We start from the raw sequence: 246,263 nt of genomic DNA, 5'->3' as shown, positions 1-246,263 counted from the left end.
TATCTAAAATATAACAAACACATCTATAAACATTTACATATTTCTATAACCTGAAGTTGATCATCACCAAAACTAAACTGTGATTTTGGAGAGCTCTGTTTGCACCTCCGCTAACTAAAGCCACACAAACTTGTGCGTTCTCTTCAAGATTGTATTATGGACAAATCTCTGTGCTGAAATGTGGAGAAAAGCCTGAAACACTGAAAACAGCCTCTGCTCGTTGTTAAATAACTTTACTGTCTGCATCCTGAATACATCCTGTATGCGTTTATTTTGAGCTGCGACATATTTTCCCCCTTGGATTTGACGAATAACGGAAATACTGTTATACTGCTGAAAATGAAAATATTCCACTTTAACGGTTGATTTCTACTGCTAAATCCTATATACGATATATCAAGGCTGGCAAGAAGATTCATGAAAGTATATAAAGCGTAGTTACAATACCTTTAAAGAGTGAAACACACTGCGACACAGGAGTGCAAGTTCAACTGCGGCAGAACAGAACTGTAATGAGTCAACAGAAACCAGAGTCTCTTCCTGGTTTAGTTCGTCACTTCCCCTTTTCTTCTTAGTTATGTCCTTTGGTTCCTAACCGGCGTGCGTTTCTCTCTCTCTTGGCTGGAGAGAGAGCGCCGGTGCCGGGAGCGCACAGCGCGCAGCGCTCCCACTGTTCCTGCGGAGCCATACTCCGGTTAAAAATGTTTCTTGCAGACCTGCACTTGTGTCCCGCGGTCCTGCACTTCCACAAACTTTTCCCCACTGTCCGAACTCTTTTCTTCCTGCTAGGCGTTCGAGGGTGCACACTCGGCGCTGACGCGACACACACACATACACACTTACCTGCTGCCGCTGCCTCCGGTTGCCTCCGGGCATGGGCCAAACTGAGGCATTCTTCCTTCTTCTTCTTACCCAAAAGGAAGATGTCCTGAATACTAAATTCTGTTGATCAATCCTGTTTCTTTCAAGTAGTGAAATAAACTCCCTAACCCAGTTGTAAATATACTTTTCAAACTCAATTCTTCCCCTCCAATCTTCCTGATTTCTCTCTTTAATACTTCTCGCTCTCGAGAACAATTATTGCAGTGCAAAATGATATGTTCCACTGACTCCTCTATTTGACATAGGTCACATAATCCGGTATGGAGGGCGATTAGTGCCATGCAAAGTATATCATTGATTTCTGATTTTATGTTTGTTGTGTTGCCAAATTTGACCGTAGGACGCTATAATTTGTTAATTGGTTTGCCCGGGGGAGGGGCTAAGAGGATATAAGGGGAGCTCTGCTCATTTAGGGTTGTTGGGTTTTTGGTTCTTGACTGAGTAGCAATGTGGGTGACGAGCTGCCAGTGTGAAACCTGTCTTGTAAATACTTTTTTTTGTTATTAGGTGTTTTCCACCTCTGCACTGTAAATATTTTTGCCACTCTTGTTTGGGAACTTTGTGTGAATAAAAAATCACCACACTGAAGTTTTCTCATCGTCTGAGCCATCATTGGTACCTCCTTGAAAGCGAACCAGCAACAGGGATTAATTGAACGAGACATGATAGTCAGACACTATCGACTTTCATCATCACCATCTTACTTGAGTGTCAAAAATACATGCAGCTGTTTACCCAAAATGCCCTCAAACTGAAATGTCATTTTGTGCCTAATGGAGCTCATGATTGATCCAGAAGGGCTGTTTTATTACAAACAATTCAACTGTATAAACCTGGAATCAGTGTGTAACATCTGGCTGACCAGTCTGGTGTATAGCACAACACAGAACATTAATAATTACCATCCTGTTGTTAATGAAGTTACTGTTGCTGTGCCACATGCGTAAATGCGCACATCTCTCTGTCAGTTTAAAGATGCATTTATCGTTTCTGCTGCTGTGTGATGCTGCAGGTATTAATAAAGTCAAAGGAAAGAATCTGACACACAGCAGCTGTGAACAACAATCTGAACATCAGTAATCCTACTGATGTTTCTGCAAAATCTCGGATTACATTCAGTCAGGAATGTACAGAGGGGGCTTTGCCTCTTGATGTCCAAAGTTCCCTTTTGTTAAGGCATATTTATTTTTTATTTACTTACTTATTTATTTATTTATTTTTTATACAGATATGTTATAAGTATTTATGTATGTAAAATACTCTGCTATGGTTTGTGAATGATATGGTTTTTCCACAAAAAAGTTCAATTATCTTGTTAAAATCCTTAAAATTACATCTCTTCCTTCTCCCTCTTAAAAAATAGAGTCTATAAATATGCAAATATATTTCATTTTAAAAGTTTAACTGCTGGACACAAGGTGTCTCCTGCTTCACTGTGAAGTCAATTCTCAGTGTTTGTGCACTGGAGGCTTTAAGGTTCCACATCTCACTTGTGTAAACTGAATACTGGACCAGGATTTGCTTCCAAACTATTTGTGATGTCACCAATCCTGCTTGTAGGCCTGCCCCTTAAAATGAGATTTTCAGTGAGCTCAGAGAAACTTTCCACTTTCAGCGGATAAATGTGAAAACAGCCTTCTAGTGTCAAACTCTGCACATACATCATTCTGTACAGTGAAGCTCAAACATCCAACTGAAGGAACAACAAGAAAAACATATTTTCCAGTGGAGGGGGACATTAAGAAGACAAAATAGCAGCCAAATCAGAGCAAGGAAATTAGAAATTCCTTGACTTTGGCATTCTGAACTAAGCCTTATACTGTTCATGTATTTAAATAATCATACACATAAACATATATCATTACAATTAAAAAAAAAAAATACACATGAAAAAGACCATAACACAAAACACAAAAGCATGTAAAAAACATTAATGCAACATAAGATGGAAAATAAAATAAAAATAACACCCAATTGATAATGTGAAACTAAAATACATAGAATGCATATTGAAATACTTGGGTAAAGAGATATGTTTTAAACTTTTATTAAAGCTTAAATCTAGCGAGTATCTAGTGAGCTGGCTTCTCTGATATCTATGAGTAGTGTGTTCCATAGTTTGAGAGTGTAACAGACAAAGGAACCTCCAATAAACCAGCAGCAGATGATCACAGTGTTCTTGGAGGCAGATAGGTAACAAGGGATTTGGTGATATAGTTTGGTCCTTTGTATGTAAGGAGGAAGACCTTAAAGTAAATTCTAAATGTTACAGGAAGCCAGTGCAGAGCAGCTTAAACTGGACTAATGTGTTCTCTTCTCTTGGTTCTGGTTAATAGCTGAGCTGCAGAGTTTTGGATGAGCTGTGACTTTTTTTGGGAGGCCAGTAAAAAGTGCATTACAGTAGTCTAACCCGTTTGAGATGAAGGCACGAGCTGTTTCTCAGGCATCTTTTTGATTTATAAATGGTTGTGCTTTTGCTATGTTTGAATGGCAAAAGGTTAAAAAATGATGTTTTCGTCACCTTGTTGATGTGTGAACTGAAGTTTATATCTGAATCTAAGATAACACCAAGACTTGTGACCTCAGATTTAATCCAGGGAGTTAATTTCCCGGATTATTAAACAGCAATTCTCTTTTTGTTTTGGGGACAACGAGAAGGATTTCAATTTTATTCTCATTTAATTTTAAGGAGTTATTGCTCATCCATTTATTTATGACTAATAGACAGTTGAGCATGGAGTTTATAGCTGCAGCATCATTCAGTTCTACGGATATGTAGAGTTGTGTATCATCGGCGAAACTACGGAAACATACATTGTGCTTTCTGATGATGTCACCAAGTGGCAGCATGTACAGTGAGAATAATAACGGACCGAAACAGCTCCATTGAGGAACCCCATAGCAGTTGTCATATTTCTAAGACACATGATCTCCAAGGCTGATATAAAACATTCTCCCTTTGATGTAAGTTTTGAACCAGTTTAACACACAGTCAGAAAGACCAACCCACTTTTCAAGACCATTGATTAGGATGTCATGGTCAATCGTTTCAAACGCTGGTTGATTGATTGATTGATTGATTGATTGGGTGGTGTATAACGTAGCAGAAGATCCAAAATGTATTTTGACCTTAAACCATTCAGAGCTTTAGAAACCAACAGTAGTATTTTGAAATCGATACTTTGACAGACAGGAAGCAGTGTAAAGATCTGAGAACTGGAGTCATATGATCCACTTTCTTCTTAGTGAGGACTCGAGCAGCAGCGTTCTGAATCAGCTGCAGCTGTCTAATGGATTTTTTAGGGAGACCTGTGAAGACACTGTTACAGTAATCAAGCCTACTGAGGGGTTGTGAGATGATTAATGGGAGAGGAAATATTTCCTTTGTTTTGTGATCATTTTATTGAATGAAACCATGAGAAGTTTATTTGTTATTTGTGTTGTATTATTATAAGCTTAGCATGTTTTCATTTGTGTAAAACTATCAAATAAATGTAGTGAAGTAAAAAGTACTTGTTGTGGAGTAGAAGTACAAAGTTGTAGAAAACCCCCATGCAACTTACTCCTCGTTTCTCCTGAACATGGTTCGGACCCTTCTGAACATCTTTGTTCCCCATTTGCTTTTAGCTTTGTCTCTTGTTGCAGGGAGAGGATGAGTTGAAGCGTCTGCAGGCTGGATAGTTGTAAGCAGACGAGTCGGGACAGCCACTGGTGTTGACTTTGTTTCCATCCCAGCACTACTTCCAACAACAAGCTCCTGGGTGGTGGAGGAGCTCGTATTTTCCTTTTTCCTTAAAAAACACAGAATATAATTTACACAGCACACAGTTTCAAAATGCTGAGTCAGTATGCCACATCTTTTCTCTGCACAGTGATCTTTTACTTTCAGAGGTGGAAGCATAGATCACTCAACCATATCCACTGATCATGATGACTCCATAGGATTAGATTTAATTCACTGTGAATAATAATGTTTTAAGTTCCTGGTTTATTCAGGCCCTTACCCTTTAAAGTTTATAATGACACCTTGTGAGCGGTCACTCTTCATGGACACACAGCTGGTTTCAGAGGATCCTCTATCCACAAAGACTCTGTTAGACAAGAAAGGAAGCACAAACATGAAATGACTGAATGATTTATCTTCTTTTGTCACACAAGTTTTTAAAGTAGTTTCCACCTACTTCTCACCGTAACATTAATCTTGTACCATCATATACATATAAATATAGACATTATTTCAAACAAAAGACATGATAAATGATTTTTTTGGAAGAAAATAAGCAACAGAGAAGCAAAGCTGGTCCAGGTCTATATTTATCAAACATCTCAGAGAAGGAAATCACTACCAACTGGACAAAAATTCTCACACTGATGCAAATTTGGTTCCACTTTTAGGACAAGGACCACAAAACATTTGATCAACTTTCTTAACTGAGGAAATCACTTCTATCTGTACTGATATTTAGGAGATCAGAGATGTTGTAAGGAGTTGGCAGGAGGTGGCGTTCAGACAGAGACATAAGAACACATGGAAGGAGATATATGATATATTCAGATTGTCTTCAATAGTTAGTTAATATGTATGTGGCTGTAAAAACAGTCTCAAATAAACAAGACAATTAAAATGGTTCCATATAAAAATTAATATGAACCAACAACATTTTGTTCCACAGACTCAATGTAGAGTAAAACAACTGTTTGCTGAGTCTGAACAATAAGACACATTTATCAAGAGACAACTTAAAGCAAAGTGTAAAAGTAACATTTACAGTAAGAGCAACTCTCAAGTGATCACATGAAGGAATAACCAATCAGAGATATGGATTGATGATATGGATCTGCCATATTGTACATACTTTAAATAATTCTTACAGTTTATTCAGTGGTATGTTATTCTGCAAGAACATATATAATTATAAATTCAATTTATTTGTGGGAAAAATGTAAACCTCCAGGAATAATAAATGTGAAATGAACAACAATCTAATATATTTATAATGTATAAATATATAAATATGGATGTTATTAATAGGAAATTGAAACTGAAAGAGAAACAACAACAAAATTCTGCTACATCAACGTTTGGTGCATCAGAGAAATTATATAATGGAGGAGAATTTAGTATCACACTGACAAGTGACGAAGTGATGATGAAGATGCTTATAAAGTGATTATGAATAAAATCAATAACAGATTTATTCTTGATTCTGTGGCCACTTGAATGATTTCTCTCCTCTTCTCACACAGAGTTATAATTATGTTGACAGTTTCATCAATATATTGCAAAACGTGTGTTAAAGAATCAATATGTGAGTTACAGGTTTGACTCACCCACTGTCTGAAGACCAGACTGAAATATCATCAACTGTTGCAACCTTCTTTGAATCCGAGGAGGGAGATTCACTGAAGTCCGGCCGGCTGCAAATAATAATCATTGTTATGTTATAATATATAAATATATAAATAGAGATGAAATAATAGGAAATAATTAACCTACACAAGTGTGATGTGGAAACTTGAATCCTCCAGTGCACATACGCTGAGAATTGACTTTACAGCAAAGGAGACATCTTGTCTCCAGCAGGAAATTTAATATATTTGCATATTCACAGATTCTGCATTTTTCAATAAGAGAGAAGGAGGAGATGTCATTTTAAGGATTTTAACGTGGTAATTACACTTTCTTTGTGGAAACATCCCTGCCTGGTACAGAAACAGCATCGAACAAAGCCACAAGGCCTTGCAAAGAGTGGTTTGTTCGGCTGAACATACAAGAGGCGGTGCTTTACCGTGCCTAAAGGATATTTAGACCAGGCACCATAATGATAAGCCAAGGAGAATCATTAAGGATCCCAACCACCCATTTTGTCCCTGCTGCAGTTGGGAGGAAGGGACTGGACACACCAGGCCAGCACTGAAAGGCTCAGGAAGCGCTTCTACCCTCAGGCCACTAGGATCCTAAATGAGGTCACTGCTTGGACCCTTCTGAACATCTTTGTTCCCCATTTCCTTTTAACTTTGTCTCTTGTTGCAGGGAGAGGATGAGTTGAAGCGTTTGCAGGCTGGATAGTTGAAAGCAGACTAGTCGGGACAGCCACTGCCGGGTTTGTTGACTTTGTTTCCATCCCAACACTACATCCAACAACAAGCTCCTGGGTGGTGGGGGGGCTTGTCTTTTCATTTTCCCTGATTAAAAACACAGAACATAAATTGACTTATCGCTGCACAGTGATCTTTTACTTTCAGACAGATTATATTCAACATATTTTTCTAATTTGTATTCCTTTTTGACTGAAATTGAATGAAATGGAAACAGAATTCTGCTACGTCAATGTTTGGTACATCAAAGAAATCATATAATGGAGGAGAATCTAGTATCACATTGACAAGTGATGAAGTGATGATGAAGATACTTTTAAAGTGATTACAAATAAAATCAATGCCAGATTTATTCTTGATTCTGTGGTCACTGAATGATTTCTCTCCTCGTCTCACAGAGAGTTATAATTATGTTGACAGTTTCATCAATATATTGCAAAAAATGTGTGAAAGAATGTATATGTGAGTTACAGGTTTGACTCACCCACTGTCTGAAGACAAGACTGAATCACCATCATCTGTTGCAACGTCCGTCTTTGAAACTGAGGAGGGAGATTCACTGAAGTCCACCCAGCTGCAAGTAATAATCATTGTTATATAATAATATATAAATATATAAATAGGGATAAAATAATAGGAAATTTGCTGAAATGGAAACAAAATTCTGCTTCATCAACGTCTGATATACGTCAGAGAAATCATATAATGGAGGAGAATCTAGTATCACACTGACAAGTTCAGATAATAAAGATGATTAGAAAGTGACTGCAAATAAAATCAATGTCAGATTTATTCTTGATTCTGTGTCCACTGAATGATTTTAATGATGTTGACAGATTCACCAGATGTTTTCTGATTGTTTGTTGATGAATGCTAAAAAACAGGAAAAAGTGATGTAACATCCTGTCAAATGTTCAAAGACAAATAATAGACTAAAACTTCTCTTTTTATAATGATGCTGCTTATTATTATTATTATTATTACACTCGGAGCAGTTTGATGGAAGATCATTTATCAGTATAAAAAATAGAACTTTCTCCGTGTTGACTACAGTGGATTTTTTTACCATTAAATAGATCGCACTGTTTCTAGTTATAAAGATGTAAATGAAACCACAGCAAAGCAGATCAAGAAAAAACAAAACTAAAGTTCATCAAGAAGACCCAACATGAGAATATCAGCCATCCAGACACACAACTACCAGATAGACATCAGAAAAGTTCAGGAATAATGTTTTCTGTTCACACTGAATCATTTCTGGCTCTAACATTTGTGCTCATTTTGATCTTGAAGAAAAGTAAGTGATTTACTGATTCAAGTGTTTGTCAGTGTGGATACAAGTGACAGAAAAGATAAATGTAAATATGATCAGCTAACAAAACAAGCTGCTGAAACCAGAGATGTATTGAATGGAGGAACAGTTATTCCTTGTCGACACAGTCTGGTATGTAGACAAGGAATAACTGTCTGCTGCTGCTCTGGGCTGTAACACAACACACACACACACATCTTTGATTTTGATTAAAGATAGTGGAGCAATGTCACTGCTGATTTCTGACTTAGGAGCAAACAGGAGAAATCTCACAGAGAAAAAGTCATTTTAAACAGTCAGAGATCCTCAACTCACCTCTGAGCTTTGGTCTGGTTGTCATGTTGCCCACACAGAGGGGTTTCAGAGGGATGGACCCCCTCCTCTGTCTCCTTACACTGATTCATTGCAAGTGTTCACCTGCACACAAACACACCCAACTACTATAAGTAAAATGACAAACAGAAACCCAATTCATGAGTTGACTGAATGTTGGTGTTAATGAGTTGCAATTATCAGCCCACCTTCCCTACAGACATAAATCTTGTCTGATTGTGTCTATGAAGTTCACTGACACCATGAATGTACTTAGGTTTGTGTCTATTTTGTGTTCTCATGTCAGACTCTGCACTGCCTGATGTGACCACTAGATGTCCTGAGTTCATTTGTCTTTACCAGCAGTGGTAACTTCATTAACACACCAACAGCAAAAAAAAATTCGACCTCCAGGTATGAAAGTACCCAGATCTTCCGCATTGTGTGGCCCATAGAGCATGCGCACTAGTGACTTTCGCTGGCCAAGTCTGCCACTTCCAGTTTAGCCCTCTGGCTAACTTGAATGGGGATAAAACAATTCAATCATGTGGCTTTCTAGGCTTTTGAAAAGAGATCAGACCGAATGGATTTAATTCTGATAGTGAGACAAGTCATTTTGCGGGGGTTGTGATGCTCAAAAATGTATCCGCTGATTTACAGACGTCTCTTTCACAATGTAAGTCTATGGGAAAAAGTCCTTTTGGGCAAGTGTGCATCATGTGACGTTGTAATTACACGGTTTGGCCGCTATGTCAAATTTGCTTCAAAGCCTGGTGCTCTTCCTGTATCCAGTTCTCTTTATACATCCATGGGACAAACACAACGCCGACACATGCATCTTGTGCACTAAACTCTTTGGTAGAGGGGTATGACGCCATTGACAGGCGACCAAATGAAACGGTCCGTTACTTTGGTTAAATTACAGATTTCTCTGGGTTTGAAAATTGTTGGAAACATTTGGGATAATGTAAGTACACAACTCAACAATACATATATCATAGGTCTAGTAGTTTTTAGACATTTTAATGTGGAATAAATACACATTATAGCTTTAACACTAATACTGTTGTAGGAATACTGGTGAAAAAAAAGAAGATATATTACACTTTAACGGTTGATTTCTACTGCTAAATCCTAAATAAGATATATTAAGGCTGGCAATAAGATTCATTAAAGTATATAAAGCGTAGTTACAATACCTTTAAAGACTGAAACACACTGCGACACATGGAATGAAAATCAACTGCTGCAGAACAAAGATGTAACAAGTCAACAGGAATATATAAAAAATTTCCCTCTGAAGAGGAGTGTCAGACGGATATATTGGATAGTTAATTGTAATTACTGTCAAATACTGTTTATATACAGTAAATCTCATACATTAATTGGAAAAGTCTGTAGATATATTGGATAGTTGCTTGTAATTACTTTCAAATAATATTTATATAAAGTAATGATTATTAAAATTATGTTTTTGTAAGCCATTTTCACATGATTTTTTGTACAGTATAAAACCAATATTTACCAGGAATTTACTGTAAATAGATGAAATAATCACATACAATTAAAGCCTAAAACTCTCAAGACACCATTAATGGGCGTTAAAGGAGGGTAATTTAAATATAATTTTACATAACGTTTTTGTGTTTTCCATCCAGAAATCTGTGCTTTGATGTGACATTCTTAAGGATAAATTGGATTCTATGAATTTACAAAAGAATACTGTATAAAACAAGCCTTCATTTAAATTAAGTAATTTTAAGGTATTTCTTCAATGTTTTTCTTTTTTGTGCAGATTTATACATTTGTTTAACATTCTAGCAATATTTTATAATGAATTTTTATTTTTATTTTACCATAGTTGGACTGTAAAAATGCAGATAATGTCTACAGTAAATATCTGTATTTTTAAAAAAATTCTCTGTAGAATAACGAAAGGATTTTTTACTGTTATTTGACGCTAACTGTTTGGCAACTTTTGCTGCCAGACTTTCTACTGTATTGTTACTATTTATTTTTTTACATTTTTTTTTCATTTAATTTAAAGTTTTGCTGTAAAAAAACAGAAAGTTGCCTTAATTTTCCATTCAGTAATAGGATGTGTATTTTTTGTATTTTTTACATAGGATTCAATGTAATTTAACATTCAAGACCATTAAGTAATTGAATTTTTTTTTATTTTATTTTTTTTTTTAAATTTACAGATTACAACCTTTATTTTATGGTGAATATTTTTAATAAAAATAATTTACTGTGTTTTTATGGCATTTAAACTTAATGTAGAAAAAACAAAAAAAACCATGTAAAATAATACAGTAAATTTCTTTGAAATAACTTTTTTTTTTTACAGTGCAGAATCTCTTCCTGATTTGGTTCATCACATCCCCTTTTATTCTTAGTTATGTTGTTTGTTTCCTTCAACAAAAGTACAACTGAGAATAAAGTTATTCGACAGTATTTCATATCAGACTGATATCCTGACATGTCAGATAAAATTCTGCCCTCTTAAACTTAAACAATCCACAATTAAAGGATACCTACAAGTTATTTTCCATGTTCCTCCAAAAGCGAAAGCTGGTCCACTTTAAACTGATCGATACCATCCAGCAATGCAATGAATTTCTTCATATTAAATTTGTAACAATGACACTTCATCAGTCCACTTATTATATTCAACACATACACTTTAAATCGGTTTGGGATGACTTGAACGTGACATAATAGTCACACACTATTGACATTCATCATCGATCATCACCATCTTACCCCCCCGAAATTTGACAGTATTTCATAGCAGACTGATATTCTGACATTTCAGATAAAAGTCTGCCTTCTTAAACTTCCAAAATAAACTAGAAAATGCAATCTCTGTAGAAATTGCGTGTGATTGCTGAAAGCGAATTTAGATTGCATAACTGGAAGCTGAAGAGTATTGAAAAATCTACCAAGATTAAAATTAGCAATGAGTGGAATTGAAATGACACCCTCAGGTTTGTAAGACAGACATGCTATGCACTGAGCTAACATGTCACACAGCAATGCCAGGTCAGATTTTGGTATTTAGTCTGTCAATTGCATGAAATTGACAAAAAAGCAGTTCAGTTAAGCTCACCTCAGCTCATTAAGCAGATTGACATCACCTGGAGTCCTTCATCCTTCAACTCTACTGAGTTCTGCCCTAAGCAGGACTCAAACTCACAACCTTTGGATCTAAAAGGAGTTGAGACGTGACATGAGCTTAAAACACTGGATTACTCAGACTGGACCTGTAGAGTTGGAAAAGATGTATTTAACAAGAATAGCAATCCACACTTTAGGTAATAATGTTAAAATAAGCTAGAGAGAAATTGACTTATGGTACATGATAGAGATGGAAAGCAACTTTGTACATGACAGCAACATTATGAGTAGCACTGCAGTGAGGAGGTATCAAACACACAACCTTGTCATCTAAGGTGAAGCTGATCAGAGTACAGTGTTCTAAACCACTGAGCCAACAGACATTCACAAAAACAAGAGGAAAAAATCTCCATTTTAATGAGGAAAATGTATTTGTCTCAAACCAGTGCTTGAAGCCCAGAGATTTGTACATCATTAGCGAAAGCAAGACTAGTTTAACATGAAAATAAATTATATGTGTAAAAAGTGTTTGAAGGAAGAGAGAATCTGTAAGTTTAAGAAACTGCAGTGAGAGAAGACACACATCTTGCAGACTGTATTGCAGTCAATGAGAACATGACAGGGACTCTCTATCAATTAAGGTTCAGAGCTCAAAAACTATAAGGCCTATGTGAAATGTATTTACATTGTTAGAGAGAGGAGGCTTGTGGCAACATACTGAGGCAATATGTGCTTGAGGAGTTAAAATTGTGGAAGTGATAGCTGTTCAGAAAAACATTTCTGGTCTAAAATTATCTGTGCTCTCCACTGTGCCTGCACAGATTGACAGTTGAATGGTTTTTATAACAGCATGCAGCAGTTGAAATGCGGCAAAAAACGTACAGAAGACGGAATAAGAATAAAGGGTGAGAAGAACAATGTGTTATTGCTTCCAGAAATCACACAATAACTAGAAAATGCAATTTCTGTAGAAATTGCGTGTGATTGCTGAAAGCAGACTCAGATTGCATAACTGGAAGCTGAAGAGTGTTGAAAAATCTAGCAAGATTAAAATCTGCAATGGGCAGAATTAAACCTACACTCTCATGTTTGTTAAACAGACATGCTATGCACTGAGCTAACATGTCACACAGCAATGCCAGACCAGATTCTGCTATTTAGTCTGTCAATTGCATGAAATTGACAAAAGAGCAGTTCAGCTCAGCTCATTAAGCAGATTGACATCACCTGGACTCCTTCATCCTTCAACTCTCCTGTGTTCTGCCCTAAGCGGGACTCAAACTCACAACCTTTGGATCTAAAAGAAGCTCAGAAGTGACATGAGCTTAAACCACTAGACTATGCAGACATACAGTATAGCTTATGAAAGATTTATTTAACAAGCATATCAATCCACATTTTAGGTTAAAGTAAGCTAGAGAGGAATTGACTTATGGTATATGATAGAGGATGTGAAGCAACTTTATACATGAGAGCAATATTATGAGAAACACTGCAGTGAGCAGGTATCGAACACACAACCTTGTCATCTAAGGAGCCCACAAAAGTGAGAGGAAAAAATCTCCATTTTGATGAGGAAAATGTATTTGTCTCAAACTAGAGCTTTAAGCCCAGAGATTTGTACATCATTAGTGAAAGCAAGACTAGTTTAACATGAGATGTGAAATGATATGTGTAAAAAGTGTTTGAAGGAAGAGAGAATCTGTAAGTTTAAGAAACTGGAGTGAGAGGAGACACACATCCTGCAGACTGTATTGCAGTCAATAAGAACATGACAGGGACTCCCTATCAATTAAGGTTCAGATCTCAAAAACTGTAAGTCCTATGTGAAATGTATTTACATTGTGAGAGAGAGGAGGTTTGTGGCAACATACTGAGGCAAGAAATGTGCTTGAGGAGTTAAAATTGTGGGAGTGACAGCAGTTTAGAAAAACATTTCTGGTCTAAAATTATCTGTGCTCTCCACTGTGCCTGATCACATGACACACTGGTGAGACCTGAGAAAGTCTGAAACACCCCTGACTTTGGGCTTAAATTGCTGAAAAACTACAAAAGATATCACTAAACAATCTGATAACTTTGAAAGTTCAAAGTTTTGTGAATATTTTACAGATTGAATGGCGTCTGTACGATAAGGGACTTCCGAACAGTTGAGTGTCAAAGTGACCAAGGTTCCAACTCGGTCGGACGGTTCGTCCCATAGACTGCCATTATAAATTTTAATGTTTTAAAAGATAATATAAAATCGCTGAAACATGTTACGTTTCAGAAAAATACAAGCACACATCTGCTGAATGAGTTGCACAGATTGACAGTTGAATGGTTTTTATAGCACAAAGTATGCAGAAGTTGAAACGCGGCAAAAACGTACGGAAGACGGAATAAGAATAAAGAGTGAGAAGAACAATGTGTGATTGCGTTCAGCAATCACACAATAAATAAATAAAAATCAACGATTAAAGGATATCTACAAATTATATTCGATGTTCCTCCAAAAGTGAAAGTGCAACTGGTGCACTTCAATGCTATCAAGCAATACAATGAATTTCTTCATATTTATTTTGTAACAGCAACATTTAATTAGTCCACTTATTATATTCAACACATACACTTTAAATCGGTCTGGGATGACTTGAACGTGACATGATAGTCAGACACTATTGACATTCATCATCGCCATCTTACTTGAGTGTCATAAATATATGCAGCTGTTTACCAAAAATGCCCCCAAACTGAAATGTCATTTTGTGTCTAATGGAGCTCATGATTGATCCAGAAGGGTTGTTTTATTACAAACAATTCCACTGTATAAACTGGGAATCAGTGTGAAACATCTGACTGACCACTCTGATGTAAAGCACATAACAGAACATTAATAATTACCATCCTGTTGGCATGTTAATGAAGTTTCTGCTGCTGTGTGATGCTGCAGGTATTAATAAAGTCAAAGGAAAGAATCTGACACACAGCAGCTGTGAGCAACAATCTGAACATCAGTAATCCTACTGATGTTTCTGCAAAATCCCGGATTACATTCAGTGACACCTGAATGGGATTATTGGTCAGATTGAGACATTAATCTAACAAGTTTCAGATCTGCCTGACTCACATTAACAGCTGCATCTTAACGGACATTTCAGTAGGTTTTGTATTAGATGCGATCAGTGGTGAAATACTGTCGTCTAAAAATACTCAATTACAAGTAAAAGTCCTGAATTGAAAATGTCACTGAAGTAAAAGTACAGATTATCAGCAAAATGTACTTAAAGTATCAAAAGTATAAGTACTCGTTGTGCAGACTGTTATATTATTATAGTATATTATATTGTTTGTTTCTATCACTAACAAATACATGTGAGAGCATTTAAATGTTTTATTTTATTGATGTGGAGTTAAATTTAGATATTTTGGTAGATTAATAATAATATTATATTATCATATATATACATTTAAACTTTATATAGCACCTTTCACATCAAGTGCACAACATCCTTTTAAAAGAAAATAAAAGAGCAACAATTTAAACAACAGTTAGAATATCAAAATGTATTATTTTATGTCAAATCTTCATCTGAAATGTAACTAAAGCTGTCAAATAAATGTAGTGGAGTAGAAAGTACAATATTTCCCTCTGAAATGTAGTGGGGTTAAAATATAAAATAGCATCAAATACAAATATTCAAGTAAAGTACAAGTATCTCAAAGCTGTACTTGAGTAAGTATACTTAGTTATTTAGAGAAGTAAAAGAGGTGAAATTGAAGTCGGTTTTACACTGAATGTTGAAGGGAACAAATTATCTTTCTTCCAGTTTTTGAAGTTAATCCTGTTTTATTATTGGCTTTGTAGGTGAACTGCAGGGGGTCCAGGACTGGGTCTGTGATGGCTCTGAGGTGAGTCAGCACAAGGTGCTTCATCTGAAAAAATGACTTTTAAATCTATATCAAGTTGTTATATCTTCAGGGTTACTTATATCTTAAAGTTTTCAGGATCCACAAAAGGCCTCACTGACCTCTATATAACAATATAAACACAATATGAAGCCTGTGTGCATGTAAATTCCAAACAAAATGATCTTTTATCACCAGCTAATCAATAGTTTTCACATGGAGATAAGTCTTTATTATATCAGTGGAGTTATTTCTGCTTTTAATGGTCAGTTCACCCAAATTACAGAAAGACAGAGAGGTGGTGAATTAAAGAAAACAACTTGAATAAACATAACAAATACAGATGATACATAGAGGGCATGAAGGGTTATTAAATGTTTTCTATTAAAGATGTGAATCATATACTGTGGTCTTCACAGTCACCAGATCAACACCACATGATGGAAAATCTTTTAGAATAAACAGTGTTCATCCTGTGTAGAATTACACAGACTTGGAGAATCAATGACAAGCATCTGTTCTGGAGGCTCGTGGTGGAACATCACCTTACTGTGTTCATGTTTTGTTGTTTTTTCCTTTAATTTGTCAAACATCTGTAGAAGACTTGTTGATTGAGGTGGTTGTAATTGAATGTCATGTATTGTAATGTGTATGTGTACTTTCAGCTAACTAGCTCTGACAGACAATTCAAAAGTAACACAAGAAGGACTTTAACTCTATTAGAGATCAGCTGGAGTCACGTTCACTTCTACACTACTGGAAAAGGTCAACTTATCTTATGCTATAGATCCTCATGAGGAGTCATTCTTTATTTCAACTTGACCTCTAGACTTGTAGCACAGATCATTGTTGAGAACCATTCAAAACTCATGATAGTGCAGCTCCAATACTGCACTTTTTAGTCAGTTGCGCTCCCTAAGCTCTGTTGACAGTTTACACATAAGTTCTGTAGGTTTATTCCAGGACAGAGAAGTTTGGAACAAGCTTAACTGCAAGGAGGGTTGTGTATTTACTGTAACACCTTCAGAAACTGAGGAATTTCTGTACACACAGAAAATATTGTCATGAAGAAAAGTAGGTGTTAATTGATTAGATACAAAATGTCAAATGAAGAATCTGAGCTTCAGTCAGAGAGAGGAATGTCTGATTGATCGGGCTCAAGAACCCAGAAAGAGAATTTGACAATGTCACTGGCTTCTCTTATAGCTCCATCATTTCATTTCATTTTTGTCTCATGAAACTCAGTTTCCTCATTCAGACACACTTTACAAGAGAACAGACCCCAAAACATCAGAGCTGCTTCAAAGAGGAGATATATATCAATACATAAGTGAGAATACAGAATACAGTAAAGGCAAGTTTTTTTCTGCTCAGTCACTCTTTCAAAGAGAATGACTCCTCTCTCTTTTTTAAAAATTTCTCCTGAATGTCTCTGTTTACAATTTGCTTTTAGCTTTGTCTCTTGTTGCAGGGAGAGGAGGAGTTGAAGCGTCTGCAGGCTGGATAGTTGTAGGTGGACTAGTCAGGACAACCACTGGTGGGTGTGTAGACTATGTTTCTATCCCAGCACTGCTTCCAACAACAAGCTCCTGGGTGGTGGAGGGTGTCATCTTTTCCTTTTCCCTGATAAAAACACAGAACATAATTTGCACAGTTTCAAAATGCTGAGTCAGTATGTCACATCTTATCTCTGCACAGTGATCTTTTACTTTCAGACAGATTATATTCAACATATTTTTCACATTTGTATTACTTTTGCATTTACATTTTTCATTTAGCAGACACTTTTATCCAAAGCAACATGCGTATGAGACTGATACAACACAAGCAAGGATCTAGTCAGGAGAAAACAACACGAGTAAGTGCCATAAAGCTTAAGTTTGAGTCCGATAGGACGTAGATGCCAACAGGCAGTGCACCAAGGCAATGCATAGAGCGCATATATTGCATAGAAGCAGGTTTGTTTTGTTTTTTCTTCTCTATGTACAGTCCATCAAGTGCAGAGGTGTTCGAAAAAGAGCTGGGTCTTTAGTCTTTTCTTTCTTTCATAAATAAATCCTCTGCCTATTTTTGTATTTATATTTCATATATATCTAATATTGTATTATTGTAAACTTACAATACTAGTCTTCCATCTAACATGAATCCAACCCCACATCTCAATTAACATGGTGCAAATGTATGAATTCCCAAAGAATATCTGATTGTCATTTTTTAATCCTTTATATTCACATATTCCTGAAGTATAATCTAAAATATAACAAAACACATCTATAAACATTTACATATCTCTATAACCTGAAGTTGATCATCACCAAAACTAAACTGAGCACTGCTTTTTCTGCCTGATTCTTGAAGATGTAAGACTTGTTTTTATTTCTGATTAATGTTAGGCCTCCTCTTTTACACCATTCAGAAAATCATTGCTTGTAAATCGTCCTCATTTTCTAACAGTAATATACAGAAACATCAACATTATAAAGAATATTTATAAGTTCAATTCCACAACCTTTTTACTGTTAGTAAAGTAAACTTTTTAAACTTTTTAAAGTTAATATTGCAATCTTCTGAGTTTTTACTCACTTTTTGCCGGACTCACAGCTGGATCCAGAGGAAACTTTTCTCTCCAGAGAGATTCTGACAGAAACAAAAGAAAAGTCACCAGAGTGGAAAATTAGAACATTTGACATCTAGTTACAGCAACTGTTGGATAAACAGAAACTTTGAAGTAGATATCAAAAATGTTCACTAAAAATGGATTTTTCTCAAAAAGTGTATGAAAGAATTTATATACAAGTTAAAGGTTTGAAATAAAATTGACTGAAATGGAAACAACATTCTGCTACATTAATGTTTCGTTCATCAGAAAAACTATTAAATGTTGAAAGACAAATAATAGACTAAAACTTCTCTATTTATAATGATGCTGCTTAACATATTATTCATCACAACCAATTATATTTTGTACAATCAGACAGAAAACGGAGGCTCGGCTCTGTTTTCTGTACTGCAGTCATCTAAGATCTACTCTGAACCAACTTAACAGACCTCTGCAGCTCTCTGACATTTAACAACATTTTATATCAGCACAAGTTGGATCAATAATTTTTATTCTCAAGTTTGTCAACTTTTATCTTTCACTTAAGTCCAAATATTAACTTTGAGCAGTTTGATAAATACAGACTCTGTTGTTATTGATTTGTTTTGTCTTGATGTAATCAAGTGCTGGAATAAAACAGAAATTTTAATTATCATTATTACCATCATTATTATTATTGTTATTACAATCAGAGCAGACTGATTGAAGAGTATTTATGAGTATAGAAAATAGAAGGACTGACCTTTCTCTCTGCTAACTAACATTTTATAAAACTCAGTGTTTCTAGTTATTGAAGATATAAATGAAACCACAGCAAAGCAGATTGAGAAAAAATATTCATCAAGAAGACCCAACATGAGAATATCAGCCATCCAGACACAACAACTGCTGGATACACAACTACCAGATAGACATCAGAAAAGCTCAGGAATAATGTTTTCTGTTCACACTGAATCATTTCTGGCTCTAACATTTGTGCTCATTTTGATCTTGAAGAAAAGTAAGTTGATTTTACTGATTCAAGTGTCTGTCAGTGTGGATACAAGTGACAGAAAAGATAAATGTAAATATGTTCAGCTAACAAAACAAGCTGCTGAAACCAGAGATGTATTGAATAGAGGAACAGTTATTCCTTGTTTACACAGGTCACAGAGCAAAGCAGCACGTTAACCAACATAGATACTAATATTATAAAGTAACAGAATGGTGACTTACTCTGACAGTGAGGCAGCTCTGAAGGCACATTTGTGGTCTGGGCTGTAAAACAACGCACACACAATTGTTAATATAGTTAATAGTTCATCAAATGACTCTGCTATTTCTGCAGTTAACACTAGAATACCAACTTTCAAAACATGTGCACACTGATCTGACAGTGTGTGTCAAGCAAATCATCATTGACTGAAACATTTGCTAATGTAAGAATTTGCTAATGTACTTAGGTTTGTGTCCATTTTGTGTTCTCATGTCAGACTCTGCACTGCCTGATGTGACCACTGGATGTCCTGAGTTCATTTGTCTTTACCAGCAGTGGTGGTAAAGCCAACAATCCATGTCGGCTTCCTTTAAGCAAGTTAATGACGTTTTTCTCATCTTAACCCAAGTAGTGTTTTTAACCCAAACTGCAATGTGACAACTAATTATAAATGGTAAATGACTTCAAGTTTTTATCTAAAGCACTTTATAATTTACTGCTCATTCACTCAGCAGCAAGCTGCCATTCAAGGTTCTGGTCTATTATCAAAGTTAAATCCAAACATTTTAACAATGCACACAGTTGGTAAAGGGAAGGTCTGGTTTTATAACTTGTTCCACACAGAAACAAAAGATTTACTATAAACTGCACACAGTTGGTACCAAGATTTAAGCTGTGAGTTATGTGTGTGTGTGTGTGTGTTTGTTTACAAAATATTTAAGAATGCAGTAACATTTTACTGTTAGTAAAGTCTTACTTCTTTTTGAAGTCAATATTGTGCTGATATGAACGTTGCCTCTCTTTCCTGAACACACGTCTGTATTTAGAGGAAACTTTTCTCTCCAGAGAGATTCTGACAGACATAAAAGAAAATTCACCAGAGTTAGAAATTAGAACATTTTCCATCTAGTCACAGCAACTGTTGGATAAACAGAAACTTTGAAGTAGATATTAAAAAAGTTCACTAAAAATAGATTCTCAAAAACTGTGTGAAAGATTGTATATACGGGTTAAAGGTTTGACTCACCGCCTGTCTGAAGACCGAAATGAAGCCTTCTTTAAATCTGAGGAGAGAGATTCCAGAGAGTCCAGCCTGCAGCAAGTAATAATCATAGTTATGACACTTCTTCATAAGTATGAAAATAAAGATTACAATCAACAACAATTTCATTTCAAATATTAAAAAAGTGTGTGAAATAATCCAAAGGAGGTTATGGATTTAATGTGTGACTGTATATTATTTAAATCAAAAGGATCCTTAAATGATTTTTTTCGGAAGAAAATAAGCAACAGAGAAGCAAAGCTGGTCCAGGTCTATATTTATCAAACATCTCAGAGAAGGAAATCACTACCAACTGGACAAAAATTCTCTCAGTGATGCAAATTTGGTTCCACTTTTAGGACAAGGAGCACAAAACATTTGATCAACTTTCTTAACTGAGGAAATCACTTCTATCTGTACTGATATTTAGGAGATCAGAGGTGTTGTAAGGAGTTGGCAGGAGGTGGCGTTCAGACAGAGACATAAGAACACATGGAAGGAGATATATGATATATTCAGATTGTCTTCAATACTTAGTTAATATGTATGTGACTGTAAAAACAACCTCAAATAAACAAGACAATTAAAATAGTTCCATATAAAAATGAATATGAACCAACATTATTTTCTTCCACACACTCAATGTAGACTTCAGTTATTGTGATGATGATACACAAGTTTATGTCTCCATAAGGTCTGGACCCGTATTTATCAAACTTCAGAACGCTGTAAAGAAACAACTGAGGAGTAAAACAACTGTTTGCTGAGTCTGAACAATAAGACACATTTATCAAGAGACAACTTAAAGCAAAGTGTAAAAGTAACATTTACAGTAAGAGCAACTCTCAAGTGATCACATGAAGGAATAACCAATCAGAGATATGGATTGATGATATGGATCTGCCATATTGTACATACTTTAAATAATTCTTACAGTTTATTCAGTGGTATGTTATTCTGCAAGAACATATATAATTATAAGTTCAGTTAATTTGTGGGAAATATTTAAACCTCCAGGAATAATGAATGTGAAATGAACAACAACCTAATATATTTATAATGTATAAATATATAAATATGGATGAATTAATAGGAAATTGAAACTGAAAGAGAAACAACAACAAAATTCTGCTACGTCAACGTTTGGTGCATCAGAAAAATCATATAATGAAGGAGAATCTAGTATCACACTGACAAGTGATGAAGTGATGATGAAGATGCTTATAAAGTGATTATGAATTAAATCAATAACAGATTTATTCTTAATTCTGTGGCCACTGAATGATTTCTCTCCTCTTCTCACACAGAGTTATAATTATGTTGACAGTTTCATCAATATATTGCAAAAAGTGTGTTAAAGAATCAATATGTGAGTTACAGGTTTGACTCACCAAGTGTATGAAGACAAGACTGAATAACGATCACCTGCTGCAACATCCTTCAATAGATGTGAGAAGAGAGATTCACTGAAGTCCAGCCGGCTGCAAATTATAATCATTGTTATGTTATAATATATAAATATATAAATATAGATGAAATAATATGAAATTGACTGAAAGAGAAACAAAATTTTGCTTCGTCAACGTCTGATATACGTCAGAGAAATCATATAATGGAGGAGAATCTAGTATCACACTGACAAGTTCAGATAATAAAGATGATTAGAAAGTGACTGCAAATAAAATCAATGTCAGATTTATTCTTGATTCTGTGTCCACTGAATGATTTTAATGATGTTGACAGATTCACCAGATGTTTTCTGATTGTTTGTTGATAAATGCTAAAAAACAGGAAAAAGTGATGTAACATCCTGTCAAATGTTCAAAGACAAATAATAAACTAAAACTTCTCTATTTATAATGATGCTGCTTAACATATTATTCATCACAACCAATTATATTTTGTACAATCAGACAGAAAACGGAGGCTCGGCTCTGTTTTCTGTACTGCAGTCATCTAAGATCTACTCTGAACCAACTTAACAGACCTCTGCAGCTCTCTGACATTTAACAACATTTTATATCAACACAAGTTTGATCAATAATTTTTATTCTCAAGTTTGTCAACTTTTATCTTTCACTTAAGTCCAAATATTAACTTTTAGCAGTTTGATAAATACAGGCTCTGTTGTTATTGATTTGTTTTGTCTTGTTGTTATCAAGTGCTGGAATAAAACTGAAATTATTATTATTATTATTATTATTATTATTATTATTATTATTATTATTATTATTATTATTATTATTATTACACTCAGAGCAGACTGATGGAAGATCATTTATGAGAATAAAAAATAGAAGGACTGACCTCTAAGGAACACCTTTCTCTGTGTTAACTGAGATGGATTTTTTTCACTATTTAATAGAACACACTGTTTCTAGTTATAAAGATATAAATGAAACCACAGCAAAGCAGATCAAGAAAGACCAAAAAATAAAGTTTATGAAGAAGACCCAACATGAGAATATCAGCCATCCAGACACAACAACTGCTGGATACACAACTACCAGATAGACATCAGAAAAGTTCAGGAATAATGTTTTCTGTTCACACTGAATCATTTCTGGCTCTAACATTTGTGGTCATTTTGATCTTGAAGAAAAGTCAGTTGATTTTACTGATTCAAGTGTCTGTCAGTGTGGATACAAGTGACAGAAAAGATAAATGTAAATATGTTCAGCTAACAAAACAAGCTGCTGAAACCAGAGATGTATTGAATGGAGGAACAGTTATTCCTTGTTTACACAGGTCACAGAGCAAAGCAGCACGTTAACCAACATAGATACTAATATTATAAAGTAACAGAATGGTGACTTACGGTGGCAGTGAGACAGGTCTGAAGGCACATTTGTCGTCTGGGCTGTAAAACAACACACACACACACAATTGTTAATATAGTTAATAGTTCATCAAATGACTCTGCTATTTCTGCAATTAACACTAGAATACCAACTTTTAAAACATGTGCACACTGATCTGACAGTGTGTGTCAAGCAAAAGATCATCGACTGAAACATTTGCAAATGTAAGAATTTGCTAATGTACTTAGGTTTGTGTCCATTTTGTGTTCTCATGTCAGACTCTGCACTGCCTGATGTGACCACTAGATGTCCTGAGTTCATTTGTCTTTACCAGCAGTTGTGGTAAAGCCAACAATCCATGTTGGCCTCCTTTAAGCAAATTAATGACGTTTTTCTCACATTAACCCAAGTAGTGTTTTTAACCCAAACTGCAATGTGACAACTAATTATAAATGGTAAATGACTTCAAGTTTTTATCCAAAGTGCTTTATAATTTACTGCTCATTCACTCAGCAGCAAGCTGCCATTCAAGGTTCTGGTCTATTATCAAAGTTAAATCCAAACATTTCAACAATGCACACAGTTGGTAAAGGGAAGGTCTGGTTTTATAACTTGTTCCACACAGAAACAAACAATATACTATAAACTGCACACAGTTGGTACCAATATTTAAGCTGTGAGTTATGTGTGTGTGTGTGTGTGTGTGTGTTTACACAATATTTATGAATGCAGTAACATTTTACTGTTAGTAAAGTCTTACTTCTTTTTGAAGTCAATATCGTTATGATATGAACGTGCCTTCTCTTTCCTGGACACACGTCTGTATTTAGAGGAAACTTTTCTTCCCAGAGAGATTCTGACAGACATAAAAGAAAAGCCACCAGAGTGAGAAATTAGAACATTTGACATCTAGTCACAGCAACTGTTGGATAAACAGAAACTTTGAAGTAGATATCAAAAAAGTTCACTAAAAATGGATTCTCAAAAACTGTGTGAAAGATTGTATATACGGGTTAAAGGTTTGACTCACCGACTGTCTGAAGACCGAAATGAATCCTTCTTTAAATCTGAGGAGAGAGATTCCAGAGAGCCCAGCCTGCAGCAAGTAATAATCATAGTTATGACATTTCTTCATAAGTATGAAAATAAACATTACAATCAACAGCAACTTCATTTCAAATATTAAAAAAGTGTGTGAAATAATCCAAAGGAGGATTTAATGTGTGACTGTATATTATTTCAATCAAAAAGACCCTTAAATGATTTTTTTCGGAAGAAAATAAGCAACAGAGAAGCAAAGCTGGTCCAGGTCTATATTTATCAAACATCTCAGAGAAGGAAATCACTACCAACTGGACAAAAATTCTCTCAGTGATGCAAATTTGGTTCCACTTTTAGGACAAGGAGCACAAAACATTTGATCAACTTTCTTAACTGAGGAAATCACTTCTATCTGTACTGATATTTAGGAGATCAGAGGTGTTGTAAGGAGTTGGCAGGAGGTGGCGTTCAGACAGAGACATAAGAACACATGGAAGGAGATATATGATATATTCAGATTGTCTTCAATAGTTAGTTAATATGTATGTGGCTGTAAAAACAACCTCAAATAAACAAGACAATTAAAATGGTTCCATATAAAAATGAATATGAACCAACAACATTTTGTTCCACAGACTCAATGTAGACTTCAGTTATTGTGATGATGATACACAAGTTTATGTCTCCATAAGGTCTGGACCCGTATTTATCAAACTTCAGAACGCTGTAAAGAAACAACTGAGGAGTAAAACAACTGTTTGCTGAGTCTGAACAATAAGACACATTTATCAAGAGACAACTTAAAGCAAAGTGTAAAAGTAACATTTACAGTAAGAGCAACTCTCAAGTGATCACATGAAGGAATAACCAATCAGAGATATGGATTGATGATATGGATCTGCCATATTGTACATACTTTAAATAATTCTTACAGTTTATTCAGTGGTATGTTATTCTGCTAGAACATATATAATTATAAGTTCAATTTATTTGTGGGAAATATTTAAACCTCCAGGAATAATTAATGTGAAATGAACAACAACCTAATATATTTATAATGTATAAATATATAAATATGGATGAATTAATAGGAAATTGAAACTGAAAGAGAAACAACAACAACAAAATTCTGCTTCATCAACGTTTGGTGCATCAGAAAAATCATATAATGAAGGAGAATCTAGTATCACACCGACAAGTGATGAAGTGATGATGAAGATGCTTATAAAGTGATTATAAATAAAATCAATCACAGATTTATTCTTGATTCTGTGGCCACTGATGATTTCTCTCCTCTTCTCACACAGAGTTATAATTATGTTGACAGATTCATCAATATATTGCAAAAAGTGTGTTAAAGAATCAATATGTGAGTTACAGGTTTGACTCACCCACTGTCTGAAGACAAGACTGAATAACGATCAGCTGTTGCAACCTTCTTCTTTGAATCTGAGGAGGAAGAATCACTGGAGTCCAGCCGGCTGCAAATAATAATCATTGTTATGTTATAATATATAAATATATAAATATAGATGAAATAATAGGAAATCGGCTGAAATGGAAACAAAATTTTGCTTCGTCAACGTCTGATATACGTCAGAGAAATCATATAATGGAGGAGAATCTAGTATCACACTGACAAGTTCAGATAATAAAGATGATTAGAAAGTGACTGCAAATAAAATCAATGTCAGATTTATTCTTGATTCTGTGTCCACTGAATGATTTTAATGATGTTGACAGATTCACCAGATGTTTTCTGATTGTTTGTTGATAAATGCTAAAAAACAGGAAAAAGTGATGTAACATCCTGTCAAATGTTCAAAGACAAATAATAAACTAAAACTTCTCTATTTATAATGATGCTGCTTAACATATTATTCATCACAACCAATTATATTTTGTACAATCAGACAGAAAACGGAGGCTCGGCTCTGTTTTCTGTACTGCAGTCATCTAAGATCTACTCTGAACCAACTTAACAGACCTCTGCAGCTCTCTGACATTTAACAACATTTTATATCAGCACAAGTTGGATCAATAATTTTTATTCTCAAGTTTGTCAACTTTTATCTTTCACTTAAGTCCAAATATTAACTTTGAGCAGTTTGATAAATACAGACTCTGTTGTTATTGATTTGTTTTGTCTTGCTGATATCAAGTGCTGGAATAAATCAGAAATTTTAATAATAATGATAATAATAATAATAATAATAATAATAATAATAATAATAATAATAATAATAATAATAATAATAATTATTATTATTATTATTATTATTATTATTATTATTATTATTATTATTATTATTATTATTATTACACTCAGAGCAGACTGGTGGAAGATCATTTATAAGAATAAAAAATAGAAGGTCTGACCCCTGAGGAACACCTTTCTCTGTGTTAACTGAGATGGATTTTTTTTACCATTTAATAGAACACACTGTTTCTAGTTATAAAGATATAAATGAAACCACAGCAAAGCAGATCAAGAAAGACCAAAAAATAAAGTTTATGAAGAAGACCCAACATGAGAATATCAGCCATCCAGACACAACAACTGCTGGATACACAACTACCAGATAGACATCAGAAAAGTTCAGGAATAATGTTTTCTGTTCACACTGAATCATTTCTGGCTCTAACATTTGTGGTCATTTTGATCTTGAAGAAAAGTCAGTTGATTTTACTGATTCAAGTGTCTGTCAGTGTGGATACAAGTGACAGAAAAGATAAATGTAAATATGTTCAGCTAACAAAACAAGCTGCTGAAACCAGAGATGTATTGAATGGAGGAACAGTTATTCCTTGTTTACACAGGTCACAGAGCAAAGCAGCATGTTAACCAACATAGATACTAATATTATAAAGTAACAGAATGGTGACTTACGGTGGCAGTGAGACAGGTCTGAAGGCACATTTGTCGTCTGGGCTGTAAAACAACACACACACACACAATTGTTAATATAGTTAATAGTTCATCAAATGACTCTGCTATTTCTGCAGTTAACACTAGAATACCAACTTTTAAAACATGTGCACACTGATCTGACAGTGTGTGTCAAGCAAAAGATCATCGACTGAAACATTTGCTAATGTAAGAATTTGCTAATGTACTTAGGTTTGTGTCCATTTTGTGTTCTCATGTCAGACTCTGCACTGCCTGATGTGACCACTAGATGTCCTGAGTTCATTTGTCTTTACCAGCAGTGGTGGTAAAGCCAACAATCCATGTCGGCTTCCTTTAAGCAAGTTAATGACGTTTTTCTCATCTTAACCCAAGTAGTGTTTTTAACCCAAACTGCAATGTGACAACTAATTATAAATGGTAAATGACTTCAAGTTTTTATCTAAAGCACTTTATAATTTACTGCTCATTCACTCAGCAGCAAGCTGCCATTCAAGGTTCTGGTCTATTATCAAAGTTAAATCCAAACATTTCAACAATGCACACAGTTGGTAAAGGGAAGGTCTGGTTTTATAACTTGTTCCACACAGAAACAAAAGATATACTTTAAACTGCACACAGTTGGTACCAAGATTTAAGCTGTGAGTTATGTGTGTGTGTGTGTGTGTGTGTGTGTGTGTGTGTGTGTGTGTGTGTGTGTGTGTGTGTGTGTGTGTGTAAAAAATATTTAAGAATGCAGTAACATTTTATTTATAATAAAGTCTTACATCTTTTTAAAGGCAGTACGATTGAATGTCTTCCTCCTCTTGCTGGACACATGTCTGTATTTAGAGGAAACTTTTCTCTCCAGAGAGATTCTGACAGACATAAAAGAAAAGCCACCAGAGTGAGAAATTAGAACATTTGCCATCTAGTCACAGCAACTGTTGGATAAACAGAAGTAGATATCAAAAAAGTTCACTAAAAATGATTCTCAAAAAGTGTGTGAAAGATTGTAGATACGGGTTAAAGGTTTGACTCACCGCCTGTCTGAAGACCGAAATGAATCCTTCTTTAAATCTGAGGAGAGAGATTCCAGAGAGTCCAGCCTGCAGCAAGTAATAATCACAGTTATGACACTTCTCCATAAGTATGAAAATAAACATTACAATCAACAACAACTTCATTTCAAATATTAAAAAAGTGTGTGAAATAATCCAAAGGAGGATTTAATGTGTGACTGTATATTATTTCAATCAAAAAGACCCTTGAATGATTTTTTCAGAAGAAAATAAGCAACAGAGAAGCAAAGCTGGTCCAGGTCTATATTTATCAAACATCTCAGAGAAGGAAATCACTACCAACTGGACAAAAATTCTCACACTGATGCAAATTTGGTTCCACTTTTAGGACAAGGAGCACAAAACATTTGATCAACTTTCTTAACTGAGGAAATCACTTCTATCTGTACTGATATTTAGGAGATCAGAGGTGTTGTAAGGAGTTGGCAGGAGGTGGCGTTCAGACAGAGACATAAGAACACATGGAAGGAGATATATGATATATTCAGATTGTCTTCAGTAGTTAGTTAATATGTATGTGGCTGTAAAAACAACCTCAAATAAACAAGACAATTAAAATGGTTCCATATAAAAATTAATATGAACCAACATTATTTTCTTCCACACACTCAATGTAGACTTCAGTTATTGTGATGATGATACACAAGTTTATGTCTCCATAAGGTCTGGACCCGTATTTATCAAACTTCAGAACGCTCTAAAGAAACAACTGAGGAGTAAAACAACTGTTTGCTGAGTCTGAACAATAAGACACATTTATCAAGAGACAACTTAAAGCAAAGTGTAAAAGTAACATTTACAGTAAGAGCAACTCTCAAGTGATCACATGAAGGAATAACCAATCAGAGATATGGATTGATGATATGGATCTGCCATATTGTACATACTTTAAATCATTCTTACAGTTTATTCAGTGGTATGTTATTCTGCAAGAACATATATAATTATAAATTAAATTTTTTTGTGTGAAATATTTAAACCTCCAGGAATAATGAATGTGAAATGAACAACAACCTAATATATTTATAATGTATAAATATATAAATATGGATGAATTAATAGGAAATTGAAACTGAAAGAGAAACAACAACAAAATTCTGCTACATCAACGTTTGGTTCATCAGAAAAATCATATAATGAAGGAGAATCTAGTATCACACTGACAAGTGATGAAGTGATGATGAAGATGCTTATAAAGTGATTATGAATAAAATCAATAACAGATTTATTCTTGATTCTGTGGCCACTGATGATTTCTCTCCTCTTCTCACACAGAGTTATAATTATGTTGACAGTTTTATCAATATATTGCAAAAAGTGTGTTAAAGAATCAATATGTGAGTTACAGGTTTGACTCACCAACTGTATGAAGACAAGACTGAATCACCATCAGCTGCTGCAACCTTCTTTGAATCTGAGGAGGAAGAATCACGAAAGTCTGGCCGCCTGCAAGTAATAATCATTGTTATGTTATAATATATAAATATATAAATAGAGATGAAACAATAGGAAATTGGCTGAAATGGAAACAAAATTCTGCTTCGTCAACGTCTGATATACGTCAGAGAAATCATATAATGGAGGAGAATCTAGTATCACACTGACAAGTTCAGATAATAAAGATGATTAGAAAGTGACTGCAAATAAAATCAATGTCAGATTTATTCTTGATTCTGTGTCCACTGAATGATTTTAATGATGTTGACAGATTCACCAGATGTTTTCTGATTGTTTGTTGATAAATGCTAAAAAGAGGAAAAAGTGATGTAACATCCTGTCAAATGTTCAAAGACAAATAATAGACTAAAACTTCTCTATTTATAATGATGCTGCTTAACATATTATTCATCACAACCAATTATATTTTGTACAATCAGACAGAAAACGGAGGCTCGGCTCTGTTTTCTGTACTGCAGTCATCTAAGATCTACTCTGAACCAACTTAACAGACCTCTGCAGCTCTCTGACATTTAACAACATTTTATATCAACACAAGTTTGATCAATAATTTTTATTCTCAAGTTTGTCAACTTTTATCTTTATCTTAAGTCCAAATTTTTACTTTTAGCACTGCCACTATCATCTTGTTTCTTGTTTAGCAGCAAGCTGCCATTCAAGGTTCTGGTCTATTATCAAAGTTAAATCCAAACATTTCAACAATGCACACAGTTGGTAAAGGGAAGGTCTGGTTTTATAACTTGTTCCACACAGAAACAAAAGATTTACTTTAAACTGCACACAGTTGGTACCAAGATTTAAGCTGTGAGTTATGTGTGTGTGTGTGTGTAAAAAATATTTAAGAATGCAGTAACATTTTACTGTTAATAAAGTCTTACTTCTTTTTAAAGGCAGTACGATTGAATGTCTTCCTCCTCTTGCTGGACATACGTCTGTATTTAGAGGAATCTTTTCTCTCCAGAGAGATTCTGACAGACATAAAAGAAAAGTCACCAGAGTTAGAAATTAGAACATTTGACATCTAGTCACAGCAACTGTTGGATAAACAGAAACTTTGAAGTAGATATCAAAAAAGTTCACTAAAAATGATTCTCAAAAAGTGTGTGAAAGATTGTAAATACGGGTTAAAGGTTTGACTCACCCATCGTCTGAAGAATCATCACTTATTGTAACGTTCTTCTTTAAATCTGAGGAGAGAGATTCCAGAGAGTCCAGCCTGCAGCAAGTAATAATCACAGTTATGACACTTCTTCATAAGTTAAAAATAAACATTACAATCAACAACAACTTCATTTCAAATATTAAAAAAGTGTGTGAAATAATCCAAAGGCGGTTATGGATTTAATGTGTGACTGTACATTATTTCAATCAAAAAGACCCTTAAATGATTTTTTTGGAAGAAAATAAGCAACAGAGAAGCAAAGCTGGTCCAGGTCTATATTTATCAAACATCTCAGAGAAGGAAATCACTACCAACTGGACAAAAATTCTCTCAGTGATGCAAATTTGGTTCCACTTTTAGGACAAGGAGCACAAAACATTTGATCAACTTTCATAACTGAGGAAATCACTTCTATCTGTACTGATATTTAGGAGATCAGAGGTGTTGTAAGGAGTTGGCAGGAGGTGGCGTTCAGACAGAGACATAAGAACACATGGAAGGAGATATATGATATATTCAGATTGTCTTCAATACTTAGTTAATATGTATGTGGCTGTAAAAACAACCTCAAATAAACAAGACAATTAAAATGGTTCCATATAAAAATTAATATTAAACAACAACATTTTCTTCCACAGACTCAATGTAGACTTCAGTTATTGTGATGATGATACACAAGTTTATGTCTCCATAAGGTCTGGACCCGTATTTATCAAACTTCAGAACGCTGTAGAGAAACAACTGAGGAGTAAAACAACTGTTTGCTGAGTCTGAACAATAAGACACATTTATCAAGAGACAACTTAAAGCAAAGTGTAAAAGTAACATTTACAGTAAGAGCAACTCTCAAGTGATCACATGAAGGAATAACCAATCAGAGATATGGATTGATGATATGGATCTGCCATATTGTACATACTTTAAATAATTCTTACAGTTTATTCAGTGGTATGTTATTCTGCAAGAACATATATAATTATAAATTCAATTTATTTGTGGGAAAAATTTAAACCTCCAGGAATAATAAATGTGAAATGAACAACAATCTAATATATTTATAATGTATAAATATATAAATAAGGATGAAATAATAGGAAATTGACTGAAAGAGAAACAAAATTCTTCTTCGTCAAAGTCTGATATACGTCAGAGAAATCATATAATGGAGGAGAATCTAGTATCACACTGACAAGTTCAGATAATAAAGATGATTAGAAAGTGACTGCAAATAAAATCAATGTCAGATTTATTCTTGATTCTGTGTCCACTGAATGATTTTAATGATGTTGACAGATTCACCAGATGTTTTCTGATTGTTTGTTGATAAATGCTAAAAACAGGAAAAAGTGATGTAACATCCTGTCAAATGTTCAAAGACAAATAATAGACTAAAACTTCTCTATTTATAATGATGCTGCTTAACATATTATTCATCACAACCAATTATATTTTGTACAATCAGACAGAAAACGGAGGCTCGGCTCTGTTTTCTGTACTGCAGTCATCTAAGATCTACTCTGAACCAACTTAACAGACCTCTGCAGCTCTCTGACATTTAACAACATTTTATATCAACACAAGTTTGATCAATAATTTTTATTCTCAAGTTTGTCAACTTTTATCTTTCACTTAAGTCCAAATTTGAACTTTTAGCAGTTTGATAAATACAGGCTCTGTTGTTATTGATTTGTTTTGTCTTGCTGATATCAAGTGCTGGAATAAAACTGAAATGTTAATCATTATTATTATTATTATTATTATTATTATTATTATTATTATTATTATTATAACATTTGTGGTCATTTTGATCTTGAAGAAAAGTAAGTTGATTTTACTGATTCAAGTGTCTGTCAGTGTGGATACAAGTGACAGAAAAGATAAATGTAAATATGATCAGCTAACAAAACAAGCTGCTGAAACCAGAGATGTATTGAATGGAGGAACAGTTATTCCTTGTTTACACAGTCTGGTATGTAGACAAGGAATAACTTCTGCTGCTCTGGGCTGTAACACAACACACACACACACACACACACACATCTTTGACTCTGACTAAAGATGGTGGAGTAATGTTGCTGCTGATTTGTGACTCAGGAGCAAACAGGAGAAATCTCACAGAGAAAAGTCATTTTAAACAGTCAGAGATCCTCATCTCACCTCTGAGCTTTGGTCTGGTTGTCATGTTGCCCACACAGAGGGGTTTCAGAGGGATGGACCCCCTCCTCTGTCTCCTCACACTGATTCATTGCAAGTGTTCACCTGCACACAAACACACCCAACTATTATAAGTAAAATGGCAAACAGAAACCCAATTCATGAGTTCATGATTGTTGGTGTTAATGAGTTGTAATTATCAGCCCACCTTCCCTACAGACATAAATCTTGTCTGATTGTGTCTATGAAGTTCACTGACACCATGAATGTACTTAGGTTTGTGTCCATTTTGTGTTGTCATGTCAGACTCTGCACTGCCTGATGTGACCACTAGATGTCCTGAGTTCATTTGTCTTTACCAGCAGTAATAACTTCATTAACACACCAACAGGATCAATCAGAATCTGTGTTTTTTTCTACACATTTGACAGATCAGCTGTCAGTCAGACACAGCTTCTCTGCATTTCCTCACTAGTCACTGAGTACATGAGGGCTGAGAGCAGTTATCAAATAATTAAATGACACTGCTATTTCTGCAATTACCACTAGAATGACAACTTGTTGTGCACACTGATCTGACAGTGTGTGTGAAGTAAATGATAGCATCAACTGCAACATTTGCAAATGTAAGAATTTGCTACATGTATTCATCATCACCTGGGTCATTAAGTATAACTCTGCAACCCAGGCAAGTCAGGAGCAGCCTGTTAACAGTTCATAATAGACTAATCCAAATAGCCTGTATAACATATTAAAATCCAACATATTATGTTGACTGTATTTCAAGAAGCAATGTTAACTTCAAAATAAAATAACATTGTTTAAAATCTTCACTCTATTAGCCTACTGTTAGTTTAACAGGTCTACTGCCTCCCACCCTCAGCCTTTAGCCCGTCCCTTTAACTGCAGACTGAACTATGAAGAAAACATCATTCATTACTCAGAAATCATGATTGAAATAACTTAGTTGTTGCATTAATTAACATAATATTCTTCTCTTGAGGAATTAATGAGATACTGTTAATTCATGAGGTAATACATGAATGAATTCATGCTAACACATTTATAAACAGGTTATTAACATTTTCAACTGCAGGTAAGCAGATGTTTGTGATTGTGGCTGGCAGTGTTTTATCAGAGCGTATAGATGTAAAGATTTAAAGAGTGTCATGTTGGCCCACTGTAAGCTGTAGGCTTTCTAAATATGAGTGAATTATATGTGGATTCATTCAGTACTGAACTCTGACTTTATTCCTTATTTGGATCCTCATTAGCTTCCACAAAGTGGTCACTAGTCTTCCAGGGGTCCACACAACAACAACAACAACTATAAAACAAACAACAATTTAAAATAATAAACAAGGAAAAGCTAAATAAGTCAAATGTAGAGATTAGAAAATAAGTGAAAATGTCCTCAAACTGAAATGTCATTTTGTACCTAATGACAGACTTATCTTGGACTTTTAGCTACTTGAAATAAAAATGTCCTGACAGCTCTGATGGAGCTTCATGATTCATAAGTGACAGGTGGACAATACAAACTTACAAAACAAACAAAAACAAAGTGATCAAGATAGAAACAAAAAGAAAATTTAAAAAAATCAAATAGGTTTCAAAACAATTATTAAAAGTAACATATGTGTGAAATTATTTGACTTTTTGATAGAAAATGTACTTTTGATGTGTTTTATGTCTGTGGAGCAGATTCCAGGCAGCGGAAGCTCTATAGAGAACAGTTCTCATCATACAGGTTGTCATGGTGCTGCCAGATGACCAGTGCTAACTTGACATGTTGACAGGAACCAGTATATACAAGTTTTATCGCAAAATGAGTGTGGTGAATTATTCCAATTTACAGTTTTGCATAAATAACAGAAGACTAGATTTTTAATATAACATATATAGTCAGCGATGGTAATTGTTTATGCATCCAGGACTCTCCCATTGAAAAGCTCATTGCTCTTAAACAGAGGCGGAGCGGTTAAATGGACGTACATTTGCAAAACCAACCAGTTAGTCCACATCCTTAAAGTCATGTCTCTTTGTGAATGAAGCAGTTTCACCTAAAAAATCTGTGTTTCTCCCACGATGTTCAGCGAGCACCGGTTGTCCAAAACGGGCTGTTAGCTGAGCTGCTTCCAAAATTTGTTCGGTTTATTTCTCTTATAATTTAAGATCCAAATGTTCGGCAGGTTTCTACCAGGAGCCAAATTATCCGCAGAGGTCTCCATCTCTCCAAAAACAAACGTACATGCAGATTAAAATCATTAAAAATACTAATTGAAGCTGTTTCACCTAAAAAATCAGTGCTTCTCCGATGATGTTCGGCGAGCACTGGACTTCCTGGAGGGGTTGTTAGCCGAGCTGCTGCTAACATTTGCCCAGTTTATTTATCTGATAACTTAAGATCCAGACGTCCAATGACTAAAATCCTTCATCCAGCTAAAAGATATAGTTAAAAATGACCTAAATTTATCACGAAAATGTGTCTTAAAACTGAATAAAAGTCATTTTATAACAGTTTCTGTCAAACAACCAGAACACCAATGTGTTATCTAGTATGTGTGTAAGTTACTCTTTGGTAGATGCCATTGTAGCGGACAAACCATGGATGCATAAAGAGAACTGGATACAGCGTCAGAGGCGGGGCCCCGTTCATTCCTATGAAAATTGCTCAGTGGTGCATGAAGCAAAAGAAAATCTCCTTCCGGGTATGAAAGTACCCGGATCTTCCGCATTGTGTGGCCCATGGAGCATGCGCACTAGTGACTTTCGCTGGCCAAGTCGGCTACTTCCAGTTTAGCCCTCCAGCTAACTTGAATGGGGATAAAACAATTCAATTATGCTGCTTTTTGTGATCGGACCGAATGGATTTAATTCTGATAGTGAGACAAGTCATTTTGCGGGGGTTATGATGCTCAAAAATGTATCTGCTGATTTACAGATGTTTCTTTCACAATGTAAGTCTATGGGAAAAAGTCTTTTTGGGCCAGTGTGCATCACGTGACGTTGTAATTACACAGTTTGACCGCAATGTCAAATTTGCTTCAAAGCCTGGTGCTCTTCCTGTATCCAGTTTTCTTTATATATCCACGGGACAAACACAGCGCCGACACATACATCTTGTGCACTAAACTCTTTGGTAGAGGGGTATGACGCCATTGACAGGCAACCAAATGAAACGGTCCGTTACTTTGATTAAATAACAGATTTCTCTGGGTTTGAAAATTGTTGTAAACATTTGGGATAATGTAAGCACACAACTCAACAATATATATATATCATAGGTCTAGTTATTTTTAGACATTTTAATGTGGAATAATTACATATTATAGCTTTAACACTAATACTGTTGTAGGAATACTGGTGAAAAAGAAAATGATATGTTACACTTTAACGGTTGATTTCTACTGCTAAATCCTAAATATGATATATTAAGGCTGGCAATAAGATTCATTTAAGTATATAAAGTGTAGTTACAATACCTTTAAAGACTGAAACACACTGCAACACAGGACTGAAAATCAACTGCTGCAGAACAAAGATGTAACAAGTCAACAGGAATATATAAAAAATTTCCCTCTGAAGAAGAGTGTCAGATGGATATATTGGATAGTTAATTGTAATTACTGTGAAAATACTGTTTATATACAGTAAATCTCATACATTAATTGGAAAAGTCTGTAGATATATTGGATAGTTGTTTGTAATTACTTTCAAATAATGTTTATATAAAGTAATGATTATTAAAATTATGTTTTTGTAAGACATTTTCACATGATCCTATTTTTTGTACAGTATAAAACCAATATTTACCAGGAATTTACTGTAAATAGATGAAATAATCACATACAATTAAAGCCTAAAACTCTCCAGACACCATTAATGGGTGTTGAAGGAGGGTAATTTGAATATAATTTTACAAAACGTTTTTGTGTTTTCCATCCAGAAATCTGTGCTTTGATGTGACATTCTTAAGGATAAATTGGATAATTCTATGAATTTACAAAAGAATACTGTATAAAACAAGCCTTCATTTAAATTAAGTAATTTTAAGGTATTTCTTCAATATTTTTTTCTTTTTTTGTGCAGATTTATACATTTGTTTAACATTCTAGCAATATTTTATAATGAATTTTTATTTTTATTTTACAATAGTTGGACTGTTATTTGACACTAACTGTTTGTCAATTTCTGCTGCCAGACTTTCTACCGTTTTTTTACTATTTATTTTTTTACATTAAATTTAAAGTTTTGCTGTAAAAAAACAGAAAGTTGCCTTAATTTTACATTCAGTAATAGGATGTGTATTTTTTGTATTTTTTACATAGGATTCAATGTAATTTAACATTCGCGACCATTAAGTAATTGAATAATCCTGTTAAAAAAAGTATAATAGTCCATTATTTTAATTTACAGATTACAGCCTTTATTTTATGGTGAATATTTTCAATAAAAATAATTTACTGTGTTTTTATGGCTTTTACACTTAATGTAGAAAAAAAAACTGTAAAATAATACAGTGAATTTCTGTGAATACTTTTTTTTTTTTACAGTGTAGAATCTCTTCCTGATTTAGTTCATCACCTCCCCTTTTCTTCTTAGTTATATTGTTTGTTTCCTTCAGCGAAAGTACAATTTAGAATAAAGTTATTCGACAGTATTTCATATCAGACTGATATCCTGACATGTCAGATAAAATTCTGCCCTCTGAAACAATCCATGATTAACGGATACCTACAAGTTATATTCGATGTTTCTTCAAAAGTGAAAGTGAAAGCTGGTTCACTGTAAACTGATCGATACCATCCAGCAATGTGATGAATTTCTTCATATTAACTTTTTTAACAATGACACTTATTCAGTCCACTTATTATATTCAACACATACATTTTAAATCGGTTTGGGATGACCTGAACGTGACATGATAGTCAGACACTATTGACATTCATCATCGACCATCTTACGACGCAAATACTGTTGTAGGAATACTGCTGAAAAAGAAAATGATATGTTACACTTTAACGGTTGATTTCTACCGATAAATCCTAAATACGATACATTAAGGCTGGCAAGGAGATTCATTGAAGTATATAAAGCGTAGTTACAATACCTTTAAAGGTTGAAACACACTGCGACACAGGAGCGCAAGTTCAACTGCGGCAGAACAAAGATGTAACAAGTCAACAGATACCAGACTCTCTTCCTGGTTTAGTTCAACACCTCCCCTTTTCTTCTTCTTGTTAACTTCGGCGAAAGTACAACTCCAAATCAAGTTATTCGACAGTATTTCATAGCAGACTGATATTCTGACATTTCAGATAAAAGTCTGCCCTCTTAAACTTCCAAAATAAATAAATAAATAAAAATCAACGATTAAGGGATATCTACAAATTATATTCGATGTTCCTCCAAAAGTGAAAATGCAGCCTTTGCACTTCAATGCTATCAAGCAATGCAATGAATTTCTTCATATTAAGTTTGTAACAACTACATTTAATCAGTCCACTTATTATATTCAGCACATACACTTTAAATCGGTCTGGGATTAATTGAACGTGATATGATAGTCAGACACTATCGACATTCATCATCACCATCTTACTTGAGTGTCATAAATACATGCAGCTGTTTACCCAAAACATCCTCAAACTGAAATGTCATTTTGTACCTAATGATAGACTTATCTTGGACTTTTAGCTACTTGAAATAAAAATATCCTGACTACTCTGATGGAGCTCATGATTGATCCAGAAGGGTTGTTTTATTACAAACAATTCCACTGTATAAACCTGGAATCAGTGTGTAACATCTGGCTGACCAGTCTGATGTATAGTACAATACAGAACATTCATTATTACCATCCTGTTGGCGTGTTAATGAAGTTTCTCCTGCTGTGTGATGCTGCAGGTATTAATACAGTCAAAGGAAAGAATCTGACACACAGCAGCTGTGAGCAACAATCTGAACATCAATAATCCTACTGATGTTTCTGCAAAATCCCGGATTACATTCAGTGACACCTGAACGACATTATTGGTCAGATTCAGACATTAATCTAACAAGTTTCAGATCTGCCTGACTCACATTAACAGCTGCATCTTCACAGACATTTCAGTAGGTTTTGTAATAGATGCGATCAGTGGTGAAAAACTGTCGTCTAAAAATACTCAATTACAAGTAAAAGTCCCGAATTTAAAATGTCACTGAAGTAAAAGTACAGAAGTATTATCAGCAAAATGTACTTAAAGTATCAAAAGTATAAGTACTCGTTGTGCATTATTATAGTATATTATATTGTTTGTTTCTATCACTAACAAATACATGTGAGGGCATTAAATGTTTTATTTTATTGATGTGGAGACAAATTTAGATATTTTGGTAGATTAATAATAACAGTATTATATCATCATATGATATATAAGTGTACACTTTATATAGCACCTTTCACACAAAGTGCACAACACCCTTAGAAAACAAAATATATTATTTTATGTCAAATCTTCATCTCAATCAATAGTTTTCACATGGAGAGAAGTCTTTATTATATCAGAAGAGTTATTTCTGTTTTTAATGGTCAGTTCATCCACAAAGGTGATGAATTAAGGAAAACGACTTGAATAAACATAACAAATGCAGATGATACATAGAGGACATGAAGGGTCACTGAGTGTTTTTTAAAAAAAAAAAAAAGATATGAATCATATACCGTGGTCTTCACAGTCAACAGATCTCAACCCAACTGAAAAGCGCAACCACCATAATTAAAACCTCACATGATGGAATATGTTTTAGAATAAACAGTGTTCATCCTGAGTAGAATTACACAGATGTTTTGTTGTTTTTTCCTTTAATTTGTCACACATCTGTTTATGGCTTGTCGATTGAGGTGGTTGTAATTGAATTTCATTTCTGCGCTTAACTACAGTCAAATTTGTGTATTGGGTTTTTCGAAGTTGCGGGTGACCTACACTCACCACTGTACCTGAACGGCTCCTGAGGAGACACACGGGGAAACTATGTTGAGTCTTGACCGCGTTTTGCTGTCATTCAAACTTCTCTGTCCTCTCCTCTGCTCTATTTGTTGGTGTTTGTGTTTATCTTACTTTGTGACGTATATTAAAATTTGGCAAATTCCTGTAAATTTACTTACCGGCTGAAACAGCCCCTCCTCTCAACCAGCAGCAGAGGGAGGAGGAAGAGGACAGGATGAAGATACTGACTGATGTCTGCGCTCTTCATTCTTTCTAAACTTCACTCAGTATTTTAATATCAGGGATATTTTCTATTTTATTGACATTTTGTATTTCTTCCAAGTGAGATATTATTGAATTTATACAGTGACTTTGCTGATGGAAACATGACTGTTGCTGTTGCAAGAAACAATATTTCGTCATGTTTAAAACATCTAATCTATTCTAATCTTGTTCTGAATTTTTATTTTTTTAAATAATAATTGCAACCCCCCCCCCCCAATGGTTTAAAAAAGAACCGATAAGAGAATTGATAAACGCTCGTATTTCTTTCTTCTGGAGTTTCGTTTATTCCACCAACGCAGTCAGCAAAGCAACATAACACATCACTATAACTACCATCTCTACTGCTATCAGATCATTTTAACAGCCGCAGACACAAACATGATGAAAACTGTTGTTACGTTGTCTTTAGATGATGAAAATAATCTGAATCAAGCTGATGAAACAAACATATAACTCACAGCAGGAAGTTTTTAAGGTTTGTTGAGTCAGAATCTCAACTTTCTGTTTTCATCTTTAACCTGAAGTGATCTTTAAGGAAATCTGATAACAGAACAACAGCTCTGAACTTTGGACCACCAACCTGGAACAAAAGTCAAATATTAACAGACTTTATAATCTTTAACAGTTGGATCATGAAGTCTGATGGGTGCGTTTTATTCCAACAAGGAAATAAAAAGTGGCGAGATGGCATTAATGGAGTCTGTTGTATCTCTGTGCAAAACGGGACAAATAAAATAAATAAAAACCACAGTCGTCCCTACAGCTGGCTGGTGGCTACAGTCTGACTATGCGAGGATGAGAAAATCGCAGTTCAAGTCCGTTCACTATAAGCCTGTTTGACCAATATTTTGTGATTATTATTTTTTATGGCACCCAGTGCGTTTTTTAAAATAAATATTATAATGATAATAGTCCAAAATTGTGTGAAAATGCGTAGTTTTTAGTCAAATAACATCAAATTCAGAGGCGTTTCGGTTTGATCTGAGGCTTTTTAAGCAAGATAAATAATGTAAACTAATATAAATACTTTTTGTATATTTACATTGGAAGCAAAACAACTAAACTAACAAAGTGTGTTAAGATGCCACAGTATTGAGATGGAGGCAACAATCTCAGAGACAGAACCTGGACAAATAAGATTACGACTGCCTGAATGGAGAGATACTACTAGAGGTTAGAGAGAAAAGTGAACTGACCATTTAAATGAACCAGTAGGAAACAGATCCATATGTATCAGAAGAACTAAAAAGTTCATCAAGTCCCAGAACACAATAATAACACTGACATTACTGTGAGTGTCGATATGTTCGGCTTATCTGTCCAATCAGGCAACAACTAATTTATGGGGCAACTAAAGATTATTTCTTTATTGAGTGACTTTAATGATTGAATAGACTTTTAGTTATTTAGAATAAAATGTCGTGACAGGTCTGTTGGAGCTGCTTTATTCCAGTTTCACTGTATAAACATTGAATCTGTGTGTATCCTAACAGCTGACCTGTCAGATGTGAAGGAAAAACGTAACATTAATTATCGTTAGATTCTGATCGATCCGGTTGGCGTATTTATGAAGTTACTGTTGCTGTGCCTCGTGCGTAAATGCGCACAGCGTCTCTCAGTTTGGAGACTCACATGATTCTGCTGCCGTGTGATGCTGCAGGTATTTCACAAACTCAAAAGAAATAATCACACACAGCCACACAATCCTAGATTACATTCAGTGACACCTGAACAGACATTATTCTTGTGGTTGTGCGTTCTCTTCCAGATTGTATTATGGACAAATGTCTGCGCTGAAATGTGGAGAAAACCCTGAAACCTTGCTTTTGTCATCATAAAAATGAACTTGACTGTCTGCATTCTTAATACATCCGTGACCTGTATGCGTCCATTTTGTGCTGCGCCATATTTCTCCCCCTTCCTCCCACGCCCCGGGTAAAGTCCAGTTGATACAATAAAAGGTTTTATAGGAATAAAGAGCTTGTCTCAAAATCGACCCTAACGACGCTACTGGGACTTAAGTTCATAACAGACCTCTGTTACTTCAACACAATGATTTGCTTTAATTGGCGATTATTTTGTAGTTTCACGGAGGCAAAAAGTTGACAAAAGCCCTAAACCAATTAACAACGCAACACGGTGTTTCTTTTGATTAGTTAAAATAAACGTGAGAGGAAATCATAGCGATTTAATGACGAATAACGCAAATACACAGGCTTGTATAAATACTAAATAAGATATATTAAGGCTGGTAATAAGAATCATTTAAGTATATAAAGCGTAGTTACAATACCTTTAAAGGGTGAAACACACTGCGTGACAGGAGTGACGGTCAACTGCTACAACCCAACGATGTAACACGTCAATAGAAACCAGTGTCTCCTCCTGGTTTATTTCAACACCTCTCCTTTCTTCTTAATTATGGTGTTACCTTCGGCCAAAGTACAGTTACAATAAAGTTATTGAACAGTATTTCATATCTGACTGATATGCTGATATTTAAGATAAAATTCTGTGTCCAGTGTGTAAAGGCCTTAAAGGATACTTACACTTATATTCTTTATTTTATATACTTCGTCCAAAAGTGAAAGTACAGCTGGTCCACTTCAAACCGATGATGTCATCGAACAGTACGATGATTTTCTTCATATTACATTTGCAAACAATGACATTTATTATAGCCTGTTCAGCACATACAATTTAAATCTTTCTGGGATGACTGGAACAATATTGATAATATTGTAATGTTAACACACTGTTACCCAAATTCCCTCAAACATTCCTGTAACGGAGCTGATTTTATAAGTCGAATTATTGTAATGTGGGACACCTATAAGTTCAAATGTGTCCATCTCTTTAGTAGGATTTTTCATGCAGGACTTTTACTTATAATGGAGTATTTTTACATTGCTGTATTGATACTTTTAAAGAATCTGAGTACTTCGTCCACCACTGCAGACAAGTGCCGAACTAGCCCCAAACCACCAAATATTGCAGTAGAAAAAACAAAATTTGACAAAAAAGAGCATAAATTAGGTTGTGTGCAAAACATGGAAACTTTCCTCCTTTTCAAAGCTTTACAAATAAAATCAGCCACAGAACAGGTGTAACAGGTGCTATAGTTGCATAATTTTCACATCCAGGGTGAATTAAAGTAATGTGGGACCATTTCTGCAATTGGCACTTCAGGAGTATATTTTGATATGAAGCCAATATATTATATCCTCAGCCAATACCATTCAGAGATCCCCAATATGTTTACTAATCATATCAATCGAGAGAATGCAGATATCACACTCAGAGAAGAAATGGCAAATATAAAAGTACTGCTTGTGCCAAATTGTCCCAGATTATATGCATTTCCTAATGTGGGACAGTTCAGACGGAAATCTGGGACACTCGCTGGGAGGCTGAAAGGCTTAAATTACCTTAATTAATACTATAAAAACTTCTCAGTAACACTCAAGGCCAAAGTGCCCACATTTGGTTTCAGTCATTACAATCTTTTTGCTGTTACAGATAGTATAGCAATGTTTTATATTATATATTATGTATTAATATTAGTAATAAAAATATACAATAATAAAATAAAAATTAAGCATCATAAGACTAAGACCCCTGAATAACTACTGATATTGCAAATGAAATGTACTTAAATGCATATTTCACCAATTTAATGTAAACAGTGCTGCTTGACAGTTTGTGAACCCTTTAGAATTTGCTCTATTTCTGCATAAAGATGATCTAAAATGTGATCAGATTTCCATGCAAGTCCTAAAACTAGATAAAGAGACATCAATTAAACAAATGAGATACATATTTGTGCGTGGCAAAAGTACATGAACCTCTAGGATTATCACTTCATTTGAAGAGGAAATTAGAGTCGGGTGTTTCAATCAATCAAGTGTGAGTCTGGGAGGCCCTGCCTTATTTAAAGAAGAGAAATCTGGGTCTTCAATATCAAAGTGTGAGCTTCAAACATGGCTCGAACAAATTTCTGAGGACCCTAGAAGAAGAGTTGTTGATGCTCACCAAGCTGGAAAGGGTTACAAAACCATTTTTAAAGAGTTTGGACTCCACCAGTCAACTGTCAGGCTAAACGTGTACATGCCAGTCGACGTTCAAAGTGCAAACTTACAACACAAACTCATCATTACATTTTAACTGAGGACAGACTGTAAAGGCTGCACAGTCAATCACAGTGTGACCTTAGCTGGTTCTTAGTTTAATTAAGTTTTAGTGTAATGCTTTTTGTATCTAATTAACAGTTACTCATATTGGCACCAGTAATCTCACAATATTTAAAGCTGCATTCAGTGGCACCATGTTTAAACAAGGAAGAAGAATATATGAATTAAAGAAGAGGATATCTCTGATTCTGCTCAGTAGGAGAGGAGGAGTTGAAGCATCTGCAGGCTGGATAGTTGTAGTTGGACTGGTCTAGACAGCCTCTGGCAGGTGTGTTGACTTTGTTTCTATCTCAGAACTACTTCCAACAACAAGCTCTTGGGTGGTGGGGGGGTTGTCTTTTCCTTTTCCCTGCTAAAAACACAGAACATAATTTGAACATCACACCATTTCAAAATGCTGAGTCAGTATGTCACATCTTATCTCTGCCAGATATCTTCTGCCCATTTTTGTACACATTTACCTTTTACATTATATTTTAACAACTCTTGGTAAATCAAATATTGTATTATTGTAAACTCACAATACTAGCCTTCCATCTAACATGAATCCAACCCCACATCTCAATTAACATGATGCAAATATGTGAATTCACAAAGAATATCTGATCGTCATTTGAATAAATCTTTTTTTCTTGAATCTTTTATAACCTCATATTCCTGAAACATAATCCAAAATACAACAAAAAAATCTATAAACATTTACATATTTCTATAACCTGAAGTTGATCATCACCAAAACTAAACTGAGCACTGCTTTCTCTGCCTGATTCTTGAAGCTGTAAAACTTGTTTTTCTTTCTGATGGAATAGAATTAATATGAAATTGACTGAAATGGAAACAAAATTCTGCTACATCAACATTTGGTGCATCAGAAAAATCATATAATGGAGGAGAATTTAGTATCACACTGACAAGTGATGAAGTGATGATAAAGATGCTTATAAATTGATTATGAATGAAATCAATGTCAGATTTATTCTTGATTCTGTGGCCACTGATGATTTCTCTCCTCTTCTCATACAGAGTTATAATTATGTTGACAGATTCATCAATATATTGCAAAAAGTGTGTTAAAGAATCAATATGTGAGTTACAGGTTTGACTTACCAACTGTCTGAAGAAAAGACTGAATCACCATCAGCTGTTGCAACGTCCTCCTCTGAATCTGAGGCGGGAGATTCAACAAAGTCTGGCCGGCTGCAAGTAATAATCATTGTTATGTTATAATATATAAATATATAAATATAGATGAAATAATAGGAAATTGGCTGAAATGGAAACAAAATTCTGCTTCGTCAACATCTGATATACGTCAGAGAAATCATATAATGGAGGAGAATCTAGTATCACACTGACAAGTTCAGATAATAAAGATGATTAGAAAGTGACTGCAAATAAAATCAATGTCAGATTTATTCTTGATTCTGTGTCCACTGAATGATTTTAATGATGTTGACAGATTCACCAGATGTTTTCTGATTGTTTGTTGATAAATGCTAAAAAAGGAAAAAGTGATGTAACATCCTGTCAAATGTTCAAAGACAAATAATAGACTAAAACTTCTCTATTTATAATGATGCTGCTTAACATATTATTCATCACAACCAATTATATTTTGTACAATCAGACAGAAAACGGAGGCTCGGCTCTGTTTTCTGTACTGCAGTCATCTAAGATCTACTCTGAACCAACTTAACAGACCTCTGCAGCTCTCTGACATTTAACAACATTTTATATCAACACAAGTTTGATCAATAATTTTTATTCTCAAGTTTGTCAACTTTTATCTTTATCTTGAATCCAAATATTAACTTTTAGCAGTTTGATAAATACAGGCTCTGTTGTTATTGATTTGTTTTGTCTTGCTGATATCAAGTGCCGGAATAAAACAGAAATTTTAATCATTATTATTATTATTATTATTATTATTGTTGTTGTTGTTGTTGTTGTTGTTGTTGTTGTTATTATCATTATTATCATTATTATTATTATTATTCTCAGAGCAGACTGATGGAAGATCATTTATGAGTATAGAAAATACAAAGGTCTGACCCTTAATGAATACCTTCCTCTGTGTTATTTTTACCATTTAATAGAACACACTGTTTCTAGTTATAAAGATATAAATGAAACCACAGCAAAGCAGATCAAGAAAGACCAAAAATAAAGTTGATGAAGAAGACCCAACATGAGAATATCAGCCATCCAGACACAACAACTGCTGGATACACAACTACCAGATAGACATCAGAAAAGTTCAGGAATAATGTTTTCTGTTCACACTGAATCATTTCTGGCTCGAACATTTGTGCTCATTTTGATCTTGAAGAAAAGTAAGTTGATTTTACTGATTCAAGTGTCTGTCAGTGTGGATACAAGTGACAGAAAAGATAAATGTAAATATGTTCAGCTAACAAAACAAGCTGCTGAAACCAGAGATGTATTGAATGGAGGAACAGTTATTCCTTGTTTACACAGGTCACAGAGCAAAGCAGCACGTTAACCAACATAGATACTAATATTATAAAGTAACAGAATGGTGACTTACGGTGGTGCTGAGGCAGATCTGGATCGAACCCGAAGGAGCACCATAGGGTTACTGAGTACCTGAGAATCTGGTTTGTGCAGCTGCTCTGGGCTGTAACACAACACACACACACACACACACACACACACACACACACACATATCTTTGACTAAAGATGGTGGAGTAATGTTGCTGCTGATTTGTGACTCAGGAGCAAACAGGAGAAATCTCACAGAGAAAAAGTCATTTTAAACAGTCAGAGATCCTCATCTCACCTCTGAGCTTTGGTCTGGTTGTCATGTTGCCCACACAGAGGGGTTTCAGAGGGATGGACCCCCTCCTCTGTCTCCTCACACTGATTCATTGCATGTGTTCACCTGCACACAAACACACCCAACTATTATAAGTAAAATGGCAAACAGAATGAGTTCATGAATGTTGGTGTTAATGAGTTGTAATTATCAGCCCACCTTCCCTACAGAAATAAATCTTGTCTGATTGTGTCTATGAAGTTCACTGACACCATGAATGTACTTCGGTTTGTGTCCAGTTTGTGTTCTCATGTCAGACTCTGCACTGCCTGATGTGACCACTAGATGTCCTGAGTTCATTTGTCTTTACCAGCAGTAATAACTTCATTAACACACCAACAGGATCAATCAGAATCTGTGTTTTTTTCTACACATTTGACAGATCAGCTGTCAGTCAGACACAGCTTCTCTGCATTTCCTCACTAGTCACTGAGTACATGAGGGCTGAGAGCAGTTATCAAGTAATCAAATAACTGCTTTTTCTGTAATTAACTCTAGAATACCAACCTTTAAAACATGTGCACACTGATCTGACAGTGTGTGTTAGGCAAATGATAGCATCAACTGAAACATTTGCAAATGTAAGATTTTGCTACATGTATTCATCATCACCTGGGTCATTAAGTATAACTCTGCAACCCAGGCAAGTCAGGAGCAGCCTGTTAACAGTTCATAATAGACTAATCCAAATAACAAAGAACCCTGTATAACATATTCAAATCCAACATGGTACAAATTATTGTGCTGATTGTATTTCAAGAAGCAATATTAACTTCAAAGTAGGGCTGTGTAACATGGCCTATAAAATATATTGCAATATTTTTAGATTATATTGCGATAAACAATATATATCTTGATATTTTGAAATCTTCTCTAAACTGCTGTAAATTACTAAAATACTAAACTACTAAATGAACTGCTGTTACAATAAAGTTAAATAAAGTTATATAAAGTACTGTTATAATAGATACATCGAGTATATTTGATATGTCGCCCATCCCTAATTTGAACATTTATTGAAATGAAACCATGTGAGAAGTTTAGAGGTAAAAATCACTGGTGGAGCTGTTAACAACTCATAGACATGTGAAATGTGACCCCGACTACACACTGCTTTTTGTAAGATGTCAAAAGCCAAAAAGGTTGGAAACCACTGGTTTCATCTTTTACAATGTGTTGTATTTTAAAAGCTTGTTATATTATCCATTGTGCCAAAAAGTAACTAGATCTACAAAATTGTCTGGGCTAATCGTGGCGAAAATCTAAGCCTAACCCTTACTCTAGTTGGAGAGATCAGTGAATGATTGTGAGAAGTGTGAGAACTTTTATACCCGGCTAGTTATGGAGCTTGTTGAGGGTCAGAGTTCAATGAGCCTCTCTTCCATCTCTTACGTCACAATCAGTGGAGCATTAGTCCTCATCTTCACCCTCTTTGTAGCCACAATGTTTGTTTTGTTTTAGATTGGCTGCTTTTCAGAGATTCCTTGTGCACTCTGATTGGATACTGCTCTACTCCCATCTCAGACTCGTCTCCAATACAAGCGCATCTTGATTTTTGTCTATGATGAAATCAAACATGTTTGAAACTGATGTAGCATCTGGGACGGCTGACGACGTAGTCAACACCTGTCTCAGAAACAACTTGAACTAGAGGACCTTTAATAAGGGGCACAAGTGTAGATTTTGTGCAAACTCAAGGTTTTTTGTCTTCTATCTACAAAATTAGTCAGGGCAAATTGTGACAAAAATCTGCACTGCCACTTTCATTTTGTTTCTTGTCATCAAAATGTTTTATTTTAAAAACATTACTATTGTTTTTCAGACAAGTACAATTATACAAATACACCAAGCTAATGTCCACATAATTTAATGTCTTCACTATTTTTTTCATGGAAGCTGCACTGGCAGGAAACAGTCAGTCAGAGAGCCACTTCTATCACAAAACAACAAAATCCACCTGAACCATTAAATAAATCTACCCACTAATTTGTCATCCAACACATACAATATGTAATGCAGCCAATACAATCTGAATTAAAAACATGCAGAACTTAATACTGGGATGAGCAGAGGATAGGATACGTGGAAAACTAAGATAAAAAAGTTAGATTACATTCAGACAGCTTTCATTTTATTAGCCTAACCAGCGTGCTGTGTTTGTGTAAAACATGCTGGTGGTGGATGGGACACTGTGGGCAAAGCAGATGAAAATGTCACTTTTCTACATGTTTACACTCATTGAACAGGTGGTTTGATAAAGTACTTACACTGCTCTATTAGATGAACATTCATTATCCCCAGAGGATAAATCCTACTGACTTTGTTGATCCTCTGACTGTTCTTTGAGCGTCACCATGAGGTTGACAGATTTAATTCACAGTTAAATGTCTAAACTGGATGAATTGTCATGAAATTTGGTTCAGACATTCAGGATCATCTCAGGATGAATTGTAACAACTTTGGTTATTTCTTCACTTTTCATCTACTGTCATCAGGTAAAATTTTAATTTGTCCAGTACTTTGGTACTAATTAGCAAATCTTAGACTAAGATGGTGAAGATTATAAATATTCACCATCTGACTAATATTATATTGTTTCCTGTTTTCTACCAACAATCCATGTTTGCTTCCTTTAAATAAGTTATTGATGTTTTTGTCACATTAACCCAAGTAGTGTTTTTAACCCAAACTGCAGTGTGACAAATAATTATAAATGATAAATGACCTCATGTTTTTATCCAAAGTGCTTTATAATTTACTGCTCATTCACTCAGCAGCAAGCTGCCATTCAAGGTTCTGGTCTATTATCAAAGTTACATCCACACATTTCAACAATGCACACAGTTGGTAAAGGGAAGGTCTGGTTTTATAACTTGTTCCACACAGAAACAAACAATATACTTTAAACTGCACACAGTTGGAACCAAGATTTAAACTGTGAGTTATGTGTGTGTGTGTGTGTTTACAAAATATTTATGAATGCAGTAACATTTTACTGTTAGTAAAGTCTTACTTCTTTTTGAAGTCAATATTGCGATGATATGAACATGTCCTCTCTCTTGAGGACACACAGCTGTACAAAAGAAAAGTCACCAGAGTGAGAAATTAGAACATTTGCCATCTAGTCACAGCAACTGTTGGATAAACACAAACTTTGAAGTAGATATCAAAAAGTTCACTAAAAATTGATTCTCAAAAACTGTGTGAAAGATTGTATATACGGGTTAAAAGTTTTAACTCACCCACTGTCTGAAGACTGAAATGAATCCTTTAAATATGAGGAGAGAGATTCCAGAGAGTCCAACCTGCAGCAAGTAATAATCATAGTTATGACACTTCTTCATAAGTATGAAAATAAATATTACAATCAACAGCAACTTCATTTCAAATATGAAAAAAGTGTGTGAAATAATCCAAAGGCGGTTATGGATTTAATGTGTGACTGTATATTATTTCAATCAAAAGGATCCTTAAATGATTTTTTTTCAGAAGAAAATAAGCAACAGAGAAGCAAAGCTGGTCCAGGTCTATATTTATCAAACATCTCAGAGAAGGAAATCACTACCAACTGGACAAAAATTCTCTCAGTGATGCAAATTTGGTTCCACTTTTAGGACAAGGAGCACAAAACATTTGATCAACTTTCTTAACTGAGGAAATCACTTCTATCTGTACTGATATTTAGGAGATCAGAGGTGTTGTAAGGAGTTGGCAGGAGGTGGCGTTCAGACAGAGACATAAGAACACATGGAAGGAGATATATGATATATTCAGATTGTCTTCAATAGATAGTTAATATGTATGTGGCTGTAAAAACAGACTCAAATAAACAAGACAATTAAAATGGTTCCATATAAAAATGAATATGAACCAACATTATTTTCTTCCACCGACTCAATGTAGACTTCAGTTATTGTGATGATGATACACAAGTTTATGTCTCCATAAGGTCTGGACCCGTATTTATCAAACCTCAAGAACGCTCTAAAGAAACAACTGAGGAGTAAAACAACTGTTTGCTGAGTCTGAACAATAAGACACATTTATCAAGAGACAACTTAAAGCAAAGTGTAAAAGTAACATTTACAGTAAGAGCAACTCTCAAGTGATCACATGAAGGAATAACCAATCAGAGATATGGATTGATGATATGGATCTGCCATATTGTACATACTTTAAATAATTCTTACAGTTTATTCAGTGGTATGTTATTCTGCAAGAACATATATAATTATAAGTTCAATTTATTTGTGGGAAATATTTAAACCTCCAGGAATAATTAATGTGAAATGAACAACATTCTAATACATCTATAATGTATAAATATATAAATATGGATGAATTAATAGGAAATTGAAACTGAAAGAGAAACAACAACAACAAAATTCTGCTACATCAACGTTTGGTGCATCAGAGAATCCTATAATGAAGAAGAATTTAGTATCACACTGACAAGTGATGAAGTGATGATGAAGATGCTTATAAAGTGATTATGAATAAAATTAATAACAGATTTATTCTTGATTCTGTGGCCACTGATGATTTCTCTCCTCTTCTCACATAGAATTATAATTATGTTGACAGTTTCACCAATATATTGCAAAAAGTGTGTTAAAGAATCAATATGTGAGTTACAGGTTTGACTCACCAACTGTCTGAAGACAAGACTGAATAACGATCAGCTGTTGCAACGTCCTTCAATAGATGTGAGAAGAGAGATTCACTGAAGTCTGGCCGCCTGAAAATAATAATCATTGTTATGTTATAATATATAAATATATAAATATAGACGAAATAATAGGAAATTGGCTGAAATGGAAACAAAATTCTGCTTCGTCAACGTCTGATATACGTCAGAGAAATCATATAATGGAGGAGAATCTAGTATCACACTGACAAGTTCAGATAATAAAGATGATTAGAAAGTGACTGCAAATAAAATCAATGTCAGATTTATTCTTGATTCTGTGTCCACTGAATGATTTTAATGATGTCGACAGATTCACCAGATGTTTTCTGATTGTTTGTTTGCATCCTTGATAAATTCTGAAAAATAATAGACTAAAACTTCTCTATTTATAATGATGCTGCTTAACATATTATTCATCACAACCAATTATATTTTGTACAATCAGACAGAAAACGGAGGCTCGGCTCTGTTTTCTGTACTGCAGTCATCTAAGATCTACTCTGAACCAACTTAACAGACCTCTGCAGCTCTCTGACATTTAACAACATTTTATATCAACACAAGTTTGATCAATAATTTTTATTCTCAAATTTGTCAACTTTTATCTTTCACTTAAGTCCAAATATTAACTTTTAGCAGTTTGATAAATACAGGCTCTGTTGTTATTGATTTGTTTTGTCTTGCTGATATCAAGTGCTGGAATAAATCAGAAATTTTAATCATTATTATTATTATTATTATTGTTGTTGTTGTTGTTGTTGTTGTTGTTGTTGTTGTTGTTGTTGTTGTTGTTGTTGTTGTTACACTCAGACTGATGGAAGATCATTTATAAGAATAAAAAATAGAAGGACTGACCTCTAAGGAACACCTTTCTCTGTGTTAACTGAGATGGATTTTTTTACCGTTTAATAGAACACACTGTTTCTTGTTACAAAGATATAAATGAAACCACAGCAAAGCAGATCAAGAAAGACCAAAAAATAAAGTTTATGAAGAAGACCCAACATGAGAATATCAGCCATCCAGACACAACAACTGCTGGATACACAACTACCAGATAGACATCAGAAAAGTTCAGGAATAATGTTTTCTGTTCACACTGAATCATTTCTGGCTCGAACATTTGTGCTCATTTTGATCTTGAAGAAAAGTAAGTTGATTTTACTGATTCAAGTGTCTGTCAGTGTGGATACAAGTGACAGAAAAGATAAATGTAAATATGATCAGCTAACAAAACAAGCTGCTGAAACCAGAGATGTATTGAATGGAGGAACAGTTATTCCTTGTTTACACAGGTCACAGAGCAAAGCAGCACGTTAACCAACATAGATACTAATATTATAAAGTAACAGAATGGTGACTTACGGTGACAGTGAGGCAGATCTGGATAGAGCCTGAATGTGCACCATAGGTTTACTGAGTACCTGAGAGTCTGGTATCTGCTGCTTCTCTGGGCTGTAACACAACACACACACACACACACACACATCTTTGACTCTGACTAAAGATGGTGGAGTAATGTTGCTGCTGATTTGTGACTCAGGAGCAAACAGGAGAAATCTCACAGAGAAAAAGTCATTTTAAACAGTCAGAGATCCTCATCTCACCTCTGAGCTTTGGTCTGGTTGTCATGTTGCCCACACAGAGGGGTTTCAGAGGGATGGACCCCCTCCTCTGTCTCCTCACACTCATTCATTGCACATGTTCACCTGCACATAAACACACCCAACTATTATAAGTAAAATGGCAAACAGAAACCCAATTCATGAGTTCATGAATGTTGGTGTTAATGAGTTGTAATTATCAGCCCACCTTCCCTACAGAAATAAATCTTGTCTGATTGTGTCTATGAAGTTCACTGACACCATGAATGTACTTCGGTTTGTGTCCATTTTGTGTTCTCATGTCAGACTCTGCACTGCCTGATGTGACCACTAGATGTCCTGAGTTCATTTGTCTTTACCAGCAGTAATAACTTCATTAAGTTATTACCATTCATATCAGCTGTCAGTCAGACACAGCTTCTCTGCATTTCCTCACTAGTCACTGAGTACATGAGGGCTGAGAGCAGTTATCAATTAAACTGCTATCTCTGCAATTAATGCTAGAATGACAACTTTTAAAACATGTTGTGCACACTGATCTGACAGTGTGTGTCAAGCAAAAGATCATAAACTGAAACATTTGCTGGCAACATTTTCAAATGTAAGAATTTGCTGCTTTTCTACACACATTCATCATCACCTGGGTCATTAAGTATAACTCTGCAACCCAGACAAGTCAGGAGCAGCCTGTTAACAGTTCATAATAGACCAATCCAAATAGCAAAGAACCCTGTATAACATTAAAATCAAATATGGCTCACATTATTATGTTGACTGTATTTTAACATCAAAATAAAATATTGTTCACAATTTGAGTGAATTACATCTGGATTCACTCTTTATTGAACCTTATCCCGTCTCTTTATTCTGTATTTGGATATCCATTAGTTTCCACAAACTGGTCGCTGGTTCCAGTGGTGCCTTAATGCACAAGCCTCGGGCCTCCAGAGGCCTCATGAATCATGAACTTCAAAAAACAACAAACAAACAAAAAAAAACACAGTAAACAATATGTAGGAGGGTAAGCTACCTGTGATGTGGGGGCAGATGTGATGAGGAGTCAATCCTCTTGCTGAGCTTCAACACTCTTCGTAAAAACGTCCCTCCTCCAAAACGTCCATAGTCCCAAGGCCTATAGTAATGTTAAGACATCCCTGCTGGGGTCCACACAACAACAGCAACTATAAAGCAAACAACAATTTAAAATAATAAAATAATAAAAAGCTAAATCAACCGAATGTAGAAATTAGAAAATAAGTGAAAGGTGGACAATAAAAACTTACAAAAACAAAAACAAAGTGGTCAAGATAGAAACAAAAAGAAAAAAAATCAAATAGATTCCAAAATCGCAATAATTAAAAGACACATCTATGTGAAATTCTTTGACTTTTTGAAAGACAGTTAACTTTTGATGTGTTTTATGTCTGTGGAGCAGATTCCAGGCATATATAGAGAACAATTCTCATACAGTTTGTTCATGGACACATGAGACTGACCAGTGCTAACTTGAAGTGTTGACAGAAACCAGCATATAGCCTACAAGTTTTCTCGCAAACTAAGTGTGGTAAATTATTCAAATTCGCATATTTTGCATAAATAACAGAAGACTAGATTTTAATGTAACCTCTCCAATAGGAAAACTATTTGCTTTTTAACGGAGGCGGGGTGGTTAACCAACCAGTTAGTCCATATCCTTAACATCTTTTTGTTGTTGTTAGAAAACACTTGTGATAAAGCATGAATCTCACTCAACTCTTTGTGTTGCTTGTCCACTATGACTGTGGTTAGAAGACGCAGCACTACTTGCACAAGTGACACGAAGGTGATATTTATGCTTTATCAAAATAGTTTTCATACAGTACTTTCAGTTTTATAAGAGAAAAGACTTTAAAGATGAGGTCTAACTGGTTGGTTTTGCAAATGTAGATTACACCCCATCTCCGTGTGCACAGCAACTGGCAAAAAGTGATCATGTTAAATAATCATGATCTCAATATTGAACAAAAATAATTGTGACTATGATTTTTGCCATAATCGAGCACCCCTAAAAACACATACATTTTGATTTACACACACACACACACACACAAAGAGTTTAAATATGTATGTTATATATTGTAAATATGTATGTAATGAATTGTTTTCTTCTGTTTTCTTTTTCATTTAGGAGCACATGTACTCCTTGAAAAAAAGTAAGGATTGAACACTGCTGTCAGATGTGTAGAAACACTAAGTAAGTGGAGTGTGGCCAGTCCAAGGGCTTCTGTCACAGGCATGTAGATGTTTACTTTAGACCCCCCCCCCCCCCCATCTACACCCCATCTCCGTGTGCACAGCAACCCACGCACTGGATGAAAACCCTGATCCATTGCAGCTTCTACTGTCATGTATCAGGGATGGTTACTGAACTATGATGGATCAGCTGATATACCGTCCAGTCTTTGTTGCTCTGAAAACTACTTCTTTAATGAGTTACTTTAACGATTAAATAGACTGTTCAAAGTTTGGATTTTCAGTTTTTTAGAATAAAATGTCATGACAGTTCCGATGGAGCTGCTTTATTCAAGTTTCACTGTATAAACATTGAATCTGTGTGTAGCCTAACAGATGACCTGTCGGATGTGAAGGAAAAACGTGACATTAATTATCGTTAGATTCTGATAGATCCTGTTGGTTGTTGTTTAGGAGATTCTGTTGCCATGTGATGCTGCAGATATTTCACAAACTCAAAGGAAATTAAAGCTGCAAGCAGCGTTGAATGGGCCGCGGTGCAATCGAAGGGCTTCTGTGACAGGCATGTAGATGTCTTCAGACGGCTGTTGGGCTGCTTTACTGAAATTTCGTAGGGGGCGCTATTCAGACAGTTTGCAGCCATTTTCTGCAGGGTGAGACATGGCTGCCTTCCTCACACCTGTGTCATAAAAATCATGCAAGTTTTGTGCCCATTCACTTGAATTTCAATTAGTAAATTGAAAACTCTTGATGAGTTTGTGTGTAAAACAAATTAATTTCCTAATTTTCATCAAGTCTATTTTTAGGAATGTAAAGACTTTTAACTAGGGATGCACGACATTAGATTTTTGCTGATATCAGATATGCTGATATTTCCAACTCATTGTGGCCGATTGCCGATATATGCACATATTTTTACCAGCTGGCTGAGGAGGCTATTATGCATGTAAGCATAGATTATACTATGATCAAGAAAGACAATATATGAAGGAAGAACTTAGGAAGACTGGAGTTCAGTAGCTCAGCATTAAAGTTCTTGCCTCATATAGGCTATAGTCTTTCTTGATCATTAGTACAATATATGATTGTATGATTGTGTAATAGTCTCCTCAGCCAAGTGGGAAAAAAAAGGGGCATATATCAACATCGGCAACTGGCAAAAAGTGATCATGTTAAATAATCATGATCTCAATATTGAACAAAAATAATTGGGACTATGATTTTTGCCATCATCGAGCACCCCTAAAAACACATACATTTTGATTTACACACACACACACACAAAGAGTTTAAATATGTATGTTATATATTGTAAATATGTATGTAATGAATTGTTTTCTTCTGTTTTCTTTTTCATTTAGGAGCACATGTACTCCTTGAAAAAAAGTAAGGATTGAACACTGCTGTCAGATGTGTAGAAACACTAAGTAAGTGGAGTGTGGCCAGTCCAAGGGCTTCTGTCACAGGCATGTAGATGTTTACTTTAGACACCCCCCCCCCCCCCCCCCCCCCCCCCCCCCAATTCTCTCTCTCTCCCTCTCAGCTGGAGAGAAGGATTTCAGAGTACTCTTCTTGTGATAAAGCTTCATAAATCCCATGACGTCAGACGCCCCAGTTTGGCACAAAGTCCATGCCCAGAGATTGCCTCCCCATTGGTTTACATTGTAAGGTGTGATGTCGCACTACAACTTTCAGGGCTTACTAAATCTAAACCGTTCGAGTTATTACAAAGTTTTTAATAACTTTTGTTCAGCACAGTGTGATAAGCCATGCATTAAAGTTTGAAGCCGATACCATAAAGATTAATAAAGAAAGAATAAGAAAGAAACAAACACACGAAATACAATAGGGTCTTCGCACTTTGTGCTCAGGCCCTAATAATCACACAATAATCCTGGATTACATTCAGTGACACCTGAACAGACATTATTCTAACCCCTTACAGACCTGAACCACATTAACAGCTGGTTTTTGACGGACATTTCAATAAGTTACATAATAGATGAGAAATAGAGAAAGAGGCACGAAAGTTAATTTGTGATTTTGGAGAGCTCTCAGTGCAGCTCTGCTAACTAATGCCACGTAAACCGGCAAGTGTGTTCTCTGCAAGATTGTACTGCGACTGTTGTAGGAATACTGCTGAAAAAGAAAATGATATGTTACACTTTAACGGTTGATTTCTACTGCTAAATCCTATATACGATATATTAAGACTGGCAAGAAGATTCATCAAAGCATATAAAGCGTAGTTACAATACCTTTAAAGAGTGAAACACACTGCAACACAGGACCGAAAATCAACGGCTGCAGAACAACGATGTAACGGGTCAACAAGAACCAGTTTCCCTTCCCCCCCCCTCCCACACACACACACACACACACACACACACACCCTTTTCTTCTTAGTTATGTTGTTGTTTCCTTGAGCGAAAGTACATTTTAGAATAAAGTTATTCGACAGTATTTCATATCAGACTGATATCCTGACTTTTCAGATAAAACTCTGCCCTCTTAAACTTAAACAATCCACGATTAAAGGATACCTACAAGTTATTTTCGATGTTCCTCCAAAAGTGAAAGTTAAACTGGTTCACTGTAAACTGATCGATGCCATCGAGCGATGTGATGAATTTCTTCATACTAAATTGTAACAATGACATTTAAACAGTCCACTTATTATATTCAACATGTATACTTTAAATCGGTCTGGGATTAATTGAACTATTGACATTCATCATCGCCATCTTATTTGAGTGTCATAAATACATGCAGCTGTTTACCGAAAATGCCTCCAAACTGAAATGTCATTTTGTGCCTAATGGAGCTCATGATTGATCCAGAAGGGCTGTTTTATTACAAACAATTTCACTGTATAAACCTGGAATCAGTGTGTAACATCTGGCTGACCAGTCTGATGTATAGCACAACACAGAACATTAATAATTACCATCCTGTTGGCGTGTTAATGAAGTTACTGTTGCTGTGCCACGTGCGTAAATGCGCACATCTCTCTCTCAGTTTAAAGATGCATTTATCGTTTCTGCCGCTGTGTGATGCTGCAGGTATTAATAAAGTCAAAGGAAAGAATCTGACACACAGCAGCTGTGAACAACAATCTGAACATCAGTAATCCTACTGATGTTTCTGCAAAATCCCGGATTACATTCAGTGACCCCTGAACGACATTATTAATCAGATTCAGACATTAATCTGACAAGTTTCAGATCTGCCACATTAGTCACATTAACAGCTGCATCTAAACGGACACTCACTAACACATACACGTCAGGGCATTTTAGTTTATTGATGTGGAGACAAATTTAGATACTGATTAATGGTAATAGTATTATATTATCATATTATATATAAGTGTACACTTTATATTGCACCTTTCACACCAAGTGCACAACATCCTTTTAAAAGAAAATAAAAGAGCAACAATTTAAACAACAGTTAGAATCAAAATGTATTATTTTATGTCAAATCTTCATCTGAAAAGTAACTAAAGCTGTCAAATAAATGTAGTGGAGGAGAAAGTACAATATTTCCCTCTGAAATGTAGTGGAGTGTAACTATAAAGTAGCATCAAATGGAGATACACAAGTAAAGTACAAGTACCTCAAAATTGTACTTAAGTACAGTACTTGAGTAAATGTACTTAGTTACTTTTCAGCACTGTATGTGATATGAGAGAGAAGTAAAAGAGGTGAAATCAGAGTCGGTTTTAGCTCTATTATTGGCTCTGTACGTGAACTGCATGGGAACCAGGACTGGGTCTGTGATGACTTTGAGGTGAGCCAGCACAAGGCACTCAAAGGAATTCATGACCATAAATGTCAGGGCAATGAGTCTGTAGTTGTTAAGTCCTGTGGTCCTTTTTTGGGGACGGGGATTAATGACAACCACAAAGAGCTTTTTGTGTATGTTGCACAATAAATTTATCTATCACATCACTTTTTGTTCCAGCATTGTGCCAACACCTTGTCATCTGAGAAAATGATCTAAATCTATGTCAAGGTTTTATATCTTCACTGTTACTTAAATTGCTGCCAAATTCTGGTCTTAACGTTTTAAAGATCCAGGAGGGGGTTTGGGGGTTCCTCCCCCAGTTCTTTTTCATTATTAAAGAATTTCTTTTAAAGAAATATATTATTTAAAAAAAATAATACATTCATAACAGGATTAGTTGGGATTAATTAATTTATATTTTAAATATAACTAAATATCGTTTCTTGAGCAGCAACAGCAAAGTTGTTATATAACCTCAATAATATCTCAATAGAAACAAAAATAACAAATAATTACATAAATAATATTTCTGACATGAAATTGTGGTTGTTAGATAAAGTATTAATGGCTTTTTACTTGTGAAGCTTTTATTACACTGAGAGCCACAAGCATAATTTTTATAATTATTAGCTGTGATGTGAGTTGCATGAGGCTAGCGAGCCGCTCAATGAAGAACACTGCTCTATTAGATGGATTGTCATGAAATTTGGTTCAGACATTCAGGATCATCTCAGGATGAATTGTAACAACTTTGGTTATTTCTTCACTTTTCATCTACTGTCATCAGGTAAAATTTTAATTTGTCCAGTACTTTGGTACTAATTAGCAAATGTTAGACTAAGATGGTGAAGATTATAGATAGATAGATTATAGATAGATAGATAGATAGATAGATAGATAGATAGATAGATAGATAGATAGATAGATAGATAGATAGATAGATATAGATAGATATATATACACACATATATATATATAATCAGCTGCTGCAACCTTCTTCAATGGATGTGAGAAGAGAGATCCACTGAAGTTTGGCTTCCTGCAAGTAATAATCATTGTTATGTTATAATATATAAATATATAAATAGGGATGAAATAATAGGAATTTGGCTGAAATGGAAACTAAATTCTGCTTCGTCAACGTCTGATATACGTCAGAGAAATTATATAATGGAGGAGAATCTAGTATCACACTGACAAGTTCAGACAATAAAGAAACCCAATTCATGAGTTCATGAATGTTGATGTTAATGAGTTGTAATTATCAGCCCACCTTCCCTACAGACATAAATCTTGTCTGATTGTGTCTATGAAGTTCACTGACACCATGACTGTACTTAGGTTTGTGTCCAGTTTGCGTTCTCATGTCAGACTCTGCACTGCCTGATGTGACCACTAGATGTCCTGAGTTCATTTGTCTTTACCAGCAGTAATAACTTCATTAACACACCAACAGGATCAATCAGAATCTGTGTTTTTTTCTACACATTTGACAGATCAGCTGTCAGTCAGACACAGCTTCTCTTTTATTTATTTTATTAATTCGCTTTCAAACTTCTACTTTTATTGATCTCATTTTATACTTTTATCTCCTTTTACTTTCTTCTCTTTTGCCAGTAAAGTACTTTGAATGACCTCTGTTATGATAAAGTGCTATATAAATAAACTTGCCTTGCTAATATTATATTGTTTCCTGTTTCCTACCAACAATCCATGTTGGCTTCTTTTAAGCAAGAAAATTGTGTTTTTCTCAATTTAATGAAAGTATTGTTTTTTAACCCAAACCACAAAGTAAAAACTAATTATAAATGGTAAATGGTTTCATGTTTTTATCCAAAGTGCTTTATAATTTACTGCTCATTCACTCAGCAGCAAGCTGCCATTCAAGGTTCTGGTCTATTATCAAAATTAAATCCACACAATTCAACAATGCACACAGTTTGTAAAGGGAAGGTCTGGTTTTATAACTTGTTCCACACAGAAACAAACAATATACTATAAACTGCACACAGTTGATACCAAGATTTTTGTTTTGATCTCAGTTGCTGTGTGTGTGTGTGTGTGTGTGTGTGTGTGTGTGTGTGTGTGTGTGTGTTCGTACAAAATATTTAAGAATGCAGTAATATTTTGCTGTTAGTAAAGTCTTACTTCTTTTTAAAGTCAATATGATTGTATGGCTTCATCCTCTTGCTGGACACACGTTTGTGTTTAGAGGAAACTTTTCTCCCAGGCCTTGAAACCATGGGTCATGTGGACAGAACAACGATGGCTCTGACAAGCATCATTTCCGAGGTACAGTATGTGCACTGCATGTGAAAATGTTATACCTGTATTTGTGGTGCCATTGTGCTTGTTTTTAAAATGTTATTCACTACTACAAATTACGTAATATCAGAATAACTTGTAACTATCATTTTTAATTGTGGGTGTGTGGATGGGGGGGTGGGGTTAATGTAATGAATGCTGTTATGTAACAATTGTGTGCATGTGTGTTTTAGACTTCACTATACTGTAATACACTTCAATAATTGTGATTACAGGTGGATATAGCTTCAGGAGGGGAAAACTTAAGTGTCTCCACCCGCACTGAAGGGACAACCCTAAAAGATTTCACATTGCAGTTTACAGGATTTGTGGATTCCTGCCCTGAACTGAAGAACAAAATAAAAAAGACTGCCAAGAAATGATGAACTCCTCCCACTAAAGTGGCGATGTAGAACATAAGAACAAAGTACCTGAAAATTGTTTTTGTTGTTGTTGTTGTTCTTGGTCTGTTACATTTACAATTTAAACATAGTTTCCTGTTTTGTTTTTGTTTTGTTTTTTTACTAAAATTAATTATTTTACACCTACATTTTGATAGATTAGTTAAGATAGATGGATTAGTTAAGAGTTATTTTGTTGTTTAAGTTTTATTTATACTTTTTGTTAAGTTTTATATAGTACAATTTATATAGAATATTTATATTGTATAATAGTAGTTTATATAGTTAAGAAGTTATAAATGAAACATATTCTATTTAATCATGCTCAATAATGTTTTCTCATTGTCTGTTCAAAATGTTGGTCGAGTGTGTTGTTAATGACACGTTGCATGTTGTTAGATTGTGACATGAAAGGTAACAGAACCACACAGCTAACTTACTAACATAATACAGCCCGCTCCCTGTTGTTACCACGTACTTATAGGGTAACTAGTCTGTACCTACAGAGTAAGGACTGGAGAACAGTGTGAATTTAATAATCCAGCCCGCTCCCTGTTGTTACCATGTACTTATAAAGTAACTAGTCTGTACCTACAGAGTAAGGACTGGGGAACATTGTGAACTTAATACAGCCCGCTCCCTGTTGTTACCACGTACTTATAGGGTAACTAGCCTGTATCTACAGAGTAAGGACTGGGGAACATTGTGAATTTAATAATCCAGCCCGCTCCCTGTTGTTACCATGTACTTATAGGGTAACTAGTCTGTACCTATAGAGTAAGACTGGGAGAACAGCACATATGTTGTGGTTTATGTGTAATTAAAGAATAAAATCGTTTTTCATAACTTCCTGTGTACCTTGTTATTGTGCAATTAAAGATATACTATGTATATTATCACATTACTGTATTGTTATTTCTTCATCCTTGATGACAATACAAGCCTTTCATAGCTGTGCACTGGAGAGAGGTAAGATTGCCTGTTATGAGCTGTTGCAGTGCTGGACCAACATGGCTGCTAAGAGCCAATTTTCAAAAGTATAGACCCATTTCTCGACTTGTTCTATTGAAATTCATACAATGAAGTAGAAGACATAAGCATAATAAATCTCTTGAGTGTGGGTGAAGCTTGCCTGTCAAACACACATGTATAAGAAAAATGATTGTCATAACTGCCACGAGCAAAAACATTTAATTTTAGTACACATATACACATGTAACGTACTGATTCATACGAGAAAATTACACCATAAGTTCCGGGAAATTACATGGTAAATGTTGGGAAGTTACATTTTAAAACCCCAATTGTTACTCCCTTGTTTGTCGTTGTTTCGTTTTCTTCCGCTGTACCTACATTTAAGTACCAGTAAGAACCGGAGAGTATTTTATATGTATGGATTCATACAAGGAAGTTACACCGTAAGTTCCGGGAAATTACATGGTAAGAGATGGGAAGTTACACCGTAAAACGCGGGCTGTATTATAAAGTGTTACCAACCAACGTTATCTTGTTGGTTTGTCTTTCCCAAGTTCAGATTTTGTTAAGTGTAAAAACTAACACAACAAAATATGACTCCCCCTCAGTCTCTCCCCTGTTGCCACTGGTGACAAAGAGGATTCAGATATGTCAGCAAAGAGATTTTGTTTGTGTCGCAACTTGAATTGTTCAATATTGCCTAAGAGGGGACTTGAATTTAGTGAAACTAAGTGACACGAAATCTCTCATAAAACATCTCCCTCCCGATTTACTATTCTTCCATTATTCATTCATCCTGCAGTAAACTGAAGATAATAAGACTGCTTTGGGTAAACATATTTAAACAGAAGTGTAGCGCGCAGACATCGCGAGTGGCTCGTAGCTTGAAGTGAGTGCGCGTTCACGTGGAGGGCAGTTGGAAAAATCTACAACACCCTTTGAACACGAACACAGGTTAGGCTATTAAAACTAACACAAGACATCCACTAACATGTTGAGACGTTGAAAATGATAATGATACACTGAGGATGCGTTTCAAATGATTTGTCAAAGTATAAAACACCTCTGAGGTGGAAGACAATCCTGTGGGAATCCAGTCAAGCGCTTATCAGGAAGTGATGAGAAACTCGGGAGACTTTAGGCTACTCCCATTCTGTCACAAATATAAATGGTTCACTCTCGGGAGAAAATAAAAAAATAAAAATGCATGAAGACGAAAATAAACAGGAACCCAAATTGTACGCTGATATTTAGTTCAAAGTCCATTGTGGTTACTTACCAAATAAAAACACACAAGTAAACTCTCATCCGCTGCCAAGAGAGCTGCTGTTTTGGTGAACTCTCCTGAAATGCAGGAAAGTCCCCAATCAGTCTCTCTGCATTGTAGCCTATACATTGGTAACGTCACTTGCAAAATACACATGTAAAACGTAAGCCTATGTTGTCCATGGATGCATACATCCATGATGTTATCACCTTAAGGCCATGAAGTCATAAGTCATAAAGTGCTTCACATAATCACATAATCAAATACTTTATTAAAGCTGCTATAATTTTGAGGCAATCAGTTAGGGATGAGGGGCAGGAAGTAGCTCTCAACAGTGCCATCCCTTTAGTGACATGCAAAACAGGCTGATAGACACAATAATCACAGTGGAAAAATACAGCTTGCATTATTCATTTCAATATCAGTCATTTTGAGATACAGCTAGCAAGTCAGATATTTTACTTAGAAGTTGGTGGAGACCAAAACAGAGATTAAAGAGAGTGAATATTGGACTTACAGTCACTAGACAGAATAAATGAATGCTAATGTTGCTCTTTGTCTCCTGGATGTGTAAACAAGCATCTCTTTGTTAAGTTCAACTTTACAATTTAAAAGATGAGACTAAGTCAATGTTGTGTTTTCAGTTTTGTTGTGTTTTCCACTGCCCCTAAGTGACAGAAATCAGCTGACAGGAAACAAATTGCCACACAAAACATGTGTCTTATAAAACATGGATGACTTTTGATAGTCTGGCTGAGAAATTGTATATCTGAAAACTGAATGTCTTGACAAACTGTATGATCTATATTTAACCATGTGTTATCTGATAGAATGGAGTGGATCCATTTGTATATATATTGAAGCTGATTGGCCAGAGAATAATGGTAAAAATTCCTCATGTTTTTGATTTTTGCAGTGGCAAACTTATTTCTTGGTGTCTTTTTTTGGAGATGATTGAGTCAAGAGATTTGAAACTATTGTGGGTAGACTGGGTTGGAATCATTGAAAATAGATAATTTATTTTAGGAGATATTGTCATTTTAACAGTGGGTATTCTGCCCAAAATGGAGAGTGGTAGGTTCATCCAGTGGTGGAGGTTGTAACAGCCCTTTGCTTGGTTGAACAAGATGCAGAAAGTCCCAAACTGATGTTTCATGGTTTATTTATTTCTCATCACCAACTCCAAATAACTTTTCCCTCAAATAAACAAACATAAACACATTTAAATTCACACAAAGAACGACACCACTGCTGCTCTAATAAGATGACGCGGCACACTAATAACGTAAACGAACGGAACAAAACGTTTAAACAATTTGAATTAACAACTTAACCCGCAGTAAAGGCAATTAAGACTTCACATATCTCATTCCACTCACCAAGGGTGGTAACAAAGATTTTCAGATAGTTTTCTCTCATTTTGACTCTGGATACCATTAGCATTGCGTCGACTCTCCATGCATGTTTAACCTGCCATGCACATCAGGACTGGAGGCTTCAAGGTTCCATATCTCACTTGTGTAAACTGAATACTGGACCAGGATTTGCTTCCAAACTGTTTGTGATGTCAGCAATCCTGCTTGTAGGCCTGCCCCTTAAAATGAGATTTTCAGTGAGCTCAGAGAAACTTTCCACTTTCAGCGGATAAATGTGAAAACAGCCTTCTAGTGTCGAACTCTGCACATACATCATTCTGTACAGTGAAGCTCAAACATCCAACTGAAGGAACAACAAGAAAAACATATTTTCCAGTGGAGGGGGACATTAAGAAGACAAAATAGCAGCCAAATCAGAGCAAGGAAATTAGAAATTCCTTGACATTGGCATTCTGAACTAAGCCTTGTACTGTTCATGTATTTAAATAATCATACACATATATCATTACAATTTAAAAAAAAAATACACATGAAAAAGACCATAAAAAGAACACAAAAGCATGTAAAAAACATTAATGCAACATAAGATGGAAAATAAAATAAAAATAACACCCAATTGATAATGTGAAACTAAAATACATAGAATGTATATTGAAATGCTTGGGTAAAGAGATATGTTTTAAACTTTTATTAAAGCTTAAATCTAGCGAGTATCTAGTGAGCTGGCTTCTCTGACATCTATGAGTAGCGTGTTCCATAGTTTGAGAGTGTTACCGACAAAGGAACCTCCAATAAACCAGCAGCAGATGATCACAGTGTTCTTGGAGGCAGATAGGTAACAAGGGATTTGGTGATATAGTTTGTTCCTTTGTATGTAAGGAGGAAGACCTTAAAGTAAATTCTAAATGTTACAGGAAGCCAGTGCAGAGCAGCTTAAACTGGACTAATGTGTTCTCTTCTCTTGGTTCTGGTTAATAGCTGAGCTGCAGAGTTTTGGGTGAGCTGTGACTTTTTTCGGGAGGCCAGTAAAAAGTGCATTACAGTAGTCTAACCCGTTTGAGATGAAGGCATGAGCTGTTTCTCAGGCATCTTTTTGATTTATAAATGGTTGTGCTTTTGCTATGTTTGAATGGCAAAAGGTTAAAAAATGATGTTTTTGTCACCTTGTTGATGTGTGAACTGAAGTTTAGATCTGAATCTAAGATAACACCAAGACTTGTGACCTCAGATTTAATCCAGGGAGTTAATTTCCCGGATTATTAAACAGCAATTCTCTTTTTGTTTTGGGGACAACGAGAAGGATTTCAATTTTATTCTCATTTAATTTTAAGGAGTTATTGCTCATCCATTTATTTATTACTAACAGACAGTTGGGCATGGAGTTTATAGCTGCAGCATCATTCAGTTCTACGGATATGTACAGTTGTGTATCATCGGCGAAACTACGGAAACATACATTGTGCTTTCTGATGATGTCACCAAGTGGCAGCATGTACAGTGAGAATAATAACGGACCGAAACAGCTCCATTGAGGAACCCCATAGCAGTTGTCATATTTCTAAGACACATGATCTCCAAGGCTGATATAAAACATTCTCCCTTTGATGTAAGTTTTGAATCAGTTTAACACACAGTCAGAAAGACCGACCCACTTTTCAAGACCATTGATTAGGATGTCATGGTCAATCGTTTCAAACGCTGGTTGATTGATTGATTGATTGATTGATTGATTGGGTGGTGTATAACGTAGCAGAAGATCCAAAATGTATTTTGACCTTAAACCATTCAGAGCTTTATAAACCAACAGTAGTATTTTGAAATCGATACTTTGACAGACAGGAAGCAGTGTAAAGATCTGAGAACTGGAGTCATATGATCCACTTTCTTCTTAGTGAGGACTCGAGCAGCAGCGTTCTGAATCAGCTGCAGCTGTCTAATGGATTTTTTAGGGAGACCTGTGAAGACACTGTTACAGTAATCAAGCCTACTGAGGGGTTGTGAGATGATTAATGGGAGAGGAAATATTTCCTTTGTTTTGTGATCATTTTATTGAATGAAACCATGAGAAGTTTATTTGTTATTTGTGTTGTATTATTATAAGCTTAGCATGTTTTCATTTGTGTAAAACTATCAAATAAATGTAGTGAAGTAAAAAGTACTTGTAGCGGAGTAGAAGTACAAAGTTGCAGAAAACCCCCATGCAACTTACTCCTCGTTTCTCCTGAACATGGTTCGGACCCTTCTGAACATCTTTGTTCCACATTTGCTTTTAGCTTTGTCTCTTGTTGCAGGGAGAGGATGAGTTGAAGCGTCTGCAGGCTGGATAGTTGTAAGCAGACTAGTCGGGACAGCCACTGGTGTTGACTTTGTTTCCATCCCAGCACTACTTCCAACAACAAGCTCCTGGGTTATGGGGAGCTCGTCTTTTTCCTCTTCCCTGATAAAAACACAGAACATAATTGACACAGCACACAGTTTCAAAATGCTGAGTCAGTATGCCACATCTTTTCTCTGCACAGTGATCTTTTACTTTCAGACAGATTAGATTCAACATATTTTTCTAATTTGTATTCTTTTATAAATAAATGTCAGTTTTTGCTTTGGTCAGACATCTTCCACCCACATTTACACTTTACACTATATTTGAACAACTCCACCCTCACTTTTCACTTTTAGAGATTCACAAATTCATACTCCAGCAGTCCTATTAACTCAAAATCAAGCATCATATTCCATAATCTCACAATATTAGTAATTCCTAAACAATATCTAAATGTGTTTAGAAATTCCTGTCCAGACACATTGATCAGTGTTTATCTCATACCTGAGTGATAGAGGAAAGCAAAAATTCTGTTTTCAGTATCAAACAAAAGAACAGGATGGTGGAAGCATAGATCACTCAACCATATCCACTGATCATGATGACTCCATAGGATTAGATTTAATTCACTGTGAATAATAATGTTTTAAGTTCCTGGTTTATTCAGGCCCTTACCCTTTAAAGACTGGACCGATACCTCGTGAGCTGTCACTCTTCATGGACACACAGCTGGTTTCAGAGGATCCGCTATCCACAGAGACTCTGTTAGACAAGAAAGAAAGCACAAACATGAAATGACTGAGTGATTGACTGAATGATTTATCTTCTGTTGTCACAAAAGTTTTTAAAGTAGTTTCCACCTACTTCTCACCTTAAAGGTCCGGTGTGTAGTATTTACTAACATCTAAAAGAACAGACTTGGTAAAAATTGAATAGATTATTTATAAGTATATCTTAATTAGTGTCTAATCAGCTGAAAATAATAATTGTTGTGTTTTCGTTACCTTAGAAATAAGCCCTTTATATCTACATGGGGGCGGGTCCCCCTCCACGGTGGCCACCATGTTGCATCGCCATGTTTCTACAGTAGCGCAGAACGGACAAACCTAACACTGGCTGACATATTTTTCTAATTTCTATTCCTTTATAAATAAATGTCAGTTTTTGCTTTGGTCAGACATCTGCCGCCCATTTGTGTCAACATTTACACTTTACACTATATTTGAACAACTCCACCTTCACTTTTCACTTTTGGAGATTCACAAATTCATACTCCAGCAGTCCTATTAACTCAAAATCAAGCATCATATTCCATAATCTCACAATATTAGTAATTCCTAAACAATATTTAAATGTGTTTAGAGATTCCTGTCCAGACACATTGATCAGTGTTTATCTCATACCTGAGTGATAGAGGAAAGCAAAAATTCTGTTTTCAGTATCAAACAAAAGAACAGGATGGTGGAAGCATAGATCACTCAACCATATCCACTGATCATGATGACTCCATAGAATTAGATTTAATTCACTGTGAATAATAATGTTTTAAGTTCCTGGTTTATTCAGGCCCTTACCCTTTAAAGACTGGACCGATACCTCGTGACCTGTCACTCTTCATGGACACACAGCTGGTTTCAGAGGATCCGCTATCCACAGAGACTCTGTTAGACAAGAAAGAAAGCACAAACATGAAATGACTGAGTGATTGACTGAATAATTTATCTTCTTTTGTCACACAAGTTTTTAAAGTAGTTTCCACCTACTTCTCACCTTAAAGGTCCGGTGTGTAGTATTTACTAACATCTAAAAGAACAGACTTGGTAAAAATTGAATAGATTATTTATAAGTATATCTTAATTAGTGTCTAATCAGCTGAAAATAATAATTGTTGTGTTTTCGTTACCTTAGAAATAAGCCCTTTATATCTACATGGGGGCGGGTCCCCCTCCATGGTGGCCACCATGTTGCATCACCATGTTTCTACAGTAGCGCAGAACGGACAAACCTAACACTGGCTGACATATTTTTCTAATTTCTATTCCTTTATAAATAAATGTCAGTTTTTGCTTTGGTCAGACATCTTCCGCCCATTTGTGTCAACATTTACACTTTACACTATATTTGAACAACTCCACCTTCACTTTTCACTTTTGGAGATTCACAAATTCATACTCCAGCAGTCCTATTAACTCAAAATCAAGCATCATATTCCATAATCTCACAATATTAGTAATTCCTAAACAATATTTAAATGTGTTTAGAGATTCCTGTCCAGACACATTGATCAGTGTTTATCTCATACCTGAGTGATAGAGGAAAGCAGTCGTGTTTTTAACCTAAACTGCAATGTCACATCTAATTATAAATGGTAAATGGCTGCATGTTTTTATCCAAAGTGCTTTATAATTTACTGCTCATTCACTCAGCAGCAAGCTGCCATTCAAGGTTCTGGTCTATTATCAAAGTTAAATCCACACATTTCATCAATGCACACAGTTGGTAAAGGGAAAGTCTGGTTTTTCAACTTTTTCTACACAGAAACAAAAGATATACTTTGCACCAATATTTAAGCTGTGAGTTATGTTGTCTATTTTGATCTCAAATGCTGTGTGTGTGTGTACAAAAGATTTAAGAATGCAGTAACATTTTACTGTTAATAAAGTCTTACTTCTTTTTAAAGTCAATATGGCAATCATCTGACTTTTTACTCTGGTTGGACACACAGCTGGATCCAGAGGAAGCCTGACCTTCCAGAGAGATTCTGACAGACACAACAGAAAAGGCCACCAGAGTGGGAAATTAGAACATTTGACGACTGTTGGGTAAAAAGAAACTTTGAAGCAGATATCAAAAAAGCTCACTAAAAACGATTCTCAAAAAGTATGTGAAAGAATGTATACACAGGTTAAAAGTTTGACTCACCCACTGTCTGAATATTGGACTGAATCACCATCACTCTTTGTAACGTCACTCTTTGTAAAGATTCAATCAACAGCAACTTCATTTCAACTATGAGAAAGTGTGCAGTGTTTCCCTTATAACTGTATAGGCCTGGTGGGCTGTCAGGCCAAAAAATATTGTTTTAAATGCCGAAAATGGCAGAGTGAGTGTGTGATGTATTGAACTGAGGAACGGTTATTCCTTGTCTACACAGGTCACAGATACTAATATTATAAAATAACATGATGGTGACTTACTTTATCATTTTTGAGCTCATCCTGGGCACACTGAGTACCTGAGAGTCTGGTTTCTGCTGCTGCTCTGGCCTGTAACACAACACACACACACACACACACACACACACACACATTCTTATAGTTTCTCCAGTGGTATGTTATTCTGCAAGAACATATGTAAGTTCAATTTATTTGTGAGTGTCATGTCTCGCCCTGCCTTTGGGTTGTGTTTTTGTTTTTTTTCCCAACATTCAGTTCTGCATTTCCTGTTTTATTTTGGTATCTAACTCTCCTCTTGTTTCCTTGTTTCCTGCTCCTGTCTTTATCATCATCCCCTAAAGTCATCCACATGTGTCTCATTACCCTCACTCTCCCTGTGTACCAGTTCGTCTTAGCCTCTGTTACAAGCGTTCCAGCATTATTTTCTGAGTAATAGCCTTCAAGTGTTTTTTGACAGATTTGTTTTTGGTTTGGTTGTCTTCTCTGGCTGCCTGCCCATGTATCAAATCTGCCGAGTAAAGACTTTGTTGTGTGGAAACTCTGACTGTGCAAGTCATGCATTTGGGTCTAGCCCTGGTGTATCAGACACCTTGTCAGTGGGTAATATTTAAACCTCTTGAGCTGCATCTGTGCCAGTTTCCTTTGAATGTCTCTGTCTTGCTCTTTTCTCCTCTGCTCATCCCCCCCATACCTTCCCACTGCATGTATCACATGGTTACAAAATTGTTTGATATTCTAACAACAGTTAGAATATCAAAATGTATTGTTTTACATCAAGTTTCTGAACAGAGTCGTCAGCACCTGGCTCTGTTCAATGTCCTCCTCAATTTCTTGTCTCCACCTTTTCAGGTGGTTGCTAACATACATCGCAGGATTGTCAGCCTCTGTGAGGAGCTTGCCCTGCAACGCTTTGGGTGTTCTCCCCTCAGTGCTGCCCACAGCCTCCCACGATAAGCATCAAACTCAGTGCCATCCGCCATGGGATCAATCATCCACTCAAAACTATTATGTTTCAACATATTTTCCATTGCTGGTGTCCCCAAAGTTTGAGCCCATACTGCTTTCACATCCCCCAATGCCAACAATTTGCCAGTAGTGGCTTCTTCAAAAGCTCTGATCCACTTTGAGGCCCCATCATGAATCTCAGGGAGTTTGGCAACCAGGCCAGTCAGGTCTGGGGTCTGCCATGGAATATAATGTCCCTTTGTCCCTGTAGTTTTGGCCTTCTGTTTTGAACAGTCTTAAAATTTTCAGTTCCAAATCTCTCTTTCCCTGTAGCTTCTTTGATTAATCTTTAGGTTTATAGTCTTTTATTCTATGTTCCATGCTTTCACTGACTCCCACATCAAACATGCCTCCCTCTTGCCAGGCATCCTCTAGCCCCTCAGTTCCCTTCTGCCATTTTTCAAAAATCTTCTGAATGTCTTTTAACAAATCAGGATTTTTGTTTCCCACTACTGCAACTGGTGTTGGATACATTATGTTAGATTGCAATTTACCTATGTTCTTTTTGGTTTCAGTTCACTATTGTGGTTTTGTATCTTCTAAATTGTTCTAAAGTATTGTCCCTTGATCTTGTGAAAAAAAAAATCTCAAAAGGAGGGGCTCGGAGGAGTCTGCGCTACTGCGCCAAAGTTATTTTTAGAAGTGCTATTGTCTGTGAATATTGGTTCCTCCCACTAAACTCCACTGATCGTTTTTTCTTATTTCTGCTCAGTCTGTCTTCAACTTTCGACAAGATACCTTCTCCACATGCAAACCAGCTCTCTTACACAGCTCAACAACAACACTCTAAGCGTTGCTCTCCTACTGATTTTCACCTCACAAGCTTTCCCTAATATTTCTACTCTCTACCACATGCACAAAAAGCTATAAACACAACTTTCCTGTTTGCCCTCTGCTTTCCCTGCTCCTGGCGCGTTTCCCGGAGTCTTACACACTCAATTTTCAGTTATACACAGCAAAACATTTTCAACCCAGTATACAGTGAATCGCACCCACATCAGCAAAAGCGACACTTTTTAAACATGTATATGACACAACAACAGCAACACTTTCAGATGTACACAGCTTGCAACCACATTAGCAAATGGCAACACGTAAACGTACAAACAGTTCAGCAACACATGTGTATACTCATACAGCCACATGATCTGTTAACTTAAGGCTGGTAATAAGATCCATTAAAGTATATAAAGCGTAGTTACAATACCTTTAAGGGATGAACTGCTGGAGTCCCACAAAGTCACAAATCGCTTTCTGGTTTAGTTCAACACATCTCCTTTTCTTCTTAATTATGGTGTTTGTTATGTTAAGCGAAGGCACAATTTAGATTAAGTTATTCGACAGTATTTCATATCAGACTGAAATCCTGACATTTCAGATAAACTAAAGTCAAAGATAAGAATCTGACACACAGCAGCTGTGAGCAACAATCTGAATATCAGTAATCCTGCTGATGTCTGCAAAATCCAGGATTACATTCAGTGACATTATTGGTCAGATTCGGACAACAAACTAACACGTTTCACAACTGCCTGACTCACAGCTGCATCGTGGTGACGAAGTACTTAGATCATTTATTTAAGTGAAAGTAGAAATACTGTTGTCTAAAAATACTCAATTGCAAGTAAAAGTCTTGAATTGAAAATGTCACTTATAATCAACAAAATGTACTCAAAGTATCAAAAGTATAAGTACTCTTTGGTATATTATATTGTTTGTTTGTACAAATACATTTTAGAGCATTTAAATGTTTTATTTTATTGATGTGTAGCCAAATTTAGATACTTTGGTAGATTAATAGTAACAGTATTATATTATCATATTATATATAAGTGTAGACTTTATATAGCACCTTTCACACAAAGTGCATAACACCATTAAAAAAATTAAAAAAAATAAAAGAGCAACAATTTAAACAACAGTTAGAATATCAAAATGTATTGTTTTACATCAAATCTTAATCTGAGAAGTAACTAAAGCTGTCAAATAAAGTAGAAAGTACAATATTTCCCTCTGAAATGTAGTGGAGTAGAAGTATAAAGTAGCATCAAATACAAATATTCAAATAAAGCACAAGTACCTCAAAGTTGTACTTAAGTACAAGTAGTAAATATGCTTAGTTACTTTTCACCACTGTCTGTGATATGAGAGAGAAGTAAAAGAGGTGAAATTGAAGTCGGTTTTACACTGAATATTGAAGGGAACAAATTATCTTTCTTCCAGTTTTTGAAGTTAATCCTTTTTTATTATTGGCTTTGTAGGTGAACTGCAGGGGGTCCAGGACTGGGTCTGTGATGGCTCTGAGGTGAATCAGCACAAGGTGCTTCATCTGAAAAAATGACTTTTAAATCTATATCAAGTTGTTATATGTTCAGGGTTACTTATATCTTAAAGTTTTCAGGATACACAAAAGGTCTCACTGACCTCTATATAACAATATAAACACAATATGAAGCCTGTGTGCATATAAATCCCAAACAAAATTAAAGGTGCAAGCAGCGTTGGTTGGGACCTCGCACTCTGGCCCGTCGGGATCAGATCATTTTGCTTTTTAAAAATGAGGGATATTTCTTACAAGTGTGGTGTGCTTTTATTTTGAAAGTTTGATTGACAGGATGAGAATTTTCTGCAGCGTGACACATGTCTGTCTTGCTCACACCTGTGGCATCAAAATCATGCAAGTTTTGGGCCCATTCACTTGAATTTCAATTAGTAAATTGAAATCTCTTGATGAGTTTGTGTGTTAAACAAATTAATTTCCTAATTTTCATCAAGTCTATTTTTAGAAAAGGAAAGACTTTTAACCCACATGATCTGGTCAAAGCTTGATTGACATGTGTACTGTCAGGTGTGTAGAGACAATTAGTAACTGCAGCTGGACACAGAAAAATATTCATATATTTGAATGTAGAGTGTGAGCGAACCCATACCTTTTTGAACAGTTACTGCTTCCACATAGTTTTAGATACAAACTTCATTTGAACTTTAAATGAGTCACGAGACTTTGACCTACAAATCTTGAATTTACATGTGTTTTCTATCTTTTATTGTTTTTGAGATATTGGAGTGTGAGTTTTAAAGTCTTTTCTTGCTCCACCTGTGATTTTATAATAAAAAAAGAAAAGAAAAGAAAAAAAGAGTGTGTATTGTGGAATGTTTCACTGCGCTGAGGGAGTGACATCACCAGTTGGAGAGGGGTATTTTCGGGAACACTTCTTGTGAAATCTTCTCATAAATTCCATTACTTAGCATAAAAACTGAACGCTGCTTGTGTTTAGTTTTGACTGACCATCTGAGAGGTCTGGAAGGTTCATAACGTAGCAGAAGATCAGAAATGTATTTTGGTCCTAAACCATTCAGTGCTTTATAAACCAACAGCAGTATTTAAAAATCAATTCTTTGACAGACAGGAAGCCAGTGTAAAGATCTGAGAACTGGAGTGATATGATCCACTTTCTTAGTCTTAGTGAGGACTCGAGCAGCAGCGTTCTGAATCAGCTGCAGCTGTCTGATCGATTTTTTAGGGAGACCTGTAAAGACACTGTTACAGTAGTCGAGTCTACTGAAGATAAATGCATGGACAAGTTTTTCCAAATCCTGCTGAGATATAAGCCCTTTAATTCATGATAAATTCTTTAGGTGATAGTAGGTTATAGTTTGTAATTGTCTGAATGTGACTGTTGAAATTCAGGTCTGAGTCCATGACTAGACCAAGATTTATGGCTTGGTTTGTGGTTTTTAACATTTTGGCACTGATTTGTTCAATCCACTTACTCAGTGCTTGTATTGCACCATAGTCCCCTGGTGAGACAGTTATGTAAATGTATGTGTCATCTACATAATTATGATGACATATTTTGTTGTTTTCCATAATCTGAGCTAGTGGGAGCATCCAGTAATACTAATACTGTAATTCTGCCATTGTCAGTGTTTAAGTGGATGTTATTGAAGATCTTAAGATCAGTCTCAGTAAAAGCCTCTTGCATAAAAAATGTACACAAGTATTAGCAGCAAAATGTAAAGTTTTAAAGTAAAAATGGAGTGGAAGTATCAAGTAGCATAAAATGGAAATACTCAGGTAAAGTACAAGTACAATACTTAGGTAACTGTACTTAGTTACATACCACTACTGTCAACCATCAAATAACAGCAAAATACCAAAGTAAACAATATGTGTTTGCATCCTGTATGTGAAAGTAAATTGTTTGAGGTGTTGATTAGTTTCAACTCAAGGAGGAAACAACTTGGCTTCCACTCATACTACTATATGTTCTGAAAAATTTCTTAGAATCGATAGATTCATCAAGAAAGAAAAAGTTAGCTTTGTTTCCTCCGAAGTAAAGAAGTGCACCTCTTCCAACCCTCCATTTTACTGGACTGGTACTGTAAACCAAAATTTTAGAAATACTGAAGTCATGAGTCCCTGTTTCCCTTAAAAGTTTAATGGAAAAATAAAGTCTTCTTAAAAATAATTTTGGATGTTAAAAATAGTATGTATTCACTCAGCTTTTAAGTTATATTGTCAGTAAAATCTATTTCCCAACGTGAAAGTCTAGATGCTGTTTTGAAGTTTTCTGCACCCTGCCAGGAATAAAATCCTGATGGGGAAATAATGAATTCTTCATTTGTTTATTTAATAGCTTAAAATGAGTCAAGATTAAATATACTGTGGTAAAAAATACTGCCATCCATCTATAAAATATCTAATAGTCAACTCGGATTCCTAAAAAACCTTCAAGTTACAATTGCAAAAGGAATTACACTCTCATAACGGCCTGCGATGAGGTTACAAGTAGACATTTAGACTGCAACCAAATATGAAGTGAAATCAATAAAACAGTGACCCTGCACTTTTCTATTATAGTCTGATGAACTAAGCAATAATAAACATATAACATTTAAATAACAACCTTTCAATCTGCAGCCATCCATTACATGTAAAGCAACTTTATTTTTCCTTTATCAGCATTTTATTTTTGAACAACACTCACTATTTAAACTGTAATCTCAAACTATAATGGATCATCTATGTAAAACCTGAACCAGATTAATGTTGTCATCATCAACCATCCTGCATCCACTGGGCAACACAGTAAGATGACTCAAGTTTATGCAGGCCAGTATGAAATCCAGTTATCTGCACATTGTGAAATCCATTTACACTAAGAAACATCAGTGGGGGACACCTACAGTAAAACATACACAGTGGCAGCCTTTGGAGAGAAGACAGTTACAAAACAATATTGCTTTCAAATAACCTCATCTTTCCATTATGATTAAGACTACTTCAAAAAAGGGGGAAAAAATCCCCAAATGGAGCAGATTATGAGGAGCAGCACATTCAAACTGAGCACAGGCAACACAAAAGAACAAAAACAGACATTAATAAAGTATCTGTGTATAATTATACAGACCAAATAAACAAATTATGAGAATTTATTGACAGGCACTGATGAAGATCCAAGTGCAACAGAGCAAAAATACACTATATTTGCTCCAAATGCTTCCTCACATATTTCCCATTAGAGACTACGCATTGGGGTAGCAAATCATTTATCATTCCAGGTTAGTCTCTATGATGAAGGGTCTGACCAGTAATCCTATGATCATAGTTAAAGTCTCAGATGCCTAATGGCTGTGGATTCAGTTTCAGCAGGATGGTATGCACTGCGAAGGGAACACATCATTATCCAAAGTCCTTAACCTTGTAACCTAAACCAAGCTTTACATCTTGGTCTTTACATTACAAAATCTAGAGCTGTCCGCAGTCTGTGATGACAATCTTCTTTGCGGGCACGCCTCCCTTTGTGCCCAGCTCTCCCATCTGTTGCACCACATCCATGCCTTCCTGTACCCAGCCGAAAGCCACGTGTTTGAAGTCCAGGTGTTCGGCTTTCTTCAGGGTGATGAAGAACTGCGAGTTGTTGGTGTCACGCCCTCGATTGGCCATGGTCAGTATGCCCGGGCCTGTGTGCCGAATATCGAAGTTCTCGTCCTCAAACTTGCTGCCATAGATGGACTTGCCTCCTGTGCCATCACTGTTGGTGATGTCACCACCCTAAAAGGACCAAAGGGGGACTTGTAAGAAGTGTTACATGCATACACTGTTTCCCCATGAGAGATACAGTAACCATTTGGTCATTTGATGGAGTCTGAAAAATAATATTGTATTTAATTTGTTCAAATATTAGATTTTAACCATTTATAATCAATGGATCACATGACTACTTGTATGTGAGAGGGATTGCTTGAAATGAACCCCCAGATTTATCACCTGCCTCTGCAGGTCTACAGAGGTACAGAAATGTCTTTCAGCTCATTGTTTTGGTTTTCCGGCCTTCAACTTTATACTTTTGTTTCACTCTCACTGCTCTACAAGATAACAGCACAAGATAACTTCATGGCAGACTGCAAAGTTTTTCTGAAAATAATTTAACTGCAAACTTAACTGTAATGAAAATAGGCATAATGGTGGTAGAAAGTGCAGCGCAAAAGTTTCCTTTCTTCATCCTTGTTTTTAAATACTCTCAGCACATTTTTTATTTATCTATAATTTTTTTAAATTTTTGATCTGAACAAAGTTAAAGGAAGGGTTCACAATTTTGTGGATCCCCTCATTATGCACTTACAGTATGGGTAATGGGGGCAAAAAAACATCCTTCTGTGCAAAAAAATACGTAAAAGTTTATCTGAAGCTAATATGAAGCTTCAGCATCCAAATGAGTCAAACGTTACTTTCAACATTACAGTCTTTTTAGTGCCAAAGTCCCTCTTTTTGTTACTATTCTTCCACCGCAGCTCAACAGGGAAACACAAAGAGGGAGTTTGATGATAAAAAGACTATAAATGTGGCAGATATCCACTTGATATGACTAACTCAGACTGAGGAACCCTCATATAAGCTTCACATCAACTTTTAAATGCATTTTTGCACAAAATGACGGTGTGGACACACTGTGGATTTTGGCCTCCATCACTTACACTGAAAGCACATTTGAAGGGGATCTTTTAATAGCCAGTATGAACAGGAGGAATGATTACAGTGAGGGATTTTATTCATGAGCTATGATTAGGACTGAACAGATTCAACAGTCAAATTTTTTTTTGTTAAGTGTTGCTAAGCATTGTAGTTATAAACACATAAACATAAGTGAGCAAGCATCACTCAGTGAGAGTTCTGTCATCACTGAGCAACACCATTGTTAACAAGAAATGTAGCTTTTTAATTATTAGTGTGAGTGAAGTCTCGACAGTCTCCTCACCTGACACATGAAGTCCGGTATGACCTTGTGGAAGATGGAGTCCCGCAGCCCGAAGCCTTTCTCACCGGTGCAGAGAACCCTGAAGTTCTCCACTGTCTTGGGAACAATATGAGAGAAAAGCTCTACAGTCATTGTGCCCAGTGGTTGGCCGTCTGCTGCCACTGTGAGGAAAACCTTTGGGTTAGAGTCTCTTGAGTGCTCTTGAACTCTAGACATCTGTGGTGAGGAGATACATGAGGCATCATCACTACTTTGGCCTATGCGGCTCTGACACTCGCAGAAGGTCTTCTTGAAGGATTCGGCTATCTCAGGGGTTTTGAACTTGGCTGCCAGCTGCTCCACTGCAGCATCACCATCTGGGAAACGGAGGAAGACAAGAGACCATCAGCAAGAGGACGGCTAAAAAGCATCAACACACATTAGCACAAAGACATGTATTTTTGGCATTAATAGCTAATAGGCTGGGCAATCAATTGAAAAGTAACATACATTATGACTCTAACAGATCTAATTTTAGTCATACCAATATGTTTGATAAATTCATTCCTTCATACAGACTGTCAACCTGCAGTTCAAAGCAATTTGTTTAAAAAAAATGCAGGTTATTTGTAATTATAACCATTTGAATCACAATTTAGACTTGAATTGAGGCTTGCATGTCTTCATGACAACAACTGGCACTCTGAATATGGTTGTCACAGCTGTGTAGTCACAAAAAGATGCTTCTACAACAATAGCAATCTAATCAACATTAGACTGAAATTAAGAGCGGACAAATACAGTGCAGAAACTGCGGCTTCTTAACACTGTGTGACAACATACCTGAGTAGTCGGTGGCAGTCCAGCGAAGTGCGTTAGGTGAGGCATTCATGGGTTTGAGTTCCATCACCTGTGAGATTGTGTGGTTGGCACAAACTCTCAGCACCCGTTCTCTTCTCATCAGAATTCGGTAGAAATGTTTGGTTGGGTGGAAGAGGATCTTGAGATCACCGATGCCACGTTCCTTCCACTGGCCGAGGTCCCGGTCCCATCGGTATAGCTTGGCGCGCTCCTTAAACAGGATTTCCTCATCCTCGTCACCAGACTTTGTCTCCACCTGAGAGAATTAAAGTACTCAAGATGAGGAGTGATCCTTCACCTCATTCACTAAACTGATCTGTGGTGCTTTTTTCCCTAATTGTACTGTGTCGGTCGAATTAAGCTGCACTGAACCAAGCCATGATGACATGCGTTTCCAGCCTCACAGCACTGAGGTGCTGCTGCTGCTTCACATAAAAGCTTTCCATTGATGAACCAGTGGTTTTTATTGTGAAGAAGTTATAGGTATGAAATAAGTTTATCACTGAAATAGCAGAGCTTCTTTAATGGTGCTATTTTTCAATCTACAAAAGAAGATATGGAGATAACATATGCAAATAAGACTTCATAAAATCCAGATAATATAAATTTTAAAAAGATGTGACCACAGAGTGTATAAAAATAATGGACATAGCCACCGAGACGTCACCCATTGGTTTGTGGACTTCCGTTTTGAAGCCTTGAGTTTGGCGTTTTGACTGTTGCCATCTTGTTTTTTTGGAGCCAAAAGTGATGAAAAGTGACCATAGTTGAACGAGAGTGTGGAGCTGGGGAGGAGCTCCCCAGGGTCCAACTACAGCACCTCACGCACCGCTGTGGTAGCGACTTGTCAGTCACAAGGTAGCCATTCCCTAAAGCATACCCTGCTTTATCGTCTATTTCACTCTAAATTAGGCTGTAATTAATAAAATGAACATCATGTTGTATTGAAGAATACTTGAAACTAGTGATTGAGACCATAAACAGATTAGGAAAATGTTTACTGAGGTAATAAATCAAGTGAGAAGTAGGGTCATTTTCTCATAGACTTCAATACAAATGGAAGTCACCCCCTGCTGGCCATCAGAGAGAATGCAGGTTTAAGTCACTTAAACATCGGCTTCACTTTTCAGACCCACAGCTACCTGATTGGATGTGACAGCAGAGGCCAAGAAGCCACATGCTTATACAATGGAACATCGCTCAACTTACTCAACTTAAGGAGAATAACAAACAAATAGATATTTGGCACCATTTGGTAAGCGGATCAGTTTTAAATCTTTCAGGTGGGATTTTTTTTTTTTTTGACTTGAGGATGACGTGTAGTTGGTCGAAAGGGGGTTCTGATTAAGTATGTTGGTACTCCTTGTATCGTAGTTTAATTGTTTTTTGTATCCAGCAGCTGTCCCACTGACGCCTGCAGACAGATAGCTTGAGAGACTTACTGCATTTTCAGCACACCTTCAACACGTCATCAAGATTAAAAAATCACACAAGTTTTTGGCTTGGCGATTGGAGTCTTAAAAAGGACATTCGCCATTTTCCTGTCAGCTTGAAGCATGATCACGCATGTAGAATGACAAAATCAAAACAGCACCTTCCATAAACTTGTTGAGAATACTACTTAAAAAAGCCCAGTGCATCACAGACAATTAGATCTGTATGACAACTGTGTGTGACTGTGGTACCTCTGGTAGTGACACTATTGGCTCAAAGTGAATGTCCACATTTTTAGGAGCTTCCTCTTCATCACTCATCTCCTCATAGCCATTGATTTTTGTTGCTGAAGACACTGAAGGCTTAAATATTGTCATTCCTGCGTTTGCCCAAGAAAAGTTGGAGTCTACAAAAGAGGAAAAACAACAAACATATATTTTAAAAGTAATTTTGTTATATTTGAGAGACACTTAGTTTTCAAAAAGAACAACGAACAGCACTGAAGCCAACTATTTGTTCCTAAGGCAAATCCCTCTGGGTTATTGGCCAAGACAGCAAGAGAGAAGCCTCCAAGTGAGTTGAAATCACAGTTAGAGGAATCTGTGGTGGGAGGAAGAAAGTTAATCATTAAATACTGAATGGAATGCAGTTTTTCATACCTCTCATTTTATGCAGGATTCCAGCATACAGAAGGTTGGATACACCGACATGAAAACTGTACAATGTAATCTGAGGCAATAAACACAATGTGAAGCTTTTTGTTAGCTTGTCCACCGACTGGATTCATGGAAACACCTTGATCCTTGGTAAATGGAACTGACTCTCAATCATACTGATCACTGTATAATCATATTTCATTAATCACGGACACTGAAGCATCACTATGGTTCAGATTAAAACCGTGTAGCCAATTTGAAGCAAACGTGCGAGTCTGGTTGTGGCACATTCAAGACTGGTAGAGGAAAACTGATACAGCAGTTGAGATTATAGGAACTGAATTTAGCAATGTTGTAAAAATTGAACCCGGGAGACATTAAGTAGAATATACAAGGATGCTGTAAAACTAGTAAAGTGAATTTCACACCTTCTTCAACTAAAATAGACTATGAAAAGTGGTCAGAGTAGGTTTAAGTTACCAACAGACACTTGCTCCAAATTCAACTGTGGGAAAGGCTGAATTAGTTGCATCACCATGTTGTGCAGGATAATGTGGTTCAACAGCTACGTACACTTTCCAGTTTTTTACAGTATGATCATCAAATTTATCTGTGCTTGAAATTTTAATATTAATTTCCCATGTCTTTCCTGGTCACAGTGTAGAATTCAGACACACCTACTCTAATAAGCAGGTGAACAGATCAAGACCCCACTTTTTCACCTCGGCACATTTATCAGCAAGTATTCCCCTGATGGAGGTAGACTTTTGATTATAAAGCTGACAAGAACTTTTGACCAAACGGGCTGCATCTCAACTTTAACGTACCAGTACTGACCCACAAACGTCAGGTAGACTGTCAGTGGTCATACTTCTGTAGTAAAGAACAGGAAGTGGACTATACCTTGACTTGCTGTTGTAGCAGTAGTAGCTGTGGCAGTCCCAGCGTTAGACTCTGGCTCTGGGCTCTTCTTAGTTGACAGGTCAGTGGGAGACATGCTGCTAGGAGCTTCACTCTGAGTGTCTGTTGGGTGGTCTGAGGTTTGGTTCTCTATTGTAGACGAGCCGTCTGCAGCCTCAGCGCTGCTAGATGACGCGTCTGATGTCTCTTCAGCAGCACTGCTAGAGACCTTTTCAGCTTTGTTTAACTGGGCTTCCTGAAACAATTCATGAATTAAATCCATATCATAATTTGACCACAAGTAGAGCTGCAACGATTAATCGATTAATAGAAAATTAATCGCCAAATATTTTGTTAATTGATTAATTGTTTTGAGCCTTTAAGAAAAAAATACTAAAATTATCTGGTTCCAGCTTCTTAAATGTGAATATTTGCTGGTTTCTTTAGTCTTCTATGATCCTAAACAGAATATGTTTAACAACTAATCAATCAATTGAGAAACTATTCAACAGATTAATTGATGATGAAAATAATCATTAGTTGCAGCCCTAACCACAAGGAATACTGAGTGACAGGGATTCATCCTCATTCAAAAACACTCAAAAATGTGTTTTTCTTGTTACTTGTTGAATGTTGGACCGTCACTGTAAAGAATGATGTATGTGCAGAGCTTGATATTAGAAGACTGTGATACTGATGCTCGTTTGATGCTACATTAAACTAACTAAAATGGAAGGAGTCTCTGTCTGTATGTCTGTATGTATGTATGTCTGTCCTTTATGTCGACAACCATTCATTTGATCAACTTCACACTTGGCGGGTGTGTTGCTGTGGACCCAAGGAAGTGCAATATTGAGTGTGAAGTTGTTTGGATGAGCGGTTCTTGAGAAAGCTGCAAACAGCAACATCAGAGACTAAGTGATCAACCCGTTCCGAACAGGCACGTCTTGAACAGGTACTGCACTAGTCCTGTACATGGTTAAACTAAATAAAGCACACCAAATATTTTCACCACTTTAGCCAAAAGAGGTTTTTTTCCTGTTTTGTTTTCACTCCTGACCAGTCCGTTATATTCTGATTTTGGGACTTCTCAATATATGGTTGCAGCTAAGATGATCTGCTTGGTATTACTCAATATATGACATCTATGGAGTAAAAACAGTTGTAATTTGTGTTCTTTTTTTAAATCAAGACTTGGCATATGAAATGCTGTTTATTATATTTGCATAGTGTCAGCTTGCTAGATAACTGTCTGGTTAGTGCAAAAATCATATCTGTTGCAAATAACTGATTTGCACATGTTACAAATGTTAGTAGGGTTGCAGGATGGCTCATTATATATATATATATATTTTTTTTATGGGTACAAATTCACTACCTAATTCAAATCCTAATGGGAACCTGCATGAGTGATTTCCAAGTGTTGTGTCTCTTTACTAAACTGCTCTTTTTGTACCTTGCGGACTTCTGTCTCAAAGTCCTCAGATTTGTTGTGATCCGAGTCATTGTCTGTGGTGCTCAGGCCACAGAAGAAGTGGTGTGGAAGCTGTTGGCTTTTGGCCTTCTTCTCCTCCTCTGGCGTCAGCTTCTTCTCCCAGACCACCTGGCGGCAGTCTGACTCTTAATGGAGTACACACAAGTTTAAGACTAGAGAATGACTGGAGGTGAGGCGAGTATGACTTTTCATAAAGTCTACATACTTTTGGCCATGTAGTGTATACTGTAAATGTGGAGATAATTCAGTGAAATTAATCCAAGCAAAATGGTGACTGACAAATAATAAAAGCCAGGTTGAGGTGACAACATGACATACTTACCATCACCACATGCTGTTGCCTTTCTCTCCGAAGGATCAGGGTAAAGCTTTCCATTCAAGGCCTTTACTGCTGACTCGTAGTCCTCATCTGATTCAAATAAAAATAAAAATTCAACACGTCACTTAAATTACATTTTTACCTCTACAAGGAAGATGTTTTGGTTCCACAGTCCCCACTGCAGCCTGACTGAAAACAGATCTTTGACAATACCAGTGAGCATGAATGTAAGACAATGTTTGTTTTGTCTACATTTCTCCATGACGGCCAGCTTTACAGGCATCAACACATTTTGTTGCCATGGTTGTCACAAACTCCAAATGCAAAGTGGACAAGGGACCTTTTCTCGTTTTTAAATATTGATTACCTTTATAACTGCATTTGAATAGTGTTTTATTCATTTATTTACATGATGTCTGTTTTTAATGAAACCTCACTCACAAGCACACCATTAAAGGCTCTACTGTTTCTTATACTTTGGTCTCACCATCAGGTTGATCATCGCTGGTGTAGCCTGGTTCATTCCAGTAGCAGATGAAGGTGATAGGCAGAAGGAGTTTCCTGGCCAAAGCAGCCTGTTCAGCAGTGGGTTCCCTGACATTCATAACTTCCACCTCAGAGTCATCATCTGACCTTTCACTTACTTGTCCTACAACAGACACATTAAAGTAGCACAACACAGTTAGGCTGGCAATAAACTGTTTAGAAAAGGCAGAAATTAAGCTGTTTTTTTCCCTTTATAACCACAGGTATTAGTTCCACACACACACAAAAACATCATGCACAGCAAAAACAAATGGCATGCATTCGATTTACCACTGTGTAAATTGTATTAGAGAAGATTTATGTATGCATGTCTTGATGTTTTTAATTTTAGTTGACAGACTACACCACTTACTGTTGGAAATATGACCCTGTGACATTGAATAGCATAAATAGCTTTAACTCAAATTAGCCTTTGCTGAGGTCAGGGTCAACTAAAAAGATGAGCAGTTTGATGAGTGGAGCAATGAGATGCAGATGGAACAAGACAATGGAGTAAAAATCAAATGAACAAAAGCAGTCATGATACCCATTAAAAAACAGAAAATCAAACAAATATTCTAAATATATTACAAAATATATGTTTACCTTTCTCTGGGATTTTGAATGCAGGTGCTACAGATGAAGGCCTGGCAGGATGTTCAGAGTCTTTGGCCTTCAAACCAGATTCACAGTCGTCAGAGTGAGATTTTGGACTGCCAAAAATCTTCTGAAGGCTATCAGAGCCAAACATGAATTTAGCGGGCGACACCACTGCAGGTCCACTGTCTTGAGGTGTGGCAACCCTGGATATCACCGGGGTCATAAGTTCCCCTCTTTCTTGTGCAACCTTAGCCTCTTCAAAGACCTGTTTAAATGTGATTGCAGTGTCCTGCAGTTTGAATCTCACAGCCAACTGTTCAATATTACCTTCGCCGACTTCAGCAAAGTCCAAGGCACTCCAGACCCAGGCTTTCTCAGCACCCTTCATAGGTTCAAGCTTCATGGCCGTTGAGATCCAATGGTTGGCACAGATCTTGAGTACCTGGTATCTCCTCATTATCAACCTCACTCGTTTGGTGTCATAATTAAGCAAGATCTTGAGGTCTCCAATACCCCTCTCCTTCCATTGACTCAGCTCCTTGTCATAGCGATACAGTTTGGCCTTCTGACTGAAGACTACCTGTTCATTTTCCTCCCCTGTGGAAATTTCCACCAGATCAGGCAAGGGGACCACAGGTTCTGTGTAGTAGTGGCCATCTCTTTCCTCATTCTGGGTTAAATCCTGCTCGTCATCAGTGCCCTCTGAAGCTCTGCTCTGGTTAAGCTTAGCAGGAGATTTGGAGGGGCTAATGCCAGGCTGGAAGCTGAAGATGAATCCACCAGTGGATTCCCCAAAGTGGAAAGGGTTCTTTCTCAGGGGGCTGCTGGCAAGGGAAGAGGCATATACTGATGAGTCAGCAGTATCATCTAAAGCCTCTTCTCCAGGGTCATAGTTGTCCCACTCTAGGGTAGTGCCAGTGGTTTCACCATGAGGCTTGATTACAGGGCTTGAAACATGGCTGGTTGTTGTAATGTCTCCCTGGCTGTCGTCATCTTTGATCTTCGGTTTTTCATCTGTCAAAAATAATCTTAGGTCTTTCAAACCAGACTTCATTTCCTCCGCTTTTTGAATGAGATATGCTGTTCTACCTGTGTCAACAAGGTTGCGCAGGGTTTGTGGGGGGATGTCTAAGAGAAGTCTCTGACACTCTTCAAACTTTTCCTTAAATTCCTTAGCAAGCTCCGGGCTTTTAAATTTGGCAGCCAACTGCTCTGGTTTAGCATCCCCATCAGAGAAATCATTGGCCATCCAAATCCATGTCTTGTCTGAGCCTGCCAGTGGCTTAAGATACATGGTGGTGGTGATCCAGTGATTGGCACAAATCTTCAGAACTTGCTCTCTTCTCATCAGCATCCGTGGCCGGCCATTAGTGGCATTTTTTAGAAATTTAAGGATTCCTACGCCACGCTTTTTCCACCGACTGGTGTTAAAGTCAAATCTAAACAGTTTGACACGCTGAGAATAAAGAACCTGTTCATCCTCCTCCTCCCCCTTCACCAGGTCCACCTTGTCAGGCATCTTGACCACTGGTTCAAACTGGATATCATCATTTTCTTCTGTTTTATACATGCCATCCTTCTCCAACTCATTTGGGGCATCTGTCTTTGTGGGTGTTGCCTGGAGGGATGAGAGCACCTGCTCACCAGCCCCAGAGAGAACTTTGAAATTGGGGTCTTTCTGGCCAAACTGGAAGTCTCCTCCAGAGGAACCTGCCAAGTCTGCAAGCCTGAATGTATTGGTTTTCCCAGCAATTAATGGATTTTTAACTTGCTCTGTTTGGCCTACTGAAGGTGGAGACACATCTTTCTTCTTGTGTTTGTCAGCTATGCTTTTAAGAGATTTAGAAGCTGACCCTGATGGGCATGTCTTATTATCAATTGAGGGAGTTTCTTTTGCAGTGTCCAGAATGTCAAACTTGAAGCCACCAGATGGAATGGGCAAAGAAAAGCCTAATGAACTTCTGGTACTATATCTAAACTGAGGAGCCTCAAACTTGAAAGAAGTAGTCGAGCTGTTATTTTTGTTTTGATCAAGCTGAAAAGTGCTGCATGTTGCAAAAGGCATCGTAAATTGAGTTCCAGCAGGCTGGCTTGATGAACTCTTTGTTCCAATGCTTTTAGCATTGGGATTTGGTGCCTGACAGGCCACGCACTTATTGGCAGAGGCGTCATTTCTCACCAGACATACGTCACAGTCCCATTTTCCATCCTTCTTGGCAAACATGGCCTCTAAAGACAGGGTGTCATGAGGGGTGTGGCAAGACACACATTCAGCAGCTGATGCATCATTTCTGAGCAGGCAGGAATTGCAGTTCCACTTCTCATCCTTCTTTGCAAAATAAGCTCCAAATCCTGAAAAAACTGACACTGTTGACAGAGTGGATGCAACTGGAGCACCCTCTTTTAATTTAGCAGCAGGGTTGGGAGTACAACAGGCAACACATTTGTCAGCTGAAGCTTCATTTCTTACTGCACATACATCACAGTCCCACTGCCCTGGCTTCTTGCTAAACTGGGCACCAAACCCAGAGTCAACAACCTCTGAGGGCTTAACTGCAGGTGTAGTTGCAGCTGGTACCACTTGTGCTGTAGCAGTTGTTTTAGGTGAAGTTTTCAGAGCTTTACAAGAGACACAACTGTCTGCAGAGGCCTCATTTGTTACAGAACATGTGCCACAGTCCCACTGCCCTGGCTTCTTGCAAAACTGAATCCCAAAGCCAGAACCAAATCCACTGGTTACTGTGTCAGCAGGTTTTGAGGTGCTTGTGCCAACTGTAAATGAAGAGGGTATGGAAGCTCGAACAGCACCGAATCCAGTTAATGGAGAGCCAGAACTGCTGGGTTTTGATGTGTCAGTCCCAAATTTGAAAGTAAAGGGACTGCCTTTGGTTTCACTTGCAGATTGGATGTCTGGCTTTGATGAAGAATTGGGATTGCCACTTTGACAAGCAACACACTGCATATCCTTGTACTTATTTCTTACACAGCACACAGTGCAGTCCCATTCCACTTCTTTAAGTTCAAACTTTGATGCCGATGTTGCCAGTGGATCAGAGGTTTTTAAGCTTTTCTCTTTCTTCTCCTGTTGATCATGCTTTTTTGATGATCTCAGCACAATTTTCTGGGCTTCCTGAAACTTGGCCTTGAAAAGTGATGCCTCCTCTACGGTTTTGAAGTGGATGGCTAGCTGCTCAGGTTTAGGTTCTTCATCTGCGTAATCAATGGCATTCCAGACCCAGGATTTGTCAGAGCCAGCATTTAGTTTCAATAGCATATCAGCATTGATGTAATGGTTGGCACAGATATTAAGGACTTGTTCCCTTCTCATTAAGAGGCGAGCCTTCCCTTTAGTGCTGTGTTTTAGGATTTTAACATTGCCAGTGCCCCGCTCCTTCCACTCTTTTGTTTCTGTGTCAAATCGATACAGCTTTGCCCTATTGCAAAACATCTCCTCCTCTTCTTGCTCACCTGTTTTCACATCTACTTTGTCCAGAAGGGGTACAATGGGTTCAAAGTGAGGACCATCTTCATCCTCCTCAACATGCGTGCTGTCGTTGTTATTATCCACTTCCCTTTCCTCTTCTGCTGCAGACTTGGCCATCCCAAACACTGGCTTTGTAACATCCCCAAATTTAAGTGGCTGCTCCATGTCTCCAAACAGACTTCCGGTATTTGTGCTTTGTGCTGCATCAGCAAAGGAGAGGCCATTCGAATATTTATTGCCAAAGGTGAAGATGTAAGTTTGGCTAGAGGGCTGCTCTTGAGCTGTGGGCTTCTCTGGAACAGTATCTGTCTCCTTATAAACAGTATGAGGAGAGCCTGCATTCCCTGAAGAGTTATGTCTCAGCTCATGAACCTCATTCTGCAAAACAAGGAACTTAATGAGAAGTGAACAGAACATTTAACCCACACTAAATGTAACACACAATGGTCATTAAGAAGCCTTTGAGAATGAGACATAACAACCTGACATAAGTGCAGCAAGGTTGCATGAACATGAAGTAACTCAAAAGCGCATAATAAATTTGGAAGAGGTAGGTCTTTAATCGATGTTTGAAGACATGTATGGACTCTGCTGACCCAATCGAGTTTGGTAACTTGTTCAACCACCAAGGGACCACACAGGAGAAGAATTTGGACTGAGATTTCCTGCCTCCCAGTGATGGCAGGACTTGTTGTTGTTCATTTACAGATCACAGTGAACGAGAAGGTGCATAAACCTGAATGAGGAAGTCCAAGTAGAGGGGGTGTCGTGCACATTTACTATTAGTGAGGAGAATGTGCTAAGGGGTGGTAGAATGGAAGTGACTGGAGAAGTCAGGTTGCAGAGATTGCACAGAATGGAAACCATTGACAAGTGAAGTTTAGGATGTTCAGAGAGGGACACAGTAACCTAAATGTAGAAATGGTCAAGAAATAAAAATGTGCTTAATCCCTAATTCTGACCTTGAGAGCTTCAACTTGCTGACAGAGCATCTGGAGGAGACTTTTCTGTTCCTCAACCCAATGAGGTGGTGTCTGCAGAGAAATCTATACAACAGGGAAAATAAATTATGTCAGTAATGTACAACTTTAATGAAGATGTCTGAGACACATACAATTAATAACTTTTAGTAACCATATAGAAATCTCAAATGGTCTTCTAAATGATAAAGAATAACCTGAACCTACCAGGTTTCTTTTGGAAGGAGAGACAATGCTTTTGTTAGGGGAGGCAGTGGAAACTTTGATGTGGGAGATGGTGGAACTGGTTTCTGTGGGATGAGCAGCGCTGAAGTGGGCTGGTCCTCTTCGACCCTTGTTCTCCTTCTTCCTCTCTTTATCCATGGCCTCCCCACTCTCCCCCAGCTGTTGGTTCACATCATTCAGGAGGTCCACAACTTCCTGCATGGACACAGGCAACTGGCACACAAAATGTAGACAATGGTTTTATTTTTGTAGAATTGTTACATTTAGTAGTAGGAATATAAGAATACTAGGATAAACCATGTAAACATTATTTCATCAAATGTGCTTTTTGTTTGTTTGTTTTGAAAGCTCAGCTTACTTAGAACTACAAAAAAATTGGACTTACCTTTTCAATGTCATCTGCTTTGGCTTTGTAGATCTTGGACAGGTAGGTCCTGAACTTCCTGCTGGCCTCCTTTGACAGCCGCTGGTAGATCTGCCAAGGAAACATAGCACATCATAGGAAACAAATGCAAAGGCAAGCACAGGTGTCAGAAAGACTAACATTACCTTCCACACTTGAGATGCATGATACAGGTGAATTTTGAGGTATCTGCATGACTTTGACATTGTTTAATCAATGTCCTCTGTAGCAATAATCTCTTTTTTTATTTAAGGAGTTCATACAGATAGCAGCTCTGAGGACGTCTACACAAAGGCAGCAAACATTTGAGGATCCAGTGAATAAAAAACAACAAAAAAACACCATAATGTCAGGAGAAGTGATTGTGTGCATGTTGTGGCAGTGACAATAAATACCTTTACACTATTGGCAAATCATCAAAATCTAATAAACCGGATTGGTATGACAAACCAAAACCTGAATCACAATATTCAAAATTTAAACAATCTTCAGTCTGAATAAGCTACAATCAAAAAATACTTTGGTGAACCAACTGTATGTGTAGTATCAGGATTGCTGCTGAGCTCCCAGGATCTATAACAAAAGCTTGTCTATTGGCCATAACCTTCCAAAATGTTTGTCATCTATTCTAATTGAAATATACATTAATTATTACTGGCAATGCACAATTGCAATGAATGTAAGTTGACTGAGTAAACCTCAAATTAGTTCTTTATCTGTAAAGAAAGTCTGTCTTTGGTGCACATCTATCAAAGGCATAATTATAAATAGACAGCCATTGTCAAAGTCAGATGGTGAAAGAGGAACCAATCCTGGTTGTGTAGAAGCAAATTACTTACCTGAGCCAGATGCCAGATGGACGATATGTTATTGACGGTTTCCAAGGTAGTGATGGCCTCCTCTGTCTTGCCTTCAATGTCAAGGAGAGTTGCAAATGCGATTTTGGCTTCCTCTTCATATCCCTTCACAGATGAGATCTGAAAAGGGACACAAACATGCACACACAGAAACACACAATTTGTAAGTCATATTACAACAAAATATAACAACAGGTGACTATGTATTTACTGTAATGACCCCAGTAGGAATTAAACCCTTTACCCTAAGCTCTACAATGCTTGATCAGCAAACCTATAGAACTATTTACTGCTTGAAAAATATGGAAAAATCTGTGTAGAAACTGTTTCTTAAACGCACAATATGTAATTTCTGCTTCCTTCATCTGGTTAAAAGATATAGTTAAAAATGACCAAGATCTAAAATGTTTATCAAAAAATGTGGCTTAAAACTGAATAAAAGTCAATTTATGAGAGTTTCTAGTGGGCAACCACAATGCCGAGGTATTATCTTTTGCGTGTATACTCTTTGGTAGAGGGGGTATGACGCCATTAGCGGGCGACCAAATTAAACGGACCGTCACCTGACTGATTTCTTCTCTGGGTTTGAAAATTGTCGGAAACAAAATATATAACATAGGTATAGTTAATTTTAGACATTTTAATGCAGAATAGTCACATATTATTATATTATAGCTTTAAGTTCTAAAATAAAATTAAACATCATACTCATAAATAATTTACAAACTAATGAAAGCAATACACAACAAGATACAGTGATAGGGGCGATGACTAAAAACAGAAGGATAAAACAAATGAATGACTGCTTACATCCTGAATTTCATACAGGAAAAATAAATTATTACAACAATACTAACCTGAATATCTTTAGAAGGAAAGTGTATGAAGAGCGGGTAAAGGGGTTCGGGTATACTGCGTTTGTTTTTGATGCTGTCCAACAGTGAAAGGACGACTTTCCAGTAGTGAACACTGCGGCTGATGTACTTCTTCGTGTCATACGAGTGCACTCCATCAACCTGTTGTTAAACATGCAAAAAAACACTTTTTGAAGCAACTTATTTGTATCAGAAATTTCCTGCAACTTCATCTGCATGTCAAGCAACCCCACAAATGAGGTCCTGACCCTAAGGTTGTTTTTCTAGCTGGCTACTCGCTCAGCTTGGGGAGAACAGTGTGAGTGTGTGTGTGTGTGTGTGTGTGTGTGTGTGTGTTTATACCATCTGGCTGAGACACTGAGCCCAGTGGATAACCAGAGCTGGTTGGAGCCCATGTTTCTCTCCAGCCCTCAGAGTGTTCAGTCCATGTTTCACAGTCACTTGCAATTTTGCTTTGTCAGGACTACAAGGAGACACACAACAAACACACTGAACATTAGATACACTTTGTTATGATATTACAGTCAGGCTTGTTTTGGTCTGTTCATATCACTGAAGTGAGGATAAACAGTGAAGCGGGCAGACTGGCAAGCACCTAGAATTGGAAATTTGTGCTCACAGCTGCTCACCTGAACTGTCTGTAAATTATTAAACAGGTTCAATGTGAGTTTAATACTGTTGTCAATAAGTTTAAAAACTGAGAAAGAGTTCATTCTTGCTTTCTATTTTCTGTGATGGGATTTAAAACTGTTTACAGTTACTGATTTATTGACATGTTTGGGGAAAATGCTCGGACAAGAGTGAGTATATCCTTCAATAACTTTGATTGGGACTATTTGAAACATAACCTGACAGCCTTACAGCTTATGTGTTTGCAAATTTATATTATGATGTAACCCTAATGTGGCTCAGGGTTCCTCATTGACTGTCGTTGACTGACACTCACGAAGCTCGTTTGTGAATGAGGCTGCAGACGGCGTCCCACCACTCCCTCTGTCGGTCAGTGGTCAAGAGGCGAAGGAGAGGAAGGGGGAGGCAGCGAGGTTCAGAGAGCTGCTGTTGCTGGTGCTGGTTGATCTTCGCCATCTCCTGGAGCTGACAATGGCTACAGAACACCACACCATACAAAAACACCTGGATGGAGTAAACAAGACGAGAGATCATTACATTTTCAAAGAAAATGTACAAAAACGAATGAGCTGCAAGAATGCCTTGTGCAAGTGAAAGTGAACGATTACTGAAGGTACTACTCTGTGAAGTCAATCATGCATCCAATATTTGCCTGTCAAAAAGCAGGGGCATGTTTAAGCATTGCATTTATCTATTAATTTTAGATAATTATGCATGAACAATTGTACTTAAAGTCTCTACACACTTCACAGAAAACTAAATACTTTCAAATGCGATAATAAATACTAGAGACAGAAAGAATGAATATCCCTTTCCAACCAATTTATCTTTACTATAAACTGTTTAGGGCTACAATTGACCCTTCATTTCATTATCAATGAATAATGATTATTTCCTCCATTAATTGATTCACCATTTTGTCTATGAAATGTAAAAAAAATGTGAAAAAATTACATTCACAATTCGACATTCGACAGTCAACAACCTAAAGAAAGAAAACAGTAAATCCTCACATCTAGGATACTTGAACCAGAGGTTATTTGGAATTTTTGCTTGAAAAAATGACTGAAAATGATTATCCAAATAGTTGCTGATCGAACAATTCATTAATTTTTGCAGTTCTAAAACTATTACACATACACAAGCACTAAATAATCCACATAGCCAAGCACTTCCTGCAGTCTAAATAGAGCTACAAGCAGCAGGTCAAGGGACCAGAGACAAAGCATCCTTTCACCCCAATAAAGACATTTTCAATTTTTTTTTAACTATACATATTTTCTTCTACAACAGCTGTTGATATATCTAAAGTGAAGATGTTGATATCTTAAACTTAGATGTATAATTCCATCCTGCATTTTTTTGTGTGTTTTCATACTATAAATCACCCCCTTTTGTTTATATATGATAATTTGTAACAATCCATGGATGTGCTTAACATCTGAGATGAAAAAATTATCTGTATACTTCTCTTCTCTCTTCATCTTCTTGTTATGTGGACACAACATAACAACCCACACAATGCCACCCACCTCCAAGTCCAGCAGGCAGATGGACTCTGGTGCATTAGTGTCCAGTTTGGAGGTTTCCTGGGTCAGCATCGGAAAGAGCTGCTGTAGCCAGTCCCGCAGGGCTGGTCTCTGGGCCAGAAGGGTCCACTGCAGCCCCAACCAGCTCAGATGTTGCAAGTCACCATCATGCAGCAGGATGGAGCCTACAGAGGAAGCACCAAAGTTATTAGGAGTGTTTATAATGTGCCTGTTAAAAAAAATAGGATTAATTAATTATTTCAGTCAGTTATTGTTATTTGATTTCTTTGATTTTGCTCACTCTTAGTTTATATGTTCAAAAAAGAAACTAAAGTTCACGTAAAAAATAACAAAAATATACACTTCAAAAAACAGTCTTTATTGTCCTCATGATTTTGTATTTATAAGATTAATAAATCAGTTATCACATCTGTGTGGTGCACAACAAACGCATGATCAGCTTTGTAATTCCATATTAGTGCATCTCTAGTTTTGTACCAGCGTCCCACTCGGCCAGCTGAGAGATCTGTGGAGTCAGTGCCTTAATGGAACGAATGTCAACAGTGGCGATAAAGGAAGATCCAGTCGAGGCCTGCGGTCCAAACAGGAGTTTAAACAGAGAGTCCTGACCGCTACGCTTCCCATACGCCTCCACCACCTACGTATGCAAACACAATTATGTCAGTTTCTGAACTTTAAAGTAATTAAACATCAGTTTATTAGTGCTGTCAATGTGTGGTAAATTGGATATGATGCACAAAATTACTGTTAGCAAGACAAAGTAGAAGTGCATCTGCCATGTTGATTACAGAGTGATAAGATGTTTTCAGCTGTAGCCGAAACTCTCAGTTCCACATATCATACTGAATTAATTAAATTGATTAATCACTACAATAAACCTTTTTTTTCATTCCAGGCTCAGAATGCTACAAACTTTCACTAAACTGATTAAGAATGCATGGACAGACCTCTCTGATGAAGGCAGACGCGTCGGTGCTCAGACTAAGCAACATGTGGCCGGCCTGACTCAGTCGGTCGCACGCCAGCAGCTCCAGATGCTTTGGCCCTGACTGGTCTCTTTTCGTCACTTTAATCTTCGGTCTGGGGACCTAGTGGAAGGAAAAACAAAATAAACTGTATCAACAAATCTGTCTACAGTCAAATGTTCCTGACCGTGGCTCCCTAATGTGTATAGAAACTTAGTAAATTAAACTATTACGAAAGTATATCCTGTAGGCAGCTGTTAAAAAATTTTAAGTGCAAAGTTCAGCTTTATCTGTACTCATGCAAGAATTGCTATTTACACAACACACAACATGAGCCATAAAATGTCTCCTCTATATACAACTCGATTTAACCTTTTAACTGTTAAAATAAATAAATCACAAATTATGAAATGGTCGTAGATTAATAAACAAATGAATTAGTTGTCAATGTCATGATAGGACTGGATATATACTGGTTATATTTGTGTTGGTGTGTCCATAGGCGCCTGGTTATGTATTAAAATGTGGGAGCAAATTCAGAAAGATACATAATTGGTGGGGGGGGGGGGGGGTCTGTGTCTCAATACTCACAAGGCGTCTTCAAAGTCTAACAATTGCAACACAGTAGAAACAGTTTGGATGAATGAAATGGCCTCACAACAACTAACTTCTTCTAGTGGGAGCCATATGCACCACTAGCTGATGTTGTTGTGATGTTATACAGGAATGAAAAATCATAACTTCAAAAGCAGATTATTTTAACTTACATTATCTCAAATCAATAACTATTTTAATGCACAACTCAGATTTTTGCTCCTCAAGACCTAAAAGGGCCATTTTAGTTTAGACCTTACTTCCCCTTAGAGTAAACTTTCAGCTCTCATTCAGCCTGTATGAGGAAATGAGAGAATAATCATAGTAATGAAAGCGCAGCGCAGAGCAACTGGATGAGGAAGCATTACACGGAGTGATGCGTCATCATGTTTCAAAATAATTCCATCCAAAGTCTGACTAAAAGTGAAACTTAAGCAGAGTAATCTGTAGAAGTTTCTTTCCTGTTTGACTGTTTGTTGATTCAGACACCTTGGTGCTGTGAGGAAAAGCTCCACTCTGTCTTTTGCCAGTTGCTGAAAATCGAAAAATGATCATTGAGATAGGCTGTGTAGGAGGACAACCACTTTTCTTTAATTCTGTTGACTAATCTTTGATTCTTAAGGAAAATAAGAGACAGACTCCCTGGATTCCTAAGTTTGTAAGAGCAGACCCTCGGCCTGCAGAACTGACCTTCGTAACCCTCCAAGTGGGGGTTCGATCAGTGATGCTCAACAGACTCAGAAAGACCTCCTCATAAACCATTTTGATAAGTTGAATTACGACATGAACTAAAAGCATGAAATGACCCTAAAGGCCACTTGGACCGGAGGAAAACAACTCCCACATTTGTATTTTAAATGTTTAACTTGTGATCCATTAACCTCATAGACAATCATATTTTAGTAGTTAAATTAGACAAGTAGTTTGGTTGAAAGAAGGAAGTTTCTAAAATATTAGAAATGTAAAGATAATATTTGAAGGATTTTAGTTTAAAGTTTCTTTTATTGTTAAACAATAGTCACGTTGAATGTTTTTATATTATGAAGTAAGTTATGTCAACTTATATTTAAATATGTTTCTGAAAGTAATCTAATCACATAAGTGTTGCCTAACTTTATTTCCTTTCATTATAGTATTAAACTTTATTTCAGTAGATGGTTTAAGGTGTGTAAATAGTTTGAGAAAGTTGAACTAATGAAGGTTGTTTGCTCAGACATCATGAAGTGTTAATATGAAGGTTAATGTTTGTTATTAGAAGAACTGACTTATCATGAATCATGTAAATTTCTGTTTTTGAATGGTTTTACAAATATGATACAAGCTAACAGGACCGTTATTAATCAGAAATATCATGAATGCTTGGACATTATGAAAATAATGTGTTTATAGCTTTAATGTGAAATTTTTATCTACTTTTATTTTGAAATAGATGATGCTGAAGACTTGAGCGTAGTCAGACTAAACTTTGTTCGACACTCAACTTAAGTTACAACAAGCCAACCAAAAGCCTGAATCTGCAACTTCAACCATTGAAGAAGAAAAAGAAGAAGAAGAAGAAGAAGGAGAACGCTTGAAACTGCTCTCTGAGAGCATGGCTTTGTGATCAAGGGTTGATGTCGAATAATGTTAAAATTAAAGAATTTATTTAGAGAAGTTAAATTAGCTTTTTCCTTAGCATTTTAGACTGAGTCATTGATTAAACTGAACAAGGGTTAGTGCTCCCTCCTGGCACTAACAAATCCTAACCAAAAAGGAGGTGGTGCCCTAACGACGAGGTAATTCATTAATAAAGTTTTAATACTCCTACAGCTGCTTAAATATAATCACCTGATTGCAGGGACTGTATGGTGATAAGTTTATTTTTAAAAAGACAAAGGGTGGGGTAGCAAAACCATAACTTTGCTCCCCCTAAATGAATAATGGGGATGGATTTGCTCCACTTGCTCCATTGCTGAGGCGTCTGCGGGTGTGTCAGTACCTGGTATGCAAACAGGTAGCAAAGCGCAGCCAGGTCAATGACGGTGCTCCAGGTCTGCTGCCGATCCTGAGCCAGCTTCAACAGTAATGCAGCAGCATGCAAATAGAGGTGACCTTGCATCTCCACGAACACTTCACAAAGGCCGTCTGTGTGGTGGCCTGCAACGCTGCTCAGCATCTTCATTGCTTGGTCAAAACTACACACACACACACACACACACAAACACACACACACACACTAAATTGTATAAAATGCAAAAACATGAGTGTTGTAGGACTGAAAAGATCAGTCAAATAGTTGAGCGACAGAAAATTGGCAGCTATTTTCATAATCGATTAATCATTTGAGTCATTTTTCATGCAAAGTGTGGTTCCAGCTTCTCCAATTGGAGTTTGTGCTGCTTATCTCTGTTTTTATATTATTGTAGGCTCTGGGAAACTATTACGCACATTTTTCGCTGTTTTCTGTCACTTTATAGACCAAATAACTAATCAATAAATCAAGAAAATAAACTGCAGATTAATCAGTAATGAAAACAATCATTAGTTGCAGCCCTAGAATGTTTTACATCTTCATCAGGCATTTGACTTGAGTACGGTGTCAGGAAGTGTGACAACGACGTAAATATATGAAGAAATTTGCTGTCCATAGAGGATGTGTGTCTACAAACATTCCATTGCCCCGAACACTTACCCTCTTAGGGCATTAATGCTGGACTGCACGCTGCGCCCAGACAGTGTGATTCTCAGCAGGTTGCAGTGAGCCAATAGCAGCTCTTTCTGGAGACGCCGACACATCTTCTCGTTGCTGATGATGCTGGACTGAGACAGATAAACCTGAAAGAAAGAACATCCATTTTTTAGTGTTATTTTAAATTTAAATACAGATTTTAACAAGCGAACACCATACTCGTTTTCAAAAATGTGCACCAGTCCAAACGTACAGTACAGCCCTTCTACATTAGAGTCAGTGCTGACCTGCAGTGTGCACACCACCGTGTTGTACCAGTCCAGACTGTGGCGAAGCATGCCGCTTCTCTCAACAGCCAGGCAATGCTTAATGGCCTCATCCAGCCGACCGTCCTGACGGAACATCTGTACCAGCTTCACGTTCACCTGTGCGTCAGCCGGCCGAGCCGCCAGCTCAGCCTGGAGGAGTTCAAAGTGTCGTTTCCGACACTGTTGATGTTGACGATCCAACAGACGCTCCTACATAGAAGGGAACAGGTAAACCAAAAAGAGTCAGTATGGCATCCTTTCTGCCTTTAATTGATATGCACCTCCTTCCTGGATTGTATCTACACATGATTGAGAAGAAAATCCCTGTTCATAAATAGTTAAAACATAAATTGAAGACAGAGAGGGGAATATAGTAGCTAGAAACTAAGCAGCAGTTAGTAAAATATGAATGTAAAGAGTCACACTAGATGACTACCAGAGGTCTTACTGGACATTCAGAAGAAAAGGAGCCTCACCTTCAGGTTAAAGACTGCAAGGTTTCCCGGCAGCAGCGTGGCAGCTTTCTCCACCCAGAACTCTGCTCTGCTGTCAAATTCCTCCTTATTGACCAGAAACTCAGCCATCCTCAGCGCCAGGTTGCCCTCAGCCGAGTTCGAGTCCACCGATTGCTACATACACATAAAAGTGCAGACACACTGACGTCGGTTTTTTACAGAAGCCTGCAGACATCCGATGTATCCAAAAGGCAAGACTCCACCGAAAAACAATCACCGAAATGTGAGAGAGGCGGGAAAGGACGACCGTTTAGGTTAGCTACTTAATTTATAGCTCGCTGAAGACACATATCAGAGGAGGAGGGAGCAGTCAAATGAAGTTATTGAATAAATATGATGAATTGTGCAAAAATCACAACATTATTAGCAATATTAATTATAAAACTAACTTGACTTCAATGAAATTTCATGATTAATTCATTTTCTCTTTGACTTTATTTGCCAAAGAAATCTAATAATGCGCACCATGTCCTCTATTAAATGTTTCCCCTCTCTACTATGTGATTATAGAGAATAAAAATGTGATGTTGGACTAGTCACACACACTTCTAACAGCATAATGGGGCCTTTTTGACAGCTTGTGTGCCCAGCTGGAGTGCAATTATGACTCGCTCATAATTCAACTGTATCTAATGTCCTAAATAGTCAAATTATTTATTAAAATGTGATACGGCAGCTTTTTGCACCATAATACATTCCAAGAATAAAACATAAAATGTAAATTTTGTTCGACAAAATCGGAGGCAGCAGATTTATCAACATATCAGTCAGATGACTGAAGGGATTTAATGAACTGAAGGAAAAGCTTTTCATACAGTATAAAGCAGATGTGGATAATAGATACTGTAAGAATCACTATTAGATAAATGCAGACTGCTTTACTTGCTTTTTATTCCTGTTTTAACCACATTAAACAGTAATGTTTGACGCTGATTTAAACAAAGACACTAGTTGGAATGGTTAAAGTTGTTTTAAATAGTATTTAATTTGTTCTTGTGGACAAAAATCACCAAAGTGACGTTGTACCAGAAACAGGTGTGATTCTGAGACATCTATTCTCATGACGTCTAAGACCCATTTTTATCAAAATACCAATAACTCACTTTGCATTGTCTCATTTAAATGAATGAGAAGAATGATGAAGAATGAGATGTTTATTATAAACAAACTGCTGTAATATTGCACTGAATAAAATAATGTCCAGGATGCAGTTAAGGAGGAGTATTGTCAACTATGTGGTTCGTAAACTGCACTCATCCAGATGAATTAGCCAATTTTGATTTGTGCCATATCGATGGCTGAGGAGCAAAACCTCCTATCTGAAAAATGCACTTTTTTGAGAAAACTAAAAAAAACTTGTTTTCTTGCAGAATGCTATTTGTTAAGGATACCCAATACATAATATGCTGTTTTTGGACTATATTATTATATTATGTGTTAACAATACCGACTAGATATTAATGCCTCGCAAAGTGCAGATAGGAGCTTTTGCACTAGGTGCAAATTGGAAGAGGTTCTACAAAACGATGCTCTAAATTAAGTTAATAATTAGAATTAAATTAAAAATACCTGAGAGCACAGGCAGGTAATGATAGTAGTCATATAGCCTACATAGGGGAGTCACAGGTGAACAGCTGCAGGGAAAAATGAACTGAGGAAGCTACACAGTTTTTCAACTGTATGTGGGTGACTGTGCGTTTTTTGGTCCTGTCGTGTTGTAGTTTTGTTTCATTTTTACAAGCTCATTTTTATATCATTCATTCAGTGCACCTGGCTCTGAAAGCGCCAAGAGAACAAAAAACAGAGTCACTGACTGTATATAAATGTAGAGATTAATCGAGTGAAGGAAAACCAAGAAAACAGGTATATGATACACTGTCTGGGCATTAGTTAGGGGTATCCCCATCCTGATTTGACCACTTTAAATAAAACGGACGGTGCAGTTATACAGCACCTATTCACCCACACACACTGGCCTGGTCATCAGGAGTAATTTTGGGTCACTCTCACATGAGGACAAGAGGAACCAGGGACACCAAACCTGAAAAGGCCCAGCCACGCACCACACACCATGCCCTGCACTCTTCCTGGAAGAATGCCTTTGTTTTGCACATTTTTTACCCCCCAAGTCATATTCGTCTTACCCTGTAACATCCTTCGGCCTTGTCGATGTCTCCCTCTCTCTCGTAGAGCTGTCCAAGGAAAGAGTGTGCTTTGGGACCCCTCTCCTGGACTTTGAGATACTCTGATACATGTCTAGAATCATAAAAACAGATTGTTATGCAACAGTACTGTTAATATAATTTCTCTACAGAGGCATTAACATTCAGTCAACCACAGGAACACTCATGTGCTTACTGTTCTGCTAATTCACACTCTGCTTCAAAGTGTGTGAATATATACATATACATATACATATATATATATATACACATATATATATATATATATATATATATATATATATATATATATATATATATATATATATATATATATATATAAGGGTTAGAGGTTTGACTCACCCAGTGTCTGAAGACTGAACTGGATCACCATCAGCAACGTCTTTCTTTAAATCTGAGGAGAGAGATCCACCAAAGTCTGGCTTCCTGCAAATAATAATCATTGTTATGTAATAATGTATAAACATATAGATAGGGATGAAATAATAGGAAATTAGCTGAAATGGCAACAAAATTCTGCTTCGTAAACGTCTGGTATACGTCAGAGAAATCATATAATGGAGGAATTGCTACGTGACCCGTCTACACAGGTCACAGAGCAAAGCAGCACGTTAACCAACATAAATATTAACAGTATAAAGTAACATAATGGAGACTTACTCCATTTCTGCAGATTGCTTTGGGACATTTCTGGCCCGTGGAAATCGATTGCGCACCATGAACCTACTGAGAACCTGATCGTCTGGTTTCTGCTGCTGCTCCGGGCTGTAACACAACACACACACACACACACACGCACACACACACACACACACAGACATACACACACACACACACACACACAGACATACACATCTTTGACTTTGACTACAGATAATGTCGCCACTGATTTCTGACTCAGGAGCAAATCTTACAGAGAAAAAGTCATTTTAAACAGTCAGAGATCCTCATCTCACCTCTGAGCTTCGGTCTGGTTGTCATGTTGCCCACACAGAGGGGTTTCAGAGGGATGGACCCCCTCCTCTGTCTCCTCACACTGATTCATTGCAAGCGCCAACCTGCACACAAACACATCCGACTACTATAAGTAAAACAGCAAACAGAAACCCTGTTCATGAGTTGACCGAATGCTGATGTTAATGTGTTGTAAACCGGATAAATAATGTATACTAATATAATTACTCTTTGTATATTGACATGGGAAGCAAATCAACCTAACTAACAAAGTGTGTCACAGTATTGAGATGGAAGCAACAGAACCTGGACAAATAAAACTATCTGAATGGAGAGATACTACTAGAGGTTAAAGGCCCAAACGCAATAAAAGCGATAATTGATGCTCATATGGCGCACTGCAAGCGTCAGATTTGAAATGCCAACACCACAGCACCAACACAGATTTGTCATTTTATTCTTTGTATAAACCGCTGCATTAGTTTGGATGTAATGAATGAATGAATGAATGAAAAGGAGAAATGCAGAGGAGGAAAAACGAAACTGAAACTAAGGAACAGTAACAGTAAATCACCTGTTTAGTGTTTGATGGTTATTTATTTGTGCTGCAAAACGTAACTGCCGTGAAATAATCAATAGAATAGAGGTTATAGAGGAAAAGAGGTTTTGTTCTCACTAGCTGTCTTCTCTCTCTCTCTCTCGTTCTCCGGTGCTCAGCTGGTTTGCGTCATCTCTCTCTCTTTTTGGGCTGCAGTGAAGAAAACTTTCCCAAAACACAATAATAACACTGACCCTTAATGACTTTGAGTACTGATGTGATCGGCTTATCTGCCCAGTCAGGAAACAAGTAATTTACGGGGCAATAATACATTATTTTGATAATGACTCACTTCAACAATTGAGGCTGTAAGGCTGTACAATGTCATAGAAGGTCTGATTGAGCTGCTTTATTGCAGTTTCACTGTATTAACAGTGAGCCTATTTTAGCCTAACGTAACATTAATTACTCAAAATCGGTGCTAACGACGCTTGAAAACACTACGATTTGCTTTAATTGGCAATTGTTTTGTAGTGTCACGGAGCAAAAGACTTAACAAAAGCTGTAGACCAGTAAACATGTCAACACATTGATTATTGATTAGTTAAAAGTGTCAGAATAAACGAGAGGAAAACATAACAATTTAATGACAAATATCGCAAATACTCACACTGGCTTGTGTAATGTGCGGCTTCATGTATGTGAGACAGAGTAACAGCTGCCTGCTTTTATAGGATGAAACACTGTGGTATCGATTTCACGTGAATAGAAACTGGTAGGAATCAGTGTCCCTTCCTGGTTTAGTTCAACACTTCCCCTTTTCTTCATCATTATTATTATTATTTTATACTTTATTATGTCAGTTCATCTCTTTGATATATTTTGTTTTTTTGAACATCTTGACACAATTTTTGACCTTTTTAATTTAAACAAATAAAACAAACAAACAAACAAACAAACACACAGTGCATACATAAACAATAAAGTAAGTACCAGTATAGATGTTACTAATCATAGCGTATCCAGCCATACATATTTACTTATACATACAAATTTATACATACATCAAATTAAACCTGGAGTGTCATTTAATAACATCACATGACTCCACACACGTGATGTCATAGACTGGAGCAGGGAAAAGTCCAGTTAAAGGTCAGTGACAAAGGATTTCGAGTAATTTAATGTTCAGGATATAAATGTGTCATAAATGAAAAAATGCTCCCAATTTTTTTTTTTTTTAAAATCAGATTGTGTTTATGATATATCCATGCCACAAAATATGTTATAATATGATGGAAACATGTTTCATGTTTTTTTGGGTTTTTTTATATTCAGTCATTTTTTCATCGTCCCACTTTGTAGAATGTGGTTATACTAATGTGGGACAGTCATATATGTTGTTAAACTGGTCAAATACGCATTTAAATACATTAAATGTGCAACATCAATAGTTATTCAGGGGTCTTAGTGTTATAATGCTTAATTTTTACTTATTTTTATGCAGGTTACAAATTATATTATTACTTATATTAATACACACATAATACATTAGTATACTATCTGTGCAAAAGCAAAAGCATTGTAATGACTGACATGACCAAATGCAGGCACTTTGGCCTTGAGTGTTACTGACCAGAAGAGATTTTATTGTATGAATTAAGGTGTTTAAACCTTTCAGCCTCCCAATCAGCATCCCAGATTTCAGCCAGAACAGCTCCACATTAGGAAATGCACATAATCATAATTAAAGTTTACATTAAAGTAAAAGTTTCTAAAGAAGCTGCAGAATGGTTTGATGAATAAAGCAGCTTAATCACACATTTTAATGCCAGTCAACGTTCATCCTGTGTTTGTCTCTTCATGGAGGAATCACTTTTTACAAATGACACAAACAACAAAACATATGTATAAACACTTGATTTTATTCTCAGCAGAATAATCCAACAAGGGGTGTAGTTAATCATTTTCAGCGTAATAAACGAAGCAGTGGGATAAAAAGGACAGTAATCGGGGACAGTAATCCATAAAGTGCAGGTACAAACACTGGCTGAGTCATGACTTGGTGACGTTACACAAAGTGCAAACTTACAACACAAACTCATCATTACATTTTAACTGAGGACAGACTGTAAAGGCTGCACAGTCAATCACAGTGTGATCATAGCTGGTTCTTAGCTTAATTAAGTTTTAGTTTAATGCTTTTGTGTCTAATTAACAAACAATTACTCATATTGGCACCAGTAATCTCACAATATTACAATAAAGCTGCATTCAATGGCAGCTAGAAAAAAGTAAATGACTGAAACTATTATATTACATTAAATAACCAGAAATCCTTTAATATCAGTTACCTGCAGAAATCCAGAAATTCAAGTTATGTTTGTGTATTTTTGATAAAACTTGGAGAGAAGATTTTGGCGATGTGTCATTATAATTTAAAAAAGGGGAAAATTTCCCATTTTATAATTTTAAATGAACACAACTGCTAATATCAACAATCTGATTTAGATATTTAGACTCAACCTGTAAGCAGAGTTAGTTTTAATATCTTAATAGTGCAAGAAATGTAGTAATTGGCCAAAAGAATGAGGAATTAAAGAAGGGAAATTCTTTTAGTTGTCATTAACTGAGGCTATGAATTAATATAATAGTTACAATGATCAGTTTTGCTCATAACTGTGCAGCCCTCACATCTACACATCACCACAAAACATCTACAAAGGGAAAACGTTGTAAAAACAAAACTGGACAACCTCGTGAACGTAAAACCTCTGAGACAACATTAAGAATGACCACACAGACGTCTCTTTTACACAAAACCTCACAATCCTCCTCCGTCTCGGCTCTGAAAGCCTCAAACCAGATTACAACTTGTGATTTCAATTCTTAGGTGAGCAGCGTATAAAAATAAACTTTATGTCACAAAGTGGAGGTGAGACGGGAGGTGTGACACGAAGGTCATAAGGAAGGTAAAAGGCCGACGAACGTCCGAACAATTCTGTGCTCCGTTAAACGTCAGAAATTCCCAACTAAGAGGGAATCAAACTACTTTAAGTTCCTGTCGTCCAGCTGAGAAAAACAGGGAAGACACACGGATGCAAGCAAACTTTTCATAATGAAAAGTTATTGTGAAGTCATTGATAATTGGTAATTTTAGTTAAATATAGCATTTAGTGTTAGCAACTCAAATACAACTTTACATCTATATAGGGCTGCAACTAATGATTATTTTCATTATCGATTAGTCTGTCGATTATTTTCTCGATTAACCGATTAGTTGTTTGGTCCATAAAGTGGTGAAAAATGTGTTTTTGTTCTGTCCAACAGTTCACAACCCAAAGACATTCAGTTTACTGTCATAGACGACTAAAGAAACCAGAAAATATTCACATTTGAGAAGCTGGAATCAAAACGGTTAATCAATTATCAAAATAGTTGGCGATTAATTTAATAGTTGGCAACTAATCGGCTTTCAGCAGCAACCCGTCGGGTTTCCTCAGTGGACGGAGTTTGCTCAGTTGTCATTGTGCATAAATCCCTTATATGACCACCTGTTATCACCTAAAGTTTTAACAGTACGGCGGTCAGTAGCGAGATGATAACCGAGCGTACACCATCTGCTGATGAAGACCGTGAGATACAGCTGAAAGCCCCCTGAAAAACACTAGCTAGATATTTGTCAAAACCCTACGTGATTTTAAAGTACTAAAATTTCCCTCCGCGGTTTTATAGTTCTGAGTTTCAAAACTTTAACAGAGATCTTGGGTGAAACTTGGTGATTAGTGGGACTGTTTCTTTAACGTAATGTCATGTAGCGTTAGCAGCGAGTGGCTCCATGCTGACAAGGCATCACATATCTGCATCAGGGGAAAATTTGAAACGGTCCCTTCATTTTCTTTTTTGTAAGTAAATCCGACTTTCAGGTAGCCCTAATTTGTGCTTCTTGTGTATTATCATTTGAGTGCAAAGAGCGGTAAGAAAAAAATACCTTCAAAACACCTTCAAACCTTAGTGTTGGTACAACAACCTTCTTGGTTTCATTCAGGAATAAAAAAACGAATGTTTAGCTCTGTGAATGTTAATGTTAATGCTGAGGAACTGAGGAAACTTTCAGAAATGATTTTGATGCAGTGAATGGAACAGATCTGGGCGCATCACGAGCTGAAAGATGGAACACTTTAACTTCTCTTCTCACTCAAAAAGTACATTTTTGTTTCAGAATAGGTCCTCGGAAGCACGTTTAACTATCCGCTGAAGAGACAAACCTACCAACTCAACCAGAACTGAACAACATTTGGCTGATGGAGGTCCTAGTTGTGGCTCGGCACATTATTGTCAACGAAAGAAACAATGAAAAAAAAAGAGGAAAACAGAGTCAAGGAGTTTGAGAACGGACAAAAGGAATTACTGTATACTGTATAGAAGTGTTACAAAAACTATAGTCATAATTCAGCTTTAAAAAGTATGTAAGTACGTACACGGCTTGTGTTAAAGTAGGAATATTTAACAAAATAGCTCATACAAAACTTCAATACATGAAACTACATTTAAAGCATTTATTTATGTCTGTGTGTGTTTATACTTCACTAGAATCAGTGAATAGTCTGTAGATTTCCTTAGACACTGACGCCTAAAGATTTAAATCTGTAAATACTTGTAGCATAGAGCAGAGTTATAAACACGACTTACAGAGAAGAAAACGAAACTTTGTCGCCTGAAGCAAATGACTCTGAACTTTCATCTCTTTTACTCTAAAACTGTGACGACAAGTCAATCCCTTAAAAAGGAAAAAATCCAGCGTGCGACGTCACTCTTATAGAAACTGGAGATAAACCTGTGATGTTCTTTAAAATTTCAGCAATCATTTTGTCGTGAATGTTTTTCTGCTTCAAGTTTGAGAATCCTACATTTCCCAGAATGCCCGAATACAACCTACCACTGCATTCTGCTGTATTTCCTGCTCCTGTGGGTGTATAAAACGCCCTTTGAGCCTCTTTTCTGATGGACGTCTCTCTGTATAATATTTAAGAAGGTTTAAAACATGCAGAGCTCATCACAGATAGCTGCTTTTCTACCTGCGTTAAAGGGTTTTAAGGTGAATTTGTCCTTCAACCTGGGTGAGACAATTAGGCCTTTTCCACTACATGACTCAACAACCTGAAAATTAATTAGCCATTGACACGGTTTCTGCTTTTGATTCCACTGTGCAGCTTTAGGGCTGCGTTTCTGAACCTAAATTTGTCCGCCACAATGCAACAACTCGTTTGCATTAAGATAAACATCACAAAAACAAACGATGCTGAATTTGTGTTTAGCTAAAAACTGCAAGGAAGTGTTGCAGTGTTGCAGAGTAAGCTACCAGTTTAAATATATTTCCCTGCAACGTTTGGGTTGTGTAGGTATTTTCAGAATCTTGTAATGCTTCAAATAGTTAATGTTTTTTTCCACTAAGTAGCGGGTTAATGCTATCTGTCTCCAGGGACGCGTCGAGCTCTGCAGAACTGGTCTGATGCTGGTTTCTTGACTCTCTTTGCTCTGTTCTGCCGAACTCCTCCTACAGGTGGGGATGTTTCATGCATTTAATGATACTGATGTTTAAAAGTGTATGTAAAGGAAAGTAAATATTAACCATAGCTGTCCGTCAGCACATGGCAGCGTGTCTACACAACAAGCGTTTCAGCCTGCGTCTCCTTCACGTGCGTCTGAAGCTTATTTTTGCGCTTCAGGTCTATTTTCTTTCATTTTAGACACGTAACTATAGTGATGGTGTTAAAGCTTCGGCGCACTGCCAAAACACAGGTGACCTACATTTCTCATTGTGCCTGAACGCATCCTGTGCTCACACTCTTCCTCCTGTGTAAACACAGCGTGAAAATGAAAATATTTGCTCCGTTGTTGCCATAAAACACAGTGGAAACAAGGCAGAACTTTGGCTCAAAGCCTTAAAGCATCTGAAAAGTTCCAGTTATGGGACGCTTCAGGTTACTGGTTGTTAAGTTCCCATAGAGGAAGACCTAAATGCTTCACCTGGAAGATCTGGGTTCAAACTGGTTCCTTCCCACTGAAGGTCCTTTGAGCAAGACATTCAGTCCCTACTTGGTGTTGTTTAGCTGATCTCTGAGGAAGCAGCAAAATGAAAATAAAAAAGTCCCTACAGGGATCCGTAAAGTGTCTCATTACCTCCATCAGGAAACAAAATCCTCGCTGACAAATAAACAAATTAACAGCAGCATATAAAATTATTATGTCGTCATGAAGCAACTGTGCCTTGATCTGAAGTTATGAAAATGGTTTCTGGAAGGTCAATAATCACATTTCATGGATGTTATAACGTTCAAAGTTCAATGTTTGTGCAGAAAAACATACTGTAACTATAAAAAGGATCATCTGGCAAACAAAAACAATGTCCAAATCAAATCTGAAAAAGTAAAAGGAATTGAATTAGAAACCTCCAAATATCGACTGATATGGACAGATGTTGTAGAGCTTGTTTTCCTGCTCAGTTTAGAAACATTAATGCTGCATGCCCTGATTTATGTATTAAATCAAAGAGGATTAAAGAACTCTCTGAGATGTAAATGTGACAAAAATTACAACAACCAGCCTACAGTAGTTGTGGTAAACATGATGTACAAAGTACTTGTTATAGAGGTAATAAAGTTTTTTTTTTTTTTTTTTCTATAAACATTTCTTTCTTGCAAAAATTACCATGATAAGAACTGGTATCAAGAACTGATGAAGAAACCGGATCAGACGGATAAGCGGAATCAGAACTGGCGTTAATAAAAATCCAAACGATACCAACCCCCCCCCCCCCGGAGAGACGGGGTAGAAAACACTTGGGTGTGTGCTGCCTGCGGGTCCAGTCTTCACATCACTGGTCCCGAGCTTCGTACAGAAGTTTGGCCGCCTGCGGAGGAGACGGAGGAAAGACGAGTTAATGTGGCGTTAAGAACAGGAAGGTTGACAAAACACTGAAATTTACAAGTTACCAAAAGGTCAAAAAAAAGACACTGTAGGTCGAAGCTTGCAGATTTCAGTGTGCTGTATAAATGGACTAACAATTAATATATTTTATGTTTATCATTCTTAATGATAAAGCCCCTCGGCTTTGGAACGACCTGCCTGAGGAGACACGGTTCGCAGAATCAGTAACTTCTTGACTACTTAAAACCCATTTCTACAGATTTGCTTTTATGTCATCTCTCTATTGCTTTTCATTGTCTTCTACTGTCGTCTTCTTAATGTCGGACTTGTTATTGCTTTCTGTGTCGAGTCTTTTTGCTTTCGTATTGTACCGCCTTTGCTTTGTCTGTCAAAGCACTTTGTAAACTCTGTTTTTAAAAGGAGCTATATAAATAAAGATGACAAATAGTGTTCTGTGCGGGTTTCATTCCTGAGAGTCCAAAGTACTTTCGAGCAGCACCTTTGACCTCTAATGTTTTTTTTGTTTACAACACCGCGGGGGGTCGGCTGTGCATGCTATTATCCTTTTTTGCCAGGAACAAAAAAAAAGTCTCGTTCATGGAGTTAAAAGAGTCTACAGCCACACTAGCAGCCCCATGAGGCCGTAACGCTCACTACACACCACAAACCTTTCTACTGTCCTGAGGGAGAAAAGGTCGCTTGTTACCAAAATCAACCTGTTATATCATCTGTATGCTGATCATTTTAAACGCTGGTGATATTCTACATTTTTCCTCATCAACAAAACAAACAATGTGTTAATCCACCTCTTGATACTTCCAAACCTTCCTACTCTGTCTGTGGCACTCAGCAGCGTAAATATATATTGTTCCTCTTTTTCCTAAAAAAGCTGCCACTGTAGTTTTTTTTTTTTTTTAGAAACAAACAGGAGAAAATATTGCATTTGTTGGGAGACTATTTTCAGCGGAGGATGAATCCACATCTGGTGCTCTAGTGAGAATTTCTGGCAGCAGGACGGTGTGTGTGTGTGTGTGTGAGATTGAGTTAAAATAAACTACAGTGTGTGTTCATGGCATTGACGTGTTTGTAATTGTTTTGGACAATAACGGAGGTCTACAGCACAGAGGAATAAGAAAATACATGAAGATATAAGAGTCATATCCTTTAAGGTGAAAAGTGAATGTTTACAACACAATGTTGATCTACTGCAGCTTTGGAGTAAAGTTTTATACATGCAGGTATCTGCAGTGGAGTGACTGTATGAGAGTTTCTGTATTTTCTACCTTGTGCATTGCAGCCAACCATAGTGAGGCCACTTTCTTGTCGTCTGCTGCCTCCATGCGGAGCTGCTGGACGTCCTGAGAGCCCATTGGTTTGTATTGGAGCAGCATGCCGGTGGCCCGCGACGTCCCTCCTGCGCACACACGCACACAAAGATCAGGTTAAATGATAAAAGAAAACGTAACAGGGAAAAAGAAAAATAACAAACTGGAACTAAAAATTTCAAGAAATCACTTGAGTAGAAATCCTTTTTTTTTTCTCAGGAGATCATGTTTCTGCTTCCGTATCCGATCACAGTCAAAGTTCTGTCAGTTCTCAACAATATCAATCACAACCAGTTGAAAACGATTAATGCATGCACGAGCATACAGATGCAATAACAAACAGATGTCAGAGGAGTAAAAATGAAATCATGGAAGATTAAAAATCGATGAGAGCAGAATAAAAATGATCTTTCATGCTTTTAAAAACATGATAAAAGGAATAATGAATATAAATACACGATGGCAGCAACAGAAACTAAATCAGGTGTGAAGAGGATTCAGAATGCTAAAATCTGATAACAACTACATGATGAGAATTCTGCGATCACAACGTTTCATTCCTTTGAGACACACGTGTTGTATGAAGAGGCAGGAAACACATGAAGACATGAACGTGTCCCAAACAGCACCTGAGCATCATGAAGTGGACGGTGTTTAAGACACTACGTCAGTACTAAACTTAACACTGCTCAATCATTAATTACAATAATGACATTAAAATATGGAGATTTATTAAAAACAGTTGCATTGTTGTTGTCTGAGAAAACCTGTTGATACTGTTTACGGTGTTGAGAATCTACGACTGATGAGCCGCTTCACAGTACGGATCCTTAAAGGTGAAAAGCTTCATAATTATGAACTTAAAAATGACAACAACTCTGTCTGCTGAACTACCTGGTCAAAATCATTGAACCTACATCAGTAATGTAAAAAAAAATCTCTTTTATGGGCAGAAAAAGGTCATTATCTTCTTTAAAATCACTTCTTAAAACTCCTTTTTATTGGATAATCTATGAATAATTTGTTTATTTATGTTCATTTATGCATGATATTTTATTGTGTTTTATACACTGCACTTTTGTACTTGTGATACATTTGTAGTACTGGTTTCTGTCTTTGGATTTTATTCTTTTTTAATGTTTGTTGTGTATAAAGCACTGTTTATGTCTGCTGTCTATCTCAGGTTCAGAGCAGAAGTTCAGTTTACAATGATTTTCAGTACTGTGCAAAAGTTTTAAGCACTTTAGATGTTTAAATTCTTCTCCGTAATGCAACACCATCAGGGAGGCGTCTGACTGTCCCAAATTTATTCTGCAGCCTGACAACGACGAGTCATTAAGAACTATCTTCACCTACAAGAAGAACAAGGAGTCCTGCAGCAGATGGTCTCTGATCTCAACATCATGGAGTCAGTCTGGGATTAACATGAAGAGACAGAAGCAGCAGAAGAAGAACTGTGGCGACTTCTCCAAGATGCAGGAACAACCGACCTGCCGACTACCTGAAACACTGTTTCTACTGTTTACTCAACTTTGTATGAAGTTAAGTGATGAATAAAAACTATTCATGGTGTCCTCACTTTACTCATAGAGCTTAAAACTTTTGCACGGTACTGTAAATCAGAGAAAAGCTCACACCTGAGGAGCTGGAACCAGCAAATTGTTGCATTTCTGCTTGAAAAGTAAAGCTAAAGATTAAAGATATTTGATTATTGAAATAGTTGCCAATTAAATTTCTGTGGATGTTTAGATTAATAGACTAATCATTTCAGCCCTAATTAACTTAACTGAATGTAATAGTATTCAGGCCAATACTGTACAAGTCTGCACTATGGGAATAAAATTTGTGGTGTTACAAGATGCTTTTGGGACTCATTGAGGCGTAAACATAAAGCAGAACAGTTTCGGTAGTTTTATTTTCATGCAGTTTCATGCGGACAAGATGCAAAACAAGAGAAATCAGATCAGATAAGAAGGAGGGACGGAGTGACAACAATGAGTGACTCAATACAGACGGAGGCTTTGTGGAAAAGCTAACCTTCAGAGATACAGTGACTGTCCAGCAGACTGGTATAAGTGTGAATGTCATTCTCTGAGCCCAGCGGAAGAAGAAGAAGAAGAAGAACCGGTTGTCAAAGCAGCAGAGGAGAAACGGTGTGTTAATGTTAGTTTAGAGAAAAGACAAACAGGCTTTTAGTGTTAATCCACAAACTTCTCAGATAGTTTGTGGATCCGACTCAAGAAGACAACCAGAGTTTCCATCACACTTTATACAACGGAAATTAATATATTAAAATTTTCTTTGTCAAAACAAGCAATACAAAACTGTCAACAACATACAATGAATGTTTCATCGCAACAGGGGGTTTTCAGGGTTTTCTTTCTTTAGTCTCACCTCCTGGACTCGTCCCATCTGTCAAAATCTGCATGCTGGAGATCCGAGACAACTCCACCTCGAAGTGACTTTCACCGTCGAGGAACAGATACCTGATGTTTGGATCAGAACAAACAAAACTGATTCCACATCTCAACTAATAAGACTTTTATTCTTACCAGCTGTTATTTTGAATATTTGAAAGACTAATAAGCACATTTAATGAAATATCCGTTAAACATAAGACTCTTAGGCCCTGATCTTGCATCCAGGTAGGTCCAGATTACGTCTAGATCCACTTCATATGGACAGCTGTTCACACATGATGTCAGAATGTGTTTCAAATTATTCTTCAAAGACCATTTGAGATCAGATTTTACTTGATTCAAACAGAGGAAACTGGGGAAACAATGAGGGAACATGTCACCCATTTCAACAGTGTGACTCAATAATGTTTATATATAATATAATAGTACAATAATTTCTGGACAACAATGGAGCACTTTGGCAAAAGGAATAAAATATCAGGCTTTGGATGCAAACACAATACTTGTTAGTAGATCAATTCATTGTTGGATTTGTTGACAAAAAAAATAAATAAAGGAATATCACCAGTGTTATCTGTTAGCATGTTCAAGTCATTTTTAATGTTAGCATGTTGACATAGTGAGTGTAGGATTTTAAAAGCTCACCTGTGGTTGTTGGAAAGGCGACACGTCATGGTTTCAGACTTCTCTGACGTTCCCAAAGTGACAACGAAGGTGCCACCTGGAAACAGAAAACTCATGTGATAAACAGAAAAAGAAGAAACTCTCCAAACATCTTTCTGACAAAATTTTAAACACATGTACATATGAGCATAAGTTGTGACATCACAACAAATTCGGAGCCAATCGTGATCCAGAAAGAGAATTATAATAACCGACGTACCAATCTGGATCTACTGCTTTTGAACTGTGAAGCATTGTGGATACATATATTAAACACACTATCACCACATGGACTGATTTAAAAGCTAGACTTGAGATGTTTCCTTACAAACTAACTGTTATTATAATTTGTTGGAAATGATACTGGAATTAGATTTTTTTGTTTGCTCCTTTGGCTGGGTTGACTTGTTTTTATTTAACCACAAGATGGTGCTACAACATATAAAGACAAGCAACAATACAAGTGACACAGTTGATGGCTGGTTTACTGAATGATGTAATTATCTAATATGATGATGTGTGTGTGAAGTATAAAAAGTAATTTTCAACCAATTATTCTTAATTGGCCCCTGATGAAGACATAAGCTGAAACTCTGGATTTGATTCAACATGATGCTGTTTAAATAAAGTTAATCAAAATGATGAAACCAGCAAGTCCATATGAGAGACGTATTATTCAAAGTGTTTTCATGAGTTTTAAAACATGTGTGCAGGATATCTTTGACAGCAGTTGATATTAAACCATAACAAATTGTTCTCAGCTCCTCAGCTCAGTGCTGCAGCAAAACAGACAAATATTTAAAAGGGAAATAGCTCAGATTATTGCTTTATACGTCCATCTTGTGTCCCCGTTCTTGTGCTGAGCTATTGATAACTTCATCATCAATAAAGCATGAGGCCTCAACATGCTGCAGGCTTTCCATCGCATTCAGCGTTCAGCTCGGTTGTCGCCCCGCGGCTCCGAGCTGCTGATGGATTTTTCATTAAGAGCCTGACTGACTACTGACCGCTGTTGCTGCGTATTTATAGCTTCACACTGAACAACAACACAATGGATTATCAGGACAGGATGGAGGCACTCTGCAAGATTATTTCACAGATGATTTTTATGTATGTGAGCGACCAGGAAGAGAGAGAGTTTGTGTCATGTGACAGATCAAAAAAAAAAAAACATGCTGAGTAAACAAATGGCAGGCAGCCAGTTTCCACACACGGACAGATTAAAAAGAAGATACCAAAGTCCAAAATGTAATGAATTATTAATAGGAAACAGTGACTAGACATTATTTCAAAACGTCAACATTTATAGCTGCAGTTTACTTTGCTGTTTCAAATGAAGTGATCATAGATTTGGCTGAGTAACTGTGAAATTATTTCTGAATATGGTGCAAATATGTTAAATAACATACAAAATTATTAGTTAAGGGATGAAAAATGTTAAAAACTAGTACAAAAAACTACAATTAACACTTTTATAATTCAACTCTTGATACATGTGGCTGATATGTTTTGCCAATAATCTCATTATTTTATCTTTTTAATGCAAGAAAATAAAAATTTATATCAAACATGAAGGAAAAATGTGAGAAATTGGCAACTAAAAAAAGAATTAAAAGCATAATATGTGGAAAAATATGCTACTTTATGGCAACTTATGATCACTTTCATCATTTATTAATCCTCCAGTTGTTTTCTTGATTAATCAATTGATCGTTTAGTCTATAAATGTCAGAAAATAGAGGAAAACGGGCATCACAATTTCCTAAAGCCTGAGTTTATGTCTTCAAAAAGTCTTGTTTTGTCTGACCAACAGTCTAAACTCCTAAAATATTCAGTTTACAATTATATAAAATTCTTAGTGGGAGAAGCGGGAACCATCAACTGATCAACTAATCGATTTCTGCTCTAGCGTCTGCTTCATTTACAAATATAAATCTCAGTTAAACCTCTCACCTCCGAGGAGCACTTTGAGCTGCTTGTCGTAGAACTCCATCTCCTTCTGAGAGACCAGGCTGCACTCGGCGCACTGTCGCACCGGATCGACGAAGCACATGCGGGGCAGCACCACCTTCTTACTGCAGCACTTATCGCAGAAACACCGGCCGCACCGCCGACAGTGATGCTGCAGGAAACATGAGTTACAGTCAGCTTCACTACGACTTTCATCTTTGTCTGTCAAACATAACACAACTTAGGAAATTAAAAATAGTAGCGTGTAAAAAAAACTATAAATCTGAGCTGCACTGTGTTCCTCTATGATCACCATATGAGAAGTTTGTCCCAATTTCATACAACTCTGAACATGTTTTTAGTATGTTGCGTGTTCACACAAAGAGTGAACACTGAGTATAAAAAGTTATTATGCAACACATTGATCAAATAAAATGTGAGAGCTGCTCACAGCTGGAAAAAAAAAGCCAGAACTAATGATACATAATAATATATTAGAAAACAAAAAATAACTATTGAATATTTGGGGGGAAATTTTTACAGTTGCAGTTTGATCGCTTTTGAAATGTACATATTGCATCATTTCCTGTTACTGTAAAACAATGAGGCATGTTTTTTATACACTAGCTGTAAAAAATAGTACACTATAAATATTAATATATACTGTAAACAACTAGTTTTGGGACACAGCTGAGCTTCTGTATACACTAATACTGAGCAGGTTTTCATTATATAGTGTGTTCACACCAGAAAAGTACCAAAATGTATACAGTATACTACAGTACAGTATACAGAATATATAAGACAGGCAGTATTCACAATAAATACAGATGTTTTTTTTTGAATGTGCACCATTCTCCCACAATGCAATGAACACAGAGGAGGAGCTGCTCACAGCTGGAAGAGATTAAAATAAATGGAGTGTCGAGGTGAAACAGCTTCAGAAAGAAACAGAAAAATGAGTATTGAGTATTTGCAGGGTTACGTTTAAGACTTTTTAAATACCACATAGAAGACCTGATGGAAAACCAGCAGGGACAATATGACCTAGAATTATTTATTAATATTATCATTATTATTATTATAATACCACATTTTTCTGTACCTCTCAGCTCTATATAACAAAAATTCATAATGGTATAACTAATTTTATGACCCAAATAAACTGCTGAAATTGATAGATTAACAATAGAAAAATGATTAATTCATTAAAGTTTTTGCTGTAATTGAAATTTGACCTCTGAGTCAATGAGCTTTGTAGCAGCAGCGACAGTGTTTGCTGCAGTTTATCGCAAACTTTTCGTCTTGTGAGCCAATAAAATGAATCAATGTCTACTTGTGACCCTTCATCACAGATTATAACCTTAGTGTGGACATGAGATGTAGCACCAAAGAGTTCAGTTTCATCCTCAAAGATGTTTCAGCTGAGTGATTATTAGGGGTCTGGAAAAATAAACCTATTTTTGTGTATCATAAACACATAGTTTGCTCTCTTGTCCCATCATCCTCTCAGATTTCTCTTTAGAAACTGTTTTACAGTAAAAACCATAACAGTGACTGTACAGTGAGCTCATGGTTTTCTGCTGTAATCTGACTGCAGTGACAGGAAGTCGGTCAGTGGAAACTGCTGCGTCTGTCAAGTGTTTTTGTTCCAAAAACAGTTTTAGCCAGAAAGTGATTTTTCGCTGCAACAAGTTTGCAGAAAAACAGAATCACTGATATTATTATTAATAAAACTGCAGGTATATTCTGATCATGTGATGCTACAGGATGTTAAAAATCTTTAAAAAGGGACAGAACATGAAACAGTCAAAACTAACGTAAACCTGAAGGAACACACTGTATGATTACACTTTCTGGATCTTCAAAACTGCCTCAAATGCAGAAAAAAAGCTAAAAATGAAAGATAAAAAGTGTTAAAACATCAAGATACCAAGGAAGTGAGTAATGCAAAGGACGTGAATTGTGCAATTCATTCAGTTGAAGGAAGCCTCAATATTCACATTGTGTCACATCGTGTCAGTTACGCTTCTTACTTTAGTTTTAAATATACAGCTGGCAGTTACATTAATGAAGGTTTGGCCAGAGCACAGAAGGTTTTCTGAGCTGATTTGACCATAAACTGAATATTTTCTGACAAATCTAAAATAGGACAAAGAGTCAAAGTGTTATTATGTCAGTAGTCTTTGTAAAAATAAAACTGTCATTACTGAGGCGTCAGTGTGAATCTGTGCCAAAATAAATGAACAGAAGCCAAGTGGGGGGAAAAAAAAAGTGAGGTTTCACAACACAGACAAAACGAAAGCTTCAAAATCTTCTGGAAAACTTTCCTTTCTTTCCAACTTGAGGCTCTTTTCAGAGAGTCGGATAAAGCTGTGACTTGTTGTTGTGTTGCAAAACAAAACAGACCTTTCTTCTGATGAAGTCGAACTTGGTGTCACACTGCATACATCTCGGGCACTGGAGGACGGGAAAGAGGAAAAACAGGATGTTACACAACATGCTGAGTAGGGCGGATTCGAGCTCAACAGCAGCTGGACAGAATATAACAAAATAGTTAGTTTAGGTTTCTGACCCAGATGTCATCAATAAAACAACAGACAGGCAGCAGGTTGTTGCTGCAAGATCATCATGTAAACAAGGTAAACAGCAACCAATAAAACCATTTGTGTTAAGTGAAGACAGTTAAAGATGCTGTTTTAGATGCTTTGAACACTCTCGCCAAGGTGTTTTACACCTGAGCTCACATGCAGTTTAGTGTTCATTTTTGCCTTTATTAGGCAGTAGAAGAAGAGGTAGAGAGAGAGGAGTATAACCTGCAACACAAGTCCACCAGAATCGAACCGCAGACTGCAGATGTTTTACTACAGTGTTACTACGTACCGCTGACAGTTTCTATTGCCGTCATTACCTTCAACACAGCACAGACACTCTCCTGCCTTCATTACCCGTTTCACAAGGGAGTGTCTTTATACTGATAAAAGAAAGGAAAATCAACCACAGCTGCTTTCATCTTATGTGAGAGACAAAGAGAGAAAACACCATGTTCCTCCACACTGGTCAGGTTTCTGCCAGCAGCGGAGATTTTATTTCAGCTTTGGGGAGAAGCTGCTTCAGGTAATATCACGATGAAACTGATTACATGATATTGCATCGTGGACGTTGTGGTTGTGTGCTATGCGTGGTAGGCTACCAGGGCGCCCCCTGAAAGGTAATTCTAAGTTTTTATTCATTTTCTGTGTCATGCTAAACATTTGGCCCATCCCACATGGCATTACAATACACCTCTGTTTTATAAAGCATGCATCTTACAGCAGTATGTATACAATGTTTATACGGAAGCATGTGGAAAAAGAAAAGACACACAAACAAACTGAAACTGAAATCAGAGCTTTTACATATCTGCAGATTATCTCGATAAAGGGCTTGTTTTTCTTCTCGCAGTCTTTCTCCAGGTAACTGTCTCGTTTAAATGTTTCATATGTGAACAGCCAACTCAGTCTTTGTGCGTCATCCATATTTACAAAATCAATATCAATATTTTTATCTTACTAGACAAAGTATCATACAGTTCCCAATAAACAGGACAGTAGAAAACAAAATGAAACTCATTTTCTTCATCACATATCAACAAATCCACTTTTCTTCTTCTAGATTAACAAACTGTCCAATAGAGATCTTTGCTTTTTAGACAGATTATATACACAACATAATTCTCAGCACCGTATTCGGTTTTTATCATCATAAATATACAGTTTTGGTTTCGTCCATATCTCACCAGCCTGCTGCCCTTTGTTCTGAGCAAACAGACTCTCTGAACAAACATTCATTATTAAAATAAAGCTTCACCAAACGCAGCGTTGCAGATTAATGTGCTCACATCTTTTGACCAGAAACCAATAATTAGTTTATCCATAATTGAAGCATCTCTCAACGAGCCGGAAGAGCCTATTTATATCAATGTTTAATAACAGACAGATTCATGAATGTGGACAAAGTTATGACCGAGCCCAGAGATAAGGACTGAAGTAGCTAAAAGCACCTTCACCAAATTTGGATCTTATTCTAGGTACAGTTACAGTGTTTTTCCATTAACGAGACTTAACGACCCTGAACATGAACCTTTTCCTTTACATTCTACAAACCAGGAAGGATCGGCACCATGTCACTGAAAATGCGACACTTTTTGGCTGTATGTCATTCTAATTTAAAAAAGGTATTTTCAGACTGCAACTAACAATTATTTTCATTATCAATTAATCTGTCGATCATTCATTTAGTCGCTGAAATATGAAAGAATAGCCAACGAATCACAGTTTCTCACATGATATGGAAAAGTGTGTGCCTGGATGCTGTTCAACCCTTTTCAGACTGTTCTTCTAGATGATGGGACTTAAATTGTTGTTATGATGACCCATCATTAATACAGCTATTCTCAGGGATTAAAGCAAGTAGGAAATGTGTACACTGTATTGAATTAAAACTGCTCTATGCCTGAAATCATTCATGGTGCCTGAGAACTTTAAACTCTGATATTCTTTCTGTAAACCGTTAACAGATTATATTGAAGATGGAAAACAGCAGATGAGAAATGATTAACTTCTCTGACTGTAGTTTACTGTCAGTCAGGGTAAAGTGCCTCTGTGAGAGGACAAACAGTACAGCAGACAGTTGGTGTTTGTCCTGCTGTAGTTTTACTGCACTGACAACAGACCAGTCAAACAAATAGACACAGAGAGGCTGCAGCTAGCATAGCAGCTCCACCGGATAGCTACATACGACGAGCTACGTGCGGACGCAACATACAAAGTAACAGCTGTTTTTATGACTTTAACGCTCTCTGCTGTAGATAAACACATTTAGTGCGTCTGACAGGGCTGTTCAGGCTGTTTTTCCAGGCTGTTTATCTAGCTGGCTCCGTTAGCTGCCAGGCTGGCCGCGGATGCCTGCAACGCCCAGTGCGTCAAGCTCCCCGCAGTGAGCGCGAGGAGACCGGATGTACAACGACCTCACCTCCCCTTCACCTGAAAGTCATCCTTTCTGCACCTTGGAAACATTCCCAAAGTCTCAGTAAAAGTGTCACAAACACATATCTGTTCAATGTTTTTATGGCCGCAAGTAAAACTAGAAATATTGTACACCTCTGCCAACCAGTCAGTTTACATCCATGTCTGTCCAGACTCATATAATATTTGTAGTGAAGACTTTGAAGTGATTTAATAAAAAGGTATTAAGTGTATTTTCCTTGTATGTCTTCTAGAGCCCTATCGATATATCAGTCAGCTGATATTATCGGCCGATATTGGCCTATCACAGATCTATCGGTATCGGCATATATGTTTTCCGATATTTTTTTAATAATTAAAAGTTATATAGGCAGCATTTTATGTATATTTGTTCCTTTTTCTTAATTCAAGTATAATATATATGTACATATGATTTTTTGTTGTTATTTTTTGATTTATATTTTTTATTATCATTAAATTCTGAGTGAAGTTAACGGTTTCAGTGCACTAGTGTCATTTTATACAATAAAGTTTATTATTAATCTGTAAAATATCATGCCTCCATTACATATCTTTGTCATAAGGATCACTGAAAAAAATGTGCATTTATGTAAATATTCTGTATATATAAGATTATCAGCCGATATATCTATATCAGAATTTTTTTACTCCATAATATCAGTATTGGCATCAGCCTTTGACCTTTGACGTTTTGGATATAAATTATTTGTGTTAAACTTTACGATTCATATAAATTCTTGAGTTATGGCCAAAACATGTTTTGTGAGGTCAAAGTGACCTTTGACCACCAAATTCTAATCAGTTCATCCTTGAGTCCAAGTGGATGTTTGTGCTAGATGTAATGAAATTTCTGGTTGGGCCAATCACAACCATTTCTCTAATACAGGGAGGGTTTGATATGATGACTGTACAGCGGAGCGCCATTGAGGAATTTCGTAAACACGTTCTGTTGACAGTATTAAACGAACATTGTATTTTCTCTAAAAGAAGAACGAATAACTGAACTTAAAGCTTTTGTTGACGACAAAGAGGTGTTTGCTGTACTTCTGGCAGGATTCAGTGCATCACTCAGCGCTACGTCACATGTTTCATTGCTCTGATTGGTTGTAGAGTGCAGAGTTTGACAGTAAAAAGCTTTTTTCACATTCATCTGCTGAAAGTGGAAAGTTTCTCTGAGCTCATTGAAAATCATATTTGAAGGGGCGGGACTGTGAGCATGATTTCTGACATCACAACTAGTTTAGAGCCAATCGTAGTCCAGTATTCAACTTACACAAGAGTGATGTGGAAACAAAAGCCTCCAGGCACATACACTGAGAATGGACTTTACAGTGAAGTGAGAGACATCGTGTGTCCAATAGTTAAACCTCTGAGATTAAATATATTTGCATATTCTGGATTTTTAATGAGAGAGAAGGAAGTGATGTCATTTTAAAGATTTTAACAAGATAATTGAATTTTTTGTTGGAAAAAACTATATCAGACACAAATTATAATTTGGAGCAGAGTGTTTTACATACATCTTAAAACTTGTCTAGAGGATACTGAATGTATTGAATGAATTTCTTTGATCCAAAATGTCCAAAAATAATTCGCAAACGGCTGGTTTATTTTGAAAACCACAACCGGAACAGCTACGCTTCCTATCCTCGCTAGCTTGTCGCTAATAGCTCCGCTGTGTCAAACAAATCCCCCTCGCCTGTCTCACCTCTTTATCCGGGACCCACTGTGGCTCGTCCAGGGAGAAGGGGCTGTTAAAGGCACCGTTTTCCGGCACCATGCGCAGGCCGCTGGGGCTCCGGACCAGCTTCTTTCCGTCAGGCACTGAAGACATTTTCCTTCGGCGGTGGTTCGTCCTCACACTACAGCAGAGGCTAACTCCTCTCTGAACACGCCCCCCGACTTGGCTGACAGACCGTTTGACCAATGAGAGCGCAGGACTGGTGTCACGTGGTGTGCTGGGCAGAGTGGAGTGTTTTGGTTTTTACAACCGCACCCATTGGCTGAAAATACACACGCTGCTGAAGGATGGGGAAAAAATATATTATAATAATAATTAATTCATGAAGAATATAAATAAATATATATTTAATAACATCAGCTGAGACAAAAATAGATATTTATATAAATATTTAGCATGCTGCTGAAGAAGAGAGATAAAAAATAAAATTAAATGCACAATATGTAATTTTCTGCCACTTTCAAGTTTGATGATGTTGTGAAGTACCATGGGATTATGGGAGTTGTTGTCTTCATTGTTAAACAACCACCATTGCCGACATTGCAGTCAGCTTCTCCTGGTTAGCCATACTTTCTTTCCTAGGATGGCAAAGTCATGACCTGCCCTTCTCTGCCTCTGATTGGCTTACCCTGATATTCTTAGCCTAACCCTAACCAGTCTCACTCCTCGTGCCTAAACCTAATCAACCCAACCAACAAAGGCAATGAGTACTAACCAGTCACAGGCAGAGGAGGACGGGTTATGACTTCGCCATTGTAGGAGCCGGTCTGCTGCTAACATTTGCTCAGCTTGTTTCTCTGACAACTTAAGATCCAGACATCCGATGACTAAAATCCTTCATCCGGTGAAGAGATATAGTTAAAAACAACCAAGATCTAAAAAATATCTTGTAAAAATGTGGCTTAAAACTAGATAAAAAGTCAACTCATGACAGTTTATGGTGGACAACCACAACACTGATGCATGCACAAAGGGGATATGACGCCATTGACATGCAACCAAATGAAACGGTCCGTTACCTTGATTAAAATTACAGATTTCTCTGGGTTTGAAACTTGTTGGAAACATTTGGGATAATGTAAGTACACAACTCAGCAACATATATAACATAGGTCCAGTCATTTTTAATGCTTTTAATGCAGAAAAGTTAGATATTGATCCTTTAAAAAATTAATTAATTAAATATATATATATATATATATATATATATATATATATATTAATCAATTAGTCAATCAACAGAAAACTAATCTGCAACTTTCTTGATAATTGATTAATTGTATGAGTCATTTTTTAAGTCAAAATGATAAACAGTCTCTGGTTCCAGCTTCTTCAATGTGAGAATTTGCTGTTTTTCTTTGATGTATTTGTATAAAAGACAGTTAAATAACTTTCAGTTCTGGATAAAACAAGCAAATTAAAGGCATCACTGTAGGCTCTAACTAACAAACAAATAAAAAAATGACTCTTTTAATTATTAATTAACATTTCATAGACCAAATGATTAACCAATTAATAGAGAAAATAATCAGCAGATTATTTGATAATGAAAATAATCGTTAGCCATAAAAGTACTTGAGTAAATATACTTTCCACCATACAGATATTAAAAACAACAGCACAGAAGTCATGAATTTGACCATTTTATTCTTCAAATACAATTTAGCTGTACAATAATTTGCAGGACAAACATCAATGCTGCTCACGTTAAAAAGGGAGCGTGGTAGAGCATCAGTCTGCAGACAAACGACTTCATAATTACAGTGCAATTAGAGAGTAAAAAAAAAAAAAAGCACATCATAGTTTTTTGTAGTTGTAAATTTGCTGGTGAAATTTTGTCAATTTGTTGAAATTACAGTGCCCATTCTCGCTATTTCATCACACCTCATTACTCTCTAACGACACCATCATTAGAAGAAAAGCCCACATGTTTGTGAGAGCAGCAGTTACAAAAGGACTAGTAGTATCATGAATGCCAGTCTCATCCAGGAACATTTACACACGCAGAAGAAAAGACATTCAAACCTGTATTTAATAATTGTGCCCGTAAAAATTTGGATTTAGAAGACGTTGAGGAGCCTCTGAGTTGGTGGAGCGGTAGTTGAGGAGGGTGCAGCATCCAATATGTTGTCATGGTAACAAGACTGATGAAAACCCAGGTAAAGATTTGGGTCTTTTAAGTGAACTCAGGGGTGGAAACTCTCAATCAGCTATAACTTCATCCCAAAGGACACATAAGTGAATAAAGTTTTATCATGAAAATGTGAGACTTTTCTGAATTTAAGACTAAATGAGGTTGAATTTGAAACTTACAAGTGTGATGAAACCACACTGAAGGGTTTGTTTTTCTGCCCAGACAGAAAAAAACTGTTGATTTACCTACAAATTTCAATTTAATGTGTCTGTTTCTCAAAGTCAAGTACAGGAAAAAAAACAGCACTGCAGTGGTTCAAAGCAAAAAAAAAAACACTTCATGTCTTCATCATTTTGGTGAATTTTTATTTTCAATCACAGCCATGTTGTCAGTCCACTAGTTGAAAATAAAAATTTACCAAGATAATCTAAACATGAAGCGTTTTTTTTGTTGTTTTTTTTACTAGTGGAGTCGGTGCTGCCTTGGTTTTTGGGGAAACAAACACATTGCAGTTTGGCTTTTTTTAGAGCAGGAGAGGTACACCTGTTTATTCTCATAAATTCAGTTTCAGTGAGCGTGTTTACATGTGCACTAGTATCCTGGTTCTGATTGGGTTTTTGGAGAACCTGGCTATGTGTCATGGTCTTGTCACGGTCTGGTCTGTGTTCCTTAGTCTCCTCGGTTCCACCAGAGACTCTCAGCCTTTTTTCCTTTTGTTATGATGAGTTTGGACTCAGCAGGAGAAGGACAGTTTGAATATTAAGATGAACTGACTGTTTAATCTTGCGTTGTGATCTTACATCGTGTTTATTGATCTGTTCTCTATCGATATTCATAGATAGATTGAAGGGGGATCTGTAGGAGGACAGAAGGTGGATGTTTCGTAAATATCCAACATGCTAAAATGATTCGACGGTATCAGTCTGTAAGATTTTGTTGTTCCTTATGCTGGTTTCACTTGTAGGTTTCCCTCCTCACCTGCCCTGCATCAGTCTCGTTAGCCCTGCCCTGCTGCATTTGTCTTCAACCGCCAATCAGCTCCTTTCCTGTTCTCCTGTCGCACCTGCACCTCATTCCCTCAACAGTTTAGTTTCTATTTAAGTCCCAGTTTTCAGTTTACTGTTGTTGGAGCCTTTGTTCTGCTCTGTATGGTCTGCTTTGGGTCCACCTGTTCTGCTACTCTTAACATGGTTTTTGGAGTATCCTGGTTACATTTTGCACCTGTAAACACCTTACCCTGGTTTCAGAAACCTGGATAAGGCTTTATAACCTGGATATACTCCAATAGAAACCAGGATACTGTTGCATGTAAACACCTTATCCAGGTTTCTGAACATACTTTACTGGTACAAATTACAGAATGTAGTGGCTGAGACAGTGAGAAATCAACATACAACTGCACAGAGATGATTAGAAACCTGGATAGGTGAGAATCATGTATACAGAGACACGAATAACCAGGTTTCTTATGTTCCATGTAAACGTCATATCCCAAATATGATCAAAACCAGGATAAGGCTCAAAACCGGGATACGAATGCGCATTTAAACACATTCAGGAGTGAGACTAACATGGATCAAAATTCTGAATAAAAATGTCTTTGCTCGTAACACTTCTCTGGTGCTGAAGAACAGGGATGTAAGAGCATGTTTTACCTTTAAAATGTTTCCACACCTTCACTGAGCTGTGGCTGAGTAAATAAACCACGTATGAAGCAGATGGGATGAAGTAACGTCTTATTAGCTGACTGAAAACTTACCAACCAAATATTGACATCCATCTTTTATCTACTCTGCAAATAATTCACACAGTTACTTAGAACTTAGTAGAGACACACAAACTGATGGATTTACAAACAGCAAACCAGTTCAGGTAGCTAGTAAAGTGGCTGGACGTGACCAAGGTTTTATTAGAGCTATCTGGTACAGAGTGACATGCAAAGAACCAGCAAAATCTCCGTTATGGCAGTGTGCAGTGAGACGCCTTCAGATGAGAGGATGCTGATAGAGGTCATATGTTTAATTTAAGGCCCCTTTACTTAACAGGAATAGATACAGAAACCTCTTTTTCATTATGGTAAGTGTTCCCACTTAAGAATATACTGTATGCAACCCTCCACATTACCACTCCACCCAACAGGGTCCACAGCCAGGGAGGAGAAAGCACAATCTGATAAAAAAAAAAAATGTTAAAGTAAAAAACTAAAGGATGGACTGCGACACTTTTACCTTCACTGCTTTAACAGGAAACACACTAAAACTTTTGTCTGTGCTTCAATAAATCCACAAACTTACATTCATAATCATCACTCAACAATAGTTTACAAACTGGTTATAAGTCGAAGTTTCAGGGCAGATTTTAAGTTTTTCCTTCTTTCTCTACACGAGCCTCTAGATCTCTAACAGCTGTGATGAACGGGGCAACATGTTGGTCAACTTTGACCTAAAATTAGGCAACAGAGTCCATGATGATGCATAAATATTGCTGCTTTACTCACAGAGAAATATTTTGTTGCCAGTGAGTAATTACAGTATATACAGACGATTACACACCAAGAGGACTTTTAACATCGTCACAAGAAATATTTAAAAAATAAAGACAACTTTAAACAGCAGTTAAATTCCAACATGTCAACATATAAATGTTGGTAATTTGACTTGGCTGAAAAACATATATTTCTTGTGAATATGAAAGCCCCAAATTGCATCAAAAAAGTACAATTTTATCAAAAAAAGGCACTTTTACTTTGTTGCTAAAGTTGCTGCGTTGCTCAAAATGTTGCCCTGATCATCAAAAACATTAGACATTATTAAGTTATGTGCCTCGTTACTCTGTGGAGCCTCTACAGTAAGACAATAAAGACAAAAAAAAGAAGCATGAAGCAGGTTGACAAGCAGACTGATCAACAGTCAACAAAAAGCTTCAACACACTCGACTCTGATTTAGTGTGAACAGAGCAGCGATAAAGACAAAAGCAAGAATTTCATTCTAAAATGAGACATTTTTAAAAGAAAATTTGACTAAATCATTGCGTGCAGAGACGAAAAAATCACTATGAATATCATTAAAGTTGTCAAATCTACTCAGCTTTTATAATTAACATTTTAGGGATGAAGTCATATGTGTTTTTATTTTAAACATGACAACAGCTAACATTCTGTAAAGGAAGAAAAAAGGGACATATAATGTTTTGGAATACATGTCTTCATATTAATGCTCTACGTAAATCCAGACGTCGATTTTAATTTCATTGAATTTACAAATCAGAATCATAAGATGTAAGCGTTTTTCCAAAGAAGTGTAAAGTCAAACACAAGCTTATTGCACACCCCTGCCAAAAAACATAATGTAACGTCTGCAAGAAAGCTAACTTTCCAAAAGAACGCAGCAAATGCAACCAAATCTGATCTGATTATATGAGTAAAAAAACCATCATCACTTCAATCCCTACAGTAAGACGGGAAATGTCTTCCAGTCAGTCTGTTATTTCCAGAGTAAAGTCGTCATGACTGGTTGTTTATTATGAAAACCACACTGACACATTTACAACAAGATTTGGGTTTATCAAAGAATCCAGACATGAGATTATTTTATTTTACATAAAGACACTACAGATGTTTTTGGGAAACTCTGAAACTATTTCAAGATGGACAAGGGTAAAACCTGATTAAGGCTGGGTACCAAACCTCAATATTTTTTATTAGTACTGACCGAAATGTGTCTGTAGCTGAATATTAAAAAAAAACTATAAAGCACCAGAAGCTGGCAAACATCGAATCAGTGATCTTGTTTATTTCTAACTAACTGCTTGTCTGAAGTTCAAACAGTTTAAATGTTTGTCACTTTCAGAAAACCAACAATCTGACAACGGTAGCTATTTTACGCTGCGTCTGGTGTAAAAGTAAGCAGGACCAGTTTGAAGGATTTAGTGGCATCTAGTAGTGAGGCTGCAGATTGCAGCTAACCCCCCCCCCCCCCCCCCCCCCCCCCCCCCCCAAGTATGTAGGAGAACCTACAGTGGTCATGAACATGCAAAAGGTCCTCTCTAGAGCCAGCGTTGCGTTTGTCCTTTCTGGGCTACTGTAGAAACACGGGAGGGCAACATGGCGGCCTCCGTGGAAGAGGACCCGCTCCCTCTGTTGATATAAAGGGCTCATTCTGAGGTAATGAAAACACAATAATTCCTTTTTTCAGCTGATTACACACTAATTAAGATATACTTATGAATATTATATTCCATTTCTACCAAGTCTGTTCCGCTAGATGTCACTAAATTCTACACACTGCACCTTTAAAGAAGCTGTTTATTCATTCTTTACACGACTATTTCTGCACTTTAGTCACGACTGTCCAGAGAATGTCCAAAAGTGTTCACCAGTATCTTCAGTTTAATGATTCATTGTGTCTCGCCGCTCTATGATGGCAGGATTTAGTGCAGCTGTTCAAAACAGCAGCAACATGCTGTAACACGTTTGCCTGCCGTGTTTAGAAAAACCATTGTTCATTTCAAGTATATCCCAGCCTTTAATATTTGATCAGATAGTTTGTGATTTAATTAAAAATATTTAGACTGTTTTAATTTCTCATACTGCTGCTTGTGTTTAGATTCAACTTTTGCTTTTTGATTTAAGAAAAGTAAAAAGATTTTGTAGAAAATGTATATTTTTTTCTCTACGTTAGATATCTTAAACAGTACTGCTCTGGTATCGGTACCGAAACTCAGGTATCATATCGAGTATCAAAAATTTCCAAATGATACCCAGCCTTAAAACTATCTGATAATTTTCATCTCAAACATACAAAACTACAGACAACAACACCCCCCCCCCCGAGCCAACATTAACACAGCTCAGCACTTCATCCTAAATGTGTGTTAATGGGGCTTTACGTTAAGATTTTTTTTCTCATGTTGTTACAATTCAAGTTCGTCACACATTATCTTGTCCCCCTTTAAGAAAATAGCATGTATGCATAGAGAACTTCATTTAATATAAGGTTAATAAAAGGGCAGTAAAACTAGAAATATTAATAAAAGATCAAATCTTGAAATGACAGTCAGTCATTATAAAACTTTGGTAGGCCTTTTTTTTTTTGTTTTTACATAAAGAAGGCTTTTGTATGTAATAAAAGTTTATGATTAATCCTTCAGTATTTAGGCCAAAATTATAGCCAAAATTTGTGTGATACATAATCAAGTCTGTTTTCATTCAAAATTCTTTATTATTATTAGTTCAGTGAATGAATTCCAGTTTTAAATAACACTTCAAAGTGAATCGCTGGTATACAGTGTTATATATTTGTTAAAATATATCTAACTAGCTATAGGAGGACTATTCCTTCTTATTTTGGTAATAGCAAATATATATTACTAGCACTTTAACTCCTAAAAATAAAAAAAAATGCTCCGTAATAATTCTTGCATGATAATCATTTCATTAAATAATTTATAATTTGTACTTTTTGGTTGGATTTGTTCAAAATAATAGCTATCGACTTTACTCACATGGTAAAGTGTTGTCGTGAATAAACACTAAAACACCTGGAAGTAAACAACGTTGTAACATTTCTCCTGCCATTATTGAAAATGGTACGAACGAGCAAAATCGTGGAGTGATTATAAACTTGTCAGTGTGTGAAACTACAGCCTCGATCCTGAGAATGAGCCGCTCGGCCTTTCATGTGCCAATAAACGCAATCATCTCGCCTTTTTTTTTTTTTCATTCGTAGCAGCGAACTGGTCAACCTCAGCGCTGCCATTCTCAAGGCTTATTACAGAAAGGTATCAAAAGAAACACTTCAGAGCAGCGCAAGGAGAGAAACAAACAAAACATCATTTACAAAAACCCCAAATGTAAACATAGAACTTCATACATCAAAAGCTAAATCTTCAATCAACACAGGACGGAACATTTTAGGAAGACGATTTGTAGTCCTAAAACCAAGAAGTATTTGAAAGGTGGGTTCCCTCAGCAGGTTTCCAAGGCTTTCGTCTCGCAGGATTTTAATAAATGCAGGAAATAACACATCAAATTGGTTCAGCTTAATCTGCTTCAAAGCCTTTTTTTTAAAAAAGATCAGTTAAAAGCCCAGTGCAGAACCTCCATTGGAAATCTGCAGAGGGAAGGTTGAGCTGAGCTAAGCTAAGCTAAGCTAACGTCCGGGTCGGCCTACAAAAAGACGTCATTGCTGGACAAGTTCTCAGCAGAGGGGCCGGTTTTAGTTGTTAACGCATCTTTCAGAGGCAGAACTGTTCTCATTGGCTGAGTTTAACTTAAGATGCAAATGCGAGTTGCATTTGATTCATTTATGATCGTGTTATTGATGATCTTGGATGCTCTGCAACCGATCAGACTGAAACTGCAACTTTGGAAAGTAACTTTGTCAACTTCTCTTGACAAAATGAATTTTTCCTCATGATGGTCTACAGTAAGGACTGAAATCTTGTCAATAAAATGAGCACAAGTGACTGAATGTGTGGGATTTCTAGTTTCTTCCCAGTCATATTGGAAAATTTCACAACAAGAATTTCACCAGAGCTATCACAGCTAGCCTTGTTCCAGACCTCGAAAATACAGATTTATGCATCTGATTTGTTCAGTAATTAAAGTAGATCTGGTGTTGTATGTACTAATTTTTATTTAGTATTTGTGTTTTTAGCATTTTTGAACAGTTGTGAGTCAAGCGGCCACAGCTAGTTCAGACATGGCTGTACAACAACAGGTTTTATACACTAACAATTGAATCATTATTTAACTTTGTGAAGTTCACAAAGGTTCCAACTTCTAACACATTTATCTTATGGATACTCGACTCCATAAACACGTTTTACTTTTTCAGAACATTACAGAAGCTAACGGGTTAGCAGTTAGCGGTGAAGTGACGTTAGGACTTTCCTATGCAGTCTGATTATCATGTTAATCTGTAAGCACTTTTAGATTTACTCTTGTTTAGTTGTGAGTCAGTTTACTACTTATGAAATACATTTTACAAACATTTTTCTTCTATGTTGCATTGCAGCAAACTCTGAAACATAATAATATGTAGTTTTTGAAGTTCAAGTAAAATTCAGAGATGGTTGGACACTTAATTAAATATACTGTTTGTGATTTGTTTAATGTAGGGTTCCTTTTTTAATTACTGTGCTAAAGACGTGAGCTCTATTTTCATCATTCAAGACTGTCACAGTGAACTTGAGCTCTGTATTTCTTTGGATTCATCCACTACAGTTAAACTTGACCAATGAGACTCATTTTTGTCTCTATGTCAGAAATGTTTGTGAAACTAAAACTCCGCTCTGCATCTGCCTTCATTCAAGCGACAGCGTAGCATTAAATATTAAAAAGTCTTCGAGGGTAATTACTCACATGGGCACTCAACCACAGCACACGCTAACATACAGTACACGCACACACACGTAGACAGAAAAGATTTACACACTTAAACCAAAAACACACAGCAGGCCACTGTATGTTTATATTCTTCCTGTTCCACGATATGTATTGATACAAAAAAAACCCCCACCACAAATCCCCATCTAAGAGCACAAACCTTCAAAAGTGCAATGAAAGATTAAAACCTGTACAGTGGTGTGATGCGGAAGTATAATGTCGGACACATGAAGTTTTTCACAAACAGCTATTTACAGCGAGGAGAGTGTGAAGTTCTGACGGACGATGATGGAAAAGCCTTCGTCCTTCACCTCTTCCGGGGGTCGGAAAAAACCTTCAACGCGCCAAGTCGGTGTGGCTGGCACTCAGGTCGCGACTTTTGCTCAGACGATTATTTCGTTCCTGGAGGAAATGTAGTGAAAGGAAATGAAATTAGAAGCTGACAGATGGACTTATTTCAAAAAAAGTAAACCCCCAAACTTTTTAAAAACTGAAAATGATTGTTTTTAACTTGTCCAATATGATTTTTAGAACTTGTCTGCTGGGTTATAAACAAGTTTTCTGAGATCAAGGCTGGTAGAAGTTTCTCAAATAGACAGAAAATACCTGCACAATGATGTCATCTTGCTAATTGATTGTTAGCTAAACCCCTACGTCAAACAGTGATTGTAGCTTGGTAGCCATAACGCCTCACAACAGGCCTGTTGAACTGTAGATCTTATTTTCTTCACATGTTGAAGAATTTAATCTTTCTTTTAGCCTCTCCAAAATCATTAGCATGTCCAAACGTTACTTCCAAGGCCAAGGAACACATCAGTAAGTGTGTGAGCTTATAGCTTACATTATAAAAGTCACGTTTAACCAAAGTTTAGGCTAATGTTAGCAGCTCTTTCCTGCTCTTTACTGAATTTGTGGAAGTGTTTAACACCAGAGAAACCACACACATCAGTTAGTCCTCATCCTGAAAGCTTTTACTGTTGTTATATTAAAAGTGGGAACATGCTGTTTGAAATATAAAGTCTGTAAGTTAAGCAGCCAAACACAGTTACATTAGAACAACATAAACTGATCATACATTTTTTTAAAAATCATACTTAGGGGTCTACGGCTAACTAGCAATACAAACAGTGTTTCTGTGTCTTCTACATGGATCATTAACTGCAGATTCAGCCTCAGATTGTCATTTACACGGCTATTTAAGACCCTTTTACAAGGTTCTCACTTTTAAAACAAGTAAGCTGTAATAACTAAGAGCTCAGCTGTTTTCAACCGACTGCTGGAGCTTCAGTCAGTTGAGAAGCTGCTTTTTCAACTTCTGTTTGATATCAAGAACTTATATTTGTTTCAAAAATCAATAAGACTTTTGAAAGGAAAATCTGCCTCCGTTATTGTAAACTATATGCTGTTGAGAACGGATAGGGGTTGCAGGTATTTTTTCCTTTTATTGAGCAAATATAACAAAGATATATGAGATATAACAGATATAGCAAAGACTTGTGCGTGCATCTCATTGACTGTATATAAATATAATATATAGTGTTTATATACAATCAGTAATGCATCTCCTGATGATTGACATATTTTCTAAATTTATACAGAAACCTTTATTAAAACTTGAAAAATCTAAAAAATCACTAGAAATTTGATTGTCAGAAGAGATCAAAACATCCAGAAGTTACACAAACAATATAGACAAAATTATAATTTAACTATAACTCACACAAGTTGTCAGTATGTGTTGATTATTTAGTCATTACCATCAATAAAGCTGCTTGCATGGCTAAAAACATTCTCTCTGTTAATATAATCTGTGTTGATTAGTGACGATAACGATGACGTGAAGTTAGTCTGTGAGTCACGCTGATGCTGTTACTCATCATCTGTCTTTAGTGACGAATGTGACGCATCTGCCCGCAGAGACAAATACAGTTCTCTGGTTTGGCCACAAATTCAATTAACTGCCTCTGTTGGAGATGATACAGCTGATAAAGTCATGAGAGAGACGAGAATGAAAGAAAAGTTGGTGTCAGTCAGACCAGGTCAAAAAGTATCTGCAAAAAGCTCCTTAATGGTTTGATTTAAGTGTCCTGTTCAAAGAAAATTTTACATTTTACATTACATATTACATCTGTGAACGCGAGCATTTTGGGATTTATTTTAAGATTTGTTTTTTGTTGTTTACACCTTTGCTTCCTCATCTACTGCTACCTCAGTCTGATTTCCTAAGTTTTGAACAATGTCCTACAACAACACTCAGACGTGTGTGTTGACTTTCAGACTTAATTGCGCTTTTCGTTTCACTATTTGAATCACTGAAGAAATCGGAGACGAGTTTGGTGATTCAAGGTCTGAAACCAGGATAATGGATTTGTCTACAGGAGGTTTTGTGGGTATATATATATATATATTAATTTCTCCGCTTCCTCTGTTTCCTGCAGACTTACTCCATTTTAGATGATAATCACGTCAGATACGCCTAAAAATTCAATTTACCCCACCAGTGGCTGTTTCTCTCAAGCATTAATGAAGGAGCTCAGATTTATCTATTTCTGGTATTAATGTATTACACCCAAAAATGTAGTTGGTCCGAATTGCAGATAAAGCAGCTGTAAAACATTGTTTTCTTTTTAAATATCTCTTCTTTGGACAACATGGACACTGAGAAGGAAGAAGGACAGATTTCTGGTCTGTGGAAAGTACTGAAACTACAAAGCTTATACTGTAAACTGAACATGTATTTAGAGATAACATAATGCAGTTTTTCAGTAATTATTAGTAACTGACGTCTTCAAATGTTCTGTTTTGTGCAACTTCAGCTCCTTAAGATGGCGGAAGTCTGGATTCCCAGCTCGCCACTTTAAGCTTGAGAAGGTTAAATGAGGAATTAGACTTTTAAAGACATTTTTAGTTTGAGTTTATTGGATCAAATTTGTTCCCAAATAAAAAAAAAAAAATGTTTTTGGGAACATTTGGAAACTTTGTTCATAGATGGATGTAATGGGTGCCACATGCAGATGGTTGGGGTTATTCAAACATGTCAAATAATGTAAATGGTATAAATACACTGAAAAGACTGAATAGTGAAACAATAGTTTTATTTGCCTTTTTTTACTCATTGCTGGCTTGAGATGAAATTAAACATTTTAGGGAATATTGTGGAAAGATGATTGGATTTACAGTCAATAATATTTCACTTATAATGTTTGTATCGATTAAGATAAATGATATTTTGTATGTAGTAATTTTGAAAAGGGGGTTGATGATGTTTTTATGGTATTTATAATGATTTGTTGATCACATGATGAATCAATCAATAACTGTATATACAGGAAACAGAAGCAAGCCTCAGACATCACCCTGATGAAGGTGAGATAGCTGAAAATGTTGGTGGATAAAACATGTTGTACTGGAGAGTTGTGTGACGTGTCTTGTATTAAAACTTGCACTGTTCTGCACTTCGCTGTGTGAATTTCTCAAAGCGGAAACTGTTTTATGTGACCGACAGTCTAAAATCCAAAAGAATTACATTAACTGATATAAATCCAAGAAAATCAGCAAATCCTCACATTTGAGATGCTGAAATGAGAGAAAACATTGTATTTTTGCATGGATGTTAACTAATTTTCTGCATCCTGCGCTGGTTTTTCAAATTAATAGTCATGCAGTATTTTCCTTCAGCTGTTAATGCTAAATAAAGTATTGTCTCTGTTAATTAAAATCCAAAAAAAAAAAGTGGGATTGCCAACCATCCAACATAAACTGCAACCCAAAATGAACTCCATAATAAAGTTCAATAAAATTATCACTGACAAAATATTGATTGTTATTGAAATCTTGCATATTTTAAGGCGGATTTGTCCTTAATTAGAAGCACACTGGGAGGTTTTTTTTTCAGGATTGAACTTTTCCTTACAGGACGTTTCTTCAGACAAACTAACAGACTCTCTGCAGATACTTTTGGACTCTCGGTCCCCGACACTCGGGCTCCTTACTTGGTAGTGGTCACTCGCAGCCTTGTCCGCCACGTTAAGAACCCCCAGTGAGCTGGCTCGCTTCATGCTGCACCCAGAGCAGTGACATGCAGGCAGGGAGGCGTCAGTGAGGGGCGGGGGAGGGATGAGGGGTGAGGGGTCAGAGGTCAGGGGTGAAGGGAGTGGAGAGTCAGGTGTGAGGAGTTTAGCTCGGTGGAGATGGAACATGTGTGTGTGTGTGTGTGTTGGTTAATCACATACATGATATTTTCACACAAAGGTTAGTTTCACTGTCAGTAGAAAAATACAATATTAAATTCACGTTTTTATCACTTTGTAAATGAAATTTAGAACTTTTACAATAAAAAAAAAAGTTTAATTGCATCAAATCTACAATCATAGTTTAATCTGCCGGTTATAAGTGGTGTAGCCTGAAATTTACAATATAAATTCATGCACACGCTTACATCAAACCTGAGTTCAGTAAGGTCACGCTGCAGATCATGTCCATTATAACAAGAAATGTGATCTTTACCTCAATCTTAAAGGAAAAGTTCCACATATTGAGAAGCTTATTTGACTTCTTTCCTCATGTCTGTGTTTTAAGTACAAAGCTGGAGTTAACAGTGTTTAGCTTTAGCTTAGCATAAAGACTGAGAGAGAAATAGATACACTGGCACCGTCTAAACTATGGAAAAAAAATGTTTACCAGCAACTGTAAAGCTCTGTAATTAACATAATGTGTTTGTTTAATCTTATGCTTTTTCTGTCATGTCTCTGCCTCTGGAAGTGAAAAAGTAATTACACGTTGGAAACAATTCTTACTGAACTACAGTTTATCCGTCCGCCCGACACTTCTGTGTAGCATCTCTGCACTCGACTGTTGTTCACCAAGAAATACAGCAAGTAACCAAATACCTTTGAGGCCATAAATGATCATATTTTACATTTCTTTTTAAGTACAAATTAAAAGAAGATAAAAGTGTTAATTAGTGAGCTTTAGAGATGTTGGTAGTAGCAATTTTTAATTACATTTTCATGGAATTTAACGTCGTGGGGGGCCTACGTTGCATGTCCATCCATATTTTCTGTTTATTTCTACTGTGAATCAAAAAAAAAAAAATTTTATAAAAAGGAAAAACTGTAAAAGTTGGAGGTTTAAGTGACTTCCAGTAAAACCTGTTCTCTTTCCTGACTCTTTTATGTGTCGTGTGTAACTTGTAAACATATAAAAACTTATTAAAATGGACATTCTGCAGTGCTTTAACTTTACTGCTACCTGATAAGTTATGATGATGATGACGACGATGATGGCAGTGACATCATCACGTCATTCATCTAAAGGAGCCACAGAGAAGAGCAGCACGGAAAGGAAAATGGAAACCAGTGAGCACACAGATGAGGCATGCAGGGAGACATTCAAAATGAGAAGATTTATTCATAAATAAAAATATTCAACACAGCATAAAACTCTAAACAACAGCAGCCATGCAGACAGGTGTTCCTTTCAAAGTAAAATTCACAAAGAAACAGAAAAGTCATAAAAATTCCAAAGCAGAGTCAAACTGAACTATATTTCAAAACAAATTGAAATAAATAGCCCAAAGCCACAAAATGCAATAAATAGATGAAACTATTAGTGGTTAAAACCAAAAAAAAAAAAAAAAGGTAAATGAGTTCCACAGGCATAACAAGCATAAAGGCATTTCAAAAGCAGACATTAGTAGTTTGTGTCTTGTTGCAGATGCTTTTACACACATCGCCGTCACAGCATGTGAGTCAAGTAGTTGCTTTATTTTCCCGTTGCAGCGATTCTGTTCTGAACCTGCACTGCTCGTTGTACAGTCACTCATCACTTTGGCTTTCTGTCTTAGTTAATGTTCAGTGTTGCTCACCAAAACTCTGTGGCCTTAATACTCCATAATAATCGGAGATTTTCAAAATAAAGTTGACTTTGTTGACTGAGAATTTAATAACATGAGAAAAAGTCATACTATTTTTTCAAAATAAAGTTGCAATATTGTGAGATTTTAATACTCTGTCGTAGTAAACAGGTGAGAACAGTCAATGACCTGAAGTTACACATGTCGGTTTCACCAGTAATCAACTTATTATCTGAGATATTTTGGGATACTAGATGAAATAAAACCAGTTGATTATGTAAGTCAAACTAACCACTGAGTCTGCATCATTGAAGCCTCTTCTCTTGTTGAAAAAACAAGACTGAAACTTCTACTGATGAAGCATAATTCTCCTTTTGTGTGTCTTGTTGATCCAAATATTAATTTCCTCACTTCCATTAAAGTGCAGCGTACTGAGCTTTTTAACAGGAAGCATCCTGGACTGTGGGAGACGGTCCTGAACAGGATGTGATCTAATCAACCTAATCTAAAAATAACATATAACATTTTATTCTCAACTTTTCTGTTAAAATGTGATGTGTCTTTACAAATATTTTTCAACATTTTTTTTTTTTTTTACTGTTTTTTCTACTTCATGACACTTTTTTCTCAAAATGCTGTGCAATTTTTTTTTCAAAATAACAGTCTTTTTTCTCTAAATATTAAAGTTTTTTTTCCCCAAAACATTAAAAACAATGTTCTTGAAATATTCTTTTTTCTGTAAATATCACAACTTTTCTTCAAAATATTACATATTTTTTCTCAAAATATTACAACTTTTTTCTCTGACTATGACAACTTTTTCTCATAACATTACAGCTTTATTTTGAAAACATTATGACTTTACAGTGTTCTGAAAATAGTATAACCTTTTCTTGTAATATTAAAGGTTTTTTTCAAAATACTTTTTCTCAAAAAATCTAATTTTTTTAAGTTTTTTGAGTGGGTCTAATACTCTGTTAAAGGTCACGCAGCAGTGAACAGAAAGCAGCATGTTTGGATGCTTCTGTTACTGAAGACAAACGTTCAAATAAACACTGTACAGAGGCAGTGAGAGTAAAGAGAAGTTTCTTACAGGAAAAAAGGGCCAATAAAAGCTCCCACAGTCGTTTCATGTGCAAACACAGCTTTAGAGTTACACCACTTCACCACCAGCAAAGTAGAGCGAATCCCTTCTTTTGTTTTTGGTTAGTACGCCAACCGCCGAGCTGCGGGCTGGAGGCCGGCTCGTTCCTCCAGTGCATTAAGTGAGAGTCACCTTCATTAACTCAGTCAGGTGTTTGATGGGGGGGGGGGGGAACGGGGGGTATGGGGGTGTTGGAGGGGGGATAGTTACCCGGGGTTTTTGGGCTCACTGTCTCGTGACGAGCCGCCGCCTTTCAGCTTGCGGACGAGTTTCTCGCTGCTGCGGCGGATCGACGCTCGCAGTTTACTGAAGGAGCCGCTCCTCTTCAGAGTGCCGGAGCCGTCCTGATGGGAGACGTCACACAGTTAGACTCACACTCACACACACACTACTGTAATAACTAAACACACATACACACTGATACAAATGTATATACTGTATGTACATCAGCATTAGACCAATAAAAACCCATGTTGATGCAGATTCTGGCTTCAATCATCAGACTCAAGACTGTTTCTCAGCTGTAAAATCTGCAGTGAACCTTTGACTCGTTTTAACTGTTTGTTTTTTTTTACTATGAATTGAGACATTTAGTATCACATTGCCAAATATATTTTATATTTTATTATAATATTCTACAATTAAATAATATTCAGAAGCTTTTCAGTCCTGTAAAGAGGCTGGCGTTGCTCTATATTTTTCTTTTTGTCAAAAATTCCCATGAAAAGACCAAAACCAACAGTGTGTTAGTCCATTAGTCTCATTACTCCCTGTTGCTTTCAGCTTCAGGCCCACTAGTTCCTATTACAGATGTAATTTTTTAAAAACAGTTCAGAAATATATGGTTTCACTTTTTAAATGGGTTCAGTAATTATTTTAAACAGCAGGCTGCTGTAGTTTTTAGCAAACAAACAGGAGGAAATTGTACATCTGTCTGGGACTATTTTCAGCAGTAGATGAATCCACATTTGGTGCTCTAGTGAGTATTTCTGGCAGCAGGACGGTGTGTGTGTGTGTGTGTGTGTGTGTGTGTGTGACTGAGTCAAAATAAACTACAGTGTGTGTGTTCATGGTGATGAAGGAAAATGTCACCCAGTGCAGCTGTGGCTCAGTATCAGACTTTAGATACAAACATAATAGTTGTTAGTAGATCGATAGATCGATCGATTGGTGTTGGTCTTTTTATGGGATGTGTTGATGATATATATAAATATATAATATTACTAGCCTTGTCCTTTAAGGTCAAAATGCAGTAATGCGGTAATGTAATTCATCACCCACACTGGTCAAACACTAATACACAGACACACAAACTCAAAAGTGCAATGTAAACAAAAATAAACAATCTGTCAAAGTCTCATGTCTCCTGTGCAGTGACGCAGACGGACGCTCATTTATAAACCAGTAAACTCACTCAGAAATCTGTTAACTGTACCATATGATGCTTTAAATTCTGTCTCTATTGTGCTGTATTTAATTATAACTTCTATCTTCACTAGCTCTCAAACAAAGTTTGTCCCTGATGAATTTAACATAATCTGTAGTGGAAACAGGCGGCTCAGCCTTGTGTGATCAGAGAAAACATACAAACCCTGAGAGAGAAATGTTCACAACATGAAAGACTCACAGACTCAGCTGCAAAAACATTTCTGTAGTTTTGTTTTTTTTTATATAATTTATGTCAAATGTGGTTACAGTTTGAGCTGTAACACCTCTCTGTCTGTCTGGATGCCGAACAAAATGGAGGTGATGACGACATCGTCTCTGACAGTCAGAACTGGGTTATGAGTCTCTGTGCAGCAGATAGATGCAGCAGATTCTTCATTATCTATCTATCTATCAAAATACGTTATGTGGTTTTAGTTATTTAAACATAACCTCAGAGATAATATAAGATTTGTTGATTTAAGCTAGTTTTTATGGCTGAGTAAAGTCAGACTGAAGTCCAGTGAAAGAGTCAAAGAATGAAAGTTCAGGATTACTTTGTACTGACAGAAAAAACTGTGGTCATATTACGGCAGACAGCTGACCCGACTGATCTTTTGAGTTCAAATTAAATATATCAGCCTGGAGCTCTCTAGTTAATCCAACTAGTCTGCTGAACTCCCATCATGACTGCCTGGGTCACAATCATCTGTATTTTTATGAAAATTTGGACTATAACCTGACTTTTATGGGATTTTAAGCCCCATACTCTTATTGGTATTTGAGTGACCCATTGTTAAACCAATTTTATTCTTCAACTTAAACACTTAACAGACACTTTTGATAATTTTTGCCTATTCAAGAATTGTGACCAAGTTTATATTTCTCTCTGGTGGACAACATAATTAAATGACTTCAAATAGATCATTGGCATATAATTACTGCAACTTCTTGTCACTTTTCAGTGGATATTTACACAAATAGTTATACTGATCCATCTAAGATAAGCTAATATTGACTGATAATACCAAACACTAGGTTGGCAGTTGATTACATGTCTTACAACAACTATGAGTCCTTTGGTTCTGCTAAAATATTTGTACAACAAAAGCTTAAATCTGGTTTTCATCACCACAGAGTCAAAGTGTCTGAATGAGGAGAGTCTCTATAAGTTTCTCTTCTTGACTTTTGGAACATGATATCTTTTAATTATCCAATTTCCTCTAAGTGATCAATAAAGCTTGTCAGGGCTGCAACTAAAGATTTTTTATGATTGGTTAATATGTCTATAATTTTCTTCATTAATCATTTTGTCTATAAAACATCAGAAAACACTGAAAAATGCTGATCACATTGGGTAAGGTGACATCTTCAAATCCAAAACCCTCAAATATTAAATTTACTTTTCACTGAGACAAGAAGCTGCAGATCCAGTTTGAACAAATTGGGACAATTTTCTACAAAACTAATTTCTACTTAATTTGGCAGGTAAAAATTATTTTGAGTGGTTTTGTCATGATTTGGGCTAATTTTGGGGTATTTTCCAAAGTTGGAAAATTCATCTATATTCCAATTAATCAGCCCTTCCTCTCACACACTGAGTTCAGTAGGCTCATGCTGCATTCATGTCCTATCAGTGTTTCTGTAATTATGAGTTTCCAACTTGAAAACATAGTTCAACACCCAGGTCACAATTTCAACTGGGAAAACCTATTTTTCTGCAATTTAAATGAAAACTGGGCTACTTTTATGATGATTAGATGGTTTCTAGGCTTTGATTTGGCGACTTTTTTTGACATTTTTAGTGAAAATTGACTCACTTTATTATCAGAAGAGTTGGCTATTGGTTTTCTGATGATTGACACATAATTAACTAATTGTTTCATCTCTTAAGTTAATGTTGGCTTTGAAGATAATGACATCAATCCACTCTGCAAGCCTCTAAACACTCAGTGCCACCATTCAAATGATAAATGGTGTTTATTCATTCAGGGACATGATTTTCACATGAACACAGTCGATCCATTGGAACCTACAGTGCTGCTGCTGAGAGGTATTAAAGTTTAGAGCTCACTCAGTTATGAAAGCGCACACAGAAAAAAAAAAAAGAGAGGGAACACACACAAAGAGGCGACAGGCACAGGTTCAGGTGAGCAAAGAGTTTAGGTTTTATTAGAAGTTAAGAAAGACAAACTGTAAGATGCACAAACAGGACAGGACACGCAGAAGATTAGTAGTAGGAGCCGAGAACAGAGACGAGAAGACTATTTTCAATTCCCAGATTTCCAACAGATGCGACATCACTTGTTTAACCCTCTGCCCTCCTCCCACCTCCTCCCCTCCCCCACCCTGACATCTATATACACAGATATACAGAAGGTCGACAGGCTGGATGCACGATGCTGAGGCTTCATATCGGCCCCGAAAGCGTTACTTGAGATTCGACTGGAAACTTTCTAATCAAACCGACTCTCCTCCAGGATTATTCCTGTTAAGATGGTTGAAAAATTTGAATCCATCATGCATGGAGCCTGTCACCTTTTTAATGCGTCCTCTCGATGACATCACAACATAGTTTAGTCCAATATCGATGCTGACAGATGACACACAGAGCACAGAAGTGACACGCTAAACGACTAAAACTCTATCGGGAGCAGAAGCCACAGATCAGCCGTGCTCCGTGTGAGCGTCACGATCATGCTGACGGGTGTTACGTCGATGTTATTTACAGCGTGTTCAATCACTATGAGCTGAAGATGTTTTAGTCACCACCACTAATGATTTTAGATGTGAATGCTGGAATGAAACTGCATGAACCATAGAGGAAGAGGAGAGAGAGAGAGGAAGAACGAAGAGGCAGAGTTCAAAACTTTAACTCGTTCATAGCTGTATCTAGAGGGTCGTGTTGGAAGTGTATTTATTGTTTGATCACATGACTATAAGCTGTAATCAACATGGTGTCCACATACAGTATATATCTTGTTCTTTGTTGTGTTTGCTGTTTACCTGATGAAATGTTTTTTTTTTAGTCCACTAAAGTTTTTGGAGTGCGGATACTTTCCATTTTTACTTCATTTAACCTCCAACCTCCATTTAAACATGCTTTACAGTTAAGAGTTTTCCTATTTAGACACTTTCTGTGCTCTTTTTTTGTTTTTTTTAATTTTATACCAGTTTTTCAATTTTAACCAAAATCTTATAAAATGCTCTAAACATGTTGTTCGTCTGATCTGCTCTTTAAATTTACCCAACAAGAACCTCCCGAAACATATGAGTAGTCTATTGTTATGATTCTATATTGTGAATTGATACTTGGGCTACAACTGAAGATTATTTTCATTATCGACTAATCTGCTTATTATTTTCTTGATTGACCAATTTATTGTTTTATCTGTAAAGTGCCAGACTACAATGACAAAGGGCTTTATAATAATAATAATTATTATTATAAGAGCCTGAGATGATATCTTCAAATTGCTTCTTTTATCTGATCTGCACTCCAAAACCCAAAGATTTACTATCATATATGACATAGAAAAGCATCAAATCTTCACATCTGAGAAGCTGGAAGCAGAAAATGTTTGGCATTGGCATTCATTTTCTCTTCATCAACTAATCGTTTCAGCTCTATATGATACTTCTGTAATTTTGCACATTTCACAAGCACCTGAACTAACCAGGATAGCTTTAAAAAAAACTGCTGGAATTTCGGACTTTGTAGTTTCTTCACATATTTCAACTTGTGTGTTTCTTGCAAAGCAAACTGTTCAAATGTTTTGGTGCTTTGGAGATTTTTTAATGTGTGTTTTGGCCATTTGACAATTTTTTTTTTTTTAGAGTTCAGCTCAGAGAAAACAACTTTAAAATGAAGCATCTGGGATTATTATAGTCAGAATTGTTATGATTGAGAGTTCAGAGACCAGGTCAATGTGGAAAGAGTTCTGCTTTAAATAGACAGCTGAAGGAAGGAAGCAGAAAATTGATCGTACAGTCCCGTCTCCACACAATTCCTCCGACAACCTATTAAATGATTCTACAGCCGATATGAAAGTACAGTTTAAAGACACTGGCAAGTGACAGAAAGGGAGAGAAGTAGAGAAGCAGAGGCTAGCGTTAAAGGACAGCAGAAATAACAAGTTTAAATGATAAACATCACCCCGGTCCTCTCCCTCCCACAGCAGATAAACACAGTCGAGCAGAGTGCTTCGAGACAAATAGGAAGCTGAAGTTTGGATTTAGACACACAGGCTGTCTCTTTGTTTTCCTCCCAAACTACTTTTTCCACACGCTCTTTGTTCCCAAACACAGAGAAGAGGGTGTAAAAGCAACATTATCGTTCTGGTTCGACCCGGCATGAAGAATCCCAGCAGAACCCAGAGGCGGTGGAGGAGAAAGAGAAGGAGGAGGAGGAGGAGGAGGGGGGAGAGAGTCAGAGCTGAAGAAAACTGCAAAGCTGAAGGGGTTGAGGCGAGGTGAGGTGAGGCGAGGCGTCCGTCATGCAGAAGACAAGTTTTTTTTAGAACCATTACAAGGCATCTGGAGTTATGCCTGCCGGTCAGATGAGAGCAGGAAGAGAGAGAGAGATACAAAAAGTGAAAGAGAGGAAAAAGATGTGGACAGACAAGTTGAAAGAAGCAATTAAGGAGCGAGAGAGAAAAGAAATGTGAATTGTCCGATGGAGGGAGAGAAGAAAAAGAGAGAGAGAGAGAGAAAGTGTGAATGATATAAACTGAGACAGACGTTATCAACACGTTTTACAGATGAGACACAGTATTTCTCAAACAACTTGTGCGTTGTTTAGCCGCCGGCTGATTTTTGTGTTGTGCTCAAAAAATATGGACGTTTAGGTTAATTAAGGTTGGAAATCAGCCCCCCATGACAGATGAAGGTTGTTTCTATTAATGTGGAAGTTATTAAATCTCACTAATGTGAAATTAAAATAAATAAATCAATAAAAAATTGTTGTTTAGCCTCAGGCAGATAACCTGCTACTGTAGCTTCTGATTAAACAGAACCTGCAACCCATAATTTCTTGGCTAAAATGCATCATTTAACAAAAAAATGACACAAAATTGTAAAAAGTGACATTTAGCGTCTTTAGTGATAAACCGGTTGGTCGATTGATGGCATGTTGCTCTGGATATAAACATGAGGATGTGATGGAGGTGAGTTAAAGTGACGGCACGGCGTAGTCAGTGTTGTTATGGTGATTTAAAGATGAAAAGACGTCTAGCCATCTACTAAAACTGGACTAACCCTAACCCCAACCCCTAACCCCTAACCCTACTTTATATTATAACCTTTATTATAATGGCATTTTATGAATGTATATTAAACATGTAGGTTCTATAGAATTTCCTGGATTTCTAAAAAAACTAAATAGTTTAAAAGTGAGATGCGACTGAAGGAATGGGGGCTTGTTTATTTCCACCTTCAACCCAGATTTGTCTAGAAAATATGGAGGCTTTGGCAAAAAGTAAAAAGCATCAACTAACATAACAAATCCACAGACTGAAAACATTTAAAAAGGAAATAAAAACAAACAAAAACTCCTTAAAACATAAATTATATATGTATATATACATATAAATTATATCTCATCTATAGTGGTCACGTCAGAGTGGACCAAAGCTAGTCTATAGCTGTACGTCAGTGGTCTCGCACGCTAAGATAATCACTCATAACTTGTTTTTGTGGACCAAAACAGAAGAATTATTCTGTGTCTGTTCTAACCTACTTTAATTCTGGTTAAAAAAATAGCCAGACTGACGTGTGTGAGGCCCTCAGCTATTTTCCACAGTCCGGTCCAGATGGCCTTGGGTCTTGCCCAACGACTTGTTAAAAGCTCCAAAACCCAGAAAACCAAAACAAACCAAAGAGGAGCTGAGTGCTTTTACAGAATCGAGGACGAGCTGTTATCAGTCCGGTCCAGACACACGTTGGCCTTTTCACACCTCCTGCTTCCTGCTTCACGTGTGACAGTGGAAATAAAAAGCCTCCGCTGACTGAATGAACATCACCATAGACGTCAGAGAGGGACAGTAACACGAGCCACCAGCCGACATGTCTGTAAATGTTCTGTAGTTATTAAGCTGGTTTAAATGTTGAGCCACTTGGACATGAAACTAACTGCTATTCTCACATCTAATTTCAGTCTAGATGTTCATTTTGATGCTAGGATGTAACAGCCTCAATAATCTGTTTAATAGTAAAAGATAATTAACAATATTAAAGTGTTCGGCTGCTTATTTACATACAGATGAAAACAGGTTTCAAACACAATAAAGCAGATCAGATGTTGATCCTGTCTATATTTCTTTTCTTCTGTTTTGTTGTTAACATGAAATATTCTTAACAATCTATGGAAATCACGTAGTCCAAATATATCCAACCAGGGTTACTAGTACAGTTCTTCTTCTGCACTTACTGGGGGGGTTACATGGAAAAAATAGATATGATTGAATTATAAATCAATGTTTGTGTTCAGGAGGCGACAGCACAGAGTATCTGAGTGATCTGAGTCAGCGGTGACATCATGTGCTGCTATTTAGAGGTCGCAAAAACTGGTTATCGAGCGTCACAGATAAACGTCCAACTTCCGCCTCTCCGAGCGAGAGAGAGAGAGAGATTTTGAACTTTTGAACGTCAACGACTCCACGGTCATTGTGATTTGTATTGATTTTCCACAGATGTACCACGTCCATTGTGAAAAACTATCAAAACATTTCTGGAAGCTGACACATCTATTAGAGGTGTATGATAAAGGTTTACATCTGACAAAAAAAGGTTGGGAACCACTGATGTAGTGTTTATACTAATGTAATTCACAGACTTTGCCACCGGGTGGCGCTTCTGGACAGTTTGTTGGAGAGATACTGTGTCTTGAACATTGTTAACACACTTGAGTTTTACAAGGTTATTAAACTTTGTTAGACCACAGAAAAATCAACACAGGGGGATGCAGGTAGGAGACACATGAGAGTAGCCAGACAGCAGCATACAGACTTAAATTTTGGGGTTATTTTGGGACTGAAACTCATTCTACTATTGCATTCTTCTGGATTTATCTAGAAAAGAGAATCAACTCAAAGCCTAAAATATGGGTGTAACGTAAACAGCAAATTAGTGGCTTTAATCCATCATTTGCATTATACATTTAGGCTTTCAAGCAGATGCTCCTTCACACTCTTACTAGAGATCACAGCACTTTGGAGCCTGGTTTACAGGCATTTAACTGACTGTAAACCAAGCTGACTGTAAGATAATCAGTATTTATTGCGCTCTTTCGGTTTTATGTGTTGACTTTTGTTTCCCTTTTAGCTCGCAGGCTATCCAAATATACGGATTTTTTCCTTCCTGTCTGGCTGCTCACATGCTGACAAGGCAAGCAAAAGTAAAAGATCAGAAAAGTTGCACGTTACATTCTCAGGCGGCAGCACGTAACACACACATGGAAAAGGAGAAGCAAGTACAGTATATATATATATACATACAAGATCACAAACGTCAACAAAGAAGAAGAAGAAGGAGTACAGTACAGAGCCCTTGTTGAGTCAAGATGAACACACTGATGAGTCTGTCAGAGGACGTATTTATACTGGAGAGAGGAAATCGGTTTTCACACCTGCCTGTGGAGAGCGTTGAACTGGAAGTGATGGTTTCTTTGACAGGATGAAAAGAAAAATGGAGGTGGACAACTGAAGGAAAAAAAACCCTGTAGGGTAAACATACCTAGAATCTATTGAAACTGTATTTTTGGCTAATGTTAAGTAGTTTAACCCTTTCATACTGTTGATATTCTGACCCTTCACAGTATCTCCTCATAATTAATCTCTATGCAAAACTTCTTAAACAAAAATCAACGTTCTACTCATAAATACCTCATCAGTCATTAATAAATGGGTGATTAATCCTCAATTTAGCTTTCAGAGAGCAGAAATAGTGTATTGTTTAGGTTTTACATTATTTGTTTATGGAGAAAAAACATTCACAGTCACAGTATATTATGGTCTCATGTTAACTAAAACAGGAGAACATAACAGACATCATGATTTCAGTGATTTTTGAAAGGTGCTTTTTGAATTTTTGAATAAATATGGATCAAATTTAAACACCCTCTGTGTACAAAAATGTGTCAGATGCACAAAAATAAAAAAAAAGTTGAAATATTTTCATTTAAGTCATAGATTTAAAGGCCATAAGGAGGTGTTTTGTGTTTTCACTGCTCTCAAATGTAAAAATGGATCAAATTTGACCTGAAAAGTATTTAAGGGTTAAGTTAATAATAGTCTGTAATATAACTGTAACTTTAGTATTCTCATTGACTTTATGGAGACATTTCATCCATCACTTTTATTTACTGTTACGAGATTTGGAGGGCAAAACAAAAAAAACATAATATTAAAATTTATTTCCAGCTACAGCTCTTTCCAGGAGACAGACTCCTTTCCTCCTTTCCGGTTATAAATATGTCCAGAGATCAGCTGCTGATGTGGGATTCTCGGAGGGAAGCTGTATCTTAATAACTGGCTGACAGGACGAGGTGTACTGACGTCGCTGTGTCTCACACCAAAAACCTCCCAGAGCCACCAGCCGAGGTGTAGCAGGCAGGGGACTCACGGGAGAGATGCTGATTGGTTGTTCAGGGAGCTATGACTACTGTTGCTATGTGAGCGGGCCAGCTTTGGCCGGCGGCAGCAGCCTTTTAGAATATAAGATGGTGAGCCGCCTACAGCGATCCTACATCTACATATTCTGCCACTGCAGTCACTAGAGGCTGAGGAAATACTGCAGATACTCTGAAATGTAGCGGCTCTGTTAGACGTGTGGCTCTGCTGCAGAGGGAGTTAGGTGGGTGTTATAAAAATGTGGAACCAGCAGGCTTTATTGCTGTGAAAGCAGTTTTTTTAAGAGTTAGTTAGAATTGCTCTACAGAGAGAGAGTTAGTGGAAAAACAGTGTTTATTACGACAAAAGCGCTACGTAAATGTGAAACACTACGACTGAAGCACAGAGATGTGAGATGACTGGTTTCAGATTCAGCCAAGTGAGCGCTTCACTTTTCACTTGCTCTTATTAATCAAACAGTGCAGCAAAAGCAACAGCGACTAGACTTCACTACACTACTGATAGCTGCTGTAGGAGAGCAGGTTGACTCTGACAATCAACATTATCAGCACAGTACAAAATGAAATGATCCTTTTACAATCATTTAGCAGGTCTGACAGGATTTACACAAACTGTCCCCATGTGTGAGAAGTTCCTGATTAGAGTAAATTAACGATGGTTGAGGGAACAACCTCAGTATCTTTCTGGACAGAAGCCAATGATCAATCCTGATATTATATAATTCTAATAGAATATAACAGCTGTTTTTAGAGAAAAAGCTCTAAAAACTGGACTGTACGCTACCTGCTCCGCACCAAACTGTAAACAGACACAGTTAGCTGTAGACTAGCTGGTGAACATAGTGGAGCATTTAGCAGCATAAGAGCCAGATGTTCCCCTCAGGAGTTGGTAGAGAGCAGAAACAGAGCTAAAAGAGAGTGAATATTGGACTTAAATTCACCAGGTGGAGAGAAACACGACTCCAGATGAATGATAATGTTGCTCCGTAACTGCTGGATGTGTAAATAAGCAACTGTTTGCTAACAAGTTCAATATATCAACTTAAAAGGTGATGATATGTCAGTGTTGTGCTCACTACTTGTTTCTGCTGCCCCCAAGTGGCCAAAAAAAAAAATCAGTTAATACAGATTTCAGTCAGTCAATGAGTTCTTCTAATTGTACACAAACCCTGATACTGATACTGCATTTCCAGGTGTCTTGCTGTTATTTGGTGCTGCCCAAATTTCAAAAGCTACAGCAAATGAAGAAGTTACTGCACCAGAGTTCAAATAATCTGCTCCAACCAGCTCAGCGTGAGCAACCAGTTAATATCAGTACTTGTAGTGCTGGTTTCTTCAATGCTTATATCTGTTACAACAAGATTCATGTTGTAAAACCAGATTACTGTTGTAAGTGGCTTCTGTCCACAGAGATACAGACTTGTGTGGTATAAACATGTCTGTCTCCCTGTTTTTAAGACTCTCGGTAACGTGTTGAGGGCTGTGTACTGTACTTACCCCGTTCCACTCCACGCTCATACTCACTTCCTCGCCACCGTCTGGCCCGCTCTCGTACTTCACCGTGTCAGAGGTCAAACTCTCGCGGCTTCGCTGCTTCTCACGGGCCTCCGGTTCGCTCAGGACCTCAGCCACACGCTGCTTATGCACATTGTCCAGACCCTGATAAACACACACACACACACACACACACACACACACACGTACACAAGACAACAATAAATGCCAATTCAACTAATCCAATTACAGCAGAAGCTGAGCACCTCTGCCACCTGCAGCTTGTCACATACACAGACACATACGTAAAGCTGACAGTAGTAAGAACCAATTCAACCAATCCAATTAATATTAAAGCTATAAACTTCAACCACCTGCTGCACTGAACCCAGGCCCTGGCAGACAATCACGTCTTACATTACACAGCAGGAAGTTACGAAGGTAAAACAGGCAACAGTTTATATTAATGAAATCATTATAGAAAAAAAAACACGGCCTGTAAACTGGTGTGATGAGTGATGATGTCATTTAAAAGGCAAATCTAATTTTCATGGAGGGCATCAGTTGTTTCAAATACAAAAACCTCCTTGTGACATCAGACCTCTTCCTCATACTTAAGTGCAGATATTGTAAAAGCTGCTTATATTTCTACACCATGACCATATATCTCAATTTGCATTTCTGCTTACTATGTATAATATGAGAATTATGTGCAAAAATGACAAAGCTCAACTGCAATTCGTGGCAGTATAACCTGTTAATATTTTGTGTTTCATATTTCTCAGTAGCAGTAAATCACATGATTCAATACAGATTTAATACAGGTATCAGTACAAGTGTTCAGTTAGATTAATTATGAGACCATCGTTAGTAACTACAGCTGTAAATAAAGTTGCACCACAGGACTCCAGTTTAAATTCTTAGTGCAGTATCATATGCGTGTTACTGTTACTGAGATACTTGACATTAAAGCTTGGAAGGATTCCTAATTTAGGATAAAAGCTGCAGGGCTTCAACATTTCCACCCACTTCTTCTGTCCACAGGAGACCCCATTAAGTCTCATAACTAACACGCGATCAGAGGCGGTTTTAAAGCTGCACTCCAGGCTCCACAGCATCTTGAGCATAGCATCTCATCCCTGATTTTACTCCAGACTGCAAATATCTGCCTTTTAATCTGCAGTGAATGCTGAGATCAGCCATTTCATCTGAGGTTTGGTAACCGGCGACAGTCATCTCTTTCTATCCCTGCTGCTTTAACACCAACACTTGACATCTAAAACCCCCAGCTAGGAATCATCACCCAGAGACCACACCTGCTTTCTGGAACGCATGGCAGCTTCCTCCAGAGTCTCAGCTGCCTCAAACTTGCCCTGCCGCCTGTAGAGGGCGCCCAGGTTCTTCAGGGTGGTGGTCACTGTGGGGCTGCAGAAACAAGGAGGAAGAACATCTCATCACAGAGAATCATTTCAGTGAAGGAAAAGTATTTTAACTAGTGAGAAGAAACTCATTTGAATGGGCTTGTTTTGTTCTTCAAAGGAGAAACTTTAGAAAAACATGATAAGATCGTGTTCTTCTGGTCCTATTAACCCCATTTTTTTTCTATGTTGATTTGTAAAAGATTCTTGATAACTGAATCTTTTTATCTATTATGAGTGAAGATCAGACCAGCTGAATAAAAGTGGTTTAAACACATGGAGCCTTAAACATGTCAGACACAAATTATTCTAAACTTTAAACAATGCTAAGAGTTTACAGCCTTGCTAGCGGCTCTGTGAAGCTGTATTTAGGCTGGTGTACAGCGGTGCGTTGACCTAAATGCAAACATCAAGATGTACAGTTTGAAGATGATTGGAAGAATTAGTTTTGCAGGTATTTGGTCATAAACCAAAGTATTGGACAAATTAAAACTTTGACCTGATGATGACGCTAGATAAAAAAATAGGAGATCACTGATGTTTCTACAATTAGCCTCTTGTTACCATGGAGATCTATCTCAAATTTCATGGCAATGCATCCAATAGTTGTTGAGATACTGTATGTCACTAAAAATCACAAATGTTAACCACGTAGTGACGCTACAGGAAAAGTCAGAGGATCACTGAAGTCAGTAGGGTTTCTCCTCTGCGGACGATGAATGTTCATGGTAATCCATCCAATAGCAGTTGAGATATTTCAGTCTAGATCAAAGTGGTGGAGCGACCTACTAACATCGCCATCCTTTTTTTAGCCACTAGATATTTAGCTAAAAAAATATAGTTTTAGACAAATTTTTAGGAAACTCAGATTAGAAATAGTCCGCTCTGAGTGGCCTCCGCAATTTTCCTTCATTGCTGTAATGAAATATTTGAATAGAGTTGTTTTTGAATGTTGGGAGCCTGAACACATCGAGTTCAAACAACCAAACTCACCTGTCGACTTTGCAGGCTTTGTACCAGCCTCCATATTCTCCAAATGGTGAACCGTCCTTCTGCTTCCCCTACAAGACAAAACTCATGTTTCATTAGTTTGCAAAAAAAAAAAAAAAAAAAACTCTCCAAGTAATCAACAAACAGTCACATGATGCACTTTCCCCTTAAGTCTGGACAAGAAGCATAGATACATGCATGAAAAATGTGAAAAGATGGAAATTAACCCATTTAGAAACTGGAGTCTTTTTAATACCATCAAAGACAACATGAAGGGATATTAGATGCTGGGATTATAGTCGGGTCAGGATTCCTTCTCCTGAACAACTAAACCCTTTAAACTGTGACCAAATACATGTCGTACTCCTAGTTGGGAAAGTTGGGTACTTAATCACCGCTGGCTGGTTATTACTGAGACTTAATCTGCTAATCCAACTCTTTGTAAAGTCAATCCTTCATATTCATAACACTCTAAGAGAAGTTAAATGCTGCTGTCAGTGTTACTTAATTTAGGAACTATTACGTTATCTGGAATTTTGACCTACTTTATGCTACTAGATGTAAAATTTAAACGTCGCTGTTGCAGACACTTGCCTTGCTTTGTTCCTCTCTCTCCTCAGCGTGCATCCATATTGGTTTGTTCTCATCTGCAGAGAAACGCAGAGTCATCAGACACAGAGAGAAGTGAATCAGTGCAGACAAACAGTCACTCAGATAAACAGCAGGGGAGCGGAGGGAGGAGGTTTTTAGGAAGTCACTCTGGTTCTGAAGAAGTTTTTGTTTTTCAGCTGAAAGGTCATTTTTGTTTACAGCTGTGTCTTCGACCAAAATCATAACAGCAGCGTGATAATATTAACCTTTAAGAGAAAGACGTCTGAATTTGTTGGTGCGTGTTGTTTTTGTTTCAAGTCAGTTTGGATAAGAGGAAACTGGCTGCAATGACCTAAATATGTGTGTGCGTGTGTGTGTTTACTTGTGCACATCCTACCATCGACAGAGCCGAACTCCCTCTCGTGAGCGCGGGTGAGGATTTCTTTGTAAAGAGTCTCAGCCTGCTTGAACTTTCCCTGCTTCAAGTAACAGGATGCCTGGAAGAACACACAAAACAGAAAGTTAATAGTCAGCAAAACGAAAATGAAAATGACAGCCAAAGTCCAAGATTGCCCCACAACTATCAGCAGGGTTTCAGCAGGCTTCACCAAGTTAAATTTAAAATGTTTTAAGACATTTTAATGCCACATAGAATACAATTTAATATCTGTTTCACTGCAAGAGTTTGAAAGATATCATTAAAAAACATGATGATAAGGGTAGAATTATTTACTAGGTCCAATATGAAATAGATGTCAATTTATTTTGTCATTACCTTCTGGCAGTTTATAACAATCATTACCAATAATATAAATAATTACTCATTAATCATGACCTGGACGTGCATAGCAGCAGAAAAACACAATGATAGATTAATCTTAACAAATAACTTCTTAATTTGAGGTCAGAGGTCTGGAACAATAGAATTGGGGATTTTCCAGTGAGGTTTTGAGGTTTTAAATACCTAAAGGACTTTTTTTTGAGGAAACTTAAATCAAGGCTTCAAGACCTGCAGACACCCTGCATCAGGGAATCTACCACCAAAACCACAAATGTACTTTTTATAATAAACAGTTTATTATGTATTTCTTTTTGACGCCTAACAACTGAACCATAAAAGGTGTTGATCAATGCATGACTTGTAATAAAATCACTGGGTCTATATATGATGGACATTTTAACCAGCATATTAATCGATAACTGACAGTTCCTCCTTTCTTGAAATACCGACCCCACCCCGCCTCCCTCCTTCTCACCAGGTTGTTCTTTGTCTTGGCCACGTTGGGGTCGTCTGGGCCCAGTTTGGTCTGGTAGATCTCCAGCGCTCTCATGTAGTAGTACTCCACCTCCTCGTACTTGCCCTGGTTCTGACACAGCAGGGCCAGGTTGTTCAGCTGCTTGGCCACATCTGGGTGGTCCTTCCCCAGCACCTGGGACAGAAGGGGGGGTTAAAACAACACTCATCAATCTGCATCAAACAAAACGAGTGATAGATGACGGTGTGTCTGGCATGTGCCATTTGGTTGGACAGTTCTTAGAGACTTTACTACCAGCCAGTAGCCAGGTGCTGGTAAATCTGCTCCTGTAGCTTCTAGGGTTTCTAAAAAATGTGGTAAAATTGCGCAAGTGGCTGTGCAGCTGGAATTAATTAGCAATGATTCACTATTTCATTTACAGCACTCTGAATTTTTCTCAGTGTCACAGAGTTCAAATGTGTAACCCTGTTTTACAGTTTTGCCTACTTTTGTAATTTTGGTTTTTCCAGGCTAATGGGAATCGATATAAACTAACATGGTTCTTCCAGGAACTGAGGAATGTTTGTCTCATCTTTTGCCAGGTTGCTTTGACCCTTGCTCTGCTTGCTGTAATTTATAAGGTTGCTTATCTTTAGGCAGGAGTCTAATATAAATAAACTGAAATTTCTCTCGATAGCAGTGTAGACATAACCTGCCTTGCCACTTAAGAAGCGTAAAATTGTGCTGCGATATCGGGAATTAAATCTGTAACAGGTGTTAGTGCTCCAATCTGACCTGAACTACATACTGTATGTGTCTCATAAAGGATTTTGACCGGTGCCAGACTGATGGACTATTGATCTGCTTGATTAAATAGAGGATGAGGACAGTAGACAAACATATCTGTGCGCTAAACAGTGTTTATCATAGAAAACTAGATCTTTCACATTAGACACGGCCAGATAGAAAGCTGAAAAGCCATGAAAAAATCTGTGGATGTGTTCGCATTAATCTGGATATGAGAGCGCAGTAAGCTTTCCCTGTGTGCTGAGAAGGCTTAAAGCCATTAGAGTCGAGTGTAGCAGGCGTGAAAGAGATGCTGAAGGATCATTAGAGACTTGGTGGCTAGACCTAGAAAACCGCAGCAGCGAGGTTTTATCTGAGTGACTGAGTCTAACCGAGCAGCAAAGAAAGGGAGCTCAGAGAGGGACAGAGTGAATGAAAGCGCCAAATAGAGAGGAAACAGGCTGGGACTTCGGGAAAAGGAAGCACCAGGAAGAAAAAAAAAAAAAGAGGTTGAGAAGGATGAAGGTAAAAAGACTAAAAAGAGAAAAGGGGATACAGAGAGAGAAAGCCAAAACTCCCTGCAGGCTGATTCAGTGCTAATTCCTTTGAGAGAGATCTAAACATTTCAACTAAGACGTCAGTGTAAAGAGACAGAGAGCAGCCGGCCGGGATTCAGTGTCTTACCTAAGAATACTAGAGCAGAAAAGAAAACTTTGGCTGTTGTTGTAGTTGTAAGACAGTTTCTTCTCAGGTACAAGACTCTATTAAACCTGCTGTGTGGAACTTTTACATATGAATGAGCGTCTGTTACATGAGTTACATTTGCTAAATGAGTTCATACGATGCTGATTAAGCCTTTTACTGCCAGATAAATCTCTCTGTATCTGACAGTATACAGAGTTTTTTAAAATTCATGTTGCTGTTTGGCTGTTAACTGTGATGTAACAACTTTACAGTTTGTTAGAGAGACATCGCAGTGGATCTGTAGGTTTTCATAATTTAGTTTCATTTTAACAATCAGGCTGGAGATATTATGTACTTTTGCTATGGTCTACAAATCTAATGAAAAAAAAACGAGCATTAATCCGTCTTTCAGTACTTAATGAGAGTATCTGTGGCGCTCAGTCCATTAGTTTCTACTGAAGACATAAATCTTTAAAACAGGTCACAAATATAGGATATCAGTAATTTCCTAAAACAGCTGGGCACTCTCCTTTTTAGCGAGCGTTACTTAATCTCTTAAACTCCCCAAGGACGCTGGCGTCCTCAGCCAACATTACTTTCTTTCAGAGGCTGTAGCGGGCTCGGTTTTCATGTTACAGTGATGATTCTGGTATCATACAATACCGACCATGTCATGCTAGCTTGTCTGGAAAGGGGCTAAATAGCAGTCCAAAGTTAGGCTAAATTTTGGCCTGGCCATTTCCAAAGGGGTCCCTTGACCTCTCAGCTCAAGATATCTGAATGAAAATGTGTTCTATAGTTACTCACAAGTCTCTCCTTTACAGACATGCTCACTTTATGTTAATCCCATGCAGATCTGGATGGGAAAAAAACCCTGCAGTTTGGTGCATGCAGTATAAATGTGTTATTTTTGCCTATTCTAAAAATGGTGTATTTGAATATTTTTGCATACTGATGTCCCTAAACAGTCTTGGAATTGCATACATTTGGTATGACTGGAAAAAGCTGAGACTCTTGTGGATTCAATGAGCCCAAGTGTATTCATGTGCGATGATGTTCGTCCCCACAGTAGTCATGAAACTTTAAAACCACAAACTAGAGACCTAGAGCAAGGATGAATGGCCTTCCTACGTATATTGACAAAAAAGGGGTTTCTGAGAAAGGTCTTGGTGTCTTGTCTTGGTGTCTTAACGTGGTGTTTTAGAGGGATTTTTGACCATTTTTATCAATTCTCAAGGGGTCAAAAATGGTTAAATTTTGCACCAAATCTGTGTGACAAATGGTCTCAACTCAAAAATTGCTGCAACAACTTGTGAGAGATAACTGAGCCTGGGAATAACCATCATGTACTTCCATCATAATGTTCTAAGCCCTTATACACTCTAGACTTTCAAAATTTGAATAGGCGCCTAACCGAAACACAGTGTTTATTACAGATTTATGATGCTGAGCTGCATCTCAAATTAATCTTCAGGCTCCGAGCTTTCAGATGATGTAGTCCACTTCCTCGTTGACATTTACTGTTGACCTGCTATCTCCCTCTAACCCCCCCCCCCCCCCTAAAAAAGACAAAAATGGGTCTATGGTAAGAGGGGAGGGAGTGAAGGACATTAAACAGGAATAAATAGTGCGTTTGTTGGGGGCTATTTTGAGCAGCGGATTAATCCACATTTGGTGCTCTAGTGAGTATATCTGGCAGCAGGACTGTGTATGTGGGATTCTTTTAAAATAAACTGCAGTGTGTGTTCAGTGTGTGTTCAGTGTGTGTGTGTGTGTGTGTGTGTGTGTGTGTTGGTAATGAAGGAACATGTCACCCAGTGCAGCAGTGCGGCTCACTGATGTGTTTTTAATAGTTTGCGTAATACAATTTAGCTCTATGGCACAGAGGAATAAGATATATCAGGCTTTGGATCACAGAATCAGTTCATTCATTGTTGGTTTTGTTTTTTTTCCATCAGATTTGTTGACAGTAAGTAAAATATCAAATATCACTGGAGTTATAGCTTAATTGAGCTTTTAGTGTACTGTATGTAAACATTAATTTGATTTCCTAAGAGATGAAATTGCACTTATTCAATGCAGACATTTGGAGTTCAGATGTTAATTACAGAAAACATCCGGTCAGTATTCATATCGGCAGATACATAATTTAATCACATAGTTCGGTATCAGAGAAGGCAGATCTGGACTTTCCTATCAAGAAACAAAGCACAGACTATTTACTATTTATTCAACGTAAAGATGTTTTGATTTGCTCGTTTTTTTGGTTTTAATTTAAAAACATATAAACTGTACAATGAAAAGCTTCAATACTAATTTATCTCCAGTGTCCCTGATTCCCAGCAAACCCAGTTAGAAGCTGAGCTTTTCTGAGCTTCTATAAAAAAGGCAAAACTGCAGGAAAAACAAATCCTTCTGATTCAGCAACTCTGCCACCTTGCACCGCCCCGTTTGTGCAAGAGCATTATCATCTGAGTTTGAGTCGCATAAAAAAAATTGAAATGGCTCAGCTTAACCAAAGCTGATGTCTCATTCTCGGAGGAGGAAGACGGAGAGCGAGCCAGAGTTTGGTCAAAGAGAAGAACCGAGGACGGAGACAGAATAGTAAAGAAAAAGTGTCGTCTGTACTCTGAGGACTGCTGAACAGTTGCTCCCTGGTTAGAAGGTCGTCCCATGATGCATCTTCTTTTAACAATACATAGAGGGAGAATGAGCAGGAATGACTGAAAGGAGACGATACTTAGGTGAACAAGACTATTAATATATGGCTGGACTGTGTATGGATGTGCAAAATTGTGGCCAGTTTGTTACAGGGATAGTCAGTGGTAGTGTCTATGATGTGGATTCCTAGATATTAAATATTCATCTGGAGGCTGCGGAGGAAATTATAAAAGAAAGTCCTGACAGCGTTGGGTGCAGGAGGCTCATCTCCACCCAGTTACTGCAGTTACAGCAAGAATACCTACACTAAGCTGATATAACAGCCTACATGAGCGCGACTCGTATTTTTATGCTGTTGTTTGCGATGTGAAGATGTCGAAAGAAATAAAAAAAAAAGTTTGCATCCTGGTATCTAGTTCAGTTATAAAATCCACCACAGAGCGTCTCTCCCGCCGGCTGCTGACAGCGTTGTCGGCCCGGAGAGTCGATCGCACTGGATGTTAGAGGAGGAGACGGCGGAGACGCTGGTACGTGTCCGTGTTTAAACAGGAGTTTAGTCGACTTCTCTGCATTTAACACCGGAGCTGAGAGCATCAGAGCTCGGAGCAGGAAACAGTCGCTCTGTTTCCATCACAGTTATGTATTCAGGTCATTTAGAGACAAGACTGTAAAAGTTTGCGGCCTGTCATGTTGTCACGCATATCCAAGGGGGATGATGTCAGTAAATTCAAGTAAAATAAAGACTTTGCTTATCCCATGTGAATGCACCACACAAGACCACACTTGATGTTTAACTTAAAAACTGAGTTAAGGCTGAAATATGATGCTATAGGCTGCAGAGGGTGTACTGCAGAGACCAACAGTACTGTTTAAAGGTTTTAAGCACTTTAGATGTTTAGATTCTTATCCGTTATGCAACACCATCAGGGAGGCGTCTGATCGCTCCCAAATTTATTCTGCAGCATGACAACAAACCCAAACATCCAGCCAGAGTCATAAAGAACCGGCAATAAGAAGAATAAGGAGTCCTGCAGCAGATGGTTTGGCCCCCGCAGAGCCCTGATGTCGACATCGTGGAGTCAGTCTGAGATTAAATGAAGCAGCTTCTCCAAGATGCAGGAACAACCAACATTATAAGTGGGAAAAGTTGGGACACACTTTCTCATTCAAACAAGTTTCGGTCTTCCAAATAATTTAAAATACATATTAATCATGAACATTTCACCTCATCTTTTTCTTAGTGGGAGGAAGTGTTTGTCCTTTATTCTCCTGCCTTTAAAACTGACATATGGGAAACATGTTTTGATGCGGTTGTCAATCTTTAGTTCAGTGTTTAGTGTTTGACTGCTTTGTACCGAAGTAGGACACAGAGTTTGTGTGTGAAAGAGAAAGTTTTTAGTCTGGTGAAGAAATAAAAAAAACTGTTGTTTTATTGGATAAACGGCTGCTTGTTAGTATTACTGGGTCTCTTTTTTTTCATGGCGTTTGATGACCTTTGACCCACCTTTTCTCTGATCTCCAGTGCTCTCTTGCACAGCGGCTCTGCTTCCTTGTACTTCCCTCTCTTCCCGTACAGGACGGCCAGGTTGTTGAGGGTGGCGGCGACCTGACAGGGACACAAACACACATTTCAAAATACTTCCCGAGCCTCATTCGTCTTCACCCATGTGCGCAGTGTGTGTGTGTGTGTGTGTGTGAAACTGCCGAGACTCCATCACAGCAGCGTAGTGCCATTGATCTGGTGAGTGAGTAATTGACAAAAAGGAAAAAAGACGTGCGGAAACAGGAAATGATTATGGAGTGTGTGTGTGTGGTAATTTGATCCCAATCAGCTGTGTGATGAAACTCCAACCCCTGCGGTCATGAGGAGGGAGACTACGGAGGCGCCTGGAGGTCCCCCTCTGATCTCTGATTCAGACCAGGCTCTGGTGGCCATGTGGATAGAGTGGGAGGAAAGGAAGGAGGAAGGGCAGAGTGACTGGAGGAGGGGGAACTCATTCAGGAAAATGAGAGGCGGAGAGCAGTGAAAGACGGAAATATGAGTAAGAGAAAGAGAAAGAGAAAGAGAGGAGGGGAATGAAATCTCGCTTTTCCAGAACTTTATTCCTTGATTTCGATCTAGTTTTTGAATCACATTGCTCCACAATCTTTAAGAAATGACTCCAACAGTTGAATATAGATGATGGTGATGATATTGTTGCGTTCTCAAAGTTACAACCACTACAAAGTAAGTGAGAGCTTTGAACTGAGGTGTATCAGGTGAACTCAGGAGCTACTCGGTGTTTGAACATGGTGTCGTCATGTGACTACTATACAACACTCGGTTTCAGAGAAGACGTTCCAGTCACCCCCACATCTGATTTTCTTTGTCAAACCACAGCTCATCCAGTAAGTCCCCAGGCAGCGCCCTCAGGACCCCTCTAAGGGAGTGCTGTGCTTTTCGATGCGCTGGCACAAACAACCCTCAGAGCCTTACTGCCTCTGATATGCAGACGCAACCTTTTCATTCTCCAGAGAAAGTTCCAACTCAGTGGTGCTCAGCTGGCAGCTTTTTGTGATTTTCTGTCATTTATATCCTGTTATGATGTTAGATGTCAATGTTGGTCAAAGCTTCAAAAACCTGATGAATGTATGTAAACATGCTCCCTGCACGACAAATGTCTACGTTTCAGCTGTTCTGAACATTTGCATTGTTTGTTCTACTGTCCTGACAATGTCAATAAATGGCCGTCCGTTCCGTAACCTTTGTTGCTGACGTTGTTCCATTGGTTGTTCACGTTGTCAACTCTCTGATTCAGGTTAAAAAATTTACAGATGTGTTTGAGAAGTTTCCATTTCCAGTAAAGAACAAGAAAAAAAGAAGTGAAAACCTACTACGATATGTTTAAGTAGCCTTTGCAGCTGGCAGAAGTTTGCCTAGAGGCAACTTCCATACTAGCTTCCACTGTTTCCCCACCAGAGAGGCGACATTCCACTTTTCACGCTCTAAAGAGCCAGTTTTCATAGCCAGGAGTCACCGTGCCACGGCCGACACCTTCGCCAATCTCCAAAGTGGCAACGTGCCAGACATGTAAAAGACAATACATGTGTGTTTCTACATGTGAATCCAGTGTTGTAGATGGAAACCTGATTCAGGAACTGATAAACACACTGAAGAGAAAGTTTCTGAATAGCTGCTCTCATAAATTTGGAACAGGTTCCAATTTAAACTGGTTCTCAATACTGAACATTCACAATAAGAGAGAAAGAGAGAAGAAAAAGAAAGGCGAGTAGCTGGAATTGAGAGCTGAAAAAGGAGAAAGAGACCGAAAGATTTAAAATGAGTAACTGGTGAAAAAAAATGGAAAAATCAGGAGACAGTGGATCATTGTTAAATAACTGGCTATATCGTGGTCAAAACTATGATTTCTTCTGAATGACAAATCACTGACTAATCACTTCCTTGTGGAAAAGGAGGATCAGGGCCCGGTGGCAGGATGAGAGGGTGGAGGTGGTAGTGGGGAGGAGAGGGAGGAGGGGGGAGGGGAGGGGAGGGCTGGGCTAACCTCAGTTTCACAAAGTGGAGAGTGATGGAGGTCCAGACAGTGGAGACACAGGCCTGCTGGGGTTAACACAGTTAGTCCACCTGCTGTATGTTTACAGTCACACTGACAAACAGAGGTTAATGGATCTGAGGACGGGCCTGCATCAATTATTTATGAAATCCACTGTGTTCGCTCTGATTGTCCTGCACTGCAGACACAGTCTTCCACAAATACATTAGAGGTGTTTGGAGGAGGTGTAATTGAGTTTGGGGGAGGTGTGATTTAAAATGTATAAAGTAGGAAGCCTGAACACAGACACTCGAGTCTTTAGGTTGTCATGCAAACACTTAAACTTTATATCTGCAGCCATGGTTTAGTTCTTGACTGACAAGATCTTAATCTATATCTTAAAATGGCAAAATGCTCCTTAATTTTTCATCCAAGAAGTACCTGAAAATTCAAATTATTATGTGGTTGATTAAATATGATGTGAGATGATGGCTATTAGTTATTCAACCCTAGTACCTCACATCTAGAGGTACCGATAAACAACAACAACTCAGAAACTCGCTTAATGGGATTTTTAATAAAGATAAATGCCACAAGACTGTAATTCAAACAGTACTTTTGGCTGCACTTTTATTATGTCTGTCTGTGTTGTTATGTGTGTGCCTGAAGGGAGCTGGGTAAAATATTTTTCAATTAGTTTTATTGATCCCCAAAGGGGGGAACCGGGACACTGCAGCAGCCCAAAATAGACACACACAGCAAAGAGTAAAAGGTAATGACAGTGTGAGAAAATAGATAATAAAATTGATGGTGGATGGCTCAGTCTAACAAGGTAAAGAAGTCTTATTTTCTTTGTCTATTTACTGGCCCGGGTTAAAGTGTTTATTATGGGATAGCCAGGAATCCATCGGTCGGTCGACATTTTGGTAAACGGGCTTATTTGCATTCTTGCTGAGAGGTAGATGAGAAGATCCATATCACTCTCACGTCTGGTAAATATGAAGCTACAGCTACTAGCCTGTTAGCTTAGCTTAAAAGACTGAAAACAGGGGGGAAACAGCTAGCTTAGCACTGTTCAAAATCTGCCTCCCTGCAACTACCAAACTACTACTTGTCATTTTTACATTTTATTTACATTACATCTTAGTTCGAATTAAACAAACAAGATATAAGGTGTTAATTATTGATATTTAGAGGTGTAGGTAGGCAGAGTGTGTTTGTAGGCTGAGTTTCCAGTCTTTATGCTAAGCTAAGCTAATCAGGTGCTGGTGCTAGCTTCCATCAATCTTCTCATCTGTCTCTTAGCAAGTTAATGCAGTTGTACAGATGGATTAAGTTGTTAAAAAATGATCTGCACATCTTGTGTTAGGTTTAAAATTTTTTTTTTTTAGCATTAATGTAAGTCTTCCTACATATTTTTCTGCCCCTGACTTAGCATCGTCTTTAGCATCGTCGAGTACAACTGGAGGGATGAATAACTTTGTGTGAAATTTAGAGAAAGATGAACTCACAGCTGGATGGTCCCTGCCGAGAGTTTTCTCCCTGATGGCCAGAGCATCATTCAGTAGGTTGGCTGCCTCCTTATATTTGTTCTGATCCCTGATAGACAGAAGTAAACGGAGTCAAACAGATGCACAAACACTCTGATGGATGGCATAACTGACAGTCACACAAAACATAAAATATGCTAATCATTTCCACCAGCGGCTCATTATTTTCAGGTGACCTGGTCAAAATAGCTTTGCTGGAGTTCCCACAGTCAACGCTGCAGTCCTTTGACAACAAGTCGACCCGCCCTTCATTCCCTCAGGGTAACCAAACCAAAAACCTGAGCAGACTATTCATGAGCTAAGATTTGTGGAAGTAAAAAACACAGGACCGACACTGTTAAATACTTTTCCGGCTCTTGTGTGTCATTCTTTTGTTCTGGTGTACTCAGACTAGGAAATTAACACCAGCCAATTCTATTACTGTACTGTAAATCTTTGCTCGTGTCTGCTATGTTTGCTATGTTCCACTGCTGACGTAGAAAGGCATCCAACGATCATTTGGAGGTCCTATAGAGGCCAATGACACAGTGCTTTGTGGGTGGTTACCAGAGGTTTCAAAGTACATGCCACCACGTTGTGAGGGGACATGCTTTACTATTTATCTCTGGTAAAAAGTCAAGTTTTTGTAGGATCTGTAGGATCTGAAGGCATTCAAATTATAATACAGAAGCAACATGTTAAAAACATTCCTTTCATAGTTAACTATCTAACACTCTCCCAGTATTCATTAACAGGTCTCTAATCCATTCTCAAATGCTGGGAAAGCTTGTAAAATAATCACAGTGGCCGGAGACTTTAAAGATTTACAAGCCTGTGAAGACTTTTGTTTCCCTGCTGCTACTGGTGTGATGTAAGAAACAAAAAGAGAGGTTCCAACAGATAGAATATTAATCTTAACACTGGCTGCAGTTGTAAATGTTCCATATTGTTCTAACTAGAAAAAAACCCAATCTCTTATATGTACTTACCTCCATATTGTACTAAATATATCCCTTGATTCTCAAAAATTCATTAGAGCTTGTTTTTTTTGGCAACATATTGTATTTGATCTAATCTTTTCTAAACAGATATACATTAAAACAGCATGTTAAATCCCATTTAGTCGATCAGTGTGTGAGAGTCATTTGTTTACATCATTTTATTACACTATTATACTTTAAGTTAAAAGGGGAAGATCAAACCTCTTAAAATAGACATTTCTATGGACTTCTAGTCATTGTGCTTATATTAGGGCTGCAACTAACAATAATGTTCATTATTGATTAATCTACCGATTTTTTTAAATTAATCAATTAATTGTTTAGTCTATAAAATGTCAAAGTAATGAAAAACTGTCCGTTAATTGACGAGAGCCCAACATTCCAAAACCCAAAGATATTCAGTTTATAATAATTTATAATATAAAAAACAGAGAAAAGCAGAAAATCCTCATATTAAAAAGCTGGACCCAGGGGAATTTTGGTATTTCTTGTTGAAAAAGATCACTGACATGATTAATCAATCATTAAAATCGTTGTTTATTTTGCTGTGTCTCATTTTGCTGGGAACTCTGGAAGAACAGGATCCTGTCTGAGAGCGGAGGATTCGACAGGACTAACCTGTAAACGAGGGCTAGGATATTGAGCATGGTGGCCACATCGGGGTGGTCGTGTCCAGAGGTCTTCTCCAGGTCCTCCAGGGCCTGTTTGCAGAGGGGCACAGCCACCTCATACCTGCCCTGGGAGGCGTACTGGATCACCAGGTTGTGGAGGGTCCTCAGTCGGGCCGGGATCTCATAGCCTCCCTGCTGGGCGGCCGCTGCCGCAGCGCTGCCGTGAGCCGGCTGAACTGGAAATGAAAGGAGGAAAATGGAAGAAATAAGGATATACCCATCTTTTGACCATTTCGTTGGAAGTATATTGCACTGAGAACGTTCAATGAAAGGATAAGAAATCACAAGTAGAGTCATCCTCAGTGTAACGACTTTTAATTTGTGTTTTTTTTAAATACCAACAGTTTTTGTTTTGGTTCAATTCATGAACATTGGTCTACATTACTACACTGTAATGTAGGGCTGCAACAACAATTATTTTCTATATCAATTAATCTGCAGATACTTTTCTTTTTTATTCTATTAATCTATTTTGCTCTATAAAATGTTAAAAAAAATACTGTCACACAATTTCCTAAAAGCCCAAAATGATGATTTTAATACGCTTATTTTGTCCAAAAAATGGTCCAAAGATATTTAATTTACTATCACAAAGAAAAGCTCATGACTGAGAGGTTGGAACTAGATAATGTTGGCATTTTGTGCTTGGAAATGACCTAATTAAAATGTTGTCAATTATTTTTCTGTCAAGTGACTGTTATAATGGATATTTTTACTCTTATGTTTTATTGTCTTAAGATTATGTCCATTGTCTTCTATTAGGCCTATAATGTCTTATGGCTGAGTGCAGAGTGGGAGAGACTTTGTGAGCATTTTCAACTGCTGGTTCCCAGAATGTTAACCAAGGCGAAGCTGTGATTCGGCCTTCAACCTTAAAACTCAGCAGATAAAGACACAGGTGCAGAAACCCCCGTAGATAGAGATATGAATGGACAAAGGACAACAACATATTGTGTTGTTATGACGCATTTAACTCCATGTACAAATAATTACTGAATATTCATTCAGGCATTTCTTCAGCCTTGCAAACTGGGGGATCTGCATTTGTAAATGTGAACTGTTTATCGCAATAAAACTCTGAACTTGTTCTCTGTCAATTCATCTTTAAATTTCTATGACACTGTTCAATTAATTGACTAATAACTCTATTGTAAATTTTTAATTTTGAGTCCTTGTTGGCTTTGCTTAATTTTTCAATTAAATTCTGTTGTAAAAGAAAATGACACTGCAGCAATTTGTCAGATGCTAAAAGGTGTAACACATCTGTCTGTACTGGTTAAAGATATGCAGGTGACATACTGACTTATTGTAGTGTTTGAATGAATCGACCCAACTGTGTTTCAAATACCACAACTTCTCTTCCGCTAGACTCATGTTCTTTCCTATAAATGAGTCTCAACTACAACCACAACAAACAAACACTGTCTATCTGTTAACATATGCCCTACAAACAAGATTATTCACACGTAAACAATGTCCTCATTCTGCTACGACGCACAGCGCAGCAACAAAATGCGCCGACTTCTCTCTCTGTTACGTTTAACGGGGTCAGAGGGACATGTCTGGAATGTCTCTCATGACATGCTGTATGTCTGTCTCTATGTCGGTGTGTGTGTGTGTCAGAATGTATGAATGCGTGTGCGAGAGGTCAGGAAACCACATGATTGAGTTTCTTATTAAAAGGCAGGCGGTTCTATATTTACTCTGAAGGAGAGCTGGTGGGGTTTGGAGTGGCAGCGGTAATAACATCGACCGCAGTGAGGAGTCCGCGCAACAAGTGATACCAGGTGTTCAGCGGCCGGTCTCTACTTATGCTCGTGGCACGGGAGCGTGTTGACAGCACAACAGAAACGGATAAAAAAAAATAGCAGATCCTGAATGAGCGCAGGAGTCCGACAGCGTCTTTGCAACGAGGGAATTCACAGATCCTCAGAAGAAAGTAAATCTATCACCGAGCGCCGACTAGAAATAGCACCTCGTGGTTGTTTGCTTTCTCCGTCCTCATACCCTCATGTGTGTCCAGACTCATAATATTCGTAGTGAAGACTTTGAAGGTATTTAATAAAATGGTGTAAGTGTAAGTTATCACTATATTGACATGTATAATTCCAGTGAGAAACATGTTGTCTTCACTTACTATTTTTACAGTAGTCAGGAGTATAGAGGACTGATAGAGCTCTTCGTCACATGATGCAACGGTAATCATCTGAAGGTCAATATCAGTAAAACCAAAGAGCTTGTTGGTAGACTACCACAGGAACAGGAGGCCTCCTGTCCTGGTTGTCATCCAGGAAGAGGAAGTGAAGACTCATAAAAGTACCGTGGGAAAGCAAAAATGCAAAGAAGCTGCAAATTCTAAAACATGGATGCTTCACACACGTCTTCAAACTCGGCAGGAAAGAAGATCTAAACAATCTCTGCGGTTTCAAGGTGTCACCAGTTCAGTATCTGACCAGATGTGAGATATGGTCACAATCTCTCCCTCTGTTCCTGAGTTATGGCGTCACAGTGAAGTTGACCTTTGACCTTTTGGATATAAAACTACATCACTTCATCATTTTACCCTTTTAGACATTTGTGTGAAACTTTGTTATAATTAGGGAATTAGCGAATTCTTGACTTATGGCTAAAACATGTTTTGTGAGGTCACATTAACATTTTGATTATCAATTAATCTGACAATTATTTTCTCAATTGATTAATGATCTGGTCTGTAAAATGTCTGAAAATAGTGGAAAATGATCATCACAATTTCTTGAAGCCCAGTGTGACATCTTTAAATAGTTTGTTTTGACCTGCAAATCATCCAAAACCCAAAAACATCCGGTTTACTATCATATAAGACATAAAAAAGCTGCAAATCCTCACAATGGAAACTCTGGAGCCAGTGAATGTTTGGAAAATGACCGAAACAATAAATCAATAATCAAAACAGCTGCCAATTAATTTTCTGTCTATCAACTGATTGATTAAACAGCTGATCATTTAAGCTCTGGATGAAAGATTTCTTGAATTTATGAAAACATAAACAAATCAGACTGAACAAATATTTTCAGCAAATTTTCCTTTTAGGCATCAAAGCTGAGGTCTGAATCAAAATCTTACTATATTTGATACCATTGAAGATTGATTTATAATGAAAATTATCATTATTTGCAGCCCCAATTGGATGATTAATTAATTTAATACGTAAAATTAAAATCCTAAGTTTGATCTGATTGACAAGGGGCAGGTGTTCTTCGTGTTTACATTGCAGGTAAACAGTCTCATGTTGTATTATGTTGCATTATGTAAAGTGTAGGAGCTTCACCTGCCTCTGCTTTTCACCATTTCTATTTTAAAACAGTCTCCTGTGAACTTTTAATAAATACTGCAGGTTCAACTGAAACAGCGGGAGATTTGTCCGATTCATTAACGGAAACACTGGGACGTTTAATCTTTACCAGCTCATCCAGTAGCTCGCTGTGGATAACAGAGCTAGCTAAATGACTGAAATGTAAATATTTGTACAGAGAAAAATCACTGTACGTAAGCCTCAGGCCAATTTTTTTTTAAAAAAGGCAGAGTTGTCCTCACTATTATCTTCCCCCTTCCACCATTATCTTCTTCCTGCTGACAGCAATTTACCAAAACCCCAAAAGCTTTTCAGGCAGTCTGAATAAGCTTGAGGAGGAAAGACATCTAATCTACTCCACCGTTCACCCAGTCAGTATCCTTCTCACGCACACACACATACAAACACACACACACACACAGAGTTTCAGGCAGCTCTGTTTCACACTGAGAGGATTAATGCCAGAGGAAGTTGCATTCAATGATGAGTTCCTTCTCTGTGCACCGAAGCACATCACATCTCTTTCTGCATACAGTTTTCTCCCAATACTCTCTCTTCCTGTCCTTGTTATTCATTCAAAACACACAATAATTAAAGCTTTATAAAATGTCAGAAAAGAGGGGAAACTGTTCTCCTTTCCCAGTAGCAGTGGTGGAACGTTACCAGGTACATTTACTCAAGGACTATAAGTACAATTTACATTTGATGCTACTTCATACTTTCACTCCTCTACATTTATTTGGCAGCTTTAGTTCAATAAATGTTCAAAAGTAATTAGAAACATAAAACCAATGAATGAACAATGAATGAACAATGAATGAATGAGTCTCTGACTTCCAGGAGACCACACATCTGGTTCTGTTTCAGTTGTTCATGTTTTGTATATACCACCTTCAAATGTAGCCACTTGTATTTACTGTAAGCAGTGATGTGGGTGTGAGTAGGAGTGTGTGTGTGTGTGTGTGTGTGTGTGTGTGTGTAACAATAATTTTATGTGTGAATGGCTGCGGGTGTAGAGTCGATGTATTACTGTTTGCACTCCGTCCTATTTCCTTTGACAACGACATGAATTTTTAAAATTGTGTTAATCCCAAACTTCACTTATAATCACCAGCAGTTCGTTTCCAAACTGAATTGTTAACAAGACTCCGATTCATGTTTTAATCTTTGGAAACAGCTGATCTGACCTACTTCAGCAGCCAAACGCTGACGATAACTATTGTTATTTTTTAATAATGTTGAAAAGGATATTGAGACGTGTGTTTATTAGAAGCAGATGTTCATTACCAAATATAATGACTGTATCCTTTGGTGTGAATCGCCACTAAACAGATGCAACTAGAGGTGAAATGAAAAGATCGATCGACTGAAAAAGAATCATCAAAAACAAATCAATCATTGAGGTTTGTTTTTTTTTTTTCCAAGGAAAATTGCAAAATTGCGTCTGGTTCCATCTTGTCAAAAGATGATTTGCTGCTTTTCTCTGTTTTATATTATTCTAAATTGACAATGTTTGGGGTTTGGACTGTTGGTTGAACAAAAGTAATCTGAAGACTATTTGAAGACGCCACTCTGGAGTTTTGAGTTTTGAAAATAATCATTCGTTGCAGCCCCAAACACGACAGAAAAAAATCTTTGTAAATAACTTTCTGATGTCATTTTATCTTCTTAATCATTGTCCTTTTATTGAGATTTATGCTGTTGAAAGTCAATCTTCTGCCTCTCACAGCTGCAGTATATGCTCTTAAACTCCCGTCTCTCCTGTCTGGTCATAATTCATTCATGTGATGCCTCTACTAGTACTGCTGGGGAAAAATGCTGAAACAGAATATTGAAGCCAGTTTTCCATTTTAAAAACATGAAAAAATGTATTCCTATAATGCGGCAGATTTTCTTTTGGGACAGAGTATCCCAGAAAACAACCTGCTCTACTTCCTCTGTACCACAACCTGCACTGCAATGAGGCCAAAACATGGAGACGTCTGGTTTCAAACTTAAAATTACACCCACGACACTGTGTAAGAGAGGCGCATTACAACCGGCCACGTTCAGGGACAAAAACAGTGGAAAAGTCGGTTTCCTTAAGAGCAGAGACGCATAGAGGACGAGCTGTTCAATGACAGAGAAATGTGTGATTTAGTTTCTTCAGTTAGTGCGCATCAGAGCGCTGCCTGAGGAAGAGTGTCAGGCTTAAAATGAACTCCAACTGTGAAGCCTCTAAGGTGCTTACATTGTGTGTCATAATTGAGCAAATTAAAGTGCACTGAACAGCTTTTACTACCCACTATACCAAGTTATATAAAGACCCATATATAGATATTGTTGACTTCATTTAATATTAAGTTTAAACATTTATTACTTTCATCAAACATGTTCTGCGAGTTTCATTTCCATTTTGACCGAAGCTCCTGCTGGTGGGTGAAATGAAACGGTTTAACAAAGAAGAAACAAAGAGGACGGGAGAGTCCGGAGCTGCAGTCTGGATCAGACTGTCATCTGCAGCGATTACAGCCTCAAACAGTTTGTTGTCTGTTGTGTCGGCGATCCAAACTGGCTGACAAACTGGTGCCAGGAGCCAAATAAGAATCACCTTGATGCAAAGGTTTAAAAACGTATCCATGCCAAGTTTGGTGGCTTTTGTGGAAAAGATAAAAACGCAAAGCTAACAAACTTTTCTAGTGAGACACTGGACTTCAATTAAATTTAGGGCTGCGACTCGATTATTTTATCGATTAATTTTTTTGTAAAATGTCAGAAAATGGTGTGAAAATGCCTGTTATAATAATGTCTAGTTTTATCAACAGTCCAACATCTAAAGATATTCAGTTTACTATCATGTCTGACACAGAAAAGCTTCAAATCCTCACATCTGAGAAGTTGATATCAGCAAATATTTAGCGTTTTTGCTTCAAAAATGGCTAAAACAATTATTTGATTATGAATAGCTGCTGATTAACTTTCTGTCAATCGATTAATTGTTGCAGCTCTACTTAAATTTCAATCCTGTTTTGGAAAATGAGGCTTTTGAAGCTGTTTTAACAGAAGCAAACAGGTTGTAGCTTATAAGATTTATGTGCTTTCTTTTTCTTTTTGCCACAGTACCCATTTTTTTTGGTGTGTGTGTGTGTCAAAGTCAAAAAATTCATCCACGATGAAAGAACACACTGTGGAAATCCTGGAACTGTATAACACCGATCTAGTGGGAAACTTCTCCCTGCGTTTGGCCTCCCTCCAGGCTGAACTAGGTCCTGACTAATGGCTCCCTACAGCCAACACATCTTTACTGTCTGAGCTACTGAGCTATTGAAAGCCCGTGTCATCAAACACTCAGGGGACGAGGGTGGACATGAAGAGAAAAATCGGGGGCGTGCGTGTGCGGGAGAGTACAAAGAGATGAAGAAATTAGATTTATAAGGCTGAAGAACAATGCGGAAAGGCGATAAACGACAGGAAAAAAAACTCACCGCTCTAAGTTACATGATATACTCTGACTCTGGAGACAAACGCTGACTAGACTTTGGTACATTACACGAGTGTCATCGCTGCAGAGATTAAAGTTTTGTTCCCGAAGGAGGTATCAATTTTACAGCGGTGACATTTTCCAAATTACCTCTAACATCAGATAAAATAAACACATTTTGGAAAATACAAACATGCACGTCATTAGCCGCAGCCTTCAACTGTCTGATACTAAAAACGCAGGGTGTGAGGAGTAAATCATAAAAGAAAGAGTGACTGTTTGATTAAAGATCCCCTCCAATCACATATAAAAACATTTAAAAATACTCTGCTTGGAACTATAATGTGAGTTTGATATGGTTTTACCTCAAAAAAATATAATTATCATGTTAAAAAAAACATGGAAATTGAATCTACCTGAAAGGGAACGATCTCTGTGCCCAAATGAAATGTGGAAATGTGGTAAAAGAGGTATTAAACCTCTTTGTTTGTGCAAAAACATTTACGGACTCGATCCGGACCTGCTTCAGGTTTGCACCTACATTACAAGAGCAGCCCCTTCTATAAAACCTACATCTCACAGTCTAGAAACTACACTTCACATTTAGGTTCAGGGCTGAATAAATCTTCCGAAAAAAAAAAAGTTGAAGGTGGAACACTTACTGCCTGGGGCTTGGTCGTCCTGGTCATCTGGGAAGAGATCATCCAGAGTCTCTTTACTGGAGTCAGAGTCCTTCTCCTCCTGACAGGAGAGAGGGGGAGGGTAGAAGAGGAGGAGGGAGAGAGAGAGAGACAAAGATAGAGGACAAAACCAAAAGGAGAGGAGGAGGAGGAGGGGGGGAGGAGGGGAGGTTAGGAATGAGATGATTGAATGTTTTTGTAACTCATTCTATATATGTGCTGATGCAGTCCTTCTGAAGCCAAGAATATTTCAAAGTACTTAAACTACATGAGATTGTTTTTGTTGATAACTTTCGGTCGTCTCTGCTGCTGATAAGAACGTTCGTTATTTAAAAGCCAAACAAGCAGAAATGAGCGGCGGGGAAGACGAGGCAGGAAATAAAACTCTTTCACTGGTATGAAGGCTCTTCCTCAGGCAGCAATGGCAGCTACATATTAAAACAATGCTGAGAATCCTGGAGAATAAAAAAAAAAAAAGCAGAGCACCTAGCAACTGGAGCATCTAGAGCTCACGCAGACACAAATAAACTGAAAAAAAATGAATGTTCATCGATGTCTGATGAAGCCTAGCTAGAGTCCGTTAACCACAGATCCAGCAAGGATTTTTTAACGTTACAAATCAGGTCAAGACTGTTGCCAATTTCTGAAGAACTGCCGCACTTCTTGAATAAAAACAAAACAAACCTTTTGACATAAAGTATTCTATTATCAACTTTATTATCGTGTAGCCTTTGTACAGGTGTGTACTCTCCAAATACTTTCTTGTTTGCAAATGTGACGGGAGAATGAGCAGATTACTACTCCAAACAAAAGCTTTACCAGCTGATTTTAATGCTTATCAGTAGACTCCACCGAGTGTTGGAATAATAACATACTTTCACCGGTGACACGTGGCCATTGCTGGAGACACTAATGCTATTCTAACAAGTAGAATGGATACATCATTCTTGCAAAGAATCATGGGATTCCCATTCATTCATGCAGATTACACATCAAATACTCTACTTTCTGAATGTCACAAAGGGTTTTTCCATTTGTCTCCTGTTCCTGGAGTTTCTTTTCTTTTGAATCTCACTTCATAAGATGTTTGAGATAACAGATTCTAAAGAAGACCTGAGGACTCACAGAGGGGGACAGGTCTTCGTCGTACTTCTTCAGCTGGTTCATGAACTCCAGGTGCTTCTTCTCCTCCTCCAGCTGGGCCACGCTTTGTTCGCTCTTCTGCAGTTTCTGCTGCGTCCCGGCCAGCTCGTCCCTCAGCCACTGGTTCTCCTGGCACAGCCGGCGTACCTGAGCCCGCAGCTTCTGCTTCTCCGACTCCACCGAGCTCAGGTGGCTCGACAGCGCCATCATCACCTGGACGAGGAGCAAGTTCGAAAATACAAATCAGATCGCGGTCATTGGAGTGAATGTTTAGGATAAATTCAGGCATCTCGAACTACTACTCTTGATCCGTGATGTGAACACAACTCAGGATAGATAGCAATCATACTCCTTTGTATCTACAGTTCAGTCTAATTCCTGGACATTTTATCTGTGTCAACAACCTTGAGCTAAGTGGAAGACTGACTGGGCTCTTCTGAAAATACATTTATAACAAAACATTTCAATTCCTGTGATATTCAAGAGTATCTGAATATTTTTAAATAGCATAATAGCAGAATGTATGATACATGAAGGACTGTATTGTTACAAATTTCTCCAGCATTTTAATACTAATGGATATAGTCACAGATTCAGCGGCAGCATCATTTGTAGAATAGTGTACTAAAGTACCCCAACAATGTGCACACTAATGATGCTCTGAGGCACTTTGGGTAAAAGCATGAAAGGCTGGGAGGGTGTAATTGAACAAAAAGTTGAAGGCACAGAGACATTAGTGATGTCGGAGGAGGGAAATCATGCAGAAAAATATGAATCACACTGTACTTTACCACAACTGCAAACTATCCAAAAAGCTGGAGGTGGATATTAAGAGTCTGAATGGTGTACGTGAAGTGTATTTTAATTTGTTAGACGAAGTCTGCTGCAAGGAGACGAGGATGAAGATGAGGAGCTTACGCACCAACGATGACTCATCGGTGACTCACAGGCTGATGTTTGCCTTAACTGAACAATGACACAATCAATTTTAGTTTTGGGACTTTCTCTGCAAATCTGCATTTTTTTAAAAAGTTTTATTTCTGAGCTGTAAAAGCTTCTTTCTTAGTTTTTGTTCTCTTTGTTTGGGAGAAAGTATTCGGAGCATATAGATTTCAGGAGACAGTATGTTTTAAAGGTGAAAATTATGAATTGAGAAAGAGACAAGAAAGGCAACACGGTGTATAAACTTACAAAGTTAATAATCTTCTCCACGTTGTAATTTGTCTTTATGCTTTGTTGTTCTGTTAATATGTTAACAACAATGAGAAAAATGGCCGTCAAGTAAAGCGCAATCTACACCAGCAGCATTTTTTGAAGTCTGTCACTCGTCGTTCTCACAGAACAGATTCTGCTTTTGCTTTCACATATGAATCCAAACCTGTGACCCTCCTCATGAGCCCACTTGGCAACTATCTCTGTCTATTGAACGTCTGATATGAGTCAGCCGAGTGAAAGCTGTTGGTCTGCCAGCTGACGTATCTCGTCTGCTGTGAATGTGGGTTAATAGTCTGTGATAAAACGGTGAGCTGTACCAGGAAATACGACAAATACAACCTGTTTTCTGGCCATGTAGAAAGGTTTTCCTCCACATCATTTTTACTGGATGAGTCACAAATGCTTAAAACTAAACATCTCTCTAACATCCTGGGATTGTCAGCGGTGAAAATCAAAATAAATGCATGCAGGAAAATACACATCAAGACAAGGAAAAGTGGTTCAATTCTGTGCTGAAACTCTTCCTAACAACTTCCTGCTCTCATAATATATGAGAACATTCAGGCTGCATCACCGACACAAACGCCAGATATTTCTGTTGGTAATGATTCACCATCGGTCGACAGACGTACCTGCGCTTCGCTGAGCCCGAGCTCCAGCATCTCCAGGGACTTGCGGATCATGTGGGACTTCTCCTCCACCAGGACTCCCTCCTCGTCCTGCTTCAGGCAGCGCAGCGTGCCCAGCAGGCCCTCCAGGATGGAGTGGTGCTCCTGCTTCAGGGCCTCCAGCCCCTGGATCACCTGTTTGGTCCGGGAGATGATCTCATCCTGGGACAGCTTCTCCCCGGGATCCTCCTCCTCCTTCACGCACACCATGGTGGACATGTCCTCACGCATCCTGCGGGTTTTAAGACCGTGGGAGGGAAAAGTTAAACATCATGAAGACGCATTAATCATTTTAACAGCGGCTTCGGTTGTTTTATGCAGCATGTCCCCTGATGTCCTGGAGATCAGACAAATCAAACTGAGAAAATTAAATGTCAAAACATTGTATGAATTTATATAACGCAGTAGAGAGGCTGGATGAAATCAATCTGACTTGGACGTCCTCATAAAACATTAAACTCTGATTAAAGCAGGACAGAAAATAATAACTTTCTAAATCGTTACAAAAACAAGGAAACTAAAAGCAGCTTGTTTTCTGACTGAACTGAATCCTGTAACTTCTAGACTTTTCATCATAACAGAACGATCGATAACATTAAATCCAAAAAGGTTGTGAAATGAACACTTTCTACTGCAAAACTACAAAAGTTCAGAGCCAGGAGACTGAGGTTCACCAGAAACATGCGACGTATTGATCGATGATCATTAACGGGGCGACAACATAACCTTCCGATGCTTCATTGGAAGTTGAATCATTCTGACCTTTTCTGGTCTCGCGGCAGCTACAGAGCTTTTTACAGCCCTGCCAGGGTTTCATCTCCCTTTACAATCAATACTCAGCTCAGAGGGAGAAACAACATTGGCTTAAACAAAAGGTTAGACAGTCGGTGTGTGACTGGTTCAGGTGTTTGGGGGGGGGGGGGTTCAGGTTGGGAGAGATTTAATAAGAAATGTTCGTGCCTCCTCTCCCCCGACTACACTCGAGGTGCCTTTGAGCGAGTTGAATGAAGCACCTGCTCTTCTGGAAAAACTCAGCACCGAGAAAAAGCTGCATAAACAAAGGCTATAAGCGTATCGTACCGTTTCTGTTTGAAGTGTGCTAAAAAAAAAAAAAACTGAGGAGTCATCTTTTAAGATGTTTAGAAAAAAAAAAAAAAAAGCTGTGAAGAAAAGTTAAACCGCGGACGTTAAACCTGCCGCCTGCTGACAGTTCAAATCCAGATTTGAGGTTTGTGGGCCGCGTGTGGTTTACAGATAACGACGGGATGAAAACTGTGAAAGGAGAAGCTACAAAGAAAACACACACACACACACATTTTAGATTACATGATGAGTGGCTGACACTATTCTGCCTTAATATGATCTTTATAAGCAAAATATCATTGTGTTGCATCTTTCATATGAATTTAAAAGTCAGGATTGAACAGCTTTACCTGTATTTAGTCGGTGTTACACAACAAAAATTACCTATTAAGGACATTTTTTAAAAGTCTGGTATAAACTAGAGCGTTGGTGTAATGCTAGCAGTACAATTTTAGCATTTATGCAAATTTATCAATTCTCCACTGCAGTTACTGAATACAGTCAAGTAATAATGCCCCTTACAGCGTCTCCCATAATAATCAGCTTCTTAGTGCTGCCATAATGCAGTCATAGCACATAATCACATCCTGAATCAGCTTTGTTAAGAAAGTCGCCTGTTAGCTGCAGCAGGTAAAACAGACGCTATTTATCACATATTAGCACGACTCTGTGAGTTACCATCTGTACTTATGACATTGGCCCTCGACACACTCCCCACGCGCTCCTCTCCGCTCTGTCCCCACTTTCTTTGCTTTGTATTCCTCACACACACACACACACACACACACACACACACACACACACACACACACACACACACACGCTCACACTTAAGAGGATTATGATTGAGCGCTTCGGCAGCACTTGTAGCGAGCTGCCTAATAAATCTCTGCAAGCACACCGAGCTGAACCTGCAAACGCTGTCGACTGAGCAGAAGACACTGAGGTTACTGTATGTTTTACTGCATGTTTCTGTGATAAATACAGAAATCAAACCACTCTTAGATGTGGCTGATCTGACATTAATCTTATCATTGATGTTTTAATGATACAACCTCGAATCAGTTTGCCTACTTTAGTGTAAAAGCTGCTGTGGTATCAGCTGAACCGCTTCAGATTTCACATTTCAGTTCGAGTGTAAAAGAGAAAAAAAAAAAACAATAGCTGAAGATGGCCTTGAGCAGGCGAGGCAGACGGAGGAAGGGCTATAGCCCTGATCGCTCCATGTGACTCAGCAACCGGCCTGCAGCCTATCAGCTGACAGCAGAGCAGGAAGCTGACGCTGCTGCGTGCAGGAGATGGAAAACAGCAGCTCCAGGTGAGCTGAGCAGCCAAGAGGAATTTAGAATGACATGAACTTTGATTGATCTGCAAACTGCATATTCTCAAAAGGATTTCAAAATGTATTTTAGGCAAACTCATAAAGCAAAAATGATTCATTTTTCTTCTAAAAATGTTTTGATTTTTTTCATTATAAATTACCCAGCTGATTATGTTCTCACTTTAACTGATTAATCTTTTGGTCTACAAAACAGAAAATAGTGAAAAATGCCCATCGCAATGTCCTGAAGCCCAAGATGCAGTCTTTATATTGCTGCTGGTAAAGTACAGATGTTCAGTTTGTTATTAAATAAGACAAAGAAAAGCAGCAAATCCTCACAACTGAGAATCTGGAACTACAATACATACCTTTATACATCTATTGATCAACTGACTAATCATTTAAGGTCTAAAAAGAACACTTATTTTGACAATACTTATTATTAAGTAGCTAACAGTAATACTACAAGAGTTAACAACAAATCATGTCATCTGGAAATTTCAAAAGGCATCACTTAAATACCTTTAAATGCCATCTCATCACTGAGAGCTTTTAATGCAGATTATAGAGAACAGATGAGCTGTGTCTGCAGTAAAAGAGGCTTGTGAAATTTGGTAATAACCCATCACAGTGGCCAGTTATCTGTCAGTCAAGGAAAATGCACATCAGGTGAGTTTACACCTGTGTTTCCTTTACAATCCATTCATCCACCAGTCAATACGTGACAGCTCGCTCAGGTGAACGACTTTTCCTTCAAGCTTGAAATAAAAGCCGTTCTTACACAGCGGAACCTGAAACGGATCCTTGAAGGACCCGAGCGACGAATCTGAGTATCAATCTAAAAAATCCCCATTTCATACCGCAACAAAGCAGAACAAGGTCAAACATCAGCGAACTGCAGAGAACAAGACAACAACTATCACTGCGGGCTGTGTGATACTGAAGTGAAAGTAATAGCACGAGACTTTTTTCCTGTGCTGATCTAACGGTCTTTTATTTCTGGCATCAGATGAGTCTCAGAGCACAAAGCACCACAGGGAGAAGCAGTGAAAACTATTTCTGATGTTAACTTTTTGAAATGTAAATAGTTGGCTTGAAGCTGAGCGTCCGGGGACACTGCAGCTCTTTATATAAGCGGGTCATGGTTGTCGTATAAGGCCATGGGGAGACTGGAGACAAACGTGGTGGTGTTGGGTAAATGGGTGGGGGTGAGGCGGAGGGGGTTTTTTTGGGGGGGTGGTTGGGACAAGTGAGGAAGAGGAGGAGGAACAGTAAGTACTTGCTCTGGGCTTCATGCGTGAGGATAAAGCCGGCAGCAGGAAGAGCAGCGCTGCGAAGAACAATCTTAGTGATGTGTGGGCTGATAGTGTAGTCGCTGGTGATAAGAGCTATGATTCACATTTAAAGAGAAAGCAAGAGACAAGTGTTGCAATACTACAAGTTTAATCTGCTGGACAGATTTTAATCTTGAATCATTTGTTTGGTTTGTTCTGTCATGAAACAGTCTACACAAACCTCTGCTAACAAGAAAGTGAAGCTAGTTTTTCTGGCATGAATAGATCATGAACTGGGTAGGATAGTTCAAGGTGATTTTCTATATATTTTTCTTATTGTCAACAATTCTCATGTGCAGAGCCAAACTAAGCACTGTTACTAACAACCAGGGTGGGAAATTAGCACCAGCCACCAGCCAAATGCTCGTAAAATATGAAAAATAATGATTTACTACTGAGTGTCTGCTGAATTTGAACATTTATGTGTCAGTAGCTGATGTTCACATTTTAAAAAGTTCATCCTAAGCCTGATCTATCTTATTCCTCTGTGTTGTAGAGCTCCACTGTTGTCCAAGAACTATTAAAAACACATCAATGAGCCACACTGCTGCACTGGGTGACATGTTTTTCCATCCCTGAAGACAGTGGTTACTGTAGTTTGTTTACCAAGAATAAAGATTAAAATTGTGTTAACTTTAAAAAAGTTTACCACTGTGAAATGATGAGAGAAGTGTATTGTTGATTGATAATGTTGATTTTAAATGCTGCTGGTCCCTGACTGTGTGATTCCCACAAAACAGTCAGTCTTACTCAACCATCAAGCCGTTACTTATGTGTCATCATGTGATGACATCAGCTGTTAGCTTCAGAGACCAAGACAAAGGTTAATACATCAAGCAGTCATGAGCCATCACATTATACGGCTGAAACACAGGAAGTGACGAGTATGATTGGTATTACTATTGAACAGATTTGGTTCTGTGTATCTGGTGGACAGCGGGAACTACAGACAGCTGAACACTGAAAACATCTTAAATGAACCCAGGAAACCAGCACAGCTGTGGAACTTTGTGTTAATTCATTTGCTGCATCCTGTCGTGTTAAACGACGTGTCATCTCATGAAATGAGTCGCAGGCTCACTTCTGTTAAGACCTCACATGACAAGGGCACCAATGATCTTTTATTTCCATGAGCGGGCCTTGGGCGAGAGATTAAATTTATCATTTGAATCGCTGAAGTAGTTTAAGATCCACACAGACAGCAGCGGTGGCTCTGCTCCTGACTGTAGCATCCCCAAGGCTGAAAGATACTAAAGTTATTTCTTATACAGACACTGACTTTGATACAGAACTTAGTAAAGGCTTTAAGACTACGTTACCAAACTTAGAGATGGCAGAATGAACGACAGGGGTCAGTATATTCATCATTGTTCAATGGGGGGGGGGGGCACTGTTTCACTGTTTTATTTCTAGTAATTAATTTATAACTGATAGGTGAGAGTGTTTCTTTTAGGACTGTATCCAACAGCAAATTTCACTTTTTTTCCTTTAGTAAGTGAGGATGACTCGTATGTGAAACTGTTTCCTCTGTGTTGCTCTAACAGACTACAGATGTGATAGTAGTATCTACTCATAGTTTAATTGTGAAAAATAACAAAAGTTTTCATGTAAACTATGAAAGTGAAAAGTCCAGCTTTTCTTCAGGGGCCAAATGTTTTTACTGGAGGGCCAGATTTGACCCACAGACCGTTGTTTGCCCACCACTGCTGTATGAGATCCTACCGACTTAACTCACATTAGGCTGCTTAGTATTTCTTTGCCTCTCTATCAGACAGTCCTCACAACAGTCTAGATAGATATAGATAAATCAATAGGTTGAACAACAGAGAATTAATTGGCAACTATTTTGGTGATCAATTAGATATTCCAGTCACTTTACACGCAAAAAAGCCAAACATTCTCTGATTTTAACCTCTCAAATGTTAGGATTTGCTGCTTTTCTGTCTGGTAAACTGAATTTTGCTTCTGGAGTAATGGTCTGATAAAACAAGGATGCCACCTTGGGATTAATCAAGAAAGTAATCAGCAGTGGCAGCTCCAGCATCATTTCACACTGTTCAGCATAACCCAGAACCGGTGATTAAATATGTGTCATCACCGCCGTCTCAACCATGAGTCACGATGAACATAAATTCAGAAAATATGTTAAAAAAAATGTGCCAATTTTCACAAACTGGAGCAAGAATAGTAACCTACAGGCGACGGTGCTCCAATGTGTTGCTTATTTTACTAACACCACCCCCCCAAAAAAAAACCCCCAGATAATTGGACAGCAGCTCAGCAACAGTCACTTAGGATTGAAAGTGACAAAATTGCACGTCAATGCCATCTTCTAGTCTAAATTTCTCATATTCAGAGCGGCATGCAGATCTTGTGTAGTTACAGTTCATGAATATATAATAGAGTCCACCGTTTATAGCATGTTTTGCACTAAATGTAAAGCTCTTATCCCTACATCAGCGTTTGCATTCTGATGCTACAACTCTTATAAATTATTGAGAATGTGCACTCAGTTGCCACGTATTTAAGTCTAATACAATTAAATACAACAACCATGTAATAACACCTATAATCAAGAGGGTTATAATGTTTGTATAATGTTGTACAGGCCTTTTGGCAACAGTTTGCTACTCATGTTTTCAGCTTCAATGAGGAGCAAGAACAGTTCCTTTCATTGTAAGTTTTTATGTTTTACATCCACAAATGCAAATGTTCTGAATCCCTGCCTAGTTTGCTGCCTTTCCTTGCAGAAATTAAAAGCCTCTTACAGTCTTTAAGCCATATGAAGAACCACAAAAGTGCCTCATTACTGTCTCAACACTCACTTATGTAAACATGTAATCTTTATTTACTTATTGTCTTCATTTCTCTTGTTGTTGTTTTTTATTCCTGTGCCTTTTACGTTGTTCTATGTCCTTTATATGGATTTGTTCGACTGTTTGTTTTGTGTGATGGGTTTCCTGTATTCATGTGTTATTTGCATGTGTTGTGTTTTGTTTATTATAATGTTAGCATGCATTGTGGTTTACTTGCATGCTGGTTTTAAATGCCTCACCTGCAAAAGCATATCTTGGTGCTTCTAAATCTTTAACCTGCAGCATTATACAGTAAAAATCTGCTGCTACAGCACAACACCATAATAAGCATAGCAGAAAGAGCTCTATCAGGTTGACACACAAACCCTCTGGGATGTCAGAGCCGACAACAGGCTGTCCCAGAGGGAGCAGAGGGGTGTTAGCCTGGAGGAGGAGCCCTGCAGGTTGTCATGAGCACTCCTTTGGGTGGATTAAATATTAAAAGACTGCAGGGCAGGGCAAACAAAACTCCCAGGAATACTTGTGTGTGTGCATTCTTGAGATTTCTGTCAAGCAGTGCAGACGCAGGGATTTGAGTATTTGCATGTCTCATAAATCTCATATGTTCATACTTAAAACACCTCTCGTCTTTTTTTGGGGGGGGTGGTGGTGGGGAGGTTCAGATCCCAGCTGTGAGTCCCCACACTGGGATCCACTGTCCCTCTGAAGCTGTCTGCTTAACACAGGCAGCTTTCACAGCCTTCTCACCCCGCTCTGAATATCAATGAAAAGGACACACAACACAACTAACCATCACATGACAAATTTCAAGATCAGGGCTTCTTCATCGTGCTGCAGTGGCCAGACAAGTGCATCTTTCCACCGGCTCACGGACATGTTTTCAGCCCCTTATAGTTCCTGGTGCTTTGTCCAAGCTATCTCGCTTTACAAACGGATTAACCTGAAGAACCGGTTAGCCAGTACTTTCCTGTCACACGAACTAACCGTTGCGCTAACTCCGAGCTAGCAGACAGTGACAGTTAATGTGCTTATTACGGCGTCTAATTCCTGCTATCAACGTAAACACCAACCACACAAGGCGGTAGTTGTTTTTTTTTAAAAAAAACATGGGTGTACAAATAATTCAACATTAATGATTCAAAGATTTTCAATTTGATGAAATGACATTTGAGTATGACATGATACAACGTGATAATGTCTAAAAAAAAGTGGTTAACAAGCTAATGAGACCATTCCAAGAAATACACGGAGCCGCTCTTACCGTTCTCTAGGACATCCGTTGCCGATGTATCGCTCGGTTTTCTCGCCTCTTTACTCTCTAAATCACGTTTTTATGAGATGGATGTGTTCCTCCTTTGAGCGACAACGTGTGCCGATAACCGTAAAAATGCAGCAGTTACGTGGGCGTTGATAAAAAAAAAATAAAATTTCCAAACTGTCCCCCCCGGGTAGTTAGTTAGATAGTTAGGACGCTGGGCTTCACCGCATCAACCGCCGTTAATGATGACCAGCTAGCTCCATAGCTTAACTGTCAAAACACTGGCTTTAGTCGGAGCCGTTTAGGAAAAGCCTGCTCTCCTTCGCTTCCATGGCGGGAGCAGCGTCCGTGAAACTAACTCGAAAGCGGCTTCATGAGGCTGGAGAGAAAAGAAGTTGACTAGTAGCCCATGAAGATGACAGCTCCCCCCGGTCCGCTGGCTCGCTGGCTGGCTGACTGGCCGACTGCGCGGTGCGTGAAAATGGCGTTACCCGGCGCCCTCCACCTCTCCCCCGGTAATGATGTCATCCCTGCCCGGATTAAAGGGGAAGCTGCGGGGCGAGCTGAGCACTGAGCAGCCTGATTTATTTAATGCAACGCTGCTTGAAGACAGAAAACAAGAAGTACTGGCAATGCTTGTGTACATTTCTGATTAAAGGATTATTTCACAATTTTTCAAGTCTGTCTATAAATAACAGTCAGGAGCCCAAATGAACATTAAAACAGGTTTTTCTTGCCATAATAATTCCTCCAGTTGACCATTAGAGGATCCTTTCATAATGTACTTACAATGTAAGTGATGGGGGACAAAATCCACAGTGTAAAAATCTGTGTAAAAATGTATTTAAAAGTTTATCTGAAGCTAATATGAAGCTTTAGCGTCCAAATGAGTCCAATCAAGTAGATATCTTTCAACGTTACAGTCTTTTTAGTGCTCAAGTGCCTCGTTTTGTTACTATACTTCCACTGCAGCTCAACAAGGAAACACACAGAGGGAATTTGATGCTATAAAGACTGTAAATGATACGACTTACTCAGACTACTGAAGCCTCATATAAGCTTCACATCAACTTTTAAATGTATTTTTGCACTAAATGACTGTGTGGACACACTCTGGATTTTGGCCTCTATCACTTACATTGATAGGTTAACAGTTTTCAAGTCTGTCTTTAAAAGTTTATATGAAGCTTATATGAGGCTTCAGCAGTCTGAGTTGATCATATCAAGTGTATATCTGCCACATTTACAGTTCTTTTTAGTACCTTTGCGTCTTTTGTGCTTCCCTGTTGAGCTGGAAGAAATATTCAGATTCTTTACTAAAGTAAAAGTACCAATACAGCAATGTTAAAGCCCTGCATGAAAAATGCTACAGTATAAGTACATAAGTAATACGAGCTTGATGTAGTTAAAGTATTGCAGTAAAAGTAGTGGTTTGGTCCCTCTGACTGATATATTATTATATATGACATGATTAATGGGGGAGGAAAGAAGAAAAAACAAAGTTCTGATACACAAATCTGTTTTCAGTTTGTGGACTTTTTCCTCTCATCTGAAACCATGTGAGAAGTTTAGAGGGAAAAATCACTATTTGGTGGAGCTGTTAACAACTCATAGACATGTGAAATGTGACCCCGACTACACACTGCTTTTTGTAAGACGTCAAAAGCCAAAAAGGTTGGAAACCACTGGTTTCATCTTCAACAATGTGTTGTATTTCAAAAGCTTGTTATATTATCCATTGTGTCAAATCTTCATCTGAAAAGTAACTAAAGCTGTTAAATAAATGTAGTGGAGTAGAAAGTACAATATTTCCCTCTGAAATGTAGTGGAGTGGAAGTATAAAGTAGCATCAAATAGAAATACTCAAGTAAAGTACAAGTACCTCAAAATTGTATTTAAGTACAGTACTTAAGTACATGCATTTAGTTACTTTCCACCACTGAACAAATCTCAATGAACTGATCTACTAACAAGTATTATATATGTGTATCAAAGTCTTGACTTTACAACTACATAGTACATTGTAAATAGCTTTAGTCTACAGTACAGAGGAATAAGATATATCAGGATTTGGATACACACACAATACTTGTAAGTAGATCAGTTCATTGTTGAGATCTGTTGACAATAAGAAAAATATAGATAATTGCTAGCCAGCCATATCCTTCAAGAACCTTGTCATATCAGTTGTATTGTACTTTTCTGGTATGTTTTCTGGATATTACCAAATAAATGAGTAATTAATCAAATTACCACACAGTGAGCCTGGTGCCAGAGGCCCCTAGGAGTCTGGGGCCCCAGAGCAGTTGCCTGTTTTGCCTGGTTAGTAATACTTCAATATAAAAGAGCTGAAAAGCAATTTGGGTGCCGCTTTCTAATAAAGCACCCTTCACAAAGGCTTTATAAGTTGTGACTAATGGCTTTAATGATGGTTAATAAATCAAAACCAGAGACAGGTTTATTGCCAAGTAGGTTTGCACCTACAAGAAATCGGCCTCTGTGTTGCATCACAGTCAAAAAATAGAAAGTAAGAGAAACTTCAACAGACAATTGATCATAAATAAAACAAACACAATTTTACAATAAACATATTTAGTAAAACATATATTTTAAGTGAGTGAAAACAGCTGTTAGAGTTTAAAAACATACTGTACAAGATATTGGCTGAGAATTTGCTAATGTATTAATAGTATAAACAGTAGATGTAATGTATAAATGTAATGATACAAAGATTACATTAATGTAATGCAACATGTTGGATGTGATGGTTCACAGATGTGCACATGATGACATTCTTACATTACTATAACATGTGGTGTGTCTGGGTGTCAGTGGGGGTCCTGAGCCTTGTTGAGCTGCAGCTGGGAAAATCATCAACTTCATGCTTTATTGATTAATTATAAGCCAAACCTAAGAACAACTTTTGGTTAGACTGACAACCCAACATTTGTTCTTAGTAATGGGTTATTATAATGAATCTACACTATATTAGTAAATGATTTATAAACCAGAAGTAAAGCCAGTACTTACGGCCTATTAGTTCTTCATAAAGGGTATTATTAGACAGTAGTACCACATTTTATTTGTGGTGCTCAAAGCAAACACAAGTACATTACAAAACTGAACAGCAATGTCAGTGTTGCTGTTTCTGATTAACCACAGAACTCACTGAGAACAGATTTCACTAAGAACTAAAGTATCCTCTGAAAAATTATGAATCTGAACTGGACTAAGTTCAGATTTATTTATTGGTGACTTAACTGACTTAACTCTTCAACAGTGAAACAGTGAAGAAAGTATTTTGGTGTTTTTTCTCTTTTGTGTTGCATAGCAACTGAGCAACACTCGCGTTGGGAGAGACATGTTGGTTTCTCCATCGTTAATTGCCTCAACAGGCGAGAATGAAATGCAGAACCAAGACGTTTTTTGAGAAGTCATACTTCTGCAAAGTTTTGGTGGTTGTTGTAGCTGAAGGGGTTTTGTCATCCCCAGCTGCCTTGCTTTTATAAGGGACCCTTGAGTCCTCACATCCCCTTCACCCAATGTGTCACAGTGCATGAATTTGCAGAGAATCACACAAGAAAACATTTGTTCAAAAACATCCAAAATATTAACTGAATCAGTTTTCCAGTCCATCAAGCAAATAACTCAGTAGAAGAAAAAGTCATCCCGAAAGATGTGATGAAGCAGTCGCAGCTAGAAAAAATAACATTTTTACTGAGAGGGAATATTTATAGATATTATTAGATTTGACAACCTTTCATAGACTATTTTAATAAGACAAACTCACAATTATTATCTGATAACACAGCAGCGTTTTCAGTGATATCTGCAACATCCTTTTTTTGTCTTTTGTTCTGTTTGTTTTTTCTCCTGTTTTTTCTTTTGCACAAGTAAATATACCAACATATACTTATATATGTAATTGTATTTACACATGTACCACAATCCCCATTAAACAGAAGTTACACAACAAGTGACATGTTCCTCTGGGCGTCTTCACAACTCATCCTTAAAAATGTAGTAACATGTCCGCCTGAGCAATATTGGGTTTTATAGTAAAGTGCAGGCAGGTGTGAACAGATTTAATAAATCAATTTATCTAATGGATGCTTCTATTGAAAACTGTGCTGATGGGAAACTCCTTAAGATTTCCGAATATTTTTCTCCATAATTACAGCTCATGAAGGAGAGATAAAGCAGACAAATCTTCATCAAATACGAGTCATAGTTTTCCAATTCCTGCAATTAAATGCTTCTAAATAATGGATCAAAAATAGAGCCAAACACTTGATGGGAGGGTAAGAAGGTAGGTTTTATTTATCATTAGGTTGTAGGAGTGCTGTTTTTCTTGCTGTTGTGTTTATGAGAAACAGTCCTCCAGATGTTGTGAAGGGCGACTCGGGCCATGAGAAAAGTGATGGTGAAGTTACGTCGATACCATTCCCTGTGAATAAAAAGAAGAGAATAAAGAAGAATGAATCCACTGACATGACTTAACAGCTTTAACAAGTATGCTGACCTGTAATAAACAACAATATATTCTATTATAGAAAGAAAATACATCTTTACAAAAGAAGTTAAACGGTTGTACTTCATAAAAGTTTCTCTGGATAAACCGTCAGCTCAATATCTTAAATATTAACAGAAAATACTGGACAGGAAAAAGAACAGTGACACCTTAAAATGAGGGCAGTTAACTTGTGTTGTTAGTAAGTACATAAATGATAACTTAGATACTTCAATTTAAGATGTAAAAGTTAAATATGTACTGTATTTACATTACATGGAGCCGAGGTTTGAACGTCTCTCTCTAGCGCTCCTTTTTTCACCGATGACACAATTGTTTATGTCACGTTTCATGTGAACAGCCGAGCGTAACACTATGACTTCCAGAAGAACCGTTATCCCCGTACTGAAATGATATCGCGTCTCCCTGTCGCCTTCCCCTTCTGTGACAGCCGACTTTCAATCGGCCTTTGAGTGAAGCCGTTCAGAACAAATATAAACACATTTGATTTCAGACGTGGTCCCACACACATTGCAAGAACCAGTTCTGAGAGACCATAAATCAAGCTTTAGGACTATGTTTCTCAAGCTTAGATGATAGTAATCAGGGTGCAAAATTAACTTTTTTGTCCACCGGCCAATTGGCTGGTGAATATTCTAATTTTACCAGCCCCTCAACAGATTACCGCTGTATATTAGGCTGGTGAGTGAAGCAAATCTACCGGCCACTTGCATATTTTACCTGCATTTGATTGGTGGCTGCTGCTAATTTTGTGCCCTGGTAAGAATTATTTGCCCTTTAATGTCATCCCATCTAAACTACTTTACCTCCTTTTCACCTGTCTTAGCAAAAAACCTCTGCATTGTTTACAAGTGGCCTGAAATGTTGCTGCAAAGCTTTTGAACAAGTCCTTGATACGGTCGAATGCGACAGAGATCTTAATCTCTTTACACTCGGCTCCCCTTCAAATTCGGAGAGCAATTCATAGAGAATTTAAAAAGCAACCTGTTCAGATTATTTTATGTCTTTCTTTTATCCTTTGAAGTCGGCCGCCTTCAAATCGATATCATACAAGACTGTGCTTACATCATACGGTGAGCTTTGCACATGTATAATAACATTCTTAGAGAGATTTTTCTATATTGGATGATGATTATCTTTTCTTTCAAAAATGCATGTAACAATACTGAAAACATATAAACTTAGAGAAAGCAATAATACTTTGGGGAACAAAGGGGTGGTGACAGCTGTTATTTTTTGATTTACCACAACCTGAAACAATAAGAATATCAAGGAGACAGTCACGTAATCAAACTCAGATTTTTTTATAACCCACACGCAGAGAAAAACTAAAAGCAGTTGCAGAGGTGACGTGCGTGGGCAGAAAACTTCTCTTCTTTTCCAGAAGATTCACTAACAGAAAAATACCACTTTGCAATGCTAATTCATGTTTGTTGTTCTCTACACACAAGCTACAATATGCAACAGTCTGGGAGGGAGACGTACCCAAACACCCACCCACCCACCCAACGGCATCATGGGACAGACGCTCTGCTGCGAAACAACTCACTTGTTGTAATTTGCATGTCGTGTTCTGTTTTTGTCCAGGAAGTTTTTGTAAAACACGGCCATTTCTTCGCTGTTCAGGGACTGACGTCGTCCTGAGGGGGAGAGAAGGCACAACGGACAACGTTATACTCTCATTAAGATTCAGTTCCTTATTTTTAAATCAGCAGCTGTTACATAAAGAGATTCATATTCACTGTCTGACAGAGCTTCTACTGAGCAAACTAATTTACAATCTATCTAAAAGCAGAGCATACAAGAGAATCTTATTTTTGTCATATTAACCTGTAAGCTGTGTGTTTGTTGTGCTAATGTGTGTGAACCTGTGAGTAAGACACCAACAGTGTGTAGAAGAGCTGCATCTCCTCACCTTGCTCATCACGCATAGGCAAGCCTTTGGCCTTCAGTTGTGAGATGATGAAAGCATCTTTTTGCTGCAGAAAGCAAATTGAAAAAAAAAAGAGAGACGGTGAAGATCTGTGTCAAACAGCTGAAACCTCCAGAAAAAATTAATACAGTAAGTGGACCTTGAGTTGGGATTGTTTTGTCAAACTACTATTTGCATTGTGATGAGCTGAACTTTGATGCTTTATGCAAATAAGAAGTCCAAAAAGTGGTATGGATGAAAATATAACAGCTACAGAGCTCAGATCCATCTCCATGACGACTGAGCGAACTGTGTGTTGAAAGCTCCAGAAAAAGCTAGTAAGTGGATCTTGAGTTGGGATTGTTTTGTCAGATATATCTTTGTTGTTAAATTCAAGAATTAAGTAAGTAAGAAAGAGAATCGATAAACTTTACTCCACCTGAGAGCAGAGTGCTGTTGTTGTGTGATGCTGCCCTCTGCTGGTGAAAATAAGGACTTACACACAGAAGAGCTCAGCGTGTAGAGGACACGAACATCTGCTGACATTACAGACCTGATAAATAATGATGACAATGATTGATCATGTAGGAAAGCTCAGAGGTCAACTGCAGGCCGGTAGCTCCGGAGCTACAGTCACAAATCAGCCTGTTTGCTGACGCAGGATCGGCTCCAGTTCATCTGCTTAATGTGATTTCTCGTCGCTTTGCCTCCAGACTTCACTAACCCCGATATTAACACAGAAAACCTGGTACTTCTTGACATATAATGTAGGTAGTTACATTAATTTTCTGTTTAATTTCAGTGATACAATACTTTTCTTGTATGTATGTAGTGTAAGGTAACAGGTTGATATCTTATATATAACTTAAAACCTGCCTCTTAAGCCTGAGAATGATTTATAGACATTAATTCATTTTATTTTTATTCATTTTATTGTATTCATGTTGTAAAACTGTATTTTATCTTTTATTTTTATTATTAATATTTATTTTAGTCTTTTTTAAAATCTATTTTATCTATTTTTTTTAATCAGTTTTATTTAACTCATCATCATTATTATTATTATCATAATCATAGCTTTTATATCCATACATGAATCACTTTGATTGCACTAACCTGTATGAAAGGTGCTATACAAATAAAGTTTGATTGATTGATGGATTGATTGATTGAGTGTTGATAGGGTTTTGTCCTACCTGGCAAGCACTACAGCACGAGCGCTGTTCTTCACTTATCAATTTTTTAAAAAATCAAAGTATTTCCATTAAACAATTGATCAGTATATATACACTGTATACACACACACACACCCTGTAAAGCAAATTATTTTCCTGTTTTTGAAATTTTTTGATGCCTTTTTGCTCTTATTCAGGACAGTATACAATGTTTCTGAATGTGTTATGAAGGCTTAATTAACCAGGTGCTACACCGGACTACATCAGTCTTCTACTATTGATCACCATGCAGCACTAGTGAACAGTCATCCTCACATGCTGCCTTCTTTTCACACCACCAACACCTTCAGAGGTTGAATTAACTGCTCTCTACGCTGCTGAGTCAGATTTCTTTTCTACTGGAGGAAATATTTGACTCGTACCTTTCTGAAGGTGATGTTCTGCTTAGTCCAGAACTCGTGGTTCCAGTCCTCCGTCTCCTGCCTCAGGTGTCTCAGACGTTTCTCCAGCTCTGATTCGTTCTCAGGGATGTGATAAACGATGGGCCGCAGGTTCGACAGCGGGTTCGGCGGACCGATCCAGTCGTGTGTGGAGCTGGCTGGTGGTCTGGAGGTAGATCTCTACAGAACAAGATAAATAAGACATGTTGGATAAGGTAAGATACTGCTGATAAGTTCAGGATCCGTCTTGAAGAGAAAACATTTCTTCGATAGAGGAGATCAAAGGAAAGTCTTGCACCAGCCGCTCTGATCAGCAGGAGCAGAAACACCACAGTACTGAGACTTTCTTCTGTACATGGTCCTTTATAGTGATCAATTATTTACAGGGCTGCTTTATATCAGAAAAGAGCAGCAGTTGTGGTTATTAGGGACGAACTCAGATTCATATTTTGAAAAGTGTACAGTAAAAACAGCACATCTCTAGTAGTTATCCCACATTTTCTCCCTCCCAGCTGTGAAATCCCCACATGACCTATATCTTCCTACGGTGGCCCTGAGAGCTCAAAACACTGCAAGAAAATAAAACACATGCAAATCCAACCCGATACAGAAAACATGTTTCTCAGTTTGCCCGTGTTTTTATTTCTTCTTTCTTCATTTGCTTGTGTTTTACATGTTTTCACAAGCTGCAGCGCGTTGAGCTCTCAGGGCCACCGTACCTTTCCCCTTCATACACGCATCAAAGAAATGATGTCACCTCTGTGTAACAATCTGTGTGTAAAAACAATGTCGACAACATGACATAACGAGAGTTTGAGTTCACACGTTCAACAGCTGTCAGGAGCCGGAGTTTCATCTACTGATAGAATAAATAATACGACTGAATGAAGATGACATGAATATTTAAACAGATCACAGAGGACCAGAAAACACATTACACCTATTATAGTCCTTACACTGATTTCCAGTCAGTTTCCGTGTCGATTTTAAGATTCTTTTACTGGTTTTTAAAGCATTTCATGGTCTTGCAGCAGCGTATTTATCTGATGTGCAGCAGTCTTTTAGTTGTTAAAACTCATCACACTGGCTCTTGATTGTTTATTTTATTTAATCATTTATTTTACTGTATTCATCTTTTTAAATATTTTATTCCATCTTCTATTTTTTTGTATTGTTTCTATCAAATTCTTAACTAATTTGAGATCTGTTTTACTTGTTTTTAGAAAACGTTAGAAAACTGAGTTGTTGCGCAGAATTTATTAAAACACTATAAATATTAAAGTGACGATCTAAAGACAAAAGGGTGGTTGCCGCTCAGCAGGGAAAGACCAATTTAATTTAAATAGCTGCGTCGGTACAACTTTGTACACAAACTGATGTCACGTGGGGTTTGATAAGCAGCTGACACACCGGGGCCTCCTTATCATTTCTGACCAGACCGCACGATGGGAAAAGCAGCGAAGAAGAGCAGAGCTGGTTCCAGGACCGGAGCGTCAGGCAGAAGGTAGATTCAACGGTAAACGCGCTCATTCAGAGTCACTGAACTATTAATATTAATATTAATATTAATAATGTTAATATTAAACACAGCATGTTCAGAGTTATTAGTCAGGAATGTTGGTCATATTTGTGGGAAAACTAATGATGATGATGTAGTATACAGTACAACTTTGAAGTATTTAGCACACATTTTATGCCACTTTGTTCTTTGTACTTTATTACAATTTCAGAGACCAATATTTTACTTTTTACTCCACTATTTGACAAGTTAGTAATTAGTTTACTAATTAATATTCTACATACTTACAAATTAAACTACCCAACTGTACATAAAGTAGTTGAAAAGAGTTAAATCGATTAGTTGACTGACAGAAAATTAATCAACTGTTTTGATAATCGATTAATAATATGCTCTGCAAATCCAACTCCATACAGAAAACATGTTGCTCAAAACGATTAAGGGAAAATGTTGTTGATCGATACTTTTAAGCAACATTCGGATTGAAGGAGTTTTTACTCAATATTTCTGCCTCTTCTGCATGTAGGGCTTCAACTTACAACGATTTTCATTATTGGATTAATCTGTCGATTATTTTCTCTATCCATCGATTGTTGTTTAGTCTGTTAAATGTCAGAAAATGGTGAAAAATGTCGATCGCTGTTTCCCAAAAGCCCAAGATGACGTCCTGAAATGTCTTGTTTTGCCCACAACTCAAAAATATTCGGTTTACAGGAAAATATTCACATTTGAGAAGCTGGAATCAGAGAATTTGGACTCAAACCGATTCAATTGATTATTTAAATAGTTAGCGATCAATTTAATAGTTGGCAACTAATCGATTAATCGAGCTAGCTGCATGTTTACCCCCAAAGGTAAACGGTAAATGAAGTATGAAATGAGAGGAAGAGTTGAAGAAGAAGAGTCCCTCTAATCACCACACATATATTTATTACTATTTCTCTTCTATTTAAACTATTTTAATGCACAAACTGAAGGAACATGTGACAAACTTGATTGATTGATTGTAAAACGAAGAGATGGCAACACACACATGCTGGTGAAAGAGGAGCTAGCGTTACTTAACGCTGCTTCTGAAAGTCAAATCTTCAACCTGGAAATGTCATGTTGCTGATAATATTCATGTTGTGAAGGATTATCGTTCAACTGTCCGAACCTGCGGTGTTTTGTCCCGCTGTGCCGCCTGACTGGAGCTGCACTGCCGGCTGCTGCTCGCTGCTCGGAGGCCGAAAGGACTGAAAAGCCTCCGAGTTAAACATCCCGCTGCCGCTTTACACGCCATTTATATCAACTGACACTAACCGTCGTTTTTAACGGCGGTTTGTAACTGTTATAACCGAGACATTAACGTGTCAGTCAACATTGCAGCTCATGTCGGTGCCCTTCTGTGTTCCTTACGAGCCGTCCGGTCACGTGAGTCCAACCATGAAAGGGTACGCTCCAAAAAGTCACCGACACAGCCCTGTTTGAGCCGACCGGGAGCGATTTCCGCTATTTTTTATTCTATTCAGCAGTGTTGAAAGAAATACTCAGATCTTTTACTGAAAGGACCAGTGTTTAAGATTTGAGGGGATCTGTTGGCATAAATAGTGGCAGAAATGGAGTATATATATGTAGTTTAATTAGTGTATAATCACCTGGACAAGCTCTGATCTAGGACTTCCTGGTTTAACTCAGGTGGGTCATCTGACGCAGGTTGTACCGTTTATTGTTGCCTTGCTGGGAAATTCTGAAAGGGGTGGGATTTTCTTCTTTTTTTTTTGCTTAAAGCCTATGAAGAGAGATTGATCAAAGCTCCAAACAGAACAAGCTCTGATCTACAACATAGGAGGTAGCAGCTGGTTGGTAAGTGTTTTTGAAAGTTTGTTGTTGATTCGTATTTAAGCTGTTGTCAGGTTTTGTTGGGGCAGAGTAGCTCTTGGTTTCACTCTCTGAATTTCGACAGGTGAGTCTGCTGATGCGCCCTTTACTTGAGTATTTCCATTTGCTGCTACTTTATACTTCCACTTCACTACATGTCAGAGGGAAATATTATACTTTTTACTCCACTACATTTATTTGACAGCTTTAGTTACTTTTCAGATGAAGTATATAAAGTAGTTGAAACTAGCTCCACCTCCAGCAGCTACATCAGTAACATGCTGCTCTAACACTGATGCTTAAGTATTAATAATCTAATGATGTCATATATAATAATATATCAGTCAGAGGGACCAAACCACTACTTTTACTACAATCAAGCTCATAATACATGCAATACTTTAACTACATCAAGCTGATAATAGTGTATACTTTTACTGTAGTAGGATTCTTCATGCAGGACTTTTACTTGTAATGGAGTATTTTTACATTGCTGTATTAGTACTTTTACTGAAGTAAAGGATCTGAATACTTCTTCCACCACTGAAAGACTTCAAATAAATTAAGTTGATCGCAGCATCTCCACCTCCTGCCGCCTGCACTCCACTTAGTTTCCCCGCCCTTGCAGCTAGAGAACAACCGGCACTCACGTATGATTAAATGGAGCGCCGCTAATGTTGGACAAACAAAACGTACACTCTGTTAAAAACTGTCAAGCCGTCCACTCGCAAGATAACAACTTTGCGTGTTTTCACCTACTTGTATATTAATTTATTACACGTTAAATAAGTATTTCCTCACATTTTCCATCAGCTGAGTCCAACAAACTTCGATGTGAAGGCTTTTATTTAATCCTGTTAAGCAAAGAAAAACTCCGTGTTAGCTCATAACTTACTGGTGAGCCACCGGAAAGTAACTACGAGAAGGTAGCTAGGTAGGCTAATGTTTAGCTTTAAACAGAGGAGGTGCGCACTTTCCCGCAAAACTTCAGATGGCTGTACGCTGGCTATGCAGGTAAGGACGAAATTATTTACGTGGCCAAGTGTTTGGTGGCATGTTTAGACCCGAAAAGCTGAAGGTATTTGGCCAAGGTGGGGCTGAGTCAGGTGATCATCTGTAGCCTAGCATGACAGACAATGGCATTCACAGAGCAGTAGCGGAGGCAAACAGGGTTCAAATGCTTCTGTTTGGGATTTAAAACGACTATTTAAGTGTTTTTAAATGCTTCAAGAACATTTCTGAGTGTATAGTAAGTTGTTTTAAAGCGAGACTCAGCGGAGGAAACCCCTCTGGTAGCCTGTGGGAGGGGCGACACCAGCCCGACCGCAGTCAGTCAGTCGTCGGGTGCTGAAGCTGACCGGAGCATCATCGCTCCCATCCCGATATTTTTTACGGGGGGAATTATCCGTTTGGATGCCACTTTCCTGCACGAACCGCCCTGCTTTTAGCTGATGGAAACAGACATCCGCAAAAATGTGCGCGAATGTGTTCGGAGTTTTGAAAAGGTGAGAAATAACGATGCTTTAAGACACGTCTGCTGCTGCTGCTGCTGCTGCTGTTGCTGCTGTTGTATGTGTATGTGTGTGCGTGCGTGTGCATGTGTGCGTGTTTGCAGCTGACAGCTTCTGGAGATGCATTGAGGTGTTTGAGATATATGGAGATGTGGTATGTGGTCATCTGCATGCACTCACAGATATAGATACCTTCACAGCCAATTGACCAAACTGGATTTTCCAGGGTGACATAATGCGCAAAGCCGTGCAGGACCCGGTGCATGCAGGCAGCCTGGAGCTGGGGAAGGTGCCTGAACGGTTTTGGGCAAAGATTTAAGCAGCAGGAAGGGGTGCTCGATGCATGTTACCTCCAGCTCAGTTAGCTTTAGTGCATCATGCTGTGTGACTCATGGGAAGGAAGACTGATTCCTACTAGCAAGCCTATTCTTAGCATTGAGACATCAGTCCTTTCTCTTGTCTCTCTCTTGGATCAAACTAAGGGGATGAGGTGTTCGCCAGGCTGGAGTGGATTTCGTTGAGATTATCCTAATATAAAGGCTCAGATTTATAAGCTCTGGCCTGGCATGCGTTCATCCACTATTCTGGAAATGCCCGTCCCCCCCCTCGCCCTCTTACATAAAAGTACTTTAGGGAGCATCTGATACATAATCCAGTCTATTCTAATAAGTCTTATTTATTCTGTGAATAACAAAACATCATATTGTTGGGGCTGCAGCATTCATATGCAACAATCACATCATGCTTTCAGGCTCCTCTGCTGTTAATGACAGGCTGTCTCATGATGTAACCGCTCCCCTGAGCCATGTTCTGTTGCAAAAACTAAAATCCGCTCCTTTTCTTAATCCTGTACCATTCATCCTGTAGATATTTAAAAAAAAAAAAAAAAAAAGTTCACTTTGATGTCGACTTGGCGTTTTTTGGGGGGGGGGGGGGGGGTATGATGGAAAGAATTCCCCATCATTAACAGTTTTCCTGATCTCTCTTTCTTTTTCTCTCTCTGTTTTCTAAATCCAGAGTAGATGTTTGTAACGCTGGATATTTGTTTTATCCCGCAATCTATCAGACCTAAGAGCCTGATCTTTATAGGAGCCACAAAAGTAACCCTGAGGATGAAAAAATACCTTTTCGGCAGGTGAAATTTCAGGATGCACGCTGTCACGACCTCCTCGTGACACACGTCATCTCTTTAAAACTACAAAGACCGACCTGTATTCTGCAGCTTAATTATCTTAATCAACTTAGAGAAGAGCACAGAGCTATCACGACCTCCAGGTACTAACATCAGTTTTAAATGTCACTTAAATAAATCAATGCTATTGTTTTCATATGAATACCTACAAATAACCAAACTAGGGCTTCATTATTGAGTAATCTGACGAATTATTTGGTCAATAAAATTCAGAAAATAGTGAAACATGCCCATCACAAGCTTGATAATTGTTTTGAGTCATTTTCTAAGTGTCATTTATTTGGCAAAAATGCCAAACATGTGAAGGTTTGAAGCTTTTCTGTGTCGTACATGATAATAAACTGAATTTCTTTTGGATTTTTGACTGTCGATCAGACAAAACGAGACATTTTAAAGCTCTGAGAAACCATGATAACGGGCATTTTATTCTATTTTCTGGCATTTTTAGAGCATTTTATGTCTTTTTATTAGATAGCAACGGCGGAGAGATGACAGGAAACAAGAGGAGAGAGAGACGAATATGACATGAAACAAAGATCCGCCGCCGGAATCAAACCGTGGACGTTGCAGCTATGTGACTTGTGTCTTTTAGCAGCAGACTACAGGGATGCTCCTACACTGTTTTCTTACATTTTAGAGACAAAACAGTCGATCAATAATGAATATAATTGTAGCTGCAGCCCTAACTGACTGATTGTTTTGGCTCTAATGAAAGAAAAGCCTTAAATCATCACATTAGAGAAGCTGGAACCTGCAAATATTTCACATTTTTGCTTAAAAAAAAAAACGACTAAATCGATTATGGAAATAATTGCAGATTAGTTTTCTGTCAATTGACTAAAAATTGCAGCTCTCCTCTAAGAGAACCCACTAACATTTGACTACTGGCATGTTTTTTTTAAGTTGTGTTGAATTGGGAATACGTTTCACATTTCGAGGCACCTGTGACACAGTTTATGAGGCAGTGTGACCGAATCCTCCCACGTTTATGTGGAGATTCACTGAAACCGTTTTTTTGGCTCTTGATCACCTGCGTTCATTTCCTCCTCCAGTATTTAAAGCTTGACGGACAGGCAGCATCCTTTTTTTTTTTTTTTTTTTTTTAAATGTGGATTAGAGAGCTATCATCTTCCCGTCAGCGAACGAGCCGGATAGAAACGCACAGCGATACTCAGAACGGTTGTCATGTGGGTGTTCTTGTCGAGACGAAATGTAGGTTAACCTCATTCATTTCCTCACACGGTTGTAAGGACACAGAATTTGACATGAATGTGTTATGTGGGCATTTGTTCTTGTTCCGTCTTTAGCTGGTTCTCCTGATCTGGAGTCATGTTTTAACAAGATATAACAGAAGACTAAAGAGGTCAAGGTCGAGAAAAGACCACAGTGTTCGCTCATATCATCATTTCCTCCTGTTGAGTGCATGTGCAGGAACATCATTACAGTCTTTAACAGCCTGTACATTTATTATCATCTGTAGTTAATTAAAATCATTGACCTGTTGGTTAAAACTCTGTTGCACCTGTAAAATAGGATGCAACTATGAGTATTTTCATTATTTGTCTCAGAGAATAGAGAAAAACACCTGTCAGAGTTTCACAAAACCCAAAATGACATCTTTACATATCTTTTTTTTGTCTCACCAACAGTCTAAAACCCAAATATATCCAGTTTATAATGATATGAAACAGAGAAAAGCAGAAAATCATCACATTTGAGGTGCTGGAAACAGAGAACATTTGGCATTTGTGCTTGAAAGCAGAGCTGCAACGATTAGTCCGTCGACAAAACATTAATTCTCACCTCTTTTGGTAATCTAATAATGGTTTTAGTCTTTTTTTTTACACAAAGATGCTCAACATTCGCTGGTTTCAGCTTCTCATAAGTGATTATTTAGTGCTTTTCTGTGTTGAAGTGAATATCTTCAGTTTTGGACTGTTGGTAGAATAAAACAAGACATGAAGACGTCACCTCGGACTATAAGGTGCATTTTTCACTATTTTCTAACATTTTAATCTGGTTTCTCTGTCAGAATTCAAGACAAGTGTAAATGACTCCAATGTTAATCGTCTCTGTTCTTAATGAGCTTATAGAAAATATTTCTGCCGTCATCTTGGACAGGTCTCCCCTGCAGACGAGGTTTCCATCATTAATGGGACTTAGCTTGTTAAATAAATCTAAACTAAAACATAATTGAAGGTTTAGTTGTGCTGGTTTGTAGCCTGTAGTCTAGCCGACACTGAATATTTGAGGCTGATGTTGATATTTTGGGATGTTTTTTATTTGTTTGATTGGCTTTTTCACATAAACACATGACAATCAACACTATTTTTATTTAATTATTTAAACTGTGATAGTACAAACTGAAAAACACACTGAGCCCAACATTTTACAGTTAAAAAATGAGCGTGTCAGCGCTTTCTGGTGGGAAAACCCAGTGTGGCATTTCTGTACTGATATAATTTCTTATAATTTATCAGCCAAAGTTTACACCAGTACTGATAAATCTGCTCTAAGCTACTATCACCCAGTTTATCTGTCTAGCTCTACTGGTCAGGTACTGGTTTTTGGTGTTAAAACACTGTAGGTCACAGTTATCATCCAGTTACATAAATAAGGCTTTTCTTCTCTTTCTCAGAAGTGATCTCACATGGATTATTTAAATGTATTTATTTTAGTTTAATGACTTCATCTTTCAGGCTGGATTTTTTGACACGTTAAGCATGACATTTTTTACCAGTGGGTGACTCTTCTCTCCGACGTAACAAGTCTTCATGGCTGAGGTCAAAAGGTCACATGACTCTGAACGACGTGTGTGCTTCACCCAGGAATGCTGATGCTTTTGTTCCCACTGGAACTGTGCAGAAACTGTACTTTTGTTCTCGCACGCCAACGCAGGAATGCCGCAGCATTTACATGTAATTACACGTTACGTGCGACAATGTGGCTTCATTAATAGCCTTTATGTCCGACCGCATTGTTGTAAATTCCTCTGGACCTGATTTAAATGTTTGGCTGAGGTTACTGAGCCCGTCTTCTCTGCCAGCCGCTTTGGCGCGTATCCAGACATTAGTGGGAGGTCCTATTCAAGCGTTGTTGGCTGTGAGAATGTGAAAAGAAACTTCTGAAGTAATCCAGTCATTCTGGCCGGTGGACAGTGATGTAAGCTCCACTGACGCTCCGTTTCTCTCCGCTCTGAATTGTTGCTTATTGTTCTGACTTCCGTTCATGCCATCTTTTTTTTTTTTTTTTTTCCAGCCTGTTTGGGAAGCCCTTTGATGGAGGGAAGAGGATGGACCATGGCGGCTCGCAGCAGCAGCAACAACATCCAATGGAGCAGCAGCAGCAGCCGTATCATCCGCAGCATCCGGCCATGATGCGTCTGTACGAGGTGCAGAAGGAGGTGGCCTCTCTGGGGCCGCAGGTCTGCACCTTCAGCGGCCTGCAGAACGACCGCGAGTACAAGCGTCTGGAGCGCGACCTGACCCGGCTGCTGCTGGAGGTGGACCAGGTGGACACGGAGGGCAAACTGGAGCTGCAGGGGGGACGAAAGCGAGCGGCACAGGAGGTGGAGGGCCTGCTGCGCTACCTGGAGGAGAACGCCACCCACCCGTCCCGTCTGGCCATCGAGCAGCTGAGCAACGAGGCGCGACGGCTGGTGGACGAGCGCGTGGTGGCGCCGCAGCGTTCCGGCGGGGTGGCCGAGATCAACGACGAGCTGGTGGACGCGCTGCAGCAGCTGGTGCTGAGGCTCACCCAGGTCAAGACCGAAGGGAGGGTGCCGCTCCGCAAAGCACGCTACCGGGCGCTGACACGCCTGTGCGCCGTGCAGGACGTGATCGAAGGGCGCACGCAGCAGCAGACCCTCTCCCTGCCGCTGTCGGGGGACACCCACGAGGCCGTGCACTGCATCAACCAGGTGATGGTGAAGGTGAGCGTGGCGCGCAGTCAGCTGGTGGCTCTGCTGATGGGCCTGAGCGGGAGGGACAGCTGCGCCCACCTGTCACGCATCCTGACGGAGATGCAGGTAGAGCTGGACGCTCTGGATGTTTCCGGGAACGCGGCGATCAGAAATTACCGGAAACAGGTTGTGGAGGAGATTAACGGGCTGCTGAAACATCTGGACCTGGAGGGGGAGGGAGACGACACGCGCAGGTGAGCGTCACTCAGGGCTGCAGCTAACAGATAGTTTCATTATCAAAATAGTTACCAATTAATTTTCTCTTGATTTATTAATTGATTAATCAAATTTCTGTAGCTGCACGAGAGCAACTAGAGCAGATGTCGACTCTGCATCAGTACATGTTTCTCAGCAGGAAGAACCACATCACTACAGAAGCTACCAAGTAGTTTAATGTTTTATTTCATGCAGCCTAGTTCGTTGGCTTTAATTACAGTAAAAAAAAAAAAAAGGTTTACAAATGAAGTTTGTTTGATAAAGTGTGAACTGAAAATCACACTAATAGAGCTCAATGAAATATAAAATGTTAATGCTTTAACACATTCAGGGCGACGTCTCAACATTTTCATGTTTATTTGCTTGTAACTGTCAGATGTTGTTGCAGATTAACACAAACTACCTCCCTGAAAATAAAACATCTCAGAGAGACCTCCCTGCATATTTATACTGACATTAAAAGTAACTTCCGTTCATACTGTACTCTGGCAGCGTACTTAGCTTTCTTGTAGTAATTGTGATTTTTCTGGCTGCTGTGACGGAGCTGCTTCGCCTCCTCCGCTTTCAGTCGCCTCAGCCCGGCACAGCTGGCACTTTGAATCACCACACCGCAGACATTTTCCCTCCCGTCACACAATCATTTTACTGCAGCTCACTCAGGTATTAGGAAGCTATTTTTCACAGTCCAGGTACCTAGCACCATGATAATGATTTAAACTGCATCACTCAGCCCTGATTCTGATATTGATGCTCGTTACAGGTTTGATCGTCCTTTTTCTGAATCTACATTATATGTTTAAAGTTTCAAAGCAGTGATCCAGTGTTTGTTTCTTCAGGTACGACTTGGCTCAGAACAACTCCATCCGCGAGATAGAGGCGGTGCGAGCTCACGTCTCCCACCTGCGAGAAGGCGTCCTGCGGCACTGCGCGATGGGCGACCTCGGCTTCAGACCCAAAGCCGAGCTGCAGAGCCTCCTCACGCACCTGGACCAGGTGGACACGGCTAAGAACCCGTGTATCAGAGAGGCCCGCCGCCGCGCCGTGGTGGAAGTCCAGGCCATCATCACCTTCCTGGACCTCCGCGAGGCCTTGGCCCGCCGTCAGCCGGGCCCCAGCGAGCACCCATCGCACCGGGCCGTGTGGCTGGTCCTGGGGAGCCTGTCGGACCTCCAGGCCCAGGTTCTGGGCTTCGACGGCAAACGGGTCGACAAGAGCTACATGATGCTGGAGGAGCTGTTGACCAAACAGCTGCTGGCGCTAGACGCCGTGGACCCGCAGGGCGACGAGATGACCAAGATGGCGCGGAAGCAGGCGGTGAAGTTCGCCCAGAACATTCTCAACTATCTGGACATGAAGACGGACGAGTGGGAGTATTGATTGATTGATTGATTGATTGATTAAAAAACCCCAAACAATCACAGTGGTAGCCGTGTTGCTAGGTGAGTGGACATCGCTGCAGGAATGAAAGGAGCTGATAATGTGTATAAATAAAAAAAAACAAAAAACTGGTGCGTTATCGTTCCACAAGCTGAACTCTGTAAATATTGACTCAAATCCCCAGAATGCACTGCAGCAGCGCTTTTTCTTTTGTCTCTTTGTGGTAGTTGTGGCCGAAACCTGCTGAGAAGTCAACAACAAAGAACTCCTTTTGTGAAACACACTTTGAAATTTTTTTTGTGTGTGTGTGTGCTTTTTTGAAGATTTTCTTTTTGAATCTCCCGTATGTATGTATGTATGTGTGTGTGTGTGTGTGTGTGTGTGTATATGTGTGTGTATGTGTGTGTGTGTGTGTGTGTGTGCGAGTTGTCGTCTGTTGTCGCCGTGTTAGTGTTTGGTTGATGAAGCTTGCTGCCAAAGCACTAAATAATGCCTGTTAGAGTTGTCGTATCCTCCAGACTGCACTTGATATTGATAAATTACCCGAGTGTGATGGATTACTTAGCAGGGGCTTCCCCCCTTCTGGTCTGATTAAGTTGAGTGTCAGTTGTTAGTGGAGACAGCTAATGTATGTGTTAAATACAGTGACCTAATTTGGGAGAGTCGTCCACTGATTGTTATACCTGTCGGCCGATTTTTAGGGTGTTAACATGTCAAGAAGTATCAAAAAACACCAAATTATTAGCGTTTTTTCCTTTTATTTTGCTGCAGTTTGTACCGAAAGAATCAAATTCGCTCCGATTCTGTTTAGCAAAGCAGATGGTGTGAACAAATATTAAACAGGAAGTTAATTTAATCTGCTGTAAAATGTGCTTTTATACAATTTAGAACGTTTCGGGGGGAAAAGTGAGATTTTTAGAAAGGTGAAATATTGGAAGCGGAGGCAAAAAAAAACATGGCCTGCTTAGTGAAGCCAGGCAATCTGTGTTTAAACAGAGCTGTAATTAGAGGGAGAACAGTGGGAGTTTGCATTAGTGATGTAAGGTCACTCTCCACCCCTGCGTGACCCTGTTTATCCCCTCAACATTTGGTCCGTGTCTCTGGTAACGCTCCAATCCACACGACTGTGGCAAGCTCCCTAAACTCTGGAAACCGCAGCTGTCACGGGCAGCCGGTGAGATGACAAGACAAAAAAAAACAAAAAGAAAAAGGCGAGCCGTGTTTACAGCTTCTCCCCTCCCCTGCAAACAGCCGCGCAGAAGCATCGGTAAAGTTAAAATCTGTGTGCAGATGTTGTCTGCTGAGGCGGGATGCTCAGCCCAGAGAGCAGGATGTTTGAAAAGATAAAAGTACCTTTCTCCCTCTGCTGCTTGTGTAGCTGTTAGTCTGTAATATGTTAATGTTCATTGTGACTGTGTATAGTCGCGCTAGGCTATAAATGGATCAGGTTTGAATTCAGAGATGGAGGAGAGGAGGTGAAGTTTTCGCTGTTGCTGCTGCTTTAGGTTTTTTTGTTTCTACCCTCACTGCTTTCTACTGATGGAGGAGTGCGACTGTTAGTGGTCCCCTGGGGAGGAGGTAGAGGAAGAGGAGAGGAGGCTGCGGCGGCGGCGGCGATATCCACTGGATTGACACATCAAGGCTGAAGCTCGCAGGGCCGACAGTCGGGTCCTGTGCGGTAGAGAGTACTGACAGTGATCACAGTCGACGGAGCCTTCTAGAAACTTGTCAGAGCTGCTGCTCGAGACGGTGGGAGGGAGGGAGGGAGGGGAAAGGACTAGTAGAGAAGTCCAAATCTCTGTGCCTTTATTTTCACCCTTCCCTTTGACTAGTTTTTTGTAAAAGCAGCCTTGTAGTGCAGCGCCCGGAAGATAAAGAGCAAGCAGCTGCCCGTTTTGATACGTATCAATGCACAAGAATGAGGAACACTGAATGTGTTTACAGAGAGCACCTTGGCCATTATCAGCCACGAGAAAGTTGCACTACTTAACAGAAATTGAGGCTCTTTCAAAATCATTTCAAATTTATTCTCTGATAATCATCTAAAGGTGGTGGTATCGTGGTCAATAATTTGTGGTAACACAGACTGACAACCGCTCCGTGCAGCAGGCAACAACAATATTATTCGCTTTGTGCTTTCACACTGCAAACAGCCTCGCTGAGGAAGCTGTTCCTTTGCTCTGAAGTCAATTAGACATTAGTAACCGAAAATCCACCGACAAAACAGAGTAATTACTGGCTCTTCTTCAACAGCCGCTTTGGAGACATGAATTCCTGCAGCCTTTTTAAATAAAAGTGGAAGCAGCAGCAAACCAAACAATAACACTTCGTTTTTATTAGCTTTTCTGGAGCTTTCGGCCATATCTCATGATCTTTATTGACAGATGGAGTTTGCCCAGTTGTCAAGACGATGTGTATTTATTTATTCATTTATTATATTAATTATCTTCAATATGATGTAAATGTGTCATCTGCAGGTTGATGTTACGCATTAAAAGAAACACAAAAGACAAACAAAAATCAGACAAAATAACAACAAAGTATGTGTAAATGTTGTTTAAATTTCTATTTTTCTGAGCACTATGAGGAATTTAAAGCTGCTTTAATCAATATTTTTCATTAACAATAGATCAAATTAAGCATCACAGATAAATAGCGCGCAACTCTACAGTTCCCCTCGGCTCTACGGAGCGTTTTAACGTCTTTCAGCTCATTGTTTTGGTTTTACGGCCCACAAATTTACTGTTTTGGTTCAGCCTCACTGCTCTTATCAAAGCCATTTGCAGCAACAGGGAGCAGTTTTCAGCAAAAAGCTCTAATAATATATAATATATATATAAATCTACTGTCACTACCTGCACAGCACCAACTGGCAGATAAAGCAACTAGTTGGTGGAAACCAAAACGGAGCTAAAAGGAGAGTGAGTATTGGATTCATTCATCAAGTCCAAATGAATCTTACTCCATGTTGGACATGTAAATAAACAACTGTTTGCAAACAAGTATCATATCAAATTTATAAGATGATTATACACCGAGCACTTTATTAGGAACACCTGCGCAATCTAATGTAATCCAATACAACAGCTCTGCCATAAATTCAACTTCTACATTTTCAGTTTTTGTTGACGTCAGAAAGGTGATGATTGTACTTTATGTTTATTATTGAGGTCGTAGTGGGTGGTGATGGTGTACTGGAGTATATTATATTGAAAAGTGTTTCTAATATTTTGTCCACTCCATTAACATACATGTGGAGGGCAAAATTTCAGGAACGCTTTATGTAAAAGTGGAATTTATAGCAGAGCTGTTGTATTGGATTGCAGCAGATTGCGCAGGTGTTTCTAATAAAGTGCTCGTTAGTGTAGGTGAATGTCGTGTTAACAGCTTGTTTTGCTGCCCCCAAGTGGCCAAAAACAGTTAATGCAAGTTTAAGAATGGGAGACAATTTCAAGAGCGAGATTTGAAACTTTACTTTTAAGCAAACATGGACGAGAAATCCTTTAAAGTGCTCAGAAAAAAACATGGAAATTTGATCATCTACATTTCCATGACAACTGTGCAAACCTGATGAGGATCATGTGAGATGATAGAAAGCACTAGAACAGCTGTCAAATGGACCATGAGGTGAGACTGTTTAGCCATGAAACGAAAGGTTCGTTTGGCTGTTATCAGTTTCTCATTTGGTTTACACTTGCCAACTGAACCATCGCTCATGAAATAAAAATACTTCTGTAAGGAAATCAGTCTTGGCCGAAGTTTCTTGGCTGATGAGATGAAGCGTCCATACATCAGCCGAGTGTCTCTGTGGGAACGGTTTTCCACTGGCTCGTTGATGCCGGTTGCTCGCAGTGTGAACGCACACTAAAGGGTCAAATGTCTTGATAGTTTCCCAGCAACAAGACACTGAAATGTGATTAAAGCAACAACACAAAGCAAATCTTTATCCCTCATCGCAGCTGCCCAGCAAGTTGAGTCCTGTGTATCTCTACTTTTTTGAAAACACAAAAACATATTTCAATGAGCTCCCACAGCCCCTTTTTTATCTTCATTAAACTGCTATTGGAAGCATTTTCTGGCACAAAGCCTGCAGCTCATCCTCCTGGGTATGACGCTGACTCATACGGGAGATAAATTAGATTAAAGTGTTCATTAAACATCGTCAGTCTGCCCGGCTGGCTGTCGTTGCAACAGATGTTTTCTCTCACAGTGAACCTTATGATCTCTCAGACCAAACCAACCCGAACACACCTTAAGTTCACATGCTCTTTTTTGTATGCAGTAATATATAAAGATGTACAGTTGGCTGCATTTCTATACATTTACATTCTTTTAAACAATTTATCAGACGTTTTACACTGTATAAAGAAATGTTATTTTCTTTTTTTTTTTGTCTTCGCTCTGGCGTCAGAGTGTGTCGATGCTTCTTTTTATTTAAAATTCAGTATTAGTGGCGCCTCCGTGTGTGGGCGTTCTGGCAAGAAAGCAAACTGGCTCATCAGTACAAACACAATAAGGAGGATGAGGATGAGGAGGTGAGGTGAAGCAACATTTCTAAATGTTTTACTGAAGGTTTTTGTTCGAATCTACGCCAGACCTTCAAAAATGATCCCTGTTGGTGTTCTGGTCCCAAATACCACCACTGCACCTGTAATACTGTGCTGTTTGTATGCGGACGCTGGTCCCCAGGAGATTTAGATCTTACAGACCAGTTTCACTTCAGAAATAATGGGGACTGGATCAGATAACAGTATTGTAAAATCCACTTTGTTGGATTTTTGTGGCTTTACGCCCCGGATATTTTTATGTGTTTAAACTAGAAAGGAAAGCGCGTTTTATAGGTTTGAAAGAAAGGCCGCCACAGGGGCACATGTATTTTTAACTAATGTGTTCTTGCATGAGTGAGATGATTTTGTCAGATTTGTACAGAAGCCAGATGTAGAAAAAGTCAAGAGGGAAACATTATAAAGGACAAAGCTGGTGATAATCTATATTTTTTGTTACTGTAAAACAAATCCCATGAAAAGAAACAAAACCAACAATAAGTTAGTGACTTCTCTAACCTGTCTGTAGCTCTGTAAAAACTTCCTAAAACAGCTGGGAACTGTAGTTTTTAGCAAATGTTTCTGAAACAGGAGGAAACGCTACATTTGTTGGGGACTATTTTCAAGAGCGGATTAATCCACATTTGTTGCTTTAGTGAGTATCTGGCAGCTGTGGGATTGAGTCAAATTAAACTACAGTGTGTGTGTTCATGGTAATGAAGGATCCAGTGCAACGGTGTGACTCACTAACGTGTTTTTGATCATTTTTGGTCAAAAATGGAGGTTAATGGTACAGAGGAATAAGATAAAGACGAATCCGATGGCTGATTTATGTGTTGACTGCAGTGGAACTGAACACATTCACACTAACAGTGGACACAGAGATGTTTGGGTCAATCGTGAACAGCAGTCGCCCTCTCTGACAGATGACTGTGTGAATGTGGAAGTTATTTAGTCTCTAAACACTAGTCCCAAATTAATCATGACGCAGGTTTTCACACAAAATCACAAGAATGTAGCGCATCTGTCCGACCTTTAAACCTATGACTTAATCCATCAAATTCCATGGTTACTTTAATTTTAATCAATGTAAAAGCACAATTTAAGCTACTAAGAACTCTGAAACACGTGATTGTTTAAGTGGAATTTGGGCTACGAAACGTACTGACGTTATAGTACCAAGCTAACAAGAGAACTGCGGGGCAGCAGCTCATCATCAGCCCCGTGTAGGCAGCTCGCTCGGTCTTTAGCGGTATCCGGTCAGTACGAATGTGATTGGAAAAATGAGGATTTAATGGAGATTTATTAAAGTAAAATTGATTTCATGGAGCAGAGGTTTGTCCCATTTTTCCAAAGCCTGATAACATCTCACAGTAAAGAGACATCTGTAGAAACTGGACTAGTGGTTCAATTCTGCTAAAAAATGAAGTTTAGTAGATTTAACCTGTATTTTAATGGTATGTGATGACTATATTTCCAACATATAACTCCTTTACTGGATTTATGGGACTTTTATTGGCAAAAACATCCAAACAGATCATTTTAAAAGTACTTTCAGCATTATATGCAACTTTACAAACGAGGCACCACCCAGTAATGGCGCCTCGGCTACTTCCAACCCAGATTCTTCTATATCAGACAATACTTGTTAGTAGATCAATCCATTATTGGTTTTGGTTTTTTCATGGGATTTATTGACAATAAGAAAAACAGAATATCACCAGACTTGTCCCTTTTAAAAACTGAGCTAATTCTTTAAATTTCCATGTGCTCTTGAACAATTTTGGACCTGTTTTTAAAAACCAGTTGTTGAATGAAATAGACGTGGGCATGTTGGCTGTGAAACATTTCACTTCTTCCGAAAAAAAAAAAAAGGACATCAAATATTGATTAGAAACTAAACTGATAGGTGGTTTGGATTTGATCTCTTTGAACCAGTATTCAAAGTGAATACTAAAATAACGTTTGATATTCAGCTCCTCCCGCATGTATTCCCAGTCCTCTCTACACACTGCCGGGCCGCTAAAAGCAGTTCAGGGTCGTCTAGAGGATCTGAACTTGGTGGCACTTCAGTCCATTAGTCAAGAGTTTAAAAGATTCAGACCCAGTGGGTATTTGAAGGCGGCTGTCTGACTTTTATCAGCCCTTTACGGGGCGATGCATTTCCTGTACGATGCAACACAAAATAGGTTGAGTGACTTGCAGATTCGGAGAGGATGAAAAGTTTAAAGATTTTCCTGCCATAGAGGTTGAATGTAGTCATCGAGGAATGTTTTGTCTTTGTATTTCATTGTACCAAAGTTTATTTCAATAAGGAGAGATCCGGTGGAAATAAGAAGTGAGACGGCAAAAGAAAGATTTCAGTGATGATAATGTGATGATTAATGTGGTGAAAGCGGGCGTTGGAGGGTTGTACTAATGTCAAAAACTGACTCACAAACTCTATATTTAAAGAGTAACTTTGTTTTTGAGGTGCAACAAACATTTAACCAGAAGAGGTCAGTGAAACGCTTTTGATGTTGGTGTTCAAGATCAGCAGCCAGTTGCACCAGCTGAACATAAGTTCAAGTGTTAAGTCAACACTAACAGTGATGGAATGTAAGCAAGTACATTTACTAAAGTACTGCACTTAAGTATTTCCATCTGATGCTACTTTATACTTCCACTCCACTACATTTCAGAGGGAAATATTGTACTTTCTACTCCACTACATTTATCTGACAGCTTTAGTTAATTTTCAGATGAAGATTTGACACAATGGATAATATAACAAGCTTTTAAGATACAACACATTGTTAAAGATGAAACCAGTGGTTTCCAACCTTTTTGGCTTTTGACGTCTTACAAAAAGCAGTGTGTAGTCGGGGTCACATTTCACATGTCTATGAGTTGTTAACAGCTCCACCAAATAGTGATTTTTCCCTCTAAACTTCTCACATGGTTTCATTTCAATTAATGTTCAAATGATCCAATATTTCACCAAAAGATAAGAGATAAAGTCCAAAAACTGAAAACAGATTTGTGTATCAGAACTTTGTTTTTTCTTCTTTCCTCTCCCATTAATCATCTCTCGACCCCTCAGATTTAACTGCTGACCCTTTGGAGGGGCCCCGACCCCTAGGTTGGGAACCACTGGACTAAATTAGCTAACTGTATATAAAGTAGTTGAAACTAGCTCCACCTCCAGCAGCTACAACTTACACACTGAAGGCCCTACCATTGTAACCTTTCACCAGTTCAACATTTAATAAGGAACAACTCAACACTAAATGTTTACGTTAACTTGTATTAATGACTTACATTAATACTTACTTAACTTACACACAGCTGGTGCAACCGATCACACAAAGCGTGACCGATCGCTCAGAAATGGTGAAATATGAAAGAAAGAACGATTAAGAAAAGATCTTCCTTATTGAGCTTTAGCAAAAAGTTTAGCGCACTTTTTTTATGTTATGAAGTCACTCTTTGTTATTAATCCTTGGCCTTTTTTTCTGCAAATGACAGGAATGTGTTCTGGGAATGGAAAAAGGTGTTGCATTTCTTTTTCTTTCCAAAATCAAGTATGTTTTTCTTAAGTCGTCTTTAACTGCATTGATGGTGACAGGCTTTTGCTGTTTTCTCCTCCGAGACGCGCTTGTACAAAAAAGCACACTGAGACTGAAAAAAAAAAAAAAAAAAAAAAAGTTGTGTGAATGCTCCTTGGATGGTTGTGTTTTGAATTTGTATTCCCACTGCAAAATAAAGACGGTGTGTCTTGATCAGTGTTATGTTAATGTGTTTTTTATTCCTGAGTCTGGCAGCTCTCTGTGACGACCTGACAAGAAGCTTTAAAGGCGATCACAAGCCGTACAAACTTTAGAAATGCCTACTCAGGGTTATTTTAGGAAAACATACAGTATCACCAAGGGAGGTTGGATAAAAGACATTTCATGCGCCACAAACTCACTCCCTGCTGCGGATGTGCATTAAAATTTTAGCTGACATTCTCATCCAGAGCGAGCGAGGGGGATCAGTGTCTCTCGCTCAAGGGCGTTTTGACAGGACACATGGCTGCTTCAGGGATAGAGAAGTTAGAATAAGTTTGCAGCATGTTTTGTTTACCCCAAATGGCCAAATTAATCAGTAATGATGCAGATTTAAAGGACCAGTGTGTAGGATTTAGTGGTATCTAATGGAGAGGTTGCAGATCCCCCTCACCCTCATCCTGCAAGCGTGTAGGAGAACCTACGGTGGTCGTGAAACTTGAGAAAAACACAAAAAGCCCTCTCTAGAGCCAGTGTTTGGTTTGTCCATTCTGGGCTACTGTAGAAACATGGCGGCCTCCATGGAAGAGGACCCGCTCCCTCTGTAGATATAAAGGGCTGATTCTAAGGTAACAAAAACACAACGATTCTTATTTTCAGGTGATTATACACTAATTAAACTTACTTATATTCAATTTCTGCCAAGTTTGTTCTGCTAGATGCCACTAAATTCTACACATTGGTTCTTTAAAACAACAGTCAGGTGTCCATGTGACCGCTGACGCATGTTTTTCTTGCTGTAATGATTCCTCCTGTTCATACAGACCATTAGAAGATCCCTTCTGTTAAGTGATGGGGGACAAAATCCACAGTCCTCCTTCTGTGCAAAAATGTATTTAAAAGTTGATCTGAGGTTAATATGAGGCTCATATATAAAGGAAATTGCTTCTATACAGTCTCATATCTGACCACAAAGCCTAAGATCTGGTTGCAATTTCTCCAAGTTGCTAACAGACGTCAATAAAGGTCGTAAGTTCATGACACGCCTTAAAGCGTCCAGTTTTCTCAAACATATATATACATCCCCATGCTGATGATTGGACACAATTTAGGGTTTTTCCAGTGATGATGACACCAGGGAGAAAACCGGACCGAGACAAGACCACGGTCACGTTTTCCAGTCTCTGACCGCCCGGCCGCCCCCACAGAGAGACTCCATGTGTGGGATCAGGTGACCTTTCACACTGTGAGTCACTCTCAGCTGGAGCTCACGTCCGCCCTCCATCACCATCACCATTATCATCATCATCACCAGCAGCAGCAGACTGAGGTACCCTGAGGTCAGGTGCATTTACATTTTGTGGATTTAGCTGTTGTTTTTCATTCACGGTGGCTGAGAATCACTGAAACGGAAAAGACTGAACAAATTCCTAGACTGCCGAGTTTCTTCCCTGTTGAGAATTTGTGCCAGATGCCACGTTGGTTTCTTTTCTTTGATGCAGAGCCAAACTGATTGCTGCAGGGATGCATATTTAGTGCGCTTCATAACACTTAAAGAAGGGATTAAATCACTGAAACTAATGCAAAGACTTGTACATTTATAAAGGCAAAAATCCATCCAACAATGAAAATATGTGAATATTTGTATGTAAATAGAGTTAGTTGTTTGTCTTTATTCATATTTATCACTACATCACTGATCACATTAATGGAACAATAATAATAAACTTGAGATGCAGCTCAAAGTATTTTACAAAAAATTGCAAAAACAAAAAACATTTAAAAGAGAATAAAACCAGTAAAAAGGAAAACTATAATAAAAATATTTCAGCCAGATTCAATAAACTAGGAAAGGCAGTAAAAAAAATTAAGTGCTTTACTTAAAAGCAGTATTGTAAAAGTATATCTTCAGATGTTTCTTAAAGAAATATGATAATAATATAGAATAATATGATCTGTAATAATCTTTGTTTAGCGCTGTAGTGTGAGGCTGCAACTGACGATTATTTTCATTACCAATTAATCTGTCAGTTATTTTCTTGTCTTTATTTGAACTAACTTTATTATAACTATATAATCGAATGGTTGTTTGGTGTATAAAATGTCAGAAAATGGTAAAAGAAAATATTGATTACTGTTCCACAAACCTCAAAGTGACGCCCTCAAATGTCTTGTTTAGTCCCAAAAATATTCTGTTTATTATCATAGAGGATTAAAAAAACAGAAATATTCACATTTGAGAACCTGGAGCCATGCAACTTTTATTTTTTTAATTGCTCAAAACAATTAATCGATTATCAAAATAGTCATCAATCTGTCATGGACTCATTGGTGCAGCCCTACTGTAGTGGTCACTGACTAACATGGCGGCTCGGTGTATAGAGAGAAAGACAATCAGGGTATTAAACTGCTAAAACATTCAGGGATTCGTAATCTAGTAATAAAAATCGATTCTTAAAGAGACAGCGAGTCAGTGTGAAGAGGCTGAAGAAGCTGTGATGTTTTCTCTTTGGCTTGTTTTGGTTTGTTTATCGATTTCTTGGGAAGTCCATCATGTTTATACTGTGAACATTTGCACATTCCTTTCTCTTCATTTTAAACTCTGTATAGCTCTCCTCAATTATTCTCTTCATTAACTAATTAGTTGTTTGGTCCATGAAATGTCAGATAATGGGGGGGGGGAAAAGTCCATCAGTGTTTTCCAAAGCCCAAAGTGACATCCTCAAATGTCTTTATCATAAAAGACTAAAGAAACCAGAACATGTTCACATTTAAGAAGCTGGAACCAGAGAATTTAGACTTTTTTCATTAAAAAATGACTCAAAACGATCAATCAATTATCAAGATAGTTGGCAACTAACTAACTAACTAACTAACTAACTTGTTGCAGCTCTACAGTAAACCTGTTCCACCTGACTCAGATTAAAAGAACTTTGCAACAGTCAAGACGAGACAAGACAAGGACGTGACTCATCGTGCAGGATTCAGTCTGAGCTTTAGCTGCATTTCATGGGTGGAAAAATGAAGTCTTCAGTTGTACAATCACTGTTTCTTTCCTAGAACTTACATCATGATCTATGTTGACGCCCAGACTGTTGTTTTACGTTTTAAGACCAAATGTAATTCAGTTGCTTTAACTTCTGTTTTATCCTCAATTAATGTGAAACAGCTGTTAGTCATACAAATTATAATAATACTGTTTATTTACAGTATACTGTTTGGGTCATTGGGGACTAGGGATTAATACAACTGTGTGTTATGCACATAATGATGAAATTTCGCACCATGTTGTTGTGTTGTCAAACCTCGGCCATATTGGTATCTAGATATTTGTGTGGCGGAGAGATAGAAACAGTCTTTTAGTAAAGTTTATTTGACATTGTGAGAAGGAAGACGACACCTACGCTCCCAAGATAATGTGACCTTCTGCCAAGAGGTGTCTTTCATGCAGAGTAGGAATTTCTGGCACATTTCTGGCACAACTTCACCCACTTCAACGGCGCATGGAGGAGGAAACGAGTCTGCAGAAGTCAAAACTCCAGCGACCAGTGTTGTATAAAGAACAACTTTATTGTCTGCTTGAAGCAAAACACTAGATGTCTTTTATTTCTGCTGCTTTTCTATCAACATTCTGTCATAAAATCTTGAAATTAAAGGATAAAGCTGTAATTTTCTTACCGTCAACAAATCTCATGTGCAGAGTCAAACCAATAATTAATCAATCTACTAACAAGTATTGTGTGTGTATCCAAAGCCTCTCTGTTGTTTTCCAGAAACTATTAAAAACCGCTGCACCGGGTGACATGTTTCCTTCGTCCCTGAAGAGTGTGGTTACTTTTAGTTTGTTTAGAAGAGGCCCCCATGCATGCACGAGGACACGGGTCTGTTAACATGGCTCTGCTAGTTTTGTAGTTTCTTTGAGACATTTACAAGTGTGATCAATAGGAGCGTGAAAAAATGGCGGTTGTTTACTGTAAAAATTTAGGACAGAATGTATTTTTCAGCTTGAATTACTGCAAGCAAACTACACTCTACAAACATTACACCGAGTTAAGATTAATCCTACAGTTAGCCTTTATACATGCTGTCAAAATACACTCTTGATATATCATTAAGTGTATTATAATGAGTAATAATAAAAGCATTCAACCGACAGTATTATTTAATCCATTTCAGCTGCTGCTTTGAAATGTATTTTGGGCAGAGCAGCTTGTTTGTTGTCTGAGGATGTTGTTTGTTTTCCTGCATCAAAGCTGCAACTGAGGAGATAATAAAGAAGCTTATTTTGTTCGCCAGAGGATCAGATGGTGGAGCAAACGTCATTTTTAAGGTGTTAAAGACTATGATGGCCTACGGGTTAGAGAAGCGAGCATGTGACTGGAAGGTCGTCAGTTCAATCCCCAGATTGGCAGATTAAATCTTGGTGGGGAAAGCGAGCACCGCTGAGGTGCCTCTGAGCAAAGCCTTTAACCCCAGCTGCTCCAGTGGAGCTGCTCAGTGACCAGCAGGTCAGACTGTGGTCATACTGGGCAGCCGGACAGCTTGTTCTTTCACTGACCTTTGACCTCCCTGAACAGCTACAGGGGAAAAAGGAAGGAAAATGCATCAGCAGTGTCTTATCAGCGTTACATGGGACGTCCCTGTTTCACTTATATCCACCAGAGGGCGCCGCATCCTCAGCTCTGCAGGCAGCCTGAGAGGCAGCAGGGGTGTGTGTGTGTGTGTGTGTGTGTGTGTGTGGGTGGGTGCGTGGACAGAGCTGCTCTGGGTGAGGCTCTAGTCACACACACACATAGAGTCATGTTTCCATCACTTCAGAGGACATTACATTGACTTACATTCATTTCCTGGAGACTTATTCTAACCTCAACCATAACCACCACATGCCTATCCCTAACCCTAACCTTAATATAACCCTAAACTAATCTTTCAAACCAAGTCTTCACCCTAAAAGTAATGATTTACGTTAAGCAGACTTGCTTTTTGTCCCCATAAGGAAGGCGACTCCCCATAACATGAGGAATACCTGGTCCACACACACACACACACACACACACACACACACACACACACAGTGTTATTGATAACAGCAGACAGTGGCATGTTAAAGCTCTGCGAGGCTGTGCTGATTGCATAAGCTGCAACACGGAGGTGATAAACACTCAGGACATTTCACTTTATCGACAGCATGGACCACAGTGACGCCAACAACATCGAGGCTGTGAGGACATGCAGGCCACAAAGCTTTTAATGAGACTCTCAGAGAGAATTCAGTGTTGTTTTCATTTTTTGAGGGTGACACATGACATAAAAGTCTCCATAAAACACTGAGCAGAAACGCAGTCGGACTAAATGCTTTTGTGGTGGCAACCAAGAATCAAGCACTGTTGGTATTTTTATTTGAGTCGTTCCATTTCCTGCTACTCTGCTGCATTTTGGAGACAAATGTTGTACTTCTCACTCTACTATATTTATTTAACAGCTTTAGTTATGAGTCACTGTGACAATTCAGATTATTAATACAAAATACACTCACAGAGCACTTTATTAGGAACACTTGTGCAATCTAATGCAATCCAATACAACAGCTCTGCCATAACTTCTATTTTTACAAAGACATTTTCAGAAAGGTGATAATTCTACTTTATAGAATATTAGGAACACTTTTCAATATAATGCACTCCAGTCCACCAACACCCACTATGACCTCAATAATAAACATAAAGTAGCTTGAAAAGTTCCGGGTACAATTGTTCCTGTTGGTCAACTAATCAATTTATTGACTTATCTGTGAGCAACATAATTTATGGCCATCCATCTAATAGCTGTTGAGAAATTTCAGATGTTACACAGTAATATCAATCTAAAGGAAGCTGACATGGCCACCAATTAGCTTTAGCTGTAGCTTTGTCAATGTTGTTAGCTTTAAGGCCTAAAGTACGGTGGCCCTGAAGTGCAAAACAAAACAACATTTCACAAAAGCGTTTTTGTGTTTTCCTAAATATTATTGTGGGGTGGTTGTGGCTAAGGAGGTAGAGCAGGTCGTCCACCAATCAGAGGGTTGGTGGTTCGATCCCCGACTCCACCAAACTGCATATCGAAGCGTCCTCTGGCAAGATACTGAACCCCAAATTGCTCCTGATGGTTGCACAAGTACCCTGCATGGTAGGTAGCTTGCCGCCATTAGTGTGTGTGAATAGGTGAGTGAGCAGCAGAAACATTGTAAAACACTTTGAATATAAGCAGACATTTACCATTTTGTTAAATGTGTTTTGCACCTCAGGGCCACCACACTAAAGGTCTTTCCCAGATAAAACCCTGTAAGTTATTTGATGTGTTGCAGAAAATAAACCAAACAACAGTAATAACATATAGATACATAGATATACAATGTCAAAAAAAAGTTATTATTTTTTTGACATTGTCTTTATTCTTAAAAAGCAAGGAACTAGCTTACGTAGCATTAAACCAAGACACGTCAGTTTCAATATCAACCTCAAACACTACAATGCTTTATTTATATTTCCTGGCTGTGTAAAGCTGATATGTCAACTTATCACAACGCTGGAAGTGAGAGAGAGTCAAACAGAGAGGCTAGAGAGCATCAGGAAGAGGAAAAGAGATAAAAGGAGGACAATGTGTTGACTGTGTGGTGACGGTTATGTCATGAGGAACATAACATTCAGAAAGGACCAGTACCAATAAAAGGGTGAGTCACAAGAAGCATGATAAGTGCATGAAGGTGCCCAAGGATGGATATTAAATTCATATTAATAAACTGTAGAGCGTATGTCTGCTTTTTTTTTTGGTGTAAAAATAGTCACACGGAAGAATTGCTTTGAACAGAGAGGGAGGCAGATGAGCGCTGCAGAGAGCGCCCGAGGGGGGGGTAAAAGAGAGAGAGGAAAACATACAGAGATGAAGGGAGGACAGTTAGATGTGTGGAGGGTTATGTCATGCAGTATGCAGCAGGGTCCCTGGCGCTGTCAGCTGTGCAGCGGTGCAGAAACAGAGGAGGAGGGGTGTTATGTAATAGTCACAGAGCCTCTTTACTGGGTGAGAAAAGCTTGCATCGATTAGCGTAAGCTGCTCAAACTGCAGGGCCGAGGGGGTTAAAATACAATGATTTCTAATCTGTTTGACCTATGTGGCCGATACAAGTAGCCAGGCAGGCGGAAAACTTGATTTGAGATCGGTTTGGGTTCTCTTCCTGTGAGGAGACACAAACCCTGTTATTAAATTCACTTGAATTGAGCTTCTGTGTTATTGTACTAAGCATATTTCAGGATAAAGTACTGAAGCAGACCACATGATCGTCAGCCAAATCATGTACTTTTAGGAGGCTGTCCTCACGAAGAAAAACAACAAAACAGGATTTGTTGTTTTTCTTTGATGGTAATCTGAATATTTTTGGGGTTTGGGAGTGTTGGTCGGACAAAACAAGACATTTAAAGAGCTCACTTTTGGATGTGGGAACAGTATAATTATCTTCTGATACTTAGAAAAAACAATCGATTTAGTTAGTTAATTAGTTTGTACGAGTGCCCAGCCCAAATGGATTTACAAGACACCAAAAGTTACAGCTGCAGCAGTGAAACGCTTGTCAAACATAGACAAGAATGAACCTTCTTACACTACAAACAAAGAACAAAGAACCCTGTCTTCTGTACCAGAGTCTACAAATAAAATCAGCCACACAAAAGGTTCCCTTCATGAAACATAGCTCAGGTTTTTTATAACCGTTCATCCAGAAAAAAACTTGTCAGTAATTGAGGACATTTTACGAAAGAGTGAAGCCCTTAATTCATTGTATAATGAGCGATAAAATGTAAAATGGACTTCGTCTTCAGTCTCAGCTAAATCACACAGCAAACAGAGTCTTTTCTCCTCAGAGAGAGCAGTAAACCTGCCTGTTTCTATAGTAAATGTACCCGAACGTAACTGTGCACACGGATCTTTGACTTCTGGATAAATTCCGCTTCACATTTTGGCTCCACACTGTAGTTGTTTTTCATCAGACTGTCAACTGTTCTTGATTTAGATTTGTACCAAACATCAACAGAGAATCTTTCTTTGTACATCATGAATATTACAGTGAAATCTGTTTTGGAAAATAAAAAAAAGACTCAATCATACAGGGGTCTTTGTGCAAAATGTCCCCATTAAAAATCTTTCTAGTGAGCTGCTGTTCAGGCATATTCACAAATCTGTTCCAAAGTCATGTCAAAGGCATGTTAGCATGCTAACGTTAGCATTTAGCACGAAGCACAGAGCCGTTAGCCTGGTTGTAAAGTCTTGTTGTGTCTATAATTTACCAAACCTTAACCATAGGAGTGTCCACTAAAAAAACAATGATATGTATCACTCTGGAATGAAAGAGCAAACAAAATACTTTGTCATTTAGTTTGGAAGATCTGAATTATTTTCTGTTTGTTTTGTTTTCAGATTTTTAAAGCCTTTGACAGTTTGAAAGTGGTAGATGGAAGAAGCATTCAGATCCTTTACTTCAGTAAAAGTACCAGTAGAGCAATATAAAAATACTCCATTACAAATAAAAGTCCTGCATGATAAATCCTACTTAAGTACTTAAGTATTATCAGCTTGATGTAAAGTATTGCAGTAAAAGTAGTGAAATGAAAGCATGTGAGAAGTTTAGAGGGAAAAATCACTATTTGGTGGAGCTGTTAACAACTCATAGACATGTGAAATGTGACCCCGACTACACACTGCTTTTTGTAAGACGTAAGACATTGTGTTGTATTTTAAAAGCTTGTTATATTATCCATTGTGTCAAATCTTCATCTGAAAATTAACTAAAGCTGTCAAATAAATGTAGTGGGAAAGTACAATATTTCCCTCTGAAATGTAGTGGGGTGGAAGTATAAAGTAGCATCAAAGATAGATAGATAGATAGATAGAATAATTACAATTAAATAATCTTACAGTATAGCACAAATCCTATTTTTTCTTCTCTCTTTTGTTCTGTCTCTTGCTTGCTCACAGTTGACCTCTGACCTCTGTCTTTTTCTTTCTTCGCTCCCCACCATGTCAGCGGGGTTACATGCTGTTCAGAGCGTCTTGCATCTATGAACTTGTTGTCATGGCAGAACAAACACAGCTGTAGCCTGAACTGAACGTCCACGCTCAGAAAAATCTGAGGGTTTTCTACATCAAAAGTAATCAATCGGGAATCTTTACTTTCACCTGAATTCACCTAAAACACTGCGTCATCTGATCTTTATAAATGTAAAATCCATCTTCAAATGATTAAGATTCTGTAATTAAGACTAACGAGAGAGGGTTGATTCATGTTCAATCATAAATTTGAATCTTGCTCTGCATCTCTTGCAGCTGCATCTGAATACATTCGTGAGCCCTGACGAGAATTTGTGTTCATAATCAAAAAGATCAAATGCTCATTTATTGATTTAATTACACAACAGTTCCTCCAGGAAGCACAAAAAAGGAGAAAATCTTAATTCTGTGAAGCAACGAGCAGTTATGAAGAGCATGAAGGGCATCATGTTGTATTGTGTGTGATAAGAAGAAATTAGTCCATTTTTTTATCAGCTCTTTTTCGATGTTATAATGCAGTGAATGTGTGTGTGGGTGTTTGTGTGCACTTGTATTTATTGTGTTGACTTTCCTTCATTTATTTTAGTGTTAAGACCTCGTTTAGGTTTAAGCCAGAATTACAGAATACAGAATGGAGAAAAACACCTCTGGAACCTGCAGCGCCTAACACTCTGCAACTCTATTTAAATTTTTTTTAAAATTGGCTTTGCAAATGTTTTATGAGGAAGGAAATGCACTCGACATGGTTGTCTTGCCTCCAAGATACACAGTGTTCAATGAGTAACACTGTACGTAAACATACACAAGAAAACTCCACACGATAGCTATAAGGAGTCAAATCTTTGTCACAAACGGAGCTTTAGTGAAAGTTCAGTCAAGAAGACCATCTTAGAAGACCTGCTTAGCTCTGTCGTTTTATTTCTCAAACCATCCTGCCATTCACATCTCTGACAAGCTCATAATTTCCTAGCTGTCATTGCCTGGTCGTCAATTGAGAATTCAGCTGGTAGGGATGTACAGAGAGCCCAGTATTTGTATTTATATCTATATTTGTTGAGGGAGCAAAATTATTTGTATTTGTATGCAAATAAAAGTGGAAAGAGGCTTAAAAATCCTGTTTTTGTTTTCATTATGCTTTTAATTTTAGAAAATCAAAGTGTTACAATAAGTGTTTGTACATGAATAAACTACCTTACGAAGGAAGTCCCCACACTGGATCTCGAACTGGAGTCTCCCAGATCATAGATGACTGCGCTGACTACTGAGCTAAAACTTTACTCATCACCTCATTACAGACAGACTTCTACCTATTTATACACCCATAACACAGAGACAGCACACCGTGTAACATGTAGGGAAGAACTTCAAAGGTGATTCTTGCTTTGCACTTTTCATTTGTTGCCTATTTTTTACAACCTAACTTTGTGGAAAGGAGAAGGGGAACAACACGTTATGGAGAGTCCCTTGAAAGCACTTTGCATGTGTCAGTAGATCAGCTTTATCTCTGGGAGTGATGTCCAAATCAGGAAATGTGCGTCATGTAGCAAGTGGATGTGACTCTCCTTGTTGAGATCTGCTGATAGACAGAGGAGAGACACTGAGATAGCGATGTAACTGCACTGGTATTTGACATGTTTTTTTTTTTCTTCCCAAATATTTGTATGAAACAAATATTCATAAAAAAAGCCACATTATTTGTGCTTTGCTGAATAACATATTTGTATTCGGGCACACCCCTATCAGCTGGTCACATCTATCCAATAGCGCAGCAACACAGCTCCATTGTTAGCTTAACGTCTTGCTGCTGTCTTTTTAAATATGTTTCTCTCTCTCTGCTTTAGTGTGTTCATGCTGCTGTTATGCACGCCCCTCCACCTCCCCATCGCCACCTGGTCTTCACAGATTCATCAGCTTCATCAGCCTCATCAGTGTCAGCAGAGTCATCAGCCACCAACACCACCAGTGTTTGGACTCTGCGGGGGGATTTATCTTGCAGCTGCTCCTCGATTACAAAATCTGCCTGTAGAGTCTAAAGCGCCAAAGACTTTCTTGACAAGACGTGTTATCACTTTATAATCTGTTATAATAAACAATAATCTTCATTCATTCGTCTCTCCTGATTGAAATATCAGGTTTATATTACGTGTTTGTATTGTGCTATGAATATATCAGTATCAGATTGTTTTAATCTCAAATATTGATCCTGTAAATCTGCTTTAACGTCATTTAGCCGGTAACTACGGTAGCCATCTTATCATGAGTGCTCCTTCAGTTAAACACCCAGGAGAACAGTTTTTATTTTCCTGTCAGTTCAGCGTCGTCCTCCCACATTCTTCCTTAAACAGATACGAGGGATTCAAACTGGCCACCCTCCAGTAACAAACTGACCTCGCTGTCTTTTAGGTTGCTGCGACATGACAGCCTGAGGAAGTGAGACATTTGGAGAGAAGACATCACGCCCCAGTTGAGACAGAATTTACATAACCTCATTCAGTTAACTACTTTAGAAAGAACAAAGATATTCTGGAGGATTACCATTCAGAGAGAAAGAATTATAAAATAATTTATGTTGGCTGGTTAGCTGGCTAAAATGCTAAAATGCTAAACAACAACAACAACGCAACAAATAAAAAAACAATAGCAAAAACAAGCAACAAATGAAAATGAAGGAACTGAAAAATAAAATATAAAAAAAAATAAATTTCTCTTGATTAACTGATTGGAAGTTAAAGGAGTATAAAAGTATAAACATTATATTTATTCTTATTTATTTATTGATGTAATCAGTTACATTTCTGACATCTTTTGTCAGTTTTGGGTCAAAATTGGATCAATCGATTGCAGTTTAAAGGTGTAATGCATCTCTGAGTTTCTTTAACACTAATATTATTTCATTCATTTAAATGGAGACTTTTAGTTTCCCATGTTGCTTCAAATGCTACTTCAGAGGCTTTTTTCTGACCATGATAAGGATAAAATCTTAGATAAATGTAGCATGAAAGTTAAATATTTGCATAAAATATCAGATTCAGTCCAAAAATGTTGGTGTAAGCACTTAAATTATAAAAACAATCAGTCTATCTATAGTTGCTGTGATGTGTACTGGTTCTATGGTTTTCTCTGAGGCTGTTACACTGGTACCTGACAGTGATGGGGATGGTGCCATATTTGGCCGGTTGCCACAGCAACAGCAGGATTTACTCACTCCTCCGCGGCAGCTGCCCTCTGTTTGGCCCGCAGATATTATTGTGTGTCTCCAATCCCACGTATTACATCTGCAATTCACTCTGAGTCTGTGGTGCAATCCGAGGAAGAGGCAAAGTGCACCAGTGGCAGCAGAAAGACATGTATGTATGTTAAGGTTAATACTCCTGTCAGTGCTCCTGAGCAAGGCTCTTAGTGTGTATGTGTAGGATGGGTCAAGAGCAGAGGATCATTTCCCCACAGGGATCAATAAAGTACTTCTTGGAAAGAGCAAAGGAGTTACCTATCGTGGTTGTGATTTGCAGAAAAGGAGAGTATTAGTGTCATAAAAGTCTCAGAAAATCCTAAAATATGAACACATGTCAATTTATCCTTCACCCCAAACAAAAATGCATGTCTTTTGCTTCTCTGCAGGGCTTTTTCTGCTCCAGAAAAGGTATTTTTAGGTGTACGAAGAGCACTTGCATGACATTCTCTACGCATTCTGACATATACACAGGAGTAGCGTGAGTGCCTAAACACTGAAGCCTGCATACAGTAGGCGAGAGCTGGAGTGTCATATTTTATTCACATCCATAAGCTGTACTGTAAAGTGCTGCAATGGAGTGGTGGAAAAACAGTCCATTTAGGCCCTGACATCTCAATTTTAAGGCCAATATAATACTGTATAGTGTTGGCTGATACACCACCTTCTGAGCTGCAGGGGGCAGCCGATCATCGTTCCACATCCAAGTACTTCTCACCTTGAGTAAGACGTGTGCTATGTTTGGGTTTTTAGGACAAGGGGAAGCTGTTGTTCCCTTTCCTCTCCCTGTGGGAATATTCTTAACCTGTGACACAAATGTTTCAGTGCAGCCAAAAAGGAAGAAGAGGTGAAGTGCTTGAAGGAGAATGAGCCTTTTCTAATCACACTTGTGCTGTAATTACAGTAAGATGAGTTTGGGAATCCTACAGGGGATTGAAGGCTGAAAGTCTGGTCAAGTGTGTGTGCAGAAGCCAATAAGGAAGTGAAACAGAAGATAGAGTTATAACATCCTCTTTTTGGCTAATGATTGTAGGAAAAATGAATCAGTTTCTTTAAAAAGCCGTAAAAATGGGACCAATCCCTGCACAGTATCTGCACTATGAATGCAACTTATGATCTTTCTGTTGCCAGGGGAGGTGTAAAGTCTGATGACAGTCTTATGACTGAATTGTCACAGTAAAGCTCCTCTACTAAACATTTTCTTCAAAGGAATCAAATGACTACGTGTAAAGTGAAATGGGGTCACTTGGAGTTTGGAGCTTTTTTTCTTGCCTCTTTTAGCTCTTTTTTTTTTTTTTTTTTTTTTTACTGCACATCTTCATTGCTCATCAACCTGGCTTAAAAGCTCTGATAAACCTAGTGTAAGCTACCTGCTCAGCACCAAACTGGTAAAGAAAGTGTATTTAGCAGCTATAGGGAGATATATTCATCAGGAAGTGGTGGGGACCAAACCAGAGCTAAAAGAGACTGAATATTGGACTTAAATCCATTAAGTGGCCAGAAACACGACTCCAAATGAATATTATGTCTACTGGATGTGTACATAAGCGGTTGTTTGCTAACATGTGGTCTTGATATGGATATCTTCCGCCCCTTAGTGGTTTAAAAATTTCTAATAATGCATTTAAAACCACATATGAGCCTTGTACAGTCTTTCTCTTTATCTGTGCATGAAAATAAGGTATTTAATAGATTTATGAACATCTCTAAACTGACTGAGTCAACTTTAACAACAAGAGCCTGGAAATGGCTCAAACCGGTTCAGTTACTTGTGTTTTTGTTTACAAAGACTCACAAAAGGTTCCAGCTATCAACTTGATCAGTAGAGATTTATAATCAAACTGTATGAGGCTGATGGAGTTTTTAAAAAGTCTGTGTTGCTTCCTGGTGTTGCTGCTGAGCTGCTGCTGAGCTTCTGCAGTGCTGCACCCTTTTGGCCGAAGTCCAACCTGCGACTGTACGTCTGCCTTCCTGCCTCGCTGCACGTTCACTCAGCTCAGGACAAACACTCTTCACCTCGCAATACCACCAGGAATGTGACACACCTTCTTCTTACTATAAACATAAGTTATACATGAAGACACAAAGGCTTGAATCAGTGTTTTAAATTCTTGTTTCGTTTTCTCAATATTTTAGCAGGTTTTCAGTCATTCTAGCAGTGTGGCTCTAAGGAGGGAAATGTCAGGAACACTTTTGTAGGTGTTCAAAAGATCCTGTGCTTCATATATTTTGTACAATACCAATGAGCCAACTTCACCAGGTGCTGAAATATCTGTCGCTCATAAGCACATTTACTACCTTTCTCTTTATCTGTGTATGAAAATAAGGCAAATAATAGATTCATGAACTCACAGCAGTGACTCTTTCTCTCTAAACTGACTGAGTCAACTTTAGGAAGAGCTTGGAAATGGCTCAAACCGGTTCAATTACTGTTTTTGTTTACAAAGACTAACAAAAAGCTTCAAACCGTATGAGGCTGATGAATAAAAAGTCTGCGTTGCTTCCTGGCGTTGCTGCTGAGATGCTGCAGTGCTGCACCTCTCTGGCCAATGTCCAACCTGCGACTGCTGGTCTTCCTTCCTGCCTCGCTGCACATCCACCCAGCTCAGGACAAACACTCTTCACCTCTCAATACCACCAGGAATGTGACACACCTTCTTCTCACCACAAACCCAAGTCATACATGAAGACACAAAGGCTACACCCTTGAACCAATGTTGACCAACTCAAACACTAACAGGATTTTAAATTCTTGTTTAATCATCTTATTATTTTAACAGTCATGCTAGCAGTGTGGTTCGAAGGAGGGCAATGTCGGTCTGTCATTCGAACGCTTCTAATTGTTAAAATGGATTGCTATAATATTTCAGGAGCCAGAAAATCCCATTCATTTTTATCATAGAAAACGTTATGTGACTCACAGTTTGAGCTCTTCTACTAAAGATGAACTCCTGAACTCCTGTTCAATGCTAATTAGCAAATATTAGCATGCTAACTTAGTGCTGCACTAAGGTGGTGAACATGTAGTCAAGTCTATTTTATTTATATAGCGCCAAATCACAACAGAAGTTATCTCAGGGCACTTTTCACATAAAGCATCTCTAGACCGTATTCTTTAGTTTACAGAGACCCAACATTCTTCCATGAGCAAGCAAAAACTCCCCTTTAACAGGAAGAAACCTCGAGCAGAACCAGGTCTGAGTGGGCGGCCATGTAGGCTCTTTTTGCTTGACAAATGACTGAAATGATCAATCAACTATCAAAATTGTTGTCAGTTAACTTTTATTGGTGTCAATAGAGTGCTTAACTAAGATAGTGAACAAGGTATCTGCTACAGCTAAACATTTTCAGGTTAGTATGAACATGTGTAAACACGCCATCAGCATCACTCTTTTTCCACTGTTTCATTGTAAATAAATTTATTTATTGTTAATAAATACATTTATTATTGTTCATATTTGTATTTTAGCTGCTGTCTTGGCCAAAAATTACGGTGAATGCAAGAACAGATAAAGGTTCACTTTCAGGATTAGAAGTATTACAAGCAGCAATTAGTAAAGAGTTCGACAGTCGAAGCCTTTATGAGCTAATAAAAGAAGATTTCTTTTGAGGTGTCCTGACTTTTATTTGAATTGGACTGAGATTATTCGATAAAACAGCCTTTTAAAAGCTATTTAAAGCCCCATTAAACAGTCTAAATATCACGGTGGTGAAGCTAAAATTAAAACAGCTTTTTCTTGATTATGAAAGAGGACTTTGTTAAAGATTTCAGCCAACATTAACAAATACATAAGCATAGCAATCATTGCTCAGAGGTCTTTGTCTATAAAATGTACCAGTATTTAATTATTCTTTCTGTCAATTACTCTGTAAGTGTAGGTGTCATTTTTTTCCAGCCAGGAAAGATCTCACATAGGGATGAAATTCTTCTTTCTATTGTTAACCAGATGTCAGCTGTTTCTCCATGCTGTCCCGTCCCCATGTTTCCATTTTCTGAGAATAAGTACAATGCTCTCGCTGCGTCCCATGACACAGTGACTCATGTATAGGCTCAGGCACATGGAAAACATAAATCTGATTTAACTCTTGGCTCAGCAGCATCCGCCTGAATGTTCAAATGGTTATGAATCAGATTTAATGTTGTTTGTCATTGTTTTAAGGAATGATTTTTTTTCAGCGGCAAAAAGGTCTGCATGTTTTACTGTTTTTGGTGCATTAAAAATAAGGATGGGTTTTGAACTCCTTAAAGGGGACATATCGTGCACCTTTCCAGGTCTATATTTTTAATCAGGGGCTGTACTGGAATATCTTTGCATTATTTACAGTTAAAAAAAACTCCTTATTTATCTTATACTGGCCCTGTATGCAGCCCCTCAGTTCAGCCTCTGTCTGAAACAGGCCGTTTTAGCTCCTGTCTCTTTAAGGCCCGCCTCCTGGTGAGCCCACTCTGTTCTGATTGGTCAGCTTCAGGAAGTTCCATCAGACTGCATCTAGTAGCAGGATTTCATTTCTTTTCCTCGTTCTTTACTCAAAATGTCAACTTCTCAAGTACACCTGTACGCGTTCAAGCCGAAATCCAATCTGAAATATGAGAATGGGCAACTCAGACAATACATGGAAAAACCTTAGCAACCTTAGGACTAGTCGTCGACACAATAGAAAAAAATGTTGCAAACAAAGCTGTCAAGCAGGTTGAAGCCCTGACTTTTGACTTGCAGGGAGCATTTCTATATACCTCAAGTTTTGGAACTCTGACCATGTTTAACATCCAACATCAGAAAAGTATATAAATTAGTGAAAACCAGAAAAAAACATATGTCCCCTTAATGGTGGAACTGACTATTTTTTACTGTCAAAGGTATCATCTGACTAACTCCATAACTGAAAGCTGCCGCTGAAAACTATTCATTTTTATCCCGGTAACCAAAAACAGGACAAAGTCACCAAACTGAGGCAAAATCTTCTGGGTTTTTTTTATACGTAAATGTCTCAAATTCCTTCTGGGTGTCTTTCTTCAGAAAATTGATTCCCATGACTACTTGTGTGTGAAAGTGTGTAGTGATTTCACAGAGAATTATCACCCGACTGCAGTTTTCCCACATCTAAGTATCTTCAGTGAAAGAAGAAGAAGTGAAATTAGCTGTTTCCCTTTGCTTCCAATCTTTATGCTAAACTAAGCTAATCAGCTCCTGGCTATGTAATAGCTTCATATGTACAGTAACACGAAGATATCAAGTTTTTCATCTAACTCTCCTCCAACTCATGAAACTTTCCGTATCAAGATTAATGTGAAACTTGCGTGGAAAAAGTTAGTATTTCATGTCGTTATTAGATCAAAGTTAATACTTAAACCTGCAATAACAGATTTTGTTTGGCCGCATGTTTTCAGCAGAAACAAGTTGTGAACACAACACTGACATATCATCATCTTTTAAGTTGATATGTTGAACACAGTTGCTTATTTCCACATCCAGCAGTTACAGAGCAACATTATCATTCATTTGGAGTCGTGTTTCTGTCCACCTGGGGAATGTAAGTCCAGTATTCACTCTCTATTACTTTTAAAGCATGTTTGGGTTTGGCCCCTGATTATATCAATGACTTATCAGCCTGAATGCAGCCTAAGATCCTCCGGCAGAGGTCTGTTAATAATTCCTTGGTGAAGGCTAAAAACCAGAGGAGACGGAGCCTTTGAAGTCAAGAACAACCTGCCGGAGGAGATCAGGCAGCTCTGTTTCTTCTTTTAAATCTCTCTTAAAAATGCACTTTTTCAGAATCGCTTTCTTCTAAATTGGTTCTTTTTCCATTTTTACTTTACTTGTTTTTACCAAGCAACAACCTCCAGGGCTGAAAAATGAAGCCAATGCAGAAGTGCCAAAAACTGCAGTCCCTCTAATGGCCACTTGAGGCTCCAAAAGCGAGGCAATCCCCATAGACCCCCATGTTAAAATACCCAACTTTACAGCAGAAATAAACATGTTTACAGCCTGGTACAAAAAATGGTCTCTATAGCTAATTTCCCCTTTCATGACAACTGTACGGGGGGTGAATTTTTTATAACTCACCCGTTTAAATTTTATTAAGGGGTAAAGTTATGCATAATTAAGGATGTGGCTGCTTTAAGTGACAGGTCGCTAGCCGCTAGGTGGCTTGTTTCAACAACCAGGCTTCATTTGGCCGCCTCAGCTTCGATCTTTGCTGAATTTTGGATTAGCTGGGAGTTAGGCGGAGTCAGGCGCTGCCAAGATGGTGACAAAGATGGCCGCCCACTTTGAGCTTCAAAACTGCTCTTCAGAAACCAACGGGTGACGTCACTGTGGCTACGTGGCTGGTAAGAAAAGATCTCCATAGAGAAATGCCATACTGGTCAGAATGGAAAAAAGAGTGTCGAAAACCTGAACGCAGGTGGCGAAAAACAAATCTCAAAGTTCATTATGACATTTATAATTTGGAACTGAAAAATGCAAGGCGGTCCTTCTTCTCTGACATCATTACCAAAAATAATAATAATGCACGTGCCTTATTTGCTACTGTCGACGGGCTAACAAACCCTCCTGTGTCAGTAGCCCCTGAACTTCTATCCACCAAGGCTTGCAATAAATTTACCTCCTTCTTCACTGACAAAATTCAGAAAATCAGACAAGCAGTCAGTGCCTCCATATCAGGTGCAGGATATGCGTTGTCCCTGTGTCCACTTAAAATCAATTTGAGTAGTATGACACAATTCCATCCGATCAACCATAAAAACCTGGAGGACATTATACAACATCTGAAATCCTCCTTCTGCTGCCTTGATATTCTGCCTACAGGCTTTTTCAAAATTGTTTCAAACTGTATGGCCTCAGATCTTCTACAGATTGTCAACACGTCTCTTCTCTCAGGTGTCTTCCCACAGGCCCTGAAAACTGCCGTCATCAAGCCACTCTTAAAAAAGAACAATCTAGACACATCACTAATGAGCAACTATAGGCCCACAGCACTGAGACTGCTCTTGTTAAGGTCTTCAATGACATACATTTAAAAACCAACAGTGGCAAAATTACAGTATTAGTATTACTGGATCTCAGTGCTGTTTTTGACATGGTCGACCACAACATATTTCTAGACAGACTGTAAAACTGGGTGGGACTTTCTGGCACAGTACTAAACTGGTTTGAATCCTACTTAAAGGGCAGGGATTACTTTGTGTCTATAGGTAATTACATATCTGAGCGGACAAAAATGACATGCGGAGTTCCCCAAGGCTCAATTCTGGGGCCTCTTCTGTTCAACATCTACATGCTCCCACTAGCTCAGATTATGAAAAACAACAAAATATGCTACCATGTTATGCAGATGACACACAAATTTACATAACCGTATCACCAGGGGACTATGGTCCAATACAAGCACTGAGTAAGTGCATTGCACAAATCAGTGATTGGATGTGCCAGAATGTTAATTACAACAATTAAACAAAGACAAAACTGAAGTAATTATTTTTGGAGCCAAGGAAGAACATTTAAAAGTCAGCGCTCAGCTTCAATCGATAATGTTAAAAACTACAAACCAAGCCAGAAATCTTAGTGTAGTCATGGACTGAATTTCAACAGCCACATTAAGACAATTACAACATCAGCCTACTATCACTTGAAGAATATATCAAGAATTAAAGGAATTATGTCTCAGCAGGATTTGGAAAAACTTGTCCATGCATTTATCTTCAGTAGACTCGACTACTGATCGATTTTCTAAAAAATCGATCAGACAGCTGCAGCTGATTCAGAACGCTGCTGCTCGAGTCCTCACTAAGACCAAGAAAGTGGATCATATCACTCCAGTTCTCAGATCTTTACACTGGCTTCCTGTCTATCAAAGAATTGATTGTAAAATACTGCTGTTGGTTTATAAAGCACCAAATGGTTTAGGGCCAAAATACATTTCTGATCTGCTGCTACGTTATGAACCATCCAGACCTTTCAGGTCGTCTGGGACAGGTCTGCTTTCTGTCCCCAGAGTAAAAACTAAACATGGAGGAGCAGCGTTCAGTTTTTATGCTCCACATATCTGGAACAATCTCCCAGAAAACTGCAGGTCTGCCGCAACTCTCAGTTCTTTTAAATCACAGCTGAAGACTGAAGACTGTAACTTTTATTCTCTTGTTTTGTCAGTCTTATTCCCCTTTAGCTTCTTTTTATTTCCAAATTTAACACTTTTTAATTGTTTTTATATGTCTTTTATGCCTTTTATGCTCTATGTAAAGCACTTTGAATTGCCTTGTTGTTGAAATGTGCTGTACAAATAAACTTGCCTTGCTTTACGTCCATATTTTTTACAGTCTATGGTTTTTTACTGTGTTTTAGTCATTCATACCTCGCTTGTCATTGTTACAGTAACAATTCTACTTTTATTTGTTATTTATCTGGTAATTTCTCTTGTTTTTTATGTCTTTGTTAATCACTTTGTGTTTGAAAAGTGCTATATAAATAAAGTTATTATTATTATTATTATTATTAATATTAAGGTGTTTTTAAATTAAGTTTGTCTATTTGTTTTCTGGAATGAAGCTTCAGTTATTATGAGCACAGCAAAGCCAAGACTGACATTGTCACATATGAGTCTGTTGCCCTTTAAAACGGCGTCATTGTCCTGTTTTGTTATCACAAGGTTGAACTCAGACTAACCTGTTCTCACTGTCAGTATGTACAGTGCAGCAGGCAGCGATTAGACAGCACTGGGCCAACATGCAGGTCGGCTCGTCCTCGTGTTTTATCGGCTGTTTATGACATTTCACTTCTTCAATGACAAGCATTTAAACGTGTGACATCACCAGGAGCCAATCAGCAAGTCTGTAACGCCGCTCTCACAGCTTTTTACATCTTCCTGATAAACTGTTGGTTAGGCAAATTGGACATGTTGTAAAACTGTCACCAAATTTGAAGGAACAAAGTTGATACTGATACTGTGCATGTGTTTCTATTTGCCCCAGGTTGTATCTCTCATGTATTAACATACATTCATGTCACACAGGTAAGCATCGGTTTCTCTGAAAAACCCAGAAGGTTTTTTAAAAACACTTACTGCTGTTCTGAAGGTATTTCCAGAATCCCCAAAGACTTGTTTAAATATCTGGATGAAGAAATAGTTTGTCTGCTGCACAATAAAAAAGATTTTTAACCCATTTCCCAAGTTGCCCCTCTCTATCTGAATCAAAACAAAGATGGCTACCTGGATAGGAAGCAGATTGTAGTCTGGTTTGTCTTGATGTCTCCATGTTCTGTCCCTTCTACCACTGTCGCACTGCAGTAATAATTAAAAAAAAGAAAAAAGTTGCAAGACTTGCAACTTGTTCATTCAGCAGATGGAATATTTTTTCATCCAGATGGTTAGAAAAGTCTTTGGAGAGCAGAAGAGCTGTAAGTGTTTTTAAACGACCTTCTGGGTTTTTCAAACATTGCCAGTTAATTTTTAATAATTCTTTAAAGAAACCGTTGTTTACCTCTGTGACCAAAATATATGCTAATACAAGACTGTCCTGCCAAGAAAAACACAATAGGTTGTAGCAGCAACTACCACGACTTGAGGCTGAAGTACCTTAAAGTGCCACCGTCAGCTGCTTGATGCTCCAACTGACTCCCATTCAGAAAGCCTCAACTTCTCTCTAGAAAGTGAATTATTTTTTCAATGACATTTCAACATCATTATGGTCTCAAATGTTAAATTCAGGCTGACTGCTCCTTTAATAAGATTTGAAGACTTTGATGTCTGCCATGTGGGCGTTGATTCAGTTGGTTCATCTGCTGCTCTCCCCAGCTGTGGGACTCACACTGAGTTGGACTCACTAAGTTTAATGTTTCTCGATTATGATACCTGTCCTGTTAGCACTGATCGATGTTCCCAGTAAGCTAGCGTTAGCTTTGGTCTGAGGTAGCAGGGCGTGTTTCCAGAGCGTGACAGGCAACACACCACACCTCTTATTTTAAAGGTCCTGGATCCAAACAGAAGAGATGGTGCCAACTCTGGGCTTCCAACCGGCTCCACTGCAAACAAACGATAGACGTCACACCTCACTGCATCCATCTTTATATACAAGCTATGTTCCACACTTGCTTCAGCCTCCAGCTGTGGAAGCTGTCACTTAGTTCAGAATAAACATAGAGGAAACTAAGAAGTGATGCAAATGTGCATCAATGAGAGTCAATGAGAAAGTGCTCAGAGACACAGATTCATGCTAACAAGTGTCTTCATGTTGTTTTCATTCCTTCAGTTTTTTGCTCCAGAGTATGATGTCATTTTATAATCACCTTGTCAGGCTTCACACAGTCACCTCTGCAGAGGACTTACAGAAAACATAAAGATAAGAGCCCGCGTTCATGACGCATATCTGCTCTTATATGTACTCTGTTTGTCTGCAGGCGCAGAACAGGCTTCACATTTACACTTTGTCCAGATAAGATATTGACGGCCGCTGTTCGTTCCCTGCAGCTGATACAAGTACAGTATGTCAGCTCAGTGACAAACAGAAATATAAATAGTTTTTGTCTATATTTGTTAAAGTATGAATGCATTTTCTTTTAAGAGCTACTGAAACATTTTGGAACAGAAATACCTGCTTGTCCTGTGCATCAAATCACACATTGTGGTCCTTCATTTTTCTGTAACTTCACTTCAGTTTTTGATTTTTTTGGTTATGTTTTCTGAGTTTTTGTCTTTCATAATTTGTTGTATTTTCTAAAATGTTGTTGTGTTTTCTAATTTTTTGTTGTGTTTTCTGATATGTGTTGTGTTTTGCACATCAGGGCCTCCGTATAAAAGTGTTTTGACCTGATAATCATCAAGTCAGTGCTTACTTTAGCCCTAACACTTCTCCCTAAAGCATTTAAAGAACAAAAAGAAAGCAGAACCAGTGATGCATGGCTTCACATTATGTTACTTTAAAAAAAAACCTGCAGGGGAAAATAGATATTTTGTGAATTAGGCTGAGAAGATGGGTGCATTATTATATAAAAATGTTGCACTCTGAAGGACAGGGCATTTATCGCCGAGTTTACAAGCATGTTACTAAAAATGTATTAGAGATATTTAATCTCTTGCCCTCTATAAATCCTCTCAGAGCTCTCAGTGGTTTGCAGCAGAACACAGGAGCCATTTTCAGAGCTGCAGATACTGTAACAAAGACTCAGCTGACGGGTCGATGACGTCAGAGCGAGGCAGAACAAAGCCTCGCCTCTGACCTCTGAGAAATCACCACTGATAACACACATTGACCACATGCAGCCAGAGATACAAAGACTTACAGTGCAGCACACACTCGCTCAGCCTCGTCTTCAGGCATGTGGACACTTCCTGTCTACAGTTTTAGGTTTCTTACAAGAGGATCTGTAACGGGGAAGGTGATTCATAACTACCAAGTACTGAGATAATCATTGTTGTTTCAACAATCAGGAGGAGATATGTTGTAACATGTTGTGCATCCATAAAAGTTGGTGACAGATAACATGTTTTTGCATGTTTGCACACACACTTTTCTGATTTCCAGTGCTGGGAGAAGAATTGAGATCTTTTACTTAAGTAAAAGTTGAGATACCACAATACAAGTAAAAGTCTTGCATTCAAATCTTACTTAAAGCCGCTATAATCAACGTATTTTATAATATCAATGAGCTGATTGTGTGTAATATGTGTGTATAGTAGCAGGATTTCACTATTTTTTCTCGTTCTTTATGCAAAATGTCCATTTCTTAAATACATCTGTACATGTTTCAGCCAGAATCTGAAATATGAGAGTGGACGATGCAAGCAATACATGGAAAAACCTTAGCAACAACCTTAGCAACAGACGGCCGTTTGTAGGCATGATGATGATCTGACGTCAGCTCGTCGGCAAGGTAGAAAAAAACGTTGCAAACAAAGTGTTCAAAGCAGGTTGAAGCCCTGATCTTTGACTTGCAGGGATAACTTCTACAAACGTTAGCCTCAAGTTTTGGAATCTGACATCATAAGAGTATATAAATAACAGAAAATCAGAAAAAGTGTAATATGTCCCCTTTAAAGAAAACAAAGTTGTCAAATTTTAATTGTTGTCTAAACACAAGCAGCAGAACATGAACTCGCCTGCATAAAACGCCTCAAGTTGGCAAAATGAAGATGAAACTGCTTTTGGAATTTGTCATTTTTTTAAATTTAAGTATCAAAATATTTTCAATTATCTCAACACTTTATGTTCCTCTATAACACTTTATGATACTCTGTCCTACTTGTAACCAAGAGTTGTTTTATCAGATTTACACAAATCTGGATAAATTTGTAAATGTTTGTGTAGTTTGAGTTTAGAAAGTTATGTCATGCCACTTTTCTAACTCTGGATTTGAGGTTTTCTAGGGTGCTCCTGGTCTTAGCAGACACACACACATACAACAGCCCTCTTTTCTGGGGACAATAATGGTCCCCAGTGTCCCCACTGCTGAGAGCCCATTTACAGTGTTGGATTCCTGCCAACCAGTTCTTCCATTAAATGAAGACGAGCAGAGCGGCCCTGCTCTCTCTCTCTCTCTCTGAGCGACTGTAGCGTAACGCTGATTAACCCGCCATTGTCGTCTTGCTCAGAGTCTGACCCCACACCTCGGCGTTCAAAACAATTGGCTGCCGTCCAAACTGTGTCGCAGGAATGTCGGTGGAGGGTCGCAGCAAGACGAGAGTGGTGGCGTGTTCTAATGAGCCGAGTTCCCAGGGTACAAATAACTCAGTGGATGGTTGAAAAGCAGTGAAACTATCCTGTAATTCCATTTTTTTTAATCTTTTTGTTTATTTTTCTTTCATGTTGCCCCAGTTACATCATGAACCAGGCTCATATGGCCTCAGTTTTATCTCTCAGGTCTCCTTTTGTCATCCTGTTTTTTTTTTTTTTATATTCTCATTGTTATCTTGTCTATTCTGTACTAACAACAGCTATCGCATGTCTGTTCATGCTGGGAGAGGGATCCCTCCTCTGTTGCTCTTCATGAGGTTTCTTCCAGTTTTTCTTTCCCTGTTAAAAGGATTTTTTGTGGAGTTTTTCCTTATTTGAACCGAGGGTCTGAGGATAGATTATACTGTGTTGCTGTACAGACTGTAAAGCCCCCTGAGGCAAATGTGTGATATGTGATACTGGGCTATATAAATAAAAAATGACTTTAGATATCGTGACCCAGAAAACACTTAAATTTGGAGATCATGTGCCTCTTTTGACCTTAATATGTTAAACACATTATTCCTGACAAAAAATGGCAAAAGTTCTGAAAATCAATCAATCATTTCAGTCATTTATCAGGCATCAAGAGTTTATATGTCAGCGTCATACTAACATACCAGGAAAAAGATATTAATTTCATTCACAGTGGAATCTTTTGCGTTTCCCTGGCAGGACAAACAAGCATCGGTTTTCCATCCTGATCAATTGTAATTCAGGAGACGACTGGAACAGATTCAAAACAAGCTTATCAATATTTTATATATTAATTAGACCACAGAGGAGGCCGCTGGCTTTTTAATGCCCTGCAGAATGGAAACAGTTGCCCCTCACAGACAATGACTGCATGTGAAACTGGGTCACAGACATATTTTTTTTTAACTGGAGTATCTACAATAACAGGCTCAACAGCCTGTTTGATGGCTGACAGTTTGATGTATTTTGTGTGTGTAAGGAACTCAGAGCAACACACCTCCTGTTAACACACTGTAAAGAGGAATGTGACTCACCAGATAACAGCAAGTACATTGAAATATTTCTAGCTCAGAAAAGTTGTCTGCTAAACACACCTGATCTTCATCAGGAACATTCCTTCAAATTCAACATGATTGCACCACGATGTTTACATTCTTACAGTCTTACCTGTTGTGAGGATAAAAATGCAAAGTTTGCACTGTTTTTCAGAGGAAAAGCAACAGAAACATTAAATATTATTAGTTAAGAAAAAGAAATAATGAAAATCGATGCAGCAGGACCTCAGATATCCATGAGATTCCACACATTCCTGGTCAAAACATGGTGCCTACATTACCCACAATGCAAAGCAAACTTGAAGTCTTCAAACCTAACTGATGCTGACTCTAGTGACATCACTTGAGGCAATTTATCAGATTTCACGCAGTTCCCTCTGGAGCCACAAAAGGCTTTATACTGTTTATGCTGTCAAAGTGCATAAACTGCAAATACAGTATATAAACATATGCATACAGTATATACAGTGTATATGCATGTGCATGTGTGTGTGTGTGTGTAATTATGTAAAAGTCTAAACAACCTTAAAGGATATATCTGGTGATTTTATATATTTTTCTTATTGTCAAATCTTGTGCAGAGCCAAACCAGCAATGAACTCATCGTACTAACAAGTATTACGTGTGTATCCAAAGCCTGATATATCTTATTCCTCTGTGCCGTCGACCTCCGTTGTTGTCCAAAAACTATTAAAAACACATCAGTGAGCCAAACCGCTGCACTGGGTGACAATGTTCCTCTGTGTCATGTTAGTTTGTTTAGAAACGGCTACAAAGACTAATAACAGCAATCACGTTTTCAGTCTCTGGAGAGTAGTTCTGTGTAAGGCCACTGAGCATGTGCGTGACGCTTGTTGAAAACCTCTTGACTTTGTGCTGAAGTTCTTTGAGAAATTTACAATGTAGAACAAAGTCAAGAGGCTGAAAATGCGGTCGCTGTTATTAGTCAATCTCAACTAAACTCATTCGATTTGTTGACAATAAGAAAAACGCAGAAAATCGCCGGAGAAATCATTAAAAGTTGACAACCAGGGTTCAAACTGTGCGTGAACTCCTCCTCTACTCAAGTGTCCACGAGCAGGAGAAACCAGGGCAGCTCCACGGCTGTCACTGTGGAGTCAAGACAGAAGAGAATTCATATTTTTATCTCCTGATGATATCATTACTGGAAGCACTTCTTACAAACATGACTCCATCAGAATCGCCAGGCTCACTTTCACTCTGATAGACGCCGTTATTGATCTCATTCAATTTATTTTTAAACCTCATAAAACTGCCATTTTGACAGAGACAAGAGAGATAAAGTGAAGCTTGTGTAAGAGGTTTATTAGAAACCTACAAGCACCAACACAGCTTTGCTCTCTGCGTCTCTTTTCAGCTCGTAATCTCATCATCGCTACTTTCCTGCCCCCCCCCTCCCCTCTCCTCTCTCGTGCTCTTTTAGTCCCACCGGGATTAAAGGGTTAAAAGAAAACTGCAGAGCTGAGGCAGCGCTCCGTGAACTCGCAGAGTCTCTCCCTGTCATGATACCGGGCTTTTGATGGCATACAGTCAGATAAACACAGATCCGCAGCAGCAGGGAGGCGGCACATGTGAACTCCTGACAGCCTTCTTCATTATAAAAGAATGAGAAAATGAAATAGGAATATTGCTTATTTTGCAGAAAAAAAACAATAGAAAATCATCTTACACTGCTGTGAAAGAGATGAGAAATGGGGAAATTTAGATTACACGGTGGTTGAGAGTAAATTATCAAACGAGATGATATAAAATTTCATAACACCAAAACACCGAAAGAGATCCGAGACTTCTCATGCTCTACTTGAGTGCAGTTTTTTTTCTTCACTTTAGCCCCTTTAATCCAATTAGAAACTAGTTTTAACTGAAAAATATTAGTTTAATGGTGAATTAAAGCGTCCTCCCACACATAAAACCATCTAACTTCACTTCCGTCTCTTCTCTTTTTAAACTATTTTAGTCTTAAACGGTGAATCCAACTTCTTGTGTCCTATTTTGATGTTCCTGCAAATCTCTTTATCTCCTTTAATCCAATGAGAAACTAGTTTTAACTGAAAAATATTAGTGTAAACTTGAATTAAAGCCTCCTCTCAAACATGAAACTCTGACCTCACTTCCGTCTCCTCTCTGGCTCAATTACCAACAAAATCTCAACTGTGTTAGTCTGAAAAAGCATGGCTCTTGTCTTACGTTGAAATATATTTTCTCCTTCCAAGTTAATATCTGCTTCAATTTAATTAGAAACTACATTTAACTGAAAAATATGAGTGTGACTTTAGATGAACGCCTCCTCTTTCCACCGTAAAACAAACTATCATCACTGTCTTCTCCTCTCTGTGAAATATTAGCTCAGTTACCAACAAAACTTCAACTATTTTAAGCTCTTAAATCACTCACTCAAAGTCAACATCTTGTGTCCAGGTCATCCCTGACCTCACTTAGCACAAACAGAGCTGCGGAGGCCCGACACGCCCCCCCCTCACCTCGCCCTGAGCTCTGTGTCGACGTCGCGTGCCGCCCCGGCCCGTGCACGCTCTCTTCGCTCTTTGGCAGCGTGGTGGTTTCAATTCTGGACTTTTGCCGGGTATCAGCGCTTGGCTCAGGAGGGCAGAAAACAAGCTGATTAAGCAGAAGGATTTCCAGCAGCTCAGAGCTGCTATTCCCAGCCTCGGCCCGGCAGATTAGACCCTCCGGAGCAGCCTGCTGCTTCTGGTCTTCACTGACTGCTGAGGAATTATTTCAGCTTTCACTCAATTACACGCCTCAGTTTTCTTAAAGCTGACCATTTAAATAATTATATTTTAAAATAAGCAGCTATTATGTAAAGTTTACAGTCATGTAAAAAGTGACCCTATCCCTGCGATTTCATTTAGGGTCATACACATGGATGTGAGAGCTGGATATGACACAGCGAGTCATTCCTGATGCCAATTTGGGTGATTTCAAACCTATAGTTTTATAGTTTCTTTTCACACAGAAAAAAAAATCCAAGCAAACCAAAATGCATCTCTAAAAGCCAGAAAGTTCTCTCCTCTCATTGGTCACATGTGTCTGTGGCAGGAGCAACAACGTAAACACAGGAAACAGGTGCTAAAGAAGCTCCTCACTGCCAAATATCCAGAAGGCACATAAGCATCCAGATCGAGCCTCCATTCATTCTCCAAGCAACTGGACAACTGCTCCAGGTTCACTGCATAACACTTAGTTTTAATCTGATTACTTGCTAATTTGTTGGGGAACCGGTGCTACTAAAATATAATGTCAGCTGAGGCAGATCCTGAATTTTTATGTCTGGTGTGTCAAAATCACACTTAAAGAGCTTCATTCTACATTATATTGTGCTCTAATGGTACATATTCCAAACTAACACAATAAAGTGTCATTGCAGCAGCACTGGTTGGACTGGACCAAATGGGAACTTGGAGGCATCCGGCCACGCATGATGGCATAAGTATTATATAATTTCCTGTTAAACCTGCAATAACTAATTTTTTTTGCCACTTGAGGGCAGCGGAAACAAGTAGTGAACAGAACACTAACATATCATCATCTTTTAAGTTGATATTTTGAACTTGTTATCAATCAGCTGTTTATTTCCACATCCGGCAGTTATGGAGCAACATTATCATTCATTTGGAGTCGTGTTTCTGTCCACTTGGTGAATATAAGTCCAATATTCACTCTCTTTTAGCTCTGTTTTTGTTCTCCACCAACACCTAAGGGAAATATCTGGCCCTTTAGCTGCTAAATGCTCAACTATGTTCACCAGCTAGTCTACAGCTAACTGTGTCTGTTTGCTGTTTGGTGCTGAGCAGGTAGTGTACAGTGGCTTTTTAGAGCTTTTTCTCTGAAAACAGCTGCCTGCTTCGGCCAAAAACGACACTATGAGAGCGCAGAGAGTGAACCAAAACAGTAAAGTTACAGCCGTCATCTCCGCATAATGTGCGGACATATGAGCAATAAAATGCATATATATATATATGTAATGTATGCTGTAAACTGTCATTTACTGTATTTTCAATTTTCTATCAGTCTACGTTAACCTTCACAACAAACTGAATCAGCTGTACGATTCATCATGTAGTTGTGAACATTTTCTTCCTCTTTCTCTCAAGACGAAGTAGAAAACACCAGGTTTGACCACAGCAACACCCACCTCTTTAGCAGAGGGCATTACTCACTTCCTCTACCCACATAGTCCCTGCAGAAAAACTCAAAGACACCCAAACAGTCATTATTCTAGTTCAACGACTTCCCGGTTTCCACTGTTGAACGGTACCAGGAGAAGGCTTATTTATGACCCGTGACTCCCAACCTCACTCCAAAATAATTCCCAGTGGATCTGGTCTTACATTGTTACCAGGTTTCTTTTGATTTTGTGCTATGTTTCCAATGAATTACAGCTGAGATATTGATAGTGAAACTGCATATTTTCCAGTGGCAGAGTGTGACTGGAGCTGGTCTTTGGCCTAGCCCAGAAATGGAAAATTGGCTGTTCTCACTCAGCCACTCGGTCATGCACGCTCACATGCAACAACCTGTCTTTACACACAGACTAAAACAACCTCAGTGCTTATTATAACCCACAGTAAACCCAGGCTTATACTTTTAACCAGCCCGTGCCGTCCCCGACGCACAACAACAGCCTCTAAATGTGGAAGGAGGCTTTCACTAACAGCAGCAGTTAGGTGTTGAAACACTGAAATAATTTGGTCTGATTTAATGTGATTAGGAAATCTGAACAAAATTACTTTGACAGTATAATCAATATGATTTATCAGATATTAAACTCTTCACTCATTAGGGGACGCCGGCCTCCAGTGAAGCTACAGGAAAGAGACAGTCATGAAAGATGAGTATGAACGCCCAGAGTCCAAATTAAATACAGCAGTAATGATTTTCCGGAGCTTCTGGCAGCACCGGACATGTCTCCCTTCGGAGACGAGGGGGAATGGGAAAGCTCAGCCGACACAGTTGATGCAGCGCAGTCAATCAGCCAGGTCGGTTATGAAAGTTGAAGCTGACAGTGTGGAAGTCTGGGAGAAGGAAAAGCACGTCATTCTGTAGCTCCTCCGTGTGCAACTGCAGCCTTTTTTGGTGTGCAGGGACGGTGTCTGCAGGGAGATTCTCACAAGTTTACAGGAACAACAGATGTGCAAGAAGAGGATGGTTTAATACAGCCGCTTTTGAGTTTAGCGTTTAGTGAAACTGATTTTAAACTGGATATAAATGAACACTATTAGTTGTACAAAATTGGATGTTATAATTAAGACAAAGTAATCCTGAAATTGTCGATATTTAGGTTTTGTCTCTGTGTCTTTTCTTTAGTAGGTGTTATTACAGCTTGGAGGGCAGAAGCTGCACATTTCAACTTTTTATTTATCACTTTCAGTTATCTGTCTCAACTTGTCTGCTTGCTTGTGTTTTGAGGTGCTTGCTCAATCACAATCAAGTGGCGTTAAAGTAGATATAACATGCTTTTTGTTGTTTTATACTGTTATGACGTCAGACGTTAAACATGGTCAAAGGTCCAAAACTTGAGGTGAATATATGTTAAAATACTCCCTGAAAGTCAAAATAAGGGCTTCGTATGCAACGTCACCTCTACTTCCTCCTCACTATGACGTCAGATTGTTCGCACATGCCCACAAATGGCCGTCTGTTCTGTAGCCTTGGTTGCTAAGGTTGTTGCTAAGGTTTTTCCATGTGTTGTTCATGTTGTCCACTCTCATATGTTGCAGTTTATATTTTGAGTAAAGAACAAGAAAAAGAAGTGAAATTCTGCTAAAACTGTTTGTTTAGGTAGCCTCCGGAACCAGTGGAAGTCAGCTGAGGGGCGGCTTCTGGAAGCTAACCAATCAGAACATTGGGAGGAGGCCTTAAAGAGACAGGAGCTAAAAAAAAAAAAAAAATATATAGACCTACAAATGTGCATGATATATCCTCTTTAAAGTGGACATATCATGCACATTTCCAGGTCTATATTTATATTCTGGGGCTTTACTTGAATATCTTTGCATTACAGTTAAAAACTCCTTATTTATCTTGGCTCTTTATGCAGCCCCTCAGTTCAGCCTCTGTCTGAAACAAGCAGTTTTAGCTCCTGTCCCTTTAAGGCCCGCCTCCTGATGAGCCCACTGTGTTCTCATTGGTCAGCTTCAGGAAGCTTCCTCCAGTTACAGAGGATATGTAAACAAACTATATTAGTCAGATTTTACTTCTTGTTCTGCAGACACAGCATTCAGAAGCGTTTGGTTTGTCTGTTCTGGTCTCTTGTAGAAACATGGCGGTCCAACATGGTGGGCGTAGAAGAGGACCCGCCCCCTATGTAGATATAAAGGGCCCATTCTAAGGTAACGAAAACACGATTCTTACTCTCAGGTGATTATACACTAATTAAAACATACTTATGGATATTGTATTCTGCTCAAGTCCGTCCCGCTAGATGCCACTAAATTCTACACACTG

At 37.9% G+C, this 246,263-nt stretch overlaps 6 protein-coding genes and 2 long non-coding RNA genes across 17 annotated transcripts in view; 2 read left to right on the top strand and 6 right to left on the bottom strand.

Moving 5' to 3' along the window:
- LOC122998243 overlaps window positions 1-58,182 on the bottom strand; it is a 171,533-nt gene extending 113,351 nt beyond the window's left edge. Inside the window, exons 1-14 of the mRNA XM_044375019.1 lie at window positions 58,106-58,182; window positions 54,646-54,796; window positions 53,619-53,720; window positions 53,377-53,466; window positions 51,970-52,059; window positions 50,564-50,626; window positions 50,335-50,394; window positions 27,182-27,223; window positions 25,683-25,772; window positions 20,435-20,500; window positions 18,197-18,250; window positions 7,466-7,555; window positions 4,887-4,973; window positions 4,602-4,673 (exon numbers count right to left, since the gene is read on the bottom strand). Of these exons, the coding sequence (XP_044230954.1) occupies window positions 4,602-4,673; window positions 4,887-4,973; window positions 7,466-7,555; window positions 18,197-18,250; window positions 20,435-20,500; window positions 25,683-25,772; window positions 27,182-27,223; window positions 50,335-50,394; window positions 50,564-50,626; window positions 51,970-52,059; window positions 53,377-53,466; window positions 53,619-53,707 (893 nt within the window). The 5' untranslated portion in view covers window positions 53,708-53,720; window positions 54,646-54,796; window positions 58,106-58,182. The remainder of the gene's footprint in view (window positions 1-4,601; window positions 4,674-4,886; window positions 4,974-7,465; window positions 7,556-18,196; window positions 18,251-20,434; window positions 20,501-25,682; window positions 25,773-27,181; window positions 27,224-50,334; window positions 50,395-50,563; window positions 50,627-51,969; window positions 52,060-53,376; window positions 53,467-53,618; window positions 53,721-54,645; window positions 54,797-58,105) is intronic.
- Window positions 58,183-77,387: 19,205 nt separating this feature from the next.
- LOC122998242 (E3 SUMO-protein ligase RanBP2-like) lies at window positions 77,388-104,974 on the bottom strand. The gene is made up of 28 exons (XM_044375018.1): window positions 104,891-104,974; window positions 103,685-103,786; window positions 103,389-103,493; window positions 103,071-103,154; window positions 102,690-102,801; window positions 100,507-100,659; window positions 100,010-100,240; window positions 99,726-99,868; window positions 99,033-99,228; window positions 96,443-96,583; window positions 95,973-96,132; window positions 95,478-95,659; window positions 94,262-94,449; window positions 93,658-93,778; window positions 93,298-93,456; window positions 92,423-92,560; window positions 91,566-91,655; window positions 91,163-91,393; window positions 90,938-91,021; window positions 86,498-90,353; window positions 85,854-86,015; window positions 85,370-85,456; window positions 85,009-85,172; window positions 83,556-83,808; window positions 82,248-82,402; window positions 80,545-80,818; window positions 79,723-80,078; window positions 77,388-78,518 (listed from the first exon to the last, which is right to left on the bottom strand). Exons 2-28 carry the CDS (start codon window positions 103,771-103,773, stop codon window positions 78,213-78,215), a joined length of 8,220 nt encoding a protein of 2,739 aa, XP_044230953.1. The 5' UTR covers window positions 103,774-103,786; window positions 104,891-104,974; the 3' UTR covers window positions 77,388-78,212.
- A 1,151-nt stretch (window positions 104,975-106,125) lies between these two features.
- zfyve21 (zinc finger, FYVE domain containing 21) lies at window positions 106,126-124,438 on the bottom strand. Of its 2 annotated transcripts, XM_044374084.1 has the most exons (8): window positions 124,244-124,438; window positions 119,918-119,968; window positions 117,512-117,680; window positions 115,541-115,616; window positions 114,870-114,961; window positions 114,513-114,566; window positions 112,434-112,564; window positions 106,126-111,133 (listed from the first exon to the last, which is right to left on the bottom strand). In XM_044374084.1, the coding sequence occupies exons 1-8, from the start codon at window positions 124,367-124,369 to the stop codon at window positions 111,098-111,100; spliced, it is 735 nt and encodes a 244-aa protein (XP_044230019.1). In that variant the 5' UTR covers window positions 124,370-124,438; the 3' UTR covers window positions 106,126-111,097. The 2 variants fall into 2 exon arrangements, with proteins under 2 accessions (XP_044230019.1, XP_044230020.1); XM_044374085.1 differs by lacking the exon at window positions 114,513-114,566.
- A 9,112-nt stretch (window positions 124,439-133,550) lies between these two features.
- On the bottom strand, window positions 133,551-186,289 carry klc1a (kinesin light chain 1a). Of its 4 annotated transcripts, none has more exons than XM_044374074.1 (16): window positions 185,756-186,289; window positions 177,905-178,172; window positions 176,040-176,270; window positions 174,897-174,975; window positions 167,388-167,616; window positions 165,751-165,838; window positions 162,211-162,312; window positions 156,597-156,770; window positions 155,738-155,837; window positions 155,344-155,396; window positions 154,753-154,820; window positions 153,658-153,766; window positions 152,372-152,506; window positions 141,007-141,140; window positions 137,791-137,857; window positions 133,551-134,200 (listed from the first exon to the last, which is right to left on the bottom strand). In XM_044374074.1, exons 2-16 carry the CDS (start codon window positions 178,169-178,171, stop codon window positions 134,135-134,137), a joined length of 1,902 nt encoding a protein of 633 aa, XP_044230009.1. In that variant the 5' UTR covers window position 178,172; window positions 185,756-186,289; the 3' UTR covers window positions 133,551-134,134. The 4 variants fall into 4 exon arrangements, with proteins under 4 accessions (XP_044230009.1, XP_044230008.1, XP_044230010.1 ...); XM_044374073.1 differs by having other exon boundaries at window positions 152,345-152,506; window positions 185,756-186,288; XM_044374075.1 differs by lacking the exon at window positions 137,791-137,857 and having other exon boundaries at window positions 152,345-152,506; window positions 185,756-186,286.
- A 3,757-nt stretch (window positions 186,290-190,046) lies between these two features.
- Window positions 190,047-196,775, bottom strand: LOC122997824 (cytochrome c oxidase assembly factor 8). The gene is made up of 5 exons (XM_044374086.1): window positions 196,486-196,775; window positions 193,793-193,990; window positions 192,199-192,262; window positions 191,833-191,923; window positions 190,047-190,199 (listed from the first exon to the last, which is right to left on the bottom strand). Exons 1-5 carry the CDS (start codon window positions 196,609-196,611, stop codon window positions 190,079-190,081), a joined length of 600 nt encoding a protein of 199 aa, XP_044230021.1. The 5' UTR covers window positions 196,612-196,775; the 3' UTR covers window positions 190,047-190,078.
- On the top strand, window positions 195,012-206,626 carry bag5 (BCL2 associated athanogene 5). Of its 6 annotated transcripts, XM_044374082.1 has the most exons (4): window positions 195,278-195,326; window positions 197,100-197,174; window positions 203,151-204,047; window positions 204,906-206,626. In XM_044374082.1, the coding sequence occupies exons 3-4, from the start codon at window positions 203,185-203,187 to the stop codon at window positions 205,444-205,446; spliced, it is 1,404 nt and encodes a 467-aa protein (XP_044230017.1). In that variant the 5' UTR covers window positions 195,278-195,326; window positions 197,100-197,174; window positions 203,151-203,184; the 3' UTR covers window positions 205,447-206,626. The 6 variants fall into 6 exon arrangements, with proteins under 6 accessions (XP_044230012.1, XP_044230018.1, XP_044230017.1 ...); XM_044374077.1 differs by lacking the exon at window positions 197,100-197,174 and having other exon boundaries at window positions 195,012-195,314; XM_044374083.1 differs by lacking the exon at window positions 197,100-197,174 and having other exon boundaries at window positions 195,252-195,326.
- On the bottom strand, window positions 202,400-214,133 carry LOC122997825. The gene is made up of 3 exons (XR_006407276.1): window positions 213,303-214,133; window positions 206,800-206,803; window positions 202,400-202,412 (listed from the first exon to the last, which is right to left on the bottom strand). It is a non-coding gene; the product is annotated as an uncharacterized LOC122997825 (long non-coding RNA).
- Window positions 214,134-214,324: 191 nt separating this feature from the next.
- Window positions 214,325-224,907, top strand: LOC122998759. Its single transcript, XR_006407497.1, has 3 exons — window positions 214,325-214,365; window positions 214,849-215,076; window positions 224,653-224,907. It is a non-coding gene; the product is annotated as an uncharacterized LOC122998759 (long non-coding RNA).
- The last annotated feature ends 21,356 nt before the right edge of the window (window positions 224,908-246,263 follow it).

The sequence above is a fragment of the Thunnus albacares genome, chromosome 15 (genome assembly GCF_914725855.1).
Source record: "Thunnus albacares chromosome 15, fThuAlb1.1, whole genome shotgun sequence".
Taxonomy (NCBI): Eukaryota; Metazoa; Chordata; class Actinopteri; order Scombriformes; family Scombridae; genus Thunnus; species Thunnus albacares.
The sequence above is the reverse complement of the archived record's forward strand: the minus strand, read 5'-3'. Positions and strand labels throughout refer to the sequence as shown.

Coding starts and splice junctions, on each gene's coding strand:
- LOC122998242 (XM_044375018.1), bottom strand. CDS start 103,773: ATGAATCAGTGTGAGGAGACAGAGGAGGGGGTCCATCCCTCTGAAACC. Junction 99,229..99,725: donor AGCATTAATGCCCTAAGAGG/GTAAGTGTTCGG, acceptor GTGTGTGTGTAG/TTTTGACCAAGCAATGAAGA. Junction 93,779..94,261: donor CTCATTCACAAACGAGCTTC/GTGAGTGTCAGT, acceptor GTCTCCTTGTAG/TCCTGACAAAGCAAAATTGC.
- zfyve21 (XM_044374084.1), bottom strand. CDS start 124,369: ATGTCTTCAGTGCCTGACGGAAAGAAGCTGGTCCGGAGCCCCAGCGGC. Junction 114,962..115,540: donor CGCCTTTCCAACAACCACAG/GTGAGCTTTTAA, acceptor TCCAAACATCAG/GTATCTGTTCCTCGACGGTG. Junction 114,567..114,869: donor AGATGGGACGAGTCCAGGAG/GTGAGACTAAAG, acceptor CGCTGGGCTCAG/AGAATGACATTCACACTTAT.
- klc1a (XM_044374073.1), bottom strand. CDS start 178,171: ATGCGTGAGGACATGTCCACCATGGTGTGCGTGAAGGAGGAGGAGGAT. Junction 156,771..162,210: donor CACTGGAGATCAGAGAAAAG/GTGGGTCAAAGG, acceptor CTTCTGTCCCAG/GTGCTGGGGAAGGACCACCC. Junction 134,201..137,790: donor CTGCGAGTGACCACTACCAA/GTAAGGAGCCCG, acceptor CATTTCCTCCAG/GAACGAAATAATCGTCTGAG.
- bag5 (XM_044374077.1), top strand. CDS start 195,256: ATGGGAAAAGCAGCGAAGAAGAGCAGAGCTGGTTCCAGGACCGGAGCG. Junction 195,315..203,150: donor ACCGGAGCGTCAGGCAGAAG/GTAGATTCAACG, acceptor TTTTTTTTCCAG/CCTGTTTGGGAAGCCCTTTG. Junction 204,048..204,905: donor GAGGGAGACGACACGCGCAG/GTGAGCGTCACT, acceptor TTGTTTCTTCAG/GTACGACTTGGCTCAGAACA.
- LOC122997824 (XM_044374086.1), bottom strand. CDS start 196,611: ATGGCGTGTAAAGCGGCAGCGGGATGTTTAACTCGGAGGCTTTTCAGT. Junction 193,991..196,485: donor AGCGGGACAAAACACCGCAG/GTTCGGACAGTT, acceptor CTTGTTCTGTAG/AGATCTACCTCCAGACCACC. Junction 192,263..193,792: donor AGAACATCACCTTCAGAAAG/GTACGAGTCAAA, acceptor TGCTTTCTGCAG/CAAAAAGATGCTTTCATCAT.